The 203,320-nt window shown below is 40.9% G+C and overlaps 3 protein-coding genes across 4 annotated transcripts; 1 reads left to right on the forward strand and 2 right to left on the reverse strand.

Moving 5' to 3' along the window:
• The first annotated feature begins 569 nt into the window (after positions 1–569).
• On the forward strand, positions 570–43,797 carry RAI2 (retinoic acid induced 2). 2 transcript variants are annotated; one of them, XM_058825676.1, is made up of 2 exons: positions 570–654; positions 41,628–43,797. In XM_058825676.1, the coding sequence occupies exon 2, from the start codon at positions 41,733–41,735 to the stop codon at positions 43,401–43,403; it is 1,671 nt and encodes a 556-aa protein (XP_058681659.1). In that variant the 5' UTR covers positions 570–654; positions 41,628–41,732; the 3' UTR covers positions 43,404–43,797. The 2 variants fall into 2 exon arrangements, with proteins under 2 accessions (XP_058681659.1, XP_058681660.1); XM_058825677.1 differs by lacking the exon at positions 570–654 and adding an exon at positions 29,840–30,015.
• Positions 43,798–54,132: 10,335 nt separating this feature from the next.
• On the reverse strand, positions 54,133–113,930 carry SCML2 (Scm polycomb group protein like 2). The gene is made up of 14 exons (XM_058825377.1): positions 113,835–113,930; positions 107,840–107,908; positions 101,116–101,186; positions 96,808–97,042; positions 92,743–92,831; positions 91,059–91,302; positions 78,549–78,799; positions 72,716–72,851; positions 70,674–70,877; positions 66,004–66,186; positions 64,882–64,995; positions 58,780–59,046; positions 57,902–58,065; positions 54,133–56,434 (listed from the first exon to the last, which is right to left on the reverse strand). Exons 1-14 carry the CDS (start codon positions 113,854–113,856, stop codon positions 56,309–56,311), a joined length of 2,175 nt encoding a protein of 724 aa, XP_058681360.1. The 5' UTR covers positions 113,857–113,930; the 3' UTR covers positions 54,133–56,308.
• Positions 113,931–155,171: 41,241 nt separating this feature from the next.
• LOC131572436 (collagen alpha-1(I) chain-like) lies at positions 155,172–156,196 on the reverse strand. Its single transcript, XM_058825614.1, has 2 exons — positions 156,120–156,196; positions 155,172–155,862 (listed from the first exon to the last, which is right to left on the reverse strand). Exons 1-2 carry the CDS (start codon positions 156,194–156,196, stop codon positions 155,172–155,174), a joined length of 768 nt encoding a protein of 255 aa, XP_058681597.1.
• Positions 156,197–203,320: the final 47,124 nt, after the last annotated feature.

Consider the following 203,320-nt stretch of genomic DNA (forward strand, 5'->3'; position numbering starts at 1 on the left):
AATACTAGCCATGGATTTAGTTTAATGCACCCCACCTTCCAATAAGCTGCTGGCGCCACTTAATAGCGATTTGAAACCTACAAAAAACTCTTTTGCCCTTGACAAAACCGTTTTAAAGCCCAGAGACTGAGGTCAAGAGGCTTGGGATACTCAGAGTCTGATGGGAAAACGGGGAGGAGGGAAAGCGAGGATGGAAAAGACGGGGGGGGGGGGGGGGGAGAGGAGGAATTAAGAAGGGCAAAGAGGTGGAGAGGGAATACAGAAAAACAGGAAGTCAGAATCGTGGTCAATCCCCGATAAACGCGGAGGAGACGAGGTCAAAACTTCAAGGGCGCAGGGAGCAAACCCCAAGCGCGGTATGAGGGAGGCCGGCGCTGCCCGCCGCAGCATCCTCCGGCGCTCCGGGCGCTCCGGGCGGGCGGGCAGCGGGAGGGCGGGGGCGGCGCCGGCGGGCGTGGCGCAGGTTGGGCGAGCCCGCCCCCGGCGCTCGCCCCGCCCCGGCCCGCCCGGCGCGGGGGGAGCGGGCCGCGGTACCGGGCAGGGCAGGGCGGCGCGTCCCCGGCGGCGGCGGCGGCGGCGGCCGCGCTTGACAGAGCGGGCGGCGGCTGCGGCCCCATGGAGCCCAGCTAGGGGCTGCCGCACCTTCCACCGGAGGTAGGTGCCTTGGAGCGGATGCGCACCGACAGCCCGGGGCGGGTGCAGCGGTGACAGGTTGGCCGGGCGGCGGCGTTTTGCGGGAATCGCACCCCCCCCGAGCCTTCTTGCCACGGGCGGCCGGGCGCTGCGGTGCCGCGGGGAGGGCGGCGGCCCCGCTCCCCGCTTCGGCCCGTGACTATTGTTTCTGGTGGCGCCGGGCGGGCGCAGCGCGATCCCGGTGGCGGCGGCGGCTTTGTGCGGGTTGTCCCGGCAGTGGGGCTGCGGCGCTGGGGGGGCGCGGAGGGACCGCGGCGGGGACGGGGACGGGGCGAGACCGTGACCGCACGAGCAGAGCCACCCGCCCCACCCCCGCCCTTCCTCCTCCTTCTCCTCCTCCTGCCTGCGCAACTTCTCCAAAATCGCGGCCGTGGGTGCGCGGGGAGGAGCCCGCATCGCCCCCCGCGGCTCCTGCTGCCCCACGGGCGGCGCAGCGCGCTCGGCACGGCCGCGGCGGCGATCGGCGCCCGGCCCGCGCTCCGCCAAAGGAGATTAGAAACGTGCAGGCGGCATTTCAAGATGGGCGGTAATGGGATCATTTGGGGTCCCTCGCGTAGCCGGTCACAGGCGAGCCGCAGGAGGAGAATTTACCCTTCCGAAGTTGGGGCAGAAATCCCTGCCGCTGTCGCCCGGAGTGTGCCAGGCGGAGGGACTGTCACCTGCGGCTCCCTGAATGGCTTTTTCGGGCTGAGGCTGTCGCGGGGCGTGGGTCATTGCGCCGGCGTCGCCGCGGTCCGGGCGTACGTGGCGGTGGATGCCAGGGTGAAGTGTCGTGCTCCAGAAGTTCTGCATCCCTCCGGGGGATGCTGCGGGGTGCAAGCGCCCTGGGCAGGAGTTGCTGGGCAGTTCTTCTCCTTCTCTCATTTCACCCCAACACACCTCTTTTTTGAGAGATTGGTTCGGCTTTGGTTCATTTACCGCTGTTGATGGTAGTTTTCTTGCACATTCTCCATCAGAATTATTTTTCTAGAGAGAAAAAATATTCAAATGTGGGATTCAAAGTATATATATTGTCTAATGGGGGTGTATTGTTAAAGAGGAAAGAGTATCTCGTTGCCCATTAATTCTTCAGGTATTTTCCGTTTAAACTTGATGAGGAAATGTTTTTCCTTTTTTTAAGTAACCTTTCATGTCATTTATCATTAGCAAATCGGCTTGGCATTCAAAGTAAATATTTTCTCACAAATATGCTGCTGATTACTAACGTTATGTCTGAAACACTCCATAGGACAGAAATCAGCACACCTCCGTTTGTTTTTTTTAATATGTAAATTTGAAAAGCGCTTCCATTTCACGAGGCCGTGAGTGGCCCCGTTAATCAGATGTAACTACAGTAACTGGCAGAGGAGGCTGCTGATAGCCAGGGTGGTCCCTGCACCACTCTCCCAGAGCAACCTGATCAATTAATGCATCCTCACTGGTTTGTCCTTGGCATCTTTGATGAATTTTATAGTATTTCTGTGAGGAGCTCCAATGGGGGAAGCTGAAGTCTCTTTCACCTTCAGAGATGACTGAAGCCAAATTTGAAGAGGGAATAACTCTTTGAGTTGACTGGAGAGTGCTGCTGAGTTCCTGTGTGTACACTAAATTCTGGAGGCGATCCAGCAGCCAGAGCTATCTGGGTCAGGCTGGAAATCACCTCAGTGATGGGTTTTGCAGGGTCCTGGTCACTTCCTACCAAAAGAAAGCGAGTGTTAAGCTTTTGCAACATGCACAGATTGCGTTGTAGGCATGGACTGGAGAATGGAACGGGTCATGTAGCAGGCTTGGCGTTTACAATCAGCAGGTCACACTGAGCACCCTACAACTTCAGGATGCTTGACTTCACTGTGCAGAGCCTGCAGCAGTATGAATTACAGGGGAAAAAATGCATTTAGATGTAACAAAGGCTGCTGGCTCATCTCCTGCATGAGGAACTATTTTTTTTTTTTAAATCTGGCTCCCGTTTCTGCCTCTGACTCAAGCTGCCGGTGTAGCTGTGGGCAAATCATTCTATGTTTCTCTCTCTCCTCATCTCTGCCTGACCTGCCAAGGTCTCATCTGTACAGGGCTGTGCGTTCAGACCCCAGCTCAAGCCCCTTGCTTTCCATCAGCTGCCTTGCACACTGCAGTCTGAGACCCGAGGTCGGTGGTACCTCTCTGCTCGGAGGGGATACAGTCTGACATTCAAACACTGCTGCTGGAGCCAGTCACACAGACCTAGCAGCCTCACAGCAACTCATCAGTCTCTAATCCTAGCCCTGTTCTAATCCAGTCGTTCCCTGCTGCTGATGGAATCCTTCGAGCTGCGTTTGGCTGCGTGCTCGCCCTCGTGCCAGGGAGGCAGCGCCACTGGAGATGGGCTGGGGAGCACCAGCCCTTCGGGACACAGGCTGGCACTCCGGGCTACAAAATGCCTGGCACGAGAGGCCTGCTGTGATTTAGAAATAGAAATTATAGCTGAAGGGTAAATTGCAGCAATGTCAGAGGAAACTGCCCAGCAAATGGGAGCTGGGGCATTCCTGCGCAGCCAGCGGCGTGCTGTGCTGTGGGAGGGAGCGGAGGTGCAAGGGTGCAGCTCCCTGGCCTAACATAACAACAGCATTCTTATTTTAGCATGGAAGACAGCCAGAGATAAGGAGGGGTTGTCATCCGGCTGGTTGGAGGATAAAAAAAAAAAAAAAAGGAAAAGCTGTGTGGAAAAGTATTTTGATGTAGGTAAAGAAAAAAAAAAAAAAAGCAGATAACCTTACAAGTTAGATAGACCAGCTATGTAAAGCTGCCAGGACAAAGCTTTTCCCATAAAATCCAGAATGATCCTAATTAAGCCCAGACCCTGTTAAATGACACATGGCTTTATTTATTTCAGATGTTTCTAGGTCCTAAAGATGGGGCCAAATGTGAAGAGTTTGATGTGGCAGATAGTTTAACCTCAATTACTTTTACATAAATCATGTGATTGTTACGGTAGCTGAAGTACCTCTGATGGGTGCCCCAGAGCTACTGATAAAAAAAAAAGATTTTTTAAAAATCCCCTGGAAAACATATGGCAGTGCAGGTGAGGGTTTGTGGAAGAGAGGTGGCCATCCTCTGAGACAGGAGGATGGGAGTGTGGGAGCTGTTGTGGTGCTGTGTGCTTGCTGGTCTGTATGCACAGGCAGCTGAAATGGTGGCTTTGTAGAACAGGCAGCCAGAGAAAGGGATGTAAAATGGGAGCTGACAAATATTCTTGTTATGAAACTGGGATGGAGGAATGATTTATGGGGGTACTTGCTTTTATTTTATTTTATTTCAAGGGGAAGGAGATGGTTGGTGATGTGAGGCACTAGCCACGGATGGCTTTGTTTTGAGATCAGGCTGTGCTGGGTCCTGCCTCCAGAAACAGCATCTACAGAATAACAATACAGTAAAACATTTTCCAGCATTGCTTTAGTTTCACAGTCTGTTTTCAGGATGAAAAAGTTTTCCTTATCTTATGTTCAAAGCTGCAGGCCTAAATCCTCCCACCAGACTCTAGCTTTCAAATAAGAGGTGGCTGTATGAGAGGTCCTAGGTTGTGTGGATCTTTGTTAGCCTGTCTCAGTTCTCCTAGGGAATTTCCTTCCCTGGGTTTGCAGTATTGCCCATCCCTCCTAGGGCACTGAGCTGCTCTGTAAATAGGCCACTCTGTGGAGGAGCTGCTCTGCTGGGTGATTTAATGTAGCTTGTTAGTTCTGGCTTTCCTTTTTACCCACCCCCACCCAGTTCTGTCTGTGCTGTCCTTCGGTGCACAGAGCAGTGCTGTAACATGGACAAGGTGAGTTTACAGGGTCACAGCTGCAGGATTTTGCCCATCCTGTGGGTGGCTGGGTGTCCTGGGGACCCTTATGTAAGCTGCTGCTCCACAGTCAATTGCTGGCTTTGGGTGTTAGTGACTGCATCCCTCTGAGCAGGACCTGTTTTCAGCATCCTTTTGTTGCTCCCAGTTAATAGAATCATAGAATAGTTGAATTAGAAGGGACCTACAGGTCATCTAATCCAACCCCCCTGCAGTAAGCAGGGACATCTTCAACTAGACTAGGTTGCTCAGAGCTCTGTCCAGCCTGACTTGGAATGTTTCCAGGCATAGGTCATTTGCCACCTCTCTGGGCAAGTTGCAGTGTCTCCCCACTCTCCCAGTAAAAAAATTCTTCCTTATGTCCAGTTTAAATTGACCCTAGTTTAAAACTCTTGTCCTATTGCAGCAGGCCCTGCTAAAACATCTGTCCCTGCAGTCTGTCCTGTTGGTCCTCATTAGGTATTGGAAGATGCTGTAAGGTTTTCCTGGAGCCTTCTCTTCTCCAGGATGAACAGCCCCAGCTGTCTCAGCCTGTCCTCATAGGAGAGGTGCTCCAACCCTTGGACCATCTCTGTGGCCTCCTCTGGACCTGCTCCAACGAGTCTGTGTCCTTCCTGTGCTGAGAGCCCAGAGCTGGATGCAGTATTCCAGGTGGGATCTCACACAAGAGTGGAGGGTGCCCTTGATCCCACTGCTTGTGCCATTGATACAGTTATTGATACATACTGGGATGCCAGTCCCAGTATGGACCTGAGAGGGACATCACTCATCACTGATCTCAATTTGTGCATGTAGTTGTTGGAAATGCTTCTTAAAGATATCTGAGGGCTAAATGTTCACAAGAATTAAACAAAGAGTCTGGGGTAGGTCTCCTGTTTCCTCCACACTTTCAGAAACAAGGTGTCCTTCAGCTCAGCAGCTCCCGGGTCTGTGTACTGCTCCCACTCCCCTTAGAGTGGCTAGAGAGCAGCCACTATAGCAGAAGGAAGGCAGCTGCTGTTGGGTTACCCCCACATCTCCCATGGCAGGCACAGAGATGTCAAAACAAGCCTCAGGACTGACTGACTGTGTCCCCAAATCTCTTATCTTAGTGTTATCTCTGAGCTGATGACTGGGGGTGAGCTCTGAATGACAAGAGAGGCGAGGGAAGTTTGCTGTGACTCCTCACTGAGCTTCAGTGGGGCTGCAAAGGGCAGGTCCCTGAGCATTCTGGTGCAGCTCCAAATTCATTTGGTCAGACTAATTTTGAAAACCAGTCTCCCTTCCAATGTGTGCATGTGCTTCAGCCTTTTAATTATTCTGTGCTTTTCCTGTGGCATGGAAACAAAGAGGCGGAAATGTAGTGGCCACCAGGAGGGCCAAGAGGGCAATGGCTCTTGCCTGCCCTGGCAGTCAGTGTGCTCCTCATAGCAAAGCCAGGTTATTTGGAGGAGTGCAGGTCTTTCAGTCCAGGAAAAAATAATTTGTTAATGGCCAGAGAATAATCACTTTACTCTGAAAAGCCTCTCCAGCTGCATTGCACCAACTGTTCTTTATCAGTCTCTGAATCCTTAATGACAGTAGCAGCTAATTTCTCTTTCTGTGTTTTTCTAGCTGCAGTGTCCTATTTTCTCTGAGTTTATTGAGAAAATAATAGAAGTCATTACATAGCTACTTGTCACCTTTCAGAAAAGAAAACTTCTCCCTGCCTGAATGGCCAAGTTAGTCACTTGGTGACTGACTCAGACAATAGCAACTTTTTGTAGCTCATCAGTTATTAATCTGTGCCTGCTGAATAAACTAATGAACTAGAGGAGTATTACTGAAGTTCTAATCTGTGATTATCAGAATATGGCAAATGCACTGTTCACAAGCAGTGTGACAAAGGCACATGTACATTCTGTGGCGTGTAAGCAAAAAAATCAAGAAATAAAGGGTTGGGAGTGACAAAGTGAGAAATGTTAATTCATTGTGTTTATTTTCTTTAAAATTTGATGGTCTTTGAAGCTTATGTGGCAGTATTGCACAAAATGGTCCTTGGTTAAAAGAAAACTATTAGGTGTTCCACATATATCTATAATAATTAGGTTAAAGAAAAGATAATGGGGAACATTGGAATAGATGGGCAGTGAGAATGGAAGACACAGAAAATAAAGTGAAATGTGAAGTATTTTTGTATTTGTGTGATACACATCTTTTTGGTTGTTGGTGATGGATCACTTGCTGTAGAGCTGGATCTACACAAGGCCACTGCAAAGCAAACAGGAAGGGCAACACATTGTTTTTTAATCAGGATTTTCTTAACCAAGAAGTCAGGCATACTGTCTGAATAATAGATGCCTTCATCTCCAGCCTTGGTGGTGGGGCTGGAGGTCTGAGGCAGCTCTCTGCCAGGAGGTCTGCCCTGCAGAAAGGGGGGAAGAGTACTTCTGACATAGCCAGAGCTTGCTCTGCAGGCTGTGGGATGCTGAGGGGAGACCAGGAGGAAATAGGAACATACAAGCAGATCCTAGAAGAAGGAGCACACAGAAGAGCCTTTCTGTTTTCATGTGACATTCTTGTAATTCATCTCTGGTCCCTGGGGGATGGATGGAGTTTCCTCTTGCCTTTCCGTGCTGGAGAAGCCATGTTTGCTTAGGGTGGATTCACAAAGCTGCTGTGACAGAGCAAACTGGGCTCTGGGTTAGATGCAGTATTGTGTGTGCAGATACATCAAGGGCTGTGTTCTCTCCCAGGACTGGTGGTGCCAAGCTCAGTACCTCACATCTGCCCACAGCCTTGTGCCTACGCTTGTGTTCATTTTGCAGAAAACTGCTTGACCACGCTCCAGTTGTTGCTGGTAGGTGGAAGAAAACAGACGCAAGGAATTTACTTCCCTGCTCACCAAGGAAATGCATCTGCCTTTGGTTTGGGTTTGATGTTGAGGTCTCTAACTGATTTTTTAGATGCTTGTGTAACAGCTGTGTTTAGCTGTGAAATCATCACTTCTTTTAGGATGCATTTTGGCTGTCACCACAGCTTTCTGTCCTCTAAAGGGGGGTATTAAATTGATGGGGGTAGCCATCAATTTGATGCCATGAGTGCTGCAGACAGGAAAGTGGAAGCAGCATAAGGCTGTGTGCCATGGATCCCCATGTTCATGTAACTCCAGAGCTGTGCAGTGACTGCCCTGGAGGGACCCAGTGCATTCTCCCACCAGAATGACTGGGTCAGGAGACAAGGTGGGTGCCCTTGATCACAAGCAGGCTACAGACATCTTAGACTCACTTTGGTTACTGGAAAGGCTGGTCAACACTCTTACTTGTATTTGCTTTTTGGTGGAACTAAAGAGCTCTTTGCTCTGCAGCATAAATACCCAAATATTTTGGGATCTGATAATTCTGATTTTCTTGAGAAGAGATGCCCCTGCATTTCAAGGAGCTGAGGTTCTCAATTGAGTAGCCTTTTATTTTTAAAAAGGAAGGAGGTGTTTTTATTAGAGTTTCCTGTTTTGGACTCTGTTTAGAGGGTATGAAGTGGTCAGAGGAGGGAGAGTTTTCATTTAGGTCAGGATTGTCTCTTTGTATTTTCTTATACATACACGTGTGTATATATATATATATATATATATATATATATAAAATATAATTTGAATTTTGCAATTTTCCCCAGTTCTAGTTAAGGCTGCTACTTAAAGTAAATCTAAATAAGGTTTCCTGTCAAGAATGGTTAAGATTTAGCTGGCCCTGCCTGGGGCTGAGGGATGGCTTAGGACACTTCTCAAGGTCCATTTCAGGACCCTTTCTGTGATTTTAGGCAGTTACTCAACAAAACAGATCCATTGTAGGTTGTGCTGGTTATGCTGAAAGGTTTTTGCTATAGCATTTAATGTGGTTATTTGTTTGAAAAGGAAATAATAGGTAATTGTAGCATTGTAGATTCTGCATCTGCACTGGACAAATGTTTCTTTAAATAGGAAAATAACTGATGTTACATTTTTAGACCAGCATCGTGATATGGGTGTGATTAATTTTTCCAGGAGCTTTGTGTTTTTTATATCTGCTTAAGTGTATTAACATTTTAAAAGGTCAAAGGTAAGCTTTAAAATGGATGCCAAATTAAGATGGATGGGAGGAAAATGACATTTACTTCTTGTTACTGCACATTGTTTGAATTTGACCAAAGGCAAAAACAAAACAAAGAACAACCCTCCCCCCCGTACACACGCACGCATGCACGCGTGCTTGCATGGACAGACAGCCGTGTTCCCACCACCTGCCTTCCCTCCACACCTGGTATGGCAAAATCTTATTCATCAGGGCTGGTTAATCATGATAATCATCATTATAATCCTAACAAAATCAGCAGTCCAGTGTATTCACTTCCAGACAGCCTCTGTATTCTTTTGCAAAGTATATAATTTAACTAGTGTGAGTGGGCTCTGTAAATAAAAGTAGCTAAAATATAAATATTAGGAAAACATGGCTAATGAGAACTCTAACCACATTATCATTTCCTGCCCTTGCTATGTTTGAGATGATGATTTCATCAGGGAAGGGACTGGACCCTCATCCCTATTCATGCAGTTCCTTGCACGCTGAGTCCCAGTGAAGCAGAGGATAAAGTATGGTGGGAGTGATGCCGTTATTTCAGTGGGAATGGTGGCCAGTCCCAGCCAAGAGCACGCCCTTAGCAGAGCTGCTCTGTGACCACACCAGTGTTTGGGTTTGGACAGAGTGCCACAGCTGGAGGGAAGGGCTGGATCTGGTTTAGGTCCATCACTTCCACTCCTGTCCTTCCATGGTGGTGGGTGGCTGTGCTGGTGATATGCCCTGTGCCTCAGGAATCTCAGCCACTCTCTGGTGAAAGGGACCCAGCCTGCTGTTGTGGGTGCTGTTGAACAAGGCAGATTCGCTCCTCTCATTTCATGACATCTGCCAGTATAAGGAGGGTTTAAAACAAGGGAGAAAACCACTAATATTTCTCCAAATCCTTCTTCCTACTGGTGGCTGCTGGCTCATCTGGGAGGCTTCAGAGTGCGTGTGTGTCAGCCTCTGGATGCTCAGCCCCATGCCATGTCCCAGAGCACACCCCAGCCTCGTGTGGGCACCAGGGCTGTGTGGCTCTGGGAAGAGTCACCCACCCAGTGCCAGCTGTGCCACCAAGAGCCATGTGGAGCCAGGAAAAGGCAGTGCTGCTGTTCCCATTCCACCTCTACCTGCCCGCCCTGGGCTCCCTGGGCAGGGCAGCTGCCCCGAGCAGAGATGGGAAAGAGAAGGGCTGGCAGCAGCTGCCTCAAGGGAGGAAAATGCAGCACTCAGCCCTGCCCCTGCACAGCAGCCTGAGGTGTGTCTAAGGCTGGGATAAGGGATAGGCAAACCTTCTCCTCCCTCCCCAAGAAGCAGCAAGCTCTCCTAAGCATCCCTTCCTGGATGCTGAAAATGTTTGTCTGACAAAAAAAAGAAAAAGAAGAAAAAATGACAATTGCTCATATGCTTTGTTCCAGTGTGAAAATGTATTTTTCATTTCAAACTGAATGGATTCTGAGTTGAATCTGAGTAGAACAGACTAGACAGTTTCATTTATTCATTTTACCAAAATTGTTTTTAAATCACTCAGCCCAAATATTTCTTTTTAAATTTTTTACCCCAGCCTTGCCACTATTGCAAACAATTCCATTATTTGTGTAGCTCTAATTGCAGTGATTAAACAAACACAGCAAACTCCGACCCTTGCAGAGCCTCATCACAGCCCCACAGCCAGCTTGGTCTGTATTTTGTCAGCAGAGAGGGAGATGTGGCTTTGTGTAGACTGAAAATAAATTATGGACTTTCTGCTATTTTTTTCCCCTCTGAACTGATACACTATCAGTTTGGAGAATGAATAATTTTGCCTGTTCTCTTGCTAGTGGGCTGTGAGATATCTCCCTATTGTGAACCTGGTACAGTTTTAAAAGCATTTGGATTTTCAGTGCTTTGTTCACGTGTTACATTTAAGTTGCAACCTCTGTTGTGTTACTAGAATAATGTGTAGGGTTGCTATTCTATTAGTAATACCCATATTAACATAAAGAGATACAGATACCTACATCTGTGTGGAGTTTTTTTCTGTGAAGGTGTTGGGTACCTGAAGACAGGGTTAAGGAAGATTTTATGTGACTACAGTTCCATCAAATAGGAACAAACAATTTTTTGGACATTTTTTAATGACATTTATTTATAGCAGGTAGCGCACAGGCGGCTGCTATTTCTCAGTGTGCTGGAAGAATGTTCTCCAGATGGTGCTTGCTGTTTATGCTTTTATTCACTTCGCCTGAACACAGCAGCACTCTACACAAAACACAGAAAATTGGAAAATAAAAACAATTATGCTTTTACAAAGTGCCATGTGATTTGCTGAGATGTCTGAGCTGACTGATGAGCTGTGCTGGGGGCAGCGGGGGGACCGCGCCCGTCACAGGCCCCCAGCCCCACGCGGGTCACAGGCTCTCCCAAAAGCTGGGTTTGAGCAGAGCGCAAATCCCACCCTGTGTGTCTGTGCCTCTTCTGCCTCCCTTCTCCTGCACAGGGGTTTGGGTGAGTGTAGGAAAGGCTGTCATTTTAATGGCAATATTTTTGTTGGGTTTTCTGTGACTGTGCAGCCCCAAGGTGGGAGAGACGTGAGACAAAGCATTTCATAAACCTCGCCCGTGCCATCGTGTTCCTTCAGCTCCTCATCTCACTGAAAAGTATTAAGGCCTTTGGCTGGTCCAGCTGAAAGCAGCAGCTAAAGGCAAGACTGATGCCCAAAGGAATCAAATTCCCAAATGCTCCATGATTTCTCTTGGTTGCAGTGGTGAAGATAAATAGGTATCCAAATGGTTGGCATGCTCTTGCAGGCTTTTGTTGTGCAGCTTCTGCAGGGCTACTCACACAAAACATTCTCAGAGTGGAAGCTTTAATTAAAAGACTCTGGAATCTGAATTTTTTTTTCATTAAAAACCCTTGGGAAAATTGGGAAAATAGCTCAAATATTTAAATTTATTAAAAAAAAAAAAAAAAAAAAAAAAACCTAGCCAAACCAAAAAAAAAAAAAAAAAAAAAAAAAAAAACAAAAAAACCCAGGCAATCATAAAAAGAGATATTAGCAAGTAGGAAAAAGGTGTTTGTTTTTTTGTTTTTTGTTTTTTTTTTTAAATATATCTTAATGTATAGGTAAAAGAAATAAGTATTTCCAAACCCACAGCACTCCAGGGCAGGTTTTCAAATACCAGAAAACATATACCAATTTTAAACTTTGGAACAGGACATGATTATTATTTCTTTGAGAACAGGAGCCTTTGGATTCCTTCAAAATCTAGTTTAAAGCCAGCAATATCTTTAGTGAAATTAAATAAAGAAATTAATGTGTGAACAGCTCAACTGGTTTTGGGGTTTTCTCTGGTAAATGGGCAGTGCTGCACAGCGCTTCAGTTCCTCTGCCTTGCCCGTTACCCAAGAGACAGCCCTTTCCCAAGCAGAATTCTTGCTACATCAGCTCCATGCTGTTTATCTTCTGTTGCTCCCTTGGCAGTTATTATTTCTTAATGTGTTAATTGTAGTTCCTGGACCCTTGTGTGTGAGGGTGTGTAATGCTCATGGTAATGATGCCGACACGTTCTCTAGTTCCTGGAATCGCAGAGCGAAAATCTGAAATATGGCTTGGGCACAGAGCATCCAGTAAGAGAAGTCAATTAGAAGAATTCAAATAGCATGACAAGAATGAAGTGGGTCATAGGGAAGAGTAGGTGTTGGGTTGGGGTGGGGGTTTTTTGGGCTTATTCAGTTATTATTCCTTCTATGGCTCTGGCTTCATGTGATATATATATTTTTTTAATTAAAACGTGAATTATGTCACTTGCTTTCCACCTTTTAACAATATTTCACAGTAAATTTCATTCCTAATAGCAAGTAGTCAGAGGTAAGGAATGACTGTGCTGAGTGATGGTGGTTGTTAATTATTAAAAAGAAACCTATGGATTTGAAACAAATTAGACCTCATTAAGCTGAGGTCTGTTTCCACACAGACCAGCAGACATGAAGAAGCCCATCTAGGAGCATGAAAAATGCCACTTTTTAGCTGATGCGTCCCTAGTAGTGACGCTCCTGGGCTGGCAGGGGTGCATGTGCTTGTTTGGTTTGTATGAGAGATCCCTGGTCTCTGACCTCAGCTCAAAACCCGTGACTCTCTTGGCTCTCTCCCATTTCTCTTGCACTCCTCCTGTCAGCCCCAGCCACCCCAGCCCACCTGCACACAGGACTCCCAGCCCACTCTGGAGGTGGCTGCTGGCCCAGCAGCTGAGCCCACCTGGCTGGGGAAGCCCGTGCCTGGAAAATGTCAGAGTGCACCTTATTGACTGCTCCAGGTTTAGTGGAAGGAGAAACACAGAAAAACTCCTTTTCTCTTCCTTGATTTTGGAGAGGAGAAGGATCTTTGGCTTGTACCATGGAGCTCTCTCCGTGGCTAGGCTGGCAAACTCTGTAGGATACATTTATTTGTTCCCCTTTACAGAGGCAGGGGTTTATTTTTTGTTTGTCTGGATTTACTTTGTTATCCAAACTCATGCATGACTCTTAAGTTGTTTGTACTTAGAGTTTTTCCATGGGACTTCAACAGAAATCCAAAGGGCTGGAGTGATTGTTGGAGAGTACCCTCAAACATATGTAACCATTCCATGCTTTGAGCTGCTTTTTTGAAACTTCTTGGAGGCAATGGGTGAGTTCATCTGCAGGAGAATCCTAATAAGGAGAGTGAAAGGTGGCCTTAAGTGATCATTTTAATTGTATCTTCATAGGCATGCCATGTATGGGCTTTGCTGTTCTGGCTGAGACATCCCCCAAATCTTCTCTGGCATTACAGGCATGACACACTCATATCAGGAGAAGAAACGCCCATTCTGCTGGCTAGAAATCAGCAATAACATTTTGACATCTGTGCAACAGTTTAAAATGAATTATTCAGCACATAGATTGTGCTATTTGAGCAGCCAGCACATCTCTGCCCATTTACTACTGTCAGTCCATGGTGGAGATAGCACTGGTGCCAGTGGGAGCTGAGCACATGGGCTGGGGGTAGGTTTTGGCCCATAGCCTGAAACAGCATTTGACAGCACCCCTGCAGAACATGATAGGAATAATCTGCTTTGCCACCAGCAAAAGACTGAAAGACAATACCAGTCTCTTTCTTCTCTTAGAGTATGTTGAACACATGCAGATCCTAAGATCTTAAAAATAAAAGATCTTAAGATCTTAAGAATTAAAGCAATAATTAATTGTTTGACTGTTTGAGTTTTGCTTTAAAGAGTGAGACTGGTATGTAATTTTGATTAAATCAGTGTATTGCATATGACTGTCCAGAAGCCCTGAGCATCTCTTGCCTACTGGGAGTAGAGCCCGAGCACAAACTGGCAGCAGGTCCAGGCCAGTCTCCGCTTCTGCCAGTTTGGGGGGTTAAAGTGAAGCAGTATCTAATCCCTGTCAGCAAAGAAAATTCATAAGATTCATGATGTCAGCAGCATCTGATTTGGAAAAACTAGCTGAAGTGCTGTAAGAACATACTTTGGAGAACTGCAGATGGGGAACTGGGAGGAAACAGGTAACTAAACACCAGCACAACCCTTCCCTGCTCAAGACGGGCATTGATGAGAGAAAGTGGACATTTATCTTAAGCTTGGCTTTCTAACTCAGCAAGGTCATCTGAATTACAGTAGTGTATGTGTGGTGAGATTCTAACATCTGTTATTTCACAGGATATCTGTTCCCTGTAGCTGCATTTTTAAAAATAAAATGCAGAACTCAGTATGGAAATGTTCTTTGCTATGGATTACTGTCCTTTTGTTGCCCTTCTTTAAGGACTATGTTGTAGCTGTTCACTGATGCTTATCTCACAGGTGAAAATTCAGGAGCCCTCAGATAGCATTGCAGTGTGCAGCAAAATCATCTCCCTGTCATTGCCCATGTTTTTCAGTTAGCTAGCTAAAAATGCCTCAATTTCTATTTGCTCTTCCATTTATGTGTAAGAAGTAATACCCTACTGTGGAAGGAGCTCAGTGCTGTACATGAAAAGGCAAGACATATTATCCAGGTAACTGTAAAACAAATGGCTGGTATAATGAAAGTTAAGCAAACCCTTATGTCCCCTGAAGTCAGTAGAATTTAAACACATAGTTAAGGCTTGCTTGCAGTAAGGATATATCCTCTGATAGGAGCACTGTAGCTGTAAGGTTTTTGAACCCATGTGTGTGTACAGCTTTATTTTCAGAATCCCCAGGAGCTTTGCAATTAGCTGAAAGGAGTGTCAGTGTGCTGTGCACATTGCAGCAGTGCTGCCTGCTCAGGTGTGGTGCTTCAGCAGGACCTGGCTCCCTCAGCCAGCCCTGGGCAGAGGATGCAGCAAGGATGTGCCTTGCTGGTGTAGATGTGGGGTGGTGAGGGAGGAGGGGAATGTGCAGTCCAGAAAAACAAGGAGTGGGGTAAATAGCCTAAGTAATCTATGTATCAGGGTGGAAAAGGCTACCTGGGTTTATTGCCACTCGATTGGAAGGATGTGTGTAGCCTGTGTGCATCCATTAATTAGTGATGCAGTTGCTCCATGCTGGTACCAATAAAACCTTAATAGTACATGATACCAGCCTGTGATTGCTTCCTTTTTTCCACATCCCCTTGTGAGGATGTGTATATATCAGTGCAGCTGTGCCCTGCATACAGTGTGGATGTGCTGTGCCTGCCTGCACAAGACGAGGACAGTAAAATAATTCAGCGGGTTATTACCTCCCATGTGATTTTTCCAAGTGTTTATAAAAGGATCTTTGATATGCAGCACTCTCGAATGTGCACAAAATAAGCAGAGTTGTTTTCTTTCCTTTTCCTGAGACATATTAGTTCTTAAAATGGCTCCTGAGCAGCCTTTCCTAGGTACATGTAGCCACTGCAGCTGATGGTTTAGCAACAACAACAACAACAACAACAAGGAAAAAGGCTGTCCCTAGTTTCCTTTATATGCACACTGTGCAGCTTTTCAAGCAGTGCATCAAACACTGCTGGCTGGAAATTTCCAGGCCCATTTCCTCCTGCCTGGTGCATGCTCATAAAGCAAGATTGTCTGTACAGTCTGGAGCTGCAGTACTGCAGAAAGTCAATAAAGAGCTGACCACCTCACCTCTATCAAAAGCAGTTGAGAAGCCCTGCCTCATCTGCCTTATTAAAACTGCACTTGACTCCTGCAGAGAAACCTAGTTGGAAACCTTGAAGAGGAGGGATAAAAAAGGAGTCTGAAATTGCAGTGAGTATTCTACAGCTAGGTCTTGCAGTAAGGTTAAAGAGTGCATAATGTGAAATAAACCAAAAATGCAGCTTCATTAAAAAAGGGAAATGCCTGAATTTAATGCAATGAACTTCTGACTTTTCCTACCTGCAGTACAGCACAGAGATATGATTAGTTATTGCAGCAATGAGCAGATTTAACTAGCTCCCTAATGCATTTGTATTTTGAATTTAAATATGTATATGCCTACATATGCATGCGTGTTTATGCTTACATATGCATTTGTGCAGGAAAAGGCATGATGTAGAAATAGATGCAAGAGGTAGAATTTGTAATGCTACATGTCTTTGAGTGTGTGTTTGAAAGGATGTTTGGGGTTTTTCTCCTTTCCTTTATGTAACAGTAATTGATTAAATGTTTGCCAAGCTTTCAGTAGCATCTACTGGGAATCATCACCCTCACCTTCCCCAGGCATGCCAGCTTTTTTTCACCTTGAAATGAAAAAAGAGAGAACTTTAACAGAAAGATCATTGCTTTAGCTTAATATTGTAAGATTTCAGAGATTGAATTTTCTGATAGTAATGAAATGAACCCTGAGTTGTGCCATGAATTTGATTGCAGTTAATTTGATTTTTGAGATGCTCAACAAAGCTTGCCCATTAGCTTTAACCTCACATACTTTGGATTTGTACAAACTGGTATTTTATGCATGTATGGGTAGAGATACCATGAAAATCTCTCTCTGGTGGTTCGTTTGCTTGTAACATTTACTGTCACTGAGTACTTACTAACTATAAGTACTGACTATAAGTGCTATAACTACTTACTTACTAGTTAGTACTTACTTACTATAGGGCTGTTGAAAATAGTATCCATTGAGCTGCTGACCAGTAATCCCACTTTGTTTATTGCTTTCATGGTGCAGGGATAGCTTTCCTTCCCAAGGAAAAATACAGCTGAACATCTCAGCCAGGAGGCACACGCAGACTCCATCCTGCAGTTTTTTCCAGTTCTCACTCTTGATGAGCCTGGTCACATGAGTAGCAGTGACTCTTGTCAGAAAGGAGGGTGTTTTGACTGAAACCCACCATTTCTGTATATGTGATTTGCCTCCTCAGACTTCAGAGTGAACGTGTGCTTCTTGCTTGTGTTTGCCAAAAGGCAACAACTGTGGGTGGGGTATTCCCCAAGGTGGTCCCAAAGTCTGGCCTGTTCTCCTTGCATGATTTATTCTCAGTCAGCAGTAGATAAGATGGTGGAAGATGGCCTTTTATATATGTGTGTGTATAAATAATACCAGATGCAGATAAGAAACTATTTGGTGATGTCAGACAACTAAAGACATAAGGCTGCAGATAACTGGCATAGTATTATGGAGTTGATCATGTGTGGGGAAAACAGGAGGAGAATTCTGCTGCTGGGAGAAGATAGGTCACTATAGGGAAAAAAATACAGAGGCTGCAGTTTCCAGAATAGGGGAGAAACAAGATAGGGAGGGAAGAGATGAATGGCAGGGGCATGCAGGTTGGGAGTGTTGCCAGAAGTTCTCCAGGCAGTGGGCAAAGGGCTGAGCTGCCAAGGAGATTACTGCCATGAGCTGCTCCTGGGAGGTCCTGTGAGCAGGGGGAGGCAAAGTCTCAACAGAAGTCAGGGGATATATGACTTTGTGATGTGTGGAAGGGAAACTGCCCATAGATGGAAGAAGGGTTGGATACCTGACTGGAAAGAAGGCGTTTTGTCTGGATCTGTGCCATTGGAGTACCGACGAGCACTTGTGGAGCCAGGAGCCAGGCTGGCTCCTTCCAGCTCCATCATGCTGAGCAAGCCTGAGCATCCTGAGCAGGTTCATTTCCTGGCCCCAGCATGGAGGGGCCTGGGACAGCCCTGCTCCTCACTTGGGTGCTTCTGTGTCCCGTGGAGGGCTCCTAGAGGTCATGCTGGCTGCTGCAGGGGCAAGACCAGGGCATGTGCCCGTCCCCTGCTGTCCACCTGAAATAATCTGGCCTTGGTGGAGTGGAGCACTCACAGCAGGGCTGAGCTGAGAGGCCCTCAGTTCAGCAGGGTGAGTGCCAGGTACCAGGGTGTGCCTTTGCAGGGAGCTGCCATCCCTCTGCAGGATGCTGGCATACCCACACCTCTGCAGCATCTCCTTGGATCCTGCCAAGTCACAGTCCAGCGGTCACCCTTGCTGACTGCATGGCAAAGAGAGGTTTTGTTATTCATAGCTTAGTATTTTATAGAATTTGGGTTGTTTCTTAAATTCTCTTCTCTCCATTCTGCTTTTGGTGGCCACATCTGAAGGCACTGTGTGCAGTTATTTTGGTCAGAATTAGGCAAACCCCTTCAGCAGCAGAGGAAAGCAGATAAAACATTAAACAGAAAGCACTGATGACTCTGATGACAGCATGAATCCTCACCAAAAAGGATGATACTGCTTCCATACTGCCACAAAGTTAGACTAATTCAGAGGCATCATGTCCGATGTCTCTCAGCCAATGCCAGCCAAAAAAGAAACAATTTTACACATCAGCAATTTTTTATGATTAATAATATTATCCTGCCTTAATTGAAAAATGGGCTGGTGCTCTCAAGAAGAAATTAAGCTGCAGGAATTAGTATCTAACCTCTTTATGATGAATGTGTATTTTTACACACTGCATATTACTGGCAGTGCTTTTAGAAAGAATCGTGCCGTGTATTGTAATAAAAAATTGTCCTGCATTGTTTGTAGTTGCGTGGCACCATTCTGTCTGGCTGACTTGGCTTTAAGAGCCTGAACGCTTGGGAAGAAGCAGTGTGAGGATGCTGAAATCCTTTTAAAGGGAATTTATGTACAAACAGGAGGATGATGTGTAGGCTCTGAGCTCTGCTATCAGTTGTTATTGCTGAGAGATATTCACAGGGAGTCGATGCCAGATGGAGCATTAGCCATTGCTGGCCTCAGTGCCTTCGTGGGAAGTCGGTCATAAAGTCAGTGAGAGCTCCTGTTTGTGGGATTTTTAAACACCAGTGAATCATTGTACGTAGTAAAGCAGTTGTCGTTGGGTGAGTTTGTGTAAAGGTCTTTGTGAACCTCTTTCTACCAAAACAAAGCTTCAGAAGGAGAGGGAGAGGCGATGCTGAAGGACAGGGAGATTTGTTATGCCAAGAACAGAGCTAGCAGTTCAGCTCTGCTGAGGTTTGCCAGGCACCCAGCAGGAGCAGGGAGCTGTCACCAGAGCCTGCCAGTCTGCCTGCAGCCACGGGTGGTCCAGGGGACAGGGGGAGCCATGGCTTCAAGGCACCATGCTCCTTCCATGTGTCCTGGCACTTTGTCTTGCGTGGAGCAGCCCAAAGAATCCAGGATTAAAGAAGATGAGGTGGTCTGGGTCTCTTAGTTGGACAGCTGGGGACAGCACAAAGTCAATAAAACTGCTTTCAACTGTACTGCTGGCACCATCCACATCTCCTGCAGGTTTCTTGGAGGACCATCACTTCAGCAGGAGACTCACATCATGTGGTGTGTTTCAAATGCCTTGTTCCCTGAACATAAAACACTTAAATGACCCCTCATCAACTTAAATATTGCTTACCCAAACCTTTGAATGTTGTGTGTCAAATCTCCCTGGAAACACACAGTGAAACATAGATGTCTGTGGTGGAATCGCTGGTGCTTTCCAGTGTCCCTGGGCAGAAGGGTGTAAGGAGCCTCCTCCTCTTCTTCATCCTGGAATAGTGGGAGGATCCTCGTGGAGAAATATGTACTTGGGTGGTGCCATCTTTCCTGGAGGGAAAGCTGCCCACAGTTTGGGGCTGTGTAGGGAGGAGGAGGGTCTGAGCAAGGAGCCAGGAGTGTCTGTGGATCCGGGGGTCTCACTGGCTTTGCCGGGATGTGTGGGAGCACAGTGGGAGCAGCCTGGGCAAGGTTGTCCTTCCCTGCTCCTTCTTGGGCACAGCCCTTTGAACTGTGCCTGCCATGGGGACCCCAGGATCCTCCCAGCCCTGCTGAGGGGCAGTGGTGGGTGGCTGGGGCTGGCAGTGTTTCCCTGGTGTCACTGCCTGTGTAGGCTGGTCCCGGGGCATCCTCACACCCATTCTCTGGCATCTCTACATTTGTAGCCAAGGTCTTCTTACTTACCTCTTCCTTTGTATTTCAGCCAGGTCCCCATTAAAGCAGACAGTGAGGAAGTCTGCATTAAAATGCTTCCTTCCATCCGTCTGTCCTCCCCTCCTCCCAGCCCCATCCTCCTTGTCCCTGGAGGAAACACTCGTCTTTGCCAAGATCCTGCCTCGCAAAAGTAAACAATATGAAATTACAATAAAATGTTTTGGTTTGCTGGGCCTGACATTCAGAAGCTGCACAACAGAGACTTACAAAAAAGGATTTTCTATAGATAGCCAGTGTGAGAAAAAAATAAATCTCTCATATTGGGCGTTATTTAGATCCAAGCAACAGGGCAGCGTGAATGGGAAACAGAGGATTTCGTTGCCAAACCTGAAGGTTCTTGGGAGGTTTATGCTGCAGCATCTGTCAGCATCTTTGTGCCTGGCATCTGTGGGTGACTGGCCTATTGCACAGTAATGTCAATATTTGGGACTCTTGTCTCTGTGTGTGTATATGTGCTGTTGTTGCTTGATGCTTTAAGACTGGGTAGTGGACTGAAAGCCCTCTGAAGGAAATAGATGAGCTGAAACTTGTTTCCTCTGGGGCTCTTCCATATAACTCAGAGGAAGGCAAACAGAAATGGAGGTGTAATCCCTGGGAGATGAGCTTCCTTGGGCACTTGTCAGTTTAGCCGGCTGGGTAATCTGCTCTGTCATCGAGATTTGCAGATTAGCTCTAGTGAAGCTAGTTGGCTTTGACATTTCATTAGGGAAGTTTTCCACAGTTTTTCATCCTCAGTCTTGGGGCTGTAAATTATGGCTGATGTATCTTTGTTATGTTTACACCTTCTAACATTTATGCAAGTAGATGATGGGGCTGCAAACATCTTATCTGATGAGGATTTTTTAAATCATTGCTTGTTTATGGAAGACTAACTGGGTCAAAGGCTAATTTTGGGAAGGATTTGCTTTCCCCAGTGCTAACCAATAAATTTTCATCTGGATATCGTAAGTTACCCAACCGTTATCTCCTGAAATGGGGATAAAAGCAAACATCATTTATCCTATAATCTGCAAATATTTTGAAAAGTGAACTGGAATATCAATAAAAGGTCTTATCATCAAGGTCTTGTGAGAACTCTTAAGGACTTTTGTTTAGAAAGGAGAATGTTAAATATAGAGACAAGAACTGTGTAGATGAGGGGGGAATATGTACAAGTGACAGCATTGTAAATTGTCTCAAGGGTTCAAGGGACCGGGGAAGGACACTGTGTCCTGAAGTCACTCCTTCTCAGAGATGTCTCTGCTGATAAGTGCCAGTAGTTGTTCCTTGTGACAGTGATCGAGGGGGACAAGGCAAAGGATCACCCTGTGGGCTCCTGCAATGGTGAGCAGAAATGGGGATGTGGCCTGGGTAATTTATGAGGGCTGGACGTGCCCTTGCTCTTTCAGTGGCTGCAGAGGACAGATCCGTGTCCTTGGAGCTTCAGAGGCTGTCCCTGTTATCCTCTCCCTCTGGAGTCCCTTTTCAGATGCCCCTCTGAAGGGTTGCTGCCCTCAGGGCTGGGGGTGTAGGCTGTGTGAGCCTTGGGCTGTGTGAGCCATGGGCAGTGTGGGAGCTGTGTGAGCCATGGGCTGTGTGAGCCATGGGCAGTGTGGGAGCTGTGTGAGCCATGGGCTGTGTGAGCCATGGGCAGTGTGGGAGCTGTGTGAGCCATGGGCTGTGTGAGCCATGGGCAGTGTGGGAGCTGTGTGAGCCATGGGCTGTGTGAGCCATGGGCTGTGTGAGCCTTGGGATGTGTGAGCCATGGGCTGTGTGAGCCATGGGCAGTGTGGGAGCTGTGTGAGCCATGGGCTGTGTGAGCCATGGGCTGTGTGAGCCATGGGCAGTGTGGGAGCTGTGTGAGCCATGGGCTGTGTGAGCCATGGGCTGTGTGAGCCATGGGCAGTGTGGGAGCTGTGGGACCTGTGGAGAATGTGCTGCAGAGGACCCCTCTGGGGACAGCCAGGAGAAACGTGTGGCCCAAGGCATTCAAGGCAGGGATCAACAGGGACACAAGGCTCCACTTTGTGCAGGGACATCCTTGTCCCTCTCTGGCCATGTTGCTTCCTCACTTCTGCTTCTCTCTCCTTCACTGGTGCTGTCTCACATCTTTGCTTCCTTGTCAGCCTCCTGTCCCACAGACATTGTCAGCAGTGGCATGTGGGCGCTGGCACCTGAAATCTGCCTTAACACACTGCCTTGTACTTCTGTTACAAAACTGTGAGTGAAAGGCAAAGTTTAGTTAAAAATATTTGCTGTGCTCTATTCCAGCTGAAAAATATAAATAGAGTTAACATAAGTGTTAATAGATGCTGCATATCTTAGGGCTTCAGTGATTTATCCATCAATTATATCATTGTAAACTGAAGGTGAAGTTGCACCTTCCAGAGTCTGGGATAACAAATGATTCAGCTGAACTTCTGCTGAGTACTTCTGTTTGAATTACTTTCAGTGAGTGAAAAGGGTACAACCAGTAAAAATGTCCTGGATTGGGCAGCTTGCAACTGCATGGGTTGGTTTGGGCCAAATCAGCAGTTCCTGTAGCATGTATTCCTGTGTCCAAAAAATGGAGAAATGTTGAAAATAGAAGTTTGTGTGTATGTGCCCATGTGGACATATAGACACATGCTGTTCCTGTAAAAGGTAAATATCAATTCTGATTATCTTTATATTGATGTAGCAATTTAGAAATAGCTTTCCAAGAGAAGGTATCTGCAGTGTTACATTTACCAGCATAATGAAATCAGACAAGTTTTCAGTCCATGAATCACAGTACAGTATTTGCCATTACAATTTTTATGCTTGTATTGAGCCAGCAACACTATCCAAAGAATTTTATTAAATCAAAATGATGAAATTGAAAATCTGTATTGACTCTTCTTTGGGTCTTTCATGTTCTTTTGTGCTTTGACTTGGGAATAAATTTAGTTTGTTTTTCAGACTCTATTCCCCTAGTTACTTTATTTCTCAGGTTGAAGGCTGTCTGTAAAATCTTACAGTGCTGTGTCGTAAATCTCAGGATGCTGCTTGTGGTGTTTACTGGCTGCAGCATAACACACATTGTATAACAGTCTTTATTATTGTGGCTGTTTGAGAATTTGAAGCTCAAAGTGGGTCCAAGCAGACCACAGGAATCTGTGACTTCAAGGCAATGATAAGAAATTTCTTTGTGGCTTAGTAAGAGACAACACAAATTTAAAGTTGATTTCTGGTCATCACAAGAAATGCTATTGCTTAGGAATGGCTTCAGTGGAGTATTCTTTCCTTCTAGAAGGCAAACTGTGGGGAGATTTGTGTATGGGATTGACTGCAGGCAGAAAGTAAAGTATTTTTTTTAGAGCCTTGAATGTTGTTCTCAATACATTTTTGTTCCACAGAAATGCAGCTCCTGCAGTTTTAGCTGGGAACAGTTTTGCAGCTCACACTGTGGAGATGCCCTGGGACTCCACTCCTTGCCAGTCACTTTGTTTGAGCATTCAATCCAAATCAGACCTTCACAACTGAATTGTGGAGAGCCCATGGAGGCCTGTAAAAGAGCATGGTCTGCCCAAGTACACCTGTTTACATGGTCTGGCTTTCTGTGCTATGATCTAGACAAGCCTATTCTCCAGCTTTCAGAATTATGAAAATAGATCACTTCCTCCATTGTGTTCAGAAGGATTTTTCATCCATCTTTGTCAACTGCTTTAGAAACACAGTAGACATCCCTCAAGGAGTCTTAATTTCTGCAAGATAATGGCACTGCCCAGCAGCTCTATATTTGTCCCTGCTTCTGTATCTTCCCTAACAAATTCAGATTTCCACCATCTCTACTTCTAGTATTCTCTGCAGCTTCATTCATCTTTTCCTTTGGGTCAGCAGCCCTAGGTTTTCTTCTTCCATTTGCCTCTTCATCTTCCCTACATATTTTTGTCTCGGGGGGGGGGCAGGAGGGAAGGTGTTCATTTGGGTTTTCTGTTTGGTTGATTTTTTTTAATGCCCAGAATTCTGTCTTGTACCCTGCATCATCTTCACTTTTCATGTGCATCCCCAGAATTGCATTCCCCAAATGGCATCTCTCTGCTGATGCCACATTTCCATGTGCTACCCCTTCCTTCCATTGCAGCTAGTCCTAGGAATAAATCATCAAGGCCACTCTGTCAGCAGAGTGGCCTTTCCTGGGAGGATGAGTGAGGCTTGAGATGAGTGGTGGTGTTCTGCTGGAAGGCGTTTGGTGACTGCTATCAAGTGCTCCTTTGATCTGGAGACAACTCAGAGGTCTTCACAGTTCTGTGGTACAGATGTCAGAGCTCTGCATCCTTCCTTCTCTTTTGCTCCTTGCTTCAGGTTTTTGGGGCATGCTCTGGTCTCCACAGGACTGGTGTCTGACCTGCATTCAAAGGTATCTGCCTCTCTGGGGTTGATCCAGTACAGCTCTCTGAAGCTGTTGCACCAGAATTCCACCCAGCTGACTGCAGGGCTCCACAACCTGCGGGACCTGGTGTTAGAGCCAGATGTGCTGTTCCATAAGGACCAGCAGCTGACTTCCAAGGCACTTGTGGACAAAGTGGTTATGCCTACTTGCACAAACCCAGACAACATTTAATTACTTCTTACAGCCCTGTTCTTAAGGAAAGGGGTTCCAGTGATCTGAGATTAGCTGGAGAATGGTGTGGCAACCTGATCTGTTAAATAGGCTGAAAAACACATTCAGCTGCTAGTGCTCACTCATCAGCACAGTGAATGTCTCTGGGTTAATAATAGCTGCCTTTTTTCTTCATTTATCCCCCAATTTTACCCTCTAATGGAAATCATGCCTGTCACATGTTTAAAACAGATTTTCTTCACTGTGCGTATGGAGGAAGGTAAAGGAAGTGATAAATCTCTAAAAAACAATATGATAAAATAAATCCTCTCTTACTAGGGGGCTAGATATTGAGCTTTTTACTCCTTTGGAGTCTTGATCTGTAGCTGGCCCTGCTGACTGTAAGATGACTTCTGCTGCAGCAGGACTTGAAGTGCCAGAAACTACCCTCTTGCAGTCACATGGGAACCCCAAAAACTGAAGCTGTAGATCACCATATCCAGTGAATATCTGGTATGTTGTCTGTCAACAAAGAATAGATTGAAGGAACTGAAAAAAAACCAAACAAAAAGCAATCCCCAAAAACCTAGTAAAAATTGCCCTGTTTGAAACAAAGTAAATAAAAACTTTGGGGTTTTGAGACTTTATGTCTTTCCTTTTTTGAGACTTTATGTCTTTCCTTTTTTTACCTTCAATAATCTGAAGAAAATCCATCGCTATTCCTACCTGCTTCTGACACAGGAAATATTTTATACTTAGTTATTTCCCTCTTAGCATCCTATCAATAACAGGATCAAGCTGCTGACTACCTGCTCATTCCTTTCCTCGCTGTGTTGGTGCTGTGGATATGAGCAATAATTAGCTGAGGATCAGAGTGATGCAGCTGCTGTAACCTCATGTTTCTGTCACACCAGTACCCTGCTGAAGGATGGGTGGTTGTTTGGCTTTCTCTCATGGAGACCATGGGGCAGGCTGGGGCTGGTGCTGAACTTCTCATCCCACTCTGGTGCAGTGTCAGGATCCTCTGGCTGCAGTTCAGCAGCAGCAGTGATGGCTCTCTCCCAGCCTGCCCTCCTCCCATGACCAGAAGAAATGGAAAAGAGGGGGAAGGCTTTTGTTCCTGCAGGATGAACCACTCCAGCAGCAGCCACAGGATGCAGAGTGGATGCTTTCTGCTTGCAGTCCTCCCTGTTTTGTGGCAGATGGGCTTCAGCTAAAATAAACCAGTATTCCTTGAACCTTTGAAGTGCTCTTGTCTTCTGAGTCACTTCCCTGTCACTGACGGGCAGTGTGACGCTGAGGGATGTTGCCTTGCATCACACAGATGTGCTCAGCCATTCAGGCCACTCAGCCTCCCACTTCATTTCCTACGTGAGTGGCAGCTCTGCCTTTCCTGACCAACATCTTCCTTAGGTATTTTCACAGACAGTGGAAAGCTAGGACCATTGGAAATGCACAGAGCCTGGTGCCACTTCTGGCCTCTGAACGTCCCTCCCTGCTTTCTCTCTTTGCAGATGTCCTGGTAGAAGGATCTGGGAGCAATGCCATCAAAACAGGTTTTCTTCTCTCCCATCTTGTGTGACATCCACTGTGCAGATAGAAGTGTGGCCTCTCAGGGCAAGCTGGCACACCAGCAAGGCTCCAAGTGAGCCAGACCACCAAAAATCAGGAATCACTTCATTATTCTTGCTACAGAAAGAATAATCCTAATGTTGTAATGCTCTGGGTTTTCATTTCTCTACCTGAAATTGCCATTTACATGAAATAATTTGTGGTGAGTCCAGAAGTCCCCAAAAGTCTAAATGCCTTTTGAATGAAATTGCCTATAGGTCTATTTTCTTCTTGAATCAGTCAAAAGACTTTAATTTGATAATGTTGAGATCTTTACCCTCCAAACAAAATAATTCTTTCAGTTTTAATTAAAGAACTTTTTTCCTTTGCACTAGACTGATTCTAAATGGGCTTCACTAAATCTTCTTAAGCTGTAAGTAGCAGTGACCCAGATAAACACTTTTAAAAATGCAACAACTGGAACTACAGTATGTTGCCTTTATAAGACGCAGCAAGAGAAGGGCTAAAATAGTTCTATATTTACAAGGGTAACAAGTAGCATTGTATCTTTAATAGCAGATTCATAGACCAGTTTAAATTTTTCATGTTACTTGTACAAATCTGTATGAAATAAGTGTTTCTTAGTTTGGAGTCAGAAACTTAAAAGTCACAAAGAGGCCTATGAAAAGAAATATTTTTTCCATTTGTGGATGACTTTTTGCATCATAACAAGGCCTTTTAAAAAAAGAGGAGATAACTGTGTTTAAGAGTGTATCATAATGCAGCCGCTCTGCCAGGACCATAAAGGCAGCCAGGATAAGGTTGCATTTCTGTTTTCCTCAGTGCCTGGGTCTGCAGCTTCAGTGGCTTTTTGATGTAAGGTCTGGGCTCTAGCTCCAGCCAAACCCACCAGTGCCCACCAGCACACAAACCAAGGTCTGGGGAAGACAGCTGTACTTCACTGGCTGTATCAAGGGTGTTGCCAAAGGGCTTTCTTCAATGTTACATGAGTAAGCCCTTTCTAGAGTCCTAAAAACTGGTTGATGAAATAAGGGGATGCTGCACCTTGTTCCAGATGCACATTTTGTGTGTCAGTGTGACAGATGCTGTCCAGGATGCTCTGGTACCAATTTCACGCTGCAGTTGGAGTGTGCTCCAGCTCCCTTGTCCAGATCTGACTGACTGTAAGCACTGCTGCTGCAGGAGCAAACATGACCAGAACTTCTCCTGGGAACTACTGCCCAAGCCATGAACAGCATGGAGGGAGCTGATGGAGCTCAGGAGAGTTCAGACTCAGCTCTGTGTGGTGGCAAGCACCCTGTGCTGTGGCTGCTGGACAGGGAGAGCCAGGCGCCAGCAGGGCAGCCTGTGGGGTGTCCTCACACCCCATAACTTGGTAAAATGCAGAGCCTTTCCACCACTTTTGGTTTTGTGGGTTTTTTTAGACATTGGCCTCGGTTGTGTTTACACAAAGAAGAAATATGCACTATCGGGAAAAAATGGATAATAAATAACCTTTAATTAGCATTGAAGACACGCAGAGACCTAATCCCTCAGTGCCTGTTTAGACAGCTAAACCCAAACATGTGCTGGAGGCTGGGTCCTGGAGAAACCGTCACCCAGAGCAGGGGCTGAATTGTCCTTCATCACTGTAAGGACTGGGCAGAGTTTACTGGATGTTAATTGTACTGGGTGTTTTGGGATCTTCAAAGACCCACAGCTCTTCTTTAATTTATTTTTGGTAGCATTATGCTCTCCTGTTTACTCTGGTTAGCACTGAGCTGTAAAATTGCTATTGTCAGATAAAAAGTCAATGTATTTTATTGATTCCTCATGCTTTTGCAGCATTCTGGGGGAGCCTTTCCACTGGACATGGAGGATGCCTGGGGGTGGCGAGATGAGTGTGCACTGGGATGCATTCACCATGGCAGCATTCCGTGTGAAGTGATGGGGGCTGGCACTGACCTCACCAGTGAGGTCCATGCAAGGGCTGCTATCCCTGGAGATCACTGGAGTTAACCTGCACACAGTGTGTTCTGGAGAAGATTCAACCCTTCCAGTTGCATCAGCCAGCCATGGAGATGCAAGTTGGTTGTTGCAGCCTGACCTGGCCTCCCCATGGGGAGAACTGTGGATGCTGAGTTCAGGGCAGTTCTGGTGCCTTCTTGTTGTGGAGCACATCTTGACAGAGTTCATGTCGCTATCCGTGCCCTGGTGGCCGCCCTCCAGTGCAGCCATGGCCAGTGGCTGTGTGCTTGGCTTCTTGAACCGTGACACCTTTTCAGGAGGATTCAGCTGAGGTCATACAGGGTTTGTGCTCACTGGGGCACAGCTGTCTCCTCTGCTTTGTGCTGCCTAGGTGTTTATCCAGCTCATCCGACAGTTTGGTGCGGGAGCGTGTCCTCTGCCAGGCAGTGCAAACAGTGCTTTTCCTTGGTTGCTGCCTTGGCTCTCAGGGCTTCTTCTTAACCCCTGTAGGGGTGCAGCTTGTTCCTGCTGTGCACCTTGTATTGCAGACACCTCTGGTTTCCCTCAGCCACCATCCTGGGCAAAGACAGGCCAGCAGCAGCCCCTGGGAGCACAATGGCCTGGCACACACTGCTTTGGTACCTCACAGACCCCCCATTCTGCATGTGGGGTGCCCAGATGCAACAGCCCAGCTGGAGCCATGGAGCATCTTGGGCTAGTGTGGGACAGAGCCACATTTTCCATGCAGAGGACCTGAAAGGTGCAGCAGCTCTTCTGGTCAGCACCAGCTTCACCCCTTGAGCATGGGGCAAGTGCAGTGCCCGATGCTGACTGTGCCACTGAAAGGGATCAGGGAGAGCTTTTGCAGGTGGTATCTGCCCACCCCCTTTGCCAAAAGCAGGCTCTTCAATGAACATAGTTGTTTTCTTTAACACCCCACCAAGAGAATACAGAATATTTTGTACGTCTTGGGTGCTCTTGTTGTTTCTTTCTGCAAGGGTGTCATTCGTAGCCAAGCTTGCTACCAGCATAAGCATTTGCCTGAGGCAAGAAGAGAATGTGCCATTTCTCACAATTTACACAGGCTATAGGCAGTTTTTATTCCCTAAAGTTACTATATAATTTAAACCATTTCCTCCTTGTTTGCTGATCTCCCAGGCTCTGTTGTGCTTCTGTCAGGCACTTGGAACTGCAGGAGCTGCAGTAGCTCAAGCCCTCAGTGCCCATCTCTGTTCCTTTGGCCATACCCAGTGCTCCCACAGAGACAGGGGAGGGGGTCACTCACCCTGGGGGTGGGTTAAGACCCTGGGGGTTGCTTAAGATCTGGCATTTGGGGACAGGGAGGGTTGGACAGGCACAGGTGGCACCCCAAGGCTGTCCCCATTTCCAGGAGTATGTTTGGTACTGGCCCTATCCTAGTGGGAATAGGCATTGGCATTGGTGCCACCTCATTGTATACCCAGGCTGAGGAAGAAGGACTTTGTGCATCACCTGTGACACTGATCCAGTGTGGGGTGGGTTAGTGGGAAGAGCTGGTGCCTCGGGGAAGAGAGGACTCAAAATGGTCAAGCCGTTGGGAATAGCAGTGCTGTGGCACTCCCCACTCCATACAGTGCAAGAAAACTCTTAGCTCCAGCTACATGAAAAATGTGTCAGGGAAATGTATCACTGCCTGAAACAATATACACAAAACACGAGAGACAAAAGTGCCCTCAGACCCCCTTGCTCAGAGCTGCTTCTCAAAAGGGCTTCTGTGGGGCTGACCTTCCCCCCAGCCTGCTCTTACACTGCGGCTGTATTTGCATTAGTGCAGGAGAAAGGGGAAGCAGCCTCAGGCCCTGTCCTGCTGTTATTACAAGGATAAGGTAGGACATGGTACTGCCATGGAGGTTTTTATTTGTGTGTTATTTGTTTGACTTTCCTAAAGGGAGAGCCTGTGACTAGTATGTTCTTCCCTAGTAGAGCATCACCTCACATTTTCATGGCAGTCAGTCTGCTCTGTCTGCTGAGGTGGCCTGAAGAATCAAGAAGACTGACAGCAAAAAAAATTACTTCAGAGCTGCAGCAGCCTGCTGGCAGGTCTGTTTGGAGTTTTTTCACTGTTAGTTTTATTCTTCTTAATTTTTTATTTCATTTTCTTTGTTGTTGGTGGTAAAGGAATGAAGCTACACAGTAACTTTCTTCCTCCATTGTCTACAGTTCATGTATACCAAAATTCAGTTCTTTGAAAATTGTGTGTGGAATTAATGCCAGGCTGCAGCCCTGTGTGCCCTTACATGCTGGAGTGCAGGACCTCTTACATCCAGAGCTTCATTGCCATAGAGTAACATCACCTCACCAGGAGAGCTGAGCCACAGTCATGCTGTGGACTGCATTGCTAGACTGCTTCCTGAGGCTGAGCTGAGCTGCCAAATATGAAATCTCCCAGTCAGATTTATTGGAGTGAGCTGGTGACATTCCCCAGAGGACGTGGGATCTATGGTGATGGATGACGCCGATCCATTAACGTAGTAGTCTCATCTGGGAGAGATGTAATTGTCGTTATGCATCCTGCAGTTTCCCTAAGTTTTTCTGAACACATAATAGCACACATTGCAGTGGAAATTACTGGTGAAAAATGCTGCAGTAAATATGTCAGGGGCTCTATATCCTACAGCAGTGTGCTTCTCTTCTGAAACCATGCAGCCATCATTAGGGGAGGGGTAGGGGAGACGATAATAACAAAATTTGGTATAGTGCACTCATCATGATGTATGTTCTCTCCAAAGGTTTGATGGAAAAGTATGGGCAAGACTGACCTTGTTTCCTTTTGCAATAAGCATCTGCAAAATATGTTCATGTTGACTTGTTCACAGAATCAGGAAAATGCTATTTACTGCAATAGCAGTGCTGGTTTTACATCACTGGTTGCCCTGCTTGCATTTATACATATATGTATGTATATATGTATAAATGTAAATATATATATATATATATGTGTATATATGTAAATACAGCCCTTTTCCTCTGAGTAGTCTGAGTCTGAACCCCTGATGACAAAGAGCATTATTACTTTTTTTGGTAGTCTTGGAATACTTTGGAATAGTCTCACCTCCATGCATTGAGAGCAGTGTGTCGGTCAGAGCTCAGATACCAAAGCAGCTGGAGAAGACTTCGTTAATTGGCTACAACATCTTCATTAATAGAGCATCAAATTAGTACAATTCTGACAACATTAGGCTGACTAGAAGTGCTCTGGCAGCAGAGAAACATGATGAAGAGATAGGAGAAGGCACATGGGAGGAATGTGCCACAAGGAGTGGCCAGCAGCTGTTCTGAAAGGGAAGGCAGCCTGTGCCACCTTAGTGAGGGTGTGTGTGGATGTGTGCCCACTCATCCTCTTGAGTGGTTGCAGTGGCAACTGGAATCCAAGCTGAGGTCTGTGCTTTGTGCCAATCATGTGCCAGCATGACTGCTGCCCGTGGGACCTCACAGCCAAGTGGATGAAGGAAAAAGGCACAACAGAAGTGCTTGCTTGTATGCCTGTGCATGTGGGTCATTTGTAGGCACTACAGGTAATGCAATTTATTTCAGTCTGTAATTGCAGAGACCTCAACAAACTAGAGAGATGGGCAATCACCAACCACATGAAGTTTAACAGGAGCAGGTGCCATATTCTGCACTTGGAACAGGGCAACCCTGGCTCTGTGCACAGACCGGGGAATGAGAGGCTGGAGAGCAGTGCCTTGGAAAGGGCCCTGGGGGTCCTGGTTGATGCCAAGCTGAACATGAGCCAGCAGTGTCCTGGCAGCCAGGAGGGTCAGCTGTGCCTTGGGGGGCATCAGGCACAGCATGGCCAGCTGGGCAAGGGAGGGGATTATCGGGGTGTGTTCAAGAAGCATCTGGACAACACTGTCAGGCACATGGTGTGGCTTTTAGGGTGTTCTGTGCAGGGCCAGGAGCTGGACTCAGTGATTCTAAAGGGTCCTCTTGAGCTCAGTATATTTATGATTCTGTGATAACCTGGACTGGTTGACTGAGCAGTGGTAGCCTCAGTGGCACTGAAATGCAACATGACATATTTTCAGTATTTTCTGTTATTTGCATACTACTTGTGGTCAGATCCATCTGTCATATTTCCCAGTTCAGTCTAGAAGCTTCTAGGAGGACAAAACTGGTCATTGTTGAGAGGTTTGAAGGTTATCTTGTTACATCTATCAGTGCCACCATGCTGCATCTCATCTGGTGTTATTTTGAATTCAGTCAGAATTCATCTGACATCTTGGCATGGTGGAGAGAAGAGGTCAGTCCTCTTCCCCTCAAAGTCAAACCAGGAAACACCTGGTACAAATGCTGTGAGGAAAGCATGTGTAAAATTATGTGAGATCCAAAGAAAAAATGCTGCATTTTTAATCACATCACAGGAATCTTATATTTTTCTGTCTCTTATAAATAAAATTCTTGCAGTGGTTAAAAGTTTTGCACGGATGAAAATGAGGGCCTTTTTTTCTTGAAAGTTTTTTCCATCAAGACAAGATAGGGTGGTGCATGAGTGCTTGAAATCTGCTGTGCACATACTTTCTGCTGAGGATTAGTGCCATTGTGTGGCTGATGAAATGTTGAGCTTGGCTTATAAAAGTGATGGGGAGGGAGAGAAGGAGAGTCAGTCTAATAAATCTGAAACTATGAGTGTAAACTCGATTTTGAAGTGGCAAGCTGATGGAGCATTTGGTTACTCATGCTAGTGGGGAAGGACAAAGCATTTAATAACCATATTTTGCACAGAGGGAGGGAAGATTCCTCTATCCTTTGGCTCCCTAGGCAGCAGTCCAATACTCCTGCACCTTTGTATCTGCCTGTGCTACCAAGTGAGACCCTGTCCCACAAGAGAAGATAAACTGAGTCTGCTGTTTATTGCCAGCTCTTCATCGCTACATCTTCTCATTTGCGACTGTATCTGTGTCATAAGAGCCACCAGATCTATGGGCAGCAGAAAGTGTTTATCCCTGTCAGCCCGTGGTGGCAGGCTGGGTGGCACACACGTGTGTGGGGAATCACATGCATGTCCTTACTGTGTTCTCAGGCAACAGCATTCATATGTCACCAGAAAGGATCTGTGAGCTGGAAGGTTCTGTTTTGCACTTGGTTTTGCTTTTCTTCTCATTATTTATTTTTTTTAAGCCAGGCTATATAAGGACGATGAGAGGCTGTGTGAAAATGTGGCTTTCAGTTGATTTAAGATGAGTTACAGAAGTGTTGGAATTTGCTATTCTAACCCCACGACTTTGTAATAAAGCTGAGGTTAACCCTATTCCGGCCCTGTCTGCACCAAGAGAAAGTGGTTTTTAACTGGAGCTGGTGTGCTGTAAGGAATGGGTGGGAAAGGGTTTGCAGTGAGTCTAAAGGGCTGGGTGTGTTAGGGCAGGTGTGGTACTAGTGCACCTCACATCATTTACAGGGTTTGAGCTGGTGAGGCTTGTTTACTCCTCCAGGGGTAGTCTGGTGAGCTTCACTTCTGGGGCTAGTTGGGAGACAGACAAAGGGGTCAAAACTAGGTTTGAATAAAAGGGAAAAGTCAGATGCTCTGCCTGCAAAAGTGGCATAGCAATTTAAGAACTGATTTTCAACTTGACCTCACTAAGCTGTTGGCTGAGACCTGTTAACACATCCATGGCAGGGTCCCTGTCCCTCTTACCAGGACTAAAAATGTCACATCAGCGAGAAGAGATGAGCAGTGGATGGCAGCCTTTGCCACACTGATGCTCATCTGATGCTGGAGAATATCAAATGAATGTGGTAAAAATATCTGTGCCTGGGATCAGTGGAGAGAGTCAGGACAAAACAGGGAGCCAAGTGTCTCAGAGCAGTGAACAAACCTCCACTAGGGAACCAATGAGGCTTTGAAGTCATTTCACTGATATCAAACTTGGAAATCCTTTGTAAGAACTGAGATGCTTTATGGGCTGTTTAATAAAGCACTTGACTGGGAAAGGAACAAATATTTTATTAGGCTGACACTGAGTGCTTTTTGTTTCAGGTTTTGGGGGAAGCAGGGATGGCAATTATGTTTAATTGGTATCCTTTTCCTCTTGTTATCATTGGTGTATTGATTGCTGGGAAAACAAAATGCGTGGGTTTAAAAATTTACTGTAAAGTAAGGGCTCTCTTGTTTGTTTTGTTTAGCTCTGTGTACTCAAACCAGCTCATTTTTCTTTGCTTTGCTGGCGAATATAATGTTTTGATTGAAAATGATACTAAATGATCAGATAAATGGGATATTTAATGACAAGAAAAATTCTTCAAAATATTTTTCCCATAGGAAAATCATGCACTTCACTTTTTGAGCCTAAAAACGCAATTCTTCCTATGATCCTACTACAAAAGTAAATACATGGGTGCACAGCACGCATGAAAGCCATGGAGGGTAAGGTATAGTAAATCTCAGGAACTCTGATGCAAGACAGATCCCCAGAGTAAGTTCAGTTTTTCCCTCATATAGTTTTAATTTAGACATTCTTAGATGTGCAATCCACTGTCAGTTTCCCTTCCCTGTGGGAAGCTGACCTCCTGTATGAGAAGAAAGCCTGTTAGATGAGAGTAGAGCAGTGATACTGAGGAAGGTCTTTGTCGCTGTGTCCCACAAGATCCTCACAGACACACAGCTGATGCAGGGGCTGGAGGAGCAGGCAGTGGACTGGAAACTGGCAGAACAGGCCCAGCAGCACAAAGTCCAGTTGGGCTGGGTGATTATGGCTGCACTGCAGAGGTCAGTGCTGGGTCCCACCCTGCTCAGCCTCCTCATTCATGGTCTGGATGATGGGCACAGTGTGCCTGCAGAAGTTTGCAGATTACACTAAACTGGCAGGAGTGGCTGATACATCAGAGGGTTGTGCTGCCATCCAGAGGGACATCAAGTGGGAGAATTGGGCTCACAGGAGCCTCGTGAAGTTTGCCAAAGAGAAGTGCAAAGCTCTGCACCTGGGGAAAAGCATCGGTACATGCCAGGGGCCAGCCACCCGGAAAGCAGCTCAGCAAGAAAGGCCTGGGTGTCCTGGTGGACACCAAGTTGACCACGATCCACAAAAATGATGGGCTGGAGCGTCTCTGCTGGAGGAAGTTTGGTTTTTGGGAAGGTACTGGTGAGAAGACAGTCCCCCAGGGCTGTGTAGGCAGCACCTTCCCATGGGAGGTGCTCAGGGCTGGGTACTGACACATCTGTCCCAGCACAGTGCTGCAGCTGCTCATGTCCCCATCCCAAGGGACTGCCTCATGCTTTGAAGGAGACATCTGCACACAGCCTGCTGTATAGGGGGAAAGCTGATTTAAACAGGTACTTCTACAGTCACAAAAACAGCAACTTGTCTTCCCAGTTTGAACAGAAATTGGGAGCACAAAAGCTGCACGGAGTGAGAAGCCCCAGCTGGGTTGAAGGGACATCACTTAACATGTGACTCAGCAGTAATTATGGCTGGCAAATTTATATTTGTCCTCCACATGTCAGATTTAATACAGCTGATTTCCATGCACTGTCTCCACCTCAGAGTGTGTGTTCAGCTCACTGGAAGCTAAGCAAGTTGATGCTGTGCAGGTGTTTGTGTAAAATACCAAGGATAAAAAATAAACTATGACTGTAAAGATTTTATTTTCAGAAACTTGGTGAAAGTTTCCTCCAAGCATGATGGTTCAGAGACCCCAGGAACAGGGCTATGCTGCAGATATGGGAAATATTGAAGATTTGGGAATAGCAAGATCAATCTGTAATAATTTCAAAGTAGCCTTGTTTTTATAGTCCTGACTTACATGTAATAGTGTATATGGTGTAAGCAGTGGTCCTTTTGAAAGCAGAGCCCATCAGTTAAGTGTTACAACCAGTTAGTGAAATAGTTTGTGAATGGAGTAAAAGAAAAAGGGAAAAGGCAACCAGGAGTACAGCAGCAAGTGCCATCTCCCTTAGGGTATGCTTAGGGTATGTCACAGTTTCCAGTGCAAATGTAGGGGGTTTTGTGAGGCTTTCAAATTGGGTATAAAAATTCAGTACAGGTTGAAATGTGTGAGGAAAGTGTTCTATTCCTCCCACAGCACTTACTGTCTGTCTTGTATATATTGCCCTTGGGAGTGAAGGTACTGGTTTCAGGCCCATGATAGGATTTTTTTTTCAATTGCTCTGATTTGTTTTTAAACGAGAAAAAAGTGAGTTCACTTCTCCCTGGAATGGATTGCTAACTACAAATTGTTGACAACAGCAATATAGTTAGCAAATCTATGACTCTAACGTGCTCTTTGCAGGCAATTAGCCTGTGCAATAGGCAGACAGCCATGGTATTTATTCAACTGAACTATTTAAAAGACCAAAGTACCATCAGCTAGTCAGGCTGCTGCATTTGAGAGTGATCATGCTGTGTGCTGAAGCAGTGTATACATATTGTCCATGTCCCATCTATAACATGCCATTTTGCACTGCTGTAATGATTTAATTTCTCTCTTGTTTCCCCAGGGCTTAACAGCTTGGATGGGAGCCTTGACACACATAGCTTTGCTTCTTGAAAGGATCCACAAATGCAGCAGTGCACAGTAAACCTGTTGCATTATTTGCTTTGGAGCATTATTTTTCTATCATCTTTTGAAGTTGTCTGATGAGGTGCTTATTTTAACTGCTCCTTGGCAGCATTCAGCTTACCCTCCACGGTGTGCCTTCCACAGAGTAAGAAGTACCATGAGGCAGTGCATACGTGCATGGTGAGCAGGAGATGTGCAGTGGGATGGGCAGCAAAGGCTGTGGGTGGAACTTCCATACCGGCAGTGATACCCTGGTGTAGTCCTCCCTTCTCTCTCTGGCTGGTGCCGGAGTGAATCCTGCCCGGAGTGAATCCTTCCCAGAGTGAATCCTGCCCAGAGTGAATCCTGCCCATTTTTCCAATGCCTTTCTCTCCTTGCCTTCAATTGATTTTGAATGGTACCTCCTAAATCCCAACAGGGAGTTACTTGTTGGGTGTTTGAGTCAAGGGACTGAGGTGGAAGAGAGCAGAGCTAAACTGTGATGTTCCCTTGGTACCCTTTAGGGGAGACAGACAAGTGCATGCCCGGTGATTCCCTTTTTGTGATGACCAAGCAGTGGTCATTGAGCCCTTTTTCAGAGGCAGTGGGACTGTGTTTGGGGTCCAGCTGTGAGCTGGCAAGAGGATGAAGGCCAGCTCTCCTTAATAAATACCCTGTGGGTCTCCTCTGCTCTGCCTGCCCCATACCTTGGAGGTGTTCACCATCAGCCCATCTGCTGGCAGAAGGGGGACAGGCCCCACTGGCCTTATGGTGCCTGTGTACCCAGCTGACGTGTGTGGTGTAACAAAAACAGCAACCACACATGGTGCAGCACAGTGGGGAAGGCAAGCTCACTACTAGCTGTGAGCTGATTACTCCTTTGCCCTTTGATGCTTGAGGATTACACTACTAAAAGCATGCACAGGGTAGCCAGGATTCTCAGTGCCAGGTGCCTGAATGAATAGGTGAATCAGAGGGAAATGTGAGGGGCAAACATTGCTGAATCATGTATGGGTTCCACATGTGGGAGACCCCACCTGTGTGTTAGTTGTGTAGTAATCGTTCCTTGTATTTGGTATTTGAAAGCTCACTTTATTCAAATATGTTTTTTCTATTCTAGTAACAAAACACCAATAATACTATGGTAAAGCCTTTGTATATGGCGGAAACTTCAGAGACCAAAATTTGTAGCATGGAAGATGATTTGTAGTTGGTTGGATTGGTGACATCAAGCAGCGAGTTTTGGGAAAACACTGAAGTCCATATCCAACCACAATTTTGTCCCCAAGCAGCTCTATTAAGTCAAGATTTTCAATTTTCTGTTTGTTACTGTGTTTGTACTCAAGGGAAGCCCTATTTTCCCAGGAGATACTGAGCTAAGCATCCCACAAAGGGTGCATCTAATCCTTTCCCATGGTGTGCACAGTATAATTTGAGTTCTGTGTAGACACAAGGCACAAGCCATGGTACAGAAGAGCAGGCAGAGCACAGGGAGAGCTGTGCTGCAGCCCCACAGGAAGGCACACAGCAGCCCTGAGAAAAGTCTTGCACAGCCATCAGCAGGAGATTAAAAAAAATAATCTAGAGTTATCACTACCCTTCCAAAGCATTTGTGTATAGCTAAGATACCATTTCCTGTACAGTCACACACATCATTGCCTAGTGCCATGAACTTGGCTCTTATCAGCACCCTGATGGGAAAGCTCGGGTTATTTACAGTAGGGCTTTTTCCAGTGTTCCAAGCTTCTTCTCAGTTAAAACAAACAGCAAATTAAATATAAAATAGATAAGTAGGGAAAGTGAAATTAATTGTCCAGGACTGAGGTATGATAAGCAGAGGAAAGGCATTAAGGCATTTCCTCTAGATTACATTACCTTCTTTTATGTATATTAGATACATGAAACTTATTTTAAAAACTGGATAACTGAATAATTTACGTGTAGTGAAGCAGCAATTTTAAAAGACCCAAAAAGTTCCCAAAGCCCAGCTTCAGGTTGATTTTTTATTACAGAAGTATAGTATAGATATCACTGTTAGTACCAATACTGAAAATTTGCTTTTGTTTCAGTCACTTACCATGAGGATTTGGGGTTTTGTATGGTGTACGCTGTGTACATAGTATATAAAAAAGGAGTCCAGCAACACCTTTGGACAACTTCAGACTGTCTCTTGATCTCAGATCTTCAAAGTTTCCTCATTTGAGGCTTGGGGACTTGGATCCTTTTCTCTCTGCCTGTTTACTGACCTTGATAAAAGATTTTTAGTCTAACACGTGTTTAGCAGCCCTGGGATTCCCTCCCAAATGAAACTAAAAATAGCTTTACAGGGAGCATGATCAAGTTGTGCTGGACTCCACTGTACCTGGCAGCCAGCTACTGCTGAATTGCAGGCTGTGGGCAGGATCAGGAAATATTTTTAAGTAGGTATATATATTTTTATATATGTTAATTTTTTTTTCTGTAGTGATGACATGCTCTAGAAGCAGGTGTACTAGAAGTACAAAAAAAAAAGGTACACTTCTGATAGGAAAAGTGGGGGGGGGGGGGGGGGGGAAACCCACCCCAAACCCATAAACCTAGGTCAAGGGCTGCACCTCACCTTTCTTGTGTCCTTCCCCTCACAGAGAGGGGCTTTCTCAGAGGCAGTGACCTGGCTCCCAAAAATTTATATTTACAGATCCCAGGCACATACAGGATTCAGTGTGGAAAACAATATTTGACTGTGCTTTGAAAACAACCAGCCAAGCTTACAGGCTTTTTTCCATGGTTTCTGAGGGTGATAGATGAGCTCTTCTTCCCCTCATCTCAGTATTTCCTCTGCCTCCAGCCCTGTTGCCTTTTAAAGCAGCAATGGGGGAATTTTATTATGTTTTATACTTTCATCTTCAGTGATGATCTGTCTCTTTCTCCATGGGTCCCTACAGCATGCTAATCCCTCAAGTCTCTTACACAGCATAATTTTCATCTTAATTTTTCTGTTTCTCAGTGTTTAATAGTTTTGCCAGGGGAACAGGGGGTCATTTCCTGTCCCCACCAGATCATTAATTCTCTATGAAAACACCACAATCTCACACTCCTCAAGCAAACACAAACCTTGGGAAGAGGCAATGTCATGTGCAGAACACTCAGCTGTGCTGCAGCAGCTGGAGGAGCAAAGATGCTGGTGTGCACTGCAGACACCAAAATGGTCATTTGAAAAACAGGGAGGGAGATTATGTAAGAGCAGAGAAAATGGCTTTTTAATTCCGTAACAGAAGTGACGATGTCTGTTTTTTTCAGCTTAATCTGCTGAGCTGTCTCCTCAGTCTTTATTTTTATAAGCAATCACTTTTCTTTTTTTTTTTTTTTTTCCCAAAACAACACTGGCCAATGGTTTTCTTATTGATTCTTGTCACTTTCTGAATAAGAAATTTGATTTTTGCTCCTGTTTTCAGTGCTTGGGTATCTCTACCTTCCTGTAATCTGTCTGAGCCAAAGCTGGAAAAAAGGAAACAAACAAACAAAAAAACCCCCAGCCCTATATTTGTGAATATTTTCTGCAGAACATTTCATGAGATGGGAAAACTCCAGAATTATTCTCCTTAAGCCAGCAACAGGAGGGGAAAATAAATGACTCATGTGTTTACTTTTAAAAATCTTTTTTAAGAACTCAGATGTGCCTGATAAATTATTAGCATTTCACCCAACCAGCCTCTGCTATCAACTCCTGGCATTTCTGTAGGTAGTCCTGTACTTGCTCTAGTATCTCACTGCCAAATCCAAGGACTCAAAGATCCCAGGAGAGATTTAGTATATTTCCCACATCCTTGTCTTGGACATTTTTAAGCCTCTCTTTGTGGGTTTTTGTTTTTTTCCCCCTTTTCCTTGACTTCTTTGCAGGTTTGTTGGTCTTACAAACATCAGTGCCAGCAAACAACTTCTGTAAGCACCAGAACCAGGGAGTTCTTTATGTGCTCTTAGGCACATCCCCAGGCTGGGACCCTTCACCCAGACAATTTCAGTTTCAGATGGTGCTGCCCTCCCTGGCATCCCAGTACCGGTGTGCCTGCAGGACATGGGGAAGTGCCTTCCTCCCATATCCTGGGTACCAGGCAGTGGTGATGGCACATAATTTCCTCATAGGGAGCAGGATTCAGCTGGTGTGCTGGTGAAAAATGTACATTTGGGGTGTGCTGGTGCTTCCCCATGGCAACAGAGTTGAAACTGGACAAGTTTCCATGGTGATTATTACTACGGCAGGATTCTCTTCACACTTCAGGAGAGGCACGGGCAGCACCAGGCAAAGCAGCCAGGCATCAGCCAAAGTCTGCTGGCAGCAGCTCACAGGGCACAAATTCTTTATCCTTCCCAATAAATGGATGCATAGTGCCATTAATTTGCTGATTTTTTGGGATATTTTTCCCCAAGGCAGGGAAGTTTTGATCTTTAGGGGAAACAGGCTGCATATTACACCACAATCATGAACAGAAACCATCCCTGCCCTTTTTTAATTGCCATTTGCTTGGTTGATATAAAGAGTTGGGCTGTCAAACTGGATTTTAAGTTGTTTTCATTTTTTTTTACCCCCCTAGTCTTTAATGAATCAGGTGCCTGGTTCACATTGCTGTTTATGTCTAGCTCTGTGGCAGGGTAAACACTGAATTTTGGTTGGTTTTGCTTTGCCATTTCATGGCTCCTTTCTGATCCTGCACTCAGCATTTTCAGGAGGAAAAAGGGACAAGTATTAAAGGGGAATGAAGTACCCTTCACGAATAGTTGAATATTTCTTGGCTGCAATATTTTTAGAAATGTTTGTTTTGAGGCTTGAGTTAAAACAACATGCTGTCACTCAACTCTGATGTGCATTGTCATTATGTGAAGCTGTGTTTAAAAATGTGGAATGGGCATCCTGAGTCCTAGTTTCAGGCTGTACTGAGAGCATTTTTTGGCTGCAGGCAGTCCTTAAGGCCATGTTTATGGCTAAATATAAGTTCCTCAAAATGTTTCGCACAACACTCAGGGCTGTATGTATATTCCGCATCTCTGTATGTATAGTGCACTGTATTATGGAGTCGTTGGCTCGAAGTGTGGAAACGTTTAATGGCTTTTCTTTGGTGACGGGGTTTTTAAAGGCAATTGCAAATATTATTTTAGGGAAGAGATTTATGTGGTGCCTAAAATATGGTTCTGGCTTGCAGGCCAAATTATGTCGGTGCTGATGCTCCCGGCAGCGCGGAGCCGCCGCGGGTCCCAGTGACAGCGATGTAGAGGTGGTGCTGGCGGAGCCCAGGAAGCCCTGTGACATGGAGGAGCTGTACAAGGATGCCCCCAACCTGCCTATGGATGTCACCAACTCACCCTCGGCGATGGCCAACAACAAGCTGGAAAATGGTGTGGCTCAGCTGATCACAGCAGAGGCTTGGAACATCAACTCGGCCGACCTGATGAAGAAAGCCCTTTCCCCGCTGGTGACAGTCCCTGCGCCCTCCATCCTGACGCCGCCTGCCGAGTCGCAGAGCGGGGTGGCCCTGAAGGTGGCGGCCACCGTGCTGCAGCCCATCTGCCTGGGGGACAGCCCCGTGGTCCTGCCCATCCACCTGCAGGTCGCCGGCAGCGCAGCCCCACAGATGCCAGCCACCAACGCTGCCACCCCCTACGTGATGACAACGCAGGGCCCGGTCCCGCTGCCCGTCCTCCTGGAGCAGCACGTCTTCCAGCACCTGAACTCGCCCCTGGTGCTGCCCCCGGGCGCCGCCTGCCCCGCCAGCCCCCTGCACGCCGGCCTCTTCCCCGGCACCGCCACCCCCGTTGGGCAGCCCCAGCTCCTGGACCCCAAGCCCTCCGGCCAGGCGCAGGAGCCCGTCCTGCCCCCGGTCTTTCAGACCCCGGGATTCGCCGCCGTCCTTCAGGACCTGTTTCCCTCACAGGGCGCCCTGGGCTCAGCCCCCTGTCAGCCGCCCCCCGACTACTCCACCCTCCCACCGCAGGCCTTCAGCTCGCCCCTGTCCCCGCTGGTGCCCCCTGCTACGCTGCTGGTGCCCTACCCCGTCATCGTGCCCCTGCCCGTCCCCATCCCTATCCCCATCCCTGTCCCCATCCCTGTGCCCCACGGCGCCGAGGCCAAGGCGGCCCCTGACCCACCCAAGCCTCCACTCTTCACCCCCCACTCCTGCAAGGGCACCCAGACACCCCTGGAGAAGGAGGAGACGAAGCCATTCGAGCTCCTCCACCCACGGGAGTTTCCCCAGCTGAGCCGTCACACTGTCATCAAGATGGGCGGTGAGAACGAGGCCTTGGACCTCTCCATGAAAGGGCCGCCCGCGCTTCGGGCCAGCGAGGCGGTGCCGCCGCCTCCGCCGCCGCCCGAGGACGGAGCTCTGGACCTGTCCCTCGCCTCCTGTCGCAAGCCAGGGGGGCCGCACGGGGAGGCGGCCGGCTCCAGCCCCGCCACCACCGCCGAGGTCGGTGCCCACCCCGCCCCGGACAAGCTCCCCGGGCCGGCCGCCCCCTTCGGCCCCTGCAAGCCCCCGGAGGCGGCGGGCAAGGCGGAGGGCAGGGCCGCGGGCGGCGGCGCGGCCGAGCTGCTGCGGCAGCCGCAGAAGTGGCTGGTGGAGCAGGCGGGCAGGGCGGGCTGCGAGCCCAAGGCCGGCAACAACATCGAGATCGTCAGCACCTCGCAGACAGCCAAAGTCATCGTCTCCGTCAAGGATGCCGTGCCCACCATCTTCTGCGGCAAGATCAAGGGCCTGTCGGGCGTCTCCACCAAAAACTTTTCCTTCAAAAGGGACCTGCCCCAGGACTCGGTGCTGCAGTGCTACGATGTGAAGAGCCCGCCCGAGCCCCGGGACAGCGCCGAGGCCCTCAGGAAACCCGTCAAAAACAGGAGCGTAAAGCTAAAGAAAATGAACTCGCCGGAGATACATATTCTTCCAATCAAGAAGCAACGGCTGGCTGCCTTTTTTCCAAGAAAGTAAATTATGGGTTTTTAGAATTTTAAGATTATTATGAGAAGAAGAAGAAAAAGTAATAAAAAAAGATGCACTCGGTTTTAAACTCATTTAAAACTTTAAACTATCTTTGTAAGTTATTTTTGGGGGAAGAGGGAGAGGATTGGACGTAGAGGCCCTATAAGCTTGGTTGGTTTGGTTTTTTCTTTTGTTTTTGTTTTTTTTTTTTTTTTTTGTTACCAAATTTTGACTTTTCATGGGAAACTGAATAAAAAGCAACCTATTTTTCAAGCAGATTGCACATTTTGCAGCTTTAATGGAGTAATGGATGAGTCAGAGGGGTAAGAGCTATTTTCACTGCCATAAAGTGCTTTGATGATGTAACTCTTCATAACAGTCAGAATGGAAATTTCAAAATAAATGTTTGTACGTGCTAATTGGTTGCGGCATTCTTTTCTCATTTCCGAATCGCTTTCAGTCTATAAAGAAGGTTGTACAAAATGTCTGTAAGCTGTAAAGCGCCACAACTGACTTGCAATGAGCCTAAAATGTTAAAAAAAATAGTAGGCTAAGAAAAATTATCTTGTCCTGCAGCAGTGTGGAAGAGCATGTCACAACTGCTAACGATGCACCCAGTGAGCTGCCAGAGGAGTGAGAGAGTGCTACAGCCTGGTGCACACCTAAGACAGGTTCACTGTGAGACACCCATAGCAAACCATCTTAAATAGTGTTTTCAGTAATTTAAAATAGAAAAGCCTAAAAGTCAAGGGAATTCGGTTGCCAGGGGGCAGGAGGGGAAAAAAGAATCACATAGTTTTTCCCAGCCTGACTACAGCTATATGGAAAAATTGTTTATTGTTAGTTTTCAATGTTTCTTTGATGGCTGAAATCAATGCACGTGAAAGAGCAGGGCTGTGTAACTTTTATCTCTCAGCAGTGTACAAAGTCACCCACATCAATGCAGAAATGTGAATGTACAATTAAAATAAAGTTCTGCTAGGTTACAGCTCTGCACTTGTCTGTGGAAATGGGCTGGAGGTGAATTATTGTCTGTCAGCTTCAGAGTTCACACAGCTCACTGGCAAAACCAGATCCTGATGGAAGGACAAATGTGAGAGCAGGAGGACAGTTTTTGGGGGGCACTGTGTTTTTTGTGGCTATACCTGTAGAAAACTTTTGTTACAATTTCAAATTACATCTTCCTGGCAGGGGACCAGGGCTATCTAAGTAAAAAAAGCCATTGTAAAGCCATCAGCTGGATGGTGTCACACACTAACTGTGCCTGCCTTTGCCTAGCTGCCACCAGCCTATTTCTAAGACTCCTCTTGGACAGCTTTGGGAAGGTTTTTGCAGTTGTTCACACAATGAGAAGTTCCTCAAAGGAGCAGCTTCGGTGTCTCAAGTCTACCCACACCCATAGGCACCAGTGTCATGCCAAAATCTGCTGCAAGTTTTGATAGCAGCAGACACCAGTTCTGGAAAATGAATCTGCACTATGGGGTTAGGAAGGGCATTATGTTTCTTTCTTATGTTTCCTTGGCTGAAGGATCACTTGCTTAATACAGAAATGGAAGACTTTCACGTAGGCATAGCATCAGTTCTGTCAAACTCTTGCTTTTTAAGTATTTTAAAGCCTTTTATTTTTCCCTGAGGTGGCAGAACTGACAATGTTCAGAAGAGCGTAAAGTGTTGATGGATTCATTAATGTTTAGTCATCTGACTGTATTTTTTTTAAATATCTTTTTTTTTTTTTTCTAATTGGAAATACTCAGCTACTTCGTTTTTCTCCTTCCAAGAAACTGCTAATGAAATATGTCATCTGCTTATTGCAGTGCAGAGGCTGAGGATTTCAATGTCCCTTGGGATGGGCATCCCAGTTGTCACTGTCCGCTTCTATTTCAGCCTGCCCATTCTAGAGTGTCAAAAAACCTTCTGATAATGTGAATTTTTCCCAGGGCTATACCACAGTAAAATAAGGCAGTCACTGAATTGGCTGCTGTCATTTTTATTTTGCAGTTGACAGAAGCAAGTTCAAAAGAAATTTCATTTATTTTCTTACAAGAAGTGTTTCACACTGGTGGTGGCATCTGCTGCACCAACTCCCCAATCCTTGCTGTCCTTGTGTGAGTCACTCCCCACAGCATCCTCAGCAGGCAGAGAGGGCATCCACCCACTGCTGCCCTCCTGCTGGCCACAGGATAGCTGGGACAGGCAGAGCTCGGTGGTGGCACTGGCTGCAGGTGCTCAGCTTTTCCCTCCTCTCCTTCAGAGGCATTTACTGGGAGCATCAACCTCCCAGCCCACTCTGCACACAGAGAGGTCTGGTTTAACTGAATTTGACCACAGGCTCCAGAAACCCTGACAACAAATTAGGCTAAATCAGCTTTATGACATTATAAACCCATACAAGCACTGTCGAAACACCCAATGCCTGGGGACAACAAATTGAGTTTAAAGCCAGCTGGTGCTGGTTGTAACAGTAGACCAGACCAGCAGCCATATGGCTGCATCTTGCTCCTTGGAGGAGTAACTGCAACCTTTTCCTTCTGAAGCGGGGCTGAGGAAAACCAGAGCAGGCTCCAATTATCCCAACATCCCTCTCTGCCACCCCAGAGCAGGCTCCCTGACTTTACAGGGCCAGGATGGGCAGGCTCCCTGGCACTGCTCCCTGGCATTGCTGGTTGCCACCAAGATCCCCAGAGCCTGTGACACAGGCTGGAGCCACTCCTCTAGAAATGGATAAACAGAGCAGAAGGGGCTCACCCACTCCACTGCCTGGCTTTTCCATTGCTCAAACTGCAGGGGGAATATTCTCAATGGCATCTTCCCAGGAAGGCTTAGGAGAGCTGGCACCCCTTACCCTGCTGCCATTTCATGCAACCCCAGGCTTCAAGGCTGTGCCATGGGAAGAGGAGCCCCACACTGGCACCTCTCCTGCTGCTGAACTCTGTTGGGCAAATGATGCTCAGTAGGGACCACTTGCCTCCCACCACCCTCGGGTGGGAAGCTCAAGTCCTACATCCCATCAGCACGGGGGAGAAGTGGCCATAGAACAAAGTACTTAATTACACCAAGATTGAGCACTTTCACCTCCTCCTCCTCGCCTCTAGCAGCAATTACAGATTTTGTATATTGGGCCATTAATTTTCTACAGGGCTACATTTTAACTGCTGCTGAAACTTCTGTATGAGGAGAAAGACATAGAGCTGCACTCATGATATATGGAGCTTCCATTTCTGGTGGCTGTTAATGGAGACATTAATACCTCTAGTGAAGTTGAAGGGAAAGTCATTAAGCTGTAATGGTAAGAGGAAGACATTTTACAGTGATGAGTGTATGCAAGAGGTAAAAGAGGGAGAGAGGAGCCGTGCCCTCAGGGGCACCCCTTGTTGGCTCCAGTCTCTATGTGACTTGGGGTGTGGGGTGTTATTAGGGAGTGAGTGAGAGGGTAGAAAGTTGCAGGGTCGTGTTACCTTTCCCTCTGCTCTTTTCCCCCTGTCAGGCAGGGGCTTTGCAGGAATCCAGAAACTGAATCCAAGGCTGGCAGAAGGGCTGCACATCTCAGATGAAGGCCATGGGACAGGGCAGCCTTGGGGGCAGGAGTGCTCAGATGAAGCAGCTTTCCCTACACAGGGACAGCCTTTCCCCAGTGCTGCTTGAAACACAGCTCCAGGACCAGGGGTGCACACCTAAGGCTTCCACACATGGAGTTAGCTGTTAGCAAAATAAATTAATCCAAAAGAAGAATGAGCAGCTTCTCAGACAGGGAGCTTACCTGGACTGGGCAGTTTCTAGGCTGGTGAGGACACCAAACAGTCAGGTAAGGCACAGAAGGAAAAGGTGGAAAGAGGGAGAGGAAAGCAGGCAATGGAAGCTGAGAGAAGACGCAAGCCTGTTAGTACTGCACCTTTATTGAAGTTAGCAAGCTGCCAGACAGAGAATGAAAGGAAGAAGCAAAACGATGGCCTTTGGCTGTGAGCTGCTGACAGAGAGAGAGAAGAGGGTGTCAGCTTCAAAGACAAAGCTCAGGCCACTGGGTGAGAGCAGGGAGAAAGGCAGGCACTGAGCCCAGAGAGGGCAATGTTGTCTTGGGCTGAAGGCAGCCAAAAAGTGACGGCTGGGGGAGACCATGTATCAAACCACACATGCTGAACACACAAGGCAGTGCAAGCTCCTGCTCCTCCTGCCCTGACAGCAGGGGACAAGGGGCAGCAAAACCATCCCAGCAGAAATGTGAAGGGAAGCAGAAGAGCAAAGGTAGCTGGTTTTGCCTTTCCCATGCCTGAGGGAACGTGTGTGACCTAAATTTTCCTACCACCCACATTCCTTTCTGCTATAAAAGTGATATGCCACGATGTCTCACGATCACTGCTCACTTTTTAAACCACTTCTCCCCATTTTCTGCTCAGGCCTCCCAGAGCACTGGGATGATTTCACGACCTTGCACATCTCTGCAGAGGTTTGACCCATAGGGGCTCAAGAATCAGCTTCACATGCACATGAAAGGTTTCAGGGGAAACTGAGCATGGAAGGGAATGAATCAGAGAAGTCTGTGCCCCTTCACTTGCACAGAGGCAATTTGGGACTGCGATCCGACAACAGTAAGTGACTTGTTAACAGTTCTCATGAAGAATATAAGACAATGAAAACAGCATAAAACAACATTGCATAATATCCTGGTGCCAGATGTTTTAGTTTGCTTTTGTGCTCAAGTTTATAAAAACATGTTGAAGGGCTCAGTCAAGGACCTTGTTTTCCTCTGGGGTCTGTTCCTGCCTTCCCAAAGGCAGACAGCCTGACACAGTGACATTAATAATGTTAATTTGTGCAATTTGCTTTTTTCACTCACCTTTCACTTTTTTTTCCCCAGTGCTTCCTCCTCCTCCTATTTAAAGCTGTATTTCTCTTAGACTATACCACATATCCCTAATGCTGAAGTTTTCAATTCACAGTACTCTGGGGCAGTCTGACACACACAAGCAAATCCCCTAATTTTAGTGTGGAAAGCCTATTTTCCACAGTTGTTAAAATCACGGTATTGCAATCCTGTTAGGAAAATCTGTTTTGTTGTTGAACCATCTGAAACATTTTTTCATGTTTGAGTAAAAATATTACTAATCACTAAAATATTTAGTACTGCTTTGTGCCCATATACCCCAAGCTCTCTTAGAATAATACCATAACATCTCAGTACTGAAATTATTAGGATTGTTCCAAGCTAAGATATGAAAATTAAAAGAGCAAACAGCGGGGTACAATCTAATCAAGTATCTGGAAGGAAGGACTATTTCTACTTTGTTCCAAGTGGAACATAATTTCTTCACTGTTTGGAAGTGTGTTTCCAGTGAAACGCTGGTAACAGACATTGCATCCCTGCATCACCCTGTGTCCCCCCCTTGCTCCTGGGATTACTAATGTTCCTTAGGCCACAGCTGTTTCAAAACTGTCACATTTTTTGCATTGCTTCAATGTCATCCTTCCCACCACATCCTCATCAACGGAGTTCCCATCTTTCTTTGCTTAGGAACAAAGGCAATTATTTGTCCCAGACTGGCATCTCACAGACCAAGGACAGGCCACTGGACACAAAACAAGGAGGTGCTTCTTTGTGGACCTTTTGTACCCAAAGAAAACCCCTAGAAGTGCCACCAATAAGCATGGGAAAGCTATTGATTTTTGAGTTTCTGATACACAAGTAATTTCTTGCTTATGGAGGAAAAAAACCCCAAACCCAACCTTACCTGCATTCAAAGTTATAAAGCTAACAAGTAGATTGTTGATTTTTTTTTTAAACAAATGTTTCAAAATAAGTATTTTGAAAGTTGGTCCACAGAGCACAATCCAGTGTAAGAGAGCATGTACCTGCCCTTCAGAGACCCTCCACAGCTCAGCCATGATGGCACAAAGCCACCACACTCAATCTCACAACCCTATGATGCATATGCCACACTCACCTAGAACCACCTGTATTTGTGTACATGGGGATCAGAGTGGGGTTTAAAGACCCACAGAATATTTAAGTGCTTGCTGTCTGCTTTTTGCCACAGCATTCTGTGCAACAACAAAGATCTAAGAAAGCACAAATATTCTCTGTGGATAGAATTTTGGCTAGATATTCTGAATGACTGGATTTTAAAGCCAGACCTCTTGTGTGGTAGAACATGGCACCTGGCCAACATTGCTTGGTTACTGTAATGTGCACCTGAACATTTGCTTCTCGATGCCAATGTCTTCCAATGAAGGACTTGAGTAAGAGGGTTGTTCCAGCTTACTAGCAATGAAGAGAACTTTAGGTGGGGAATTAGGTCATGTGCTAAAGCTGAAATGGGTATTGAGTCTCCCATGATAGAAACCAGCTAATAAAACCAGTAGAGTCAAGAAGTCTCTTAAAGCAGATGTTGGTATTTGGTCAGATCACTCATACCCTCAACTCCCATGGACTACATTCAGAAAGAGTCTGGACAACTGTGATGTCAAGAAATGAAGTTACATTAAGTCAAACCCAAGCCTATGTTCCCAGGTTTTGGCCCCTCAACTGTTCTGGCTTTAAAAGAAGTCATACCAATAGTGAATTGTTAGCAGCATCTAAGAAACAATTTAAGGACAGAAAGTGCATGTCCCAAAAACTGGGTTGGGAATGACAAGGATTCATCCCTTGTTTTCAGATAAAAGCATGTCAAGATAAGACTTCACATCCCTGACATGGTTCAAAATGTTTATTCCTAACTTTCCCCTTAAAAATCCCACCATAACATGAACAGTCAAAGACACAAGTCACCTGTGAATCTGAAACAGTTTATCTTGATATATCCACCTGGTTTTCTCCTTCCTAATTTTCCATTACTTCATTCTTCATGTAATTCCTTCCTATGTTTATTGCAAGCAAACCCTATCACTCATCCCAGCCTTGCATTTCTGTTTTCTTTCAAAACATTTCAACTTTCCCCAACCTGTTCATTTCCTGTAGCCAAACACCACCCAGGCAATTACAATTAATATATTACAGTGAATGCAAAGATGTATGAAAGTAATATGCTCCCTTTTGCTGAGCTGCCCTCTTGAAAACAAATGAACAGCTGATAGCAGTCAGGTAAAAAAAAACAAACTAACTAAAAACCCACAAGAAAAACAATAAAAACCCCACCACAAAAAAAAAAATCCACACCAAACTAAAACCAACCAACCAACCAACAAACCCGCCCACTGTCCCATTACCCACTGAACCTAATAAATAATTATGTTCCAATATAACAATTATTGGCAGTTATGTTCCACCTCACCCCTAAAGTACAAGCATAAACCAAGGTTAGACTAAATCTGAGCATTTATTTATTAATTTCTCCCTCCCCACAATTTTGCTCATATAAGCACAGGGACTTAAAAAAGAAAAGCACTTTGTAGATCACTCCTTAAGTAACACTGTGCAGGTGGGAGGCATCTGTTCATAACAGAGTAAGTACCATGCACATCCCCAGGCAAGGGCTGATACCAGTAGCAATCCCTGGTACATCAGAGATAAAGCAAGCAAAAGCTGCAGACTCCTTCCCTTACTTTTCATAACATGCAGGGTTAAAAAGCACATGGGAAGATCCTTCCCTCAAAAGGGTCTTCAGTAAGAGGACACATGTTCTGCAGCACTAGTTTGGAGATATGGAAGTTGTGGAAGAGTTCAGACCTGTTTGAAAACCTCACTCTTGGAAATCTAGACAGCATTAGCCCAATTGCTTGGGGAAACAGAGTGCCTCCATAACTACTAAAAAGAATTAAATATAAGAAAGGGAAAAAATCAGCAAAATCATGACCTCTTGCATTTGAACACCAGACTTTCTAAGGTGTACCACCATTCATTACGGTTTTTTCCCACTGCCTTTCCAATTGCCTCAGCATCCGCCTGGAAGGGTAGATAAGTCTGTCTGTCCAGATCTGGACCTCAGAACTGGGACAGCCAACACAGGGTAATGGCAATTGTCATGGTACTTTTGTGGCATATTCATTTTCTTCCAGCTGTCACAACTAGAAAGGAACCACTGGCAGAGAGGGTTTCTGCCAGCTTCAAGCTGTACATCTGTTCACGCTTGTCTGTTCAGACAACATGGGATGCAATCTCCCCTTCCCCTTGTGCTGGCATCTGTTTGCTTGTGCTGTTTGTCCTCAAAGGCCTTGGATTTCGGAAGCTGGAAACTGAATCTCTGTGGATGAAAATGCCTTTGTGTATTTTAAAAAGAAAAGAAGTAGAGAGGTGCAGCCTTCGCTACCAGCACTAAACAATTCCCCTGCAGTTAATGAAAGCTGAAATAAAACTAGCAGTGGTCCATAAAGCTATGAGGAGAAACAGCTTGTGCAGGACTCCTCAGCATGTACAGCAGGACTGGGAGATTCTGGAGCTGATAGAAGCTAATTCTGATTAAAATGGGACAAATTACAGCTTATCAAAATTATCTGCTGCAACAGGGATGGATGATTATGTAAGTGAGGAATTTAAAAGCCCGCTGGATCACTGTAATGGCATATTTTAAGTACTCACAGGACTCCTGTCATCTACCACAGCCACAATAATGAGGATTTATTTTGAACAAACCATCAGAGAACAAAGCAGCAAAATACTTCACCATTAAATAACCCCCCAACCCTATCTCTGCAGCTTTCACACTAAAAATATATATAAAATGTTATGTATACAGTTGCAGACTCACAACAGTGAGTTTACAACAGACTCTTCAGATTTTAACAAGTCTCAAAATGGCTCTGCATGACCTTTGAAACAACAGGAACACTGACAGTTGGGGAACACAATCCCAGGATTATGGGCTAGTTAGGAAGCTTTACAGAGTGAAAGATTATAATCAAGGCTTGAAAAAAAAAGCAGCAATCATTTCAGCACTAAAATGGACATGAAATCAGCTTCTGCCTCCCTGCATCACTCTTAGGCAGTTCCAAATGAGCACTTTTTACTCACTCCCACGGTTTTACATGCAATAACGATAGAGAGGAGGAATAGATGACCTTTGAAATTGATCTTAAGGAAGTCTCTCTTTTTTTCTTTTTTCCTCTTTAAGCCAAGATAGTGTAACTCTACACAGTCTCAACTTGGCAGAAAGAGCAACAAAAAGATGAGGACACTCATTACTTAGAAGGGGTTCACACCTCTTCATTCATTTTACTCTATTATGTAACTAGCTGGCCAATCAAAGAAAAAAAATACTGTTATCATTCCCTTTTAAAATGTGTTTCTCTCCATGATCCTGCATTAAAATAGACAACATGCTATAACTAACAAAAGAAGACTGTGGAAAACTTGGACTCACTGCTGAATGAGGAGGGGGACCTCATGACATAGAACATGGCTGAATTACTGAATACCAGCTTTGCCTCAGTGTACCCATATTTCAATTCTCTGAATTTCAGCTTAAATTAAAGGACAGACAAGCACAAAGAAACTTTTATCTGATCAGGTTAAAAGTTCAAGATTTTAGTCATCCCCACTCAGGGCTCATTTTTCCTCGACAAAAATACTGGAGATACTCAAATTTCAAAATTTTGTATCATGTTCAGGGCTTACATAATCACATCCACAGACTCACATAAAACTGTCAGAGCTACAGAGATGGTAAACACCACTTTTTGCAAATCATATCCCTGACTGCAGAGGAAGAGCTTCTACCAATATAATGAGTAATGAGATGAACATCTTTGTGCCTGTGTCTACCACCTGAAATAAAAAATGGTGTGTCTTTATCCAAAACAACAAAAAAGGGGAAGATGCTCCATCCTTCAAGCCAACACTGGTAACACGATATTGCTGTCTTTCACTGTCATTCCTACATATGTGTGAAAAAGTCCTACAATATTTATACTGCCACACCCTACCCTCCAGCCTTCTTCAATTCCATTGTTCCATAGGTGTTCTGCAAAAATAATTTTTAGAGCTGCTAGTCCTCCCAGGCAGCAGTATTTTAATTTCCAATAGTCCCACGATGCACTGAGTTATGGCACTGTCTTCCAAGATGACCAAAAGTTACAGAAGCAGATAAACAGATGAATTCATGTTGATAGAAAAGCAATTGGTGAAACAAAGAGACTAAATCACATTATCTTGTATATCAAATAAACACCAAAAAGATACTAAGTATGCTCTGAGAGAGATCAGATGCAAAATGCCTCTGGACTACTGGTACTGCCAACTTGCAATTTTCATCAACTGCCAGTGACAGTTGTGAGGTTACCATTAACCCAATCCAAGTTCCTTCTCAGGCACCGGCTGATTGCTGATAACAGTCACTGGAACAAGAGACTTCTGTATCACAGAAATAAGAAAGCTTAAAGTCTACAAAGTTCAAACTTACTGCCATTAACTGCTTTGACTTAAAATACTTCATATCTTTATCTGAACACAGCACAAACATTTTTTATCAGCCTCTTTCCCTCAGTGGTTTATATGAGAATTCTATAAGCTTTAAGTTGGATAATGAGATATACAAAACAAAATAGTTGAATAACTAGATAAGTTCTTACTGTGAAAACACAGAACAACCCAAATTCAAACATTAATTGCTTCAGATGAACAAGGTTGGAATGATCTTACCCTTTTCATTAAAACCTCCTCATATCAGATGTTTCCATGAACTGTCAAGAACAGCCAAATGCCAGATCAGACAGCCCCCCTTGCCTATGCAGAGAGCACTCACCCATCCACACACCATCAAACAGAACAGACAGTTATAACAAGGAACAAACTATTTTATTTTTCTTGCTAGATAAGAACATCCCACTGAAAATAAAGAATAAAAAATATATTCTGTTGTAAGACTCTGAATGCTCGAAACTCACGCAACAGCACACGGAGAAATTCTGGTACAGCAACATCACAGTTATCTTTGTGCACATAGGTACACAGAAAGCCTTGAACAAGTATTTATACCCACAATAGTGCCATGTACAAAAGATCAAACAGAAAATTCAAACATCTTTGTTTTTCTTATGCCAAGGGCAATGTAAAAAATGAATATTGTTTTCAGTCAATTACGTCCACTTAAATTGAATGGGATCTTTTTATGCTGAAGAACCCAAATTCAGCATAATAAGGCATAGAAGAAGTAGTATATAATTATATATATGTATAAACAATATACTGAACACACGGGGAATGATGTTTTCATTAATGTATAATTCTTGGTGTAACCATATGAAAGTGAAGCCAGAATCTTTCTAACACCAAGAGAAAATACTCTGTTTCTTCAATCAATGCTCTGACTTTTTTTTAGTATAAAGAGCATGCCTGTATTGTATCATCTAAGCATACATGCACCACAAAAGATATGCAAAACAAATCGATACAGATAAACTTTAGTGTCAAATGTCTAATGATGTAATAACAAAAACAATTCTCAGGGCCAAATGACTTTCTGAATCGAAATTGTATTGCAGTCACTTAAAATAACAAAATACTTGGAATTGTGAGTCACAAAATTCACTGTTTTCTAGCAGTACCTTGCTGAAATCTGATGAGTATCAGTCTACGGGTAAAGAAAGTCATTTTCAAAAAAGGAATTTGTAAAAAATACATTTATACTATATGCTTTCATATAAAAAGGCATTAAGAAATATAATAAATCCTACCATTTTAGGACTACACCTTCCCTAACAAACAGTTTTATCACTTGACTATTACATACAGTACATTCAATTTCCTAAACAGAAAGTATATTTTCTTGTCCCTGATGTATTTTACAACTGGCAGTGACAACAAACTGTTTTATTATCACCACTCATTCTTGCAGCTTATACAAACAGCACCAATTTTACCCAAAAAAAGGTTTATCAGTTACATAGTAGCACTTCCTCACAGGAAATATAAACCCAAAACATTGGAACCAAATGTGTCTTTCCAAATATATATCAGAATATATGGCTCAGAGTTAAGGAATGAATAACCAGGAGTATTGCATAGTACAGGGATCTTGCCTGTATGAATAAAAACACCTTTTGATTGTTTGTCACCTTCTGACTCCAAGAACAAATTAAACAGGTGCTAATGAAAGTAATACACAACTAAATTTACTGGTAAAAAAAACCCAAGAAATTGTACAGTTCTCTCTGGCACAGTGCAAAGTACACATTAAAAAACTGAAAAAATATGTACAGTGTGTATGTATATTTTTATATAGTACTTATTTCCCTGACACATACACATGTACATATAAAAAGCATGAACACATCCATGCCAAACTTAGCAAAAAGATGGAATGTTTAATATGTGGATGCATTGTTCCAGTGAAATCAGTCTGTCTCAGAAATGGCTGTTTATACAGCCAATATGACCTTCCATGAAACAGAAATATTTACTGCCTGCCTAAACTGACAATATATGATACATTTGTCCTCATTACTTCCCAAAGGACTGATAATCACACTTTATAAAAGCTTATACTTGAATTAAGCCCTCTCTTCCATTACCCTTCCTCTCTTCTGAAAGACCAGAATATTCACTACAGAGATGAAATCTTCTATTTTAAGATTTTCTTGCAATATAAAAGTTTACAGCCACCCCTGTAAAAAATATTAACACCTGATGCTGGTTTAATTTATTGTTTCCCTTTGGGATTCAGCTGTTTTGGTTCTGGATATGAACACATTGGCTGAAGCCTGTAACTCAGAACACACTTTTCAGGATTCGGAGAGCATTGTTACCAGAACTGCCCACACCCAGCATGATCAACTGTCCTTCCCTGCCAACTTTCTGTGAAAGAGTTTGCAAAAATACTAGAATGTAATACAAATCCCTCCCCCCACTTTATCCTGAATGTCTCTTTTACAATTTGAGGCCACTTTTAAAAAATAAAGGTTTGTATCAGCAAAAGCGTTTCAAATGAAGGCGATGGCTGTGAACCTGAGAGCTTGGTGTGACCCCAACTCACGTTTGTGGTACCCCCTGGCTAGAACTTCCCTTGTTTAAGTCGTTCAATGTGGTAGCACAACTTCAGGGCAGGCCCCAGCTTCAGTCCCATGTATTTCATTATCATATCACTCCTCAGTAAGAGTAGTGCTTTCCCATCAATTTCCTGCAGAAGGAAGAGAATAAACACAACAGACAACTACTTCAACAAGCTGCACAGTAAAACAGGAAAGTACATTATAGTTGTTTATACTGTAGTACAAATACATCTACTGTATATAAAAGAGCAAGTTTGAATTTACAGATGACCACTGAAATTCAATTAGTTTTAGTATTTTTTAATGTGTGATTAAGTATTTGAGATGTTAAAGAAAGAAAATAATAGTAAATAAAAGAAACTGACTAAACAGCCCTCAGATTTAGGGTTTCCAACCAGGAAAAGAAGTGAATGGGTCAAGGGAAAAAATAAAAAGAAGCTGCAAAGGAAGGTCTGTGCAGTTAGAGATTAAATGATCCAAGCCCCGAGGCCTTGCACTGAACCTTGAAAACAGCTGTGGGAGGATTCTGGCATGCGTGTGCAAATGGTCACATGGAGGAAAGGGCCAGAGACCATCTAAATATGGGAAATTAGACAGATCTATTTCCATGTTGAACCAAAGAGATTGTCAGGATCAAGACCAAGGACAACCTAGTCAGACTTCAACTGTCTGACTGAGAAGTTGCTGAAATATGACAGTCCTAAGCTCTTAGTATCATTACATACCACAGACAGGCAATTAGTTCCATAAAGCACCATAAAGAGAAATACTCTGTCTTGCTTTTTTAAACATAAACCTGATAAAACAAGTGACATTTACCATTGCTATACAACTAAGAATAAAATATAAGACAGGAATCTACATCAGAAGTTATTTTGATTTTTCATTTCAATCCAGCTTACTCAGAGATTAAACTGTTAGGAGGAGCTGGAGCAGATCATACATTAAATACTACTAAAGACAAAGCCAATCTCTTTTTGGAGGGCCATATATGCAATAAAATAAGAAAGCAGCTCTTTACTGAGCAGCCTACCACAGAAAGGCACAGCAAGAAGAAATAGGGGAGATCAAACCTACCACAAACTGATAACAGTTTCTGTCTCTAAAGATAACATCTAGTCAGACCTATGAAACCCTCCATATTGTTTTCTCAAACAGATTAATTAAGTATTTCAGTTCTCTGAATGTTAGCATCAACGATTAAGTGCCTGGCTAACAATGGGTAACATCACCTCTGCTCTAGAAGATTAAGTCTCCAAAACAGGGGGACTGAATGCCCTGCACTGTACATGAGAATGCCATCGTCTCTAGAAGCACCATGTACGTTGGCCATTAGAACTTGGGCACTTCCAGGTTGGCATTATTCCACATACACTGGAAAGAGGTGGCTATTTATGTTAGTCTAGCAAGACTGAAAGACAGAAAAAATATACTGCAGGAGGGGTTTCGTTTCAGGTAGAAAAGTAATTTTCCACCTCTCTCTAATATATCAGGAGAGTCTACTCCACCTGCAAACAGACTGATAGACATGAAAGTTGTGTTTTAAGAGATTAACATGATACAATATACTAGAATAGAATGGACAAGCATCATACATGTCTCCTGAAGAGTTCTGCATGCGGAGCCAGTGCCCGTGGATCAGCTTCTTTCACAAAACGCACTACTTCCTCTATTGACCAAGTGGAAGGATCCTTATTCAATATTCTTGAAGGTTCCCTTTTTAGTGAATTTAAATCCGGTCCAGTTGTGGAACTTGCAGCTTTTAATACAAAAATATTGTGAAAGGGAGAAGTATCACTAGTTTGTACAGGGATAACACATTTCATTTCACATAAGACACTTTAATTATTTATTTAATTATAATATTACCTTATGGCATTTATTAACCGCTGTTTGCAATATATTAAAATGAAAAGATGCTTTATTTCCCTTCTAATAATATTGAACTGTTCCTTTTGTCTTTAAATGACTCCTATAACTGCAAATATTTACAGCAGCACAAATGAGCACTGTGACATACCTAGAGGGCTTAGTTTTACTTGTACTTGGCTCCTGGGTCCCAAGATACTATTAACTGGGAATGAGGCAAAGGCAAGTGAAGCTGTGCAGACAGAGGGAGAGACAGTAGGAAACTCTATCCCTGTATTTCAGCAACATGGCAATATTTGATAAGATGCTTAGGAAGTGAGTTGCATGTAGCTATCCCTGTCTGCTCTGGCTTGCTGCAGGGTCCATCACAGCAGCAAGAAGAAGCTGCAGCAGCAAAGACCTTGCCTGGCTTGCAGCACTACACTATTAATACTAAAGGCTTAAGTTCTGTATTTGCAGTTACGTTAGCAAGCCTGACAAGCTTGGCAACAGCACATTTCACTCCACATGCAAGCTCTCCAATGGCAAACACCTTCTTTATTCATAACTTTGCCTGTTAATTGAAGCAGTGACATACTCTGGAAGGTTTTGTGTAACAGCATACCTTCAATCCGCCTGTGTATCCGATTCCTGCTGACTTCATAGTAACCACTGCTCCCCGCCGAGCTCAGGGACAGCCTGCGCAGGACCGGGGCTGAATTTGAGGTAGCAGTTGCTGGCTGATGGGAGTTTCTGTAAAATGCAGCATTTCCTGAAGGCCGGTACTCCGTGGAATTCCGACAGGCTGGAGAATTAAGTGCAGAATCCATAGAATCCTCAGAAAATCGGTGCTCTTTGGAAGTGCTGTTTTCCTCTATAGGCAATGTTTCTGCTACACAAAAAGCAAGCACCAACATGTTCAAAGTGATGGACATTACACCTTTGTTACTTAAGGCCTAGCTATGTTCTTTTGAAGCTACTGACCAATTGTAATCCTGTTAACAAATCTCTTGTGAGACAATCACTGAGACTGAATGTTTGCCCCTTTTCCTCAACTAATCATTGGGCTCTTATTGTATTTTCAAACATTATTTTTGTAGCAAAAGATTTAATATGTCAGGTTTGAGACATTCTTCCATTAATCATTTCAGTTGTACTTACTGTTTACTGAAAGCTAAGAGCTTTCAGATGACAGACAAATTTTTTTTTAAAATAAAATTGTCTGCTGTAAATATTGATACATCAAATAATTTTAGTCAAGCCAACCATTAATATTATGTAGCATTTATTTTGCAAGACATTATTAATGCAAAAAACTCCCTCATGTTAACTAACAATTGTTTAGTAAGTTCTAAACAGCAGAGGGAGTTACCAACTTCATAAAGAAAACAAATGGACAATTAATATCTATGCACCCCACAGGTTCAGACAGAGGTGCCATTATTAAAAAGGGCAGAGGTAACAGACAAAACCACAGAAGGCTGTGAGTGCCTGGTATGGCACACTAATGTAACACGTTTCGACCATCCTGCTTTATCTACACACAGTTCTTTGCACAGGGCAGGGTTTCAAGGTCTCTAACTGCAGACTCTGGAAAGCTAAAGATTCAGGTAAATTACTGAACCCAGAACCCACAGAGCAAGTAAAATAAAAATAGTGAAGTCTCGGGGGGGGAGTATAACAATATTCTAGTTCTTATGTCTTTTCAGTGAATAAAAGAAAAACAACATCCACTCAGAAGACTTGTGAACTTTTTGAAGTCTGTCAATACTGATTCTCAGCCACTTGGAGTTCAGCATGTCCCTTTCCCTGGGCCATGAGACAAGAGCCAGGTTTGCTTGATTACTGAAAATTCCACTCCCATTCAGCCCAATTCAGGTCTGTTTGAGAGAAGCATGCTGTGTGAGGAAAAAACCCCCAAATCAACAGGAACACCACTCCATTCTCTATCAATCATAGATATTCCCCTCTGTTTGCATCAGACCAGTATCTAGCACAAGAAAGAACTTGGAAGCACGCTGTACAAATCTGTATGAAACAAATGCTGCTTTGGCAGGAGAGTTAAGAGCTGGAAAAATATAGCTAACAGGTTCACAGAAGTGTAAGCCCCACACAACCATCTTGAAAATAACTCTACTGAAGTGATAAAACATATGCTAGTGAGGCAGCATATTCTTTGGAATAAGAACTGGTATGTTCTGCAAAAGAAGCTCCTGAAATAAGCCTTTTTACTACTCTTCTTATATGAAAACTTTCAAGAATTTATTGGGCAAATATTAAAACCAAAGGAAGAGTATTTTCCTAAAGAACCCAGTGACCTTCTCAAGCGTGCTTTCAACTTGCTTGAGGTTCTCTTCTGAACTTCTTGCTTGAGGTTCTTCTCTCAGGTTCTCTTTCTGAATCCTGTTTCAAGTGTAGTACAGTGAAGAACTATTATGCATATTTTGACTTTCATACACCATAACTCTGGAAGGGAGTTAAAGGCTCTCAGAGGGCCAGCTCCCTCCTTAGTGAATTCAGTAAGGCAAGACCACAGAATCACAGAATGGAACCATAGAATCCTTTTGGCTGGAAAAAGCCACGATGACCATTGTTAACCCAGTACCACTGTGTTCACCACTAAGCCACTTGTCTTTTACCCAGGATGTGACTCAACCCTGGGCAGCCTGTTCCAATGCTTGACAAGACTTTAGTGAAGAAACTTTTCCTAACACCCAATTTGAACTTCTTCATGTGCCACTTGAGGCCATTTCCTCTTGTCCTATCGCTTGGGAGAAGTGTTAGCCGGGAGAAAATTTGAATTCCCGCCTCCCAATAACCTCCTTTCACACAACTGTAGAGCACAGTAATGTGAGTGAATGGAGGCGAGCACTTCCACAAGCTCCCTCAGTACTCCTGGGCAGATTCTATATGGTCCTAGAAACTTGTGCACATTGTGCACAAGTGGTGACCATTTTCCCTTGGATTGTGGGGGCTTCAGTCTGCTTCCCATCCCTACCTTCCAGCTCAGGATGCATGGAGAACAACAGACCTTAGTACTGAAGCCAGAGGAAAACGAGGCATAAAGTACTTCAAACAGCCTTCCTAAAATTTCATCACTTTTTTCCCCACCCCCCACATCCAATAAAGGCTTGAGATTCTCCTTAGCCCTCCCCGACTGCTGAGAAAAATGAGACAAAAATTTTCTTGTCTTTTATGGCAGTAGCCAGATTAAGTTCTATTTGGGCTTTAACCTTTCTAATTTTTGCCCCAAATAACCTAATATCATCTTTGTAGTACTTTTGATTTTCATGCTGCTTCTTCCAAAGTCCTTTTTTTCCCTGAGTTCCAGCCAAACTTTTCTGTTCAGCCAGGACAGTCTTCTTCTGTCAAGCTTGTCCTTCAGCATGTGAAGACAGCCTGCTCCTGCATCTTTATGTCCAGCCTTTCTGGACTCCTTATCTGCAAGTTGATGTAACATCTTTTACTAAATTTGACAGTTATGGAATAAAGAAGCTTTAATGGATACAAGTCCTTCTCTTTCATACAAGTAACTTTCAAAATAACTGCTGCAAAACTTTCTAGTTTGTCAGACCCGAGTCACAAAAGCAAAGAAGAAGCTACTGAGGTATTTAAAGAAAACAAACAAGAAAACAAAAGCCTTTATATTTCTCAGAAGTACTTACAGTAACTTACCAAGATTAAAAACAAAAGGTATCATTCCATAGAATTTCAGAGAGACTTTAGGAGATGAAGTCAATGATGAACACTATAAAATTAAAAAGTTGCCAACCAAGGGAAAATTAGAGCTGTAGAGAATGAAACCACATCTCAGTTCACAGCCAAAAGGCAGAGGTGATACCTTAAATTGTTACAGAAAGCTGTATGAAGGAGCATAAGGTTTAACTGACTGAATCTGTGCATTCAGATTTCAGAAATCTTGAAAGGTAAGATGGAACAATGGAAGCAACATTCCCCAGCAGAGAGTTTCAACTGGAGTATTAAAGCATGTACCAGGCAATTCCATGTAACGTAATAAAAAAAACCATTTTTAAAGTTTTTATGGTAAACCAGCAGGAATCCAAATATAGGTTGTTTTTTTGGGTTTTTTAATAATTGGTTTAGATTATCTTTGTCAAGACTTCTGTAGAAAAAATATTTTAAAATGACTGTATTGCAAAAGAACTTAATTGTATTCATTCCAGTTATATCCCAGATTTCTCTCTGATGTCATATATCCTGAAGGAAATACCAGGTTTGGGAAAGATCAATTCTGCTTTTTTCCTCCAAGATGTCAGCATTTGAATTTACCTTACTGTGAATTCTAAACTCATATATACAAGGTGGAAAAGGTGGCATATTTCCCTCATTTTTTAGGTAAAGCTTTCTGTTCAGAAGCTGTAGTATCCAATCCACTTTCCAATCCATCCAGCTTCTCTACAAACAAAGTGCAGCCAAACTGGCATCTAGGAAATGGAGCATTGCAATCCATGGAGTGACTCAGTTCGCCTACCTCGGCATTTTGAGCAGCTGTGAATAGCAGGGGTATGGAAGGAGATGGGAGGTTCCACTGCAGCATGCCTGACCTCTGGGCAGATTAATCAAAGGCCAGTAAGAGGCCTTCAGTTTCAAATGTGGGAAGACAGCAGACTGTTTAGGCACTGAAGCCTTAGCAGGAACTGGATGTTTTGTTTTCTTGAGGCTCTTCTGGGAATTAGAAGCCAGTTGTTCTGTCTCACACATAACAAAATGATGTAATTGGACACAGTAGTAGGAACACTCTGTTTTCAGGGGAAGGGAGTCTGAGTTATTCCCCACTCCCTCCTTCTTTATCTTTCGTAAAGATAGTTTCTTTAAAAAGAAACTGTTAGTGAGCAAGAAAGGCAGCAAAACCTGCAAAGCACATCCCTGAGCAGATCAGAAGGAAAACGAGCTGTTTGAAAGACTTTCCCACAATTACTCCATTTTGCCTTCAAATGATATTTCAAAACAACTATTTTAAGACAACTGTGTCTCAATGGAACCAAACTTTTTGGGGGCAGATCTTTCTTGTTAACCAACCCATGACTGACCGCTACAAAATTGCCTCCAGATTTTCAGCAGAGGACATTGTCCTAATGGGAAACACACAGTGCTAGAGAACACTTTGCCTGTTAAAATACACAGAGTACAAATTCAAACCTCTGAAACTATGGAAAAACACTTGCTTTAATTACTTTTTATTCGAGTAACTGCATTTTAAAATGAACTAGTGATCTTAAAAATATTTTAAAGGGTACCCTGACTCCATCTGTAGAAGATCTGCTAGCAAACAAGGAATAAAAAGCAGAATGTGTACTCATGTTTACTTGAGTAAGATTTCTTACAAGATACTACAGATCTACTTAAACATTTGTTTTGCTCCAAATGAAACAACTTCATTTGAGCATTATTAAGTGCTCCACACTTATGTTAATACCAAAAATATAACTTAGATACATAATGTATCTCTGGAATTAAACCAAAACTTCTTTTGTGAAGACACAGAAGTCAATAATCAATGCAGAACTGTGTATAATAACAGCTACAGGAAATATCAAAATGCGAATATGTTATATATATACAAAATAATAAGACATATAATTTTAAATAAGTTATCATTTGGAACATTTTAATTTTACATCCTTTTCTGCTTTAACTGCAGTCTTATGGCATTTTAATATGCACAAAAGAGATATCCTGCCTCTGCTCATGCCAATAGATACAAAATCATTTCAAGGTCACAAACAAACAAAAGGAAAAAAAGGAGGAAAAAATTACTAATCTCCATTATACTTCAAAAAAAAACCCCTTGGAAATTATGTGCAAGTATCTTACTGCAAGAGAAAGTATGTATCAGATGGGATAAGTCAGTGTCATCAATTTACCATGTCTTAGCCAGTTAAATAGCAAATAACCATTTCACTGTGTCTCTCTCACCTGCATTTAAACCTAGATGCTTTACTTCACATCTGAGGCAGACTAGGACTAGACATGTGCTCAGTTACTGCAGCTGAGCTGCAGCACAGGAAGAAGTGTTATTTCATCTGTGAACTACACCAGCCTAAGAGTGAGCTGTCACAGGGGGGCCACACTGCCCCCCTGGCCATGGCTGCCTTCCACTCAATCCTTCCTGTGCTCATCCAAGTCCACAGAGAGTCACTTCAGAGAAGTAAAACAAGATTTCACCAGAATGTTTTCTGTGCTTTTGGTCACTGCTTCAGCTCACTACCCAACCAGGGAAAAAGAGCAGGGGGTGGGCTAGGACTCAGTGCAGGGACAAGGAGGCAAGGAAAGCAGGAGCAGCACAACTTCCACTGGCAGCTAGCTAGCCATAAACTCAGCTGAATTGTATCATCTAGCTGCACCCTTACTCACTTAATGAACCCAGCCTGGAGTTAAGAGCTGCTTCCAATTTATCTCCTAACCCATTTCAAGGCAATTGGTTTTCTGTTCAGTAGCCCTACATGGAGCAGGAGGCTTCATCTGTCACCTGTTTGCCTGAGCCCCTTCACAGAAAAGGCTGTGGGTTTAGGAGAAGCACTGCTGGAACTTGCAGTAGATCTTCTTTAAGTGCAAAGTGCCAGTGATCAATAATTAACACACTTCCACCCAGACCTGTCAAAGGCTAGAGACAAACCAGATACATATGTTGTACTCGGTCCTTTTTGACTGGAAATACTGAAACCATAAATAATCCTCGTATATAATTCTGACATAATGTAATTACCTTCAGATGGATGAGCATCATTTCTGGGAAGCTTAGGGGAAAGAGGAGCAGTGTATGGTGGAGAGTCCTGAGGGTAGCGTTTAGCACTCCTGTTCTCAGGTATTTCTTCTTTGGCTGTGAAGAAGAAAAGTCACTACTTGTTACTCTAAGCATAAAGCTGCTCATGGGCTAAGTCCAGAGACAGAAGCTGACAGACATCACCAGGTTAGAGCTCCATTTCTTGTGTCACATAGACTCAGTCACTTCAATACAAAATTTCAAAGCTGAATAACCTTGACCCTGTCTACCTTCCTGAACAGTTAAAACTAAGAACTTTCATACCATAGATAGAATTATAAACATAATTTCTGCATTGGAAAGAGGAAAAAATTTCTACAGCAGCACCCAGAACACAAACTCAGCTATCAAAGAGCTCTGAGGATGCTTCATTCCCAATATAAATCTTGTGAAATTGTCTTGACAACAAAGCTATCTCATCTGTGATTCCTGGCTTCACCTGGGACTTGTAATACCTGGTCCTTCAAACAACCTGTTGGGAGACCTTGGGCAAGTAATTGCATCTCCCATTTACTCTGCATTCCTGGTGCAGCAAAGGTATTGGATTCACACAAAATTTCACAAGCAGTCAATTTCACAAGTTTTTCTACTAGATCACTGGACTGTACATAGCAGTAGAATGTAAAAATCTTTTAGCCACTCCTAAGTAAGGTAAAAAGAGAAAGAAAAGACTTTGTACTTGTGTTAAACTCCCTTTCAGGGGAAGTGCCTTCTCCCAGACAGCAAGCATCTTTTGGTAAATTCAGTTTATGAGCTGAACATAAATTTAACAAATGAAATGTGAAGTTTTGAGCTTGTCTTTTTAGTAGTATCACACTGGTAAAGTACATATGTTTTCTGGCTTGCCTACAAGGAGAAGTTTGCTGAACAAAATTATTTCTGCACATGTGGTATGACCTATCCATTACTGTGAAAGCACTTCCACACTGGAACCAATTCACTAAGAACTGAAGTGTATAAATTTTAAGCAATTATGTCACAGAAAGACTAAAAAGTTGCATTTCCTAAAGTCCTCACATTTCTCAGAAATATCAGCACTTGAAAATAACAAGTGATTAACAGTACCTGGCTTATTCCTATCATACTCCATAGGACTGTGGGCACATCCCATGTAAGGGCTGAAGGGCTGGCTACTGAAGAGATTATCACACTGCAGACTGTGGCACAGCTTCTCCAAGAAGCGCAGGACAAACGATGCACTGTTTACAGAAGGAAGATTGATGGCATGCTTTTCCCCATCAAAGGAAGCTGTGAATAAGAAGATTATGTCAAACACCCCCCAAGCATCATGAAGTATAGTAAAACACCATCATTAACTTAAAGGAAAAGACATCCAGACTTGATTTAAATCATGCAAGGCATGAGAGGAGTAAACAAACATTCTGATAGTTTAAAAAATTTCTATCCAAAGGACTGAGCTCACCTTCCATGGGATCCATGTCAGTTTAAATTTGCTCTATGGGAACTTATTTTAATAAAATAATTTTGGATTCACACCAGTATAACAAAACTTACAACTACTCCCTCACCACTGAAACTTTATGTGGAATTCCCATCACTTATAAAGCAGCAAGCTCTCCACCACCTATTTACAGGAGATAGCACAAGGAAGACCCTTTACAATACTTACTAAAACAAAGACCCCCACAATACTAAAAAAAAAATATCAACAAAAAGCCCAAACAGTTATTAAAAAAAAAAAACAAACACAAAACCCCAAAAGTCCCCTAAAGAAATGAAACAAACAATTTTATTATTTTTTTTCCTCAGTTTCTAACTCAATGGAGAATACTTGTGGTAAGGTGTTGGCATCCATTACCATTGAAATTCTGACTCAGAAATTGTTTTGCCATTTGCAATTTTATCCCTAGAGAAATCTATCCTGCTGTCAACACTACAGTGGTCAAGCACCCATTTATTTCAACAGGAGTTAGGTGGCAGAGATACCACAGCAGCCACAAATGGATCTGTTGTCTTTTAAACTGAGTGATTACAAAGAGCCTGGACATGTGCCTATGTCTATTCCTTGTTGATCTCTTTCCTTGCCCTCAAACAGTGTGGCAGCTGAGGATATTTTTCTTTTTTGTGAAAATTAGTAAGGTTTGGAAAAGAATCAATACTCCAGATACATGGATAAATAATTGCCATTACATCAGCTGAAACTTTAGTTACTTGTGATTAGAAAGACTTCAGAACAAAGCAGGAACAAACTTGCAACTTAAGCTTAGGGCTGAAAAGAAGTGGCAATAAACACCAGCTTTATGCATCAATTTGTCCTTTTGGTTTTCAGCCTGTCATGCAGCTTTCTGTTGTTAACATAAGTTTCCAAATGATAAGCAGAGCTTTAAAGGATCACATTTTGTTGGTGGCAGATGCTTAAAAAAAAAAAAAAACACCAAAAAAAAAAAAAAAAAAAAAACCAACAAAAAAAACACCAAAAAAACCTAAAAAAAAACACCAAAAAAAAAGCCTGAAAAGACAAGAAAGCCTTTACTCCTTAACTCGCAGATATGAATTCAGGAATATTTCCATATTGTGTTACAAAAGAGACAGATAATATACACAAAATCAAGGAAAATGCCTAAGTATAGCATATTTTAGGCTTCTTTAGGAAATCTGAAGTGTCAATTACTTACACTGTTGATGTAAGGAAGCTTCTGATTAGTTAATGTGAGTTAACCAGCCAGCACCAATAACAATGTGCTGCCTCTCCCACCTGCTTTCATGACAGACTGACCAGTGCAAGTGCTTGAAGTTTAGGAGTCAGCACTACAAGACTGAAGTGTTTCCATGGCCAATTAGGTTTTTTCCAGGCTCCAATGTCCAAATGAAATGCTAATGATCAACAGTCCCAGATGTAGCTCAGACACAAGGTCCTCTACATCTACATGTTTGGGGAAGGAGTCTCCAAAGGCAAATTTTTGTTTGGAATTTAACCAGGTCTGGAGAGCAAATGGGCTGAGTCCTACCATAGCTTGACCTCCTGACAAATTAACTGCAAGGTAGTAGTCAGCTACAGCAGAAATTTAAAATGTTCTATAATAGCCTCATGGATCTGCCTATACAGCCTTTGGGGAAATGACTTATTCTATACCCCAAAATTTCTCATTTTGAAAAAAAAAACATTGAAAAGAACAATGTTACTCAGGAGTTGTCAAGAGGATAAAGTAAGAAACAGCTGAGGTGTTGTGACTGCCCCAGCAAAATATTTAATGAGAAAAATCCACAAATAAAGATTCAGTGCAAACACAGCTCCCCCCAGACTCTCAACACCTGAGAGCACCCATACAAACTCCAACCAAGGGTGTGGGATCCAGATCCACAGGCTCAAATGTCTACTCTGCTTGGAAAAAACCTAAGCATCTTACTTCTCAGATAAATGCTAGGGGACAAAAATAAAAAGGAACATCTCTGAGGTGCAATAACCTCAATTTTAGCAACTTATAAACAGGGACTGGAGCCTGCATGTGCAACCCCAGCCCTCAGGATGAAGAGTCATACTAATTTCTTCACCTTCCATTCTTTAAGTATGTTTTATATACCAGGTTCAAGCTGGGAAAAAGACTGAGAATGAAATAATCAGAGAAATGTGTTTTTCTGATAGTGATGACATTCATCCTAGAGTCTGATTTTAATTTGCTGCTTAAGAAAATTTATCTGAGCCTCAATCTTTTTCATCCCACCAAACACCATGGTCTCTGTGCTACGAAGAGAAAAAAGGGGCTGACACCAACACCATTAGTGGGCTTGCTAATCAAGCCTTTAATTTCCTTTCTGTTTGATTTGCCTGAATTGAAAACTTATGCATTAAGCAAAAATAAAATAGTTTGTGCTTTTGTTTGAGAAAGAAAAGATGGAAAAATCCTAAATTTATTGTTATTCAAAACAATTATTTTCCTTGGTAGCTGAAACAAAAGAACCCACTAATTATTCCATGTATTCTAGCAAGATTATTTCAACCATGGCCTGATCAGCACACCGTTTCCTCCTATGGAAGGTATAACACTTTCTATAAAAGCATCAATTCACAAAAGACTTAGATTCCTTTGCTTATTCTCTGCCACAACATTTTTTTTCTTGACAGTTTAAAAAAAACCCCAATCAAATTCTGAACAAGCCACTCTCCAAACCCACTTTAAAACAAAAAGGCTACAACTGTATTTCCTTAGTTTATTCTACTGCTGCTTCCCTCTTCTTCCTTACTATTCATGTGCACAGCTAGATGTAATGTGCTACATTAATCCAAGTCATATTTTATGCTTCACAAAACTTATCACACACAAATTTTTGATAAAATGACAAAGAGTGTTTGCTCAGCCACTTCTCAGCTACCTGTCTGACAAGCCAAGGAGAAGCAAGAGCTCAAGAACATTAGAAACCCACTGGGGGCTTGTGGCTTTACTATCAGCCAGAGCAGGACTCCAGAACAGTCCACATCACCAGGTTCCTCAAACCCAGGATACAGGCCTTGGGGTGAAGCAAGGTGCACAACAGTAAATCCTTTCTGTACAGAATTTTTGAATGCAAACAAGCCACAGCTACATAAGGAATCTGAAATTTCTCTCTCCTGTTTGAAATTACTATTTTCAATTACTCAGTCACAGCCCAGAGATGCCACTGGCCTGGGATTTAGCCCTTGCTGATAAACAATCACCAAGAGAATACTGGCAATGAACATCTAAGGGCATTTTGCTCCAGAAAACTGACTTGTCTGAAACAGGTACAAGGTATTAATAATATAACAAATATTCATATATATTGAAAAAATAAAGCATTACCAGTTTCAAAACCACACATATAAGACAACACTAAACCTCTACTACACAGCAGAGAAGCAGCATCCATTTTGTGCACAAACTCAGGGGGATCCTGAACAAGGCTCACTGTAGCTCTGCCATACACAGGTTGGGGTGCTGCTCTTTAAATCCAGTTAGACAGCAACATCTTTATGAGTACTTAACTGATCCTCTATTCCACTAATCATCTTTCACATCTGGTTTAATGTAAAGAGATTAAAGTAATGCCACGTCTTTTACCATCACTGATGGATTTATGAATTGATGTGCTAACAGTTATACACAGAATATTTCCTAGTCTAGAAGGAAAAAATGTCAAGCAGCAGCAATTCAGATTGAGACATAGAGATAATTTATCTACAAACCTGCCATCAATATGTAATAGAAATAAACCTATTCCATAACAGGTGACATAGGTGGATGAAGAGTGACCTGAGATACTGCTGCAGTTCTGGGGAATGGGGCAAGGGAAGCAGCAGCAACTTTAACATGTGGAATCACTTGCCTGGAAGCTAAACAGATTAGTTTGAGACTTGTCACCCACTTGGTTAATGCTTTAAGATCACCAACGTTGTGCATGGATAAGATTATGCGAATGACTTGAACTAATAAAGCTGCTTATCTCACTTGTAGTGAGTTTGCTTGACAAATGTTTGGCCACAGCTGCTAAATGAGGTACACAAGCTCTACTTAGTGTAAGAAACAATGTATTGTGCATTTGTAATTTAAACACTGCTATTGCTATATTTTAATTTAAATTTAAAGAATTGTTCAAATCACTCTGAACTCAGAGTAAGATAAATCATACATCATCAATGTTCACACCTGTGTTTACACAGCTACAAAAGTGATATAAATTCATTGCAACTACTTCAGTTCTTCTGCCCCACCTCAAGTTCAATAAGTAAAGAAACAAAGAAACAGAGCATCTTCACATACCAGTTATCATTTCTCCTCCATGATGGCCAGATTTCAGAAATCCAAAGACTGTTTTGGCTTGATAGGCACAATCCACACAAGCCTGTACAGCCTGCTGAAGTACCACATTTACAGGACCTGGTCCAAAATGGTCTGGAAGCTGCTGAACCTTCTTCTTATCCAGGTGAGGCCCAGAATTTCCATGTTTGTTCACATACACACACACTGAAAAGGTACAAGCCATATTTACTGCCAAGGAACCAAGGCACGTTTTCAAGTTAGAACTGCAAATTGTCATTTTAGTTTTAATCCTGCAGAAAAGTTATACTGGTCAACTCAAGAAGCTGAGCATGCACACATATTTTCAGAGCATGCAGAAAGTGCTCTTCTACCAAGGTTCTCCTGACTGAATTCTAAACTCACCTTTTCTCCTGCTTTCTGAAGCCCTCTCCTACCTCACTAATGTAACAAAGCTGGTATGATGTGTGCCTGTGTTTTGACTAATCTCTGCTCATACACTAGTTCCAGTAAAATACAAATTACTGGCAGGTACTCCATACTACCAAGTCACAATTCTACAAAGCAGGCCATACCAAGTTACTGCCTAATTTGTTTCCTATTTGAGAAGCTGCACCAAAGAGAACCCTGTGTTATATACCTGTCACTGATGCTCATTCTGAAGCACCCATTGGCACTAACATACACATCACACAGAGTGGCTACTGAAGGCCTGTAGCTTCAGAAGCCCTGAACTACTCACAGGATTTCCACACTGACACGTGGCTTGTCTGCTAAATAAACACTTCTTTACAAACACTAAGGTCGTTTAAAGTGTAGCACAAACAATCATATAGTACTTTTGTAACTACTTTTTAAAGAGGCAATGTGAAACTGTCCTCCAAAACAATTGCCCAGGCAGAAGAACATGGGAAACATGTAAATGATGATTTTTTTTTTCTTGTTCACCCTGGCTGCCACATGACCATGAATGCACCCAAGACATTATTACAGCTTAATGAAAATATGTGCCTCTTGGTGATTGAGCAATCTAAACATTCTATTACACAAAGAACTGACATATTTTCTGAACTTTAGTTTGATTTTAGATAAAAACTCTAAGCATAAATAAAGTATTTCTACAAGAGTTTTAATGATGTAATGTCTTCGTGCATATCTGTTTACTCTCTGATATCTACAAATGGAAGGAAATCTATTTGTACAAATAATCAAAGCTACAAACCAAGAGTAATAGTATGGCATTTTCTGTCTGGGCTCAGCAACAACTGCCTTGCAAAAGGTTTATTTTCCTAGGAAAAAGGTACTTGTTTTCCCCTCATCCATGACTGAAACTGGGCATGAGAAGAGCCTTATAACTTCTATTGTAAAAAGAGATTTTGAATGTAAAAAAGCACCACAAGCAAAATGATGGCAATTTATGGAGTTTTTATAAAATTCTGAGATTTTGGCTGACAATATATGAATTGTTTCACTATAGGGTTACCAGTTCCTCAATGGGTTAGTTCATCTACTGGCTTATTTATTTTCTGCCAATCCTTTTCAAGACACATTTCATTATATTTAGAGGCAAAAAAAATTAAACATGAGGAAAGAGGAATGTATTTCTTCTGATTGCCATTACTGGGTTTTAGCAGAGTTGGTTCCTTTCATGTAAGGTTATATAGAGATAAAATCTCCATTTTGTAACATTACAGTACAGCTTGCATGGGATCAGAATATCATATGGGCTTTTAGCTACATCTATTCCCATTTCATACATTAAGGAGTAGGACAGACATGAAAGAACTGTACAGTTTCCCTCTTCACACAGGAACAAACTGCCAGGTCTAGCAGATTTATCAAAGTCCCTGTGTCCCAGCACTTACTGCTATAATGTGGGCATCAAAATACCAGTTCTGAAAAGTAACTCTGGCTCCTACAAATATCTTTCAAAAATAAGGCAGCTGGACAATGATTTACAGTAATAAGTTAGTTTGCAGCACATTCTTCATAAAAATGAAACTGCTTGACATGGAAACCATTTCACACACTTCTTTGTTTTTTACCTGTGGATATAACTGCTGCAGTTGCACCAGACAAATTGATTCCATCTTTAAGCATCTGTGCAGTGCCATTTTTCCCCTCAGGAGATGACTGAGGAGAAAGAGATGTAGGAGTCAGTTGTTCAGGCAAGGTTTTTTTCTGTTAAGAGAAAAAAAAAAGAGTCAAAATATTTAATGCTTTTTAAGGCATCTGCACAACTTTCCTGCTATCAGTTACCATCTTAATGAATGTGTGTGGTTCCTTATTAGAAAAGTACCACACACAGCAGAGAAGGGAAAGTTCAGGAAAGGAAGACCAGAAACTGTCAGTTTGCAGTTACAGCTACTTTAGTAATGCAGTGGAAGACAATTGACTTAGAAAAGAACCCACCTTTGCATAAAAAGTGGGAAAAGAAAGAGCTTTATATACTACTTCATGACTCTTCTAAAAACCTTAGGAAGAGATATTTTGGGGTATTTTCCTGTCCATGCCCTTCCAGCTGGGTTTATCACAGCTCAGGTAACTTAGCTGGGCTGTGTATGTAGTGCCATTAAAAACCTAACTCACATCTAGGCATCAGCATTACAATGCACCTGTATTTTTCCTCAGCTTGTTTCAAAGGGGTTGAAATTCTCAAGTAACCACTTCCAGGAATTTTCAGGTGCTTCATGGAAGATCTCAAACAAGCCTGCAGTTACAATCCAGTCATGCTGGTTGCCACCACCCTTTCCTTTCCCAAACCAAACTTCTTTGCAGCTTATCAAACAACAGATAACCAGAGTTCAGAGCACAGCAATTTACAGATTAGTCCATGTGCATTAGTTCTTCTCCACCTGAGGAAAAGAGGATTTTGTTGTAATTTGGTTTGAACTGGGTTTAGAAAAGAAATGTGCACATGGAAGATGTTTCACAGAATCACAGAATATCCTGAGTTGGAAGGGACCCAAAAGGAGCACTGAGTCAACTCCTGGCCGTGCTCAGGACACCCTAAGAGTCACACCTTGTGCCTGAGAGCATCCAAACACTTCTCAAGCTCTGTCAGGCTTGGTGCTGTGATCACTTCCCTGGGGAGCTGTTCCAGTGCCCAACCACCCTCTGGGTGAAGAATCTTTTCCTGATATCCAACCTAACCCTCTCCTGACACAGCTTCAGGCCATTCCCTTGTGTCCTGTCACTGTCACCAGAGATCGGTGATGTGTTTTGACATACTATAAAAATACATCAAATTAAAAGAAATAATAAATTGGAGTTCATCACTTTTCCCTTCACCACTTATTTCTGCATGAGAACAGATTACTTTTTGACTCTCTTACCTAGCAAAAATTAGGAATGTAAGAAATCATCCAAGGTCTTGACACTGCTGAATGCAGCAGAGATTTGGCAATGTGGTAAGGATTTACCATTAAAACTGATACATACTGAAGTAAAACTTCAGCTAAGGAAGGCTAAGCCCTCTTCCATTTAGCAGTTTTCATTCTCTACACTTTTAGAAGCAGCCTATTTTTCAAGTAATGTATTGAAAACCATGTAGAAAGCAATCAGAATATACACCTTCCTAAAAGAAGCAGTATTTAACTTCTTCACAAAACCTAGAAAGAAGAAACAAACTTTCTTCTGAAATCCAGGGCACTTAAAAAAAAATTCTGTGCCACTTACAGTTTGGAGAAGATAGGTTTGGCTGGGGAAAGTACTTGACAATGTGGCACTGGGTGGAATCACCATGAACATAAGGAATAGACTGCCAAGGCTTGGCACTGCCTTGTGAATGAGGTAGCACAGAACCAAGCAGTGATGTACGTGTCAGGAACTGACCATTTATCTTAACACTGGGTGACAGAAAGGTCTCCATCTTTAATACAGAGAAAAATAAATGCGCTTGGGAAGACTGAGGTTTTGATCTGAAGTGCAACATTCCTCAAGGCCCCCTCTAGCAGGGATTCTTGCAGTGGGGCAGTTTTCTTTTACCATGCTAAAAAAATACTCATTTTTGGTATTGATATTGGTCAAATTGAGGGAAAAGGTAAGGGAAATGGCAGAAAATGCAGGAATGAAAACAAAATACAAACACTAAACTAAGAGGAACCATCCACTCTCCAAACCAATGCACACATGGTGAGACTAGCTGGCTGTTTCCTACCTTCTCCCTCTGAAGGGAATATAGCACATGATGCTTGCTCAGCTGAGGCTCTCATTTTGCAGCTCCCCATGATGGGCAGTGTTGTCTCATGAAACAGGCCACAATGCCAGCAGGGCTGGGCACAGTAGCTTTGTGTGGCTGGCCCCTGGCAGCTGGGAGGGCAGAGAGCAGGCTCACAGCTCATACCACCAGGACAACACCACCAGCTTCACCCTCATGCTCAAAAACGATTTTTTGTGGGGTTGAATTTAGGGCTGGTAGCCACATTCAGACCAAGAGGTTTCCTCAAGAAATTCTGAAAGGAATTCTTTGCACTGTTATGCAAAGTGTACTTTTAAAATATAATAAAAAAAGAGATGTACAGAGGTTCCTTCTTTATTATGGAAGAGTAAAAACATACAGTACAAGCTGTGAGAAACAAATGAAAAACAAAATCCAACATGCATCTCATACTTACAGAGCTTAGAAAAAATTTAAATAAAGGAGAAAAATTATACAGCTCAACATTTCTAGCTGTATAATAAAAGCTAGTATCTGCAAAATTATAAATACTGCAACATAACAAACCTAAAATGGCGAAGAAATTCAAACAACTCTGCAAAGAGACAGGCATATACCCATGTCCCTAAAAACACCAAATAGCCAGCTCACACTTGAAGCACAACCATTTAGTGCAACATCTGGAGAGGGGTTTTCTTTTGCATCAGTGTGGGGGGGGGGTGGATGGAAGAAAAAAAAGCACTTTCAAGCCTCTAGGCACATACCACTTGCATATTTGCATACATTCTGTGAGGTGTACAGGCTGTATGGCTGCACTTCATGTCAGACACACCCTGTCTGCAGAACTCCCACACAGCCCCATTTCCTCTCTCTACCCTTATGCTAACAGGTGTAACAGTCCAAAGAAAAGTTTGCACATATGTATAACATCTTGGCAATTTAACCACTTACCAAAGCAGTAACAGCCTTCTGTGAGTTCTCAAAAGGAGCTAATTTTTCAAGTTTTTAATGCTAAAGTTAACAAAGTAAAAATCTCAAATTAGATGTATCAAACGTAGATTTTGCAAAACCTCTCTGTTGCCTGGTCCCACAGAGGAAATCAGGAGTGCATAGAGGTAGGTCAGATCTGCTGCCTCAGGACAGGATATGTCAGCACTAACACCCATTCCCCAAACAGTACCTGCAAGCACTTCACACAAACCAGGTGTTAAATGCTCCAAGCAGACACTTTCAGGGCCCAGAGGCCTCTTCTAAAGGCAAGGTGCCTCCAACTACTGTTTCAAGACATAGACAAAGCCTCTCCATTTCTTTTTAATGGGAGCTAAAGGACAAAATTCTTACATGCAAGTGCACATCCTGCCATACCTGAATAAGACCTTCAGATATGACAGTCCTGTGTTCAATGGTGTCCTTTAAAGCCCTGTCCAGACTTACAAAGAGCACTGTGCCCACTAGCTAAGCCTGGATAGGAGCCCCTTTCTCCTCTTTAATCCCTGTCACTGTGCATTTTTATACACCAAGTAAGAGAGAAACAAAACTGGAGACCAATTCCATCAGTTTGGACAGCTGGCTGCAAGGGGCAGGCAGCAGAGAAGAGTGCTCAGCTTTCAATTTATGGTCCCCAAAATATTTTTTTATCTTGTGATCATCATTTCAATGAAGTGCTGCTTCCAGTTTCATACTAGAGCTTCCAGCTATGCTCTAATAATATTACTTCACTAGCACTTCACACTGATCAGCACAGTCACTGGAAAGGAGAATCCCCACCCTGCCATTACTCCACCTCTTCCCAAGCATCATTAGGAAGAGATCCCACAGCCCCACTGATATAAACTGGAGGAGAAAAGCCCCAAGACTTCTACTTTTAGACTGTTTGGAGGAAAGGGGAATGAACACAAAAAACCCAAAAAACCCACCAGGAAAAAGCACTGCCCCCCACCTCCTCACTAGTGCTAATGCAAAGCAGGAAGGAGCACAAGGAGAGACTCAAACTGCCTGAGGAAAGACATTGCAGGATTGCTACTCTTCTTGAACAGCCTGCTGTGCCTGAGCAAGCCTCAGAAAATAGACTGCACTTCCATGGCAATTCAAATTGCCCTAAGTCTGCCCTGCTGTGATTCTATTCTTCCTTGCAGCAGCTGTAGCATTTGTGCTTTTTTTGGGGTGGAGCAGACAAAGAAGGAAGTAGGAGGGATGGATGCTGTGCTAGCTGTCTACCAGCTGAGCTCCCTGAACTGACTCACTTGGAGATTGTTCATCTGCCAGTGCTGCTGTCAGTGGCAGTGGGGTGAGGGGACAGCAGTTCCAGTGTGTGCCTGAGCAGAGAGCAGCAGTGTGTGCCTGAGCAGAGAGCAGCAGTGTGTGCCTGAGCAGAGCTCCAGTGTGTGCCTGAGCAGAGAGCTGCAGTGTGTGCCTGAGCAGAGCTCCAGTGTGTGCCTGAGCAGAGCTGCAGTGTGTGCCTGAGCAGAGAGCTGCAGTGTGTGCCTGAGCAGAGAGCTGCAGTGTGTGCCTGAGCAGAGCTGCAGTGTGTGCCTGAGCAGAGCTGCAGTGTGTGCCTGAGCAGAGCTCCAGTGTGTGCCTGAGCAGAGAGCTGCAGTGTGTGCCTGAGCAGAGAGCAGCAGTGTGTGCCTGAGCAGAGAGCAGCAGTGTGTGCCTGAGCAGAGAGCAGCAGTGTGTGCCTGAGCAGAGCTGCAGTGTGTGCCTGAGCAGAGCTGCAGTGTGTGCCTGAGCAGAGAGCTGCAGTGTGTGCCTGAGCAGAGCTCCAGTGTGTGCCTGAGCAGAGCTGCAGTGTGTGCCTGAGCAGAGCTGCAGTGTGTGCCTGAGCAGAGCTGCAGTGTGTGCCTGAGCAGAGCTGCAGTGTGTGCCTGAGCAGAGAGCTGCAGTGTGTGCCTGAGCAGAGCTGCAGTGTGTGCCTGAGCAGAGCTGCAGTGTGTGCCTGAGCAGAGCTGCAGTGTGTGCCTGAGCAGAGCTGCAGTGTGTGCCTGAGCAGAGAGCTGCAGTGTGTGCCTGAGCAGAGCTGCAGTGTGTGCCTGAGCAGAGCTGCAGTGTGTGCCTGAGCAGAGCTGCAGTGTGTGCCTGAGCAGAGCTGCAGTGTGTGCCTGAGCAGAGAGCTCCACCAGAGCTGAAGCTGCAGGCAGCTGCCAACCCTGCAGGTCTGACTCAGCTGGGCAGGGAGAAAGGCATCATGCCTTTCAGACCAGGGCAAAATTAGGCCCACATCTGGAGAAAAAGAAGCTTCCTGCTTCATGCTAGTAGAAGCTCCAGGATTAGGCAGTATCCATGAGATTCATTTGGCAAATCCAGCTGTATGCTTAAAAAGCTTAAATTATGCAATAAAGTCCCCACTGTTTTTAATTCAGTGTTTCTAAACCTGAAAAAAAACCCAAAAATGCAAGCTATATATATGGTTCAGTAACAAACTAACCCAAACTAAAAAACTTAAATGCTTCCCTGTCTCTCTACTTCAGAATAGCGTTTTTCAACACCGATTACTCACCCATAAATAAAACAGTAATCTTGTTTGGGAATAAAATAATCCACAGGATCTTATACTAAAATATTCCAGAAGAGCTATTCTAAACTTTTTCTTGTAATCAGTTGCTGAAAACAGTAAAGCCCTGAAGGCTGAAGAGAAGACAGAAAATTAAGTGATGATAATAATAAAAAAATCTCACTGCAAAATTCTGCAATATAAAATAAAGTAGTAGATAAGGACTAACCTTTTTTCCAGGTTTTAAACTTTTTTTCCTTGTTTTAAGATTTTCAGTATGAGAGGTGCTTTTTGTCAGGGGGATATTTTTAGGAGACCTGCCCTTCTTGGGAACTGCAGACTGTCCAGGGGGTTTGCCCCGACCTGGTTTCCTGCCCCGCTGCGCTGGAACTGGAGCAGATTTCTGTGGAGACTGCATTGAACGCCGGGTCACTTTGGAAGGGGAAGATTGGATTTTTGCACTGCTCTTTGTAATGGAAACTGAGGAAAAACAAAAACAAAAGGGAAGGGGGGGAAAACCTCAAAATGAACAATGGAAAGCAACTTTTCTAACAAAGGCTTAAAAAAATAAAAGTGTACTGCACAATTTACATTGTAAAATGAATATACTTTTTACTTTGAACTTAAGTAGTTGGCATGAAACTACAGAACTTCATTGACGCCAAAGAGAGAACTCTTTGTACCCATTCTTTTCCAGGGACTTTCCTAAGAGAAAAACATTCAAATAAAAACTGGGGAAAAAACCCCAAGAATTAATCCACTCACCTTATAAATGCTTCCCATAATTTAATTACAGTATTTATAAAGTGCCATTCATCAAGAAGGCCTTCAAAAATACTTCACAAATTATACAGCTTATAATACATCCCTTTTCCACTAAGAGCAGCTTCCACAACTACAAGACATGCAAACTACTTCTAGGGAGCTACAAAACATCTTTGAGCAGCAAAGAAAATCATCCCAGTGACAAGAAGAAACTGATGACAGACAAAATGTCTTTAATGAGTATTTGTCTGAGATACTGGTTTAGAAAGTTAAGCTCACATAACCATACCCAGATTTTTCTGCCTGGTGCCATTTTGAAGACAGAATTCTAAAACTCAAACATAAAAGTATCGTTTTTCTTCATTCTTAACACTGAAGTGATTTTCTCCCATGAGATGGGTTAATCTCTCCAATTCAATATAGGATCCCAACAGATATCCACTTGGATATGTTCCAATATGCAGATGCTGTGATAGCATTATAATCTGGTGTGAGGCTCTAAGATGTAACCAGATTTCATTAAATTAAAACTTCCTAGTGAACAGGTCTTTTCCACCCAACTTGCTCTCCTCTCAAATAATGATGGTTTTACTTTAACAATTCCCTTCCCAATGGACAGATTAGAGCACCAAAAGGATGCCAAACAGAACATGAGGATATACCCTCAATGAACCTGCTATAGCACCTATGGCCAACAAAAAGCAAATATTAAGTCCCTGTGGCTGACAAATACTCCATTCTGTTGGCCCAACTGCTGGCAGGCAGACAGATGCAGAAATTGCAGGACAGGTAAGTAGAAGATGAAACAGGAATTTTTGGACATCAAACCACCTTTGCTGAGAGGTATGGGAAAGAAAGACACAACATATTTGAAGTAATTTGAAACCTTTACACTAAAATCAGACAGCTTTCTAGTGTCAGACTGCCCCTATCACAGCCTTTTGCATCTTGCTGATCATGAAATTCATGTGATTCACCCCAGCCTTAACACCCATAAACTTAATGTGACATAAGTTAGAGAAGTATTGCAAGTTAGAGTTAAAGCAGGCTTTGACTGTGTAGGCTATCAGTACCTGACTCAAAGCACTAATTCATACTGGAAATGGAGCATAGGGGGGTGGTAATTCTGGATTTTTGTGAAATTGGAATCTTTCTTCCCTGAAAATATTAGTATGTTGAAGCTTTCTGGTAAGCAAGTAAAACAAAAAAAAAACCATAAAGGTACTTTTGAAATAAGAGATTGAGAAAATAAAATATTTAAAGATTGAGTAACAATTTTAATGTCAAGCTCTATGAATCATATTCAACTTAACATTTCCAGCACCTTGCTTTACAATTGTTCCTTTAACCCTGTATCTTTATTCAGGAGTTAACTGTTATTAAGTATTTGCAATAGAAAATGTCACTATTTTCAAATTCACTAAGATTAAATATACACTGCACACAGACTTCTTAGAAAATACAAGTACTACTGACACACATTCCTAAAGCAGTAGGAGCATTTACATACATTGCTATTTGCCTGATTCAGTTACTAATCTAATATTCCCTAATGGCAGTTCAGAAGAAATCTCTTCATTATGGCTGGCTGCAGTCCTAATACATCAAATGCAGACCTGATACCCTGAGGTATCTGAGAAGGACCACCTTCTGGATGTACAAAGTGACCACTTTCCTTTTATTTATGTATGCCAAAACATCTTTTCATATGCGATGACAAAGTAAGATGAACAGAATTTCAACCAAATGCTGGCACAGCATTACTCTTATGTTCCTGAACTGCTGAACGACATCTCACGTTAAGCTGTATGTCTGGAAAGCAAAATATCAACTGTATGCTGTACAATGCAATACTATATATTATACTTACAACAATATAAATGCAGCTATTTTATTTATTTGGGCCACACAACTATGCATAGAACAAAACAATCATGACCTTGGAAAGAAATGTTGTTTAACTAATTCTTTGTGCTTCTGCCTATGGTGAAATCTAGCAAATGCATTTCTAGTCTCCACAGTAAAGACATAGCTGTTGTTAAATACACACTACTTGCAAGTCAACAAGTTCTAGGAGCACAGGTATGAGTTTTGGACACTGAGCAATCCCTACTCCCTTCCAGAAGGACATTTACCAGACAAAGAGTAACAATGCAAACAGCTCCAGCCACTTCCTGCTGCCCTCTTGAACCACACACATCAAGCACTACCTTATCTCAGCATCTTCCTACCTGCATTTGCCAGAGGACCAAATATGAGCAGCATTAACCATTAAGGGGGTGGGGGGAATCAGGTCCCACTTGGTATTTTTCCTTCTGCCTAGGGCTGAAGCTGTTTTTTTAATAGGCAGGACTGCAACAAAGCCCATGCTGCCTGGGCAGCATCCCAGAGATAGCAGCAAATGAGGAAGCTGCTATTTGCATTTGTTGATTTAAGAGAGCATGGGGGGAGCACAAGGGAGTGGGAGACTGCTAAAGTAATTCCCATATTGTCTGCAGGCTGTACTGACAGTGATCATCAGTCACCTGCTCATACTTCCCTCACCCCGGCCTTCAGAGGGAGACCAAAGGTTACACTGGGTCACGGGATCTGGGGGAAATGAAAAGACATGCAAAAATCAAGCTGCCAACCCACTGCATCTGTAGACAGAGTTATCCCCACTAGGCCACATGTTCCAAAAACTAAGACACTTTAATAGTCTCATGAGAACTTGTTAAAATATAACGATGAAGAGAATAGAGAGGAAAAATGCCAAGCTCTGCTTGCAATTACTGCAGTATTTAGCTGGGATATTTACAACCAAAAAAGCACATTTGCCTTTTGAGGATGCTGCTTTGCATCACAAAGGCTCTCTCATTTGCACAAGCAAAATCAAGCATTTGTGTCATGTTGCTCATCTACAGAAATATCCACCACTCCAGTTTCAGGAATGGGATGCATTGCATGGCTTTCCTTCCCAAATATCTTGTTTAGAGCCAAAACCTCCACAGACACCCTGAATAACTGAAGAACAGAGGTCACACTCCACAGATACACTTTACCATAGAAATGTCAGCAACTAAGCAGTGCTTTCAGAGTTCACAGAGCTCCAGTCATACTGCCACATTTGTGTGGGCTATAGGTACCTAGCCCTTCATGCAACTCACAGCTTTCATGCTTTCAAATACTTCTCTTTCAAAACATTCTTTCTTTCCTCCATCAAACACTTCTGTGAGAATCCCAACACCTGGGAACTTTGCATTTAATATAACAGAAACCTCAAATCCTGTATTTTGGAACTCACAACCTGGAGATGCACGGCCACAACTCAGTCCCTTGCTGAAACAAGCAGATCCACTGCAATCAACTGAGCCCATTTGCATGAAAAGGACCCAAAAGGTTACACCTCACATGAGGGCCAAATTCTGCTTGCAGAAACAGAAAAACTTCCCAGACACAGGTAGAACTGCAAGATTGACCCCAGAATGTTATCATCAAGATCTCTTGCCAGAATAAGTAACATATTTAAGACAACTGTGAAATCTGAAGCTACTGAAACCTCCACTACTTGGGAAGAGGATGGAACAGATGACAGCTCAAAAGCCTGAATTCTCATGCAATTCTAATTAGTAAAATTCCCTCAAATAATCAGCAGTGACAGTTTCACTCCATGTTTTTATGGAAAGCAGGGGAAAAAAAAGGTTCAGATTTGTAATATTTAAACATTATAAATCTCCCATTCGGTTAGTGCCACAGAACAGCAATTACAAGACAAGACTTCAAACAACTGATGGGAAATTACACAAAGGAAGGTAGGGGCTCACTGCCATGCATTCTGTGAACACAGAATTGCTACCTGAGGTGAAGGTGCCAATTAGGCCAGTAAAAAAAGTAGCTCACTTTTTAAATCAGATTTTCTTTCAAGAGATAAATTATTCTATTTGTACTGTAGTATTGTTCCTATGCCCTGCTAATATATAAACCCAATGTTTTTCAAGAATATAAAAGCTTGGTCCTTCTGTCACGAACAGACAAAAAAAAAAAAAAAAGAGGCAAAGAGGTTTAGCAACTTACCCTAAATCCATGTGAGCACTCCACAGGAGAAGTAATGGAAACATATCTGCTGAGTTCTAGCCTGGAGTTTTAACTATAAAACTAACCTTCTTTAATACAGTCAGTTATTATCATGATAGTTTTGACAACTGGCAAAGGAAGTGGAAAAGATTAGCAATTTTTTCAAAACAGCTTACTGCCAAGGATTATAAAAATTTATGTCCTTATGTCTCAATTGAACAACAGAGCCATACAAAAGCATAACTATCTGTAATACATTCCACTTCTTCCTATCTGTGTTTGGATGACTTCTGGTCATGAGGTAGCTGTGAGATACCAATTGCTATGTAGCTATGATACAAAATCAGGTATAAGTCAATATTCTGCTATCTAAAAAGCAACATCACACTTGAAAACTTACAACATCCACCTTGGCAAGACATGGACACTACAGCTTGCAACTTTCTTCTTTCTAGATTTTAGTTTCTGTTACCAATATAACAAAAGAAGTAAGAAGTCTCTGTCTTTGTGAAAATTTTTAGCCTACCTTACACAGGACTGAAAGGCAAAATGGAGACTGCCAAGCAATGTAAGACAGAAATAGATGAAAAAAAAAAAAGCATTCCTCTCCCAGTGACCTGCCCAGGCAGCACTGTAGCACCTGCAGTCCCTCAGTCCTTCACTCCCATGCCCAGTCTGCCACACCTTCAAGAGGCAGGCAAGCCAGCCCCTACAGAAGCCACCACTGAAAATACCATTCAAGATCCATCAAAACCCACTACTAACCAAATTCACACTCATGACTTCCAAAAAAATCAAATTCTATGAGCTAAAATGGGGCAGAGAGTATGTGGGACTTGTGGGGTTCCAGGCAAAACAGAAGGAAGACTCCTGGAAGATCTTTTCAGTTAGTCCCCAGAAACCAAGAACTGTGAAAAGCCAGCTTTTAGTCTCATCCTTCAACAAGCATTGCCATTGCAACCACATTAGCAAAAAAACCTAAACCAGACAAACCCCAACAAAAAAACTCCTATACTTTGTTGATAATTTGGAAGGAAGGAAGACAAGGAAGAGAGCAACAAGGTAACTCAAACTATCAAAACAGCATCAACTTGAGTTACCTGAAGTGAACTTAGATGCACTGGTGATGAATCTGTCAATAAACCCAACAAGGCCCAGCTCTACAAATTGGGTACAAATTGAACAACCTGACTTTTGATCCCATCATTACTGATTCTGCCCTGGTTTTGCCATTATTTTTCCCCAAACAGCATAAACAGGACGAAAGGTGGGCCCAAAATGACAGAATACAATGCAACAAGCTTCCAGGGAAGAAAAAAGAGACACAGAGCAGGGATAGTACAATGCAACAATTTGTTTTGTCTCAGCATGTGAATGACAGCACTGATACTCTGGACACAGCTTATAGCTACTAACACAGATCTGGAAAATACTCAATCACATCCACCAGTAGGGCACCACAACCATGGCTATGGCTTGGCACACCTGGGTTAGTAACCCTTTACTGCTTAGTCCCCACAGCAATAGGGTGTTTTATTACCCAAGCTGCAGGTGGGAGGTCTGTACAGTAGTACAACTTTCTGTTTAGACTACACTGAAATACCTGCAGTGTCCATAAGACTCAAACAAAAGAATATTAAAAAAAAGTCCACGTAGCAGTCAAAAATACATGTGTTGGAGTACTTCCAATTTACAAGAAAATTACAATTACCTTATAAATAAACATGGTAAGATGACAGGGAATCCAGACTTACAATAAGGTCACATCTCTGGGAAAGGCAAAACCTTTATTCTTTCTTAAGTGATTAGTGCCCTGTGGCAGCACTATCCAAGCCTTGCTGCAAGATGTCAAGAAACATTAATACCAAATAAAAAAAGCTTAACATTTGAGAGAATGTGGCAAATCAGGTTTTAGCCTGAAGCACTGAGGAGTTTTTCATGTACAATTCTGAAGACAGCATAAATCTGCTTACTGTGTGTGCCTGACTTAACTACTGGGATCTGCTCATGAAGAGAAGCTGGCTGCATTGACAGAAAAATAAAACCTCCAGCAGTAAGAAATTTTACCACTTCACTTTTTTTTTCTTTAATGAAACTTAACTACCATGCTTATCTGATTTTTTTGGCTACTCTAAACATCACAGAGTCTTCACAGACCTTACTATAGTTCTGTATAAAGTTTCAGCACTTCTTTTGTTTCATCTGCAAACAGGGCAAATACTTAGGTTTGCACTGATGTTGCACATTTCTGCACAACTCAGCTGAAAACATACCAGAGCTTATTTTCACATAATTTCATCAACAACAGAGAAGATCATCTCTAGTATCTAGCTCAGTAAAATCTGCACAGAGTAAACACTGAGAAAATGACTGAAAATTAAATAAAACTAAGAAAGCATAAAACAGACAAATAAGATACTTTTACATCTCTGCTTGAGCCTGTACTGCTCTTTTGCTGCAGACAGTTTTAGAAGGAGACCTTTAACATCTACATGCTGATTAGCATAATGAAAGAAGATTGCTCTCACTGCCAGTAAATGCACTAATTAGGAGAAAAGCAATGATGGGACATAGGGTGTGGAAGAGGGGGAGACAGAAGAGAGTGAAAGAAAGAACATGACCTATGGTAAAAACTACATTGTATCATGGTTTTGGTTGGTTTTATAAATTATTTTATCATCTTCCTTTGGCCTCCCAAATTTTTAGAGCACAGAGAGCAGTTCCAACTTTTTGAGTTCTTTGCATCACCTTTATCCTTCAAAAATCCAGCTTCATAAGGCTGGGGGGGATCATGAATATGTAGTAACTGATCCCCTTCTTTCTGTTCACATCTAAATGATAGATAATTCTTAATACTGAAATCAGTCTTTGCAGGGGAAACTACTTATTGTTTCCCACATGGCTTGTCCCCAGTTGTTCTTTTGTTTTCTCTCTTTTATGAAAAAGGTTTTACTTCAATTATAAATAAAAAGGTGGGTTGCCTAAGTAACTGCCATTTACATGTAATAACTAAACAGTAAAATAAATTTATACAGAAACAGCAAATAGAAATTGTTCTGACAATTTCCAGTCACCTGCTGCTTACTTCAATCATAAGCCTCAAAATACAACAAGCTACAAAGCAATACATGAACATCAAGAATATTCTTGGGTATAGTAGCAGATTTCTATTATTCAACAGAGTAAAGTAAAAATTACAATCTATTGTGGTTAAATAGAAAAGTACAATACATTTGGCCTAGAAAAAGAGTGAATAAAAAACCATGCAGAAGATATAAAACTTTAAAATCCCTCCTAAAGTATACCAAAAGCATAAGTTACATGTACCCAAGAGATGACCAAATTTTAGAATGAGCAAATGCAGAGGGTAACACTAAAACAACAAGACTGAATTTATTTTGCATTCATACTCACTCCAAGGAAGCACACAATATCAGTATAAGTCTAAAAATCCCAAATATCAATTAATGAATAATCATGTAAGGAACAGAAAACATAACAGAAGGCACCACTATGTCACCAAGTTTCAATATATTGTGCACTTCTGGATCCAGTGGCTCAAAAATGCTCTAAGTGAAAAGGAAATAGTATAGAGGAACAAAGGTGACCAGAGGAATAAAACTGACCCCTGAACAACACCAAAATCTTCCTGTACAAGTACTGGAAGTACAAGAGCCTGTTTCAGTACAAGAAACCAAGGACAACAAATAAAACTACCAGCAAGGAAAAGGAATTTCTCCTTTTCCACAAAAAATATACTCAAGTAGAGAATGTCTTATGCTTTAGGTGCTAAAAAGGATGTTGTAGGTGCTAAAAGTTCAGATGGCTCCAGCACAGAACAGAACAGGTTAGATCAAGTTCCTCCCCTTTGATGCTGAGTACCTGAGAAAGCAATCAGCATAAAAGCATTATTCTGGGCTTGGAAGGATCTTGGCTGCAGATGGACAGATACTAGGAACACTTGAGCACACCTGTCTCCTATGTGCTTATAATTTTCTTCAGACATCTGCTTTCAGCCAGTGCTGGAGTGTTGGAAAAGAAATGAAATTTAGCAAAATGTTTAATTATAGTGATTTGTGTGTGAACTGGTTTGTTAAAAAGTAGTTTTGTAGCTGTTGAAAGTGTGTTGGGTTTTGTGTGTAACCTAGCAGGTAGTCTTAGGGATTTAATAAATATTTAAACTAGCGCAGGAAAGTAAGAATGCTAACCTGTCTGGAGGCAGCATACAATGCTCTTAGAATAAGATAAGCAGAAGATTAATGATCTTGTTTGTGAACCAAGGAATGTATCACAAGGGGTCTGTGACCAGGCAAGGGGAACGGGGAACTGTTTCTTGGAGACTTTGTTGTGAATGGCATGTATAAGAGGGAAGCACCCATACGTGAAACTGGGGGCTCGGGTTTTAGGGACATTAGTCCCCCAGCTCCCCGGGCCCTTAATAAAGCACCCACAAAACTTATCCGAGTTTTGTGTCATTTATCAATTGGGCAACAGGAGGAAACCTTCAAGAGCAGATGGTCCTTTGATGGTCCAGCACAGACCAGTGTCAATCTCTTTCATTAGGTATTTTTTCACAACAGTGGTTGTGTTTTTTAATCTTCTCTAAAAGCATTTAAATGACCAAGAGGCACAGAGAAAACAATCTACTGCATCCTTAAAATATTAACCTTGAGGCAGTGGGCCAAGCCAACATCAAGCACTGAAGTCAAACCATACATGACCAATTAGTACCATTGGAGATATTTCTAATGACACAAACTACAATGTTAGCTAAGCACAGCTTCTGATAGCATAAATATTGAATGGTACATTGCATATGACTGTGCACATATCCTGACATGCAGCCAGGTCCACTGAAGTCACACCTTCTGATAAGGACCAAATACAAAACATAAATATTGGGGCCTGAAGGCTATCAACAGCTGCTCCAAAACAACTTTTCACCTAACATCTCTATTATCTTTTATCTTAGCTCATGAGCTAATACCAATGAGAGGTACAGAAGATCCAGTTGAAAAGAGTAAAAATAACAGATAATCTGGTCTGAATAACCCACATTCTAGAAGCTTGTTTTTAAACACCTCTCATGGCAGAGGTCCTACATTCTCTCTGGGCATCCTAAAAGGCTAAGGCAGCAGACAGCTGAAACACAATCTTCCCTAATTTGCATACTGTCTCCCTTACTGCATTTAATCTCTCTTTCAAAAGGTTAAATGAGACCCCAAAATCCATCTCATGGCAGGAAATTGTTGTCCAAGGTATGAATGAAATTTAAAACATCGTTTTTCTCTTTCATACTAAGACTGCAAGATATTGGCTTTGCATGTTTACTAAAATCTGAGGTTTTCTTTTTCAGCCCTCTAAGTAGTGATTTAACACACTTAAGTGCTTTCAGCTTTACAAAAATCAAGAATACTTTTCATATTCACTCTGGAATTCAAGCCACTCTTAAATCAATTATTTTCACTTTTTATTGCAGAAATTCAAGCCAGAAATACTGAGGTAATCAGCAGGAAAAAGGTCCAGACCAAAATAAATTTCAATACTCCAAGGAAATTCCTACAATGTAGTACCTGTAATATTTTCTCCCTTAACAGGAGTAGTTAATGTTAGTATGTAATGAAGAATCCTGACATCATCATATTTCTGAATTTAAACAACTTGATTGTACTCTCCTTGAAGCTATTATTTAAATCTTAATAAAGGACTGTCATTGCAGTTCTTTAGTGGCTCCACAGCAATCAAGTAACAGTGAAAAACCTAAACTGAGAGCAAAAAATATTTCATCCAGATATGTAAATTCAACAAGTGTGTATAACACATACAAACATAAAATAAATAAAAATAACAACACAAAGCAAAATAGAAATAACGAATTATTTATGCTCAGAATGCTGGAAAAATGAATAGACAATTTCAATAAAACTGCAGTTAACTTTGGCCTCACTTTTGGAAACAAAAATAAAAAGCAATCCAGCCTGCATCTCTCTGCACTCAGTTTCTATTACATGTCCAAAATTGTCAATTTTAACTACAAGTCTGTAAGAACCCTGCTTCAGATTTTATTAATGCCTGGAGTGTTTTTGTTTCTCATTACAAAGCAATAGTATCCTAACTGGATAGGTATTTCAAGTCTGAATTTTGTTTGGCTTATTACCTGAAGAACTGGATTACATAACCAGCTTTACTCATTGTCAAACAACATTGAGCTCCATCAAGCATTAGTCAGGCAAGAAAAAATTCTGGATGTCTTACCTGAAAATATCTCTGGCTTTTCAGTGTGAAATTGGAGTAGACTAAACAATTTAGCAATATTCTTTCCAGAAGATGAAATTGGACTCAGTAATCTAAACTGTCACAAAAATATGTTTTAAACTTCTATGCCACTTATTTACACAGCCCCTCTTGTGTATCACAGAATGGGTCAGGTTGGAAGGGACCACAGGGGTCACCTGGTCCAGCCTCCCTGCTCAAGCAAGGTCATCCCAGAGCACAGGGCACAGGGTTGTGTCCAGACAGCTCTGGAATATCTCCAGTGAGGGAGACTCCACAACTTCTCTGGGCAATCTGTTCCAGTGCTCAGTCACCCCACAGTAAAGAAATAATTAGCTTAAGTGTAATAACACACCTCATTCATGATCTCCCAAGACAAGGTCAACCTTCTGAAGGAGCCAAGAAAGACCCTTTAGAGACTGGGAGCACAGAAACATTAAGACTAAGGTCAGTGTGGTACCTGTTAGATGACTTCTGATCCAATGTCCATCATCCTCACCTGCCTTTCCCCTCCCCTCTCACTGCAGAACATTTTGGGCAGTACAGCTACACAGAGTTACTCCTTTGCTGAAATCTGCCAGAATGGACTAAACACGATTCCAGATACTATGACCCCTGGCAGCAACTTCAGCCAGGCAGGTGACAGCAAGGATGCAGAGGTGCCCTTAGCTAATTCCAGCCAGATTTTCCACACAGTTCTTGATCTGCTAGCAAAAGACTGAGAAAAATAACAGGGATGGAAAGGCCAGGAAACAGTACTAATTTCTTGCCTTCTTGCTTCTGTTCCTTTCCTACTTCCACATGTTCTGTGACACCAATCTATTTGTTCCTTACTCATCTAACACCAGCTATGAAAAGTCTCACTGCGAACAAATCACTCTGGTTAATAAAGAAATTAATTAAAATATTATTCCCCTCCTTCAAACCTCTCTTCCTGACATTTTTTATGGGATGAGGATAGACAAGCTCAAACAATTTTACAGAAAAGCCTTACACTATAGAAACCTGACAAGCACTCCCATAGTAGCAAAGGGATTACACTGAGGGATATCCCTCTTCATGCTATTTCCCTTCTTTCTAAGGTAGAGAGTTATTCATTATAAAGCAGCCATCAATTAAAGAGACACTATCACCTGATCAAAAAACATCCCTAAAGTCAAGAGGATGACAAAGCATTCAGAATAGGCAGCTGCAAGACAGAATTTTGTGAGTATGAAGGAAGAAATATTAAATATATAGTTTAGACCTGCAATCATCAAAGAAGTAAACACTACTACTTTACTTAGCATAACATAAAGTGCTGCAGCAGCCAGTATATTAGTATCACTAAACAGGAGCATGTATCTATCAATAATACAAACAGCAAATCTAGTTCAAGATTCTTTATAAGCACACAAAAATTAGAGGTCATCAGAAGCCCTCCTAACAGTATTAAATAAAACATGTTCCCAGAGATGCTACAAACAGGCAAAAACTGTTTCCTAGCAATTTCTATTAGCTTTAAGCTGCAAAAAGAAAACAACATTTCATCCTCATCTGCTACTCACAAATCAAATCTTCAGTCTTATCTGCATACAGCCAGCTGGTTTTTAAAATTCTGCTGTAATTGAGGAGAAAAACAATTAAGCAATATTATTAGTCATCTTACCATTGTTCCCTGGTGGTTGTAATGCATCTCCTGTCAAGCTACACCATCCGACTGGGAAAATATCTCGAGAATCACACCTGCACCAATAGTCAAACGCTCCTCTCCAACCATCAAATGTAACAAAAACTTCATCTCCTTTAACATCTCCAATGGTTGCTGGGCAAATCAGGTATGGGTTCTTCCTATCTATAGCTTCTAGTTTCATTCCAACTTTAAAGCAGTTTGGCACAGGTTTTGGTGGCTCCTACAAAAATAAACAAGGTAGAATATTTGTATTTCTATGACCTCTTGAAAAAAAACCAAAACTAAGTAACAGCCCTTTTTTTTTTCCTCAACATTCTTATTATTTACAGTCACTACTCTCAGGAAGCTATAGAAACACATTCAAGGAAACGCAGTCGAATTTTAAATTTGCTTTTGCTCTTCTGCACGACAAAAATCTTCATTCTATTCCCCCAAAACACAGCTGGGATAATTAGCAAAATTCTCCATGACAGAAAGACTCTGATAAAAGTATTTACATAAGCAATAGGTTGCAAACAATACATTATGTCTGGGCAGCAAGACAGCCAAGACACTAAAATGAAATTATTACATGCTAATAAAGAAGAGATTTGCAAGCATGGATATTTCTGGGGACTGATAACTGTCTGGTAAAAGCTTTACCTCTCAATTAATCCATGAAAAATTCATTAGCATTGGACATTATTTATAGGCCTCTTGTTAACTCACTTGGCCTTAGACCAATTCCAAGTGGACAAAAGAAAAACAAAAATCAAGTGAATGTGACTGGTGTAGGTGTACCTCCACAGCAGGAGTTGTGATCTGACAGAACACAAATTACCACCTCAGCCTCAAGAACCTTATTATCCAAGCCCATCTCAGATGTGCTGCAGGCTAGCACAGAGAAGCATGGCTCATCATGCCTCAGAAAATTTATATTATCTTATCTAAAAAAAATTATAATTATATGAAGTTAACAGCAAGTGATGTGATTGCAGGCCTAAACCCAACTGTTGGATTTGCTGACACACTTCTCAGTATCACTCTCAGTATCCAAAAAGAACACACTCAGTATGACAACAGGGTTTTATCTCCTCAACAAAAAACTGAACCAAGCCATTTTAATATTACTGTTATTTTTATATAATTTTCCATATTTTAAAATAACCTTCTCAAGAGTCATGTTTAAAAAACTGAATGGCTTTTTCTGCTATTTTCAACTACTTTCTCACTGCATTTTAAATGATGAGTGTGTGCCCAATGAAAATGTTTAACAAAACCTTTCCAAGCACTACTGTATTCCAATGGGTCTCATGTCCCATTAATTTTTTTTACTCCTGTGCACATTCACATGACTACAGTGCTTTTAAGAGATGTGATATGTATTTTATCTAAAATCCATAAGACAAAAAAGGAGCAAACACAATTTCTCTAAGTAACACACCATACTTTGAAGTCTCAGCTCAGGAAAGGAAATGGCCCTCTCTAAGGACTAGAAGCAGATTCCTTTCTGTCTAGTTCCATAGCATGTCAATCCAGTTCAAAGTAATTTTAAATAATAGTCTTGCCTTCCCTGTCTTGGCTGCAGACAACAGGGTAATCTCTTAGCATCCTCATTAAGAAAATGTAACCATGGACCAATTGATATGAAGTTGTTTACTAGAAAAGCCTTTCTTCTTACCTTTTTAAAGAATGCTGCAGGTGCCATTTCAGCTCCATTGAGAGTTCTTAAGAGAAACATTGGCCAAGAGGATGCATTCATCTGGAACCCTGAGGACAAACAAATACCAAACAAACAGCCCTACTTTCAGTTTGTAAAGCACAATAGGAGAAAAAGTCTGTTTCACTAATGCCTCCTTCCCTCTATTTCAGACTTGGCCAAAACAGAAGCAGCTAAGAAGAAATGAACATGGTCGCTGTCACTGCAGAGAGCTGTGCAATTCATTTCCATTCCGAGTGACTTGCCTGCAAAACCACTCATCATAACGTCAGGCATTACAGATTCATTCCTGGGATTCAATGAAATGCAAGTCCTAGTACAGGAGACCATTAGGTTGTCCCACAGAGTCTCTGATCCAGTGGAACTTCCCTGGCACAAGCACCTAGCTTTCTCTTCAGGTTCTAGCTCATTTATTGAGAAGATACTTTTTATTTTTGAGAATCTTTTTTCACCAAACCCCAGACAAAAACCAATGCAATTGTTTTTTCTCCCTCTCTCATTAAAAGTAATACATAAGTATCCATAAAAACAAAGCATATCTAAGAGTGAACAAAAAAAAATTGCAATAAATCATGTATCATATTGAAAAACATAAACCAGATGGTCTTTCTATTTCATTATTCTTCATTAACAAGTGAATAAAAATAATAAACAACAATCAAATTTTTTTAGATTAACTACCTTACTCAAACAGAACAAAGATTTGGCTGAAAACCTTTTTATTCCAGATAATCTTCCCTCACAATCAACCACTTCACAGTTAAAAGATAAAACAAAGCAAACAAAAAATCCTTTTGCTTTCTTTGCTTTCCAAATGAATGTTTTAAAGTAATGAGTAAGATAACAGACATACTGGACATTTTTTTCTGCTTCTTTAGCAGTTAGATGTCTGGAACAGTTCTGCAGAGAAACAGACATAATACAGAAAATCGGAATTTTTTCCACAAAGCAGATAGTACCATAATCTGCCAAGACCTCATGAGTTCCCTCATAACTGATCTTCAAGAATTGTCCTAAAAATATGTAACTAGAAAGGTGGACCATATCTGCAATTCTTGACCAGTTAAATAATTCACTTATTTAAAATTTGATTATATGCTATAGTGGTTCTTGAGCTCATAGTTTTAAGCTATCTTCAGTAGAATAAACAGTTTTCAAGCCAGAACTACCTATTCAACACCTAAATTAATGCAGAGTTCCTATATGATAAATGTTGTCATAATTCAGGGACCAACGAGCTGATTGTCAGGACTGGTTTCATACCAGAGTCTCCATAAAACCTGAACACGTGTGGTTACTGAAACACAACATTCCCAACTCAGTAGCTCAGAAAATATATACAAGCAAGACAGAGGAGTGACAACTAAACAACAGTTTCAATTAACTTCATTTGGCCTTTAAGTTGTCCTGGCAAAACCAGAGAAAATGTTATCTGCAACGTAATTTGCTCAGAAAATTAAACTCTCAACAACAAAAAGCTATGGAAAAGCTATGGAAAACAGAGGCTGGAACAGGAACACTTTGCTGCAATAATCACTTTCTCAAAACCCTTATGTAACATGCATAATTAAAGCCATGTAAAAATCAGGTAGGAGGGACTATTTTAGTTAGTTATTATGATAGGAGTGGAACATTAGTATCCAGAAGGTTCCCTACTACTAAGGAAAAAAAAATGCGTTGGTGAAATGTCTAACAGGAGGTAATTATACACCCAATTAGCTGCCAGCTTTACCCAGGAACAGGATGATGTAAAACTGCCAAAAAGGCTTTTTCAAAAATTTATCTAGGTATGCCTGAATGTTTGATTGCTGGAATTCAGCCTATCTCTAGAAAAATCTAGGGCAGGAGGGCCAAAATAGTGGCACTCACATTCTTTTCTGAATAATCAGCAATTGTTCAGAGGGCAGGTAAACTTTCATGCCTGAACACAGGGAAACAGCTGCTTGTTAGGTACTGCACTGCAGGCAGCCTGACCACATCAGAGTAAGAAGCTGTATCTGAGGAGAAGGCATCAACCTTGCTACTGATGGTCACGGAAAGGTTCTCCTCTTAACGAATCCACTGCCCCATCACACATAACCAGCGTTGTTCCATTCATCACTCTGGCTTAGAAACACATTTTAGAAACTGCTGTGTTCCTGAAGCTGTGTTTTTTAACACTGTACATGTTTGCAGCTGAAGGAACCACCATACTCTTCCATTTTTTATACTGGTATCACTTCATCATTCTTTCTAGAAGGTTATATAAAGAACTTCAGAGAGGTTAAACTGAGAAATTTCTTAGAAAAAAAGAAAAAACCCCAATTTTTCCCTGATGTCAGGAATTTCTAGTGTATTCAATCAAAACCTCTAAATATTCACTGAAAGAAAGGGGAAAAAAAGCCCTTCTGGCACAAATGGTATCCATTATAGACAATATTTTTCTAGACTGGCACTCTGGTTGCATTAATTTTCTTGTGCTCCTGAAGGACCACAATGGCACAAAAATCTGCCCTTATAATCTATGTGAAGTGTCTTAATGGCTATGTCAACTGTTCTTGTGTCTGTCTCTCTGCAAGCAAATCAAGATTCATACTGTAGTGAAATTATACTTTTCTCTTCATCTTTCAAACAGAAAAACTGGAAGTTGCTTCCAAAGCAGGATGACAAGCTTTTTGAGAGGCTACTGAGAGAAAGCATACCTATCCTCACTAAACCTGCAATAAGAATTCTCTAAGAATTACTGATGGCACCAAACCAGAAGCAGGTTCATAAGCTATGAGATGGAAAAGTAGCAGCAACCAATTTCTGTATACAGGTAATTTTTTTTATTATTTTACACTTTATTACTTTTATTATTTCTTGCACCTTCTAAAAGTCACAGAATATAATAGGATAAAAGGGGAGAGAGTGTTAAATTTTGGTCATTATTCTTCCTCTTTTTTAAAAGCAAAAGTATTTGCAGATCATAGTGAAATCTTTAAATATTTCCATACATAGAAATTTAAGCTATTGACAAATATGGTATAAGAATGTAGATCTAAACATTTAATCAACAAGTTAATCACAGCAAAGAAAGGCAATGTCACATTTTTACTACCTCTAGCAGTTTAGTCAAGGTTACCTCTGACCATTCACCAGGTAAAAAGGAATTGCTTTGTAGAATTCCCAATTTAATAAACTTCCTCAGTAAGTCTAAACCCAAACACTATTTCTCAGTTTGGGGAGACACAATGTTGTCACTCATATTGCTCATGGAAGGCAAAAGGAGTTCTGCATGATATTTTTAAGCCTAAGAAAGCTATACATTGTTCACAGGCATTTGCTGTGCTCACAAACCAGCCATGACACACTGATCTGACATTCTTGAACATATATTGATCTGAGGCAATAAGAATATCAGGCAGTCCAAGCCTGCCGATTGCTAGAGCTCTGGAGCGCTGCTTTTACTACCTCAGAGTAAAAATTCACAGCAGAATGCCGCAATTCTGCACCAACCCACCTTATGCAGCCTGTCCTAGAACACAAATCAATTTGCTTGGTGCTCAAAGAAACATCCTGACTGCCCTGCAGAGGCATGCTTTCAGCAGCCCTGCCGAAGCTTCCCAGGCCTGCAGCAGCCAGTGCCCTCTTGTGAGCTGCTTGGATGCACTGATGAAGAGTGAAGGGACAATTTGGCTTTCTCCAGTTCTTTCCAAGGGCTCCCAAAAGGAGCATGCATGGTATCACGCAACAAAACACTGTATACACACACACACAAGGCAGGCGGTGTGTGAGGGAACATTTACAGAATGGGCACATTTAATATTAAGGGCCTATTAAGAAAAACCAACAACAAACAAAATTGCTCATTTTTATGTCAGAAAAATGAAAAAACAAGAAAAAGCCACAATTCACTTTGCCAGAATTAGTTTACTTACCTCTTTTTCAATTAAATAGTGGTTTGGTGAGCTGTTCATACCATTGAATTTGCCAAGATGAAAGGGTAAATTTGACTTTTTTAAAGCAATACTCGTCACACATTTGTTCAGCAGCTTTGTTACTTACCAAGTGGAGGCTGGAGCATGCCCCCTTTCTTTTCACAGGTCCCAATGGGCTGTATGTCTGAGGAATCCACGAGCCTCCAGAAATCATTTTTGTTGTCACTGCCATCGAGGCGCAGCCTTAGCCTGGCACCAGTGATTCCAATGACTGTAGCGATACAAACCGAGGTGACGTTGCGAGGATCGTGCGCTTCCAGCTTCATGCCGACTTTGAAATCGTTCGTAGGTGGAATTCTAGACTACAATAAAAGGTAAAGGACTTTTTCTTGTAGTTGTTAATATTGCTAAATTTACCAGCCAGTTCAACAGACAGCTTTATTTCCTCCAAGCTTAGCATAAAAATGATAAATATGAAGAAACTTTTAAACTTTTGATTGTCTAGCAGCAAGTCAGAAAAGGCAGCTGGATAACCTACCAACTGCATAAGCATGATTGATTTCTAAAAATATAAGGATGCTACGTAGGGCAACAAGGGAATCTTTATAAAAGATATGAACACAAGAGCGAAATGAATGGAATACAAGGACATTAGGAAACATGACATTCAAGTCAAAAAAGCCCAAAAAGCCAAAACACAAACCAACAGACACATGCAAAAGAAAATCCCAACCACAAGGTTTATTAGCTTCCAATTCAAAAGAAATAATTACCCTCATTTAAATACTTCAAAAATCTAAACAAAATTTGGATCCTTCTTGTCAACACCTTCTGTATAAAAAAAAGCTTACATTACAAAGAAATCAGACAGAAAAAGGAGTTAGTGTTAACATTTTTAAGAAAGAAAACAGTCCTAAAGATGCATAAAACTTCCGTGCTAAGACAAAAACTGTAGCTTGTGCTTATTTGCAGACAACTGAATACAATCACAAACATACAATGCAATGCCAATTTAATTAGCACAGGGAAAAGAAATGTGACAAATGCAATTTGGTTGTTAAGAAGAACTTTTTTTCACATGCTAAAGATGAACAAAAGAGGGTATTTTTTACTCATGCATCAACACACTACAGGCAGATATTGACTGGACTGCAGTCTGATTACTTGCCTTCTGTCATATTGCAGGCAAATTACATGTAATGACGTTTAAAACTTTGTATGAACACTAACTGGGATGGAATGACTCTCACTATTCTCTTTACTTGTCTCCTCATTTCCAGCCTAAATTTTATTGATGGAATTTTTGGCCAACATTATAATTTAATTTATTTTTGCACTTTAGTAAATAAAACCAAAAGCTACAACTGATCCTTTTTCAGTACCTTTTCAATAACGTAAATAAGTAAAGCACTGAAATTTCTCTTAGGAGATGATGACTATTCTCTATCACCCTGGAAACTCTTTACTGCAACTCTTCAGTACAAAATTGTTTTTGAATAGACACCCAGAACTGTAAGCAGCCTTCCCCAAGACATTTAACCCCAGTAGCTACCCTATCCAGACTAACACAGTCTGACTTCTAATACAGGAGGCACGTTAGAATACCCAAAACCATAGGCACTCACACTCACAGGACTCCTCTGTCCCCTTGTGCCTGCCTGTCCAGGCCAGGTGGGGATCCTACAGCAGGCAAAGTGCACTTACCCAGTCTGTGGGCACAGGAAAAGACAGGAGAAATCTGCTCCTGCAACAAGTGTTAGTGATATTTTTTCTGCACCACATTTAAATGCCTAAAATACATCTTGCTGTACTTGCTATATTGTGCAGGTGCACTATTTACAACACACCCTAGATCAACAGCAGGAGCCCTGGAGGAGCCTGAGCCCAAAAGCCAAAGAGGCGAGCAGAATTCAGCGAGCATCTGCCAGTGCTGAACTCAGACAGCAGGCTGGCTGAAAGGGGAGCCCAAGCATATTAAATTTAAAGGGCAATTCAATTTCAGGATATTGCTTGTCAAGCTGTTATTTTGTACAAGCAGGAAAAGCAACAGATATTGAGAAAGTGGGGAGTTTGTTTCTTTGTTTGTGGAAAAGGTGAACTTGTTGAAATACCAACAACTCAAGACAACAACTCATTCTACTAAAAAGGTAAGTCCTCCATGCTAGCTTGTCTTTAAATAAAATTACAAAACATCACTCAGTAAGAGCTTTCCTTTAAGTTCTGCTCAAACCACAAGGGATTGAGCTTTTACAATTAAAATTTTCAACTGCTTGGGAAAAAGTTTTAGGGCAAGAAAAAAGAATATGAAGTGCATTGAAATTTTACATAGTTATTAAAAACAACTTAAAGCAACAGATAAAATACCTCCTAAATTAAGATAAATACTTTAATCAATTTCCATTATCTGTCTGTGTCTTAATTTATGGTAGAGGCTTTAATTTATTGTTCCCCAGGTAATTTTTAATTACTACAAAAGTTACACTTTTAAAATTCCCACAGGTCACAAATTCTGGATGTAATTGTCAAATTAATTTTCTCACTGCACTTTATTTTCTGGCTAGCCACAGCAGTGTATTTCTTTGCATTACACAGAGTAAGAATGACACGCACAATTCATGTGTAACCCAATAAAAGTCAAATTAGTCCTAGGCAAAGCACAAGCACTTTAGGTTCTAAAATCTGCAAACATTATGTAGTGAGAGGATCTAGCTCTGACCTATCACCATTGCATGTCACTTTCTACCTAAAGACCGGCTCTTAGAAAAAATGAAAATCTGCATATGCAAATTGTTTTGAAATTTGCTGTGCACATAAATTAAAGCTCTTCTTTTCAACTCACACACTACTTAAGCAATCCAGGTCACATGGATTTATCTCTGTCAATGCATGTCACCTAAGCACTGTTATTCAAGGCACTGGTTGCTCAGTTCCGACTTCTTGAGTACTACTAGGGGAGAGGAAGATGTAATAAAGGCACATGGAAAGGCTTTTGAGCAGCTTTCTGCAGTAGTTACATTCCTTGGGAGCACAGACTCTGGTCATGGTGGTTTATGGTCTGTGAGTATGGCATTAACCTCAGAAAGATCCAGGGACAACACGCCACCCTCTGCCTCTACCCAGGAGGAGTCTGAGGTGTCTGCCCTGTGAAAAACACATACTGTGAAATTAATTTCTGCAGCTCCACTCAGAGCTACAGATGGCAGTGTTCTTAGCCACCTCTCACTGAAAGCAGCATGAGAGGGGCTCTTTGCCCTTCATCCTCATCTGCAAAGAGCAAGCTGAGATTCAAGATCTAGCATGAGGAAATGCTACCACCTGTGTTTCTCTCTCCTAATTCTCCATTCCTGCAACTGCTTCAGGCTCACAGAGTGATGGTTCCTCTCCTTCTCAGACATCCAATTCGTGCTGCTTTTTATTTGGGCCCCCACTGGAGGCCAGTATCACTTACAGTACAATCAGACCACCAACAGACCCTAGAAAACAATTTCAGAACATGCCCAAGCCACTCAACTAGACATGCACTGCCTGTCACACCTATTACACTTCTAGGAACCTGAACAATCCAATTCCTTAGCAACTATCTTCCTAACACAGTGAGGGCACACAGACCAAAATGAATCCTATTTAACTTTACACAGACAAGATACACCTCAGCTTGGGAAAACAGACAGAAGAATGCCTAAAGAGATTGACTCAGTCTCCAGAGGGCTGAACAACTGGAGGTCACTAGCTTACACAAGATGATACATTTAAACTCCATCTGCAAATACACACTAAATCATCAGGTGGGGGGGATCAAACTTTTAGGGTATAGAATTATACAAAATAGTACATTAAACACCCTTCATCATAAATCCAGTATTTTCTTTGTGTTCCCATATATTCCACTTGATTGTTTTTTAATATTTTTGTATTGCTACCCCTAAGTAGAAAACACTCTGTTCAGAAAGAGACAAAATTAAACATATTAGAGACCCAGGAAAAAAGTGGTGACTCAACTCTACTACACACAAATCTCATAGCTAGACAGAATTGAAAGAAATTTCAAAAATGGGGCAAAGACTCCTCTGACAATTAGCCAACTTTTTAATTCTCAATAAAACCATGGCAGCACTAAGATTATTGAAAAAAGTAGAAAACATTTTTAAACACTGACAAGGCTATCTGTTTCCATTAGCTAGTCTTTTTTTTTAAAGGAAAACAGAGTTCAAAGAAACAGTTTTAATGAAACCCTCAAAATTTGGCTTGAGGCAGAAACCAAGAATGAAAAAACTTCCGTAGCTAGTAACTGCCAAAACTGTAAGCTACTGATAACTACAGATCAAAAGCAGTCAAATGGGAAGTCTGCAAGCAGTCTAAATGGTAAAGTTTTTCTAGGATCACCCTGTAGCAGGCATACAATAGACACACACTTGCAAAACAGTATCTGGCATACCTGTCTGAAACAATGCAGAGGGGCAGCTACTGATTCAGTCTCTTTCAGATAATCATCCCAATTAAACTGTTCTGGAAGACACAAGATTAAAAAAAATACATATACACACTTACAAAAAAAAAAGAATTTACATTAAGTGAAAAACTGAGGAAAGAAAGGGACAGAAAACCCAACTATCTTGTAGAATACATTTTTTTCAAGAGCAGAATCATTCTCAAATGAAAACTCTACCTTTGAAATACATACAGACCTTGAAGGAGCTTCAAAAGTAATGTTAATTTACAGGGGTGAACACACAATAGGCAAAATCAATATAAAACTTCCTTCTTTTTTCTTGTGCTCCACATGCAAAATTATCTAGGAATATCTAGACTGAATTCTCTGCAGAAGGATCTCCCAAGTATTCTTATATGAATCACATTAGCCTTGCTATATTATAGTCCCCCTAACAGCGGGGTTGATGTGATAACCTCATATGAGTACTGAGATGATATACATTGAAAAACACAGACACAGGGATACTGCTGAAATATATGTCATGAACATTATCCACTAGAAAGCAAGAAGATAGCACAGCCTTCAAACTGCATCTTTGTCTCTTTTTACATGAAATCACATAAAGATTTCTTTTTGTAGAATATCATGTAATATGGCATAGATAGGTAAACATTATGGCAATGTTAAGTAACAAAATCATGGTATTTTTTTCAGTGTTAGTAGTGTCATTGTTTATGTGTATGGGCAAGTGGATTCTGCATTTGATTTAATTAGTGTTACCAGTTTTGCATGAATGGAAAACTGTGAAGTACTAACATCAAAGATACAAGTAAGCATATTTATTATTTTAATATAAAGTGGAAGAGAAAAGCTACCATGGCACAGCTAATATTTTTGTTACTAAATTATCTGAGTGAGCTGTTTACTTATTTTTCTTGTTTGGGCAGCTGGCATCTTTCTGATGTTCCTGAAGAATAAAGCACTGATTAACCCAAAATGATGCAGTGATGCCACCCAGTGGCTCAGCAACAGCCACTCACAAGGCCTAATGCAAAATCCTTGGGGATGATGGAGAGCTTGCTCCAGGTGTGCCAGTAATTCTTCCAAAAACACCACTGGGCACAGACACTTAAATACAGGTCTGCAGTTTTCAGGAGAGAGGAGAAGCAAAGAAACAATCTGAAAATGGCAGCATTTTCCAGCACTTGCAAACACCTTCTCTGAAGGATGTGTGGTGGCTCAAACCCAGAATCTCCCTGCAGTAGGACAGTATTCAGCTGACATTATCAAGTGCCTCAAGCAAAAGGGAACCATCCCCTCAGCCTGCTGAGGTGCTGGCTTTTGGTGAAACAGACTCAGAAGTGTATGAGTCCTTTGTCCTTGCCACTGCAAATGCCATGTGCTTGTCAGCAATGTGAGAGGTCAGTAACATATCAAAAGCTGTTAATTTGGTGGTCTGGAATATATGCAGGCTGGTAACAAAGACATTTTTACACAACATCTTGGAATTCAGCCTATTTTAGAATGAAAATTTTATACAGTAAAATTGATTTTGTATTCCTTATAAAAGGCAGGATACATTAACTTAAGCATGTACTTGTATTTCAGGAAGGCAGAAATAGCTCTTCAGAGCTTTCCCCAGAAAATAGCCTCCAGACTTGTTGCTCTTTTCATTAACAAGCCAAGGAGGGTGCAAAAATTAATTATGAACCGATAGCAAGGTTTTATCTTATAAAAATTCTTCTTGGACTCCAATAATAAAGCTGCCACTTCAGGTTGCCTTCTGATTAAAAAAAAAAAAAAAAAAAAAAAACCCAGAATTTACCTTAGTAAAGTACCTAATGCTACATAATTAAATCTAGCCAAAAGAAAACATCAGTTGTGTCCCAGCTGCCTCAGATCCAACATGATGTAAAAGCTGAAGTCATGCATAGCCTCATTGTGTTAAGAACTGTACAATTACAGATACTTCAGTGACACTGCATTTACCAGGACAAATGGTCATTCACCTCCTCCAAAAAATATATAGTAACATTTCCCAAGTGATCTGAATTTTAATAACAGGATGGTAGATTTCATTGGATGACCAAAAATGGGGTGACAGAGAGAAAGAAACAGTTCTGTTTTTTTCAAGGGGACATTTACTAGAAAGACACAGAAAGTAACAGAATATTTACCAGAAAGACAGAGAAGGTAACAGAACATTTACTAGAAAGACAGAGAAGGTAAGCAGCCAGCTACAGATAAAGCCAAGAGGAAAACAACATTTAAAGCTCTTTGCTTTAAATCCTAGCTATCAGGAGCTCTTGCAGCAAGCAGAAATGTCCTGGAGTTAAAATTAGAAGCTCTCCACCTGTGAAGATACACTGTATTAAATCAGAGCCAAGCTCTCAGAGATGGTGCTAATTATCACTTAATTACTGCAGCTATAGAATCAGGAGACACATGTATGTTTGCAACATGTAAGATGCATCTCTAGAAAGATAAGCACATTAAAAAAATATCTACATGAAAGGTTCTCTGTATTCTCAGTGCACACAGGTAAAGAAGCAATTGTGTTATACATATTTCTAATTCTAAAGACACTGAAAATATGCAGCCTCTGACAACTAGAAATCCTTAAGAAAATTAGCTCATACTAAATAATTTAATGTGCATTTCTCTTCACAGTCAAATCTGCAGGCTGAATAAAACAGCCTAAGAAAAGACTGTTATGCAACAACCACAACTTTATAACCCACCAGGAAAGTGAAAACTAGAGAGAAAAAGAAAATTTTATGCTGAAGAGCAAACCAGCATATACTGGAAATGGAACGAAACAAAACCCAAACCAGAAGGTAACTACAGCCTTTTGTAAATGAAAAAAAAAATATTACTTTAAAACCTGCATAGAAGTGAGGCTCTTAAATAGTGATGCAAAACAAGCAGCAATGGCAAAAAGCCTGACTAGTTTAGAAATGGAGGGACTGAGTCCATCTCACAGTTGCCTGCATTACTGGCACTGACCCATGGGTCAATGACCCCTGATGCTCTCTTCAATGCTGTATCAATACCCTATCACTTCTTGTCAAACCTGCCAATCCCAAATTTACTCAAGCTAGAAGGGACCTCAGGAGGTCTCCAGCTCAGCTTCCTGCTTCTTCAGGGTTCCATCAGACTCAGTGTGAAGATTTCCTCACGAAGGAGGAATTTCTTATGTTCCAGCCAGTATTTGTCACTTCTCCTTTCACAGTGGCTCTGACAGGAGCCTGGTTCCGTCCCCTTTCCATGATCTTCTGCCATAAGCTTTCTTTTCTTTTAGCCGAAAAGAAACATTTCTCCTGGTTTCAGTACCATTTTTTTGCGTTCTGGCTCCTTCATTTTTTTGCAGGAATTCAAGCCAGCCTACTTCAGTACAGCAGTGCCCTCCTTGTACTGCGCAGCTCAAAACTGAGCACAGCTCTCCAGAGAGAGCCTCCCAAATTCCCCGCAGCAGCGAACGCCTCCTCCCGCAGGATCCCTTTGCAGTGGAGCTCTTTGGCCACACGAGCTCGCTGCTGGCCCACGCTCCGCTCTGCCCGCGGGCTCGGGGCCTCTCCCGCTGATTCCTGCCCGCCTGGGCTGCCTCAGGGCTCGGGGCCTCTCCCGCTGATTCCTGCCCGCCCGGGCTGCCTCAGGGCTCGGGGCCTCTCCCGCTGATTCCTGCCCGCCCGGGCTGCCTCAGGGCTCCGCTGTGCCCGCGGCCGAGAAGGACTCTGCATTCACCGGTCCTGCCATTCCACTTCCCCAACACCGGCAAGTCCACCTGAAGGCAGTCCTGCCTTCCAGCCTACTGCCTACTCCTCCCCATCGGATGTAACCCACAAACTGCTCTGGCAGTGTGTTCTGTACAATTGCCCCCACCTGACACTAAGGCCTTAAAGAGCATCAGCCCAAAGACTGACCTCCAAGAAATGCCACTAGCTACCCTCTGACAAGTGGTCCTTGCACAGCTTGACAGTCCAGTCGATTTTTCATCCATATATCCAAACCACATCTCACCAGTTTGGCTGAAAGGACGCTACAGAAACTATACAAAAAGCTTTGCTAAAGTAGACATGAACAACATCCATTGCTTTTCCTTGTTTCCAGAGTAACTAAGCACAAAAGGCAATCAATCATGCACAGTTCACACACTTGACAAATCTACCTCCTCTGTTCCTAACCTCACTGTTGTCCTTTATTTGTTTGGAAATGGTTTCCAGAAATATTTTCTTTATAGTCTGCCTGAAGACTTAGATTGGGTGGGCCAGCCTGTAATTCCCCAGGTGCTCCCATCTTGTCCTTCTTGACAGTGTGCACTATTTGACCTTTTCCAGCCATGGTGAAACTTCCTCAATCACTAGAAGTTCTCCAAGAGCAGTGAGAAGCCTCCTTGTGACATCAGTCCTTTGCCTCAGCACCCCTGGAGGTGTCACATCTGCTGCCATGAATAAGCAAATGCCTGGTTTGTTGAAGTGCTCCCTATCTTTTTTCACCATATGTAATTCTTCAGTTTAGTGAAAGTCAAATTTTTACAAAATTTTAAATGGCGATTTAAACTATGAGTTGTCACTTGCAGATTGGTAGAATTTAAGGTCCTGGTTTTTTTCAGGTTAATATAATACAGTATCACCATAGCCTAAACACTGTTTGGGCAGATGGAACACGTGTCTTCTCAGATCACCCCTAGGTTCCCTTGGCACCCATCTGAGACTGAACATGGAGATGCCTCTTTTCTAGTCTTCATCCCATCATCTTTCCTCTTCAAAGATGAGATTTCCTTATAATTTTTGTTCACATACTCTTGAAAATGTAGCAGTTTAGGTGTAAGGTATTTCATATTCCGCTTTATACCTTGTACCTCTTTCTATATGTTGTGATCCTTCAATTAAAATTTTTCTCCTCCTCATATCTTTCTCTACTCACTTCAGTCTATTTTTTTTTGAACCCGTTCTTCTCACACCTCTGTATCTCCTCTTTGACTTTTCCTATCACACATTGCCCTGGAAACTCTGGAGACTTCCTAGCTGCTAGCCCAAAGCATTGTATGGTGTCTTCATCTAGCATCAAGAGGCTCCTTCTGCTCCTTTGCCACCAACAAGCAACAACGCAGAATAAAAATTATTTCACCTGTAGAAAATCAGAGATCTTGCAAGAAACTCCTCTCTGTCTGACAAAGCTGAGCCTAGATTTCATGAGGCAGTTCAGTTCCCAGACACTAGGCTAACAGCACAGACCAAGTCCAGAACACAGAACACAGAGTAAGACTTGTCTGCTTAGCACTGCTTCTCCACAAAGCTTGTTCAACACCTTGCTCTCAGCTGCAGGAGGAGGCAGGGACATTTTCCAGTGACTCATGAAATATTGTTATCCACATATGAAGAGCACTTTGCTGGTGAGGGGTGTCTACAGCACTCTGTCATGTCAGACAACATTATTTGAAACAGACACACTGAGTCCAGTTTGACTGGAACTCCTTTTACACTGCAGAAGGAAAAAGACAAATATGTTTCCTTTTCTGGCTCAAAGTAACAGGACAAATAAAGATGACAGGTTGCCTGCACTGGTTGTGGATTCTCCTCCTCTGGAGATACTCAAGAGTTTTCTGGACACAATCCCACGTAATGTGCTCTAGGGGATCCTGCTTGAGCAGCAGGTTGGACCAAGATGACCTCCAGTGGTTGCTTCCAACCTCACCCATTCTGTGATGGCCAAAATCCCAATAAATGAAAAAAATTAGCTCTGGCAAATGTAACAGCTGAAGGCTGCACTATGACTGGTATTGTATCTTTTATGCAAAGTCACTACCTCAATTACCCAGCCAACGTATCCTGGCATGTTTGATCACTGACTATGCTACTTGTCTCCACTGGCAGCCAAGAAGAACCAGATCATCTATCAGGAGTCAGAAAGCACAGAAAGGTGAGCAGAGTGGGAGTTTAAATAATTCAGTGTCATTTTTTCAAGAACTCCTGAAAAGATTTTGTACTGTAGTCAATACTACTCATGACATTTCTTACTGTCCAAATTCAAACAAACAACGTGAACACGCAAAGCATATCTAAAGATGTTGCTATTGTCTCACTGCAGCCCACCACAGAAGCTACCTGACAGCAATCTCATTCATACACTGCCTTATGGCACCTGCTGTGCACAGGAGAGGCTAAGTTAGCAAAAAATCTGCATCATTTTTGGTAAGTGTGTACTTTTCCTCTGTTTTCTAAAAAAACCCCACAAATTCTGCTGGCATATCAATTATTTAAAGTAAAAGTAGAATCCCAGGCAATTTAATCCAGTTTGCAATCCTAAAAACTCAAGACTATTAAACTGAAAATCCTTCTTTTGGCACCAGGAAACACAGTAAGGAAACAGAAGGTAACTGCAGCAGAAAACACATGAGACTGAGAAATACATGAGGAGAAGAACAAACAAATCAGTAACAGTTTAAAAATAATAAAGTTTACACAGCATCTTTGTTTATACATACAAAGAGTACTTATTTGGCTAGTAAAACTAGCAGGTTCAACTCAAGCAGCTTCAACCATCACTTTCTATATCAGAACATACTTTCCTAATAGCTAGGCAAAAGCAAAGGTATGTTTTTAACTACCCACCATAATAACCCAAGAGATTCCAAAAAGGAAAAGAAGTCAGAAAACAGTGCAATCCAAACACACTTTTTCTTTTAGAGTTCCTTAACTAAGAACCTGACAGCTGCAATACCTACCACTTTTTAAAGATGGGTTGTTTGCCTGCTGATTCTTTCCATCTTTCTCTTTTCTAATATTCTTTGAATCTAAAAGACAAGATTCCATTACATAATAAATGTAATACTCACATCATAACTATGTCCAGCATAGCACAGAATGCTTTCAAACAATACAGAATATCTTGTTGACTTTATTTTATTCATTTCAGTACATAATCAAAAAGGTATGTAAATTTAATCACCACACTATTTTCCCTTCAAAGTATATTGAAAAGTACAGCATGAAAAAGCAGAGCTTTTGACTACTTTATATCAATTGTTACAATCAATCTAGTTGCAGAATATAGAATATCAACTCCACAGACAGCAATGCTGTCCTATTTTTAAACAGTTTTACTTCAACCTACACAAAATTTGAGATCCTGGATATCTTTATACATCTGGTTATAGACAGATCACTGTGAACTGAGAAACAAGGAAAAAAAGCAAACCCATCGTAAAACTATATTTCTGAGTTAAAGATTTCATTCTATATTGAGATTCTTTAATACTCAATATTCTCAATATAAAATTCTGAAATACTCAAAGCAGCTATCTCAGCACTCATCAGTTATTTTAAAGAATCACTCCGAAGAATCTACCTTCTCTGTCATTAATCTTGGCACACACTCAGGGGTCTGCCATATTTCATTTTTGATGGATTTCAGCATGCATGAGAGATGCAGGAGAGCTGGGCAGCTATAATGCAGAAGACAGAGAGACAGTTCCACTCATTCCTTTTAAAATACATTGTTTGGTGACCTGCTTTTGACACTCCTGGACTTGAGTGCAATTCAAACATAATATTGACCTCACAACAAAAATGCAAGCACATTCTCAGATCTAAAAATCTTTTTTGTTTTTACCAAGATCTGCATGGGAGAATAACACTTGGTCTGCAAATGCCTCACTACTGGGAATGGGGCTGCTCCTCCAGTTAGGCTTGTGCCTATCTCACACCTTGGGTTACCCCACTGAGCCTGAACTGGTACAGGTGAATGGAAGGCTCACTTTTACTGAAGATTGCATTAGTAGCCAATTATTAGTAGCTGTATTCACTTGCTTTTAAGTCTATAGCTACTGATTGGCTTGCTCTTGAAAACAAAGCACTCCTGACCTAGAATGTGAAGCATTTGGTGACAGAAACACTTGAAATACAACGAGTTGTTCTGCAGAAAAGACTAAGCCCTAACAGCGTTTCTTTTCTGTAAGTGAAGCATTTCATGAAACATACTGACAAGCAATGTGTGGTGTTCAGCACTTCCATCTCACATCTTTCATTATCAGGAAATTGCCACATAATGCAAGAGCTGAGTCATGACAAGCCTCTGCCGCCCGACCCAAAATCCTGCCCTACCACTCAGTGAGGAGGCCAAGCCATCCACATGGCTCTGTGCTTGGTCAGAGCACAGCAATGGCCAGGGCACCCTTGGGGGTGGACAGGCAGGGTCTCACCATCCAGAGCCACCCCATCACCCTGTCCAGGAGCTCCTGGGGGGTGGCCCTGGGGGCAGCCCCAGCGCTGGGGGCCATCCCAGGAGACAGGCTGGGGCTGGCATGGGGCATGGGGCCAGGGCTGTGGTGATCTGGAGATTGGCCCTCCTGCAGCACCACTGGGGCAGGGGCTGACATGAGGTCCTGGGCAGGGCAGGTGGAGGCCCCAGGGGAGTCAGGGTCATTAAAGCCCATGAGTGTACTCAGGACCATAACACCTTCCAAGAATAATCCAGACTTCACAGTCCTACAAAATCAATGCACAGCTTACATAACTGCTCAAAATACACTGCAAAAAATACCACCCTTTTCTCCTAAAGCAGACACAGGCAGAACTCCAAGTCCTTTGAAAAAGAAAAAAAATGCTATGTTTACATCTTGACTTAATCTTCTTTCTTGACTTACATGCTCTTTCTTTCGGAAGAAGTTTGCTTTGGAAAATTTTCTATTATATAGATCCCTGAAAAAAAAAATGCTAACGAAGGTCAGCTTCAGATGGAATGCTGAAATTATTTGGGACAGGGCCTACAGAACTCTAACCCCAGCACCTCCTCAGCAGCAGGGCTTTAACCCATACAAGTAGATACCCTACAACTACCTGAGGGAATCTCAGAAGGGATAATGTTAAAACTAGTTCAGTAACACTGAAAAGATGCAAGGCCAATGTTCACCTTCTCCATCCTACATCCTATGAAAATATATTTTATCCAGCCTCTTTGGGCTTGAGCTGAATGCAGATAATTTTCTACTGGCAGGACCTTTTGCCACATTCTATAACCTTGGTCAGTATTTCCCACAAACAGCCATGGTACTAAGGCAGACATCAGGCTGTTAGCTTGCAGAACAAGTAACTTCCTGATCTGACTATGTCCAAAAAGGAAATCAATAAGTCTCTTATGTGGAGCTCCACTGTTAGAAGAGAACTAATAACTGCTTCCTGCAAACACCCAGAGCTTGAAAGGACAGAGTCATGAAAGAGTATCTACCAAACAGTGTCAGATTAAAAACAAGATGACAGCTTTTCATGATGAGAGACATCAAGAACAGGTGAAAGAATGTGAAAAACTGCAGCCTGGACACCACATGTGATCTTGCTGACAATCACTACATGAATTATTTATTCCCTATACCAGCTAGCTTTAGTGCCTCTTTCAAAGATATCACAGCAAACATGAAAGTTGAAACAAAACACTCTCAGCAATGTATTTTTCTTATCAGCCATTAGAAAACCACAAGAAGAGATTATTATATTAATAAGTGGATTTCTCAATAGCATTTTAAACAACTATTTCATTTGAGGTGGAGGCATTTTCATTCACAGGAAACACAAAGCACTGTCACTACCACTTGTTTTCGATGGTAGGAAATCTCCTCTTTAAACACACAAATAAATCTCACCCAGCATATGCAGAAGCAACCAAGAATAAGCCTGAATAAAAGCAAGATTGTTTTCAAAGGATCTCCTTCCTTTTATGCATTCCAACCTTCATCAGTGGGAAGCTGGGAATACCATTACAAAGCTGGAGTGTTTTGTCTAAACAGATGCACAGCTACTAGCAGGAAGAATTTCCAACCTGTTTCCACATCAGAAACCCTGTATCTATCTCTTGCCACCCCAGAAAACCTTCCCCAGTCTGTATTTCACAGTCACTATTCACAGTCTATACTGCCCAGCCTTGTTCAGGTGTGCTTTTTCCAATGTTGGCAGTTAGGCTGGATAAAAAATTATGGTTTATTTTCAAAAAAACTATAAAGAAAGTAATATTTTATTAAAAACCAATTTTCTAAATATTAAACCTTTTATAAACACATGGAGCTTTTTAATGCATGCCAATCTATAATGGAAATTTTAATATTCTCTATTTTAATAAATTTAGTTTCCAAAGGTCACAGAAAAAAAATTTAGACAGAAGGCTATTATTCAAATCACTGGGCTGAAAAGAAGATGATTCTCTCTGCACATGATCCTCAGCTTGGTCAAACTTTGAAGTCAAACCTCAAAAAATAAGGCAATGAATGGCATAATATGTACCAGTAAATAAATGTACATATACAAAGAGTATTTTCTTTTCAGCCCATTGCACATTCAGCTCCTAGCCACATTCAATGGCTAATTCCTTGAAACCTGAAAAATTGACTTGAAAATAGGAACTCTATTTTATGTTGGAGACAGAAGAGACTTATTAGTCCTACAGTCTTGAAGCTCATGGTAACAAAAAGAAATAGGTCAGCTTAATTCATCATCTATCTTCCCCTGTCCATTTCTAAAGGGAAAAGCTTCAGTTTATTTCTCAATGTAAAACACAGTATGTGTTAGATCATTGGCCAAAACAAGAGCTAGAATCAAGTTTTGCTTTATCAAATGTACTTAATCAAATGCTACTAAGTTCTGTAAAAGAACAGTGAAGAACAGGATAACTATTTCAAAAAAAGTTTTGAAAATAAAGTATTACATATAAGTACATAGCATTTATATATTTGCTATGTATCTATACATATTTAGCCTATACCATGTAAAGGTTAAATACCCTATGAAAAATTTCTTTCCTTTAGAGCAGCAAGATAAGAGTACAGCATACACTAAAATTTTAAAAGCAACATATTCTATTGTTCACCAACAATTTCTTTTCTAGAGTGCACTTCATAAGCTAAAAGTTTAGATACAAGCCAAGATTAGAGTAAGATTATTTAACACAGTGCTTTCTGCTTACTGATTCAAAACTCTGTGTTTACATTACTCCCACCCTATCTGTAACCACAGAATTTTGCTGATAAGATTACTCAACAGAAGACAGGCAAGAGCAACCACATCTATCACTTAAGAAATTAGAGACAAAGGGGAAAAAAAAAAGGACAAAGCTATCCTGACTGACTTGTGAATACCAAATAAAAAAAATAATCAGAGAAGGCAAGAGAAAGCTCTGGGCAAAGATAATCCTGGTGACCAATGAGTACTTGCTCTTATAAGCTCCCATACTGAACTCTTGTTTCTTGCCTGAGAAGCTTTAAAACCTTGCAACTTCTTTCTAGAAGACTTAACCTTTGAGCAAACTAGATGATTGTTTTGTGTAGTGATGGCAAATCATGTCTTTTAACAGCAATAATTTTCATCCCAGAAGAGTGGGCTACATGCATGTCCTGTCTTCTAAGACTTATTATTTGCTCGTCGTGCAGGGCGGGGAAAGCGAAGTTCACAGTCATGCTTTCAAGACTTCTGCAGCTATCCCTCAGCCATCTTGATGTCCTCAACTCTTCTGGGTCCTCAGAACATGGCAGGATACCACTCTTCTCAAACAAACCCCTTGTCTTTTCCTGATGTGTGTGAAATATCTTTGGATGACAAAGACTTTTGCTCTTCCCATGCCACACAGTTACTCACCCTGAAACGAAGTTTACTAGAACAAGCCCAAGACTTACCATTGCTCAGGAAGGGGCCTTCTTCTCACTCCCCACTACACAGGGTTGTGAGCACCTTTCCCCAAGCCTCACTGCACACAGCTGAGGATATCCAGACAGAGTGAATATGAAAATGTCTCTTTTCCTTTCTTTTTGTGCTTCCCTAGTGGGATTCTTACCTTATCTACTTGGAACAGCCAGTCTCTTTCACTATATTTAGACAACAGCCATGCAGAAAACCTACAAAAGAAGGGGTCAGACTTCCTCCATAAACTCCTGGTGCAACAATTAAACGGATGACTCCTGCCATTACCGAAAATCTATTCTAGCAAAAGACAATTATTTACCAAGGGAGCACACAAGCACATAAAGCAGCTTGGGGTGAAGGTGGCAAGCCCAAGGAAAGTACAAAAGTGCTAGCAGCCTTTTATGGAGGACGACTACCAATCTGGAAGCTTCCAATGCAGCCACAACATGGTTTCAGAGAGTGAATCTTTTGCTCTTCATATTTGTTTTTGTTTCATCAGCTCAAACACTCTTGTTTCTTCTTAAGTCTCACTCTCTATTTTAGCTCTGAGCTCACAATTAACATCTGCAAACATGACACAGCAGAAATCACACCTTTGTGGTACACCATGTACTTGTGGATGAATTTCTTTTAAAATGTTCATTTTATCTTCAAAGACAGTTGCTAATGCCATTCATTGTGATAAAATTTGATTCTTTGTACTACTTAGTTATTATCCTGCTAAATTATAGGCAACTCCAGAATAAAGCCCTACATTTTATTTAATAGCACATCTAGACACATTCCTCAATTTCAGAGTGCAGTAATGATTTCAAGGCTGTCACAGGACAGAATTCTTTTCATTAAACTTGTGGAACTCAAGACAGCCAAATTCAGCATATGTATTCTAAAACAATGTGAAGTTTGAACTTACCTGTATTCAGAAGATATCACAAACTGTCTTCCTTAATCTAACAGTATGGCAAATTGTCATGTTGTATTCCACGAGATCAAAAAAAACCAATTTAACAGGTTTCCCACTTTCTTTCCTCTTGGATTAAAGCTACCAGGCCTTACCTTTCGCTGCTGTTCTCCCCATGGTAACACTTCTGTGATCTCCCCTCTCACAATAAAAAGGCTGAAGTTGAAAGACCAGTTAATTCTTCCTTTCAGCACAACAGTTTCCTGTGGAGCAATAATACAACAAGTTAGGGGGGGAGGTTGTTGTTGGCATTTGGGTTTTCTTTTTTTGGAAAGGATGATTTTTTTGTATTGGTATATAATTATCTTGCTGGTTTTAAATTGCAAGTGTTTAACTATCTGTAGGAGAGTAGTGTGGAAACAACAGTTAAATAAAAGCAGCAAAAATACCAAATGCAAACTTTCATTTCCTTGTTTTAGACAGTTCATTCTCTAATGATTTGCATTTTCTGTGGATTTCTAAAACAAAGAAAGATATAAAATGTGCTTTATTCCTTTTCACCCCCAAGAAATATTACTGAAAAATGGAAGACTCTTCATACATAACTTACTCACCCTGCCTCACTTGCACAGAGTTAAACAATCATCAACTTCAATACCTCTGGGTAAAACACATTATCTTGCACAACTACAGCTGAAGAGGGAACAAAACACTAATGTGAAAAATCTGTACAAGGCCCCAGCGCTCAGTGATAGCCCAGCCCTATGATTTGTAACAGACTTGTAACAGCACACAGAGAAGTGTTAGGGAAATGCTAACTGCAGATAAAAGCACTGAGCCACATTCTTGTAGGGTTTGGAAACTGGAAGGGACAGATTGGTTAAACTAGTGTAAAACAGCAAAAACAAGCTTTCTTTTTTGTGTGTGTTAACTGTGATTTTCTACTCCAGCACCTAGTATTTTGAACTTAGACTGTGTTCAAGTCAAACTCCTTTCTAGCATCTAGCCTTGAAGCAACAAAGCCAGCAAGTTTACTATCTTTCTCCATTAACTTTTCAAGTAATAATGGGTAAATACATTCAAATTTCTGAATTATGTTCTTGGATAATTTCCTTTCAAGCAACTTCCATGAGATTTAAAGCTGACATCACTGAAAACTTGAGGAGTTTTTTGAATTAAATATGTGCATACTCCTGCCATGAATAATTTTGTCAAAGGTAACATTTTTAGAAGCTACATCTTTCCATTGTGACATAAAAGAAGTAACAGTTGAAAACAGTTGGAATTTCTTGACTCTTCTACTCACATGCAAAAAAGAAAATTAAAATAATCATATATCACATATAAAAAGAGAAGTATCATACAGCTGAGTATTTTCCTGAAACTGTGATCCTTTTCTGAAACTTCAAGAAACTTCAAAGCACTATGATGATGGACTGGATGATGAAAACTTTATACAGTGCAAGAACATGGCTAAAGCTAATTAAAAGTTTTTTTTAAATGTCAGTGACTGATGAATTTATTTCACGTGTGTGTTTCTGTGAACATGTTGGACAGTTATTACAAAAACTCAAGACTGAGACTTGAAAGGAGTTATAAATAAAACTTGAGTACTACCATAAAATAAGCAGGTTTTGCTACACAATAGCATTCATAGCATAAGTGATCATCAAGATTAAGAATAGAAATCCTTTTAAGCCATCAAATAAATTTGAAATACTTTATACTTTCACAGACTCCCCCAAAAATTCAAAGCTTTTCCACTGCAAGTAATAAATCAGGGAAGGTGATGCAGAGTCAAAGTAACTGTTTTTACAGATTACTTTAGAACAGCGAATGGTTTTTATCTTTTTGTTCCAAGTACCAGATTGCACTTGGTGCAGTAATAAAGATTCCAACCCTGCAGTGATAGTCATCAAGTTTAGCACAACCGGAGCGTCTGTGAGAACATAAAAAGGATTCCAGCTTTTCATTAGCTTGTGTTGTACCAGATAGGCTGTTTTACAGCATGCCCACCAGCCTGTTAAAAATATAAGACAACTGAAAGTTCTGAAAGAGCTGTTTGAAATGAGGCAAATCCCACTGCAGGAACACAATATATTACTGTTTCGAAGAGGTGCTACTTAGAACTCAGTTACACCTAAGGATTCAATTTAAAGCTGCTATTAAATTAGCCCATTGATTGTACTGTTTGTCACAGAAAACATTCAAGAACAGCATTTCTGAGCCCCTATCTAACAACCACTACATTTTGCTTAACCACAGCAAACGTAAAACCAGTTCCTTCAAACACAGGGCAGGGTCAACCTGAAACAAAGTGCAACTTCTTCTGCAGGGGCAGATGTAGGAACTATTTTGCATCACCTCACATACTTAAGTGGCAAACCCTAAGCAAGGCAGTTGTGTCCTTTGCTAACCAGGGCAGAGTCCCTTGTGTCACACTCACCATCCCCAGCCTGGCTCAACCCACAGCACACCCAACACAGAAAAGAAGAAAAGCACCAGCAAACACAGGGAAAACACCTCCAGGCACATTCTGGTAAAATTACACAGCAAGGACAGATCTCAAGATTCTTGAGATCTACACGTGCCTTGGCAAGCAAGCTGAATAAGAAAGATGGGGCTAAGAAATTAATAGAGCAGCTTCTAGAAATAAAGGGAAAAATGAAACAAAACAAGGTCAGGAATATATGAGCAAACAAAGAAATGCAATGGCAAGGCTGAAGTGCAATGGCAGTAGAGTGCACAAAACAACAGAATGAAAACCAAAGTTATAAAGACTGAGATGAGCACAGAGGTTGTCAGTCGCAGACAGAACATGAACAAAGTATTTAAGGGACTGTCAGGACAGAATCCAGCGAGAAACCTTAATTTGCTGCAAATTAAGGAAAAAGCAATAGGGGAAAAAAATCCACAAACCTAGGATACTATTGGATTAATCATCAAAATGTCTTCAATCCAAAGAGCACTCAAAGGATATCCACACTCCTGAAGTGTATTTACATCCCTTATGTCTCAATTCATCCTGTAAACTGAGTTTTAGTCTTACCTGATTTGCATCCCTTACTTGAATTCCTTTTTAAAAAATCTGACAGAAGGCATTTATCTGCCTTTAATTCCTTACTGAAGTTTTTATTGTTAATCCCCAAATCACTTGTACTAGGCACCTCCCACTGTGCAAGCCCTTTGTCAGAAAGTATTATATTAGTAGACAAGCCTAAGTCTTTACCTTCTCTGCATTGCTAGTACATAATACCAGGTGTCAGAAAACAGGGTGGAAAACATTTTTCCTGCCTAACTTTTCTCTTTCTGTTTTGGAAGAATTATTCAAAGGGCATGCATTGCTGCATTTCCAAGAAGGTAGCATTCTACAGAAAATGTCAAAATTGTTCCTTCTTTTGCCTGCCATGCATCTCCATTATCCTTCTGTTAGCCAGGCATTCAAGTAAACCAAATGTCCTGAAAAAAAATATGTTTGCATATCTAGGGCTTCCCAGTGCAAGTTTATCTTGACAGCATGCCTGCTCATAAAAACACACAACAGAACTATGGAGATAAATGTAACATTTAAAAGAAGCCTAAGCAAAGAGAAGACTGTGGGTTCAGTCTGCACAAAGAAGATTCAGGTTTTTCTCTCAATGACTCTGCATCTAAGGCAGGACAAGAGCCAGCAATTTTAGAGCCCATTAGCTTTTTTGACCCTACCAGTGGTACAGATGCAGTAACTTAGACCTCACCATTGGCATCTTCATGGGTGGGACAGTCATAAATGGGCAATCTCTGCTGGATAAGGACTGAGACTATTCTTTTACACAGATACACTGCACTGAGGAGGAATCTAACAAAACAGCCACTTGGAAGCACGAATGAAGTTCTCAGTTTTATCTTGAAATAAAGGCAGACATTTTCAGGCTTAATGTGAACAAGGGGTTGTATTTGCCCCTTTTTTATTCTACAAATGCTTCAAGATTAAAATTCCATATGCAAGGGTGAAAAAGAATTACACATAGTTCAAACAGCAAAACCAGTTACAGACAGAAAATAGGTACAGTGTAAGCTAAGAAATACTTCCCCCTGCCAATGCTGTCATTTGTACAAGTCCTACATTTGCTTTCCCCATTAGCATTCATGCACTATTACATTTAGAAACACAAGAGACATCAGCTCCAACTGCTGGCCCCACTCCCTGCTCCTCTCCTCCCTGCTGTCTGCCACTGCCAGTGCTGCAGAGCCCCCCAAGGAGAGGAAGGACCTCCCCATGTGCAGCCTCCCCATGGACACAGCCCAGCAGCCACAGCTCCCACTCCAGGCTCCACACACGGGGAATGAGCACCTACAGGCTCCAGTCACCTCCCAAACCAGCGTGACCCAACTGCATTACTTCAAAGCCATCCTTCAGGAATCTGGAACATCTTTTCCTTAAACTTAATCATCTGTCTACTCATCTGTTGTCTCTTAAATAAAACCCTACTTCATACCATTTCTGAAAGTCTTTAAGGGGCTGAAAAGAGGCAAACAAGGAGAGTAAAACTTAAAAGGATTTTTAAAATAATATACAGTATTAAATAAAATTTGCAATACTTAAAAATCATTTCCAGCAAACTGCCCAGCATATAGACTCATCCAGTATACTTGAAGACACAACAGCATGCTTCCTTGTTTCTGTAATAGAGATAGTCAGTTTACCTCAGTGCACACTGTGGCATCATTATGGAAAAGTAAGATCTCAAAGGCTAAAGGAAGAAAAAATTGCACAAATGTATCAGAACTTCAGAAAATGTAACAAAAGCCTCCTATTTATAAACTCAGTATTATTGAGCATTACACATTTATGACTTTGAACCAAACATTAAAAACCAGGTATTCTTTCATTTATGCACACAAATACATAATCAGTCAGTGTTCTGACAAGAAATTTGATCTGAGTTGGAATCCCTTTAAGTACACATTCTTTGTATTAAAAAAAAAAAAAAACAACGAAAAAAGTTAAATTCTTTCAAGGAAAGGAAATTAAACTTCTACATTTTCATACAGCTCAACTTTCAATAAAGTGATATATCTGAATACCTCCTCTAGTCACTAAAAGCAAAGCTAGACAGATAGACTTTAATGAAATTCACAGGCTTTCAAACCAGCAAATATTAACTAGCCATATATATCATTACAACAACTAAGCTTGAGTATTTCTTAAGTTGTTAAAGAAAGCCCGTGGGTACTTAGTGCTTTACAAATATATTTTTGTAATGTCATTTTCTTTAACATCACGCAGAAATTTTCTTCACTTGCAAAACTGCTCGCTAAGTCACCAGTGGTGTACTGCTCACTATTTATGAAGTGATTAGCATAAACAAACTTTTAAGCTGTCAGCAGTAAAATATTACCTGTAAATGTTCTGCTCTCTCTCCAGGTAAGTTTACGACCTGCTTTAGAATATGAGCAACTGCAATTACAGTAAGTCATACATTTCAAGAATGTAAAACTCTCTCTGAGCTCTCAAACACTATTAAGTGTGTTATTCAGTAAAGAATTGCATATTTTAAAAAGAAACATTAACATGGTTTAGACCAAAGATTTGTCCCAAAAAATCCAGAAACAAGAAATAATACTTGTACTGATGAGAACATCAGAGAAGTAAGGTCTCCAAATTAAACAGCACAACTTGTATTAATGCACAACAGAAACAATTAATGTCATGCAGATACAACATTTACTAAATTGACAGTAATTTTTAAAATTGCAGTTTAGAGCTGCTCTATGGCTACCAAGAAAAAATGAAAAAGCTTTTCTCCTCCTTCCCTCCCTCCCTCCCCATCCTGCTTTAAAAGTCAGAAGATGTGGGGCTGTAAAAACCTGAAAAAGGAAACGGTATGTGTGAAGTCAGCAGTTCAGCAAAGCGGCTGGCCATTAACAGCTTTAAATATTCCTAAAATGCCAATCTTCCCACATGAAAGGGTATTTCAATGTTATATTAAAATAAATAGAAATTTTATTTATTAAAATAAAGTTTAAAACATAGCGTCGGTTTCTATCTTAAACAAACCTGCCAGTTTTAGTAGTTTACTAGTACATATTTACAGTAACACAAGATTTTGACAATTTGTTTAAGCATTTTGGTGAATTCAGCACACTGAAACCTCTGTGCTATTTTCTACTTCCCTCTTCAAGCCTGGGGTACTCTTCCTGAAAACATTCATCATCATTATTCAACCTGGCTTTGTCCACATACCTAACTCAATTTTTTTTTCATAAAGTAAACTAATTAAATTGTGGAAAAAAACACAACCAAACCTGTGTGATTAGCACTAAGAGCTACATACCTGCATGAAATTGTCTTTACACTCAGATACATCTCCTCTGTCTTCAGCTCAGCCTCCCTTACAGAAGAGAGGTCTCAAACTATTCCTTCTGCAAGGCACTGAGCTTACTTTTAGCACAGTGTAAATACAGCAGGCAAAGCAGAAAAGAAATTGCTGTTGCAAATATAGCAAGTGCTAAAGAACTCTATACAGCTTTTCTGCACTTGTCTTCAGCAGACAAGAAGCAACAGCACCAGCACCAGTCAGTGTGCAATGCATAAGGGAACTAGGGAGAAAAAGACAAATAGAGGCCCAATGGCAGAAAGGGAATTTTTTACCCTTTTAGGCAACTTTGGCTTCCTCCCTTCTACACTGCCTTCACACTGGAAAAGGACAGGAAAAGCTTCATTCAGCTACGATCCAACAGAGCTCTGTCCACACAGCACACAGCCAGCAAATCCATCCCCTAAGTCCAGATTTTTTATTTACAATGGAGTATCCAGATAAACACATCTACTTTTAGTCTGATGAAGAAATATACAGCAGTCAAATAGAATGCACAAATTTTTTTTTTCATTGAAGGCATGGAGAAGAGCCTTGGGACATTTCTGCATAGGATCTGACTGCTGTCAGCACCCCAGGTGAAGCTACAGAACGTGTTTCTCTCCTCTCGCTTCTCCTCAACACCAGCAGCAACACACTTCTGCTACCATCCTCTTCCAGTGCATAAAATTCCTTTTCTCTCTCCCTCTTGAGAATCCAAACAACATAATGCTGACTGGGACTCCCTGCCACTATATATTAACAAAGACACAATTTGCCTCAACTCATTTTTCTGCTGCTGCAACACTCCATGGTGTAGCCTGGCTCATGTAATGGAATAACTACACTGATCCCACATACTGGTGTCCAGTCAGGGAACAAAACCAAACCAACCAGAACTAAACAACCCTCCAGCAATTTCCTGATAGCTCCTCTGTTGAGACAATGTTTCTGCAGAAAAAAAAAAAAAAAACCAGAGAGCTGCTTGCAGATTCCAGGCAAATGCACTGGACTCACCTGTTGCTGGTGCCCATAGCTGTGCTACTTCCTCAACTCAAAAGGTCCCCTTACACAAGGGATCTTCGTGCAAATGCCACCAAAAATATTTGTCCATCTATTGAACAAACATTATTACTGAATCACAGAATATTGTGAGTTGAAATGGACCCACAAGGATCATCAAGGTCCAACTCCTGTCCCTGGACAGGACAACCCCAAGAATCACACCAAATGCCATTCCAAAGGACCATTCAGTGCTGCTAGACATTTCTGCAGCTAACAAAGCACTAACAGGTCATAAAAGACATAACAACTCCTAAATGCTCAAAGGACTAGACAGCTGCAAATACTCAGCTGTACTATTTGCTTCACTCTTCAAAAACAGAAGACAACTAAAGACTAAAAGCATCAGGAAAATTTGCAGCAAATCTGTATCTTTCTTCCCACTTTCTATGACAACTTTCCAATTGTATTAAAAAAAAACAACACAGAGGTGAAGCAAGCCATAACAGGGCAATCTCCTCCACCTCTTCCTCAGCGTGGCAGCACATCTGTCACTGGCTGTATCTGGCTCAGGCCCAGGACAGTGGCAGAGTATCTGCCTTTCTGGAGACCCCCTTTCTGAAGGCAAGCCCCCCTCTTTCCTCCACTCAGTGCTTATACTATTGAGAACCAGAAACAGTCAGACTAGGTAGTATTTTCCTACAACAAACTGAAAAATAATTACAAACCATATTCAGAGTTTTCCATCTAACCATAACACTGCTTATTTTGGGATCAAAACCAGTTCATATCATCTGACCTTCCCAAAGAAACACTGTCTGCCCCTTTACAGCGCTCCAGTGCAAGGTACACACACAAGAGACTTGGTAGGGGAAGTGCCATCAAACATGCAGCAGCCCTTTTAATCTCTGAGCCCCTGACAGACATTAGTGACAATAAAGAGTTCCACCAAATTTAGCAGCTCTGATACCCTTTCACATTCCTCCATGCACAAGACTCACTTTTACAAACTGCTCTTTCTAAGTGGGCTTTTAAAAGTGCCCCACAAACTGCACTCCTTCCACTGAACCTGCCTGCATTAATCTCTGCTAGATTCCACACAGTACATAAATAATGGTACATGCTCCATTTTAGGTAGGGACCTCATTAAAATGGTGCTACTCTCTTACAGGTTTTATAAACTTCAGCTGCTCCCTGCACTAATGTATGGTAGAGGATGAAAGGCTCAACCTCCTCTTTGCCCTACACTAAAAGGAGTCTCGTGTTACCTTGAGAAGACAACTGACTTAGATTTCCATCAAAGTTCATCCCTTTTATGAAAATTGATGGAAAGGAAAATGATGGAATTCCCTTGGTATCTTAAATAGAATTTGACCTGATTTGTGAAGTGGAAGGCCAAGAATAAAATGATCTAAACAGCACATCTACCTTTAATACAATGTTTTACTTGGGTTTAGATGACAACATACAAATATTAAGAATATAAACCACTTATGGGTTAAAAAAACCAACAAACAGTAATCAGTCCAAAACACTGCTCATGCTTAAACTGGATACAGCATTATTCTTACAAAGGCAAAAAATAAAATGTACTTCAGGATTAGTTTGGACATGAGATATCTAAACAGTATTCTACCTGAGAAGCAGAAAGGCTATCACCCTGCTATGACACATGAAAGAGCACTAAAATTCTGCTAAAGGTGTAGTATTTCAGAAACACTTTGATATTAGGCTCTGCAAGTAAATCAGAAGAGCAGAAAGAGAGCACACATAAGAACCACAACAAGCACAGCATCAGTATTGCACCAGCTTGGATCCAAAGTTGGAATCAACCACTACCCAGAAAGCAAGTGCCTTGGTTGAAGTATGAACCAGTCTTGAAAGAAGACTGCTGAAACAAAAGAGGCACAGAACTTAACATCACAAAGAAGAAATCCGTACTTCATTTAGATCCAAGATAAGAAAATAATGAATTTTTGGTCCTATCCAAAAGACATAGAAACTAAAGCTCTTACTTTTTCTGACAGGGATCTTGGGCAGAGAGTTGCTAAGGGCACGTCCACAGCACATCCCTGCAGACACACAGTGCTAAGGGTGTAACACATTACAGACCCTTTACAAATGGTTTCATTGTGTGCACTTATGCCAAATGTCCATTGTATACAACAGAAACTATCAGAGCAAGCCCAAATAAATAAATGTGATAACTTGGGTAACAGAGACAGCTGCTGCTTCCTGAATGGTTATGAGGCAGCTCCTGACCTTCCTCCAGACCTACACCATTATTGACCAAGCAGAGGGACTAACAAGGATGAGATAAAAGTACCTCTGATGGTCATCAGCACCATTTATGCACCACTCACTCTTTGTGTATAGATGTGCCACAGATAAAAGGGGAGCCTGCTCACTGTTGGCTCAGGTACCTGAAGCCACCCTTCCCATCCCGAATGACAGCAATCTACTTGAAGAGATCACAGATACAGAACACAAGTTTTTGGCAATGTGCTCAGTTTACAGAAACACACCTGGACGGAGCAGGGGACTCACCAAATGATCTTTGCTGCTCCCAGGAGCGAGGCAGCATTGCTGCTCCATGGCCAGCACTGCAGCAGGAGTTGGGGGCACACCCTCAGTCCCCACTGCCCACACACAGCAGTCAGCCAGCAGGTGCATGAGGGTACAAACAAGTACTTACAAAGAAGCATACTCTTAAAAAGCCCTACAGTTCACTTTAGTACTCAACTGCCTCACTTTTCAGTGACTTTACCTCAAACAAATTAATTGCCCCTCCACTTGGACACTGTAAGGAAAGCCGCTTACACACACATTATCAGTCATCATTACAATGCAAAAATAAACTTAACTGCATATAACTGATATTAAAGCTTCCTAACACTTAATTATAGAGCAGTTGTACCTTACAAGAAATCTCCAAAGAAGATGTACAAATTTTCTAGGAAACGCACCCTCATATACCAAAAGCACAAATCACAGTAAAATAGGATTATTCATCAAATTGTATTTATTTACAAATGTTCTGGAACTTTAAATTTAACATTTCCATTGCTTCTTATTCATCCACTGCTCTATTATGCTTTGACAATTTTATATGGGCTTTTCTGGCCCTTCCCACATGCCAGAAAAATCTCATTCTGAGCAATTTATGTTGCATGTCTTACACTTTCAAGAATACAAACGGTATAGTCCTTTACATTTAAGATTTTAATCTCTGAAAAAAGCAATCAGCACTAAGGCTGGCTGCCTAAGGCTATTTCTTTCAAATGGGAATGAACAGAACTTTAAATGCCCTGCAGATGTGGAGCTCACAAAATCAGTTAACAACCTCCCTTGTCCAGACTCCTTGAAGCAGTGTCCCGGTCCCTACCTGTAATTTCTTCTGTATTTACACTTAAAAATATCACAATAGACTGTCAAACGGTATTTCTAAAGATTTCCTTAAAAGATGAAAAGAATAACTATGTATTTCACTCACTCTTGTTTGAGGTAGATGTGTGCAGACAAGTAAGAAAGCCAGCTGCAGTGTCCTGAACAGTTAATGACAAATGTCATTTCCTGTTAGTGACACTATTTAGTGGCAGTGGATAATTGCTGAAGACTTCATTTGTCCCTGCACATTCACTCAGCAAAGGGAGTAAACAGGACTCACTCACAGCTCACGATCCCATTCGAATATCAAGAAAACAGAAATAGACACCTATGTACAACAGGCACAAGCAGCTTTGTTTGCTTAGAGTTTCTTCACATTCTCTCAAGTAAAGCTGCACTTTAGCACAAATTTTAGACAGGTAATGGAATCAATACTGCCCCAGTAGTAAAAATTTCACACTAGCAAAATGCCTCTTTTGAACTTGGGCAGCTACTCCAGAAAACAATGCCTCTGCCTTACGAGCACACTGTCTGGTCACAGCAACAGCACTCACAGCAAAGGGGGAAAAAGCATCTGTACATTTAATGTAGGAACACACAAAGTCAAGAGAAAAATATTTTAAAGTACTGCCATTGCTTGTTTCCTAAAATTCCTACATCAAGACTTATATATGTCTGAATGTTAAGAACAATGTTATGTTATGATCTCATATCTACATGGCCTCTAATTGTTGTGAAAGCATTTATGCTTTTACTACAGTACATCATGGAAAGCCAATATTTGCTTTTGCTGAATCTGAACATTACCACAAGAATACAAAATACCAAGCAACTTGAAAGATATCACACAAATACTGCTACCTATTTACACCAAATAGAAAAACAGAGCACCGACTCCATCAACTGAGTTTCAAACAAAATTAGTAAACTCTATTTTCACATTCAATACCAGACCATGTTAAAGTTAAAAGCCACATAAACACTTCCCGGTCTCAACCTCTGTTTCACCATACACTGTTTCCTGCAGCTTCCCACTTGCATCACTGTGCAACTTCCCATAAATAAATACTAACAGAAGGGTGTCCAATGCACTTCTTTACATCAGATCTAGCAATATCATCCTTAAATAGTACTTACATTTTATGGTACCCTAAGGGAGCAAATCAGCTGCCCCTGCCCCCAAAGCACAGCCTGGCTGTACAAAGAGTTTCTGTGGACACACTGTAAGTGCAAAGGCTCACATGGGCTGTGGGTTGCTGTGGCCTGAGCAGCACTGGATGGTGGCCCGTGGAGAGCTGGTAGAGCACAATGCATCCCCTCCCCTATTTGCTCTGTAACGTTAACGGGACAGCCCAAACCCCAAGGGTAACACAGCAAACACCTCCCTGCAACACTGCTCCCATCTGCACCAGGGCTGCAGTCATTACTGACCCTGCACGACTGCCTCACCAACTGCTTTGCTCTGCCACTTCCAAAGTGTAAGGTGAAGCAGGAATGATCTTAAAATCCAAAGGTTTAAGATTGTTACTCTGTATTATAAAAAATTCATAACCAGTCAAACTTGAAGAGCTGTTTACAAGTCAGACACAGCATGCTCTGAAAACCTACTGTCGTATCTACAGAGTCTATGTTTTTTAAATTTTAATCACCTTGTCTACGTTAGTTAGGATATGCATGAGTCACAAGAAAAGTTTACATTACCAGAACCCAATAAAATATCAGTATTTCCCATTTTCATTAAACTTTTTAGGTCTTAGAATTATTTTTTGCTATCTCTTATAGTCTAACTCATCAGTGAGAAACAGCAAATTACTGCAGGAAAAGACTTCAACTTTAAATTTTATTAACACTTAAAACATGCTTTCACTCCTAAAGAATAATTCAGCATAAAATTCAACTTGAATATTGATACACACTACAGCACTGTAACGTGTTTATAGGTGAGCCTAGCTAACGAGAACAATGACACACAACACGGCAATAGAACTTTCCATACTTGAACTTCTTTCTTTGAACCATCCAAAATTATGACTCCCCGTGCAAGATACCCCGTCTAAGTCGACAATCAATATATGCCACACACGCAGTTTAACTGTAAAGAAAACGGGAACAGTGCCGCAGTGCATCGCAACCCGACAAGTGCCCCACAACAGGCCACGTCTGGCACCGCGCTGTCTTCAAGCGGCACCCCCAGCCCCCTTACCCAACACAAGCGAGCGCTCGGAATTCAATGATTTTTAAGAGGCACCCGGCTGTTCTGGTCCACGCTCGTTCCCCAGTCCCTCGCAGCCTCGGCGGTCGGCGGGCAGGGACGATCGGGCGCAGCCCCCACCGGGAGGACGGGGAGCCACCGCCGCCACCGCGGGGGAGGCAGCGGGGCCGCCCCGGCCAGGGGAGGCGTGTCCTGCTCGGGCTCCTGTCAAACGCCGCCGGCCCCGCCGCTCGTCCCGGAGGCACCGGCGGCTCGGGGACCTCTCGTGCCGCCCTTGCCCACCGGAGCTCCTGCTACCGGGAGTCGCGGCCACCCCCGGACAGAGAGAGGCACGCTGTTAGCGCCGGCAGACAGAGCCGCCCCGCTCCTCTCACCCTCGCAGCTGCGCTCGGACTCGGCCACCCGCGGGTCCCCGCGGGCGGGGTCGGCAGGACCCGCCGCACTCTTAGCTCAGCCCGCAGAAGGAGGGGAGCGGCGCTGGGGCATGGGGCAGCCCCGGCCAGACCCGGTGCCGCCTCCACCGCAATGTTGTTGCCGAGGAGGGGAACCCTGGACCGGGGCGCCCGGCGGCCACAGCGGGCGGAGGCTGCGGTGCGAGCCCTAGGAGGGCGCGACGTCCGCCTCGCCTCCCTTTCTCTCTCCGCTCCTCCCTCCCCTTGCCTGCCACCGCGGGGAGCGGGAAACGCCGCCGCCGCCGCCACTCACCGGGCGGGCGGGACGCGGGTCCGGGGCGTCCTGTCAAGCAGCTCCTGCCGCCGCCCGCCTCACGCCGCCGCCATGTTCCGGGGGCACCGCGCATGCCCGGCAGCGGCACCAGGGGCGCGGGGCCTCTCCCCCCGCCGTCCCCCTTCCGCCCGCCGCGGCGGGGGCGGCTCCGCTCGGGGCTGCGCGACCCGCGGGCGTCCCGAGATACCGGCATCCCCTGACCGCCGGAATCCCCAATCCCCGCACTGCCCGCCATCCCCGCCTGCATGTCCTCATGGCCGCCATCCCCGCAACCCCCCGGCATCCCCGCACGCCCGGCATCCCCGCACACCCGGCATCCCCGCGCCGTCAGAATCCCGCGCTGTGCCCGGACCTGCGGCGGGAGGGGTTGGCGGGGGCTGCTGCGCCCGGGGAGCGGGAGCCCCTTGCGAGGGGGGAAAGGAGCCCTTGGCAGGTGTTTTTGTAGGAGACAGGGTGTGAGCAGCGAACGCCTGGAGAAGGCATGAGGGATCGGTGGCAGGGGCTCTGAGGGACGCCTGAGGCGGCGGGGGCTCTGAGGGGAGCCTGAGGCAGCAGGGGCTCTGAGGGGAAGCTGAGGCGGCGGGGGCTCTGAGGGAAGCTGAGGCTGTAGGGGCTCTGAGGGAAGCTGAGGCTGTAGGGGCTCTGAGGGAAGCTGAGGCGGCAGGGGCTCTGAGGGAAGCTGAGGCGGCGGGGGCTCTGAGGGGAGCCTGAGGCGGCCGGTGCTGTGAGGGGAAGCTGAGGCGGCCGGTGCCGAGCGCGGCAGCCGCGGCGCGGTGGTGCCGGCCCCGCCAGCGTACACGTGGTGAATCGTGCCCTGCATTGAACGTGCAAGAGTGATCACGGAATATAATTATATATCACCGCTTATAACGGGTAATAATGCATGTTATAATCGGTGCATAGCCACTTGGGAAATATCGCATAATTATTTTACAGACATCTAAGCTTATAAGTACTGTATAATGGGAAAAGCTTTTCCTTGGCTTTTTGGGAGGATGCATTCCGATTTTATAAGCTTTGGGTGTTTTAATTCAGACCCCAAGAGGCGAGTAGGCATAAGCATAGCTGGTAAAAAATCATACTTTAAATGCTACCGGCATTCAGAGGAGTTTGTGCCCAGTTTTCATCTTCGGTGTTTAACATCACTTGAAAGTGAAATTTTAAATGCGAAGTTATGCAAAAGTCATCAGAGTGAGATTCTATGAGTTCTTTTAATGAAAAAAAACCCCAAACCACAGAAAAGAAACCCCAAATATTTACCCAACCCTCCTCATACTCTTCTGTATGACAGTGAAATTCATACAGCCCGCTTTAGTATCCTGCATATACTGCAAGTTACTACTAACAATTTATTTTAAGCACTCTCATAAGCAGTAAATGGATCTTTAGAAACAAGGAAAATGAGTCCTTGACATAATTATAAATATTTAATATTAAGACAACATTAAAGAAACAAGTAAAAATATGCTAATCCAAGTAATTAAAATACACAAGAGTAAGAGAAAGAAATACTGGAAGATGCTTACAGAAAGTCTTTATAGTGAAATATGTTATGCTCATCACCAATGCAGATGAATGCTGCTTTTAATTCGAAATATTTTCCCCTTTTTGTAATGTTGGACTTTTGCAGGAAAATGAGAGATTATGTTCATTGCAATGATGGATACAAAAACATGCCAAGTGTCAAAGAATAAGTCCCTGTGAGACACAGAGGAAATGAAAACATATTTTAAAGCTATTCTTTAAACCCAAGCCAGTGCTAGATACAACATCTGAGGGATCTGTTCCCTGGGAGGCAGTGGGACACCGTATCTCGGTTTCTACAGCTGTTGTTGCAGAACAACATGAACTGGTGCAGTCCTATACCAGCTCGTAATTGTCCCTGGAGGCTGAAATTGGGAAGCCCAGCCAACAATAATCCTGCTTCTTAGATCCCTGATGTGATGAAGCAGAATAAACAATAGTCATAAGAATAAATGTCTGCAAGATACATCATCAGTGAAAAGAGCAGAACAGAAGAAAACTTTTAACTCCTTCTTCTAATCCAGGAATGGATTTATAATGCCTTCACTTATGTCCTTCACCTCCAAGCTATAGCTGATGTAAAACAAAAAAATTCTTTACAGGATTATTAGAAAAGGAAGAAGGAATTCCTGACTGCTTCTATTTTCCAGTAGAATGATGACCTTGTTTTCTGGTGACTCGCCCATCATCTTTCATTTTCTTTTGTAGTTACTTGACTGAAATACTTGGGTCAGAAAAAAGCAGTCATTTTTTTAAAATTCTCAGTGTTCTTCACAAAGAGGGAGATAGGCGCATCTGTATGTATATATAAGTATGTATGTGTACATATATCTGTATATGCATACATATAAATGTATGGCTTCGCAGTTTTTTGCAGGGAGATTCTGTGATTTTAGAAGAAAGCAAAAACATCAAAACACACCAAAAAATACATTATATGGAGGCAGGTTCCCATGAACTCCTACAAGTTAAAATCCAACATGATGTTCTGGGAAGTTGATGCAGGCAAAAAAAAGAAGTTTAAGAACTGTCACTTCCCCAAAGAAATAACACTAAGAGTATAAGTAAATGAACTCTCCATGCAGAAAATGCACCAGGCAGAGTAAAATATGCCTGGCTGTCACAAGCTCCTCCTGAGAATTTCTCAGATAGGAATGAAGCTCCAGAAAAGAGAATTTGGGTCAGGTTACTTGGAGGAGCTACAAAAGCATAGCCTGATCATGCAGGAATGAAGTAAGAAAAGGCAGCAGAAAATGAGACACAACTAGTAAGGGACATTTGGGGTAACATGAAATAATTTTAAGTATGCTACCAGGCATGGAAAAGAATCAAGCAAATGGTTATGCCCCTATCAAGCAGAACTGATAAGTTTTTAATAGACGACACTGGGAAAGTCAAGCTTTTTAATATTTTTGTATCTAATTTTTACTTTTATACATACATATATATATATATATATATATATATATATATATATATATATATCAGGCATTATTGATAATTGGGAAAAAAAGACATTTCAAATTTGACAATCAAAGAACCAAGTGAAAAATTACTCTAACACAATTTGCTGCTTTTCCATCACCTGAATTTAAAGGGCTGCATGATGAAAACTTATGGTTATCATTGATAATTTCGAGTGAATGAATATTAGAGGAGAGAAGGGGAGAAAAAAGAAAGAAAGAAAGAAAGAAAGAAAGAAAGAAAGAAAGAAAGAAAGAAAGAAAGAAAGAAAGAAAGAGAAAGAAAGAAAGAAAGAAAGAAAGAAAGAAAGAAAGAAAGAAAGAAAGAAAGAAAGAAAGAAAGAAAGAAAGAAAGAAAGAAAGAAAGAAAGAAAGAAAGAAAGAAAGAAAGAAAGAAAGAAAGAAAGAAAGAAAGAAAGAAAGAAAGAAAGAAAGAAAGAAAGAAAGAAAGAAAGAAAGAAAGAAAGAAAGAAAGAAAGAAAGAAAGAAAGAAAGAAAGAAAGAAAGAAAGAAAGAAAGAAAGAAAGAAAGAAAGAAAGAAAGAAAGAAAGAGAAAGAAAGGTTAGTTATTACATACCAATCTGTTACATACCAATCTGTTTGACCTCAGTACACAGCAAAGATACTGGAGCAAGTAAACAAGCTATCTTTGAGCAGTTGTAACACAACAAGTAACAGCCAACACAGCTTTGTCAAGAACAAAAGATGTCAAATCTAATCTCTCCTGCAACAAAGTAAGAGGGATCATCAGCAGAGGAGAAACATTGAAGGTCATGTTGAATGTCACTTTAGTAAGATTTCTGACATGGTTTCATATGATATTCTTTCAGCAAACAAGGAAAACAATGTAGAAGAAGTTATTTAGGGAGCTCATACAAGCGGCTCGTTGTCAGAAGGATGTTAATGAACTCAGTGATGGTTCAGAAAACATGTTTACATTACTGAAGATTATACCAAACTTAGAGTCCTTAGAATGCTAGAGGACAGATGTTGGGTTTAGAAGGATTTTCGCACACTAGCGGTTTGGTTTGGGAAAAGGAGGGTTCTATTCAACGGGGATAAGTGCCTGCTACTGGGTGGCGGCACATGCGATCAGCTATACAAACAGGAAAGGGGGAACTACTGGGTGTTCTGCAGGGAAAAAAGCTGCAATTACGTGACCAAAAAAAACTCCAAAAAAGTTCTGCTTTTATGTGAATCACAATCTATGAAAAAGGGATAATGTCACAGAGCTGCAATGAGAAAGTTAAACCACATAAAACAATACAGAAAAAGGATGGACTCTTTGTGAAACACCCTTATTTACATGGCCCTAGGAAAACTTAGTAGCCATGATCTGTTTGGTTCAGTAAATATGTGGCTCATGGAAAGAGCAGAAAAAACAATCTGAATTATCAGGTATTTATAAACATTACTTAGAAGAAAATTTAAAAAAAAAACCCCACAACGTGGCATTTATGTTGAAGGGAGAAAGTAAAAGAAGGAGAAACATACATATCTTTGCAGTACTGATATATGCAAGTGCTGTAAAGATAAAAGGATTAATTCACTCTCCAGTTCCGTAGTGGATGGATCAAGGTTTAAAACAAAGCAAGATGAGAAAATAAAAATTATAAGGATAGGAAGAAGATTGGCTGGGTGTTTGTACAGCCACCAACCTCAGACTCTACAAGAAGAGCTTGTACCACCGTTCAGAACTGGCACAGGTAGATTGGCCCTCAGGCAGAGAGTGGACTCAGCCACCTTCCATGGTACCTGATAACAACATGATTCAATGAATGTAAGCTTTCTTGAAGGCCATTGAAAATATCAGCTTCCTCAGAGAAGGGATTTTATTGTTTCTGCAAAATGCATGCCACTGTCTTCCAAAAATAAATTGTTTCGATAAGAATTTTAAACTGCTTTTCTATTTTCTGAGTCCTCCTCCTTTCAAGCTGTCACAATATGATTATGTGACTAAGTGTATCAAAGATATCTGAGAGGATATGCACTTTCACTAGCTGTAGAAAGCCGCAATTTAGACCTAAAGAGGTCTGCCTTAGCATTCAGTTATGTGAATTCAACAGATACTGTAGATTTTTATCCTACAGCAAATTAACATTTTGTTCTTTCTCAAGAACGAAGTTTGCCTTTTCCAGAACAGCCTCAGAAGTCCTTCAGGGCCTGATGTGTGACAATGACATATGCTTTTAATAACATCTTCTTTAATGTTTCTTTTCCTTTTCTGCTGGCTTATAGAAAATGCCATCACCTCCTTCACAATTTTTAAACTGTGTAGATTAAGAGCAGGAATAATTTCAGATGACAAGTGTAAAGAACACTCACTGTGACTAGAGTAAGTAAAAACATTCAGGCCTTCTAAAACAGTTTCATTTAATGCTAATAATATTACAGTATATACATGAGGTGTTTAGACATGCATGTAGGAACTGGTAGCCCTGAAAGAAAAGGAGTTATGTTACTTTCATTTGCATAGCTGCAAACCTGAAAATAACTTCTCTGAGGTACAAGAAGTTCACAGAAATAAGTGGGAACAGATTATTCACCACACAACTTGTTAAAATATTTGACTGTGTTAGTTAAAAATTGATTTTTAAAGGAAAAGCAGTGAGAAACCAATTTCCTGTAAGACAGACCTAAACTATGGCTAATCTTTTGCCACTGGAAAAATAGTGATTAAAATTACCCCCGCAAGGGAAAACAGATTTTTTTTTCTGTATTATTTTAAGTGAGTGCTTCCTGCACAATGACAAACAGAAAAAAATGTTTACTCCCAAAATCTTGTGGGCAAAAACATGTAATAGATTTGTAATACCAAAAAAGACAAAATTTTAAGCAGTAGTTTTTTTCTATAGCTGAAGTATAAGAATCCTGAACATGTTCATAAACTGACAAAGTAAAACCAGTTTTTACATGGAAATTATTTGTTTCAGTATTTCTAAATACCTCATTTGACCCTTTCTTTGCTTTGATATAAATTGCATTGTGTTTGAATTCAAATTATGCAAATCCAATGTTTTCAGTACTTCTAGCTCTAACTATCTCATTTTGAGAGTTAAAATACCAACCTTGTATTGTGGTTTGGTTTTTTTAATCCAGGAAAGGCAGAAAAATAATCCCTCTACTGGAGACAATTTCAGTGAATCCAAACTACTTGTGTAAATGTAGTAGGAATCTTCCCAGCTAGGCTAAAAGAAATTAATAAAATAGGAGGAAACATTTTATGAAATTGATTTAAACATGGGATTTCAAATAAAGCAACAGCACTAGGGAACAAAACTGTTACTTCTGGGTCATAATAACCCAGGTCAGTGATTTGTATTAGAGGTCCAAATGCAAAAGCTCTAATAAACATTCTGCCACCAATCCTGATATGTCATCAAATATTTTTGCAATGCACTTGACTCAAATTCCAATTTATTTTGCAATAGTAAAAATTAATTATTAATTATTGTCATTTAGTTGGCACACTCCACAAAACAGGGTAGAAGGTAGCATAACTTTTATCTTAATGCCATTGATTTCTCTGCATGCCTAGGTAAGAATTAATTTCTCCAAGGTGTACTACAAGTGTCTTCCAACAGGAGAGTAATAAATGTTTGAGCTTTTATAATTACCAGAGAGGAACTATTCTGGCTCCAGGTTCATATTTTGGTAAACAAAAGCAAAGTCTCCTTTAATGTGCTGACATTTCTCCTTTGGATGCTCTTTGAAAGTGGAAAGGAAATTCAATTAAAATAGAGCACCCTCATCACTAAGAATGAGAGCAAACAAGATGAAGTGCTAATAATCCCTACCCTTGAATTCAGCAGCTGCTGCAAAGCCTGCCATCTCCCTGCTGCTGGGGCTTATCCAGCTGTCTGGGGACATCACTGCCCCACTCAGTCCCACATGAAAAAAACCTCCAGCTCTTCTGGCTGTGAGAAAGCTTTGAGAAAATGAAACATTTAGGCAAATGCATTGTTGTCTCCCAATATTTTTAGGTAACCTGGCAGAGTCATACAGATACATGTAAGGCGGAGGTTCTCTCAAATGTAGCCTTTGGACCTCATGGTGCCACAACTTCCAAATCCAGTCCAGTTTCTGTGATGATACTGAGCCAAGCACTTCTGCCATGGGATTTGCCAGTTACTGCTGACAGCTCCCTGCCAGCCCATGCTGCCAGCCCATGCTGTACCCCTTGGCTCTGTGGATGGTGGGGCAGGCAGGAGCAGGCCAGGAGCAAGCAGGGCAGCAAGGTGGAGCCCAGCTGGCTAGTGAGGGGAGGGAGTGGGCCATCAGCTGGATTTAGCACAGGCTGGCCACCACTTGGGCTGCCTTTGGGGCAGAGTGGCAGCTGTGACCTGCTGGAGCCACTGCCCTGGTTGGAACAGGATCTCAAATCCACAATCAAATGAATCAGCTCTCTGAGTGCTGAGTGTGTAAATCCTTGCTTGGGCTCCACCCTGTGCTGAGCATGCCCTGGGAGAAATGGAGGTGACAGGGAGTGTCACCATGGGAGAAAGGGAGTGCCATGCGTGGGAAAGGGCTAACTGCTAAATGAATGTGCTGCATAAGAATCAAACCACAAAGGTGCTTTCTTTGAAGCCAAGAGTATCAGGATGTTTGAGCCAGGTTGCTATCTCTTTCAATTAGTACCCTAAAACCAAAAGAAGAATTAACTAATGAAAACACCATTAAAGCATTCTTGAAAGTTTAGTTTCAAGTCATGCATTGTTTGGCTTGATGTGATAAACCATGTACACCCTGAGAGGCCACCACAGGCATGAATAATGTGACAAATGCCATGCTTTGTGTGAACAGCACTTATTTCCATTTCAGTGCAATGAAACCTGAGATGCCAGAGTGGTTAATCCTGTTTAGTGCTACTGCCAAGTCAGGGATCTGTCAGCATTATGTTTTCAAATGATGACAGAGGCAGTTTTCTTGCAGCTCTCAGCTTGCAAGCTCACAAATGCCAGCAACTTCTGCTTTCCTTAAAACACTATTCCTTGTGAACAGAATACCTTGGTTTAAATAGGTACTTAAATTGCTATTTCATTTATTCAGCTTCTAATAATTTATTTATTCATTTATTTATGGCAGAGTGTACTTGGCTTTATTAAGAATAGATGCTTCTGCCCCTCAACAGCCACATTCAGAGCAGCATGGGCACTGGGGTCTCTGCCAAGCACAGCTTTTCTCAGCTTTCCACCAAGTGCAGAAGACCCCAGGGGGAGCCTTGCTGCTGGAGAGTGTGAAGGGAGGGAGAGGGGGCAGGTGGCCAGAGAAAGGGGGTCGGACAAAGGCCACAAGCAGCAGCTGCTAACATCTCTGTCCTTCCCTTTCTGCAGGGAAAGAGTGGTCATCTCCTGTCACCCATCCCTGTCCTAATAATAGATGACCCCAAGTCAACACTAAATAGAGCTAATGGGATTTTATTTTCTCTGTGTCAAAACATTACCTTTAATTATTTAGAACAAATACATAGGGTTTTAGTCTAATAAATGATGTTATGGCGGTTGAAATATTTTATACAAAGATACAAAAATAATGTACTTTTCCTTTCTCATAGAAATGCCACCTTACCTTCAGCTTTCAATCTTTGGGTGAAAAAAATGAAGCATTTCAACTCTTTGTTAGCTTTCAATTTTAACAGCATTTTTGTATATGTTACCTTTTGAAAAAGTATATAAATGTTCTTTATTAAAAATATGAAGATAAAAGAAGAGGGTAGAAACGGTAAGAAAATGCCAGAAAAGCCCTATACACCATTTCTGTTGTACCTCCAGATTGTAGGTTGAGGAATCAGAGGGAGAGTTGTTGAAACAAGGATGAGGTGAAGGACAAGTCCTCAGGTTAAACAGTACATTCAGAGAGTTTTAAAATAAATCATGGAACTGCTGAAATAATACACACTCACTCTTAGGCAGACAAAGAGATACTTCTCAGGAGCTTGTTAGGAATACTTTCTCTGCCTCAACCACAACAAAGGGTCAAAGATGCTCATGGTCCCTAAGGCAAATCCTAAGGCCACACTTAGGAAGCATCTGCATAAAAGGATCTTTATCAAGAAAGGTGTCTATAAACAACACTGAAAATAATTCTCACAATATTCAAGCACTATTTAAATCAGAGTCATATTTTCTATTGTGTTTTATTTTGTTCTCTCCATCTCAAAAAATGCAAACAAAATTATTACAAAAATAGATGATGAAACAAATTAGAAATTCTCTTGAGACTTTTATGGAAGGAGACACTATATGTAAGGCTGTTAAATGTAGACATGAGTGAAGGGCAATTAATACTTTCAAAAAAGAAAAATAGAAATAATGTAAACTCACAGACAAACATAAGAATGTGCACTTATCTTGAATGTCAGAAAATGTGATGAGCAAAAATAGAAAAACCTGTGAAACTCCTTAACACAATATAACATTGCTGTTACCAACAGCTAACAGGATATCACAAAGAGATAGAACTGTAAAGATTAAAGTACTTCTGACTGTCTTATGATGATAATAATAGAGATAATTTTAAATAGAGAGCATCCCTTTGGGTTTTGCTTTTGTAGCTGACAGATGCTGAGGGTAAGACAGAAAACTCTCTTTTTTTTGCCAGTAACAATTGCTTGTACTTTTTATACAATCATTTATGTTGTCGGTTTCAGAGAAAAATAATGGGACTTCATAAATCTCTGTTTCCTTTCCAAAAATTCCTTTGTTCTTAAAAATGAAAATCTGTCATGACCAAAATACCAGCTGAGCAGGACACAGGGAAGGAGAATCATGTTTCTAATGGAAACATCAGAGATGTAAAGAAAATGCATTGCATAAGAAGTAAGACATCAAATATGAGAATTATCAGAACATAATGTTTTTTCATTCTAGTAGTTCTTTTTTTTTTTTTTTTGTTGCCAGGGATGTAAGTTCTTAAACACTTGGCATTAACAGCTTTTTTTTATTCCAATGTTTATATATTTATTCTTGTTCAGTTTCTTGTGAGGTTATTCCCAAAATAACTTCACAAAGTAGGCTCTAATGGAAAAATTCTCATGCCTTCAAAGAAAAGAGGATATGAGCACAGAGTCAAAATCTTCTCCAACTAAACCCTCTATGCTTGCACCCAGTCACTGGTGCAGAGGTTGATGTTCCCATCACAAACACATTGTTTCTACACGTGCAACAAGGATCCTTGAGCTGCTGACTTAGGTGCATTCTCCTCTCCTTGAGAGAATTCTTCACAGCAGGATAGTGCTGCTGCTGGGACAGCAGCACTGCTGTATAGATATGTACATACCAGCTATATATACACACAATATAACATTTATAAATACACACACAATATAACAATATGTAAAGTACATCTAAAACTGGAGGGAGCCGCAAGAGATCCAAATTAGGAATGGCTGGAAGGTACAATGGAAACTGAGAAATGGAGAAAGTATGACATGAGCACATTGTGTAAACTGGTATGAAATAAGGTACCAGTTTCTGCAGTGCTAAATCTGCTCCACTCCTGGTGATTTACCTGATGTGTGTTGCCTGTTGCCTGTTATGGCAAATCTGTGTGAGCTGTACAAGTAGTCAAAGCATCCCTCAACTGTAACTACCTCTTGGGCTGCCCTCTCCTCTCCAGATGGAACTTCCAAGTATGATTTGGGCCCACTGATATGGCATACAGATGGAGTTTTGCTCATTACCTGTTTAAAGGACCCCAGGAGGAATGTGAAGCATTAGCCCCTTGGCCACAGGCTGGCCAGAAATGCATCAACCTCATCAATCTTGCCAGCAATCAGTCTGAGCAGGAGCTGAGCATGTCTGAACACAGTCTGGAGATTTTTGTGCTAGGAATTGTCTAATCCAGGGAAGAGGCAGGGTAATGGAGGGGTTCCTGTAAGTGAAGTGGCAGGTGTGATCCTATACCTGTTATAGGTCTTTTCCTACCTCTGTGGAACACACAGAGTTAACTTCTGGACATCTTATTTCTCAGATTAAAGATGTCAGAAGCTAAGGAAAGAAAAGTGATTTACCTTCAAATAGTTCTGCTGACCTTACACATTTATCACTTTACAGGATTTCATTTTTTCAATTGAGTCCATTGTTTCAACACCATTACCTCCACTTTTAGCAAAGACAATTACAGGGCATTTATTTATACACCAGAGACACATTGCTAAGATTTTTACATTCTTTTCACCCAAAATAGGTCTGTCGTGAAACAGTTGTTTGTCTTAAGCAAATATTTTTTCTCTCAAAGTTTTACTTAGAAATGCTCAAATGTCTTTTTATTTGCACAAGACAAAGACCTGTTTTACTGCCTGTGACAAGTGAAGAACAGGTTGAGGTAAAGCACTGGGAGGACATGGATTATTTAGCTAATGTTATACCATTGTATGGACAGACTATTTAAGGATTTGTTTTGGGAGGTTTTTGTATTCTCTTAGTTGAGCTTTATCTTTATCTTAAAGTTATCTTTCTATCAGACTACTATTGCAAACAAACAGCAAGTTATTAATGTCCTACTTACAATTACTTAGCAACAAGGGAAAACCCTAGTTATTTTTTCATTTTTAAAAATTATTATTTAACATAAAGATTATTTTTATTATTTAAAAGACAGATTATTATTTTAAAATATTGTTACTTAAAAAACTCTACTTCATCCTTGTGCCCTGCCACCAGTCATGTGATAATTACTGAATGCATATGATCACCTAAATAATTTGAAGATTAGAAAATCACCACTTTTAAATTTGTTTTTAATTTACAAAGTGGCCTGGTTCCATGTGCAGAATAGGGCCTTCTATGCCCCTGACCTGTGTTCATCACTGCATTTCATGGCAGCATTGCTATATTCATTCCATCTGCCTCTCTTGGCTGTGGCCAGCTGGCTGTGGTGATGTTCTGTTCAGACACACCACGGCAGCAGAGAAGTTACAGGACCCTCTTACTTCATTACCTTTGGCTGAAAGCTGTTTCTTAAGTACATTTGTAAAATCCCACACATGCTGGAACTGTCCCAGGACATTAAGCCCTAGGAACCATGGGGACTATAACCAATTTTTCTTGTTGGCCAGAGCCATGAACACTTTGAGGTATTTTATGCCTCCAGGTCAAAGTGCTCATCATGGAATAGCAAATGGTTGTGATTTGTCTGGTTGACTTTTCTGATCCAATGTAGGGAGGTTGAAGGACAAGGACAGAGCTGTAACACCCAAATAGTGCTTCTGAGATCTTGGGATGAGAAAACAGAAATGCCATTGCACTATCCCCATCCATGTATCACTACTCTATCCAGTCCCAATCATAGGAAACTCCTTTTGAAAATAGGAAATTTTCACTACTGAAGAACCTGTAAATTCAGTTGATTTTAATACACAAAGCTGGGAACCTTTAAATTTTATGATTCTTGATGCCAACTCACTAATAAAACATCATTTGCAAAACAGTGCCTTAGAAGTCTTTGTTGAGTCAAGTTGAACAAACTGACATTTCAGGATGCCCAAGGCATTTGGAGAAATGACTACTGCATAGAGATGACAAAAGAAGGGTCAATTTCTCTTTTTTTAGTTACAATTAAACCCATGTACTTCCCTTTAATGAAATCTGTCCTTGTGGGCATTTTCAGTGCTTCAATAACTTTAGGAAACAATGATCTAAAGAAAATATAGCAATAGGACATAAAACTGCCTTACTTCAAAAAGGCAAAGTAGTTTTTCAGGAAACAGGAAGGTAAAGGCAAATCCAAAGATTGGGCTACAAGCTCTTCTGAGATGGTCAATGCTCCAGCAAATGGAAAAGGCAGCAGACTGAACAGAAACAAAAGGAACAGTTGTTTTTGTTTTGCAACTTTGGAAAGCCCCCCAGCTTTAGCTTAGCCCCTCCAAAGCCCTAGTTTTGATAAAAATAGGAGGCAAACTAGGACTGCAAATCTGTAAATCTGACTGTAAAGTAGCTTCTGAAAATCAGATACTGAATTTGATAAATAAAAATATTTCAACTAAGACATATTCTCAGGGAGAATAATGGGATCCAGACCAAATGAATTTTCTCTCTCTTGTGAGTCAGGACTATGTTAACATTGCCTAAAATAACACTGAATCTGAATTACATTGCTCTGAACAACTTCCACATAACATTATTTCTGGCATGCATGATGCTGCAGGTCTGGATGACACCACCTTTAGTCTACCTTCATTCTAAGCCCATAAAGAAAAAGATACCTTTATATGTGGTTTTGTTTTATTTTTATTTTTCTTTATCTTTAGCTGCATTTGAAGTTTATATGCTGCAGTAGATTTTTGTACATATTGATACTTTTATTATATTTATCGAGATGCTTCATGGCTTCCTTGGAACTTTGTTGGCTATTTCCACTGGTAAGAAAGCTAATTACACAAATCATTGATTACAGGAGTATTTCTGTCTCTTCTGGTTTACAGAGGCTCTTTGCACATCTCTGTTGCCATGAACATATGACCATATGCAGCATAATCAAATAAATCTCCAAACCTCAGACAAAGATATACCTGTTCACAGCTGTTCATATCCTTTGTAATCCAGAATTCTTAACCATGCCTTTAAATCCAGCACTTTGCAGATTAAGTGGGACATTTATTGCTACAGGCTGACTGACCCTTATGTATCCAGAATCTCCTGAACACTTATATGCTTATATGCTCAGCTCTTTCTTCCCTCTGTTCACATAGCAATATATTACAGAATAAAAATGCTTATTATTTTAATATATACTGGATTTGGCTACTTTATTTCTCACAGGAGTAAAAAATAAGAAAATGCTTTAAAAATTGCACTTTAAAAAATTATTTTTTGACAATCTTTCTTTAAAAGCTTCTAGACTATTTTTCTACATCACTACAAAATCCCTCCAGAGTACAAGAAGCTAATGTGAAATGAATGTTACACTGAAGGCACAAGCAAAATTTCTAAAAACAAGGCATGAAAGACAGCATCAGAAACATCAATTGGTGTATGACTGAAGTAAAACAGAAAGATATCTTCCTGTTACAATGTGGGAAAACTGTCAGACCAAAAAATGAAAATTTCTCCATATTGGTTGTGCTAAACAGAAAAGAAAGCCCTAGAACTGTAGCAATACTTATATTGTTAGATAATACTAGGATTTAAGGTGCTGAAAAGGCTTAGTAAACGTACATCATTATCTAGAAACACTTCAACCTCATGAAAATTTGCAGGAGCAAAGAATTTAATTTAAAAAATATTGATATAGCTATGGCAGTAATTTTTGAATTTTTGCAGATAAAGAAAAGTAGTTCAGTGAACTAACAAAGCCATATTTCAGAGATAAGTTCTGAATGAATGGGCCACTATGGCAGAAATGTCAATAGGCACTGCCTTTAAGCACAAGTAAAAAAGTCCAAAATACAAGACAACATACAGTGCAGAATCCTGTTAAACAAATGTTCAAGAAGGAGATTTTAGATCCGACTTAAGTAAAATCTTTCCCAGCTGTATATGCTGAGGGAGAGTGAAGTTGGACCTTCCATGCAATGAGCACACAATATAAGGAATTTACATCAGGCTGATTGTGTTTGCAAGATTACCAAGAATTTACAATGTGCTGTATGCAGTGAATCAGCAAAACAATCCAACCCAGAAAACCCAGGAAAATGCGTAGGAAACTGGTAGGAGGTAACTATAAATAAAGTGGAATCTATGGAAACTGCATAGTTAAAAGCTATATTAACTTATGGTTTTCCATGAGAAGGGCATCGTCAAGTGAGTATACCATTTTTTAGCTGGTATTTAGCTGGTCCATAAAAGAAAAACAAAATAAAGAGAGGGTAACCTTAAAAAAAGTCCTGATCGAACATTTCTGTCTTCTGCAGTCAAGGACATGATGGCTCAGAAGCATTCATCTACCAGCATTGCTTTGGCATTTCTCCCAGAACTTTCAGGGTCTACTTGGCAGAAAATATGTAGCTGAATAATTTTAATGTGCTGAACATCTTTCATCCCATGCATCAGAGTCATCTTCATGGAAACTCTGCTTAAGCTGTAAGGGTGTAACCAAGAGCAACCTCTGTATTTCAGCTTCCTCAGGGATAGGAAGGAATCCCTGACAGCCTCTGGGCTATTGTTTTACACTGCAGCCTCAATCATGCACGTGTGGGAGCAGAGAAGAAAGGATACACATATTGCAGACCAGAGGCAGCAATCCTCATCACCTGGCATTGATAATCAATTCTAGAAAGGGTTATGGTCAATACAAATACTACCAAGAATGCAGTGACCTCCTGTTCTTGAACTAACAGGTCAGTATCAGCAATATCAGTATGGCAAAGTCCATCATACTCAAAATGAATTTACTGATCTTAGAGCAGCCCAAAACCAGTACTCAGGACCAGCATGATCTTGGTTCTGTAGCAAAGACAAAACTGAGCTTGAAATATACCTCACTTTTATCTGTTTTCTTTCCCTCACAGCGAATTTCTTCCTTTACTTCCTTTACTTCTATACCTGAAAGGACATCCCCACCTTGTTGGTGCTGAAGGGGAGCCCTCACTCCAGCTCAGGTGATGTGCATTTTCCACCAGGAGATCCTCATCGGGAACAAAACTGAGCATTGCAGCAGGCCTTCCTCCTGCACACTCAGTCAGGGTTTAGAAAATGACATCTCAGCAGCATCTACTTCTCTGAATGTTCATTTCCTCATCTTTCCATAGAGCCTGCTTAGAGAGTAAGTGATTTAAGCTGTTCAATTTAGAAAGTTTTCTTTCTCAAAATTAAACATGGCTGTAGCACAGAGTCTTTGTGCGACTCCTGGAGCATGTGACAGACAACCATATTGTGGCCAGTACCTGCAGCACATCCAGACCTACTCCAGAACCCGCCTGCAAGAAAGTCAAGTGGCTGCTTTCTCAGAAGATGTCCATGTTATAACTGGAGTAGGTTTTAAATTGAGCTTATAACCATTGAGCCATCTCTTGTGATTAAATACTACCATTTTAAAAAATGAGATAACGGTCACAAAAAGAAAATACCAAATTCTGGAAGACAGGAAACTGAGCAAAAAAAAAAAAAAAAGATTAAAAAGGGCAAAGAAGAACCTAAAGGAAATGTTCTCAGAAAGTCAAAGGCTTCCATGCTTAAACAACTTCCAAACTGAAAAAAAATCCTTTGCAGACTTTATCAGCAGGTAAATAAAATGTCAGTCCTCCTCATTTGCACAGAAGCTTGGAAGGTCTAATAAAGATAATTTTTTTATTATTTAATATACACAAATTATATTAAGGACTGAGGGATCATTACATGTATTGGGTGTAATCCAAAAAGCACAGGGCAGTTATGGTTTATTGATTGACAAGATTTATTTCCACATTTCACTGTTCAGACTGTTACAGTGGGTTTGCATGTTTTTATTGCTTTCCTCACCTTTCCACCCTCTCACTGCTAATTTAAGAGCTGTTAGTCTCAGTTCATAGTAATTGTGAGAAAATAAAATTCCATCTGTTTCTGACAGGAAAAGGAAAGATAGGGAAGGGAATGAGAGAATCAACAGAAAATTCCACTTGCTAGACATGCTTTGCTGCTGACTATTATTTTTCTAAGGGATGCCTTACACAAAGGACCTAGAACTGAGCATATAAACTGTATTTTAGTTTTATGTATGACCTTAAGTTAAGCACTTCCAAGAATATTGTGCAAAGCACTATTCTTTGACTGTTCAGCTAAATCCATAAATATGACTCCCATGTGCAAATAGTGCCATACAGAACTATTTAACTAATAAGCAGCCTAGAGCTCATTTTTTCCCTCGCTGGGTTTTCAGTTCCAGAAATATTTCTGATAGGAATGTGTAGGAACTTATGCCAGAGTTGTAGAGCATAATAGCAAAATTCAGGCTTCTGTCTTTGCAATCTGTCTTTCCAATAGCTCTGGAATGGCTTAAAGGTGAACAAATAATGAGGAAGAGAGACACAGAGATGAGGAGGGAGACACATAAGCTCAGACAGAAGCAGAGATAGATTTAGGATGAAAAGCCATTAAGAGTTAAATGATCTGCAAAGAGTAAAGCCTTGAAATTAAATTTCACTCGATATCAAATAGGAGATTTAGGAGAGGTATGTTAGGAGAGGCTCCTTTCATGAAAATGCAAATAGCAGCAAGCTGGTTTAATTATAGGCTGTAAGTGTTGCATGATGGAAGACCAGAAAAAAAAAATGCAGAAGGGAGCAGAATCATAAACCCTTCCTGCTGGTATTTTCAGGTCTTTTTTAAACAACAGTAATCTCAATCAAACAGAATTTTGCATTACTACATTATGCTTTTTTTTTTCATAGTTCATTGATAGTTTGTCATATGCATACTGTGGTGGGATTCTTCTGCTTGGAGGTATCCCTTCAAGGAAGATCTCGCAACTAAAATGACAAGATATTATCTGCTTCTGAGGGATGGAAGTGCAGGCATGAATCCCATTTTTCTCCTCATCCAGAGACCTCCACACACTGCTGCCAATGGCAAGAAGATTAGATCCCATAATCCAGTTCCCTGGAAGAAAGAGAGGGAAGTATCTGGATGAGGCAGCTACAGACCACAAAGCTTGCCAGCAAATGAGGCAGATCTCCCCTACAAGCATCTGTACACAATGCAATCCATTAGTCTTCTGCTATTCATTAGTTAATTTCCAGTATAAAACACTGCTTGCTGCAAGAGGAGAGCATAAAGAGAGCACATATTCAAATATGCTCTACCTAAAGGTAATAAAAATACAAGCAGTTCACCTTAGTAGCAGAAGGACAATTCTCTTGTCCTTTCAGCCCACGGTGGCACACAGCAGCCAGCTCTGTCTGAACAATATCTATCCTTGCCAGACCCCTAAATTCTAATCTCTACCCTCCTTCAGTGAGAAAAAAAGTCCCTTTACTTCCATTCTCAAATGGAGAATGAACTAAAACTAAACCACAATCTTTCCGGAATTAAGTATTTGCATACAAAACAGGTCACAAAATACATTAGTTGTGTGTTTAAAGTCTGGGAACATGGTTCTGATGGGTGCTTCCTAAAAAACAAAAATAATAGCTCTGAAATTACCAAGGGAAAAATGTTAAACCTCTCAGTGTTCAATGATATATTAAATCCCTGATGTTTGTATTACGTTTTAGAGAGGCAAAGACTGCTTTCCCAAGACATTTTTTGCTTTCCTTCAGTAGATGTCACTGCAGTACAGGGTAACTAGTTCCAACACAGTTTTGGAGAAAAAGATATTAGTTTCACCAGGGAGTGGTCCACAATGGAGAACTGCAGCCTTATGTTTTCAGATTTTCAACAGCAACTATCAGGCTGCACATCCAGATTTTTTTCTTAGACCTTTTTTTCCTGGTTGGGCACTAAACACAATAAGCTATTTACTGTCGTGGTTGGATGCTGTTAAAATAATACCAGGGAAGCTAATCTGGGACAACCATCATTCTGAACCAAAATCAGCTACTGTGTAATTCATTCATTTTGCCTCTGAGGATTCAAATCACCACCTTTTTTCTGATGCAGCTTCCAACAAGTAATTAATCCCACATCCCATTATTCTGATCAAGACTTGAACTTTTTTCTCTGCATTCTTTGCTATAGCTTGAAAGCAAAATCTCCACCATACTATTTCTTAATTTTTCTGATTTAATATATTTCACTTTTAAGATCCTTATATAGTAAAACAAAATGTTGGTTTTAACGAGAGTTAAGGGGTTTTACTCAAAACAAGAAATCTTCAGACATTAGCCAACAATGAAAATATATGAAAGTAATTGGTTTACTAAGTTGAGAAAGTCCATTTGAAAATATTTCTGAAAAATCCTCTGTGCCAAACACAGAAGGATTGAAGCTAAAAATGGAAAATAACATCATGTATGTGAGAAGCAACATCAGAAACTGAGGAGGGTTTTGCAAGATTAAAAACATACTTTCAGCATGCTCATGTACAGTTAAAGCAATGTGGTTGCTAACAGAGTCACCAGAATTTAGTCAGAGAGTACAAACTCCTCCTCTCTTAGTCATTCCTAGAAAACAAATCAGAACCACAGTCTGCTGCGGCTGCCCAGGCTTAACAACCAAATCCCTTCTCAAAAACAGGAAGGAGAAAGCTTCTCTTGGAAACAGGCTTTTTGTGGGCATTATGACTGAAACACAAATGCTGGTGGAGAGCACCGTGGTGAGCCTGCAGGACACAAGACCAGCAGTTCTTTCTTTCCCCAGGACAGGTGAGAACAGAACCCCCTCAGCAAAGAGCCCCAGCAGCTGAGCCATCCCAGGGACTGAGCTGTGCATTCCAGCAAGACGGATCCCGTCCCACAGCTTTGCATGTAAAAACACACACACTTTGAATTTCACAGGAGCCAAAGCTGCCTGCCAGGGGCATTAGGAGGAACTCACTCTGCCAGTGGGTGTTCTGTGCTCACATGGGAAAGCTGCCTTTTGATCCCTGGGCATGATCTTATGGACTGTTCTCTGCAGAAACACAAGCTCCAGGTGCAGAAGCACAGCAAGGTCCACATCCAGGGGGAAAAAAATGTGGACTTCCAAAAAAAAGCAGAAGCAGCTGCAGAAACAGGAAAGTCCCTGAGACAGAAGACAACACTATTATCAAGCAGCAGGGTCCTCCAGTGCAGACTGCTGAAATAAACCTGATCTCAGCCATTTAGGTTGCACTCTGGCTGAAGTCTGTATTAGGCATCATCCAAACAGACCTGCCAAATGTGGTGAAACAGAAAGATCTAAACTTGTTTAGGAATGGCACTATTAACATCTATTCCTTCTCTCAGCCAAATGAATCACCTGATACTTTATTAAATATAGTTTCTGTCAGCCTTTCCACCACCACCACCTAATGCACACACTGAAGATGACAGAGTAGGAATCCATAGTTCATTTCCCACTGCTCTCTCCAGAGAAAAGCCCACACATCTGAGTAACTATTTGCAGATGATGTCTGGAAAGAAAAAAGAAAAATATTTTGAGGGACTCTGCTTTAAAGCCACCTTCTACTAAGATGGCTAAACAGAATTTAAGATCATTATTTTTACCATCCAAGTTTGAAAATTTTATCTTTATGCTACATCTTCCTTTCTTACTGCTTCTACCTGTCTTCTTTTTCAGCGTCAAATTCCACACCTACACCCTTCTTTCCTCCCACTTTCTTTGTCTCTGTAAAAAACCCCTGTCATCCATGACTTTTTCATATGTCGTTCCTTTCACCCTCACCAAATCTTTTTTTATCTTCCCTCTCTTTCAGAAGTTTCTCTTTTCCATTCATTTCCATCTTCCCAGATACATTTCATAGCAGTCACACTGGACTTTTGCTCTTTCCCTGTCCATACCCCTCCCAGGCTACATCCCTTTTTCTCCATTATTAGCAGCATTAAATATGACCCCACTCACTTCCTCCTATCATTTTCTTTCTGTCTGCTCTCCATCTTCAGCCTTATCCTTTTATTGCAGCTCAATGAATTATTTTACTCCCACTGTCTCCCATGTAAGTCTTTACCAATTCACCTGAGCCCTTGGCTGAAGAGTCCCATGTCTCCCTTCTGTGTTCATTTCTCCTTCAGTTCAGCCTATACCAAGGCTTACAGCCTTGCACTGGTTTTCATCAGCCATATTCTTGAATCTCTGTTCCTCCCTTTCAAACAATGATCATATACCTTGCACCCTCATACTTGAGGTCATCTTCTCCCTCAAGCCTTGTCAGTCAATCCTTCCACAATTTTCAGATGATCAGTAATTCTTGGTATTTATCTCCCTTCTCTTTTTCTGACATTTCTTAATTTCTCCTTTCTCTTTTTATCCCAAGGATTGTTGTTAATTTTCCACGTGCTTCACCTCACCCTTTTTGCCACTGCAAGTTTTTTTTAACCTTCTATATTTTTCCCTGTTTCCTGGTTAGGTAACTCTCCATTCTCCAGTTGGGGAACATCTGTCATCTCAAGTAGGACTTTAGCTACCCTGAATCATCCTCCCTTTTACTCTGCTCCTCTCTACTCAGCATCTCCTTCACTCTCCACATTGGGATCACACCAATGTCTTCTACATGAAGACATGTGTTTTCCATCACTTTCCTTTCTGTAACTCCTTTCCTTTTTCCATGCCACATCTTAAGGATTTCTTTTCCAACTCCTCCGTTTGCCTCAGTTCTTCCATCCTAAGCAAACTGTTGTTCACTCCTCCTTCAGTTCTCACGCTCCCACCAAAAATATTCTTTTTCTGATCCCCTTTTCTCACCAGCTACAAACTGCTCTGCTCCTCATTACCATTTCCAAGCTCATTAAATTTACCTCTTCTCCAGCTTCATTCCAGAACCTCTGTAAACTAGGTTTCTCCCCTTAGACACAACACAATCTGCTTTTACTTTTGACTGTTACTGATTTTGAACTGAGATAAAGTTGAAAAATAATAATCCATTACTGAAACCTTGTCCTCCTTAGGTTTCCATGATGTTTCCTTTTTTTGTTGTTTTCTCTCAGTGCATCTACCCATTACCACTTCATGTCACTTGGTGTTCTTTCAAGACCCACCTCCAGTATTCATAACAATGTGACCCTATGATGATTTAGTTATTATTTTGAATATTCATCTCTTCACTGCAGATCTGACTGTTTTTATTCAAAGGAAAGCCTCAGAAAATTTGGCTCAGGTTTGTTCTCCAGGGACATGACCCCAAGAATGATGAGTTTAAAACAGCAGTTTCAATTGCATCTCCTTTGCAGTCACCATGACAAATCACATCTAGCCTGCCACTTATCTGCACTTTCCACCTCCATCTTTTTTTCATAGCCAAATTATGCTGAAATCCTAACAACACTTTTCCCTAACATTTCCAGTAGAAGGGTTTCTGCATTTATATGCATACTTAAAACTCATCCAAATTTTCATTATGCCACACATTTATTGCTGCAACATCTGTTTTCTTACCCTTGACACCAACTACCTTAATAATTCATCATCACTATGGGAAATGGCAAGTTCTAAATCTTCCTCTCCTACCACCCTCTCTTTGTTCCCTCCATCTTTACAGCACTAGGATACACTGTCTTCATTTGGAAGTCCATTTACAGTTTGTCCCCACTATATCATCTCCCAAGCTCTCACATCCACCCTATCCATGATGGATGGGTGCTAAAAATTCGGGAGCGCACATCCATGTTATCTCCTGTGTGCTCCTGTGTGTTCTTGCTATGTTCCTCATAAACATCAGGAAAGCCACTTCAGTGTTTTCCTCAAAAACCTCTGCCACAATGCTACAAATTTGGATACATTTAGCCAATTGTCTATCATGTGTGTGAACTACTTCATCCTTTCCCAATGGTCTCTCACTATGAACCCTTGAATTATAAGGCAGGGGGAAGCAAGGATGATTCTATTATCTCGTGTTTGTATGAAACCTGATCTATCTACGTAGGAATTCTGTCCAAGAGTAAGACTCTATTTTAGAAAAATTGTGATGATAATACATGTTACAATAAATAAAAATTGAAACAACTGCATTGATACTGTTGTCCAACCCCTATTTCTCTCCTATATTTAAATTCAGATTTCAGAACATAACCTCTTGTATGTCAGGCTACAAAAATACATACACATCTTTCCCCTTACTAAAAATACATTTAAACAAAATAAAAAAAAAAAATTGATTTAATTGGAGATTACATTTAGTGGTACATGAGCCTAGATGCAGTATTTAATATATTATGTGAAGCTTTTTGATTGTGTATATAGACACTAAATGTAGAAGCATGGACTCTCCATGAGGCTTGGCTTAGAAAGACAATTAACAAATTATATTTCTTATAGAAGGAAGGGTGATTCTTCTTTACATTGTCTCTTAAAAATTAGGTCAAAAGAGCCCCCAAATGAGGATACTGCTGGTATGGTTGAAACAATAGTAACTACATAGTTTAAATGCAATCAAGACACAATGGAGTAAGAAGGAGAAATCAGACACTGAAGGAAAGTAAAGTATTTAAATATAATGAAAGGGACATGCTTTGGGAAACTGTTTATGTAAAGCAACAAATGTTCTGAAAATGAGACTGATTTTAGGAAAATAATCACTACAAAAATATGGGAGCTATCCTATCTAATCTGTCATCATTGCTAGGGACACCATCGGGACACCATAGGGACACTCATTCTGACATCATTGCTAGGGACAGCAGAGCTCCATGGGGGAAAAACAGGTGGAAAACAAAGTGATGTGCTAGTCTGTAATGATATATGTCAGTACCATTGTTCTGAGATGAAGGTGAGGACTGCAGCATTGAAGGGTCTAGACAAGCAGGAATTGCCCTCAAGAGCTTTACACACAGACTACCTCAGCAGAAAGCCACCCTGCAATCATGTCATCTTACCCCTGTCTGTTCCAACCAAATGCTGACATAGAACTATCAATTATGCTCAAGGATGAAATACATCATGGGCAAAGCTACCTATGTAAACACTGAAGGTGCCTATTACACACAGTAAGAGATATTAGGATGAATGAAATCCATTAACCACAACTAGTTATTAATATTGAAATAAAGATGTACAGATCTTGAAATGTCAGATTGTCTAAATTACCGTAGTCTGGTAAAAATACTTCTAAACTTTATTCTGTCCATTATTTTCTCATCATAGACAAATAAAAAAGCACACTGATTTTAGATTTACAAAAGAACAGCAAAAGTGTTTTTACTTTGCTAAAAGTCAATTTACTACATTGGAAAAAACAATGCAAATGATCACTTGCACATATAGGTAATTTTCTTCTGGTATTAGCACTGTCATAAGTACAATAAATTACAGTAAAAAGAGGACTGAGTTCAGAATATCTAAAATTAAATGCCAACAACTCAGTTATTCATCTTTGCTTCTGCAAGTCAAAACAGTCACATTCTGATCTTGCAGGTTATAATTAGGCTGAGTCCTGCCTCTGTAAAAGCAGAATGTGCATCTCGCGATCTGCCCACGTATGTTTAGGGAGCCAGCAGAAAGGGCAGTGCTAATGCATAGGGGGAGAATACAGCAGGTGGCTAAGCAGCACAGAAAACCTATTTTTAAACTAAGGGGCAGAGAGCAGGTAAGCTCTAGATCACTGGTACTTTTCCTAAAAAAGTCTTACATAGCCTAAACAAGTCTTGTTAAAGAAGACAGTAAGGCTATTTCTTAAAGACCAAGTACTATTTCTTCTGTTAATTTCCTGCTCTTGGGAGGACTTCATCTAGCTTAGAAGTGCTGGGTAGAGCTGCTTGTATTTCTGTCTCAGGGATGTGCAGAAACCCCTCATCCCTACCAGCACACACACCACACCCACACCAGGAAAATCTTTGCCATTGCCATTTTGATTGCACTGCCCACCAAATGAAGGAAGAAAGAATTGATTTGTAGTCCTTGCACAGAAAAGATCGCACAGGAAGGAATAAAGCCATAGCTCTTTGATCATGAGCCTAATCTTCAAAATGAAACGATCAAGAGCAATACTTGCAAATTACACATTTTGAAATATACATTTTAGGAAAAGTTTTGTAAAAGGATGTCAGTGCAGACTCTGCCACCTGAGAATTGTGACTATTGCATGTATTAAAAGTGCAACACTGTATAGGAAATTCACCATAAAATTATTTTAAAAGTACTGATTGCTCAACTGAGAGATTGGTTCCCAGGAAAGCAACAGCTAGTTTGTTGAAAACAACAATAAAACCAGCATCACTCCCTTTTGTTACACTGTTTGCTCTTAAGACCTTAGGAAAGAAACAATATCTATTGACTATTTCATGGTTTTTCTTTCTTCTGTGTGTAATGAAATGTCATTGCAAGAAAGAAGAAATTAATATTCTGCTACTATCCATGTCCCGATTTCTGCACTTTTCAGCTAAGAAAAACTCCCATTGATTTTTGCCCTTGTAAAGGGTCTTCTAATGCCAGGATAGTATCTTAGCCCATTTATATACATTCACACCTCACTAAACTAATGCTCATTATTCAATTATTCCTAGTTGGCTCTTAGTATCAGTGAAAACAGGGATGCAGTGGGTAAGCAGGTCTCTCTCCAGGCTGTGTGACATTGGTTGGCCACCAGACCAGGAGCTGCCTTTGCACCCAGCTGAAGTGGTGACTCACAGGTGCTCCAGAGAAGTAGGACATGTGTAGGACTTGGCACTTCTCTCCAGTTCCAGCAGAACAGATCAGACTGCTCTGATCTGCACTGGAGGGCCAGCCTGACACTGAGCCAGCTCGTGTCTGGGACCAAAAGGGAAAGTCAAGACAACCTGGCTGCTGCCTTCAGGTGTTTGCCTCTGGCCTTCATCACTCCACAATTCCTTTAGGAGTTCCTGGAGAAAACACCTACGTGGCTTTTAGGAAACTTGGGTGTTTCCCCTTTTTTTAACAGGAAGTTGTCTAAAAAAAAGATATCATGTTATGAATGAGACCTGCTTATTTGTATTCAGAGTCATATATGATTGTTTCACCTGGTAAAACCTATTTTTTCCTATATTTTGTTTTAGTGACTTCATGAAATGTAGTCTAGCTTGCCAAAAGAAAATCTTTATAATAGATGTTAGTGTCAGTAAAAAGGGGTTTGGCCTCCACGTCATGCCTGATTTGAAGGGTTCACATTAGAAAATTCCATCTTTATAACTGAGTTAAATTAGCCTTATACTTTTGGAGACAGTAAACAAAGATCTGTTGTATTCTAACATTTCTGTTACAACCACAAGATGAGGGCAAAAACTACAATGATGAATATGGAAGTAACCTAGAAGACAAGTGAGTTATGATGTTTGATTTCAGACATGTAAAATTATGGACTGCTGTCTGTAGTCAAGCTCCTCAAGATTAAAGTTTATAACAAAGTGTGTTATCTTATCTATCAAATAACATATTTCTCTCACACACATCTTCCAAAAGTAGACAGATCTCAGTAAAAGGAGTAACTACGTCATGTTAGTGCATGAAACTGGTTGCCTGTGAGAAGCACTCTAAGAAAAAGAAATTGATTTTGTGTATGTTTTAAGAAAAAATAAGCTCTGATTTTGCTACCACAGTGGTTCTCTGTACGCTTTCTTACAAAAACTTTATGTGTGCTACATTTCTTACAATCTGGCCTCATATTAAAATGACAAGATACACCGATAGGAAAAAAAATGTTTTCATTGCTAACATATGTTATTGGAAGTTCATTCAGTTATTTTTAATCATTAAACCACTACCCAGTCATTTATCTTCATTTTAAACTTGCAGCACCACTGCCTTCTATCCTGGAATCTGTTGCAGGTGTGGGGAGATTAATAAGGACCACAAAAGCCACTGACAATATCTGGATCAGCAGCAGTGGTAGCACATTCTTTACTCAGCTCAAGTCATCCTTATAGCTGTGGACACAAGAATATGGGGTGATCCATACACGAACTGGAAGTTCTGGCAGACTTTTAAGCATCAAAGTTTTTAGGTAGCGGTTGACTGCCAGCTGTGAAGCAGAAATCAGATGTTCCTTTCAGATGTTACACGAGATCCCCTGGGACCTTCCTTCTGAACTACAAAGCTCCAAATCTCCAACTCCACTGGCAAGCACCAAGCTCTCACAGAGCTGTGGAGCGCAGCCCTCGGTGCCCAGGGCCTGATCTTCAGGCTGTACTCACCTCAGCACTCCTGGTGTTTGACTAGTTCACTTTGAGTCCTACCCAGGGCTCATTTGTGGCTGGAATGCATTCGTTTAGCCTTACACAAAAGGGAACTATTTCATGCACTCCAGCACCACTCCACACTCTGAATTACAGCACTGTTAGCAGAGATGATGACAGCATTTACTTCAAAAGTGCATCTCTGATCCAAACTAAAACACTTCAGTGCCCCAAGGCTCATGAAGCAGTCTGTGTGGAACAACAAACGAAAATGAGATGCCTGATTTTTATGCACTGCAATGCCTTAAATTCTGCTATCTGTCTGTGCAGATCTTTCTACGGTATATATTCTTAAAGAAGAAATATTCTTTTGGCTGCAATACTCAACCACTGCTGAATTCTGCAGCATGTTATGTCCATTGGGCTTCATAAAAATTTTCTAATTTAAATAACCATTGAAACATACCAAGAAAATGGGCGTCGAGTTCAAGCATCCATAACTTGCAGAACTACATTTTGCCGTGATGCATATTCGATGTCGGCTGGAAAGCGGCTTTTACTTTAAAACAGTTATTATGTGTGAACAAAGCTAAAAGGTGAAAGCCTTACAGGCGCCAGCCACAGATTCTGAAAGCCCAGATGAGAGTTTTGTAAAAAAGGATGGAGAAACGCTTAAGGGCTGGAGGCATTTTCACCGGAGACACTGAATTTTAACATCCCCAGCCGCTCTCCTTCTCTCCGCCCCTCCAGCACAAGCAGCAGCAGCTCCTCCAGCGCTTCTCCCACCTCCCCGCCCCGCAGCCGGTGACAAACGGCTCTGCGCGCCGGAGGCAGGGACCGGCTCCCATGCCAAAAAAAGAAATTAAAAAAATAAAAAGAGGAAGCCCATCCGTTCCGCGGAATCCCCCGCACGAAAAGTCCCCTGCCCCCTTCCTGCTATCGAGGGACACATCCCTACAGCCGTGCCCTGCTGCTGGGTGCTGGCCCCCGCCCCTCCCCCTGCCCATGACCGGGCCTGTCCCGGGACCGCCCGGTGCGAACCCCAGGTACCCTCGGGACCGCAGCCGCGCCGCCCCCCGCGCCCGCTGCGCGGCAGCTGCGCCTCAACCGAGCCGGTCCCGGCCGGGGCGGTGCCGGGGGGCGGTGCCGGGGACGGAGAGACTGAGCCATGGCGAGCTGCTATTGGCCGATGCGGGAGTAGGCGTGGCCTATGGCACCTCCATCCTCTGCTATTGGTGGGCGGAGACGTCAGTGCGGGCCAGGGGCGGGCCCTGCGGCCAGCGGGGTGGGCTGAGCGCGGCGGGCGGGGGCGCGCAGCGAGGGGGCGGCGGCGGCGGGCGGGGAAGCGCCAGTGGGTGCACCGAGAGCAGCGGCGGCGCCGGAGCGCAGGTAGGGGAGTCGCGCTGAGGGATCGCCCCGTGCCCCCCGCCGCCCTCACCTGTCACCACCCCGCTGCCGGGCTCTTGCCGCCGCCGCCGCTGCGGCGAGGCAACCCCGTGCCTCACCCCCTTCCCTCGGCTCCCTGTCCGTCCCCTCTCCTCCTCGGCCAGCCGCGATTCCCCAGCCGCCGCTGGCGGCCGTCTGCCGCCCTCCTCCCATCCCGCTGGGGCCGGTCGGTGTCTGCGCCCGGCTCCGCTCCCAGCCCAGGTGCGCCCGAGGGGCCGGGAAGGGCCTGGGGGCGAGGCTGCGGTGCCCGGCGGGGTCCGCGGGGCGCGGGGTCCGCGGCCGCCCCTCTCGGGAGGGGGCAGAGCCGCCGGGCACGGCCCTCGCTCGGTCCCGCCGGCGGTGCCGCGGGTGCGGGGAGCGCCGCCCGTGGGATTCCGCCCGCGGGATTCCGCCCGTGTTCCTCGTCTTGGCGAGCTCTCTCCGCTTCCTCCCCGATACCGTCTTCCGTCGCACTGGAAGCGCTTAGGGCTTTTTCTAAAAAAGATGCTCCTTAGGTTTTTATGATGTGCGGGAGGCACTGTTTCGCTGTTGGGTGGATTTAGGGGTTTTTGTGTGTGGTTTTGGGATTTTTTTTTTTTTTTTTTTTTTTTTAATCAGTCACCCTGTTGCTGGGCTTATGCATTGTCGGTGCCAGTTGTGAGGAAACGTACCAGTTGTTCCGAGGTAGGCAGGTGGTGATGGAGAGCATCGGAGGGGACAACACCCAGGAGACAGGGAAGGCTGCTCCTCACCTCTTGCCGCTAGGAAGATGAGGGATGCCGGGATTCCCGTCGCTGGGCTCTTCCTTGCTTCTGCTCTCCGCTTTCATCTTTTTATATTGGCGGGTGAGCGGGGAAACCTCGCTTGTTGTCCTTGGAGCGTACGGAAGGCGAAAGGATTTTTTTCAAGCAGGGTTTTGTGTGTCTGCAGCAATGCCTTTTCCAGGGCTGGAGGAGCAAGAAGCTGAGCTCCTATTCGGTTCTCTCTGTGAACGTGAGGGCTCTGCACGCTATTGCTGATGCTGAACTACTCCAGCCTTGCTCGCAGAGATCCTCCCGTCTGCAGCGTGCGGAGCCGAGCATGGCTGCGGCAGGTAGCTGCGAGAGGCAGCAACAGCCTGCCACTGCCATGCTGAAATTAGTAATGAGTGTGCATATTCCTGGTGCTGTGCCTCGGGCGAGGGAAGCTATTACCTGCCTTGTGCTCGGTAGGCTTGTCAGGATGGTAATACATTAGTCACGGTCACATCTAGGAGAATCATTTATTACTAATAGGTGTTTATCTAGTAAAGCTTTGCAAGGTCTCACATAGGCTGGAAGAGAATGTACAACAGAGGAAGGCTGGGAAAATCCACTGGCACACTGGTAAACGCAGATCACAAGTGCCTCTGCAGTACTGCATGAGGGAAGTTTAGAATTGTCCTCTTAGTTTCTTTTGTTTCCCTCATGCCTCTCTGCTGTTTTTCAGAGAATTGTTAAGCACCACCAGCTTCCAGTGTAATGAAAGATCAAGTTGTATGTGGCCAGCTGATCCTGGCTCCTTGGCTAGTACAATCTACAAGTCCCACTTGATTTTACTATCTATGTGTACACTTAACTATTTGGTTCCCAGATGCGGTGTAAGTGTGTGGAAATTTAGCATTTCAGATTGTCTTTTGGGTTGTGATCATTAAGATTGTTCTTGTCTTAGCGTGTGTGCTTTTAACAGCAAAAAGATCTGCAGCTGGTGGAAAAAAAGGCAAGCATTTTATAAAATACATGTGTATGTAGTAGAAGCACGAAGTGCCATTTTTAATAGGTGGATTGAATAAGAAAAGTATTGGCCTTTTCTATTGTGCAGACTTAAATACTACCTCTAGTTGTGTGGGTGTTGAGAATTTCTCTCATTTTGCTCATCTGGCAATGGGAAAGAAAATCTCCCCCTTTGTACTTCTGACAAGATGTTCTTCAAGGAGAGATCTCTTGCCTCAAGAAGCCTCTACATCAAATAACTCTGAGGAATATGGCCTTGTTTCCCAGTGGTTACCTAAAACTGTAGTATTTAGATAATAACAGAATTGTGTGAAAATCTTGGTTGCCTTGATTTAGCTCCTTAGATTTTTCTAGCATGCAGAATAACTGGATGGCACATTACAACTGGTGAAAGACCACATTTGATAGGAGCAGGGAAAGATCTAAAGCTGGAGAAATCAAACCTTGCAAGGAGCAAATGCTATACAATGTTTTAGATATTTTAGAATTAACTTCAGTGGGTGTTGAGCTTGCCATTACCTGCTGTTGAAAGAAATTATCTTTGAAAATACACATGTAAAAATATTTGCATTATGCTAATTTTTTAACTTAATGTGGACATTTTAGTGAATCTCATATATAATCCATGGTTAGTTTATATTAAAGTTTTTTTTAACATTTTAGATTGGAATTTTGTGGAAGCTGAAACTTGATAGTGTTTTGATTCCTTTTGTCTGACTTTAAAATGAGAATTACAATAAACCTGTTAATGTTGCTGATGTGCCCTGGCTTAGTTTTCAAAACTTGGTGTTGAAACAAAGAAATTGCAGATCCTTTTTAATGTTCTCATAGATCCTATAAGTTTATTTTAATAAAAATGGAGGAATAGATAGACTTGGAGATTTGAGTACTGAAATGCATACTCTATCTGTATGTTCCTAACAAAACCCTTGAGATTATACATTTCATAAACCTTCTTTACCAGTGAAGCAGCTACAGGGAAGTGTAAAAAGTTGCACAATCAGTGTAAAGACAGCCTCTTTATAAAATAGAGGTTTGGGTTAGTTTGGTGGAAGCTGTTATTGGAGCACTTATCTAAGTAACATCATGTTCCAGTATTTACAGTGTGGCTACTCCCTTTTGCAAGGAGTCCTATGGAAAAGATGAGAGGTGATGGGTACCAGTCATTCCTGGGGATATTCCAGTGGCACGTGAGAGGAACATTTTTCACAATAGGAGCAATCAGCTGAAGGAATAACCAGTCTTCCCAGGAAACTGTTGGTTTCGCCAACACTGGATACATGCAAGACCCAGCTGGAGAGGGTCCTGGGCCATCTTGTCTAGATTGTGCTTTTTCCAGGAAAGGCTGGGCCAAATGATCCTCGGGGTCCCTTCCAACCTGGTATTCTGTGGCCTGCAGTGCCAGGCTGGCCTTACACTAGCTGTGGCTCTTTCTGTTGCTGTGTGCAGCGAGACCATGAGTGGGAGGAGAGCTAAGACTGGAAATACAAGGTAGAATAACAGAATAATTTCTGTGAGCAGAAAACACCCTCTCTGTATATATTGAAAAGTCAGTTCAGTGCTGCTGTAAAAATAACTATTTGTAATACTGACTATATATGGAAACCCTTGAGAACTGCTCACATGTAAGCAAGCGCTGGCTTTCACTCTCTCTCAAACATTTAACAGCAGTAGGAATCTGGACAGAAAGGACCTAACCAACAGTTTTTCCTAGGTACTATTTAACTTCTGACTAGGATATGAGTTCTTATTTATGAAATCCTTTTTTGGTTATATGCTTGTTGTATGTGAAGCATGAACATGGGTCATGAAACAGTAATGAGAGAGAGCCACCCTGGAAACGTGTTGACACGGAGGACAAATGTGTCTTTGTGAACTGTGTGCTCATCGTGTGAAAGGAACAAGAATGCCTTAAATTTGTCATAATTTCTATTTGAGAATTTTAAAGAATTTTAGTATTACCCATGAGCTAAAACTATAAACTCTAGATTATTATCTTGATTTTTACTTCAGAACATTTTGATGTTATTTCTAACATGAGAATGATGAGTGTTTGTAATGTAATGAATAATAGACTTCATTTCCTGGCTCCAAATTCTGTATTTTAACTCTGATATCTAGATTATTTTAACTTTGTATTTTAACTTTGATAACTAGATTAAGATTTGTTTGTGAATGGTTATAACAGCTTTCTGCAACAGAAGCAGTAAGCATTAATTATTATAATATAAATTAAAGCAAACATTAAAACAGCATGTAAATGGAGGAAATCAGTGTTACAACATCAGTCCTGTTGCTGAGTCTGTGCAGTTTCATAATGTTAAATGTGGATTAAGGAAAAATGTTACAGTTCTGAATGTTCACAAGACCAATGTATTCAGCTTTTTGCTATTTTTAAAATTTATAACATGGTAATACATTTCTTTGTCACTGTTAATGAAGACATTTTAGCATGCCTGAAATAGTTGTGTTAAATATCTTGACTAAGTCACAAAGAAAGAATAAAATAAAAATAAAAGGTGCTGCATGTCTTAAACTGTGTTGCTATAGAAATATTGCATTTTTTTTTCCTCTCTTCTCTGAAGCAACTGTGAGAATTTCATTGGAAATAGGTTAGCTTTAGAGAACTTCCATCCCTGTTTCTTTTAGGCAAAGTAACTTTCAGAAATGAATGTATGGGCTCTCAAGTTGTGTTCCTCTTCTCAGTCATGTGAAGTTTGAGACGTAAGTTACATTTAACTGACGTGGAGTAAAAATATTCTATTTCTGTGTTTTAAAATGAGGAAAGTGCATGTGGAATAGCTATAGTTGTTATATGATGACTTTGTGATACTGAATTGTTAGATCCCCGGAAGCTTTCAATTCTAGCTTTAGTGTAATTAGATTTATTTTTCTAACATCACTTCAGCAGAGATGTTTGTGTGTTCCAGCCTGGCTTCAAATCTGAATTCTTGCAGCCTTTTAGTGTTGGAATTGCCTTTAGTGTCTTGAAATTTAGTTATTTATTTATAATAATAAGATAATTTAACACTGACACTTATTTGGAGAAAAGAATATAATCTTATCGTGATGATGTAGTTGGCACTTACAAGAAATACTTGCCTGGCAATATTATTAAAAAAAATAAAAGGAGGAGAGAGAAAAACTCAAAGTGTGAATCAATTTTTAACTAAATCTTCAGTATGCCAGCCACATAGAGCTCCATTGTTTTGGTAAATTGTATCACTGTCTGTGTTCATGTGTTCTTACAGATGACTGTAGTAGTACAGATGCTGATGGTAACACATTGCTGTATTCAGCGGAAGGAAGGGGAGCGTGTGGCTGCAAGGTTCAGTGAAATAAAATATTTATTCAGCTATTAAGTATCAAAAAAATCTTTCTTGGAGCTCAAGTATGAAACCAAAAGTTTTTTCATTCCTTTCTCCTCTTCATAATTAGGTGTCACTGTTTAAAAGTCATCCTGTGTTGTAGGAACTGTACATTTCTTAGTGAGTTTGGAGAAACAGCTTACACTTAATATGATTTCTGTGTAAAAGTATGTTTTGGCTGACTTCATCCTTACATTCAGAGAAGTTGGGATGCTAAAATGGATTTTTTTTTTGAAGTCCTTACTAAATTAATGATTCTCTGGGATCGCTATCTGGTGTAGAAACATCCAAAGTTTTTCTGTGTGTTTAGTTTGCTTTGAGTTAGTGCTTATGAAGTGAGCTGTAAAGTTCTCAGCTGTGAAGTCCCACTTTATATGCAAAGTAAGTGAATGCACATCACTGAGGGCTTTTCAGTCTCATCACTTCCTGACTCTGAGAGGGTAGATCCTTCTGTTTGGCCTGTATGTGGTATTCTGGGTGATATTTTAACTTGTTAAACCAATCTGATTTCATGGCTGCAAAGTAACTGCCAGCTTTTTAAGCTTTGTACTAGCAAGTGGGACTTTGTACTTCTCTATATTTGTTTTTAAAGCACAGAATATTTTGAATTTAGCTTGATAGCACAGTAAATTTTTGTTTATAAGCTTTCTACTTGCTGCTATATTTCCTAATCTTAAGAAGGTCATATTTATTTTTTGCGTGTTTTTCATGTAATTCCCTTCTCAGAAGCTCCCAGTGTTTGCCTCAGCATACACCAGCACTGTGCTGGTATAGAGCAGAAGGTCCAGTGTGCCCTGAGTGTTGGGGGCTCACGATGCTTGGGTTTGTGTGCTGCTCTTCTCTCCTCTCTCTTCTCATCTGGATGCATTTCTAGGTGATGGTGAAGAGGATGGTGTTCTGGTAGGAGATCTCTAGTAGACAACACAAGTCTGCTGGAAGGATTTGGGTATTACCCTCTGCTGGCTCCCACTCTTAACAGGCACACTGAGATTTGTTGTATCTTGCATGTTGCAGCATATCATGTTAATTGCAGGTTTGTCACAGGCATTTTCAGTGAATTAATGTAGTGTAATTTGGTCATTCTACTTCTTTCAAGATGGTGAGAGTGGGTTTTTTTTTGTTTGTTTGCTTTGTTTTTGGCATTGGTTGGTTTTGTGTTTGTTTTTAGGCTGCATTTTTAGCTGTTACATGAAATATTAATAGCAAAACCAAGGTGCATGGAAGGTGGGGGCACGTTGTAGTCAGCTGTTGCTAGAGCTCTTCTTGTCAGACCTATTACACTTGTTCTAAATTGCTGTTAACCTCTTGTGTTCAATAAAACTTTGCAGTAGCTAAAAACAAATTGCAGGAAAAGTTTCCTTTTCGGTTTTTGATTTTGAACACTTGGCAGCATTTTGTTTATTCCCTGGAGTCACTTAAACCCTCTACAAATATTTGTGCACATGGTGAGTTCAGCAGGTGTTTGACTTTAGTTGCATTGCTTATAAAGGAGTCTATGCACGATTAAGGCCCATCTGACTTTGTGACCCCTTTCAGAGGTGAAGAAATCTTGACATTGTCAAAACATATAGCATCTTATATAGGATATGGAACAGGCTTTAACATATCTTAATTGATATTTTGAATTGATGTTGCTCAAAATAGTTGGTAGGCATACTGGAAGCTCTTCAGTGTTTCCTGTGTTGTGTAAATATAAATGTAATGATGATAAGCAGGAGATGGGCATAGGTTTATAATACATTAAGACAAGTTTGCTTTTAATGTTATATACCATTTGAGATGAAAAATGGTTTGTTATGTTTATGGGTTATTTATAGATAGTATTATTCATCCAAAAGTTAAAGCTGTTTGTTAGTCAAAAACTAGGCAATTGTCATAGCAGTGACAGTAGCTGTTAGTAATTTTCAGTTGTGAACCTCAGAACGTACACTACTTTTGATTATAACCTTTTTATATTGCAAGATGGGTGTTTACTGAAATGAGACTGTATCTATTAATAAATATAGAATACTCCCTCTCTTTCTACTGCTGTTTTTACTAGGATTGTGTAGGGTATTTTGAAGTGATAATTAACATCAGTGATGGAAAAGGGCCCTCAGAAGGTTTTCAACGTAGACCTTCTGCTCAAAAGCGGTGTTTTCCTAGAAGTATGTTTATTCCTAAAATGTCAGTAGGAAGAAGTTGTGTAATACTAAATTATTCTTCTTTTTCTGGGGAACGAACACACTTCTCTCTCAGCTCATGGTAAGGACACTTGCAATATTTTCTTTTGAGCACTTGAAAAGAAAATTCTAACTAAAACAAAGCTAATGTCTTCGGTGCAAGCAGGCTTTTCCCCCTCCCTTTTCTCTTGGCTCTGATCTGCCTCTATTCTTGTTTCTATTCTTGATCTACAGCATCCACAATGTTGCCATCAGGTTGTTTGCTTAACCTCTGCAGAAATGCTTCCAAGTCTTCCTTGCCTTGCATGTTGGACAAGGATGGAGTATTCCCAAATCCACCACTCCAGACGTGTACACATAGTGTGCTCTTATCTACCTGCACCTATAAGCTTTTTCAAAAACCCAAGGAAACCCCCAACTTGTCTCACCTTACCTAATCCTTTTATGAAAACACCTACAGGAATCTGTGCTGGCTTCAGAAGTTTCATGCTTTAAAACTTCAGTCTACCTTATGGACCTGTTCACACTTTCCTGATCCATCTGTTGATCTAGCACAGCTTCTTCTCTATCCCTTCACACAGTCTTAGGCTGTTGAGATGCAAGACGCCTTTGCAGATCCTTTAATTGGTAGTAGTCTTTATTTTTACTTCTCTACTTCTTTTCCTATTTCTTGAAAAACAAAACACCCCCCACCAAAAGAAATTAAAAAAGAAAAAAAATGAACCTGAAAATAAAACCACCCCAAAAGCTCATGCTTTTTTTCTCCTTTCCTTGCTGGCATTATTACTACAAAGGATGTTTCAAATTACATGCCATTATAATGTTTTTATGCAACCGTTCTTTTTCTCCTTAACTGTGAAATCTTGTTTGTGTACAGCTTGTGTTTAAAGGCAGTTATTTCTGGAGCACTGTGGCTGTACATCGTGATGTACAGTCAGGGATGTGTTGCTCTGCTAAGTCTACAGACTGAAGCTACTACTTTATGCTGTATAGCCTATTATAAAACAGAAAACCTTGAAGTGGGGAGTGGCTAGTGCTGATGAAATGCTTTGTGGAACAGGTGGGACTTCAAAGTTTTATTTTAGTTAGAGGGAAGGTTGCTTATACAATTGTTCCATCTGTCCATCCATCTGTCCGTTAGCCTGTCCTCCCACCCTGCCAGTAACTCCTGAACTGCTTGCCCAATTCCTCTGGCAGAGGGGCCATGTTCTGCAGGCCTGTTGCATGCATATTCAGGTCTGACAGAAACAGGCAGGTGCTTAGAGAAGAGATTGGGCAAGAAAAAGGGGAACCCCAGTCTGTGTGTCTGTGGCTGGCCTGTAATAATAACCGCCATGGCATCTGCTGCCTTCTGCTGGGCCCGTGGGCACAGGGAAGGTCAGATGGAAAGTGGGAGAGCCACGGTGCTGCTGCAGAAGGTGACTGCATGTGCATGGTGGGAGGGAAGTTACAGGGGTACTTTGGGGGTGTTACTGTGGTGGAAGCAAGGGAACTTTCATGGATGGTCGTGGGACCCAGAGTTACTGTGGGAGACCTGTTTGATGGTCTACCCTAGGTTTGTAAAGAATTTCCTGTCTTTAAGGGAATTGGGGAAAGAGCTGCTGGGCTTAGACCCATCATCAAGAGCAAGGAGGAATAGGTGGCATAGAAAACATCATCTGATGTATGTGGGTAAGAGGAGGTGCATATCCTGTAAAGTCACTGACAAAAACATGAACTTGATGAAGGAAGAAGACTGTCAGCCAGCCAGGAGGAACTTCAAACATAGAACCTCATACATAGAAATGAGTGGGATTAGAGAGAAATGAGGTGCCGTAGCACAGCAAATCAAATTGAAATAATTGAAATATTTCTTGAAAAAATTTGAGAGCTCAAATGTTTTTTTTCCGCTTAAGATTTAAAGAAATCTTTAGCTTCAGTATAGCAAATATGTTGCTTGACTCTTTAAAATCTTTACTACTGTTATAAATAAAAACAGATTTCAGTATGAAGGTGACAGTGTGGGATGCCCACAATAATAGTAACAAAACAGTATTTTCAGAAGGTGAACTGTGACTATGCTTTTCCCAAGCAAATAGCTATTCCTGTCATTTGGAGATCATTAAATCTGTTTCAGTAAATTCTATACTCATTGATGTTTTAGTTGCCTAAAGCTCTGTGAGTGAACAACATATCTGCAAACAAAAAAAAATGGCATGGTCTTCCATCTATTAACCTAGTTGTTTTTCAGTTGCTTCTGCTGACTCAATAATATTATGTGATATAACTCACAGGAAAAAAAAAGTCAATGCATATTTGTAATTAATGTGTTCGGAACTTAAGATTGTTTTAACTATAAGTTTGGATGCTTGGAGATTTTTTTTTTCCTGAGATAAATCACATTTGCTTATATAAATCAGTGTAAAATACAGTGATTAAAACTGTATTGCAAATACTATGTATGGATGAGGGGAGATAGGAAGATATTTGTATTAAGGTCAGAGTCTGCCCGCCTTTGATCATACTGAACAGCCCTGGGAGCCTTGGAGGCCAATCCTGTATTTTTCCATACCAGTAAAATGGGTGACCTTTTGTTTGACTGTTCCAGTTATAGTCACTTAAAATAACATTTGAGCTATTGTTGGCTATTTCACTGAGAATGGAAGGCAGATCAGTCTTATCTTGCTGCTCTTCAAAGAAATTAAGCAAGATGAGGTATGCTGTCCTTAAAGAATTAGTCTACATAAAGCTTTAGTGCTAGTGAGAAGAGATTGTGCAGTTATTGAAAAAATAAATAAACTGTTTACAGTAGCAAATTTACTTTCCCACTTTAAAATCAATGGGTAATTGTAAAAAAACCTAATTCTTACATCTACTTCTTCTTTTTAATAGCTCAGTTTTAAAAATAATTTATTAATAACAGTTGTAACTTTAACTTTGTGACTGTCAAAGTATTTGGGATTTTTTCTTGCTCACTTTCTGATATTTTAATGACTTTTGAAATCTCTTTGTAACTTGTGAGGTGCAGAAATAGTTACAACATATCAGTTCCCACCAAATGGCCCGAATTGCCAAGTCCCATGCACTTCTAGCAATCTAAAACCATTCAGATCCCCAGATTTGGGGAATAACTTCTAGTATTGAATATACAAGGTTGATGGTGCTGGGCATGGAAGTAACATTACGAATGCATGAAAATAAGAATGTGTTTTACATGGTTGAATCTCAAAGGTAAGGGCTGTATGATGGGACCCCAGCTTAATTCTGGAAGTTGCTGTACAGATGAATGACTTGACCACTTCCACTTTGTACAACCTGTTGTGAATGTAGCTAATAGTTAGAAAGGAAAACATGGTATATTTCCTACCCCTAAAGCTGGTTTTGCATACAGTGCTGAGAGTGAAATAGTGGAAGCTGGGTTGCAGTAGTGAAATGGAAGCAAGGATGAAAGTGAGACTCTTCTGTTGAGCATATTTAGAGATTTTTCATCTGCTCTGGAGCCCTGACATTGAGAGAGCCTTGTGCTGGGTGATCAGGCAGACTGTGTGCCCTATTCTGTGATGGAGGAGGGTCTGGAACAGGGCTGTGGGGGGAAGCTGCCCCTGTGGATAAGGCTCCCACTGGCCTGGAGTGTTCCTGCTGGAGGTGGAACACCAGGTGAGCTGTCCTGCTCAAGTGTGGCATTGTACTGTGGGTAGCAGTCCTTGGGCTGTGTTGCTAATGTTAGAGAGGATATGTTGTGCTAAAGATTTAAATTGGGGAGCTGCAGATTCCGTTTGATGCTTAAAGTGTGGGATTTGACAGCTTGGTATGTAGCATATATATTTTTGCAATGTTAATTTACATTTTTTTAAATCACTTCATGGCTCATTCATATCTCTTGGGATGAAAAGCCAGTCCACCTGTGAAGCTGAAATAATTGGATCTTATTTGAGGTGCAATGATATATAAAGATTAAAATGGACCTCTAGGATCAATTACATTTATGTGATGCATGGTAATTTTTTTCCTGACTTCCTTCTCCTTCTCTAATAGACTTTGCCATTTTATTGAGGAACTGCAGGACAGATTAAATTACATATGGCTGACTGTGGTGGTGAAGTTCTCTGCTGTAAATCAGAATTCTGAACGTGATGTGAATTGTTTAATGTCTGCAAATGCCTGGTAGTTACATAGAACAGATTTTTGGCACCATACCACAGCAGAAGTGACATCATAGTATGCCTTAACCTGAACTTTCAATCTGGAAGGAAAATAATGAAAGCTGAGATCTTTTTCATCGTTTGATAACCCTGCTTTTGTCCAGATACATGTTGCAAGCAAAAGGACAAGGATGTTACTGCAGTGTAGTGTGTGCTCACATTTAGGTTCTGTAGGGTTACTGGTGGAACAGTAAATGATGCTGTAAGTATCTGTAAGCTAGATAATGTCCTGTGATGTATGCTTTAAGATTGACTTTATGAATACAAAAATCTACAAAATACACCCTTAATGCTCTTCAATTTTATTATAAATCAAGCTATTAAATTGTTCATTACAAAAATCAGATTATTTTAAATTACAGAATGCCTTAATGGAATATATAAGTTACAAATAATACCATGCTAAGAGGTTATTTTCTCCTGGTAATTTTTTTTGGTTTTTTGCTTGGTTTTTGTTGTTATTATTTTTTAAAAACACCTCCAGAGTACACGAGCTGAAGAGAAATTGTCCAAAAGGTATATGGATTACTAGAACATGAAGAATTGTTTTTAAATAGTGTTCAAGAAAGTCATCTGGAATATGTATATACTGAAATACTTCCATTTGATAAGTCTTTTTCCATTTTTCTCTGATTAGATGAAGACAAGTAGACATTCTCTTTAAAATGTTGTTCCTTAACAATACAGAATAAAGTAATGGATGTTGTGTTTATCACTTTTATTATAACTCACGATACTTTCTAATAATTCCATCTGAGGAAAACAATACTGCCATTTAATTAGAAGCAAAACAAACAAAAAAGGAGAAACAGCTCAAACTAATCTAAAAAATAAGAGATGAAAGCAGGGGTTGATCAACTGCACTGCAGTACCTAAGAGAAATAATGTAATGCTTCTAAAGGAGAAACATAAGTTTTCAAATTGATTTCAAGTTAATATGTCAGTAGTGGGGGGACAGAAAACTGTGCATATGCCAGTGCTAGGTATTTATGGTACAGCTGTGACTGGAGTGCTAAAAAAAGGTGGAATATAAGTCAAGGTAGCAACTCGACTCAGTTCCAGGTGAGTTCTAGGGTGCAGCCATTGACTGAGGCTTACTTTGGTTCATTACTGTTTTCCTAAAATACTGTGAACCCAGCATACTTGAATTGAACTCTAAACACTGTTAAACATACATCCTTATGACCCTTCCCTTTCACAACAGAAGAATTACATCAAAACAGGAATTTGTCCTTTGGTAGTAAGAAACAGATTTAAAGTGTTGGGTAAATAAGAGTTACTTACCTGCATTTGTTCTGTCATGAAAACTGTGTATTTTCTATCACATTTTTGAGAGTCCCTATTTCCAAACCAGTAGTCTAAGCTTTTTGTTTAAAAGTCTTCTAGAATGGTGGAATAGAATACACTGCCCCTGTGCCTTCAAGGAGTTTAGGTAATAAAGCATTGTGCAACATGGTATAAATGACTGACCAGTAGCTCAGAGTTATTAAGGGGCCTCAATAAAATATATTAAAGTTGCAAAGAGTGTGGAAAAAAACCCCTGTGCTGTATTAAGGAGTTGTGCTGAGCATGACCTGAAAATATACATTGGTTTTCATGAATGGGCTCATTTAATTGCCTTGTTCTGCAATGTTCCTTTAAGAGATTTGTGAAAGAAGGTGGAGAAATACAAACTGGAGCAAACCTTGAGAAAACAGAAATCTGTAGCATGCTTATGCTTCTTGGTATAAACTGTGAACATTATGGGCTGTATCTGAAGTTACTGTGTGGTTTTCACCTTTGTTGCTTGGCTCTGATAAGGGTGGCACCTTTAGTCTTTTATTCCCCACTGTTCATATGCTGGTGCTTATACAATATTAAGGTTAAAAAGTGGTCAGTATTTTCTTTGGCACTTATTTTTAATGATTCTTTTAGTAAAGCGCTATAATAATCAAGTAGTCCTTTTGCAAAATAAACAACATAATTTTCCCCAACTATCTGGTAATGATATTAACTATCCCTCTATTGTAAATATTTCTTGCAGCAGAGGCACAGCTTAATGGAATCAGAGCTGAAGGATGTGAACAGGAGTAGTTTTTATCTCTTCTACCTGTTTCAGAAGGTTGAGGTTAAGTGGAAATGAGTTTTGCTGGTGTCTACACTCAGAAGACATTTTAGATAGATTTTGCAGCTTTGTCAGTGGCATAAGATGGGATGTTCTGGGCACTCCTTGGTGTCCCTGCTCCTATCTCTGTACACAGGAAGTTGTTTGGAACTCCTTAATTTTCTCCTTTTTGATAATGGAGTTCTTGGTTCAGCATTTAAGAATACTGAATAGAAACCAAACCTAAAAAGTCTCCCTAGATAGAATAGTGAGGTATGCTGAGCTTTTAAGATAGAATAGTGAGGTATGCTGAGCTCTTTTATTCAATGATAATTGTCATTTCTCCCTAAAGTTCCAGTAATGTCCTTCACTGTTTTGCCCATTGGTATTAAAGAAATTAAAACTATTCAACTGCATAATGCATTTGTTCTTCTAACTGGGGGACAAAACCCCACTATGATTTCAGTATTTTTCTCTTGGAGACTAAAGGCCTGGTAGTAATTAAGTCATAATTGCATAAACTTTACATTTCTAGCTTTGAAATTCAGTTGTACTTATGTAAAATACAGAAAATAAAAAGCAAAGCAATAATTATTGAATGAAGTGATAGGATGTGGAAGTACCAAGAGGGGAAGCATTGAAGCATTTCTTTTGGGACTGGGGGAGGAGGGTGTCTTGCTGTAGTGTAGTACATCTATAAACACACTTTAAAATACTGTAATTTAGAAACAGCAGGCTAATTTGCTTTTTCAGTAGTGGGAAATACACCTTTAATGAGATCTGCTCTTCCACTCTGTTTTGCAGACAGCCTGATCTCTGTAGTTCTTGGGTTTTCCAGCATGGATTATTCTATTTGATAGGTTTCTACAGTTCTGAAGTTTGTTGGGGGAACTTCTGCAAATGTTGTAGGAGCTTAGAGAGAGGAAGGAAAAAAATTATGGTTGAAAAAAAATCCTGGTGAAATATCAAGATCTACACTTCTGTGGTTTTTTTACCAATGAAGAACTTCATGTTTAGATGCCAGCTATGTGCTATATCAAATAGAAAAATGTCTGTACCAAATAGAAAAATGTCTGTACTTCATTTATGTTCATTTTCACTAGAGGAAAGCAAAAGTGTGAACTCAATTCAGTCAATTTCTGTTTCTCTGAAGTTTCAAGCCCTCTGTAACCCTGAAGTGAAGCCTACCTCTTAATTTTTTCCTCAAACAGCATTGCATTCTTATAAATAGTCCACTTGTATGTTAGAGAAATACTGTGCATATGGTTTGTAAATGTAAGATGATATTAAGAGAATTCTTTTGCTTGCCACGTGGGGTTTCAATCTTTTTGTTTTTTCTTTCTCTGCCTAGTTTTATTCCTCAAAGAGGGTTTTGAAGCTCTTCAGTTGAAGTATTAAGAAAACATCTTTTGAAATTTATAGTGGACTATGTCTTATCAATTGAACAAAAGAAAGTAAAAAAGGACTGAAACTAATTAGCTAATTGTCTTTTGTTCCAGCTGATGTTCTAACACTTACCTTTAGATATTTGCAATTCACAGTCACATTTTAAAGACTAAAAACTCTAGCCTTGGTATTTTTGTTGAAAGATGTGCCTGTTAGAGCTTATCCATAATGGTGACAGTAATAAAATGAAATACTGAACTAGAACTATTCCCCAAAGTCTTATTTCCTGTCAAATATCCCTGAAAACAGAACGGTGCAAGGTGTCTATCCCAAATTAACTGAAGATGCTGATACTCAAGTACTTGTTTCAGATGAGACAATAATGCATTGATCAGGTACTCTGAAAGAAAGGAACATGCAGGAAATGATTAATCTCTAGAAGACTGATACCTGTATGTAAAACTGACACTATTTGTTAGGCTCTGCTGGTGGGTAGGAGGTGTAGGAATTTCTACTTTGTTGGTCATCTTCTGCATATGAAAGCTCTGCTGTTATTCTGGTGCACTTCCCAGTGGTTAGCATCTTAATTAATATATGGTGGAATTAATGAGATCAGCATCAGCAGATTTTAAAGCTTATTACTTTTTGTAAAGGTGTATGTCATAGGTGGAAATCATACACATATGAACTCGTGCTTTCTATTGCTTGCCTGAGAATGAAAAGTCACTGTTACTGCCTATAGGGTTTATTTTGCAGCAGATCATGTGACAGTGTCTTTAATATTAATCTTTTGTCTGTTTTCTACAACTGGGTCTGTGTAATGCTTGTTCATGCTGCATATTCATGACAGATACAAGGTGTTAAAGAAAAATATATTATTTAGGATCAGTTCTTTTTACAATGCATTTTATTTGGTGGTGAGTGTAGGATTCTGTTGTTAATCATGCTTGTGTGCTAATCAATGGAAATAAATTGAAGGAGATCAGGAAATTCTGAATGGTCGTTCCGTATTGTTCTATGCTTTTGTGTCAGGTAAAGAAATGCTTTCAAACCAGAAATAAATGTCTTTGCCATCTCAGGAAGACTTCCATATTAAAACAATTTAATTGTAACCCTTAATGAATGTTGAGATGAATTAATCAAGTAATCTGCACTTCTTAAACTACTGAAAACACCCTATTCAATTTCCATTCTAGTTCAATTTAAACTGATAAAATTACATTTAATAACTATTAGCTCAGTTTTACAGAAGCTTATTTTAAAAGACTAATGTCGAAAGGTAATAGGGTTTTTTTGATGTTGAAGTCTGAAAAAAAGTAAATGGCAGATTAATTATTTGAAGGTGTAAGCAGATAGTGGATGTTCTGTTTCTTAGTAAACTTGAATGAGAATTTCACAACATTAAACATGTTTATTTTTGAAGCAATTGAAAGGAAGAGAGGGAATTATTGGAATCATAAGATGTCCTGAGTTGGAAGGCACCCACAAGGATCACAGAGCCCAGCTCCTGGCCCTGCACAGGACACCGTGAGAATCCCACCTTGTGACTGAGAGTGTTGTCCAAACACTTGCCAAGCTCTGTCAGGCTTGGTGCTGTGCCCACTTCCCTGGGGAGCTGTTCCAGTGCCTGACCACCACCTGGGTGAAGAACTTTCCCTAATATCTAATCCAAATCTCCCCACACAGGATTGCCCCGGCCCAGGTGCAGAACCTGGCACTTGCCCTTGTTAAACTTCCCAGGGCTGGTGGCTGCCCAGCTCTGATTTGCACAGATCTCTCTGCAGGGCATCTCTGCCTTCACAATCCCACAGCTCCTCCCAGTTCTGTATCATGGGCAAGCTCACTTTGTATACCTTGAATGTAAGGGCACTAAGCTGGACATTTTCCCTTCTGTACCTGCCCTCTTCTGCTCCCACAGTTCAAATTCATCATTAGAGCTGGATTGCTACACTTAAACAGCACTCTGGTAAAATGAGAATAATCACTCCTGACTAGATGAAGTCATAAGAACACAGACAAGTTGCAACTACAGCTATAACTTAATAATTTTTGAAATTTCTGGGTTCCTGTGTTCTAGCAGACAGGTACCACCTAGCAGTGTTTTCAGTATTCAGTGAAAGCAGTCTGAAGACATGGTTAGAATGGAATGCTTTAATTATTCTGCACTTCATGTGAACTATTGTGGGTGAAAAGTCCTTCAGCCCTGTATTAGTTGCTCTGGCACCCTGACCTTTTCTGTTGACAAGTACCCACTTTAGGTTCTTCAAATTAGGTACATGCTTTGTGCCCTTTCAGTAATGAATGTGACATTTTTAGAAAAAAATATTTTTAACATATGGCTGATTTATTACTCAGTCATTTTCAGTGAACTGTTGTGACTTCTGGTTAGCTAAAGCAGTTTGTTTTTTAGCTGTTCTGTTCTGTGGAGTGATACTCTTTTTAGTAAAGCTAATAAGTTTTTTAGACCAGAGTAACTACTCTAATGAACTGCTTTAGTCTGCCACAAATCAGTTTATGATCCATCCAGAAATTTGTGTGTAAGGATGATAACATTAAGTTTGAGCTAAACTAGGCTTTACTTGCAAATCTGTATTTGGTAGATTATTCTTGTATTAAATTATTCTTCTTGTTACAACTGTCTTGTTGTCAACATGGCATGATATTATGCACCTTTTAGTTTCTGGGGTATTTCGTTAAATAAACATTGTTTTGTCAAAATGTACAAAACAGGGCTCTACTGAAATCTAGATCTGAGAAAGTGATGATCTCACTCGAAGACAGTGAGAACAATTCTGTGTTTGGGAGCTGTGTCTGTATAGGGAGAGCCTTTGGGAGAACATTAAGGGTTGTCCTTTCCTGCTTGTAATGTTCTTGTGCTATCCTCGTTATTACCTCCTGGATGTTCACAGAAACCACATGCTGGATTTGGTAAATTTGTGGTTCATCAAGTGTAACTTTTTTACTGTTCTTGGAAGATTGGAACTTAGTAAAGCTCCATTTTTTTGGGCTGATGACAATACTTCATATAGACTCGTACGAACAATCAGCAGAGCCACAAATATTTGAAATATCTATGGTCTGCAGGTCTTACTGGTGTTAATGATTTACTTTTGGTTTAAAGAGATAAAGAGCATCTAAAGATATGTAGCCTCCACCCCTTCTTTTAAAGAAACAGATGCCAAGTTAATGAAAAGTGCATAATAATTTTTTTGAAGGCATTGCCTGTATTCTTTCTTAGCAAGGATGGATTTTTAGAAGAAGAATTTGGTAACCTAGATGTGTTGATACCTACTCCAATTCCATATTTAGCAGGTACATTTTTTAGTGTCACAAATTAGGGTTTTTCACTTTCTTCATTTAGAATCTGCATTGGTATCTGCAAGGGAACTTTTTGTCTTGTGTAAAGCACAAGGTGAAACTCAGGGGAAGTAGAAGAACCAGTACTAGGAGCAAATAGAGGAGAAAGAGTGATGGTATATATTTCCCTACTCATTAGTTGGAAAATGGGTAATAAATAGGCATTTGGTTTTATTATTGTTTTTATTAAGATACTTGCAAGTACTAATGTTAGCCTTTGCTTAGGCTGTGAGTCTCATGCTGTTCACCATGTGAATTACTGGTTATTGATGGCTTTGTTTTAAATGGGAAGATTTGGGTGTTTGTTCTCATCTCTCCCAAATCTTTGAATGATTGAGTGTGACAGCAAGGTACTTTCCATTTTCTAATAGTGAATAGTGTATTTGCCTTAAAAAATCCTTGAGGAATTCTGGATAGGGAGTTTCCTAACTTAGGTTGTTTGACTCTTAAATGTTTTTTTTTTTGCATACTGCATTTATAACATGGACTAAAGCAATGATGGGCAGATGATCATGTGAAGAGGTTTTTTTACTGTTGCTTCCACCTGCTCTTGCACAGTTTTGTATTGGTATTGTAGTGTACTAAAATAATTTTTTGGACACCATCCTGTCTGTCAACATCTAGCAGATGCCATAATAGGTCCCATTTTTTAATACAGTGGAGAAATTTGAGGCTCCTGAAAACCTCAGGAACTCTGAGAAAGAGAGAACATTTTTCAAATTCATTATGATGAATTAAATCATCATGATGGAAGAGCTGTAAGCAGGTCAGAGGCAATTGTTTCAATGTCAGTTATACTCAATTATGTACCTGGGGAAAGGACTGCAAATATTATCTCTCTCCCCTGATTTATATTGTTTTATTTGATGTAATATTAAATTTTATAATAGACACATGATGTCTACAAGTGGATATGCTTGTACTAGGGCTTTTTCCTCCTCACCTGTCTGTGAGGAAAAGCTGTTGAGCAGTTCTTTGATATGTGGATGTAATTAGGTAGCCTTTGAATTGTACCATGTCAGTCTAATTGTAAAAGGTAAGTAGTGCAGGCATCAGTTTTCAAACAGTTAAAAACTTAAAATTAATCTTATTAGGGCTGTGTTTTTTCCTATGCCAGGGCTGGCTGTCCCTGTATCTGAAATGGGAGAGGATATTAGAAGGGACCTTGTGAGGAAAGAGTTTTCCCTGGAGTCTCATGTTATGCACTGTGGTGAGTAGGAGAGAGAACAGAATCCAGTCTTTCTTTCTTCATTATAGATGATCAACCTTTCTGATTTCAACAGCTGTTGCTTAGTGTACCTGTTTATTCCAGTGAAGTCCTAAGTATGGCTAGAGTTAAGCAAGCAATGAAAAGGCCAAAACCTTCCTGTGGGAATGGAAATACATATTCTGGTCCTTTTCAGTAACTTCTCACTGAAACCTTTTGTTTGATGTTTTAAGTGTTTCCCCATCCATTCTGTGTCTCCACAGAAATTAAGACTGACATCCTATGGAGAACCTGAGTCATTGATACATTTTTGTTTGGTTCTAGGTGTGATTTTCCTGCTTGTGGGTCTGAGATTTTTTGCATTATATCACTGTGTTCTCCTAGCTACACTCCACACATTGTTCTGTCTTGGCTTTTTAGACTTGACAAGGGTTTTTTTGTAATACAAAGTAGAGGATAAACAGCTAATAAATCATTTGCTATACAAATGAAACCACAAATGAGGAATAATCCACTGCTGAGGTAAACACAGGTAACCTAGAATGTCTTGAAGAGTAATTTCAGACTATGCAACTTCTTCAAGGGGAGTTAAAATTCATCATGTATCTCTGTTTCATTTCATTGTCCCAAAGGAAGATGACACAGCTCATACTGCTTTTCCCAATAACAAAAGCTGTCCTGGTAAAATAATTTAATTCCTGGGGCCTCTGATAGGGATTGTAAGTGGATGGCCTATTGCTTTAGTATTATTAGCATTTTGGTGATGCATCATTGAAACTATTTCAAAATCTCAGAAATTTTTGTATTTCTGTTTGCTAAAGTCACTGCTACATCACATAACAAATTGCTTAATTTAATGTAAGAAAGTGTGGGGAATACAGAATAAAGATATTTTTTTTCTTTATAATTTTTTAATTAGAAAGCTATAAAGACATCTGAAAATTCAGGGAACTCTTCATGTTGCATTCAAGGAGTGAACACACAATTCACATTTTGCAAAACAGGCATCTGAGCCAAGATTAGCAATACAAAGTTTAAGAACTGTCTTAATTTAGGCACATCTGAAGGGACTATGTATGGATAACATAATTATTAGAAAACTGCTAGCTGCCTTGAAGTGTGGGCAGGAGCAAAGGAATATCTCAGGACTAAAGAGGATTGTGGCAAATTAAAATGTAGGCATTGAACACAGGCACTATAGAACAAGCAAGGGATAATAAAATTTTGCACTCTTCTCTTGAATTTGTGCAGTTCTTTCTGTTGCTGTGTAGTACCCTCAGACACATCATGCACTATAGTTTGAGATAACTCCAAAGGTGTCTAACATTCACAGAGTAGCTGGGGCTGGAAGGCACCTCTGGAGAGCCAAACCCCCTGTCCATCAGGGCCCCACTGAGCAGACTGCCCAAGGACCATGTTCTGACCATGCTTTGGGTGTCTCTGGCATGAGGCTCTGCAGCCCCTGGGGCAGCCTGATCCAGCCCAGAGCCCTCCTCACACCCCAGCGCTGCCTCAGCCAGAGCTGCCTCTGGGGCAGGCCGTGCCACTCCTGCCTGGCCTTTCAGGGACACCTTCAGGAACAGCCTGGGTTTGTCTTCTTCACACCCTCATGTCAGACACTTAAACACTGAGAAGATCCCCATCAGGTCACCTGTCTGAAGTCCTTGACACCCTACTGTAGGGTGTTGGAAAGTGGCCGTACCTGCTGACTCATGAGACCACCCTGAACACTCCAGCATTCCTGGAGCTGCTGCCTCTCAGGGTTTTCATTTAAAAACTTTTACTATTTTGATTCTTAGAGCAATTTAAAAAATAAAAGCTCATTATTATGTTTTGGATCTTTACTAAGTAAAGGTTTTTGATAAGCGAAAGTTCAAGATATTTGTGTATATGAGTACTTCACAAAATCCCATAACTCTCTTCAAATAACCTTGAAAAGTTATCTGCATAGATACATCACCGAAATAGTTGCTGTACTTCATTTGCTTTTCAAATTTGAAGGAGAAGAAAATTTCTGTTCTACAACTTGAGATGAACCCTGGTAATTTTGCTTAGATTCTGCAAGTGCTTTGGGTAACTGAGGAGAATTTTCAGTATTTTTTTCTCCCTCAGCTTGAGTGAAGTTGACAGATGTTGCTGGTGCGGTTACAAACAACGTTGCTCAGCAGTTCCTAATCTGATCAAACACAGTACCTACCCTTTTCAGTCTCCTGAATGCATTGTTCAGCCTGCAGTTGGTTAATTATCTTGTAAGCAGTTCCTCTCTAATTCATTGCTAATTTTCTGCTTATTTTCTGTTTCCATGGATTAATCTTCTGAATTAACAAAATGAAAAGAAGAATATCAGAATCTTACTGATTTGTTCATGATGGTGAAAGTAAATGGGAGTCCATGATAGCAAACTGCTGGTGTTTCATCTCAGACATGTGAGTTGCTAAAGATTCTGGTCATGAACAAGCCATGTTATTTTTTGTGAGATTACCATGGTGATCAGGTGGGTTGTGAAGCACACTGAAGAAATAAATACCTTTTCCCAATTTATGAGCTGAGAAGAAAAAGGCAATTTGGGAACTCCCATTAATCTGAGCCTGTCAGGAGTTTTTGTGTCTTGCCAGTGCCATTCTCCTGTTGGTGAAACTGCAGGGGGAGGGAGCACAGCAGCCCCAGTGCTGTTCTGACAGGGTGGAATTGGCCAACTCTTGGTTGCTCCTGTTTGAGCTTATGGAGTGTTGTTAGTTTGCAGGTGCCTGGAGCTTGTCCAAGTAACTGGGACACCTCTGTAGTCTTCTGCCAGTGTCTTGATTTTTATCACAGGACTTTATAGCCATTGCTGGAATTGTGGGGTTTCTCAATGATGATTTTTTTACCAGTTGGCCTTGTTGGCCATTTCTCCTGTACCTTTGAAGTGCACACAAACCAAGTAGCACAAAGGGAACATGGGAAAAACTCTTTACACTCCAGTTTAACATTTTTTTATCATCTCCTCCTTCTGCTATAGCAATTGGTCCAAGAACTCTTGGATTATGCTGTTACTGAAATTTGCTTGTAATTACTGAGACTGACATACAAGGCATAATGTCAGTTTCTACAAATTATAGTGTATTTAAAGTGATCATTATTAGTGTGGAGTAGTACACTGGTCTGTTTATCAGTTGTTACTGTTGGTGCAGAAAGAAGTAATTCATATTATTCTGACTGCAGCATTGGTTTAATCTGCTTGATGTCCATTTATTCATGCAATACTCTGGTGTTTAATTCCTAAAGTAGGGTTTAAAGGTATATGGAACTGGATCATATGGAAGGGGAATTAATACAGTAAAAAATACTTACTATATGTAGAAGCAATGAATTAGACTTGAGAGGCTGTGCTAGAGTTGCTGTGGGGAATAATATTATACCTATCATAAATTTCATTGTTATTGCTCTGTATAGACAAGTTCAGCACATGTGGTAGAAACATAAGACTTTTAACTTTGGTTTTCTTTGTTTAAATGAATGTAATCCAAGTTAACAAGCCCTTAATGTCTTCCCTGTGAAGTTTATAGTTTGACCTGTAAAATTAGTAATTACTGTACTGAAATCATTGAGGTGATTGATTATTATTATATGCTGGGTTTTAAAGGTATACATCATGCCAGAAAAGGACAATTTGTAGTTATTTTGAACAAGACAGGTGATTATTTGGATCCCTCAATTTTATATATTTTTTCAGGATAAAGCTGTGTAGAGAAAAATTTAAGTGCTGAAGAATCTTCTGTAAAAACCAATCCCTGGATGGAATGCAGCCTTAGTATCAGTTTTCTTGTGTGCTCTGATGCAAACTGATTTGCCTATCAAGTTGTAGTGGCCCAAGGAGATAGGAACTGAGAGAGCTATCAGTGCAATACAGATTGAGATACAAATATAACTCAGGATTTTGCTGAAATCTGGATTAATGAAAAACAGTATTGTTGTTATTTAAGTGGTGTAGATGATCAAATATCTTTTTCTTTTTTCCAAGGCTTATATTTCAAGTTTAAATTTAACTAAGCTGCTGAACAGTTTCCATGATCTATATTTAAGCAATATTTAACAGCTGAGGATGCCGGTCCCAAATACCATTCTTTAAATGGTTGCGTAGCATTTCCCTTTTCACAGGAACACAAAGGTAGTTCCAAAATTGAATCTGGTAACTTTAAATTACATAATTACAAGCAGAATTTCTAAATTTTATTAGGAAAATGTGCAGTCACAAGTATTTCTTTTGCTTCCGTAATTTGCTGTAGAGATACTCTTATGTGATCCCTCCTGATCATGCTGATAGAGAGTGATGCTAAACATTAAGAGAAATAAGTATTGTAGATGAACACTGAGTCACATTTTCTTGGTAGATACACAAATCCAATTATCAATATTAATCTGCAGTATTAATCCATGAAGCAGAATTGGTTAATGCTTTTCAGGGTTATGAAAGGCAGCATAGCATCACCCAGAAGTAAATTTTGAAGGCTTTGGTGGGAGAATGTGCCAAGTCTCTGCTTAGTACAAAACAATATTAAGTGTTTCTTCTCGAGCTGTAGTTTTATTTTTCTTGTGACAGAAGAAAACCTCATTAATGTAAAATATTTTAGAAAGCCCAAGAATCTGTGCTAAAATGTATATAAGAGGCTAGGGTTTCTGGGGGCTTATGCCAATACCAATTTTACTTCTGAAACTTCTGCTCCCTTCAGGTAATCCTGCAAATATCCTACCAAGTAAGCAACTCGCAGTCTTCAAGTTAAATTACATTCACATATGTTTTAAGTCTGTATCAGTTTGCTGATCTAAGTTTTGTGGTAAAGAAATTACACCATGCAATACCTAATGAATTGCAGTACTTCAGAAGGGAGCGGTTCCCCCACCCCTTGTGTAGGATTTGAAACACTTTCCTTGGGTAACTGCAATTAATTTTACAGCTCATTATATTTCCCTCTTTTTTCTGTTGTTGGGGTTTTGTTTGTTTACAGTTCTCCTTTATTTCAGTCTTTCCTGTTGTGCTAGAAACAACCAATCAGTTCCTGATTGCAGACCTCTCTTCTTTATTAAAACTAGAAAAAGTCTGGTATATCCATAATATTGCATGAACTGATCTTTTGATTTAATCTGCTTTCTTTTATTTCACTAAGTGAAACTTCTGAAGAAGTGGTATTTTGCAGGAAAGAAATGCTTGGGTGACTGAAATGGGCTTCTTGATATGGCCTTAAACTCGTGGACAGGCAACAGTCTAAGGAATTTATCAAAAAAACCCGAACAACCAAATCCCACAAATGAAAATAGCCAAACAAAAAGATCCTGGTTTAGCATTTGTGCAAGGTGTGGGGTTTTTAGTATTTTTTTCAAGACCACTGCCTACAATCCTTAGACTCATTTTCAGTCTTTTTTAAAAATTAATTTAAAGATCAAGGCATATACATTTTAAGCAGTCTTTTGTTTATCTTGCAGTGCCAGTTTTATTTATTACTGAAAGAAAGATCCACACCAGTTCCACACTATAGATATATGTACTGAATCCATCCCTTTCTGTTTGTCTCAGATCTCTGCTCTAAATGGAATGAGGCCTTTGTGAATATCATAGTTGTCAGCTTGAAATTTGTAAATTTGAGAACTGAATACTGTAACACTACGTATTCTATGATATATACAGATCTGGAGATGAAAAGTGAGATTTCTTGGTTTAGAATAGATGTTGATATATTTATGGGAGTTTCTAAGCTTAATTTTAAAAAGTGGTGTTTGTTTAACAAGGATGCAAAAAGAATAAATTGAAACATCTGGTCTTGCTAGCTCTTTGGATGTTTCTGGGTTTGTTGGGTTGGGTTTTTTCTAGTACACAGGTCTGGAACTCTCTATAATTAAGGTTTCCAAAGCTTCCCCTTTGGATCCCACTTATAAGTTTTGCCAAATGCATCTGGGCTATTTTTTTTTCTTCCCTCCACCCTCCCTATACTGAATGACTACCTCATTATTATTTTATGGATTTTCATGTGGTTTAGTTCTGACTCTTACTTAATTCAAGCCAAAACAGTTAATTGTTGAAAAAGAAACTACTTCAGAAGTAAAAAATCAAAGTCTTCTTTTAGAGTGCTGTTAGAATATCTAATAAGGGATGGAAGAGTCACCTTCTCATGGTTACACTCAAGATTTCACAAATAATGATAAAAACTTGTCCAGGTTTCATGCATAAAAAAATTTTAAAATTCTTGTTTGAATGTACTTATTGCTGTTTGGAATTTAGCAGTTACTGAGAGCCAAAGATGAAAAGCCCAAGTACACTAGGAAATTGATTTAACTTAGTAGAGTGACTGAGCTCAAGATATAGGATAATGGTGTGGGAAGGAGAAGAAGAGATGGTATTTGAGGACAAGGTAAAGATCAGTTATTGAGAAGGGGATATAAGAGACCAAAGCTGAGAGCAAAGGGAGTCTGCTCTAATGACAGCTTTTTAGAAGATAGTTTATTCTTCCTCTGCTGTGAGGCTTGTTGGCAAGCTGTGTCTCTTACACCTTTCTAGGGATCTGATCCCAGAATCACTGAGTGGCTGAGGTTGGAAAGAGATTCCTGAGGTCATCCAGTCCAACCCCGATGCTCCAGCAGGGACACTGAGAGTCAGCTGCCCAGATCCATGTCCAGGTGATTTTGGGTCTCCTCACAGGTGGGCATCCTGCACCCTCTGTGGAGAAACCTGTGCTAGGGCTCAGTGGTTTCCTGGTGTTCAGAGGGAACCTTGTGCTTCTCAGTTTGAGGCCATTGCCTCTGGTCCTGCTGCTGAGCACTACTGAAAAACTTCTTGTGGAAGCTGAGATTTCAGTGGGAGCAGTGTTTGAATGTCAGGGATAGGTCTGGGGCAGTCAGGGGTTCTGCCTGCCTGGCTTTTCAACTCTCATTGTGCAGAATGAGTTCATCTGCTCCTCCAGTCTGTACACAACACCTGGAGAACCTACACAGAGGTGTATGGATGTGTCCACATAGGCAAATTGTTAAAAATATTCCCGTGTTGAAATAGAATAAAAGAGAAAAATTTAGGGTGCCTGAGTCTTCTTAATTTGTGGCCTGTATTTGCTCATATGATTTCAAAAATCATATGATTGCATACCACAATAAACAGGAGTTGAAATATGGAATGACTGATTATTAAATGAGCATTATACATTTTGCAGTGTGAACAAAACCAAAAAGAAAACAGTATTTGTTTGAGCACTGATAGGAAAGGAAAGTTGTTTGCTTTCTCTAAGGCTCTGAGTGTCCTGATCACTGTAGGGTACAAGTGCTTGGTACAGCTCTCTCATATTGTGTTCTGCTTGGAAAGGTGAGTGCATGCAGGGTTTAAAATATATATTTGTGTTCAGCATCTTATTTTAAGTAGTTTAGTTTTTAGCATTTCATTTTGTGCTTCAGCTTTTTATTCTTCTTGAAGCTGGTTGTAGCCTTGAGTGTTGTATGTGGTTGGAAAATCCTGCTTAAGCTATCAAGATGGGAACCCAATGTAGAATGACAGAAAAATCTTTCCATGCTGTACAGGCTTTTTTGGTAACACATGCTTTGTGGGGTTTCAGTGTGTTTCCATTTGGAAATAATTAAATTTATTGACTTGTTTGTCGTGTGCTAGAACTTCTTGAACTTAATTCCAGAAACTTCCTGGCCACGCAACTGGCTTATTTGTACTGACTTCCTTTGCTTATTAGAGTGTATATTTAATTAGTTGGAGAGTAGAAATAATTTCATTTTTCTTAGATGATATTCAGGAAATTTGCCTGCACCTTAATATGGTTGGTTTAATTTTTTTTTTCCTCCTGAATGAATGGGGGTCCCAATACAGGTTTTTCATATGGTTAAATGAAGAAAAGATAATTGTCCATTTTTTTGAATGCTATAGGGTTTTTAAGAAAACAAAATGTTATATTTATTTCCTCAGGATGATTCATAATGCTTCAGTGTATTTATGTTATCCTACAAATCTTCAATATTTAACTTCACATAGGAATATTCTACCTCAAGTATTACAATACTGCTGTCCTTTACACTAGGAAGGGAGGGATGGCTACTGACATTGTAGACACATATTCTTGTATATTTTTGGGGGTTGCTGGTCAATTGTTATGCTTTCTTTTTGCTTGGTCCTGTTCCCTCATCACTGTAACTTAATGATCTATATTTAATATCTGTAGGCATTGAATTAAGCAGTACAGGGTAATGATATACCCAGACTTAAGTCTGTGACACGGCAAACACATTCGCAGCTTTTACAAAAACTGTAACATTTACTGCTTTTTAATGTCTTTTCTTTCTCAATCTTTGTTCAAGCTAATCTCTGTTGCATTGGAAAACAAGCAGTGAATTTTTCTTTTTGTTTACACAACAGGGAAAACTTTTACCATTGTGATTGCTGTGCAATGAAAAAAATTTGTCATGCTGGTAATCTGTTAGTGATACAGGACTACAGGACTTTGTCACCTCTGTTAGATACAGAGTTGGAAGACAATCTTGAATCTCTAGTGTGAAATCTTAAAATGTTAACCTAGGCTAGGGTAAGAAGAGCTGTGAGAATCCATGTATTCTAGGTAGCTTGATCTGTGAATTGTCTTTGCTGACATGAGGCCGGAGTTGTCATCTAGCAAGAGAAAACAGTGGCAGGATTGTGTAAAAGGTTTGTTGTCTTTGCTTGGAGTCATTGTTTGAAAGAGCATTAATAATTTGGCAACCTGGAATCCAGATGGCAAAGCTGCTCTGGAGTGTCCCCTTGAGCCTGCTGTGACAGTGGCCTAAAGGGAGAGCAGAATTTTTTTTGAAAAAACCCCTCTGCTCTCTATTCTCGTTGTGTAAAATCTTCTGTACTGAAAAAGAATGTAGCAGGTTTATTCTAAAGGCTGGAAGTAGTATCTAATTTCAGAGAAGACAGCTAAATATGTGTGTGGAGATTTCTTCTTTTAAAAAAAAGGTTGTATGTAAACAAGTAAAATAGATTTGTGTAAAAACTTTTAAACAGAACTAGTTTTTGACCCTGGACTAGTAGAGTAGTAGAAATAGGGATTTGTGATCAACTGTGGATGGTTGGATTTGCAGACAACTTTATCTGAATTAGGAGCAGCTAGAATTGAGCATCTGGTTGTGTCCTGAAACATTTCAGTGTTGTCTTGCAAATATTTGTGGACACTTATTTTCGTTAGCCTTGATTTTTCTATTCAGTGGTGTTCTGTGAGTGCCAAACCTGTGGTGTACTTCACAGGCTTCTTTAACAGTAAGGAAAACAACAAATCCAGGCTCAAACACCATAAAATAATATTAGGGTGTTTTACTCTTTAAGCACATGCTGGGCCTGCCATGAAAGACACCACTTATTAATGGTGAGGCCTCGGCCAAGTTCTGCTGTCTTCTCTCTGAGTGGGCTGACCCTTGCAAGAGCAGGGGGTTGGTTTCACAAACCAAGAAACTGCAAGGTTAATAAATTTTTATTAGATTTCCTGCCTTGAGTCAGGATAGGGTCTTTTTAGAAAGACATTTATTTTTATTTTTCCTTTAAGGAATAGATAATCTTTTCTCATTGCTATTTTTGATGCTGCATGGAAGTTTTCATATAGTAATGCCCTGAAGAACTTTAACTGGAAAATGTGTTGGAGAAAAAAGAGGGCAAATAACAAAGGTTAAGACATGAAAAAACTTACAGAAAATTTACATAGGTAGTACTGAAATGCCCTCACCCAAAAAATCTGTTGAATTTACTTAACTTGAGAGTTAATATTAATTTCAATAAATAAATAAATGTCCTATAAATTACTGCTAGAATAATGTGTAGTTTTCAATCAAAACCTGCACAAACTGAGAAAGCAGATATGTTCTATCACATTTTCTCATATTAAAAAATGAAATATTAAAAAGTTGTAGGATCTTTGAACACTTTTCTCTTAGGTGAAGTCAACAAGGATATGTTACAGTTCAGATGGAATCTGTTGCTGATATAACTGAGTGCCTTTTTGCCTACAGTGTACTGACCTTACAGTCATTGCAGCGATCCAAAGCTAGTTATTTGTTACTGTTTCATGTATAATGAGATTTTTGGGAGATTTGATTGAAAAGAGAAGAGATACTCAAAAATTGGCATGTGTTTGCATGTGGATTTATTTTTCCTTCTCTGAATTCAATAGTAGTTTTTGTGAATGCTTGTTCTTTTTAAAAAGGTGCTCTACCCACCTGTATCTATACTGACTGCTCCTTTCCATGTACAGTATGATCATTATTTGAAAATTGCAGTCAGTCATTTTGTAACTGCAAAAATAAATGGTAAACTGTACAAAATTAATATCAGCAGTACACCTCAACAAAAAACACTGTGCTATTTTAAAGAAAAATTAAGCCTGTAGTATTATTGTATGACTAATGTATAAAAATAAATACCATATGTCTTGCAAAATATCATCTGTTCTCTTGAAATGAAACTTTGTCATTGCCTTTTGCTTAGTGTACCTATGAATTTAGTTGACTGTAGTCCCTCAGTACAGTTGTCATTCTGGCTATTGATGAAGTTATTTTAGAGCATAATTCTTTTTTTTTTTTTCTTTTTGATAGACCAACACAAAAATACTGAAGGCAGATTATTTTTCTTGGGCCTGTAGAAAGCACAGGCTTTAAAAATCTGGCATGCAGAATTTCCAGTCATCCATTTCTCTTGTGGGTTATTCAGATGGGTTAAGCTGCAAGTTCTTTGGAAGTCTTGCTAGCAACGGGGGAACACCTGAGAATGCATCTCACAATCTCTGTTGATCCTTTTTGGATTATTCAGCTCACCCGGACCCTAGCTTCTCCTTCTAGAACATATTTTTTGTGTACTGACCTCATTTAAACAGGAGAAACTAAGAAAGCACAGGGCTTTTAGAATGGAAATTTCTGTATCTCAATTTGCAGATTTCGGGAGGATCCCAACTGACTACTGAGGTCTTACCTGAGTGCAAAAAAAGAAGCTAATCAGCCAGCATGACACTGAAAAAATAGATGAGGCTTCAATTCACTGCAGAGAAAAAGCCCTTGATTTTCCTTTAGAGATTTTTCAAAACTAATTGTGTGCCATTAGACAAGCAGTTAAGAGGATGAAATGGAATGAAACTTAGAAGTACTCTTGTAGACTTCCGTTTTGTTAATATAGGCATATTATAGTAGGTTGGTTTGATACAACTAAAAAATCCAACAAGCAAAAAGTAGCAAACTTTGGGCAGTTGAATGTTTGTGTTAAATCATGTTTAGTACAGAAGCTCCCTTGAGACTGTTGAATTTTTATCTGCTCATCCTTGCACTCTTAAATTTGTTGATTTGATTTGGGTGTTGTGTGAATTGTTTTCTTGTCATTGCTGATTTGTGCTGTAAATGTGATACAGGTGTTGTTTTTGTTGTTGTTGTTTGGTTGTTTCTGGTGGATTTTTTTCATCTGGATACTGCAGTGAAAGCACATCTGTCATCATGTTGTTCTAGTTTGTCTTGTTCGAAATGCTTCACAAACATAATAAGGATTATAGCCTGAGTGCTGAGCAGTCTGACTGAATGGCTTGGTCCCATTCTGAACTAGAGCAGAGCAGCCTGTGTGCTCTTCTACTCCCTTCCAGCCACGTCTTCTGTAGTTCTAATCCAGTGCATCTGTCTCCTCCTTCACGGCTCTGCTGCTCCCTTCTGGAAACCAGGTTTTTTTCACAGTCTGGGTGTGGTTATAGGTCTGCCATGGAGACATTCTTGAAGACAAATGCTTCTTTAAATTTTCTCTCTTATTATGTTTTCTTCCTACTGTGTATGCTATATAGTATGTATATATCTTTATAAATATATATATGTGAGTGTATAAAAATATACACTGTATATATACAAAATGGTGTGTTTCTGGCTGCTGATACTCTGTTGATGTATCTGGAGCTTCTTACATCTTTGCTTCTACTGCCTGATAGGTTACAGGGTGTCAAAAGTTTTTTGTATGAAAGCTGATACTTGTAATTTCATATATGAGTGTTTAGAAGCTGGTAAATAAATTGGTTAGTGCCTTCCAGTGAATCAAATTATGTATTATAAAGGTGAGGATTTTTGATTAAGGTAATATGTTTGGTTGTGGCTGATGTACATACTGATGCCAAATAACCCATGAGTGTTGAAAAGAAAGCTGTTGTTGGAAGAGCAGCTCAGTGGAGATGTAGCTTTGCTGGAAGCTGAACCTTTAGCAAATGTTGATTCCTTTCTTCCTTTCAGCTGTAAGATCTCATATCTGAGTTTTCTTCTCTTTTCAGTTCAGATGAGCTGTTGAAGCTCAGTGTTGTGGTTACTGGCATGAGTGTAGGTAATTGTTTTAGTCCTGGTGAAGGTGTCCTTGGCACATTGACATTTCTCTAGTGTGGTCTCACTGCCAGATCTAGAAAGAATTTCCTGGTTTGCCATGGGGAAAATGTGCATTGCTATTTTACTGAAATGATGGATTGTTATCTGTTGTGTACGGATGACATGAGATTAGATTGGATAGTATCTCTAAAGGTGCTGTAAGACTACCACTGTTGTATTCCCACCACCCAAAACTTTGTTTATATTTCTCTTTTAAGGTAACTTTCTGAAGGGAGTAGTAAGATTATATGGCTCCTCTGAGCCAGGATTTGGAAGCTCTTTTTCTTTACTGCAGGAAAAAAAAGGAGGTTATATATAAGGTAGGACATGGGACTGGGAAGGCAATGCAGAGAACTAAAGCCTTGTGTTCTTATTTCCTGTTTTCTTGAGTTGCTATGTGAAAGTTAATTGGTTGGTGTTAATTGAAGGTTTGTCAAGGTTTTGGCTTCATTCGTGTGTGAATTTAATAAACATTAGAGCCTCTGGTGACACAGCAGTCCTTTGCTCCTCAGTGCTCTTTTGCTGGCAATCCTCAGTGGTCTCTGGATGATTTATGTGCAGAGTATGTGACACTCATTGTGTCAAGATTTCTTTGAGGGTGAAAAATTTTTATCACCTCAAAAGTTGATTTGGATTATATCCAGAAGAAAAACTGAAGTAGTCTTGGAGGGGGTTGGTTGGTTGGTTGGTTGGTTTTTGTTTGGTTTTTATGTGTGTATGTGTTCTTTTTATTGGTTGTGGATTTTTTTCTTTTGTTTCCTTCTGTTGTTGAATTGCTGTGAGTTAGGACAGCATGGTAATGTACTTTGGTAGGGAGTAGATGCTGGGATCCTTACTGTACTGAGGATAGGGAATTCTGTATTGAATGCCTGTGAACTGACTGGACACATCACCAATGGCTGATGCTTTGTATTGGGGTGGCTTTGGTTTGTACACTTCTTCTAAGTAGTTTACGTAATCTTCCTGCAAAGCTTAATATATTTACTATAACTGTTTCAGTACTAGACAAATGTGACTTCTCATGGCGGTAGACTTTTAAAAAATACTCTTGATTCCTTTAAACATGGTATAAATGTTACTGGTGAAAGTCTTGATTTTTCGTTTAGTATAAATCTCCCATCACAACACTTATTTTTAACTAATGAGATAGAAATGAAAATAAATCAGGCTCTACGTAGTAAAAGCATGTTTTCCTTGCCAAATTCAAGCTGGCACATTCAGTGTCCAAACAGTTTACATAAACTAAGCAGGATAAATATAAATTGGGCAAAGAACTGCTAAAAGGCCACTGAATAAATTAGCCCTGGGTTTTAGAATGAATTATATTTGCTTAGTGGGCACTTGACAGTGCCTCTGTTACAAGAAAAAGAAGTGTTTAGTATGCTTAAACCTCTAGTTGCCTATATTCTTGTACTCTGAAAGTTGTAATGTTTTCCCACTTCAATTGGAAACTTCAAATGGGGTTAAATAGTATTTCTTCTTTTTACTAAACAATTATTTCAGTATTTTCCTCAAGCAGACACAAGTTTTCAGGCAGCTTTGCTGAGATCTTGCTTATGTACTGTGTCTTGGGAGGGGATCTCCCTTTGCTTATATGAAAGAAGAGGATGCAAACTATTTTTGATGGCATGCTGCATTTAAGAACTGTGTGGAGATAAGAAGTCTTTTATTTCTCTTTTTGGAATCAGGTGTTAGAAGATCTCATTGATTCAGGTATTTGGTGCAAATGTATTTGTCTACCCTCATAATGGCCTTTGACATTATAGTTTTTAATTATTAATAAATTTGTACTTGTATTAATAAATCTGTGCATATTTCATTAACCTTTATCTTGCTTGCTGTGTAAATGTGTGCTGAGGAGACGTTCAAAATGCCTGAAGTTAGCTGCATTCCGTGTTCTATTTCTGGTGTTACTTAGCTGCTGCTGCTGCTTAGAGGCTGAACTAGAAGGAAGATCATTGCATTTCACTGCCACTGGAGTTAAGGGTACAAAATTATTTAAGTTCTCAGTTGGCCAAGTTCTCAGCTTGCCAAGAAACAAGTTTCTAATAGTTGGAAAATGTGATGATGGATTCCTCCCCCCTTCCCCCTAATTAATTGAACTTCAAGAGCTAGAATATATTTCTGAAATGAATTGAGAGCTTGTTATTGGAGCAGATTCAAGTACTATATGGAGAAGTTCTAAGAGAAGGAAAAAAAAAAAGGCTTGCTTTTACATAAGTAAAAGAAGAGAGCTGATACCTCCTCCTCACACCCCCAAACAAGATCAGAATGGTATTAGATTTTGCCTCTCTCTGTTTTTACTTGCAAATTAATAAAGATGGCAGTTTAATTTGTGTTCACATCTCATGGCAATAATGACAGACCTTCTATTTTGAGAAATTGACTCTTTTAATGCTGGAGACAGTTGACATTTTCCTTACAGTTGTTTCATAAAAGTGAATATTGTTCTCCAATGTGCTGGGCAGAGCGTGATCCACAGATCTGTTTTACCCTCGTGTGGGTGACGGTCCTTTGTTAATTCATCAGCTGCTGTCTCTACAGGTTTGTGAAGCATATAATTTCTTCAGTCCAAAGAGTTGCTTTATTTTACAAGTGTTTTCTGTGTAGAGCTTTCAGAAAGCAGTGGTCTGTAGCAGTGTTTCAGTCCACTGGTATATGAGAAATCTGCTTTTCTTGGTGTTTTTTTTTTTTTGCAATGCAAAAATCTCATTTGTTACTGTAATAGCATAGCCCTTTATAGGAGATCTTCCAACCATGGAGGAAGATGTCCATCAGACAATTTCTTCATTTTTGTAGAGTTTACCTTATGAACTTAGACTAAAAATAGTAAAAAGTAAATTACCTTTTTCTTGCTTGGGAATCTAGGATCTGTTTAAAAGTGCTAAAAAGAGAGTAAGTTATAATTTCAGTGAAGCTTTTGCCTTAAGTATGATTCATTTCTAGAAAGTAGAAAGAGTAGAAAAGATAATCCATTTAATTCCCAATTAGTTTGAATAAAGACAAGAAAGGTGGTCATTTAGTTTGAACTTCTAAGAAATTACATTTTCTGGAAGGTGGACTTTGTTCCCTGTTGCTAAAGGAAGGTGCATGCATATGTACATTTCTCTCTGTGTGTATATATATGTATAATCTGCAGAGATAAGAAAAAAATGTTTGACCTTGTATGTCTGTGCAGCAAGGATATTTGTGAGGAATTTTGGCGTCAGTTTGCATGCAAGCCAGTTAAAAATTTGCCAGTCTTATCTCTGGCAAAATTGGCCAAACCCTCATTTTGTTGGGCTGAGTGAAGTGTAATCTTGTTTGAAAAACCCAAAAGAACAAAAACTTCCCCAAAATTACCCAACATAAGTATGAGGTACTGTGCTGGGGGAGGGGAGTGGGGTGAGGAGTTGGGGAACTTTAAGTGAGAGAAGAAAGCAAATGAAAGAAAAGCATAATAAAGCTGGACCATTGTCTGGACTAAAAGACCCATAGTAGAAAGAGATGTGCTACAACTTTTCTTGTTGAATTTCTTGAAGAAGACGAAGGTATTGCACACCCCCACCCTAATGATAGTCTTTTTGCTCCCTCTTTTTTCCCCCCTCCCTTGAATTAGCATTTTAGACTGTTTTATTTTCCTTCTTCTGAAGTTAACTATTAGTTTCCATGCAGAAAAAGCAGTTTAAACTTCTGAAATACTACTAAATGAGAAAATTTTCACTCTTTTTTCTGTATTCTGGCTTTCTAGAAAATCCCTTATCCCCCTCAAAACACCCCCCCTCCCCCATATTCATACAGTGACAATTCATACAACAAATTTTATGTCCATTTTTCATTACAGACAGCTAACTAGATTTATTCTTTCAAAACAATAAGAAGCAGGCAGAGAATATAGCCCTTTTTTTACCTTTATTCAGTATTAACAAAGGAGAAGAGAAGGTGGCTTCTAAAGTTGGGTACATAATGCAAATTCATTCTCTTGCATAAGCTACAGAGCAATAGAACATAACACTGTCATTAAAACTGACTCATAGCATTCAACGAAGGTGTGTTTCAAGCTTTAAAAGTGTTAGGAGAATTACTGCAGTCTAGTAAATACCTTGCAGTGGGAAACAGTACTTGAGCTGCATTTTGTTGCAAAATATTGTGCAAATTTTTTTGAAAGTATTTTGTTTTTTAAAAATGTCTGACCATACAAGCAGAGAAATAGAGTTATTCTAAACTATGAAGTATTTTGATCAGTTGGAAAATGGATGCAAATAGACTGTGAAATTCGTTTAACATCTGTATTTGAAATGTCTGCTCAGGAGGGAGACTCTTTACATTACTTGATTGCCTTTTAGCTCTCTTCATTGTGGCTGTGGGGGGATGTCCTGTATATTAGAAAAATCTCTTTCCAGCAGTAGGTGTTCAGCTCTGTAAACTGGTGTTTTGGTGGGCTGTGTTTGTTTGGGCTTTTTGACATCTTAGTGGAGGGGAACATAAAATGCATGTCTAGCGCCACAAAAAGTCCTAAATGTTAAACTTGCATTTGAATTGGTTTCATATGTAGCCTCAGCAACAAAGAAAGTGGTATAATGCAAAAGAGATTACAAGCATTATTTCTGACTTTTTGTCTGAGCAAATAGCATATCACCCGTTCTATCTGGATTCCAAAGGAAGGTGGAGATGATTCTTCTAATGTTGGAAAGGCACAAAGAGAACATTAGTGGAAACCAGTGATGTGGTGTGGTTAAATCTGTAATCTTTGCCTTGCCTCCCTGCCTGCTGAGCAGTGGCTGCTGGGTTTGGATGTGCTGGGTTGGGCCTGGGCTCAGTGTGCTGCTGCTCTGTGATTGCTGCCCATGGGGCTGAGGAAATGGCTCGATATCCATCTAGGTCCTTGATGACCAATATTCAAGCCTGTCAATTTATGTACATGGTTCTGTACAGCTTACTTGCAAGCAAAAGACAGCTGTTTCATTTTTGATTTAGTGTCTTTCACCTCAGCATCTCCCTACAGCCTTTGTCAGTAGGTATAACTGGATTTTGGGAAGTTCTGTTTAACCCTCTGAGACATGGTGTGCCCTATATTGTTGCTAGTCTTTATTTTCTTAGTAGTTTTTACTTGTCCTTGGCAGGAAATAAATGACAGTATTTTTCTGGGTGTATTTTTCTGCGTTCATATCTCCCAAGTTACTTTTATTTCCCTGAATATTAGAAGCCTGTTTGTTCAAGAACTAACTAGATATATAAGAAACAAGAAAGTCAGTTATGCAAATATTGACTTTTGGATGCTGCAAGTCTGTATTTTTTATAAACTAATATAAATCTCAAATACCATGATGAACTCATCGCTCATGCCTGAAGCATCTTGTCCTTAGAATTTTGTTTTCTTCTTTCATTTCAGCACTTCTCCATATGCCAGTCTTTTACTGTCTTCTCTTGTGACTCCCTGCAGTAGTTTCCCTTCTCTTCCTCCCTCTCCCACCCTTCTTGTCCTTTGCCAGGAGCATTGCCTTCCCTCTTTTTTCCCTTCTCCTCCTCCCACCTTCCACACTCCATAATTAAACTTGGAAGACTCAAAGGATAGAAAAACAAATGAAGGATGAAAATTAGGATTATGAGGTTTTTTTATTACCTTTCTTCTGGTAGGTCTGCCAGCATTATTTACTGTTTAGATGTATGTCCTTTTTCTCGGGACCTGTTTTTCAGGTCCTCTTTTGGGTCACTTACATATCCAGACATGCTTTTGCTGTCATGGGAATCTCTCAAGCAAGAAGCTGTCAGCAGAGCAGGAGACATTCTGCTTGCCTTGCCTTTCTCTGTGGGAGAAAGGCCATGGACCTGCCGTTTCCTATTTGTGTTTCAATATTTTTCCATTGATACCTAAGCTTCTAATCTGGATGATTCTTCTCTTTAGATTAAACTGTAAATAATATCCTTTTACTTTTTATTTATTTTTGGGGGGGTAGTTCATGCCTTCAGTAGTAAACTCCTTGATTTACTTTAGAGACATTTTTGTCAGATTAATAGTGTGGACAAAAATACCAGTTAGGCAAAATTTGTTGAGTATGCATGTTTTACCAGTGTATTAATGGTGGTTGATGAAGGTATAGAGCAAGTACAGACTGCATTTGTATTAAGAAAGTTAGTCTGAATGGTTGTACTTTTAATTATGAGGATAGTTTTTGTGTTATGTGAGATTTAGAATATTTGCATTTTCTTTCTTTTAGCTACAAAATGGAAACCACTGGGCTGAAATCAAAAGAGGAGCTATTACTTTACTTATTTTTTTAAAGTGATTATAGAAGCTGGCATTGAAATGACATTGTTTATTATTTAAAAAATTAAAGTATTAAGACATCCTGTTTCCAGAAATGGATCAAATTGCCTCCTAGTTATTTTGAAGCTTTTTCCTGAGTTTTCTGGTAAGACTTTCACTTACCTTAAGACTCATATTTTACCACAGCATACTGTTCATGCCAAAAACCATTACCACAGCATGGTTTCAAACATTATATCTTAGTTACTTTATAACACCACCAGAGGCCTTCAAGATAGCAAAAAGTTTCCTCATCAAAGAGCTTAACATCAAATTAAAGACAACACCCAAGAATGCAACCATCAGTTGAAATAGGCAGGAGAGGAAAAGACAACAACATCATGATTATGTCTTTACAGCTAGGAATCTGTGTGGGGTTGACCTTGGCCATCCACTGTCACCAAAGTCGCTGTGTCTGCTCAGCTCCTCAGAGCATCATGAAGGGCTTGGTTGGAAGGGACCTCAGTGCCCACCTTGTTCCAGCCCCGTCTCCCCAGGGTCTTTTCCATGCTGAACAGCCCCAGCTCTCTCAGCTTGTCTGAAGGAAATGTGCTCCAGCTCTCTGACCATCTTTGTGTGTGGCCTCCTCCATACCTGCTCTGGTATGTTCACGTTTCTCTTGTGCTGAGGACCCCACAGCTGGACACAGCTGCCCAGCTGGGCTCTCACCAGGGCAGAATCCCCTCCCTTGACCTGCTGGCTTTTGCTGCAGCCCAGTGTGCCCAGGTGCACACTTGTTGGCTCATATGTAGCTCTTGATCCACAGGAACCCCATGTCCTTCTCTGCAGGGCTGCTCTCCATGACTACTTCTCACAGCCCTGTTTTGCAGTCTGGGTTTGCCCTGACCCGTTGCCACACCTTGTCCTTGGACTTGTGGAACTTCATGAGGTTCTCATGGGCTCCTCAAGTTTTTCCAGGTCCCTCTGGATGTCATCTTGTCCTTCTGTTGTGTCAGCTGTACCACTCGGCTTCTGTAGGCATTCTGAGGTGCACTCCATCTCACTGTCCATGTCAGGGATAAAGGCACTGAAGTGCACTGGACTCAGCACAGAGCCCTGAGGAACACCACTCATCCCAACTTCCATCTGGAACATGGAGCCATTGACCACAACTCCAGCCAGCCAATTCCTTATCTGTGTTCTTGGCTGGAGAGGGGAGAGAGAGTATAATGAATATTTATTTTTCTGCTGCCTTTGGATGACATCACCACATTAAATTTGTGCTTTTGTTTCTTGCCTTTTTTTTTTCTCTACTGGAAAATTGCTTGCACATATTGCAAATTGAGTGGGTCATCTTAATATATCTTCCAAAAATGTTTCCAGTAATTTAGCAAACTGAAGTTCCTCTGCCTGAAGGTGTTCTAGGTGGCTCAGCACGAGGACATCTGTCCTGACAGCACAAGTCAACGCTCTATTGCTGCACTTTCTCTGCAGTGGATTTGCATTGAACACAAACTTTATTTCAGAGTTTTCAGTTTAATGTTCAGAGTCCTCCCTCAAATTGTCTTTGGTCCATGATACATTGCTGCTGCTTCTGTAGTGAGACATTCCAGAACACTCTAAGCTTTTATCCTCTGCTTCAAGGAAGCTTATGTTAATAAGTTGTGATATTACTAACAGTTAACAATTAAGAAATAATGTTAATTTAGGGGAATTGTTAATTGGTTAAGTTTTTTTTTGTCTTCTTCATCTGGAATGTGATTCTTTTTTATTGAACTTCATCTTGTTGTGATGGTCATAACCTCTTAATGCAGTCTGAGCCACTTTGGAGATTAGTCTTCTTGACTTGGGTTTTAGTTAATTGATTTATTCACCTGTGTGAGTTTAATGGGGTTTTTTTTCCAACTAGAAAGCATAGCAAAACTCATCTTGAATTTAAACATGGTTAGTGTTCAGTTACTCTGGTAATACTCATCTTAAAAAAGCCCCAACTATGAAGTGTAAAATAAACACGTTTAGTACACTTTTACACTTTTAGTACTAATCATACTCTGTTCAATTCCTGGCTGGTAAAACTGGAGCAAATACCTTGTAATAGAGTTTCACACAGTGAATTAGTAGCAATATCTTCAAATTCAGATGAAACTTCATATGGAGAGATGTTTCTATAGGTTTTAATTTCTTTGGGGTTTTTTTAACCAATCTGCTTTGAGATTGATGGAATTAAAAAGTAAGTCAAACCTAAACGAAATTATTACAAAATCCTCCAGCACTCCCCCACAAAACCCCAATGTACCCCATTTGTCCACCACATATTTTAATCACTTGTAATGACTTTAGTGACAGAAGACCCTGTGATAAATCTTTCAGTTTTTTCTTTCAATGTGCTCCTGCACATATGCCTGCATACTAATAAGAATTTATTCTTGAAATAACCTGTCTTAGGACCATTAGTTGTTGAGTGGCTTCTTTTTGTCTGTTTTTCAAAACTTTTGATGGCATTCTTTTCAGGGTTAGCATTGTATAAGGTAGATCATTATTATTTAAACAAAATGTTTCTAATTATTTGCTTGGAAAATGCATGAAGAAGCAATGATAAATAATTTTATAGTGTAGAATGTAGTGCTGTTCATTTGTATGTATCGTATTTTATTCGTAATTTAGTACTAGGTTTTGGGGGGCTCCCATCTCATACTTTTGTTTGTTCTATGTATTTGACATGCCCTTTTCAAAGAAAAAGGGATTTCTTGGGTTGTTTTTTTCTTCCTATTTGGTTCAGATAGTGAACCAGTCATCTGTATTTAATTATATGCTTGAAGATTACAAGAAGAGTAGTCATTGCAGTTGTTTTGATCTGCATTGGAATGCCCACAGAATTTAGTTTTGGCATTTGTTTGCTATTTATAAATACTTTTTATTCACCTTTACTTTTCTGTACTCTTATGAGAAAGATCCATCTCAGCCAAATACAGTGCAGCGAGGAACATCTGACTTTTAGAATGTGAATGGGAGTTATTTTTAGAACAATGAAGACAAAACTGGGTTGGAAGGAGGGGGAAAACTTTGTCAGATTAGCAGAATTTCAGTCTCACACAATCACCAGCATGCTTTGTGTGTGCACGTATGGGAGACTCAGTGGCTGATGCAGTTAAGAGGCATCAGAGGACTTTTCCTGAAGTGGCCAGCACTTGTGCCTGTGTTGTTTTGTGCAGGGCAGGTCGGGGCTGCTGCCCTTGTGCAGAGGAAGCTGGCGGTGCCAGGGGATGCCAGAGGCTGCCAGGGGCGCGGAGCGTGGTGGGCACTCTCAGGAGCTCCGTTCTTCCACAGCTGCCCCGCTGAGCTCAGGCTCCAGAGCAGAGCTCCAGCTGGCTGGCTGCTTCTAGCATGTCCCCTTCAAGAGAATATATTGTACTTTTCTTGGACAGGAACACCCTCTGCCCTCGTGCCTTTTTTCCTTCCTTCTTATTCCTGAGAATGTATCTTTAAACATTGGAATTAGCTGCAAAGTGAGCCCTGATGTGTAACTGAAAATACCAGCTTTTTTTGGTGCTTCTGAAGATGAAAAGGTAAGATGAAAAAGTCTTTAATATTGTTTTGTAATATTATATTGAGGATTTAAAGTCCATGGCAGATTGTCAAAAATAATATGGGACTAAATCATAGGCAACATGACAAATTAATATAGGATATTACTGGAGACTGGTATTCTGAGAAGAGAGAAGGAAAGATTAAAATCAAGAACCAACTTCCAAGGAGACCACTACAAATATTGTGTCAGATAAAAAAATATTAGTTTCTTCCACAACAAGCTATTCTGTTATAAAATAAAACCTTCTATTATCTAAAAAAAACAAAAAAAATTATTTCTCTTTGCCTAAGAATACATCACTAAGCCAAAGTGTGCTTTTACTTCAACTACAAATGTTGAACACTTGTATTGGATAGAAATGAAAGTGTAAAGTGTCAGGGAGCTTGTGCCAGAAGAGACTGCAAAGGCTTTGGGTTTCCCAGGTTGCTGCTGGGAGTTTTATCCTGTGCGCACTGATGATTTTCCCCCACAGCTGCCACAGGTACAGTGAGGCCCCCCCAGCATGCGCCAAGACCGGCATCAAGTGCGTAAGAAGCTGTCACACCCACAATAGACTCTCTTGTTGAGGTTCTTGCTGGAGAGCAAGACTAAAATGGAAGCAAAATTGTCTTTCCTGTCCTCCTGTTATGACTCATGGGAGCTGCTTTTGTGCTCAGTGCTTTCATAATCAGTCTGCTTATTTGTCAGTATGGTCTTAGAAGCATCCTGCTAAGCACCCACTCTTTTTGAGTTGGCCACAGCTGTTAGGGAAGATCGTGAATCCTGTGTTTTAACTCAGAGAAGTGAATTTAGTTCATATATCCAGGATGAGCTGAATTTATTTTTGAATCTGTACTTGGATACAAAAAAACGAGCACTCATAGAACAAGATACAGCAAACCAAGTCATTATTTCTTCCCTGGCCTTCAAGCTCAGTTTTCCATTAGGAATTTAACCAAACAGGTATCTTGAATAGTTGGGAACTGATTCACCCTTTTTCTAGTTGTTTGCTTGCTGCAGGATGGGAACTTTGTTCAGGTTCTTCCCCCATGCACTGCTGGCCCCGTGGCCATGGAGATCTGTTGCCTTTATGCCAGTTAAGTGATGATGCCTTCCATTGATGTGTAATCATTCAGATGCATTTGCAGGTTTTGGTGTATCAACAGCTATTAAAAAACCCAAAACCAAAAAACCCCAAGCAAATTCTCCAAAAACCAGCAATGGTGAAGTCAGGGTCCAATGCTGATATTAGCAATGTCAAGAAAAGCTTTCTGGAACTGAATTTTAAAATCTGTGAGCCTGTGCAAGGAACCTTGATGTTTTGCTTTTACATAATTTGTTCAACTTTGACAGCTTTCTACATTTTGTATTTATTTTCACCAGCTGTTCTTTTCATTCCTAATTTTTTCTTATGAGCAGAGGAGGATAGATTGAAGTTTTGAGTATGAAAAATGGCTTGCTATAATTGTTAAGTTATTGTTGATTTTTATCTCCTTAGCTTATTCTTTTTTTCATCTTCCTTGTTGTGGATTTCTTCATATTGTGAAATCTTGATGGCTCTTTCTCCAGAATCTTATCTCATTTAGAAGGTCTACTGTCCCTCCATAAAATGGAAAAATGAAGTGGTAGCTTTTTTTCCAAATTATGGAGTGAGATTGGTACAATGTCACTATGAGTATGATTGGATTATTATTTTTCTCTCCATTCCTTAAGTCAGAATGTTACTGCTGGCTTCCTCCTGACAGCTTTTCATATACTGATTTTTTTTCTTCCTGATCAGTAATTCCTTATAATGAACGTGACACATTCCTCAGGATCAATAAATCCAGAAAAAAAAAAAAATCTCACCTATTTTCTTTACCTTGTCACCTGCTCTAACACTGAATTGGGTGCTTGTAAATCTAACTGAGGTTTTCCTGGAAAACCTCAATGAATAGAGCTACATGTGTATTGGGGAGGAAGAGTAAAGGTGCTGAATGTTGCATCATTGCTGACAGAAGTGGTTAATGCTTCTTTCATCCATGAACCTTGTTTGACAGAAGACATGCCAGGGTGTATATTAATGCATAACCATCAAAGGTGGTATGGTATAAGTTCTTTACATTTGTGTAGGAACCTGCTGTTTTGTTAATGCACAGAGGAAAATGTAAATCAGCCTCTAGAAATTCCTAGTTGTGGGTAAACATAATAAATAAAACAGATTAAGTTACTTTTTGTGTTAGAAGAGCAAGAGGGGTGTATTATCTGCTGGGAAGAAGTTTGAGTTTAAAAGCACATACTTTGAAGTCAGGTAGAAGTTTGTAACTAAGTTCAGCAGGATGTAGATTGAATTCTTTCTGTCATGATAAATGAAATTAACTGAATACTTGATTTTCAAGATGAAGATATACAAATTTAACTGTATTTCTAGAACAAATTTACTTCTCTATGTTTTGTGAAACCAAACATCTACCTCATGTTTCATTATTCTCACTAAGTGTATCTACTAAAATCTAATTGTGTAAAAAGTGCTTCTCTCTCCACACAGATATTGATGATTATGAAATAAAGAATAGCATTTCTACTTAGCATTAAGGCTTTGGGTTGAGTGGTTAAGTGTGATGCTTTTGGGTGATGCACTAGAATTCTTAATGGTCCTGAAGGGAAAAGGAGTTATGAAGAAGCTGGGGGTTTTCCCCACTGCTTTAATTTAAATTCAAATGTTCAGGTACATAATGCTGTAGTATTCTGTATACTCAGTTTGAAAATGTTTATATGTTTTCTGGGATTTACATATAAGCCTTTCATGCTATTGCAGAACAGCTACTTTTGTATTAAAATCTCACACTGTTACACTTCTGGATTAAACAAAACTAATTTTTTTGTGTTCATCTCATGACATTTCACTTTGCTGAGTTGGCTCTGCTTTTTGTAGAATATCATGTCAATGTTGAGAGCATCTCAGAGATCTGTTGGTTTAATTCATAAAATTGTTGATGTGCTGTGAATCTGGCTGCCTTAGAAAGGGATATTAGGAGAATGATTCTTTTTCCATACTGAGAGCCCAAAGGCTCAAAAGAGGTAAACGATGGCCTTGTTTCCACCTCTGCAAGGGTTGTTCTAGACAGCAAACAGCTCAGGAAAACAGACCAGTGTGGCACTCAGTGCAAAGAATGAAATTGTGGCAGCTATTAAGTTTTCCTTGCTATTAGCTGAGGTTTTCCTTGCTATTTCCAGTGTTCAGCTTGAAAGAATCCAGCCTGTCCTCACTAAGTTACAGAATAAAGTAGTTCTTGCTGTGGATAACTCTCTGGAAATGACTTTTTTAAGCTTCTGTTTTCCTTAAGCTTTTGTTTGACCTTCTAGGGTTTTTCCTTGTTTTTGTTATTACAGTTACTCACTCTGACAATCATTAAGACTCTGTGTCATTCATGGAGTTTTGAGTTCATGTTACCAGATTCCCTGCAAGAATCAGTGATTTTCAAAACACTCTTAACAAGGCCAGTGCCTTTTGAAAAACAGAAGAATCCCAAATAGTGGCTACTGCCACTGAAAAAATATTTTAGCAGCTTGATTTTAATCTTTCAGCAGCTTTTGAAGACAGAGATCTCAAATAAGCATATAAATTTTATAGTCTAGAGATTAAATGGGTCTAACTAGTCTAACTTCACTAAAGTTTGAATTATAGCCCAGTTTGAGGCAGAAGAGTTGGGGCAAAAAGTGTTTGTATATGAACCCATACTACTGCTGTGTGTCACTAGTCATCTTTCACTAATTTCCTTTTAATTTCAAGATGAAGTTCTCATAAAGTGCCCTCAGCAGAACTGGGCACAGAGCTGCCTGGAGCTAGTGTAGAAGAGGGGCTCGCTCAGGTGCAGTTTGCTTTTGGGAGCCCCTGTATTCCCTGTGGTGTCAGTCACTCCTGATGTGCTTTGGGGACAATCAGGGAAGATGCTTTGTGTGTTTCTTTGGGCCAGCTGAAGTGTGTCACCAATGGTGAGTGAAAATCACTAAGTGGGTTGGCAGGATTTTATCTTTAAGGACTTGCAAATGCTTCTCTAGGTGCCATGAATTCAGGGGTAGCAGGGGATCAGCTTTCTGTGGCTCCTCTATGAAGTGAAAAGGGAAGGTGATATGTGATCAGTGGGGAGAGGATATACAGCATTGAATTTCATAGAACCATAGAATTTTAAGAGTTAGAAGGGACCTTAAAGATCATCTTCTCCCAACCCTGCCATGTGCAGGAACACCTCCCACTATTCAGGATGCTTATCCAGCCTGGCCTTTAACACTGCTGGGGTTGGGGATCCACAACCTCCCCAGCTGGGGGATTTCAGAAAGGAAGATTAGCTGCTTCCAAGTCTAACCTTTGTTCCCAATAAAAAACTAGAATTCATACTGAATAAACTTGCAGAACTGAAAATAAAAATAGTGGATCACAAGCTGCAGGCCTGTATAGCTTTAAATAGTTTATGAGAAATTTAGAAATTATGAATGAGGGAAAAAGGAAACTGCATCTTAATTTCTTCTTGAGCTTTTGGTACATTATCTCATAAGTTTCTTTACTGTTTCATCATATATCTAGGAAGTATTGTGCACACTGTTAGGAAGAATGAGAGTAATCAATTTATCACAAACTAATTTCTGGTAGGACTTGTCGGTGAATAATGTTGGGAACTGAAGTAACAGATTTGGTGATGTTACTGAATAGTGCTGATAGAAAACAATATATGTTTGCTGACTTTTCCTTTCTTTCTGGCAAGTAATTTTGCTGTTCTGAGCTTGGCTAACTGGTTCTGTTGTGTCTCACTTGCGTTTTCGTGGCATCTCTGGTTGTTTCAGGGTCCCTGTGGCAGTATTTCTGTCACTCAGCTGCAGCATGGGGACAGCCAGCTGCACCCTGTGCCTGGCACCAGCCTGTTCCAGCAGAAAGCTGAAGCAGCTCAGTGTGGGCTCTGTTCTCCTGTTGATGGGTGCAGCTGAGCAGATGCTCCTGTTTTTCCAGCACCTCATTTTTTTAAGTTCGTTAGTGTAACCAGAAAGTCTGGACAAACAGCAAAAAGGCTTTTGTGAGGAGATGCCAAATGAAATAGGAGGAGAACATATGGAAGGGAAAGGAAAGAGTATTTTGTACAATTCACCAGTGAAGAAAAAAACTGATTAATTAAAAGAGTAAATTAAACCACTGAAATAATTAATAAAGGACTGGACAGCTTTTTCTAAAAAACAAAAGCAAACCAGAAAACCCCAACTATCCCTTTAATGTGGAACTCACTGCTTTATTTTCAAATCACCATGGTTGATTAACTCTGGAGTTGCTTCTAAACTAACAACCCCTCCCCACATGATCTGCCTGTGTCTTGCTGAAGCAAATGTCATTGTGATTCCTCCCCACCCTTGGGTTGTCCTTTTGTTGTGTATGACCATGTCAAAACTGGGCTTTTGGCCAGCCCCCCTGGCTTACAGTGACATCCCATTTGTGTGAGCTGAACCCAGCATTATTGGGTCACACTCACCCATTACACATAACTTAATTAAATGTATTCACTTCCATCCTGTTCTTCAAGAGTAGTTCTGTCCTTGAGTCACTGAATTGTGAAGATGGTATATTTCCAGTTCATGGTGAAAGCAGTTGAGGGTTTTTCTTTTCCCATTTTTGAATGTGGGATATGTGCCTTAAATATTAAGGGAGCAAATGCAATGTGAATTAGTAAAATCAAGCTTCTGATAGGATAGCAGAGAGTGGTAAGCCTAAAAGAGACAAAAAACTTTGTTCTTTACCCTACATATAGTTGCTTAATTTGAAAAATTACTTCAGTGTTTGGGGAACATGGAAAAAAACCTTTAAAGACATTATCTTTTCTGTACTATTTCTTAAATAAGCTGATAATGGAAATAATTTTAAAATCTCATTCCTATTCAGTCTAGCAAATTAATTTCCTTTCATTTTTTTCTTAATAATCACAGAAAATAGTAGTAGAAAGCTATTTTCTCCTGTAGAGTGTTCTTTCTGCCATTTCCTTTTTATCATTACAGTGGACAAATGAGAAAATAACTAAACAAAATTTGTTTCTGTACCTAGCTATCAACATACACCAAGCAGACCATAAATAATGACAAGCTTGTTTTTGCTTACTGAGGTTGTTCCTGACAACATTTTTGTTTGCTTCGGTTCTGTAGAAAATTACTTTATGCCAGTTAGTTATTATTGTAATAGACATCCTGTGTATGGGATTACATGGCCAGCTGCTGTGTCAGATGTGTGGTGTCAGTGGGCTCTGTCCATTATAGCTGCTGCTAAGCTCTCCTGATCATCAAATGTAGA

Source organism: Ammospiza caudacuta, chromosome 2 (genome assembly GCF_027887145.1).
Source record: "Ammospiza caudacuta isolate bAmmCau1 chromosome 2, bAmmCau1.pri, whole genome shotgun sequence".
In the NCBI taxonomy this organism is placed as follows: domain Eukaryota; kingdom Metazoa; phylum Chordata; class Aves; order Passeriformes; family Passerellidae; genus Ammospiza; species Ammospiza caudacuta.

Excerpts from the sequence above, each read along its gene's own strand:
- RAI2 (XM_058825676.1), top strand. The coding sequence starts at position 41,733 with ATGGAGGAGCTGTACAAGGATGCCCCCAACCTGCCTATGGATGTCACC.
- SCML2 (XM_058825377.1), bottom strand. The coding sequence starts at position 113,856 with ATGGGGAGAACAGCAGCGAAAG. Across the intron at positions 66,187-70,673 it reads TGGAGGAGAAATGATAACTG|CTTCCTTTGATGGGGAAAAG; the intron begins GTATGTGAAGAT and ends TCTTATTCACAG. Across the intron at positions 59,047-64,881 it reads TGATGCTCATCCATCTGAAG|CAGAAACATTGCCTATAGAG; the intron begins GTAATTACATTA and ends CTTTTTGTGTAG.
- LOC131572436 (XM_058825614.1), bottom strand. The coding sequence starts at position 156,196 with ATGAAAGCGGAGAGCAGAAGCAAGGAAGAGCCCAGCGACGGGAATCCC. Across the intron at positions 155,863-156,119 it reads CATCTTCCTAGCGGCAAGAG|AAAAAGCCCTAAGCGCTTCC; the intron begins GTGAGGAGCAGC and ends CATCTTTTTTAG.